The following is a 288,358-nucleotide window of genomic DNA, read 5'->3' on the forward strand; positions in this document are numbered from 1 at the left end:
AATAATGAATAGCCATTCTCTATTCACTGCCCTTACATCTTTCATATTTCATAAGTTTCAATCCGAATGGGAGGATATATCCTCTTTTGAATAGAATCCTGTTCCATTAAGTCTCTCCTCCAGCTGGGATGATCATCCTTTTCCATACCTTTTCATGCTCAATACCTTTTTTTTTTTTTGAGATGGGAACTGTGCAGAGCAATCAAGTTGTGGGGTATTGATACATGAACATACACAATAACACAATTGCTAGGGTTTTTTTCCCCCTGTGTATTATTTAGAACTACCTTGTACACAAAAGTCTACAATTTCTTCGTTCAGGAATCACTGGCTGTGTCCTAAAAGTGAAAATGAGGTGGTGTAGAAATATTCTGTTATACTAGTGTAGTGACAGCTATTACACATAATTTACTGCAGTAAGCACAATCTAATCACAATAGTCAACTGTTCATGTAATTAGCATGGTTTCAAGAGCAGTTCATTAAGTGGTTGTTTCAAACTAGCATGGGTAGTTTCCCAGTGACAACGTAAATAACCAATACATCCAGTAAACATGCATCTGAGAAGCATGAGAGTGACAGTATAAAATGTATGATCAAGATATTCTGTTTTTAACCTAAAAACCTCATTTACTAGATGCTTTTTTGGGGCTGTGAGATTGACCACTGTAACTTTTAATGTATCATAGAAAATACTTAGTACAGTCATGTAAGTTCTAAATAGTTGCCTATTAAAACAAGAATCTTTGATCATTATAACTGAGACCTACTTTGAATAAAAATATGCACGACACCAAAATCAGTTACTAATTGATCAGCATGTGTATCTTTAAAAAAAAACATGTAGTGCTGGTCAGATAAACCTTGTGCCATTCATGTACTAGATATCGACAAGGAATAGAAAAGCACTGTGTTATGCCAAGTGTTTACTGAAAAACCTGTGGAAAACGGTTCAACCTCATATAAGTAGGAACGAATGTCTTCATTTTTGTGCTACTTTTCTTTCCTAGAAATCACAAAGTATTTTCAGAACTCGGAAATGCTTTCATAACTATATGAGGTAAAACATATGTGAAATTTAGTAATCATACCTAATGAAAGCTCAGGAATTAAAAGAAAAAAATAAAAATACATTGCAAATTCTTTTTAATCCTACCATAATACTACCAATCAATAAGGACACTTACGAGGGTGCACCAGGATTTAAGAACATGTAGGTCTTTACCTGATATGTGATACTATGAGCAGTCTGGAAAGCAGCTTGGTAGAAAAGGACTGAGGGGTCCTGGTGGACAAGTTGAACATAAAACATCAGTGTGCCCTTGTGGTAAAGAAGGTCAACAGCCTACTGGGCTGCATTAGAAAGAACGTTGCCAGCACGTTCAGGGACATGATTCTTCCCCTCTTCTCAGCACAGATTAGACACATCTGAGTGTGAGGTCCACTTCTGGGCTTCTCAGTACAAGAGAGACATGGACATACTGGAGTGAGTCCAGTGTAGGATCATGAAGTTGATAAAGCAATTGGCAGATCTGCCTTACAAGGAAAGGTCAAGGCTGCTTAGTTTGGAGGAGAGAAGCTTCAAGAGGGATCTTAACAGAGTGTATAGATACCAGATGGGGGCAGGGAGCAGAGAAGATGGACACAGGCTCTTAGTCCTGCTCAGTGAAAGGACAAGAGGCAATGAGCACAACATGTAAGAGAACAAATTTTGTTTAGAAAAAGCTTTTTTACAGTAAGGGTGATCAAACATTGGAACAGGTTGCCCTGGGCAGGTGGGGAGTCTCCATGCTCGGAGGTATTCAAAACTCAGCTGGACACGGTCCTGAGCAACCTGCTCCAGTTGACCCTAGTTTGAGTGACATGGTCGGACTAGACAAACTTCAGCGGTCCTTTCCAGCCTCAACTGTTCTGTGATTCTGTGAATTTTCTTTCAGCGCAAAGAAGTCAGAAAGCTGCTGTGAAATGGATAGATCTCTGCTACTTCAGTTTTTGAGATCTTGATCTCAAAAAATGGAAAAATTTACATAAAGACTTAGTGATAAGATGGTACTCAAATATCTGAGACATTGCTATAGCAGCCATTTATTAGTTTCTGTTCCAAACACAGATCAGCAGTACCCAGTTGTATATCAATCAACTGATGTGAAGGAGACTTCTGAAGTTGGAATATTTTGTTGATTAACATCAATACCTTTTCTCCAAAACAACACGTAATCCTCACATGCTTTAGAGGAACTTTCCCAATGTGAAGTAGGCTTCACTAGGGAGGCTAGGCTGCATTTGTCAGTGGCATTTGCTCTACTGTTCCCCGTTCCTTAGCAGTAGCTGCAGCAGGATTAAGCTGTGCTTTCAATCTACAATCTCTATGTTTAAGGTGTGACACCATGCCAGGACCTGACTCAGCACACATAGCCAAAGCCTCCCTTTAGAAAATCACTCCAGCCTCCCAAATCCCAGCATCCCAGTCTACAACTCATCCAATACCACTGAATTTCATGACCACACTGACCTCTTGTCCTCAGTAGCAGTTCAGTCCCTCCTGCCTTGCTCCAGAATAAAAATTTCTCCAAGATCTTGGGATCCATTCCTCTTGGCAGAACTCCCCAAACTTGCATCCTGGAACATTACTAATTCTTACAACTTTCTGCTGTCAACTGGGTGCTCTTATCAAATATGCAGCTGAAACCATTACCTCGTACTGCTTCACGCGATTCTGGAAGGCATCTGTGGTTAACACATTTTTACTAAGGTCACTAAGTACCTCAGCAGAGGTCTATTTGAAAGCAAGCAATGCCAGCTCCATCCCCAAAGGGAGCATGTGGTATTTGTCTGTCAGAACATGATGAAGCTGTGGAGAAGGAAAGGAAGAAATGCAGGACCTCTGCAGGAATAGGAGAGACAGTACAGCTCTGGCAAGGGGGAAAAATATGGTCAAAATTTACCTGATTTCAAGTATGGATGGATGTTCAACTCTTCTGTAGCTTTGTGCTTAAGTCCAACTCAATTGAAATATTTGATAACATTTCCTAGAGTATTCCTTTCTTGGTCTCAGCAAAATAGTGACTAATGGCCATTAAATAAAGAACAGCACAAAAATTATAAAAACATGAGCCCAGATTCACTTTCTTGGATACAATAAGACTATAAAATTAACAGCAGGAAATGTTTCATTTAGGACAAATGCTGGTGATTCTGTCTTGCAAAATCTTATTTCACTAATTCTGAGTTTTGAAAAAGTCTCATAGAAGTTCTGGAGGTAAAATGTATAAGCTTTTGCTTGCTGTTCAGCTTTTGCAGAACTGCGATTATATCTTGAATTTTGCAGGATCGTACCATTAATTTGCATTATCATTTGCAGCCCCTGTTAGGAGGGGGCTTCCTTTAAAATAATTATGAAAGCTACTGAGATAAAAACTGAATCAATGACAGAGATTTTGCAAAAAGGGCTTTTAACACACATATGAATTTGGTTTACTTTGGCATGAATGCATCTACATGTATTTATTTATTTTAACTGCTCATTTTACATTTAGGTTTGTAAGTTTCTGTTGTGTAGCGTGAGTCAACCTGATTAATCTGTATAGGTCAGTAAGCACCATGTATCAGATTTGATCATTGCAATAATTTTGAAGGGTTGCATAGTTACAGTTTTGCCTTAGGTGCATTTTTGTTTACTTTCAGTGGATTGTGTAGATGCAGTAAAGATATAATAAAATGTCTACAAACAAAATAATTTCAGCATATACATGCCTGCCTTTTTGCAGGCAGAATACGTAGATTATGTTGTGTGAGTCAGTGGTCTTCGAATCAATGGTCTTGCCCTGTATTCAGGAAATCGGTATCCTTTTTAATCAATTAAAATAACAGGAAGATCATTTGCCCCAACTGAATGAGAATAAAGAATAATGTTCTGAATTATTCATAATCCTATTCTTTATGCATTCTAATGCGGTAAAAGTGTTTTGACTGTATTTGTATATTGAACAGGTCTTTCCTAAGCTGCCTGCAGTACTGGTCTTACGTTTGTCCAGTTAATCTGGAATTTATAAAACTGCCTGAGCAGTTTTAAATTTCTGAAGAGTTTTATTCCTTTCCTCTCACCTTCCCTAGATCTCCTACCTAAAAACAAGTTGTCTGGAAGAATAGATGGTTTCCTAAGTAATACTGCTAAGTTTGCATAAGTGCGGACTGTCCCAATATGAAAGATTAGGAAGTGTATAATTGGAGGCTAATGCCTTGAAATTGGAGAAGTATGATACAGTGCAGAATTTGGAAACCAAGTCAAACTATAACAGTAAGTACAAAGAGCAACATGATCAAAATAAGAAAGGGCAAGGGACAAGCAGAGAGAAAACTAATGCACTTATGGATAATTTTCCATTCACACCATGCTTTTTGAAAGGACACTGTGGCAGTAGTTGACCACTATTCAGCTAATAATAGCTGGTACCAAAATGTCTAAAATACTGATCTATGTTTTGCTTCAATCTTTAATAAAAGAAATCTCTATGGTTAGAAGACCGATGTAGTTCTCATCTGTGACAAAAACAAGGAAGAAAGGAGACTACTGGGGTATTTTCAGATCATCTGGAGCTTGAGTAGTTTCCTCAGTAACCTCAGAACTTTTTATTAATTACTCTTAAAAGTTTATGGAGGCTGAGTAAGGCCCAAAGTTAGACACTAGCTTCAAAAAGGGGGAGAAAGAAAAGTAAAAGAACACAAAGAATTATAGATCAGTCAGACCATAATTTAGCACCTTAAATAATCATGTTAAACACCTCAAGTAAGCCTGTATTTAAATCAAAAGTGAATTTTACCAGGTTCTGGAAGTGTGAAATCAAATATATTTCTGTAGGAAATTCTGTCATTATTTTTTGAAGAGCAACAGTAGCACATAGCTGCAGTTATAAGGCTTGAGAGACCAAGTCCTGATTACGCAACTCAGTAAAATGATCCCAGACAAATTCAGTAATAAATGTTGTGTGTCCCTGATGGAGAAGTTAATGTTGTTAAATAATTGCCTATGCAGATTTACCGTTTCTCAGCCCATGGGTTTCAAGGTCACAGGGAGTGCCAGGCCCCCTGTACAAAATTTAATCCCCCCTTCTACAATTGTGGACAAGCCAGATGTACTGATGTATTGCTCTCACAACAGGGATGGCTCACGGGTTGGTGTCCCCCAAGAGCAACACTAAGCAGGGCTTGTTGACCTGTCTTCAGCCATGCCGCCACAGCCAAGCTCTGGAAGCGCAGTTCAGCCGGCAGCTGGGTATAACCTTACTGGAAGGACAACTTGCCCTGCAGTCACAGCTCAGCATGAGGTAGCCTGATGGACATGCGCAGTGGCAGCACAGAGTCAAGACTACAGCGATGGGTTTGCTCTTCTCAGCAACTTTGGTGTCCAGCTGCTGAGGAGGGGAATCTGGCCATCAATGGACTTGTGAGTGGTGTATTTTGCTCAGGCCGATTGCTATGGCTCTTTTGAGTGATTGCTCTGTTGCAGTACTGTGGCATTCAGCATGTCTTCCTTACAATTTATTTCTCATGGCTAGGGATGTCCTAGAGCTGACTAGAGTAGCTGAGAGCAAAGGATCTCTCTCTCTTCTCCCTCTGCTGAGAGCTAGTCTGCATCCCTGACCAGAACACCCACATAGAGAAGACAACAGGGAAGGAAAGATGAAGGAAAGGGATGATGAAGGTTGATCGAGCCCAAGTGGCAAAGAGATCAACGTAGGGAACAGGAGGTTCTCCTCTATCTGCTATTCCTGTTTAGCTCTCCCTAGGACATATCACAGATCCCTTGACACTAGTAATAAGCTGTGATATTGCAGATTCACAGAATAGTTGAGGTTGGAAGGGTCCTCTGGAGATGATCCAGACAGAAGTTCTCTGGGTTAATCAACCTCCTACTGAAAAGCGTAGAGCCTCTGGCATGGTGCATGGTCGCTTTGACAAGCAGCTGTGGAGATCAACCTTTTGTTCTGTGTTGTTTCGCTTTTCCAGAGGGGTATGGCAGATGCTTAGACATCAGCTGCTCAAGGAACAAATTCTTCACGTTGTTGGAGTCCCAAGGGTACACACAGTGGAGAGTTTCTGACAATCATAAGTGCTAGCTTTGCTTTTTCCTCCTTTTTGAGAAATAAGGCGGAACACACAGAGAGTTTTTTTCTGAAAGTTCTTTGCTTTTCAACCATAGATTATAGAATTCATTGTACCTTCCTTTTCCCTGAGCACAGCAAACTTTCAGGTGGAGCCAAGTAAGGATGTATATTTTAGGCTACCTGGGGAAATTGGTCTCTAAAAACACATGGCATTTGAACATTAGCAATGACATAATTGTCATTTGACTGTAATAATGTTCATTTAATTAAATATATCCTGAAGTGTTAATATGTTAGTTAAAAACTAGAGCATTCAAAGTAGAAGGTGAAATTTGGATTTAGGTACTGTGCAGCTTTAACTACCTTGTCCATATATAGACTGGTGCAGTTGTTAATTATATGACAGTATGGTATTTTTTTTTCACTGGACCTTTGCCTCTCACCGTAGATCTGCTCTAAGGACTGATGGGGGTTCTAGACATTTAAGGTGTGGGATGTTCCTGGCTGGGAGTTTGAAGAACGAATTGAAAGATGCAGGTTTCTGGTTTGGAGAGATAGAAAGTAGAGGGGGTGAGTCCATCAGGTGGGCAAGAAAACACAGAGTCAAATGGTACTTCCACTTGCACAGCTGTTGAAGCACGTTATGTCTGGTCTTTCAGAAGAGAGTCACGCTGAACTCATCTTTCTGGAAAGGCACGAGATACCACTTAGCAACCTTTGGGTTAATCAAGTTCTTGCTGTGGAACTATAATTTTATTTCCTGAGAAATTGCATGAGACTAATATAATGAGGAATTAGCTGTTACAGGCATAAGATCTTACTGAAAGAAGAAATATGACATCATCATCATAGTACACTCTTCAGAATGGCCTTTTCTGTTCAAGCTCTGATAGGCGGAAAGTGGTAGAAAGCTATAAAGGCAGAACCGGCTGGGGGAAGAAAGACTACCAGTACCATCAATGTTAGCCTACTGTGTAAGTTTCAAGTACTTTTGGGGGGATGGTTGTTGTATACACAGAACAGAGAACATGCTGCATTTTGCCTGTTCTGATCTTTTACAAGTCCGTATAGAATCATGTAATTATTCTTGTATTTTAAACAAGCACGTACGTGATAGTGGTCTTCCCATCCTTGAGAGATCAAAACTCAGATGCCTTCAAATCCCAAATACTGCCATATGCTTTTAAAAGAAGTTTTATATTGCATTTCTGGTTTGCCTCTTGATTTTTTTTTAAACTCCCCTTGCTTATCCCACTCATATATGTGTATGTGACAGTGAGGGTGGCCAACTCCACAATTCTTGAAGTGACTGCAAGTAAAGCCTTTTCATGTTGCAAAAATTCTCACACCCACCTCTACTAACTCCTTCCCGGCAATTAATTCTGCCAGAATGTTCTCCCCACATAGATTTGTGTTCATCCTTCAATCTTACCATTGCCGCTTCTGAGAGTTTTTCGCCCTCTCGCTCCCAGAACAGTGGGCGCAGATGCAAGTTTCCACTTCTTCCTCATCTGTTCCTTCTGCCCCAGCAAGCACTTCAGGGGAAGGAAGAGTGAAAGCCAAGGAGCTTTTCTCTCTGTCAGCCAGCTGGGAGGAACAGGGGGCAGGGAAGATCAGGCTTCATCCTTGTTTCAAGCCCGAGGAATCCAAGAAGTATAAGTGTACAGACAGGGCTTCTGAGCTCTATCTACTATAGGTTTCTTGGCTTTGTTACACTGCTGGTTGATGTACTACTTCTTCTGGATAAAAACGTCAACAGTGGCAGAGAAAGAAGGCAACATTAGGTGTTAAGGGGCAGTTTTGGTCCGTATCATCCTACCCACCTGCCTTCTATTCCACTGGGCTAATAATTAGCCCTCTGCTCTAAATCTCTCACTTGTCACCACTTATGCTAGCCCCAAATCTTCACCTTCTGTAGTACTGTCGTACACCCAAGTCCTTCTTGCTCCTGGCGTTGCTGCAGTCACCAGAAGCCACCTTTGGGATGTTTAGGCTCAGCAACATCCACGTCACTTTGGTCCCTTGCTCTCCCTGGAGAGCTTACCCATCCCTGCATCCGCTGGGAGACAAAGGATGGGGCAAAGCAAGAGCAGGGGCTGGAGAATGGGTCAGTGAGGGCTAGGAGGGATTTGTCCTGCCGGGAGGGACATCCAGTGAGGCGGCGGGCTGGGGAGGGAGAGCCGTGCGCATGGGCTTACGCAGCTTTGACCCGAAAACGCTGTGCATGACAGATATGTAACTTTGCAGAATTACACGTCCAGTTTGTTTGAAGTGCCTCCTTTGTGAGGAAAACCAATCAATATTCCGGTTTGTTTCGAGTGCCTGCTTTGTTAGGAATAACTAAGTCCTTCAGAAGAAGGCAAGCCGGTGAAAATTTACTTCATGCTGCTTCCTAACTGGAATGCCCGGTTTTGACAGAAATTGAGGCACGATTTTTAAATAGGAGATTGCGCCTATGGGAAAGAAAGGGTCCCGGCGAGGCAGACCTGCCAAGCTCCAAAGCTGTTTCCAAACCCCTTTGCCCCGCACAGGGGGAAGGCGCGGGGGGCCCGGGGGCCGCCCGGCCGCGGAGTCCCCTCCGGGGGCGGGGGGGGGCCGGTAGCGCCGGGGCCGCGGGGACAGGTGACGGCGCGTCCCCCGGCCCCCCGCCGCCGTCGGGAGAGGCACCTGCGGGAGCAGCGGGGCCCTCCGAGGGCGGCGAGACCTCCCGGGCCGGGGAGCGCTGCCCCTCGGGCATCTCCCGGCCGGGCGGAGGGCAGCGGCCGCTCTCACGGTGCCCCGCGGAGCCGCCTCCCGCTCCCGCCGCCCTCGGGCGCTCGCTCCGGGCGCCCACTCCCCCACCCCGCTCCCCTCCCAGGCGAGGAGGAGCGCGCCTCCCTCCCCCACGCCCGGAGGGGAGCCCGGCGAGCCATGTGCGTGCGGGGTGCCGCTTCCCGGAGGCGCACCGAGCCCCGGGCTGGCGGCGCCATGCCCCCACCGCCGCCGCCGCCGCCGCCGCCGCGGCTCCTCCTCTCCGCCTCCCGCGCGGGAGCGCGCCCCGCTCCACTCCCCGGCCGCCTCCTCCTGCAGCGGCGGCGGCGGCGGCGCGGAGGGAGTTGCGCGGGCTCTACCCGATGTGGCGAGAGGCGATGATGATGAGGAGGAGACGCCGCTACCTGCTGGAGCGGGCAGAGCCGGCGGGCGGCGGCGGCTGCGGGTCTGGCGGCGAGCAGTCCCGCTCCCGGGACTGGCTCTACGAGTCCTACTACTGCATGAGCCAGCAGCACCCGCTCATCGTCTTCCTGCTCCTCATCGTCATGGGCGCCTGCCTGGCCTTGCTCGCCGTCTTCTTCGCCTCCGGGCTGGTAAGGGACGCGCTCCCGCTCCGGGACCCGCGCCGCCCGGCATCCCCGCCGCCGCCGCCCCGGCCGGCACCTCCGCTCCCTCCGCCGAGCCTAGCCGGGCCGGGCCAGGCCGGGCGGGACGGGGCGGGCGAGCGCCGGGGGTGCCGCTCCTGCGGAGGAAAAGTTGGCGGCGGGCGGCGGCGGGGCCCGGGGACCCCCGCCCGAACTTTGCCGCGCGCTGCTCCGAGGCGGCGGCGGGGCGAGCGCCGGGCCGGGCAGCGCGGCGGGGCTGGCGGGCGGAGTTCGCCGGCGCCGCTCCCCGCACCGCTGGCAGCTCGGCCGTGAGGGCCCCGCGGTGGCGGGGTTCAGACCGCCGCGCAGAAACGCGGTCCGTACCACTATCCGGAGCAACATTTTCACGGCAAGGGAGCAGGGGCCGTTCCCTGCTTGTGTGTGTGTGTGTGTGTGTGTCCCCGCACCGTTTTCTCGCGTTCGACCCATTTTGACAAGAAAGCTTCTGGGGCAGCGCAGCCTTGGTCTTTCGGGGAGGTGAAGTTTGGTCGGGCGGGTACCTCTGCTGCGCACCCGCCGCGGGGCTCCCAACCTCCCCCCCCCCCCCCCCCCAAGGAAAAACGTCTCACAGCGGCCGGCGGCAGCCGCTGTCAGCTCGTCTTGCCCGGAGACCGGTGCCGTTTTGCCCTTGCGTGGAAGGCGAGGGAAGAGCTGCAGAGGGCGGTAAAATTCTTGCTCCTCGCGGAGTTTCCCTGCTGTCAGCGGTTAGAGGCAGACTGTCTGCCTTACTGTGTACTTCTGAACCAAGGAACGGGGATTTCAGGGGTCTCAGCCTTTTTATCTTTCTTTTTTTTAAATAAAATAAAATTTTAAAAATAAATTCTTCTGACGGTCCTCTGGAAAGCTTAATGTTTACTGAATCGAGCTACTGAAGTCTAAGAGCGTGGATGAGTGGGTTAGTATAACCTAATGGATTAGCTTCTAGAGGCGCTGCACAGAACAGTGTTTGCTGAAACAGACAGAGAAATCTCCTTTCTTGCTTGTTACAACCAAACTTTTGTCTTAAAAACTACAGGAACTGGTTGCAGGATTAGCTGAACTTAGAGTCAATTGCTGGTTTATTTCCTTTTAGCGTTTGTATTATTAAATGTTTTTTGAATTCTTTAAGTGCCATTCCTACTAAACACAGAAGAGTTGTAAAAAAGCAAATGTGAGGCCAGCAATGATGATGCCTTATAATTCAGTTGTTTACTGCCTAAATGTTTCAGTTTTGGAGCTCTGTGTACAGAGTGCAGGTTCAATATCTTATCCCATTCTGGTCTGTTGTCTTGGGTGCTTGTCCGTCAGGGCTGAAGGGACCAGTGATGGAAATGGAAGTCCATCAGGTATCGAGGCTAAGGCGTAGTTAGGTGTGGAGACGCACACGATACTCGCCTACAGGCAAGGCGGTAGAACTTGGGCTTGACAGTGTTTAGCATTAAATTTTGTACCTTTCAGTCATGATCTACAGCTTGTTTGCAAGTTGCACATGCTTGTTTTCCTAATTCCATTTCTTGAGGTAAATCATTCACGGTAACAACGGTGGCATAACACTGGGCCCAGACCGATGGACTGCTGAAAGTTATGGAAACAAAACTATGAGCTGGCCGAATCTCACCAGGCATTACTACTTGAGAAAGAGTGAATTTTATAGTTCAGTCTACATTTGGAATTCCAGACATACCGGAAGAGGAAAAAAAATGCTTTTAAAGCCATTTTTCCAGAGCCTTTATCTTCCTGTGACTAACAACTGGACGGGTGAGTGGAGAGAGAGGTGGGGTTCATCCTTGAAGTTTCCAGTCAGCGGATGAAAGTAAATTCAGGCAGAGAGAAAGCTTGCCTATACAGACTTCCAGCCACAGGATGTTGGGCAAAATCCTCTGGAGCCCTGCCCAGAGTTTCACCTAAAAGCGTTTTATTATAGTCTAGCTCTGGTTGTGTTTATGCTTCAAATATTCCTGAAGGTTTAGATCTGTTTCTCCCGCACCTGAATAAAGAACACTCTTTTTATACAGCTGTGGAATCTTAGTCGTGTTTTTTTTTGTGTCTGATGATATAAAAGGGGCAAGCAGTTATGAGTGTCTGAGCCACAAGAGCCAATATTAATATCCTTGTTTTTATTTTGCACAGCCAGTACGTATGCGATTGTTTTGACAGAAGATTTAATTTTGTAAAGGAGGCGTGATGGAAGTGAAGTGGGATAGTTGTGTGTAGGTCTGTGCTGTGCATTTGAAGTTGAAGGAAATCTTTCTTCACAGTTGTTTCCTTTAGATTTCGTACCAAGCGGTTGAGATTTTACTGAAAGTTACTCAGCCCTGTTGTGGAAACAAAACTCTGAAAAGACTTACCGTAACACTCGATTCGTATTTCTCGCTTGTACTCCAAAGAACAGCTTAGAACGCGGAACGTGGGATCGGACATTGTTCAGAAGAATTGGATACTTGTGAGACATGAACTACTTTTATCTTTTAGGCTTTCTTAAAAAAAACCCCTGAAACCAATCTAAGTGAGAGGCTTTCCTTCTATTTTAATTTTTTATTTGGTTGTTACAATATATCACTGTGATGTCTGAGTTGCCTTTTTTTTTTGGCAATGGTTTCTTAAACGTTCCCAAACACAGCCAAGCACACAGGGATGTATTCCACTTTACTCAGCTATTTCAACCTGTCAGAATACCAGCTGTAGCCTTCCTGATTTCAGATGGAAAATTTATAAAAGCTGTTGCAAAATTACAGTAAACAAGATTACTTAGAAAGTGTGCCTGGAAATCCGATTACTTTTCTTCCAGACAACGTACTGCTATTGTTACTGAGAGAGGTTTCTTGGGAGATTTTGCTTTTGTTTGTTTCAGAAAAATATTGTGATTTCGACCTTTGGAATTAAGCACTCTGTCTCCTCAAACACTAAATAGAAGACTCCTAGAGTCTGCTTGAAAGATGACCATTCACAGCTTGGACTTCTAAATAATGTAGTGATAGTGTCAGCCTTTGAATTTCCTGTGTCAAAGTATCCTCTGTATTTCTCTGTACCTGGCGTGAACTGAAAACTGCCAAAATGAGATCAGTCATCTGTGTTTAGCTGCTGCTTTAATCGATAGAGAGTAAATTATTTTCCCAAACCTGTGAAAGCCTTCCAGTGCTTAGAAATGCCAGAGGTCAGCTTCATTTTTTGTCTGGTTATTATCTTGTTCTTTCAATATAATATGTAGGACAAACTCATTATTTGCCCCCCTCTCCCTTTATAGTACTAAAAAGTTGTGACCATTTTTAGTGGTATCTAGAACCGTTTTGTCTCTGTCCAGAGCATATCTATTACAACTGCAATTTGTAGGAGAAAAAAAAAAAGTCATTTTAAAATTCATAATGTGAAATGTGAGTGTATCTGAAATACCTGCAGCTGTAATGTTTGATTTCTTCTGTGGTTAAACAAAACTCTGGCTGAAAACAGGGATGATGCCCAAATTGTACAGTTTATTGGAAAGCCATAACTTTGCTTTACCCATCTATTTTCTAGACATAAAGAGTACCCTGTCCATAGATACAGGCTTCTATAAAAAGCTGCAGTTCAGGTATATCGGAATCATTTAGTACAGGTAAGGACCTTGTGGTCTAAGTGGGGGAAGACTTAAGTCTGCCAAGATCTTATTTCTGTCCCTTTGCCCAAAACTCAAGGTCCACCAATCTTCTGCCAGATACATGTGTGTTTTCTTTTAGGCTGGCCCTTGCTCAAAGACTTCAAGCCTGCTGTGCAGTGTTTGCCTTTAACACTAGTATGTGGTCCTTATCTGTCTCCAGAATCCTTGCTGCTACATGTGACCTTGTACGCCTCCTAAGATGTGATTGTAGATGTGCTGGCGTTTGTTGGTGTGGAGCTGCATTATTCTTGATGGTATCATTGGCCAAGTGGAGCATGTGTTGAGTGAAAAGTGCTTCTACAATGTGGCATTCTGATTCCTTCCCTCTTCTAAAAGACCATGAGATGGTTTTGCTTTAGCTGCCTGATGATAGTCTGTGATGATCTCACCCAAACACTTCTTTGAAGTTCCTGAAAAGTTCACAAACATGCTGGTAGGCTCAGTTATGATTCCTGAACCTTGTTACTGATTCATAAACACAAGAAACTAAAGGTTGGCCTCACATCTGCATCACTGACCTGCCCAAATACCTTCTGTAGCAAAAGTGGAAGTAGGCAATCGTTCTTCAATAGGGAGTACAATTAACTAGGGAGGTGAAACTGGAACACGGCAGATGTATATTCTGCAGGAACTGGTTTTCTGGCATCAGCCTGACTGAATTTACCTTCAGCTGATCCTGCAATGGAAGCCAGGGTAGCTGCCTCGTTCTGAAGGAGCTGATTAACACTTTTTAGCTGCCAACCTGGCTGGCAAAGAACTGTCTCTGCACAAAGAAAAGAGAATCAGAAGAGTCCCATAAGCTTCCTGGGGCTTGAACTGGGGAGTGCCATTTCTTTGGGCCCTTGGTCAGAATGGACAGCAAATTCTCCCTCCCTCGAAGTGGTCTTACTCTGCCTGAAAGAAATCCTTGCTGCTTCTGGTGAAAACTGGACATCAGCCAAACCCTTCCAGTTTTCCATGATCAGAATCTCATCCTGAAATGGAGGGGGAAAAGTCTTTAAGTCTATGTGGAAAATGTAGCTTTGGAAGACAAGTTTCATCATTCTCATTGCAGTGTCTCAAGGTGTCTGCAGAAGGGTTTCTTCTCTTAAGTTTCTCATCAGTACTCTGGATCTGAAAAATTCATCCATCCACACCAAAAGGTCACCACACTGATTTTGTGGTGGTGTTACATCCCTATGCATGAGATGCTCTGTTATAATCTAATTGTGTAGAATGATACAGCTGTATTGTAAGTTCACAGCCATATTCTAAGTTCACTTGTCCTCTCAATTTTAAGAAATCTTTTGAGATAAGCCATGTGTAGTTTAAACCTTTCAAGAGGTTCAGGACTACCAACTGTCTTCCCAAAGCCCAAGGTCTGAAAGCTTTCCTTGGAATCCTTGCAGGCTGAAAGTAAGCCGAGGCATCTGCTACAGTTTTTTCAAACTCCAGCATATCCATTTCCCAAAAAAGAAAGCTAAGTCACAGCAAAGGTAATGAACGAGGAAAACACTCACTCAATGAAGGACAAGCAGAGAAAGGGTTGTTTGCATGCTTGATGCTGTGGTTGTCCCCAGGAGGTATCCTACCTCTTCTTAAACTCATTCTGCCAGATTATTGCTACTAGCAAGATGAGGAAGAATTCAAAACAAACATTAGTGTATTTATAATGTCTTTTCTTTCCATAATTGCAGCTATAATTGAGCATACAGTTCTGCTTCCAAATCCCCTGTTAAAATGTTTCATGAGGAAATCCCATGTTTCTATTTTTTTTCTTGACTCTGGGCACCATAATATTACAAAATATTCTTCCAGCTACAGTTGGTGGCTATTTGGCAGCTATAGTTGCTGGCTATTTGATACAGTCTTAGGATATTGCCATCCCCGCCAAAAGTTCCTTCCAGTAGTATCTTTGGTTGTCTGAGCATGAGTTCTGTAGCCAGCATTATCTCTTTAGTCAGGCATGTAAAGATTGCTGCATCTCCCTGTCTGAAACAGGAATTGCCTAGCTTTGTGTGGTTTTGTTCCTTGGTACTGTATCAGTCTGGGCCTCTTCTTGTTTCATTTGCTAATGACACTCCCAGTATATCTGTGGTTGCCTTTAATGCTGCTACGAGCTTGTCTCATTTTCCAGTCCCTAACAAGCATGGAAACATAATGCTGTCAAGATAATGAGGTGCCGGTGGCAACCTCACTTTGCATACCTCTGTTTCATCCATTATATTGAATAACCTGAGTGCTGAATAAGAATAAGACCTGGATAAAACCATAGGTATGGCTATGTTGGAAAAATACTTAGCCTTGAACTGTAATCTTAATAAATTGAAGTTTTGTGGATACCCTGGCAATGGAAGGCTTATTTAATGTCACAAATTGTGACTCAAAACGGTGGATCCACAAAACCAATCATTACTGCAGCTGACAAAAATGACAAATAACATACCAACTAGAGCTGTTATTTACTGAGGTGCAATGGAAATAAGACAGATGATGGATTGGCCTACCCTTGTCTGCTGTCTGTATCAGCATCAAGCCAGGTATGTGGATTCACAAATCGTGCATTGGTAACTTCATAGTGGGTCTGCCACGAACTGTGAATACCTGTCTGCTTATCTTGCTTAAAATGTTTTAAATTGGTTTCAAGTTCCTTGCTGTAGATGACGAAATGTGACCCATTTGTGGGGATCTTAAAACTCTCATAAAATTGGCAAACAGGTTTCTTTGGTTGAGCCTTCAAGAGGTCTCCTATGTTAAGGACATCAGCCAGAGATCACGGTGCTTACGTTTAGGCTGTGGATGAGAAAACTTCTCCTTGTTAGAATGGTTGAAGACACTGGAGTCTTCAAGACTGAACCCTGCGTTCCTCCAAGCTGATGGCAGCACAGACATTTAACACAGACAGAAGTGATCTGCAAATCTCTTCAGCGGCTGGACATGCCAGCATCATGGGAACAAAGTCTAACTGAATACCTATAGTGGTTCACCCTGTGCCTACGTTCCCAGTCATAGCCAAGCTGTGATCCCAGACAAGCTAAGTGCTACCACAGTGGCTTCCGCATATTTCAGAAAGAACTGAGTCAGCTCAAGCCCTGTTGATATGTGATGATGAGAAGATGCCAACAGATAAAACTTCTGGTTTCGGGGATCTGGACGCTGAAATAAGTGAATTAGCACAATTCTGCCCCTTTTCCCTGCCTTCTCTTTTTTGCTTTGAGCATCACTCCTGATCCTGTTGAAAAAAAATGGCTTCACACCTTTTCTTCTCCAAATTCTTTATTTTTATATCTTGAATAAGCAGCCTCTGGACATTAAACCTTACTCAGATGACGCTGAAAATTCAAGGGACTATTGCACCATCTGTGCAGGGGAGTGTGAGGCTGTCTCTACACTTATTCTTCTAGTTGTCTGTTTTTCCAACCTATATAGAAACATTTTCTTTATTTCTTGTCTCTAAAGAGAACTCTTGTTCTTAGTGGTGCCTACGTGATATAAAAGTCCCTTGCTGTTCCTGATGAGGACCTGTTTCAGGCTTGTGTCTGGGAGAAGCGGAGAAAGCAAGACCTATCACCACTGGCTTCTCAGCCTTGCCCTCAGGTCTGTTGTCTTCCACCATACATGATTCTAGTTTTGAAGTTGCTTTAACCTGGGTGATGTTCTCCAGAGTACAGAAGCAATGGCTTCTGACTGTATGCTCAGAATGTGCTTTGGAGGGCAGCCAGGGTAAGATGTGCTTTGGTCCAGATGTGTTTCCCTTATAGTTTGAGGTGCAACCAATCTGGTGTCTGATCATTAGATAGTCCCATGAGATCCAGTGTGGACTGATGGCTTTTCAGAGCCACTCGCTTGGGTTTGCAAAAGTGGTTAGAACTTGCTTTTTCCACCTGCTTCCTGAGGCAGTTGAACTGTGTGCTGTGGGTTCTCTTAAAGACCCCAAATGCTACGGCATGCACAGTGGACCTGTCCACTGACTGCGTAAGTGGGATTGCTACCCTTCCATTCCAGGCAGAATTTCCCCATCCATGTCTGCAATGTGCCAGTACTTTGATCAGCCATGCAGGAAAATCTTGGGAAGATTAGATCCCCCAGCTCCTTTTCCAGCATGACTGAATTCAGGCTGGAGATAGCTAGTTTCTCCTGTTAGGAAAAGAGATGCTCTTTGAACTTGGCTCAGCACCGGCTTGCTAGTACTCCCACGCTTACAGAATAGTAGAATCATTTACATTGGAAAAGACCCTTAAGATCATCGAGTCTAACTGTGAACCTAACACTGCCAAGTCCACCACTAAACCTTGTCCTTAAATGGCACATCTACATGTCTTTTAAATACCTCCAGGGACAGTGACTCAACTGTTTCCCTGGGCAGCCAGTTCCAGTGCTTGACAACCCTTTTGGTGAAGAAATTTTTCCTGATATCCAATCTAAACCTCCCTTGGCACAACTTGGGGACATTTCCTCTCATCCTGTTGCTTGTTACTTGGGAAAAGAGACCAGCACCCACCTTACTACAGCCACCTTTCAGGTAGTTGTAGAGAGCCACAAGGTATCCACTGAGCCTCCTTTTTTCCAGATGTCCAGACTGAACAACCCCATTTCTCTCAGCCGCTCCTCATAAGTCACTCCTCTTGCTTTGTATACCCTGGCCGATGGATAGTTTCCCTTTCTTTGATGCAGCCCACTGTGGTGGTCTTTTCTAGTGGAACAGTGGGCTTAGTGCAGTCTACTCTGGTCAAGACCCAGGAGGTGGTAGGTTGTGCAGACCAGTAGCTAGTCCTGTAATCCCTACTGGCACCTCCCTAGCTTGTGCCAGAAAGTGGCCGTTGTCTCCTACTTTGGCTTGTTTTCTGCCCCAGTGAGTCCAGGCAATTTCCAAACCCGACTGATAGCTGGTGGGATTTTAGATGCCTCTTCAAGTGATGCGACATCTGTTTAACACTAAAACAATTTACCAGATTGGTTTTGGTGTCTTTGATTTTTAATATTTTGTGACCTGTGCCTTAATGAAATGGGGTAACAGTACTGGTTAAATGAGCCCTCAGCTGACACTAAATAGAAATGCCTGGATTTGCAGAATCTCTTTTGCTCTATTCGCTATGAATGTGTCTGAAGTTTTGCTCCTTTATAGAGCTCTTATTTGGCACAGTTATATTTCAAATGTAAGTTAATATGGTTACCTTTATCTGAATTTTTTTCATTATGGAAGTAATACCCATTGCAGAACGTGAGCCTGATCATGGAAACAAAAATGAAGTAAGATGTCTCTTTGGTTTGAAGTCAGTTGAACTGAGAGTTGTATGAGAGTGTGGAGAGTGTCCTTAGGGGAGTAAACTTTAAGAACCTTTTCTGAAATAATAAGAACTGTATTTGGTAAGTAATTAGAAAACCTTAGGAAAAACTTGAAAAGTAATTACACAATGACAGTAGTGACTTCTCAATATTAAAACTATTTTTCATGTTAGCTTATGCTGATAAGTTAAATCTGTGGAATATTCTTGTAAAATGTATTTTTAAAAGATCCAGTAGAGCAACAAGCCTAAGCTTACATTTTTCTTCATTAAACAGACCTCGAAAATGAGCTCTGTTTCTTCATGTGCTGAAACTCATGTGCTCCCTGGTTCAAACTTTGTGATCTGTACTTTTAAGCATGTTCCATCTTGATATTTTTTCTTGATTACATCCAGATTCTCAAGTTATTATGTCAGGAATAAGTGGTGAGGGAGAGCCACCTTTTAGCTTTGTTTTAAAAGTGACAGGCAAATTATGTATCTGTCAGTATTAAACAGCTTAAATAATCGAATGAGTACTTCAGTATTTCTGACTTCCAAAGGTCTACATGGGTATAAGGAAGGCCATAATTTCGTTTTTAATGTGTATTACAGTGCAGTTAATCTGAAAAACATGTCTTTGAGTCCTGTGAAGCAAGGTATTATCCATAATGTTTAACTGATGGGGCTCTTTCAATGATTACATATTCTGAATATATTTAACTGCAAAGCATACATTTTTTTAGAAGCGTTTTACTCAATTCATCTTCATGTATCCACATTCTGGGATTCTGCATTTATTGTAGAGTTTCTTTAAGATTATTTTGATAAATAGAGGAGGAAGGATTTTGAGAAAGTCGGAAAAGCAAGCTAATCCGACTTATTAAGCCACATTTGTGGAGGAATTCAGAACCACGACACGTATAATAAAGCATGCAAGAAGGTTATGTTGATCACTACATTTGCAATAATCTAAATGATAGGAGTAGGTGCTAATTAGCTCTGGAGCCTGAAATAATTAGTTTCATCAAAGTACAAACTTTTGCTCGCTTTGCTGTGTAATGTCTCAGCCATTTTCTGAAGGAGACACTTCAGGGAGCAGAATGTAATTAATTGTTGTTGCTCTCTGGGACATACTTTATCTTCTGTGGCTGCCAGCTAGTGTCATTGGGTAGGACAATTTTATAAGTGCACCAGCTGAGTGTTGTAGCCACTAGTAACTAGGTTGAACCACCTTGCTTTTCATAGGCTGTTAAATGTCTTAAAGTAGAGCTGCTCTTGACAATTGCCAGCCTGAGAGAAGATTGAGATGGTGCTGGATGACTGAGAGGCATGACAGTCCCATTCATGTTCCCTGACCCACCGTGGACACTCTGAACTCCAGCTTATTAGATAGGGTTGTATGCACTGATAGATTTTATATGACATGTAGTTAACAAGATGAGAGGATACAAATCGATGGAAAAGAAATCAAGGGAGAGAAAACTGCCAATGTGGCAAATGAGGATGTATAAAGAAATAGGAAAAGTGGCTCACCATTCAGGTTGGGTGCATGGGGTTTGCATAGGGCATATTTTATGTATAGAAAATACACAAGCACACACACCCTGATTCTGCTAATTATGTTTTTGGCAGAGGTAGGTGTCTGTCCTCTGTCCTATGGCAGACGATACAGTGGGAATGGTCACAGGTTCTTGGGGTACCCTGGCTATGCATCTGCATGCAGGCAGGTCATGTGAAGGTGGTTGCCTGTTGGTCTGAGATGGACACTACCTTTAAAGAAAGCTGTATCAAAGGATGGTTGTGCTCACTCCATGCAGAGAGGAGAAACCCTAAAACCACGTTACTGCATCAGTATCTAGCCACTATGTTGCAGCTTTGGCCATCCTTGGAAACCTATCTTTTCTACTTCTTTTTTATTAATTTGGAAATGGTGGTGGTAGGACCAGAATGGTTTACGGTGTTCGTTGTACATTGAGGTGGCATCATGATGTTCTCTCTTGTTTATTCTTTTTGTTATGTTCTGTATTTTGTGTTGTTTTTTGACTGCTAGTGAGCACCGAAGTTATGTTTTCATGGTTCTACCTATGATAAACACCAAATATCTCCATTTCTAAGTGTTAATAGTCAACCAAGAGCCTGTTGTCATGTTCATAGGATTAGGATTGTTTTGTCTGAGCTGTGTCACTTCACATACATATCCACTGAAATTCATCTGCCATTTTCTTGCTCATTAGTGACTATTATGAGATCCTGCTGTAATTCTTCATAGTTGGCCCTCATCTTTGTTAGGTTGTTCTTCGCTCATTTTCCCAAATTGTTTATGGATATGCTGAACAACATAGACCCTAGCATTCCGGATGACTTCCGTTGGCACTTTAGGACCTTTGTTTTTAACAAATTCTCCCAGGATAGATACCAAACCTACTGGTACTTCCCTTAGTCTTTGAGAGGGATCCCAGGAGAGACTGGCATCACATCACATTCCTGTCTTTGAATACTGGGGCACTTCTGGGTGGAGGTTACGTGTTACTACAGTTTTAGCTCTTTCTCCTTGAGTTCCATTGGCCCTTTCTTGTGAACCCTATCCACTTGTCATGATTCTTTTTACGTTTCATGTTCCTGCTTTTGTCTGTAGTTCCTTATACCAGTACTTCAATTTGAGACAGAACTTGTGATGTGTTCCCCCTGTACAGAACATTCTGGAATGAGAATTAGCCCACGCTGAACTCAGATACGAAAAAAAACCCCTTTCTGTTACAGTCTCCTCTTCTCTAACTGTTCTTTTTAATACCTGCATCATCTGTTTGCTTAGAAGTCCTTTAGCAAGGTGCCATCTCCTGATTAAGGTTAAAAAAGAATTTACTACTTATTTTTATACTCTTAAAAATGATTTCTCAGGGTCTTTTCTTGGCCTGAATTTTAGGGTCTTTATATTAATCCTGATAAATTTTATGATCCTTTTTAATAGCCCCTTTCAGGTTTTTTAAAATTTTTTTTAAGATAGTTTTTAGAAGCTTCCTTGCTAGGCTGTTCATTCTGGTTAGGTTTTGGTCTTTCCCAAGTTGTTTTTGGGAATTGATTAGATTTTGGCCTGTGCCTCTTGAGTTTTATAGTGTCTTCAGGTCACCAACAAAGATTTTAATCTGTAAACTGCTAGATCCCCATTTCGATTTTAGTGTTTGGCTTTTGTTTTTCATTTGTTTGCTTAACAAGCTTTGTCATTGTTATAAAGTAGCTCCTCAACAGTTATATTTTCCGAACCAGTTTCTTTCCACTTCTTGAGATCAGATTGAGTGTTTCTCTTTCTTTGTATGTGTGGTTTTTTATTTACTTGTTTGCTTGTTTGCCTGTTTGTTTTGTTTTTCAGTCGTGCATGAGACATAGACAGTGGTCTCAGCTTCCATCTGCGGTTTCGATCCTTAGCCAGTCTAGCTGGGAGACACTGAAATATCCCTGGTCCTGTTGTGTTTTCTTCTTTGATAGTCTTTCTTATCTCTGCATTTCATAGAATCTCAAATGGTTACTGTCCTGGTTGGATGGCCAGTCCTCTAGGTCATTTATTTTGATAAGCCTTTGCTGTTCAGTCTATTTTTTTGGTTCATAGGGATTTTATGCTATTTGTTGATTCTCCTACATTGGTAATACTAGCCTTTCTTCAATCGCTGCTGAAGTGTATAGCTGTCAGTCTTTTCTGCTTTGTTGGTATTCTGCTTATGGTCTTTTTTCCACCACATTTTCAGTAAGACTATTGTGTGAATAATGTTGTTTTAATGACAGGCATTTTAGTTCTTTAATCTAGCTTCTTAGGCTTTTAGTGTTTATATAGAAGAGTGTATACTTTCACGTGGGTGTTTTAATTCTCTGCAAAATTTTTTAAAAGACAGTCTGTCTGTTCTGGCTTTCCTTTGCCATTTTCTTCCTGCTTGAGTTTAATCAAATTCTGTCCATTCCTTTAGTTGAGAATTACAGTTCTCCATGACATTACTGCTTCTCTTAAACCATGTACTATGTTTCTATAACCTCTTCAGTCTGAATGATGTTTCTATAACCTCTTCAGTCTGAATGTTTTCCTATGACCTTTGAAGTGTCAGCAAACTCATTCTTTTCTGGTTTAGATTAAGCTCAGCTACCTTCTAGAGGCTCCCTCCCTATTCCCAAAGTTTCCCTGTTTCTTTGAATTCCCTTTTTAACACATTTTGTTAACAGCTTATTGAACCTTTGCTTGTCAACTTGTCTCATCTTGGGACTATTGCTGGGAGTGCTATCATAGCTCTCTTCTTCACTAGCAGCCAATATTTTGCCTCCAGAACTTTCCTCTTAACCTTCCTTTATGTTACTGTTAGTTGCACAGCCACCATCGCCTTTGACTCTTCCCTCAGCACCTCCAAGGAGCCTTTCCAAACCCGCTGTGAGGTCCGATGTTTTTGCATTAAACAGAGAAGTCTGTGATCTCTGGTATTTCAGATTTTGTATTCCTGATAGTCATTACTATAACACTGTGTCAGGCGGGGTTCACTCATACCTATCACGTAAACTTGGAAAAATCTGGATGCAATTGTTTTCTACTGAATAAGCGAGAAGATGAACAACGTCTGTATGTAGTTCGACTCACTAAAAAGAATCCACTGGCAAAAAGTGGTTGGCACTGTAGTCAAGCATATAGGTGGTCAGGAGGGTGTTCACAATACCTACATGGGTGGTCACCGTATTAGCGCTGTTAGGGCCTGTGTGCTGACAGGGACAGACCCTGTAATGTCAAAGAACAGTTCCTGTTGATTTCAGCAGTATGATTACTCTGTTGCAAAATGCCACAATTCTCATACCTGGGGGATTTTACAGCGCACATTGTTCATGGCTTTCAAGTTTGAGGAAAGGCTCCAGGTGACCAGAATGTCATGTGAAGGATTTGAATGAAGTCTTGCTACTCTGGTAATGTCCCCATGTACTAACAAATACAAAATGGTCTAGAATATGACCATGAATGCAGAACTGCTTCTTGCTGGTTACACATGATGTCACACAGCGGCTTGGCAGCTGAATGCCCATCAGAATTATCTGATCCATGTGATGTGCAAATTGCTGGACTGATGGCAGATTAGCGAGAAGTCAAATATCACCATGTGCTCACACCAAGTGTAGACTGCCCATCAGACTCATTAATGGAGAGAACTGAATTTCTTACAACAACAGACATCATGAAACAACTGGATTTGAGCCTGATGCTGTTATCAATGATCTGCTAACCTATACGGTGAGTGCTGAATCAGAGGGAAAAAATCTTAGATATGCAATTACATGGGGCCTTAATGAACATCAAAAGCTTCATTGACACAAACTTCAGGACAGTTTGATTGAAAGGTAGAGTTCAATTAATTTTGTGCTAGTGTCCTTGAACATGTTGCACAAAGCTCAATAAATCACTCAAAAAAAAAAAAAAAACCACAGGCACACGAGAAAGCTTCTAACCAGGCAGCTAAGTAAGAAAAACAAACAAATCTTTATGTTATGAAAGATAAATGGTCAGCACGAAAGGCAGAGGAGTCTTTCTAAGTTATGGATTCAGAAAACGCTATGTGGGCTTGGAAATAGCATCTGGCCTTAAAGACACTGCACCGTTTCTGAAGTGAAGATGGACTAACAGTGATGGAATTGATGGAATTGATGGAATTGATGTAAGAAAAATCTGAGAATGCTGGCTGAAACTTTTCAGTTGTTGTCCTAAATGATGAAGTCCTAGATGAAGCTGTACACCTACTTGGCCCAGAGCAGGGCACGGCACCGCCTAATAAAATGGAGATTTTTCCAGCTGTCTAGCAGATGGCATACAGTACAGTCAGCCATAACTAAATTCACTAAAATATAAAACCATGGGGTAAGAGTCACAAGTAGCCAGAAGACTTTTGCAGGTTTATATATATTTATATATGTATATAGACTGCTGTCAAATTCCAGTAGATGAAAAGAATTAAAAAAGTAATAAAGGAATGAGAGACTGTGATGAAAGATTTTATGCTAAAAATGGTATTTTAAATGCTTGTTTGTTCATTTTTATGGAGTACTTCATCAAGCTGCATGTTTTTTATACAAAACAGTGAAGACCTCTATGGCAGCTTTGCTGTTTAAAATTAAACTGAGGGCATGGCATTATCTGGAAAAGAAGAGAACAGAATGTAGAATGAGAGAAGGTTGCGGGTTTTGAAAAGATAAGTGAAAGTGATTCTTCAGATTTTAGTGGTGATAAGTTTATCACACACTTATGAAGAATTTGTGGGGGTTGGCAAAATTTCTTACAGTAGACTTTTAAATTTCTGCAGTAATTAAAAGACAGCAAGATAGAAAACACTCAGGAAGACTGAGCTGTCAGGCAAGATCCATGTATTGCAGGCTTAGCCTTATGTTTGAAAGTGCCATGCTGGTATTTTAATTCCATTACCTCTGGTGTATTTTAATTTCCTAGACTAGCAACAAAAGAAAGAAGGAAAGCATTTTGTTTTGTTTTTTTTCCCCCCACCTCCTTGAGAAATGGTTAGGCAAAGAGAACAGTTAGCCTTCAGGATTTGTCTCTGCATCCAACATCATCTTTTAGCCTGCTAAACACACTGATGATTGCAAATATTGGTCAGGAAGTTACAAGTTTTAAACGTCCTGCTCTCCTACAATTTCATAAATATTTAGTTCCTCTGAAGTAACAGGAAAATATAGTTAAAAGTAATTTCCAAAACAAACCCCTGCCTGACATGGCCTGCTTTTGTTGACCTGACATGTATTTTACAGGCAGGATAGTGAAAAGTCCGCCTGTAGACCTGAAGGCTTTCTGCAAAGGGTACAAGTTGTAATAACAGTTGTTTTCTCAAGTATTTTGTAGCTGCCTAATGTGTATACTATTCTGTCTCTAAATTTCGATTTTACTTCAGTATTCACGTGGTGTATGGTGTGATGCAAGCAGCTTGTGACATTGGAAGCAGGTTGTTTTGTAGTCAGCTCAAAGAGGTGACGTCCCTGGGCAGTCAGTGAGGTTGCGTGCAGTTACCTGTGATGAGGAGCTGATAGACTGTGGTCTATGTCTTTTTTCTTTGCATATGTTTAAATCAAAACAAAATGCAAAACTGCAGTAGGCAACCAGAGAAGGGGAGAAAGCAGAAATAAAATTTTAGATTTAATGATCAAAATGGCTAAGTGTTGAGATCAGTGTACGTTTAAAAAAGAGGAAATGGACTGATTAGATGTTAATTTGGAACAAACATTTTGATGAATTGATCTAATGACAGAATATATATAAAAATGTGTAGCTGTATGAGCATACGTGTACTGTAAACTGAAATCGAAATATTGTTGATTTGTTATGAAGCAAGATTGTCCTAGAAAGCACAATGTTTTTATTTTTTTTACTGGCATGGAGAAGCATGCTGCTGAAGTGCATGTGGATATTCTCGTAGTATATTTGTAGCATGATCATTATCACTGAAATACCAATTTGCCGTCATTTACATCTGTGGTTCTCCTGAGTCTCAACTTCCTCCAGGAGCTGTGACCTTGACTACGTGAAAGATGGTGCAAGGAACGTAATGTTGTCCTGTCATTGGCGAAGGGGATAATTTCTCTGACCTTGTAACAAGAGTTTTCCAATCCCACCTGTAAGTGCAGAAGTCAAAGGTCAAAGTTAAATGCTTTTGGTGTTATCTGGGCTGACATTGGTTGTGACATCAACAGGCTGCCCAGGAAGTCACCATCCCTGGAAGTGTTCAAAAAAGGTGTAGATATGGCACTTCAGGACATGGTTTAGCAGGCATGGTGGTGATGGGTTGACAATTGGACTTGATGATCTTACAGGTCTCTTCCAACCTTAAAGATTCTATAATTACTAAATCAATTGACTGAAACAATTTTCAGAGATGGGAATGATCAAAAATCACAAAATTCAGAGACATAAATTAGTAGATCTGACTACCACTGGTTAGGGTTTATATTTTGTCTCTTACTACGCAAGATTGTGCGTATCTTACTTCATACAGCTCTGTACTCGGGCAGACACTTACCTCTATGCCTAACTTTAAGCTTATAAATTTGTTTTCAGTAGGACTACCCGAGTGCTTGAAAGCCTTAATGTGTGTATTTGATGTCTGGAAGATTAGTGTTTGCATTTCAGAGTTAGCACCATCACTTACAGTTTCTCGACTCTTCTTTTGCTTATATCCTGATCATCAGTGCTGCAACAATAATTGCTTAAACGTGTGACTTCGTAAATTTAAAAGGGAAGAGAGAATGAGAAGTGCTGAAAGACGAGCTGCCTTTTGTCGGGCAGGGTAGGGTACATGAAAGACAACCTGCACGACAAGATGTGGACTTCCATCATGGTGTTTCCCCTTGGTTTGAACCTGCCAGGGTCGGCACAGAGTGGAGCCTCAGCTGACATGCAACCTTGCACCTCTCCTCTCCCGCTGCGAATGGGTTGCAGGTCGGCCATGGGTTTGTGTGAGCGCGGGCAGACCTGCCCCGGGGTGCGGGGTGCGGGCAGTCAGGGCCGCAGGCGGGACACAGCAGGTTCGAGGAGAGGAGGGGGAAAGAACCTTACAGCGAGCATCTCTTCACAGGTGGCAGGTGGCATTTCGGCGAAGCTACTGAAGGTGAAGGGTTCTGGAGCAGAGGCTCGCGCCGAGGGACCCTTTCTCCGGTGGCAAAACCGCAGCGGCGAGGCGGCAAAAAGCGCCGAGAGAGAGAGGAGACCCCAGCCCCCCCCCCTCAGCGGGAAAGTGGGAAGTGCCAACGAGCAGCAGCTCTGACTCAGCGGGGGCGGAGTCGAGTGTGACAGCGGCAGTTTAAAAGCCGGTGTGCCCGCCATTTCGACCATTTCGGCGAAGCTACTGAAGGTGAAGGGTTCTGGAGCAGAGGCTCGCGCCGAGGGACCCTTTCTCCGGTGGCAAAACCGCAGCGGCGAGGCGGCAAAAAGCGCCGAGAGAGAGAGGAGACCCCAGCCCCCCCCCCTCAGCGGGAAAGCGGGAAGTGCCAACGAGCAGCAGCTCTGACTCAGCGGGGGCGGAGTCGAGTGTGACAGCGGCCAAACCCCCTCAGGGATAAGAGCAGCCCCCAGGGAGCGCGAGCAACCAGGAGCGCGGGCGAACAGAGCCGGCAAACAGAGCCGGCAAACAGAGCCGGCAAACAGAGCCGGCAAACAGCCGGCAAACAGAGGCGGCAAACAGAGGCGGCGCAGCAGCCCGGGAGCGGCGCAGCAGTTTGCGCAGCAGTTCGCGCGGGCAGGGCGAGCGGGGAAGGCGACTGGCAGGGTGCAGCCGCCCCTTCTGGCAACTCAAGTAGTGGGCATCGCTCTTCCAGGAGATGTTCTAGCCATGGTTACCACCCGTGGGAAAGGTGTTGCTCGAAGGAGTGTGGGGACCCAGACGGAGGCCCCATGCAAGAACGCGGGTGTCCAGGTCTCTGGCTGCAGGGAGTGCCTGAGCCTGGCGCTCGTACCGGAGGACAGCAGAGACAACGGCTGTGTTCGGTGCGAGCAGGTGAATGACCTGCTCAGCCTGGTGGCAGAACTGAAGGAGGAAGTGGAGAGGCTGAGGAGCATCCGGGAGTGTGAGAGGGAGATCGACTGGTGGAGCCGCACCCTGCCCTCCCTGAGGCAGAGGCAGCAGGAGGCGGCTCCACAGAAAGCAGAGAACCCCCATCCCTCTTGCAACCGAGCAGAAATAGGGGGCCTAAGAGATGGGGGGGACTGGAAACAGGTCCCTGCTCGGGGGGGCAAGCGAATTTCCCCCCAGCCTCCCTCACCTGCTCAGTTGCCCTTAAGCAACAGATATGGGGCTCTGGAATGTGAGGGACTGGCCACAGAGGATGTGGGTGAAGGTGAGGCTCCATCCAGGGGGTTGCCTAGAACGAGTCAGACAGCCCCACGTATTACAACTGCCTCAACTAAGAAAAAAAGGAGGGTCATTGTCATAGGTGATTCCCTTCTGAGGGGAACAGAGGGCCCGATCTGCCGACCGGACCCATCCCACAGGGAAGTCTGCTGCCTCCCTGGGGCCCGGGTTAGGGATGTTGCGAAGAAACTCCCTGGTCTGGTGCGGCCTTCTGATTACTACCCCCTCTTGGTAATGCAGGTTGGCGGGGACGAGGTAGCAGAAAGAAGTCCCAAGGCCATCAAAAGGGACTTCAGGGCACTAGGGCGACTGGTTGAGGGATCAGGGGCGCAGGTGGTGTTTTCCTCCATCCCATCAGTGGCAGGGGACAGCACTGAAAGGGGCAGGAAAACTCACCTGGTTAACAGGTGGCTCAGGGACTGGTGCCATCGGTCAAATTTTGGCTTTTTTGATCATGGGGAGGTATACACAGCACCGGGCCTGCTGGCAACAAGTGGAGCTCAGCTATCACAAAGGGGGAAAAGAATTCTTGGCCACGAGCTGGCGGGGCTCATTGAGAGGGCTTTAAACTAGGTTCGAAGGGGGAAGGGGATATTGCCCAGCTCACTAGGGATGAGCCTAGGCTTGGAGTGCCAAGGCCAGGGGTGAGATTGACAGCCCAGCTCAAGTGTGTTTACACCAATGCACGTAGCATGGGCAATAAACAGGAGGAGCTGGAAGCCATTATACAGCAGGACGGCTACGACTTGGTCGCCATCACAGAAACGTGGTGGGACAACTCGCATGACTGGCATGCTGTCATAGATGGCTACAGACTCTTTAGGAAAGACAGGTCAACAAGGGGAGGTGGTGGAGTTGCTCTATATGCGAGGGAGCAACTGGAATGCATTGAGCTTGGCCTGGGGGCAAGTGAAGAAGGAGTTGAAAGCTTGTGGGTTAGAATTAAGGGACAGGCTCACACGGGTGACATTACGGTGGGTGTATACTACAGGCCACCCGACCAGGAGGAGGAGGTTGATGAAGCCTTCTACAGGCAGCTGCAAGCAGCCTCACAGTCACAGGCTCTGGTTCTCATGGGGGACTTCAACCACCCTGACATCAGCTGGGAAGACCATACAGCTAGGCAGGCGCAATCCAGGAGGTTCCTACAGAGCATCGATGATAACTTTCTGATGCAAGTGGTGGAGGAACCAACAAGGAAAGGCGCGCTGCTGGACCTCGTGTTAACAAACAAGGAGGGACTGGTGGAGGACGTGAAGGTTGGAGGTAGACTCGGCTGCAGTGACCATGAAATGGTCGAGTTCAGGATCCTGCGTGGAGGAAGCAGGGCGATAAGCAGGATCAAAACCCTGGACCTCAGGAGGGCTGAATTTGCCCTCTTCAAGGAGCTACTGGGAGGAATCCCGTGGGCCAGGGCTCTCGAAGGCAGGGGGGTCCATGAGTGCTGGTCGCTTTTTAAACAACACTTCTTCCATGCACAGGAGCAATGCATCCCCCTGAGAAAGAAATTTAGCAAAGGAGGCAGGAGACCTGCATGGTTAAACAAGGAGCTTCTAGCGGAGATCAGGCAGAAGAGAAAGGTGCATGGCATGTGGAAAGAGGGACAGGCCACTTGGGAAGAGTACAGAAACGTAGTGAGAGCATGCAGGGATGCGACGAGGAAGGCCAAGGCTCACCTGGAATTGAAGCTGGCAAGGGATGTCAAAAACAACAAGAAGGGCTTCTTCAACTACATCAGCAGCAAAAGGAAGGCTAGGGACAACGTGGGGCCGCTGCTGAATGAGGCGGGTGTCCTGGTGACGGAGGATGCGGAGAAGGCAGAGCTACTGAATGCCGCCTTTGCTTCAGTCTTCAGTGCTAAGACTGGCCCTCAGGAATCCCAGGCCCCGGAGGTAAGAGAAGAAGCCTACAAAGAGCACGACTTTCCCTTGGTCGAGGAGGACTGTGTGAGGGATCGCTTAAGCGATCTGGATGTCCACAAATCCATGGGCCCCGATGGAATGCACCCACGAGTGCTGAGGGAGCTGGCGGATGTCATTGCTGAGCCACTCTCCATCATCTTTGAGAGGTTCTGGAGGACAGGAGAGGTGCCCGAGGACTGGAGAAAGGCCAATGTCACTCCAATCTTCAAAAAGGGCAAGAAGGAGGACACAGGGAACTACAGGCCGCTCAGCCTCACCTCCATCCCGGGAAAGGTGATGGAGCAGCTTATCCTGGAGGCCATCATCAAGCAAGTGGAAGAAAAGAAGGTTATCAGGAGTAGTCAGCATGGATTCACCAAGGGGAAATCATGCCTGACCAATCTGATAGCTTTCTACGATGACATGACTGGCTGGGTAGACGAAGGGAGAGCTGTGGATGTTATCTACCTTGACTTCAGCAAGGCTTTCAACACAGTCTCCCATGATATCCTCCTGGGGAAGCTGAGGAAGTGTGGGCTGGATGAGTGGTCGGTGAAGTGGATAGAGAACTGGCTGAATGGCAGAACTCAGAGGGTTGTCATCAGCGGCGCTGAGTCTAGTTGGAGGCTGGTGACAAGTGGTGTCCTTCAGGGGTCAGTACTGGGCCCAGTCTTGTTTAACTTCTTCATCAACGACCTGGATGAAGAGTTAGAATGTACCCTCAGCAAGTTTGCTGACGACACCAAACTGGGAGGTGTGGTAGATACACCAGAAGGCTGTGCTGCCATTCAGTGTGACCTGGATAGGCTGGAGAGCTGGGCAGAGAGGAACCTGATGAGGTTCAACAAGGGCAAGTGCAGGGTCCTGCACCTGGGGAGGAACAACCTCATGCACCAGTACAGGCTTGGGGTGGACCTGCTGCAGAGCAGCTCTGCGGAGAGGAACCTGGGTGTCCTGGTGGACGACAGGTTAACTATGAGCCAGCAGTGTGCCCTGGCTGCCAAGAAGGCCAATGGGATCCTGGGGTGCATCAAGAAGAGTGTGGCCAGCAGGACAAGGGAGGTTCTCCTTCCCCTCTACACTGCCCTGGTGAGGCCTCATCTGGAGTACTGTGTCCAGTTCTGGGCTCCCCAGTTCAAGAAGGATGAAGAGCTACTGGAGAGAGTCCAGCAGAGGGCTACAAGGATGGTGAGGGGACTGGAGCATCTCCACTACGAGGAGAGGTTGAGGGAACTGGGCTTGTTCAGCCTGAAAAAGAGAAGGCTGCGAGGGGACCTTATAAATGCCTACAAATATCTGAAGGGTGGGTGTCAGGAGGATGGGGCCAAGCTCTTTTCAGTGGTGCCCAGTGACAGGACAAGGGGTAATGGGCACAAACTGAGGCACAGGAAGTTCCGTCTGAACATGAGGAGGAACTTCTTCTCTCTGAGGGTGACGGAGCACTGGAACAGGCTGCCCAGGGAAGTTGTGGAGTCTCCTTCTCTGGAGATATTCAAGACCCGCCTGGACAAGGTCCTGTGCAGCCTGCTGTAGGTGACCCTGCTTCGGCGGGGGGGTTGGACTAGATGACCTACAGAGGTCCCTTCCAACCCCTACTATTCTGTGATTCTGTGATTCTGCTTCAGCTAATATATTTCTCCAATTACTAAAAGAAGTAACATGCAGTAGTGTGGTTAATAGTTGTTTATGAAGTTAATACTCCATGTAACAGCTTGTAACAGTGAAAGACATCCTATTTTAATTCAACTCGTTTCATACGCAGTCATGTCTTTCTGGGATCTCTGTGTGCAATCAGTTTAGAGTATGTTGTTGCTGTTTGCCCTTTAAGTATGTTAGTTTTTAACTTCCTTTTCATTTTCTTCTGTTTCCAGGAAACTGAAGACCACGTGGCATTTTTAATAACTGTTCCAACAGCCCTAGCAATTTTTTTCGCTATATTTATCCTCGTCTGCGTAGAACCTGTATTTAAGAAGCTGCTTCGTGTATTTTCCCTGGTGGTCTGGGTGTGTCTTGTTGCCATGGGATATCTCTTTATGTGTTTTGGAGGAATCATCTGTCCCTGGGACCAGGTAAGACTGTCATTATTATTAATTTTACTTCATTTGTTACATTTCAAGAAGCATTCTATGCAAAAGTATTCATGTTCATTTTTGTGGGATATCTCATAAAATTTTTTTGTGACTAAGTGTCTGGATGCCATGACTCCCTGCATCTATTTTATAAATACCAGAGAGATGTGCATACTTAGGATATGGAAATATTTGAAGGATTCTGCTTTTATATTTTTAAGCTCCTTTGCATAATGAACATTTGATTCCAGTCACCAACTTCTTTGTATAGTGAATATTTGATTCTAGTGACCAATTAACATGACAGAAATGCTAGTTTTGTTCAAGACTGCTGATGCTATCTTCTTTAGCTTAAAAAGTTTGAACTCTTGGTGTAGGCTTTCTGTGTTCCAAGATGTTCTCTAGCAACATGTGAGAAAAAAGGACTGGGAGTTTCGTTACATTTCTAGGGAAATAGATGAGTAGAGCAGCAGCAAAGTACCCTTCACATGTTTTTAATTTTGTAATGAAGACAAAGCGAAAATGTAATTGCATCTTAATAGGAGCACTTCTGAAATATCAGTAAGTGATGTGCAATATCTATCGCTGTGCCTGATCGATTCTTCTGTGTTCTGCCATATCCTTTTCCCAAGCCTCTCTACATGGGAATACTCCTGGTATAATAATTGTGAAATTCTTCAAAGGATGGAAAAAATCCTTTAAAAATATATAAATATGTCTTCTGAAAATTTAATGCTGATTCCATGAGTTTAGTTTAACCTTTAAATGGTAGTGCTGTATCCAGGATGCCTTCTAGGTCCTTAAGATAAACTTCAAACAAATTCTCTGACTTGTTATTCAGATCTTGCGAAGACTTCTGCAAATGCTGAACTTCAAGTCTGGAAGTAGTTCCTTTAAAATCTTTAATTCAAATGATTTATATTACTGGTGTATGTCGGTAATACTGGTTTTGGAGCCCTTGCCTTTGTGTGTGTATGTTGGTAATACTGGTTTTGGAGCCCTTGCCTTTGTACGTGACTTTTATATTCTTATTTTCTTGGCAGGTTCAGGGATTAATTAGCTATGAAACTGCCTTCCTGCTTTTTTTTTTTTTTTAAAGTATTTGAAATTACCAAACCAGGCCACACTTGCATGTAATAAAAAGCAGTCAGAACATATAATATTTTTCTCTAGATACAGATTTCACCATGGGAGTCCCTGTATCTGTGTGATATCGTCTAGATAATTCCCATGGTCTTACTTTTTTGATTGATTTCTTTTCATTGCCAGTTGTGGGATGCCACGCTAGAATATTTCAAGCTTTCAAGCTTAGATGCAAACATTTATTTAGCCATATTATTTGTTCATTACAAAATCTACTAAGTTGAATTTTGTTATTTGAAAGATACGTTAACATTTTTCAGAAGCATGTGGCACAAAAGAGTTCTGAGAGGGATGCTGATTTCTCAGTCCCGGGATTGTACTTAACCTGTGAAGATGATTTGTCCTGCCTTGCTTTCCTCTTAGGAAAAATGTAGGCATTTCCACAGCATCCGTGGGATGTGGCTGGCTGTGTGAGGCAGGAAGGGCTGTAGAGCTCCGGGGAAAGGCATTGTCTTCCCCTGGGTTGCCAGGACACAAGCTGTCTGATGCTTCAGTGTGCTCCTTGCTTTGCGTGCGAGTGTTGCTTGGACGATGTGGATATTTGGGCGGGAGATGCACTGGTTGCTCTGCCAGCAGCAGCCAGCTTCGGGCAGCTACCTTGCCTAGCGCTGTGCAGGCTCCAGCCCAGACCAGGACTTTTCCAGAAGGCCTGGACCCGGCTGCAGATATGTGGCTTAACTCCATCGCCCAGGCGTCTTTGGCATCTGGCGGGAGAGGGGCTGCTGCAGGGCGGCCCCTGGCCGCTGCTCGGAGCCGGAGGTCATGTGGCTCCCTGCACTGGGACCCTTCGCTTCCCAAAACCATTTCTTTTCCCCTTCGAATAGCAGTGCTGTTTTGGCGATTGCTTTTGTAGATACACTTCTACCTAGCATCAGTTAAGAGCAAACTACGGAAATATGAGAATCTTTCTGGGAATTTGACACCTTACACAATAGACTAATTGCAGGTTTGATGTTTTTGAACGTTTGCAAAAACGCTGTGAGCAGTAAAATACTGCTGTGTGTTCCTGTGATGCTAGTGTTTTGATTGCTCTACCTAGGTCAATAATCGATGTTCTCTCCTATAATTATATGTGAAAGCAAATCTGAAAAATCCTTCCTCAGTGATTCCTGACAGTTTCTTTGTTAAAATTTTACATTTTGTGAATTTTAAAACCATTTTGCTTGGCTTATTAGGGTGTTTTTGTTGTTCCTTTATGCTTTTTATGAAATAAAAGTAAAATGATGTAAAATTTAAATTAGCTCTGTTTCAGATACATCTTTGTCAACATAGCTAATTAGAAAATGATGAAAATAAAAAAAAAAAAACCCAGTTCATGCACACTTATTTACTAAACAAGTGCTTTATTTTAATCTTCTTCAAATTACAGCCTAACTTCTGGTCCAGCAGAGTTTAAAAATACTCTTTTCATCATATCTTTCATGTCTTCTGAATCCTAAGCTTGTTAAGAACATGACATTTCTTAATTATGTTAGCAAGTATTGAAAGAGAAATTTTCTGCATACCACAGTTTATAGAAGGAACATGTTATTCTCTCATTTGTGCACAAGTCTTCTCCCTTTAAAAAGCAACCCCTCATCCTTTAAATTTTGGCTTAATGATTTTAATGTTCCTTTTGATTGTTTACAACTGCCTCATGCAGTTTTTCTCTGTTGTCTGAAGGAACCTTAGGTGTGAACTTTTACAGCTTTTGTTTACAATAGAAATACCACTTCAGAAAGGCTATTTTGGTTATGAACTCAGTATATATTTAATGCAGAGCAGTTCCTCCTGAGCCTGCAGGCACGTAGCTCAAATAACAGTAGAGGTCTGGAAATGAAGTGGCTGGTCAGGGCCATTGTTTTTTTGTTGGAAATCTGCAGGCTGATGTGAAGTAAGTGCAAATCATAATTGGTTTCAGCTATCTTTTTGCTGTCCCTGCAGACTGCTTTTATCTGTCTACATTTCCTTGTCTCTTGTTTGGCTGCAGCTACAGCTTTGGAGAGAAAGCTATTATCAGGTAGGTGTCTGGCTGCTATTTGAAGGGGGAAGGCAGCGCAGCTGTAAACGGTGATTTCATCCCTTGGGCTGGTCTGCAAGCTCCATAATTGCCTACTGAGCTTGATCCAAAGGCAGTTACTATCACTGGGCTGCGTGGATGTAATCACAAACCCATCTACGAGAGCAGCAAGGATATTTGCACTATCAACCTTACTAATTTACCTCTTAAGTTAGTCCACGCTCCCTTGCTTCTCTGTATGGACAGTGAAGAGAAGCAAGCATGCTGAGAGGGAGATGGAGGGCGCCTTAGTGAGGCGGTGGGTGACTACATGAAAAAAATTAGGACAGTGATGGCAAACGCCTTTGGTACCTGACACACTTTTTTAGAGAAGTGCGGCAACCCTCTCTTGTTGGTGTCAGCCCAAGATTCTATCAGTGCCAAAGGTGGCAGCGGAGCTCCTGGTTTTTCTTGGTGGCCCAGGGAACTTGGATGCTTTGATAGGACCTACACTCAGTACTCAGTGTTAGAGCCCAGGAGGGAGGCTGGGCTGTCTGGTGAGCATCGTGGGACACCAGGCCAGGGTTGGTAGGAAAGAAGCAGAGCAAAGCAAGTCATGCAGAGGCTCAGAGAAAGCAATTGCCTGCTGGCAGTCCTTTCCAAATCATGAGGTGTGAGCAATAGTGTGTGGAGATGGTTTTGGTGAGGAAAGACCCAAGCGTAATGCTTACAAAGGTCCATGCAGAAATCAGTGGGTGATGTGTTTGGTGGAGGGCCAGTAACGCCAGGCAGGCAGACTGCGGAAGTCGTGCTGGTGGAAAAAGGTGATGTATTGATTTTGTCATGTTAGGACTTTTCTGTACTATAGAAAGGAACACCTTTCCTTACAAAATGTAAATCTAATACTTATCTGTAGAGTTACACGCAAGAGAACGAATTTAAATTAATTTCCTCTTGTTTCACTGACAGTGTAGTTATTGTACAACAGTCGCCTTTCCATGTCATCCTCTGACATGTCTAATACTTCCTCAGCATTTTATACAGGGTATGTGTAAATATGTCATAGCACATTGATATCAATGGGTAAAAAGAGCTCTTAAAGCATACAGTGGATGATATTAAAAAAGAGAGTAATTATACAGCATTATACTAGTCTAATGAATTCTAGCATTACTGGATTTTGTTATTCAGTTCTACTTAATTATAAATACGTTTGCACAGCCCAGGCACCAGATGTGTTCCTCCTTGTCTACAGTCAGTTACAGCACAAAAATTACTTCAAGCAGGATTTGACACTTCTGGTTTCTGAAAAAAATTGTCCACAAAGTGATGTGTTTGGAATATACATTTGGCTATTTTAACCTAAATGCTACTTTCTGAGCTGAATCGAAAGCACTTTTTTTGTTTTGTTTTAATGTGTTGGTATGGAATGGTTCAATTCAGGCCTTGGAGCAGCCCTGGTATACAAAGTGTGGGCAAAATTTTCTGTATTAATATTTATAATTCTAATTTTTTTTATACTCTCTTGGCACCTGAGGATATCAGTCTATTGTGTGCTGAGGGGTGAGGGCCTGCACAGAGTTTCTGCAGTTGTGGTTATTGGCTCCTGTATTAGGCAGCGGGGTGAACTGATGGGTCCTCAGAAAGGGAAGAATTTTCTTTGTACAGAATTACGTCAGGTCCCATTTCCCCACCTTGCTTGGGACCTGCCTTATCTAGTCAGCCATGCCGTAAATTATGAATAATGTGTTGTGTGGTTAAGCCATGCAAAAAAGAGAAGCCAGACTTCTGAACAGGAGAGCAGGGTGGGTGTCAGTGAAGTCCCTGCAGCGCAGGAAAGCGAGGATGAGTTGCTGTCAGAAGCACCGCCGGCTCAGGATTGGGAGTGCGGGGGAGACTTGACATTTTTTCAAGTTCAAGATTAAGCAGGCTATCAGGAATGAGTTTCCCGAGCAAGGAACTAAATCTTGTAGGAGCATGGTTCAGTAACTTGCAGGTGAATAGTCAGCTGAAAAGGGACGTGAGGAAAACCAGGGGGCTTATACGAAAGGAGAAGATACTGCCCAGCAGATGATACTGTGCTTTAGGAGTAGGCGTGATAGAAGAGGAAGAAACCCACAATCCACAAGTACAAGCTTTATTTGCAGTTATATTTGAGGAAGGAGAAGAACAGATGATTTTTATCTTAATATTCATTTTTTTACAGACATATGAAATCAAAGGCTTAATAGCGACATTTGAATGTGTTTATCAAGTCTGTTATGGCTATATCTGAACAGAAGACAGGAAAAAGCTGAGCTATTAGAGACCTGCCAGCTAGTCATTAAAATCGGTAATATAGTAGATTAATATAGTAAAATAGTGTGTAGAGCCTTGGAACACCCTGTTAGCATAACTAATGTGCCATTGTTAACCTTTGGTGTGTCATGGCAATGCATTGTGATAGCTGTTTGTGCTTTTTTAAATAAGGAAAGCAGTTTTGTAAAAAAAAAAAAAACAAAAAACAAACTGTGTTAGTGCCAAATGGAAGACTAGAAGCACTGCTAGCGGAGCTGAGCATTATTAAAGTAACTGCACATATAGGCGAGGGGAGATGGCAGCTGGTGTGACTTCAGAGAGCATCAGGGGGGAGGAAGATTGCTGGCTGAATTTCTCGGGGAGCTCTCTGGGGAATGTTTGCCGTTATTAGTGTTTTTTACTAGTGGTGGGGTGACAGAATGTCACCGCTATAATGAAATTTGTCGATGACCCAGTTAAAAGATTCCTAGTACAGCAAAAGATCAGAATGTTATGGGGAAGAAAAGCATGACCTTGAGGACTGCAGTAATAGCAACTAGATGAAATTTAGTAACAGGAAATGTGAGGTGCCTGCATTTGGGAACTAACAGCAGAAATTTCAGCTATAAGTTGAGAGTTCATCAGCAGAAAATGAGCAAGGACAAGCAGAATGAAGAGGAGAAGCATTAGTTGGTCACTGGGTCATTAGGATATGCGTCCAGAAAAGACTCAGTTATGATGGCAAAGTATTCAGCTAAGGATGAAACCTCACCTGGATCACTATGTACGTTCCTGGTCACCTGCATTTAAAAAGGTAAACTGAAATGGGAACAAACGCAGAGAGCGCCAAGCAAGATCACCAAGAGAAAGGAGAGTTTTGTGAGAAGAGGTGAGAAGAGCTTGACTTGGGTGTAGATCAGCAGCAGAGAAGAATGCTGAGAGTGGTGTGACTGCCATCTACAGATAATCCGTGGTTGCAATCAGATTTGAGGAGAAGCTATGGAAGAGAAAGGATTATTGACACATATACACACCAAAAAAAAGAAAAAAATCAGCCAGCCATTAACGAAATTTAAACTGGAAATTGGAATAAATCCCTTAGCCATTAGGGCGCTGGATTTGTGGAGTGGCTAATATCCTCAGGAAAATAAGGATTAAAATAATGAATTGGTTTTACAGTGGAACGCTGTTCTTAGATGAGAGTCATTCAATGTCTTTGATAGCAGGGACACAGACTTCAGTGATCCAGGAGCAGCCCTTTAGTTCTTTATTCTTATGCACTTCTTACACCTGGGGACTACTGAACTAGTTTAAATGAAAATTTACTTTGACCTGTGCCTGAAGTTTGTCTAAAACCTGAAGAGACAGATTTTCTGAGTTATAAAAGCTCACATCTTTTTGCTATTTAAAGATCTTTTATCCTTCCAGCATTCTTCTGGAGCAGTAGTCTCAAAAATTATAACGTCAGGGGTTAATAATCTGGCTATATGTCTGATCTCTTTAGGCATTCATTATAAGGCTTATGAGAGAGGTTTAATGTAATATGAAGTAGAAGAGACTGGATGTGTCCTGCACCTTTATCAGCAGAACATTACGAAACCATCATTTGCCTGCTAGTTTATTTTTCTTTACTCCATTTCCTGTAGTGATTTTTCCATCTTGGAGTGTACAATTAAGTACAAAGGCTGAGCTGATTGTAGATTTCATCATGATTATTGCATAATTTGTGTGCGGTGTGATATTTGCTGGGCAAGTTGTGTGAATGGATTTTGCTAAGGGAAGTGTTAAGGTAACTCCATTGAATTACAATAAAAATGTGAATCTCAGACAAATATGAAACACCAAATGTGGCAAGAGTTTTCTCTCTGATGGGAGATAACAGTCATCAATAAGTATATTAACATTTCTGAGAGTAGTGAAATTAAGCAATACTAATTTCGGATATCATCATATTGTTCAGATGTTGCTGAAGTCAAGAGACCAGATGACAAATAGAAATTGATAATTTAAGTCATTCATAAGGCTTCTCATGTGCTTTATAATTGATTTGACACTAGGAAATAAGCATTTCAGTAATTTCACAGGACATATTAGTTAACAATTGTTTGTATGATGGCGCTACCAGAGAACCATTAAAGAAGCTATCCAGAATTTCTTGGCAGCAAGTATAATTTAGGGTAGCCATGCAAGCCTTTACCTTTCATTGGAATTGTTTTCCACTCAGAAATGTGGCAGTTTACCTGACTTACAGGAGAGAAGGTTTTGGCATGATACCGCACGAGTCTCTTAATTTGAGCTCTTTGACTTTGCTTGCCTTCCTGCCGTGGAAAAGCTTGTGCCTATACATGGCCATTGTATATACTACTCTACATTTTTATTCTTGTGAGTTAGATAATGAAGGGGTGTATCATCATAGATCCTGACCTGTGGTCATTTTTCACCATTCCTCTCAAATCTGTTTCTATTCGCAGGTTTCTAGTGCTGTAATAATTCACCTAGCCAGCCGTTACACAGGGAAAAAATAAAATAGATGGTGAAATTTTTTTCTACAAGCTGCCTAAGAAGTATTCTGTTTACTTGCTTGAGGGTGTTACCTGTTTCTGTAGCTTTCATGAAGTTATAGCCACAAATGTGGTGCTAAATAAATGAGTCTTAGTATCTGGATTGTCAGAGGATCACTTCTCTTTTAGTCTGAGAAGAAGGTAACAGAATTTCCCCCCTTGTGCTTGCAATTGCGATGTGCTGGCTGTGAAATACCTTTCAGTTTTGCTTACCAGTATACAAATACATAATGCTATGCAGATATTGGGAAACATTGTTTACATTAAATTAACTAAGATTTGAAAGAAAGTGATATGGTCTGCTGGTTACAAATTTGTTGACAAGGAAGATGCTAAGCATACTTTTCATCCTGCTAACTCCATGAATAAGGATTGGCAGGTTCAGTAATGAAATGGAAATAAAATATGTGAGAGAAATATATCTCTACGTTAATTATTCACAAATATGTGTACTATAGTGGTCTTTCATTTCTGGTTACTAAAATTAAAAAACTTGATCTCAGAACTGAATTTAAACCAATTATGTGGCTTTAGCATGTCTTAGTTCTGATAGATGTCAGAAATAGGATTTGTAGCACAGAAGACAGCTTAAGTTCTTTGGTAGCATTTACAACTGATTTGTCAGTGTGGTTAAACCGTCTAAATCATTTACCCTGCTTCGGCAGGAGGGTTGGACTAGATGACCCACAGAGGTCCTTTCCAACCCCTACCATTCTGTGATTCTGTGATTCTGTGATTCTGTGATTCTGTGATTCTGTGATTTATAGAGTTGTACAAAAGTAAGAAATAAAGACGCAGAAATACAGTTGATGTAGTGGGGCTAGCTCGATATGAGTTCTAGAAGATGCATGCTTAAGTTTTATACTTATGAAAAAATATCATATGTAAAATCTATGAATAATTTTTATTGATATCAAATGCAAAAATATGATTGCATCACAGAATTGTGTTATTGTATGATTTCAAATGTGTTTAAGTTCAGGTTTTTAAGATTAATGGATAATTAAAGTGTGTAAGTTATAGAAATAAGAGATAAGTTATAAATTGTATATTTATTGAGAACTAGAAAATGTGCTTTTTTAAGAGATTATTTGTGGTTATTTAGTGACTTTTTTGTTTTGTTTTATTTTGCTATGTGACAAAATAATTTTTTTGTATATAGAGTACTGGGTGTTGCTTGTTTATTGGGACATAGCTTTTATGTTTAAATTGGCTTAATTTAGCAATAGGCTGTCTAGAAATGCAGAAAGGAGAAAAATAATGGACCAAGATAATAGTAAATTCTCAGAAAACATTTCAGTGTTGCAGAGGGACAATCCCAGAAGTATTTATCTTTTATGATTTTTGCTACATCTTTACATAATGTATGAGACTGATTTACACGTTGATAGAAGAAGGGCTGAGAACAGGAAAGGTGAGAGGGCTTTGGTAGGTTTCAGAATGAGCAGTCTTTCAAAAGGGAACCAGTAATTACTTGGGAGATCCAAACTGGGGAGCACTACACGACATCTCCTAGCTTTATTATTGTGGAAAAGCTAAGCCTCCTGAGTCACTATCACAGGAACTCAGATACCAGTTAGGACTGTGTTTATCTTTAAAAGCTTTGTTTCTTCTGCAGAAATAAAAAGTGCTTGAGTGCTAAGAAGAAGCATTGATCTAAGGACTGTCTTAGTCTGACCACAGTCGTTGTTACTGCTCATCCTCAAACAAGGAAGAGGCAAAGTCGCCCCAGCTCATCTGAACTTGCAGGGTGAGAACAGCGAACATTAAGTAGTGTAAGCAAAAGTCCGGGCTGAGCTTTGCTCATTTGGAGGATATGGGCAGGGATGTGTTTAACACTCCCCACCCCCCAACCCCCCCACCCCGAAAACCAGCAAACAAATACTAGAGGTTTCATTCAGAGCAACGAAAAAGCCAAGAGAATTGCCCACAGCCCGATATCTGTGGCAGTGGGAGAAGAACCTTTCCAGACTATCAGGGAAAAAACCCACCCTCTGTCCCTCCATATACATGCATTCACAAGACTCAAAAAAAATAAATCACATTTTCATGCAATGCAACATGTGCTGTTGCACTGGTTAGGAAAGGGTATGTTTCTGGTACTACTGCAAAGCTTCCTATTAATTTTATAGTTTAAAAGAAACTTGCTGTAAAAGACCACATTTATCAGTGGTGTCAATTTTGTGTAATATCTTAAGTTCTTAGATTATATTGTTCTGGCAGATTTATTTTGATCGGTTTAGAACTCTGAATCTCTTCTTAAATGTTCTGATATCTGTAACACTTGACTGATTTGCAAATATCTTTGTTTTGGAAGAATCATATTCAAGATGGCAGGTGGAGTGATAACTTGGACAGTAACTACAATCTCTCTGTCTCACGTCTTCAAGTGGCATTGCAAAGTAATTTGCATTTTGTAATCTGCACGGTCTCTTTCCACATTAGTGCTTTCTAGATTTCCTCCTTGTTGTAATACCCCAATTTGAGATGGTTTCTGTAATTTATCAGTTTGCACATTTGTAGTATGAATGTCCTTTGACTATTTCCTGCTTGTTTTGGATATTTCACAATTCCTTTGTCTTCCTTTTTCAGCTCTTCCTTTCATAGATTTCCTCCTAAATTTGCATCACCTTCTCATATTTGCCATGACAGTTGTCTACTCTCCCACTTATTAATGAAGACAGCCTTTCTTCAATTTAATACATTATTTTTCACAGCCCTATATTTTTTGTCTTGCAGCCAGCTGTAGTCTTCATAATAATATATTTTGCCTCATTCAATACAGATGAGTTTACGCAGAGAACGATTTTTAGGTGTCATTAGTGACAATGATAGTGTTGCAAGTTCAAATATCTCAGGACTCAGAGTTCTGTCATGCTCCCCATGACCACACTTAGAGTTCTGCCCCCCCCAAAAAAATAAAATAAAAGAAAAAAGCTATGTGGCAAGGTATTTTTTTCTCTTTGTTGGTAATATAAGCAAGCAAAGGATTATGGCTTTATCTTCCACATTTCGTAAATTTTGTTTTGTTTTGTTAATTTGAGATAGTAAATAGAATTGTACTTCTTATGTGACAGTATTGTATACATTTTTTTATTATGCTGTTGTTAGTCTTGATCATAGAATTTTTTTCCAACTAATATATAGTGATGAAGGAAGTGGATTAAATAGTCTCTCATATAAAGAAGATGAGTATCTAAGTAAATCGTATTACACATACATGTGCCTGAAAGCTTCTACTTTCCATAAAGAACTAAAAGAAAAGATTTTATCGCAATTAAATGAGGTAGAGGTTTGAGTAAGTCTTTTTTTCTCGTGTCACACTCCGATTACCCATTATGACTGCATATGTTATCTAATGACAGTTCCTGTCAGTGTGTACGTATTGCTTACACACATATATAAACAAGTATAATACAGTGTTTTAAATGACTTTCACATAGATGAGATTACAGTCTTACTTAGATACACATGGATGCTTTTTGTTTCCTTCTTCCAATAACCTGAATTTACTCAACATTTAGAAACTTATTTAAGATCACCAAATATGATTTTGCATCTTTGTCAGGTGCAATGTGGATAAACTGCCCGGTCTACCAGATGACCCAGGGTATTGACAAGGGAAGGAAAGTACATTGTCTGCATAGCATTAATTTGTATATTACATTCCATTAAAATATCAGTTTAGTGCATAAGAAAAATTGAGAAAGATCATGTTTCTTTGGTCAGATGCAGACCGGAAAGCTAAATCTGAGTGATGAGAAAGGCCCAAATGCAAAAAATTGCAATAAATGCATATTAGCATGTGTGAATCATATTTATTTCTATACTACCACATAATTTGCTCTAGAGCACAAGAGTTGCATACTCAGTGGTGTAGGCAGATGGTTGCGGGATGTATTTCTCCAGAAGGGCTAGCAAAAGAATCTGTACTTTAATACCTTTTAATTCCTTTTCTTCTCACCTGCCCTTATTTACTTCTAATCACATTTGAGTAAGTATTGCTTTTCTCAAGCCATGTGAACATTCTGCAAATAGCGTGTTACAGTATTGCAGGGACATGTAGTGGCCACTGAAGTCTGCTAAAATGGAAAATCTTTCTGGATCCAAAGAGAAGGCTGTGAGGGGACCTAATAAATGCTTATAAATACCTCAAGGGTGGGTGTCAGGAGGATGGGGCCAGACTCTTTTCAGTGGTGCCCAGCGACAGGACAAGGGGCAGTGGGCACAAACTGAAGCAGAGGAAGCTCCATCTGAACATGAGGAAGAACTTCTTCCCTCTGAGGGTGACGGAGCACTGGAACAGGCTGCCCAGGGAGGTTGTGGAGTCTTCTTCTTTGGAGATATTCAAGACCTGCCTGGACAAGGTCCTGTGCAGCCTACTGTAGGTGACCCTGCTTCGGTGACCCACAGAGGTCCCTTCCAACCCCGAACATTCTGTGATGCTGTGATTCTGTGAATTTGCATCATTTCTGTGACATATTATTTAGCTAGCAGTAGCAATCAAAGATTAGTGATTTCACATAATGTAGAAATGCAGAACAAAACAACTTTGCCCCTTGTGTTGTTGTAGGGTTTGCATTCTCATTTATTTACCATGCTGAGAAACTACGTACTGTAGGGATTTGTAAATAAAATTTGATACATTTAATAAAATGTCAGGTTTCAGATTTCAGTACTTTTGCAATTGTGTTGCAATTCTTACATGAGGGTTTTGGGGGGTTGTTTATGGCTTTTTTAGCTTGTTTTATCGAAACAGAGTGAGATTGCCAGGCCAGATGTATCCCTGTGTTCAGGATGGCTGCAGTCTCAGTGAGAGCAGGAGAGGACAGAAGTCAGGACGGAAGCCCACTACTGCTGCGTCTGCCTTCTGCCTCTCGCTGCAGTTGCTTTGAGATGAGATCTCTGCCCACGGGCAAATGGCTGCCGGCGCACAGGCTGAACACCAGATGCTGAAGAAACGTTGGAGTCACTGTGTAGGGTTGCTAGGGAGGACGGAGGAAGCAAGACTGGCCACAACCTTGGAGGTTGATCCCAGGTCCTGGGGTTTCTTTCAGTACTTGGAAGAAGCCACCTAGAAATGCGGTGACCACTGTGCACCTCCGCTCCTGTAACGTGGAGAAGGGGGCATGCAGGCAAAGTAATGGCTTGTGCAAAAGTGGTGCCTATTGATTTTTTAGCAGACAGCTTTCCCTGCTCCTCCTGTGGCTTCCTTCTTTCTGGGGAAGTTGGTCACACAGTCCTGGTGAACAGATGGTTCCTGGGCAGCAGTGTAGAGGCAGAACAGCTGAAGGGAAAGGTGAAGAAGTAAGAAGGGTTGAATTAAAACTGCAAAAGGAGTATAATCCTCAGTTAGGTATAAGTTAGTGTAACCAGATGGTAGATAAAATCCCCGGTTGAGTAGGCAAGGAACAGTATGCATTTTGTGTGTACAGGAAACAGACTTTCAACTCTTGTTATTTGTATACTCAGTGGTGATGGATAGAAATGGGATGGCAAACAACAATCTGCAAAAATGCTACAGGAGTTATAAAAAGCTCTCTTGTTTTTCCTTTTTGGAGCAATTTTGAAGTACAGAAGCTCAGTGATATTGTGTATTTCAGGCTGCTGTGTCTTACTGTCATGCTGCTATAGTAAAGTTTCTTGCTGTTAAGGAAATCCCTTCTTAAATACACCACATCATCAAGTACTTTACATACTGAAATTTATCTTTTATATTTTTAAATACAATTTAACACTTGGCACACTAATATTAATGTGACTCCCCAGGTGTTTGAAAAAAAATAATACTAGCAAGAGAGAGTGTGTGTTTTGAACAGATTAATTTTAATTCAGAATATGTGTAAGGAAGTCATCCTTTTAGGCAAGGCCTGTTGTTGAAGTTACACAATATGAAGTAATACATTAAATTTGTCACAATTTTAGGTTATATTTTAAAGCAAAGAAATTTCTGGGCAAAAAAAAATTGTCTAAAAATCTTCTTCTTATGAAATATAGCTGAAAATGTGATAGCTTCAGTGCTTACTGGTCATAAAAGTGAAGTTTTTGATTTCCCCCCGTCAACTTTTCTGTACTTTGTTATACTTAGCATTAAAAAAAAAAAAAGTTTACAAACCCAATGTAATGGTTTTAGTGAAGTTGACTTTTCAGTATCCGCTTAAGTTGCAAAGCATCGTCATTATTATTGAACCACAGAATAGCTAAATGATCTCCCAACACTTGCTTAAAACTGCAGTGCATTAACCCCTGCTTCATCCTTAGCAATCTTAACCTTGACATCCTCCAAAAGAAGCACAGTAAAAGACTCATAGCTATGTCTATGCAATTAAAATGTTGCTCTAGTTAGGTTTCTTCTTACTATTAACTAAATTACTACTTGGAAGTTACTATTTTTCACTTCTTGAACAAGAGACACTTTCCTAGTATCATGGTTTTTATGACTAGAGATATTGGAGTATTTTTAGTGTCAAATTAATTTTATGGAACTTTAAGGCTATGCATTTTTTACAGCTAAAGCCATGAGTTAGAGAAGAAACAGCAGTAGGCAGCTGGTGGGGTGAGAAACCACAGTAGCACTGCTGCCTGAGCAGGCAGAACTGCCACGCTGCCCAGTGGAAGCCTGGGTCCTTGTTGTCCAGAAATGTCTTCTGCTCCTGGACTCCCACCCCCTGTTCCTTGAAAGCTACAATCTCTCATTCCTCCAGCCCACCCCGACTCCTAATACCAACCCCTTCTGTTCCAAAGCATCTCCTAAATGATTCCGAAACTTCTGTCAGCAATTCCTCCTGTTCCTTCCATTCTTCCTTTCTAAGTGCTCCTAACCAAAGCCCCGTAGTCAAGGTTCCCTGCTCCCCACTCAGTTTGTGTCTCTATCCCTGGCTTCTTAGGCTTCCCATCCACAGTTTTTGCTATAGTTTCATCAGCTCAAGCATGATGGTACTGTAGTTACTCACTCCGCCATGGCATGGTATCATATATTATACTATTATACTATTTTACTATACTATACTATACTACATTATACTATACTATGCTATACTATACTATACTATACTATGCTATGCTATGCTATGCTATGCTATGCTATGCTATGCTATGCTATACTATACTGTTCTATGCTGTGCTGTGCTGTGCTGTACTATACTGTACTATACTGTACTATTACAATAACATGCTTGGCAGCAGTTTAGCAGTCTTTAGTTGGTCTTTAAAAATAGCTGTGCCTGATTTATCAGGTGGGTCTTCAAAGAAGCATAGCCACAACTTCTGCTCTGGTTTAAATATTGCAGGTGGGTGCTGTTTATCAAATAATTTTGGACAAGACTCTTGAGGGCATGAAAATCAGTGGGATACAGCAGGTCTTTTCATGAGGTTAAACTCTTTTGTAATTTCTGAAACATTTCAAATTACTAATTCTGATTTTCATTTGAAATGTAGGATAGTGCATACCTGAAATATTTATGCAAATTGCAGAATATGCTAATTTAAGTTGCTCAGGTTTTGTTAAAAAGAGAAGGTTTCTAGTATTAGAGAATAAATAGTGTTAAAGGAATCTGAGGAATTAAAAAAAACATAATGAATGAAGCATGTCATTTCTGTGAATGCATAAAAACATCCATAGTGGAGCAGATCAGAAATCATTATGCAATATTAAGACATAATCACCACTGATTTGTGAGAGCTTCTCCCCCACCTCGCTGCCTAGTAAATTTATGGTGGGCAGTCCTATCTGATCCTGAAGATCTGCGAGTGACTGACAGCGGACCTTGTCAATATAGTAAATTAACCCCATCATAATACTATAGTTAACACACTGATGCAGCCTCTGGTACTGGAATTAATTCAGCTATAGCTGAAGATATAGCTGAAGCAAGTGTCTGTTTCTACATGCCTCTCAGTGTGCAGGACCCCCAAAATGGGGCATGCGTGATGCGGGACAGTGATTCTTTCCACTGACGTATCCAGAGTGGAATCATTCCCGGAATAGCATCTCTGATCCAACTGTCCATCCGTCCTCCAAGTGTAGGGCTTCGTTCTGTCCTCAGTCCAGAAAACTGGCTGAAAAGCTACAAAGAAGCCTCCTGTAAGATTGTTCTAGAGTTTTTCTTCATTAGTTTAAACCTCTTGCAGTGAGAAAACAATGTTATAAATGTTGTGATTAGATTACTACAGTTAGCAATTCCCAGATGATGCATTGCCGTTGTCCACTTTGACATTTACATAGTTTTAATGTTGACAAACTACTGTAGAAGAGCTCATTTGAGAGTACATTGAAATCATTAATCCATTGTGCTTGGGCAAGCGTTTTATCGTGATTATCAGAAGATATTTGAATGAATACAGGCAAAGGTGGCATATGATCTAGCCTCTTATCCCCTCAGGGGGTAATAGCTTTTCAGCTTACTCTAAGGGAAGGGAGAACAGCTGAGGAACCAGCTGGAACAATTCCAATGTTCAGCAGCATCTGAAGCCAAGTAGGAGATTTTCCCTGGAGCAACATCCAGGAATGGCAATAGTTTGAAGCCCTTCTGTGCAGCATCTCACACACCTATTTTTTTCCTTTTTTTAATTTCCTGAATCTTAGTATGATATTTTTAGATGTAATGCAATACCTGGTCTTGAGTTACATGTGCTTATGTGCTTATTTTTTATTATAAATATCTGACTTTTCTTGAATTTTGGAGGAAGCATTATGTCCCCATTTGTTTAATAGGTCGTCATGAAAGTAATACTAAGCAAGGATCATTAAAGGGGATATTGTGTGTGACGAGTGGAAAGTTATTTTTAACCACAAGACTGAAGAGCAGTCTCTTCTATCCTAGTCGCCCAAAAGACAAGAATGACTCATTTACATTTCAGATGAGATACAGATACTGTCTGTTACCAACTTCATTCAGATTTGTGATGAATCCTTCAATAGATTGCTTTCAGATGAGTAAAAAAATGACAGGTTATTAAATATATCAGCAGTAATGTTTGTTGGGCTCTAATTACCCTGAGTTTCAAAGAAATAACATATTTGGCCAAATTGCATGCCATATTGCAATTATTTTTTAAAATGTTTTATTTACTTTTATTTCAGTCCTTTAAAAATAGTAAGGGACACAGAAAAGCCTTGGTCTCATAAGCCAAGAACTGTTGAATTCTCTGCTTAGTGTCTCGGCTTCCCACTTGAGGTGATTTGATGTGAGAATCAGCTTACCACTTACAGAATATGAAGTTTAATAAAACATCTTCCTTCTTCCCCAGAATAGTGCACTTTTTTGAGGTAGCATGGAATAGTGAATTACTTTATCTGGCATCTTTTGTATGTTTCTGCTAAAGAAGAAGCTTTTATGACTGAAACGTACTGTTTTGTCTATATTGATAGTCAAAAGTGAAGGTTTTATCTGTGGGAGAATAAATTTAGCTACTTGTAACAACAAGTATAATTTTGGTGTAAGTACCGAAAATTCCTTATTGGACCGTATTTGTGGAGTAGCAGCCATCACAAGCGTTTGCCTCTCAGATTTTTCAGGGAGCTCTTGCAAAGAAGAATCAATCGCTTGTCACAGCAGTGTCTCAGCAACGTCCTACTTTACTGCAGTTCAATAGCGGCGTAAAACCTCCAAGGACCGCTTTGAGGTGGATCAAGGTAATGCTGTAGAGGGAACATTCCTTGATTTGGGAGAGCGTACGAGGTGACAAGCCTAGACAAAGGCAGAAGTGGCAAAAAGCATGCAAAGCCTGTGTGGGGCAGGCTGAGGAATGACCGGGCAGCGCTGTCGGAGCTCGGGCAGGGCTGACGAATGGGCAGCGATGTCGGGCGATCAGTGCTGCTGCCAGCGTTTCCCTGCCAGTCTGCTAATCAGGAGCCAGCTCTGGCAGCAATTCCAGCTGGACAAGCCTTCACAGCTGCATCAGAGATGTGTGCGTGGTGCTGGCTGAAATTATTAAATAGTGTAGGGAAACAAGAAAGAAGTCAAGAGTGTTCCCATTTGGATGAAGTTATCAAAGGTGTGATTGCTCACCAGCGGTATAGTTTTGTCGGTAGTAAACTGACAAACTGCAAAACAGAGTGGCTTGTCTGATGCTTGCCTGTACAGCTGTTGATTTGAGGACAGCTGTTATCCATGCGTAGATTCATAGCATGCTTTGGGTTGGAAGGGACCTTTAGAGGTCATCTAGCCCAAACTCCCTGCAGTGAGCAGGGACATCTTCAACTAGACCAGGTTGCTCAGAGCCCCGTCCAACCTGTCCTTGAATGTTTTCAGCGATGGGGCCTCCACTACCTCTCTGTATGTGGGAGAAAGTGGGTATGGAGAAGGCAGTATGTTTTAAGTCAAAGGATGATCATAATGAGCTTCTGTGCCACCAGTACAGTGAGAAAAGGAAGAGCATGTTTCATCCTTGGTTATACTTGAATTGTTATCTGGACCAAAAAGTGGGGTACCTTTTGCGGAATCAGGACGCATAGAGATGGGTTCTGGCTGCAGTCGCTGCAGACAGACCTGCTCTCCTCTCCTGTGCTGCTCTGCGCTGGTGTGCCCTGTGTGCAAGCCCTGAGCGACACAGAGCAGTGTTGTGTGCTGCTGGATTGCTCAGTGTTGGCTCGCGGGAGTGCTGAGGGCTGCTGGTGACCCGGGGGCAGAGTGGGGAATGGGCTGGGGGCACAGCAGGGAGCAGTACAGCACTGGGGTGGACAGGGAGCCTGGGGTTTGTATTGCCTAGCAGAGGAAATCTTAACTAGGATTTACGGCAGCAGGTGCTCAGTCTAAAGATATTACAGTGGGAGAAGAGCACGCATGTCTGGAGCTGTTTTCTCTGCCTCTCTGTAAGCGTTACCAGCACTGATCAGTTCTTACTGCTGATGGAGAGATCACTGGGCTATGGAAAGTTGGTGGAATGCTCTGAAGGTGGGCATTAACATGTGTAGCAATCCATAGAAGGTTATTCTACTTAGTTTTGGTTAAATTGAAGGTTTCCCTCACAGGATCCAGGCTATGACATTGACACCTGAAAAAATTACACAAATGAATACTTCCAGTATAGTCTTGGTGAGTGTAAGGTTAATACCCAATGATTGCACAGAATGGAAGCACTGAATCTGTTTGTTTATCTGCCTTCATGCGATACTAGACAGTGATGGTAACAAACGTAGAAGTAACCACGTGAATGGAATAATACATACAGCTTCACAGCACAATCTGGACCCACTGCTCCTGTCAGATGCTTCAGAGCCTTAACTTCAACTGTATTTTGTGGATATAGTCTTCATGTAGATATGCTTTCTGGTTTCAGCTGCAGCAAAAGACTAAATGCATATGCACATTATTTTGGGTTATGCAGTCCCCAGAACTTGGGCATAGATATGTGTTTTATATATAGCTAGCTATCTGTACTTGATTGGAGCTTCAGAAATGTAGAGAGTAGCTAAAAATTTCTTTCCTCTCAAGGACAGGGAAGGGATTCAGACAGAAGCAAAATAATGAATTGCCAATTGATGTACTGTTTTTCTGTCAGTGCCATGAAGATAATATTTGCTTTGCTAGAGATGACCTCTTTTTCTGAAGTAGAAAGGATGGAGGAAATGAACATATATTTTACGTTTATTGTTGCAGGTGTATGATCACCGGGAACAAATTAAAGTAACAACAGAGAGAAATATCTTCTTTAAAGGTTGAAAAACTGATTATGTAAATGGTATTTGGGTAATGCAGTTTCTTCCCCCATATCAACACTTCAAAGAGATACACCAGCACTGTGGGATAAATGGGATGGAGCAAGCACATATTTAGATCTTCCTCCACCCACTGTACCCGGCTTTAGTGTTTTTAAATGTTCATTTGAGTACTTTTGAATTCTCATTTTCATCACTGAACAAATCTAAATCCAATCCAGGAACTATCAGCAAAATAGCGCATCAGAAATCAATCCGGAAACATCCTAATACTTATGCTACTGTGATATCAATGTAATGGAGTCTAAAATAATATTTTGCATGCCTTTCAGTTATGTTTGGTTAGTTGATTTACCCATGTGAGAGAACTAATGCTTAGTAGAAAATCCTGCTATTTGTGCTGTGCCTTACGTAACACTGGCTGAATTGCTACAGAAGTGACAGTGTCTGATGCAGGAGGAAAGCAGATCATGTTCCAGGTGCCAATTTGAGTGTGTATATGTAGTTTATAGAACAATGTTTCTAAAGCTCTAGGTCAGGGTTTTTAAAGCATTGCTGCATGAATGCTTCATCTGGCAACAGCAGCAGCAGCTCTAGGAACCTGAGAGTGTTTATGTGCCATCGGCTGTTTGGGAGCCCTTGTTCCAGATTTGTCAGGAGTTTAGCAGATGGAGAATTAAGATTGAATACTCATATTTTGATTTCATAGTCATATTCTCATTAGAAGAATACATCTGGCCGTTGTTCTGTGCTGCTTAAAGTATATGGCATCTGTTTTAAAAAAATATTTAATATCAGGAAAAAGAAACCTGTGAGAGCTTTCAGTAATTTTAAAATAACTAGCTACCTGAAACACCAGGTAGCTGTATTCTCTGTAACACAGAATTTTGCACTGTGTGCCCACAAGTCCTGTGTCATTTATAGTGTGGGATATTGCTTTTCTCATTTTTCCCAGTTGCGATTGCTGCTCCTTCTGCCACTGCAAGAATGTTGGGTTAGCATCAAATCCTCGCATCTTCTTGTCCCAGTTCCTTACAGCCTCTGTCGGGTGCAACTGCATATTTCCAAATTCAAAATATCTAACTATCTATACAGATATATAATGTCTAGATAGTTTCTAGGTACCTGAATCTGAAGAGCTGTCAAAAAGAGTCAAAGATATCCTCTGTCTAATGCCAGGTATCTTTAAAATTCCCAGGCTGCTTTCTCTGCTTTGGTGGGAAATTCCATTCTGCACTTTCCTATTAGGAAGCAGGAAAAATGTCCTAGTTCCCCTTATCATAACCACTGTTGCTTGAAGCGCTGTCAGAAGCTGAGGCTTTGCAACTGCCCTTTAGCTAGTGGATGCTATTGGAAGCCTCTCATGACAGAGAGACCTTTTTGGTTTACAGTTTTTAAGTAAAATCTGCATGCTGACATCATAGAATTCATCAGAATTCCCAAGTTCTACATAGGTTCTAAAGATCATCACAAATGAGCCATTAGATGCTAGCAAATCAACACAATTATGTGTTTATTTTAGGGGAAAATAAAACCCAACACAAAACAGAAAACACGATGTTGAATGAGGACCAGGTATGGCTGGCGGCTTCTTTTACCATTTCTAGTTTTGTCCTCTGTAGCTGCACCCTTATATAGACCAGTTATGTTTGTGTGAGCAGCACATACACTTTACTATAATGTGACATGTTTTATGTATGATAACTTCTTTCTGCACATCTATTTAATTATTTTATCAGTTGATAAAAATGCTAAATGCACCGTTCAAAAATATTCTTTATATTATATGATGTATTTGAGATTCCTGTTTTAGCATGAAAGGTGACATTTTCTTGCAGATAACTTGGTCAGTAATGAAAAATAGGACTGCCAAGGAATGATTTCTTCAAGAACCACATTTTATCTTAAAAAGCGCACAGAGAAAGCAAGCAAAAACTGCCAAGAAGTCTGAAAGTTAAACAATTATTCTATCTGAAATTACTGACTGATTTTTAATATCAGCTTTTAGAGGAAAACAGGACTGCCGATATCACTTGAATCCAGTTTTAGAATGCCAGCCTTAAAATAGAGTTGTTCCCAGGCATTTCTGCAAGGATTTTGTGCATTCAGAAACTTGAATTGTTTAAAAAAATCATATGGGTCATTGCTTTACCTGAATTTATGCATGCTCTTCCATAAACCTGAGAGACTTAATCTCTCGTCATCTCCCAGACCCCAAACCACCAAGGGCTGAATTCCTCTGTAACGAAAGAGCAGTGTAAAATGTGACTGACTTTGAAGTAGATATTTTACTTTGTATTTATGTTCATGTTTCATGAGCACTGAAGGCCAGACACTCCATGTGTTTAGATGGATACACTGTGGTAGCTTTGTTGGGTGAACACAATACTGAAGGATGCTATACTGGAAATGAAAATCATTAGTCTTGAAAACAGGGTGAGTGAAAGAAGTTACACCAACAGCAAACATTTATGAGAAACAGGCATCTTTTCATTCACCATGGGCAGCTGCAGTCCAGACAGCAAAATAAACAGAAAGAACTGTGTTAGTGCTCGGTATGTTCCTGGATAAGACTGACTGTGTTGCTAGTATGTATTGATTGAAATCTGGAGGACGCTGAGGGAGGAAAAAACAACCAGGACTGATAAGAAAACTATTTTAGAACTTGTTAGGAATAAATCAGTAACATAATTTTATTTCTACCTGAGTGATTTATAATTGCTAATTTTTCCCCAAAACTCTCACAGAATCACAGAATCACAGAATGTTCGGGGTTGGAAGGGACCTCTGTGGGTCATCTAGTCCAACCCTCCTGCCAAAGCAGGGTCACCTACAGTAGGCTGTAGAGGACCTTGTCCAGGCGGGTCTTGAATATCTCCAGAGAAGGAGACTCCACAACCTCCCTGGGCAGCCTGTTCCAGTGCTCCGTCACCCTCAGAGGGAAGAAGTTCTTCCTCATGTTCAGACGGAACTTCCTCTGCTTCAGTTTGTGCCCATTTCCCCTTGTCCTGTTGCTGGGTACCACTGAAAAGAGCTTGGCCCCATCCTCCTGACACCCACCCTTCAGATATTTCTAAGTATATATTAGGTCCCCTCTGAGCCTTCTCTTCTTCAGGCTGAACAAGCCCAGCTCCCTCAGCGTTTCCTCGTAGGAGAGATGCTCCAGTCCCCTCACCATCCTTGTAGCCCTCTGCTGGACTCTCTCCAGTAGCTCTTCATCTTTCTTGAACTGGGGAGCCCAGAACTGGACACAGTACTCCAGATGAGGCCTCACTAGGGCAGTGTAGAGGGGAAGGAGAACCTCCCTCGACCTGCTTGCCACACTCTTCTTGATGCATCCCAGGATCCTATTAGCTTTCTAGGCAGCCAGGGCACACTGCTGGCTCATGGCCAACCTGTCGTCCACCAGCACTCCCAGATCCCTCTCCACAGAGCTGCTCTCCAGCAGGTCCACCCCAAGCCTATACTGATGCATGGGGTTGTTCCTTCCCTCAGGTTCCCCTCTGCCCAACTTTCCAGCCTGTCTAGGTCACGCTCGATGGCAGCACAGCCTTCCAGTGTGTCTACCACACCTCCCAGTTTGGTGTCATCAGCAAACTTGCTGAGGGTACATTCTAACTCTTCATCCAGGCCGTTGATGAAGAAGTTAAAGAAGACTGGGCCCAGTACTGACCCCTGAGGGACACCACTAGTTACCAGCCTCCAACTAGACTCAGCGCCGCTGACAACAGCCCTCTAAGTTTTGCCTTTCAGCCAGTTCTCAATCCACTTCACCGACCACTCATACTATCAATATGCAGATTAGGTTATGCATGTGCTCTTCTTCTGGACAAATACTACCATTTCTCATATTGTTCAAGTTTATCAGTAATCACCATGGCTTTTAATCCCTGTTTAAAGAGTAGAAGATGACTTGTACATAAGTCTTTTCAAAAAACAAAAATGGGCTGAGCAAAGTTTAGAATTTTTTAATATGATCTCAATGTTATGTTCCCATATGTAAACAGCTCCTGAAGTTGCTAGGGGATGTTTCGCAGTTGGGAATGAATTTGGTGTCTGCAATTGCCAATAGGTGAGTAATGGCTTCGTGAGATAAACCATGCCTATAAATATGTTGCCTGTACTGTAAAGATGTCTGGGAGCCTTCTGCAAAGCACTAGATCTTCCTGTTCTCCTAGGAATGCCTGTAAAAGCGTTTTCTAATTTCAAAACAATTATTATCTTGCAAAATATGGCTTCTAACAAGAATATCCTAATGAAATTTTATATATAAATTGTTTATTGATTCATTTGCAGGCTAGTGTAAGGGGTAAGAGAAAAACTGGTTTTCCCTTCTGTTGAGCAAATAATCTCAAGATGATATGGATTACTTAACAGAAAGCAATTGTTTTTTGCCTGATTGTGTGAATGTGAATCAGGCAAAAATTGTAGTTTGCTTTTTCTTTTACTTAGAAGAAAACTGATCTATGTGTTACAAATTTTTGTCACCTATTTTTTGTCAATGTTCAAAAAATAAGTGCTGCATGGCAGCAGTGCTGCTGAGAAATGATGTGATCACAACTGGCATTAGTAATGGAAGGGAAGCAGGAGTGTAGCACGTGTCAGTACTGTATGATCTTAGGGTTATCATTGCTTGAATTGTGTTGAAAGCAGAGTTTTTATTATTTTCAGTGGATGCGGAGTTAATTTTTTTCCAGATTTGGGTGGAATAAATTGGTACTCTCGATGGACATCTGTCTTTCATATATGAGAGGAGGACTAGTTTATAACTGGTGCTTTTACTGCTGATGAGAACTTAAGTAGGAGGTTTCATATGATTAAACCTAGGCAAGTTGATGTGATACTTTCTGTATGGACTGTAGGGTACTTAAAAATAATGTGCCGCATAATACTGCCCGTTTTTTATAACTCTCATTGCTAGGTGAAAAATCTCCGTTGCTGAAGTGTTCAGCACATTTTAGATGTCTACATAATATAACCACATGAGTGTTTTTTTGAAATTCTGGCAGCCATTTTTTCTCAAAAATAAGTTTTTCTGAGTCTTGAATGGGTAGAAGTTTCTGTTTCTGAAGCTTATTCTGGTATGTTTGGTGACGCTTGAGAAGGTTTGTTTTCCTGTTTTGTACACTGTTGTAGGGTGATGGTCTGGAGGTTTTCCTGGCTAACCGATACAATATGGCTGGCTGCAGGTGTGTTATGTGTTTGATCATCTGCCTTGGAGATGGGCTATCATCTCTCCCTGTATGTTTCCTCAAACCCTTCCCTGCCTGGGTGGCCTTCTGGGCCTTCCTGTGTTTGAATCATTTAATAAACTCTTTAGTCTCATCTTTGATAAGTGAGAGTTTCAGGTTGACAACAGGTTGAGATTACCAGCAGGTTAGCAGTATTTAGTTCAGATTGTTCAAAGCTCTTATGAGGCTACTCTCCCTATTTCTGGCACATGACTGGCCATTGTGATGTTGCCTAACAGTTTCTTAAATGGTCTTTGTTGTTGCTGTTCTTGAGCAAGAAGAAGTCTTCAGGGAGAGAGAGAGAGAAAGCAAGCAAGCCTTTATATCGTTTAGGCTTGAGAGACTGTATCTGATTTACTTTGTGGTACGCCTTGTAGACCCGACGGCCATGGCTGAATCCTGGCCGAACAGCATGTTTTGACGAGACCTGGGTGCCTATCATTCTTTCCACATTGCCATTTCCTTTGGAAGCACATCCAGATACATGGGCAAGGAGGGAGCTGCAGTATGCTCTACCAGGACCAATGTGTTTATCTTCCTAGGAAGGTTGTGAAGGCTCTGGGTGCACAGCTTTTCCACCCAGCACAGTGACTTTCACACGGGTGTACGTTGTGCATGCCCAGTAGCTGTTTTTCCAGATGGGCTGCTTGAGCTTGGTCTTCAGAGTTCATATTATAAACTGAGAAGTCACTTTCAGAAGTAGGAAATCTTGCTTTCCTTCAGAAGAAGAGAGCACTGAAAGGGGGAAAAAACATCATGTTTTGGAACATTCACAATGTTGGAGAGAAAGATGAAAGACGAGCTGAAAAAAGATGTCTTTTTTTTTTAAAGGTAAACCAATGAAGGAAGTAAGGCAAATTTAGAAAGACGAGAGAGTAGAAGTATTTTTATTTTTTGTGTCTTAGGATTCTCGGTAAAACAGTCACAGACTCTAGCATCAGACAGTCCTAGCTTTCATCTAAGAAGAATAAATTTCTGGCCTTGATGACTGCAGATATCAGAGCTAGGACAAAACAGGGTCTAATCTGCAAGTGAGTAAACCAGAAATTAGGGGGAAAGTAGTCGTTTTCTGTCTGAAGCAAAGCCAATCTCACAATTTTGTTTGTTTGATGATTTTTTTTTTCTATTTTCTTTTGTTTTGAGTTTTTTTTTTTTCACTGCTTGGGAAGCAGTACAACAATAAGAGATAAAGATTATCTTTGGTTTGGCAGCAGAAAGATTTGTGTGAACAGTGCTGAGCCTGAAGATGCACGGACACTTCAATAACATGCTTGGGAATGGATAGTTTGGGAAATAATCAGGGTGTGCAAGAAGAGCCTGATAAGAAAAAACACCTACCAAAACCCCCCGAAGGCTGGGACCATTTTCCCTTCTAAATCAAATTTCATCCTCTTCCAGACATCTTTTTTTCAAAGGACAGGCTTACTAAGCATACTAATACAACTGTACTGCCACACAAGGAAAATTGTTAGTTGGATGGATGAAAGGCCCTATTTAATTCCCTACCCTGCGAATAAGCAACCGTACTATGCCGTTGCATTGTTCATCCTTTTCCCACCTTTTATAAAACAGTACAAAACATAAAGCAGTGCATCAAAAAGAGAATGTGGTGGCATGCAGCATGTTTAACCCAACTCTGATGTGGTTAGTGGTTTGTCTCTAATTCACAAGTAAATCAACACACAATTTTTCTTGATAGCCATAAGCTGTAGGTAAGGCATAGTCTCAAGAGTGGAGGTAAAAGGAGCGTTTGCTTCAGAATGAATTTGTTCTTGGCAGAGATGAATGGGGAGCTTGCTGGCAGAATGAGCATCTCTAGATGCCGCATCTTAGCTCCTTATTCTCGGAAGACATATATGGAAGACAGAAATCTGAAAATGAAGCATCTATATAATTTTGTGTCGCATTAGTACTCTTTCTTTCGATGAAAATTAGAGCAACATTTCATTAACGTGCGCATGATGTTACAGAAGACCATTTGTACTGGAACAGTAAATGGAAGCATATTTTGGTATAGGGCTACTGCAATACCTTGATAGTTTTGTTAAGAAAGCATTTCACCAGTCTTGCACAACTTGATGCTTCTTGCATATCAGTGGTAGCAGGCAGCTGTGCTAGTATCAATAATGTAAGCATTCACAGAGTCAGTGTAAATAAGGAAAAGAATTGGATCGTCCAGAGGATCCTTTTCAGTCCAGTGAGCACTGTGTCTTCTTTCAACAGTACAGATGCAGTGTAATATTCCAGCTGCCCTCACAAGAGAATTTCCCTGAAAAGGCCATTTTTAGGAGGCTGTCCACCAGCTTTCCTTGCACACGTTGTCATGGGGATGTTGTATGGAAGAGGACTGAGGGCTCAGGGGGTGAGTTTTCTCCAGCTGCTGCCGAAATGTAAATACGCCACGGAATTGACAGCATTTGGGAAGCTGCTGCTCTGATTTCCCCTGAGGAGTGAAGATGATCGCATTGGAGAAGGCGGAGCAGTGACCCTCAAGACCCTTTGCTCCCCTCCCCTGGCGGCTTCTCTGTTCACCCTTCAAGGCTCTTTTCTCTCCAGACGTCTAGTCTTACAGTTTCTATGGAGGGAGTCTTTTTTCTGCACAGCTCCAAACACAGATTTTAACAGTGCTTCTGTATAATTTAGGTTTGCTCGCTTTTTTTGAAGAGGGAAGTGTGTCACAGAGAAGACAAAATAGACTGAAAATGCTTTAGCTGTGTCTTCTTGTCACTGTTCTCGTTTTTGTCTGGGAACAACTGGAAAATGGGGTCCTAAATAAAGACAAGAAAGAGATGTTTGGATTTTGTTAAGCAGTAAAACCAGCCAATTCAAGGCCAAATTTTTCACTGCTGGGACACTATAACACCTGTCTTAAATAAGCCTTTCAAGAAGTAAATTACTGTGAAATGATTTAAATGAGAACAGGAAAGAAACCATGATATGTGCTGCTGGTAACTGGTCTTACTATGATGTGACATTTCTCTGGAAGTACTTTTGACTGTGCCAGATGACCTGGCCTTCTGAGAGCAGTGTCTTTGTGTATCCTTGCTTCACAAATCTAAAAATAAAGAAATAAATAAATGAGGAAAGGACTGGGAAAGGTGTAAGGGAGAGAATACTGAATAGCTGTATTACTGTTCCTAGGGAATTTTAGCTACCTTTCCAGCGTTATTGCCTTACATTAATTCTTCAGAGATGAAAGCAAATTTTTCGTCAAGATTTCAAGGATTGGGTTATAAAGCAAAAATTGACTGACTAAAGTGCAAATCTTATGTAATTTGAGAGTTCTTGTAAAAAAAGTTAGATTTCATAGAGGAAAATTAAAAGGAGAATCCTTGTAATAAAAGCAGAACTTATGTTTGAGGCTTTTGTTTGACATATAGGCTAGCATTTCAAGAGAATATTATTATTGAGCAGAGATGTGGGTCCAGATTTAAAGCTGACAGTTTAAATCAAAAAGCTATTTACTATCCCCATTAAAAAATAGTGACCATTGATTTACACATTTAATAAAAGGAAAATAACTAACACATCATTTGGTAGCTAAGGAAACAGCCTTAAATCTGAGACCATTTTCTGGCAGTACATTAATTATTATTTTTCCATAACCTCCTCAGAGGGTGGAATTAATGACACATCAGGAGGTGTGAAGTGTTTTATTTTTAAGGTCAGTGGACCTACTTATTTGTCTAAGAGAAGTACTTAAAGCAGCGGATTTTATTTTCTCCAAGGGAAGCCTTTAAAGGAATAATGCCATTTAAAAAAAACAAGAAAGTTTTAAATTATTTTCTTAGTTTATTATTGATGTAATCAAATGGACTCAGTTTTGTAAACAATTGAATTTTTATTTGGAATTTCATTTCATTATTTTGTAAGATCGAAAGGAAAATTTGAAAGTCAGTTTGACTTTTGCTTCTTTTAATGTCTCATTTCAGAGACAAACAAGGTCACATTGATGGAATATTGCACCTTGAAAAGTCAGACAGATTTCTTTGAAGTTTGTTTCTACAGCATTAGAAGGCACTTGTCATAATTACTGGGGGACATGAATGACACTTGTGGCTTTGCCACTGTGGAGTATATACTTAGCTGTGCTTTGCTTTGCTTAGTAAAGCTTAGCTTAGCTTTACTTAGCCTTTGCTCACCATTGATGTGCTAGCTGTGTGTATCTCCACTCTGTAAATCTGTAGTACAGGGTCTCCGATACGGAATTACTCATCGGGGAGCGAGACTAGCTGACATATCCAGCAGGAGGAGCTTTTTGTTATGATGAGAAACAAATACATTCCGAGCCTGGGAACCTCCATGGAGCTCAGTTTGGGCGCAGCCTTCTGCCTGCCCAGCGCTCGTTCAGTTTTAAGCTTCTCTGCAACACAAATCAATGAAAAATGGGGAAGTGGAATGTTCCAAAATATTGGCTTTTAATAATTTTTGTTTAATTAAGTAGCGCTATGAGTATGTACTGATATTTATTACCTTTTGCTAGCCTCATAATTAAATTATTATCAGTCTTCATTTTCCATTTATGGCCATAATGGAGGGCTTTGTGTCCTGTTTAGATATTTCTTCCACTCTGATAGTGCATGCAGAGGTATCTGTGTTCCAGCATGTTTGAAAGAGTAGGTGTTTTTTGTGTGATAAACAATTCTTCTGCCTAGTGCTGGTAGCTGTAGAATTCTGATAGGTTTGTGAGTGAGACTGCTTGAGAACTTTTAACTGTCTTACTTATTTCTAAGTTCAGACATTAGCAGAGCCATAGACTCTTGTAAATATGTATTTGCACATGTAATTATTTACAAGTGAGAACATTTATATAAAAATGACATCAGAAGACTTTTTTTTTGTTAGAAGCAGCAAGCTAACCGCAGCCAAAACTCAGAAGATTCGCCACGCAACAGAGCAGTTTGTGTATGGGACACACGTGGCTGGGGTTAGTAGCAGGGGCTGCAGAGTGCCGTGTGCTGCTCACAGCGGGGTGCAGACAGCTCCGAAACTGGTGTGAGCACCCTGAGTCAGTGTGCAGCACCTCTGGAGTGGCAGCCGCTGCAGGGGGGAGAGGCAGGCGGGGAGATGCTCTTGGGGTGACACGGGGAGGGAGAGACTGCCAGCAAGATGCGTGGCTGGAGGTGTCTGCCTGGAAGGAGGCCCTCCATCCAACATGGGCAGCCTTCTGAAGGTCTAGTGGAAGATGTCCATGCTCAGGGCAGGGGGGTTGGAACCAGATGATCTTTAAGGTCCCTTCCAACCCTTACCATTCTATGATTCTGTGATTCTATGATATTCCTTCCTACTTTTACACTGAAAATGTAGAGGCGTTTTCTTTATACATAGAATAACATACCTAGGCTAAAAATTGTTATTTAGTACCCTTTGAAAGGGGAGATTCCTAGTTCTTTATTTCTGCTCAGAACCTGTGTCTATCCCTAGCAGGATCGAATGTATTTAACCTTTGAAATGTGACAGTAGATACTGATAACCCATCTCAGGTAGCTGCGTAAGAGCTGTAAAACCTGTCAGTTCTCTGTTTAAAACTTCCACTTGTGATAGCATGTACAGTGCTCTGTCGAATAGCTTTAAGATATTTTTCTGCAAAGCATGTGGAATATGCAAGATAGATGAAATCATTTAACATGATTAGTTACCTGAGTAATGCAGGGGTCTCCTCGATATAGGTGGAGAGGTGGAAGCATTTAAAGCTCTCTGGGCTGCCTGTCAGGTTCTACATTAGGAACGGTACTGATGCTCCGCAGTCTCTTGGCAGATCAGATTCTTTTGGTTAGGCAAAATTTGAATGTTTGGTTTGGTAAGTGTTTCCAAACTGAAATGGGAAGAAGTGTGAGAAGATGGAAAATAAAGCGTACTGAAAATGATCAGATCTGCAGAAACCAATGTACTGCTTTATTTATTCCAGTGCCTAATCCTGAGCATGTGAACAAGTCTGTGGGCCTAAGGTAAAAATATGGGAGAAAGATAAGTGGATTTAAGAAAAAAATGCCACACTATATCACAAAAGAAAAACATTGTTGATAAAATTACACTCTAGCTAATGCAGGCTGTGATTTCTCATTAATTTTAGACATATAATATCATTTTCTCATGTCTGATAACATTTATCTTAAATGTTTTGACCTCTACTCCTCTACTTATTTGCATCTCCTAGCTTCAATTTCACCTTATTTACGGTTTCTCAAAGATGTTTTTTAGCTATTGCCCGGCTACCAAAAGGAGTTAAAAGAGCACACTAAAATATGCGAAGTCAATAAAATATAAAAATGAACAAGTTTAGAAATTTTTGTTTGACTGCCTGAATCCAAATCTGTTCCTAACTTATCAAACTTGATTCCGGTATTGTGTATCAAAAATATGTACTGCTGCCAATATACCCTGTTACCAACTTAGTATAACTGGGTAGTGGAGAACAGAATTAAGCCTGTACTTCTTCCCTCCCCAACAAGATTTCCTGCTCTGCTGTTTGTGTAAAAGTAAATCACGGAATAAAAAGCATTGTTACTTCATCAACAGCGGCAAGTCTACTATCCAAAATGTCTGACTATCGTTTTGAGATAAGTCAAGCTTGTAAAACAGCTTGACTATGAAGTTTCAAAGGGCATGAGAAATTTGGCTTTTCATACATGATGGTGGAGGGGGACTTTGAACTCTTGCATTCTCAAGATTTCCGAGTCCCATTCAGTCCCACCTGCATTAAGTTGTATCTTTTTTTTCCTCATTATGTAGTATAGAGATGTCTGTCAGAGTGTGGCAGCAACAGAAGAACAGTGCCTTTTTTTTTCACTTTCCATGGGATGTGTGCTGTGATAAGAGTCAAATTACTCTGTTTTTTTAAAATATTTGATAAAGATATGTTGACTTCGGAGGGCATAGTTTTTGTATGGTTACAAAAAACCCTAATATCTCTCATGTTGATAACACTTAGAAAGAGGAAGGAAATTCCTGAGAAAGAAGTACATTGTTTCTATAATTTTACATGATGACAAGGGAAAGCTGATGTGTTCCATTAATATTACTAGGAGTTAAAGGAATCAGAAAATTTAATACTTTAGGCCATGAATCTGCAGGATGCTATCTGAGGGAAAATCCTTGTGAACATCTGTAGTAATATCACTGGACGTTGTACTGTTAGGCTTTGGTGCCAGGGGCCAGGAAGGTTTGCCTTACCCTAATAATTTGTGTGTTGGGGTATACTGAGAACGTATTTTCTCATATGAAGATGTAAATGAAAATGCCCTGATCTGGAGAAAAAGCATTTGCATGGCTTTTATATACGCTAAAAAATTCTCAGGAATAAAAATTATAATGTCTGTGGTAAAAAGAAAATTATAATTGAAATAATGGTAATTTCACCTAGAAATAGATGAGGGGAATACATAAATTATCTTTTTATTCAGCTTCAGTACAGTGATGACAAATATTGCCTGCCTTGCAAATGTGGTTAGCTGTCTTTTGTGAGGGCCGTTGCAGAGAAGCAGTAATTGTAAAAGGTGCCACTGAAAGCCCCACTTTTTATAGTGGTCTGTTTTTAAGTTTTAATCCTGTCATCTTTAATACATACTTCTTTCCATTTGTAGCTAAAGCTGTCACTAAACTATTCCTTTAGGAAAAGGCTGCTTGCGGAGGTGGACTGGATGGAGAATAATGCTGTGATTTGTCCATTAGTACCTCAAAGTGCAGAAAACTGCGTCTCAGAGCTGTGGAGTTCTGTTTCAGATTTTTCCTGTCATTGGTGAAATAATTACAGTGTCTGTAAGATGTGTATAATTAGATGTTGTAATGGGAGTTCAGAAGTGCTTTTGCATATGTTTAGAAGTATGCGTATGGGAATGCTGAAGGCTTGTGATACCTGATTTTCTCTCTGTTCCTCCTTCGTAAGCACTGACATATCTCTTTCAGATGCTGTTAGAGTGTACTGGCATACACTGGCTTTTTTCAAGCACTGAGGATAATGATATTTATCTAACCCATTTGTGCCTCCTCAGTGCTTACAAATTACTAAATGACATTCCTGATCTAGCCGTGTTGCACCTTAAAATAGTGGCATCTGTAAAATTTGGAGATACGTAACTAACAATGGATTTGAACATCCAGTGTATTAGAGTTAGTTGTTCTTTGCCACCCACTTGGCATTTTGATGCAGCTATATTGCATTCATTGATGTCCTTCACATGAATGGAAAAAAAAAAAAGTGAATTATGATTCCTGATACAAGGGAATAAGTTAAATAAACTGAGGTATCTTCATAGGTCCTCCAAGCTTGTTGGAAGTTGGAGGTAAAGCTGTTGTTCGTGTGTTTCTGAAGTTATTGGTTCGTTCTTATCATCAGAAAACATCTCTTGCATGCAAACTTCTGCTGACCCAGTTTTCAAGCATTTTGTCTAGCCTGACACTTATTTTTACAGTCTCTGGAGATGTACTGAGCCCTGTGAGAGTGTGACTCAGCATCTCATTTTTAAGGATTACCACTTTGGCAGGGATAATATTTGTCAGTTAACTACCAATCAACTGTAACACAATCGAGGTTAAAATAATTATAAAATAAGTAATTTATTTACAAAATAGGAAGACAGAAAGCTACACAGTCACAGATGGTTCTGAGATGGGATACAACAAGTAAAGGAAGATCACACATAGGTTTAGTTATCCTTAGATCAACTCCAGAGCTTCTCTCATTCTGTCTGGTTGTTTGCAGCATCCATCTAATCAAGTGGCTGGGCACCATGTTCTTATGCACAGGAAACCTGTTCTTACGCAAACTCTGCATTTTTATTCATGGAATAGAAATTTGATCTGGATGTGCGTGTTTCCTTTACACCCAGTCTGGCCTGTGGTTCTGTTCAGATTCACATCATCATCCTTTTCTCGTTTTTTGCCTGAATAAAGCTGTTCCTACCTGATGGCAGAGACAGTAATTAAGTCCCCGCTCATTGGACTGCTGAAAGACCCAGTGCTGCGTTAAATTATTAACCTACAAACTAGCAGCCTAATGTGAGGTGAAACACTCTCCTTCACTGGTCAGGGCAGTATTCATGCTCCGTGTATAGTCTTTTCAGTCCTTGAATCTTATATTGTATGTTACAGCTGTAGCCTGTTGATCTTGCTTTATCCAGTCATTTAAGTGGAATTAATACTTGTGCCTTACTAGTTTACGATAGACACAGTGATAATCAGTCACTTTGCTATGGCTGACTTTTAACCTGCCACTGCAGTAGTGGGAGACAGTTGGCATGCTAATAGGTAGACACAAAAATATATCCTGTTGCTCCCAAGTAGTTCCTTTTTTTTTCCATATGAGAAAACGCAAAGAAAAACAGAGGAAACATTTCCCCCTGACCTGAATGAAGCTTTCCGAGTGCTGAGTGTTGTAAGATTCCTCTGTACCACTGACCAGGCAGCTGAATCCATTCAGGGAGAAGGAATGAGGCAGTTTAGTTTGTGTAGTTATCTGTATATTATATTATATACATAACATATATTCATAATTGGCATAGCGTTGCTGGTGATGCTACTGTGTTAGTCCTCTGGATAGGCTGCCTGGGAAAGAAATGCAGGACCTATGTTTAGTTTAAACTTTAGTTTATTTCTCTGGCTTATTTAAATGCTTAGGCCTTTGAACTGATTGTGGTAATAGATTCTTTCACTTCAACTGTCATGGAGATGGTATGAAGTCCAGCTGCTTCTGAAGTGCACGGCATATTTTTTTCATTTATTTTGTTAGCACTAAATCAGGTCAGCAGTGACTTTGGGTTTGGCATAGAGCACTCTGTAGTTGGCCAGTCTCCTCAGAAATATATTGAGAATATCATCTCATTACTGTACTCTTTTTCCAAAAGCCATGCATGGTTTCCATTGATTTCTATTGTATGATCCATCAGCATTTATTAGGACATGGCATTAATGCTAGCTGTTAATGTGGATACCTGTGTGTTTCCATCTATTTCTGTGCATGTGAACAATCCGAAAAATAAAAAGAGAGAAGGTCTTTACTGTATTGTTGTAAGTAACTGCGAGGAGCACATTTGTATTTCACACATCTGTTGGAGTGTCTCTTTCATCGTGGCACGCCCAGCAGTATCTGGAAATTCCCGCCTTTATTTTCCAGCTATCTTTTCATGGGCAAAATTGCGTGGTTTTGTTGAGTGAGACTGTGGCATAATTTAGGCAGAATGTGACCATTTATTTCTCAACAATTTGTGACTCTTCTAATTTTGGCAGTTACTTTCTTCCAGCCTTACCTACTAAGATCAGGAACTTGACTGGGTTTGGGAGTCTGCCTTTGATAGTGATTTGAGATTGGGTATGTCAAAAAAGAGATTAAAAGCATTCCTCTCATTTGGGGGGAATTGCCTTGTTCTGTTCACTTGCAAAATTTAACACCATTATTGATAATACAAATGTTATTTCCTACTATAAGAAAAAAAGATTAAAGAGCAGTTCAGGTTTTTGCATTATATTTTTCTGTTTAAAGCCTTTCTTTTAATTAACTCATCACTGTATAAAAGCACATACAGTTTTGGTAGACAACAATAAATTAATTCAGGATTTGTGCTCATTATATGAAGTAGTCTGAACTCTTATCTGTATTTGAAACCAGCCAGGAAGTTGGACTCTATGACCTCCAAAAATCCCTTGCAACTTAAATTACTCTATGATTCTGTTAAGTGGAGAAACATGCCAAACATTTCACTGTTAAATTCAGGTAAATTTTCCCGTGATGTGTGTGGTATACACTGCCTAGACACATTTCACTGTCAGAAGGTCCTATTCTGATCCCTAGAAACTTCAGACAAGTTTTTGGGCATGTTGATAACGCTGTTATTTCCTTTGGGGACCCAGCCTTCCATACAGATTGTTCCACTGATAACTTCTGAGGAGAAAAAGCTTTGTGGTGTGAAGGTGTGAAAAGGAAGGTGTGAAACAAAACAACACAGTCTTTTCAGCAAGCAGTGGCTGGGCTCTTCTGGAAAATAAACATGTAAATTAGTTGTTTACTAATTTTATTATTTGCAATGAAATGATACATGAAACCCCATGCTTTTTAAAACAGACTGGAATAACTTTTTCTCTATATGCATCCTACTGGGATTAATTTAGTCTACCATATTTGACTAATACTACAGCTACATAATGAATTGCTTAGTAATTAGAAGATAGCTACAATTAAGAGTTGTACATGAAATCAGATCACTAGTCCATAACTATCTGGGCCTACATTATTCGTTAAATCCATAAACACTTTTTTTAAAGTAATATCAGCTTGTAATTATTTAGTTATATACTGAAATGACCAGGATTATATTTTTCATTTCCATAACAAAGTGTGTGTGTGTGAAGTTCATCTGAGAATTTCTCGGTAACAAAGATGTTATCTGTATTATCATATTTGGTTGACTTCCACATCGCTATACTCGCAATTCCAAAAGAAATCCACAAAAGTTTCTGGAGAAAAAAAAACCAGCTGCATTATGAAAAGGTCTGGGTTTAGGAGGAAAAGAACCTGCTTGTGAAAAACCTGGGCTGAGAAAAGCATTTGACCTTGAACAGTACACAGGCAGGCAACGAGAGACATTTAGAATGACTGCTGATGGTGAATCTGCTTGGATGTCAGGTTGAATTCAAGCCTTAGCATAATTTCTGTGTAACTTCTTTCTGGTTTAATCTTCTTTCAGTCCTAATGTAAAAAAGCCTAAACCTCTGACAGACCAGCTTCACAAGTGAATGCCTATCTATGTTGTTGAAACAGGTCAAATTTCTATGAATTACCACAAAATTACGTTATCCACATCTTTTTCATGAATTACAATTGAAATTAAATCCCTGTGAGAGAATGAACAGCTTTGATTTGTATCTATGAATCTAGTAGGGATTAGTGTTCCTAAAAAAGGCTGAAAAATGGGGCAGTGGGAAATAAATATATGAACACCATCTCATTTCTTTCCACTTTGCTTGGGGAAGTGTTATGAGTAAAATACATGCAATTTTTACATGTCAAAACTGGAAAAAGTCCTGGGTGATTGTTCCTGCCGTGATGCTGTGCGTGCTGGCTGGAGCATGCTTGTGTCAGGGGCAGCTGCTGGGTGCTGCTTGGCTGTTTAGCTTTCTGCATGCCTAGTATTGGGTCTCCTAATGTAAACCAAAAAAACGCAACTACAGAGAGGAAAAAGGGGAAGAAAGAGGTGATACACACACCGATGGCAATCCTCTCCCATGAGGACCCACCACAGCCACAGGCTTTGGGCTGGCACTTTCAGGCCTGTGGGCGTAACAGCCAGGGCTGCAAATAGAAAGCTCTGCGCAATACAAAAGGCTGAGGCCCCAAAGGCACTGTGCAGCAACCAAAGTTGTAACCTCAGCCTGTATTAAAGTCTCTGGGAATGTATTAGCAGATGATTTGAAAACCTTTGGGAAAGGCAGGTGTTGCAGGGGGATAACACAGATTTTCAAATAAGTGCTGCAGAACCTGTCTTATGACAATTAAATGCTATGAATTTTTCCCTGTTCTTTTCCCTCAAAGTGTAGATTATCTTAACATGGTTTTGTCCACTCTTCTGACATCATAAACTTCTAGGCATGTTGTTTATGATTAATAAAATTTTCCAAGGAGGTGTTATGTCCTATTTTGACAGCTCTCCTAAAGAAGTCTGTTTCCTTCCTTTCTATTAACCTTATGCTACTACCACTCTGTACACAGTCACAGTATTTCATAGCTGTTGTTGAGAGGCTCCTTTTCTTGGCAATACCTCGTTCCTCTTCTTTCTTTTTGCCCAAAAATATAGGCCTAGGGAAAAGCAATTTGAAAAAGACTCATGCATTCAGGTTATCAGGTTTCTATAAGTGGAGTCATGCTGCTCAGTCATTTCAATTTACCATACCTTTCCTTTGCAGCAGGTTCTGTCTTGAGCTGTTAAATGACACTATTGATCTGTGCACTACTGATCCGTGCAAAGGAAATCCAACTTTTCTTTGTTTAAGCTCCTCACTATTCTATTGTTTTCTACCAGATACACCCCAGCCATGACCCTTTGTCACCGTTTTGGTTATTTTCCCCTCATTCTGGCAGCTCCCCCAGGAAATGTCAGCTCACTGGAGGTGTTCTCCTTTGCTGACCCTTGTGTGTCTCAAGGACAGGAGGCTTCTGCTCTCTGGGGGGAATAAGTACTTTTCTCAGTGTTATAATCTGTGTGCTCCTGCTTGATAGTCGATAAGGTCAGGAAGAGGCATGCCCTCCTTCCCTGGGAAATGGCTGGGTTGCTGGGTACCATACCCTGGTACTTTTAGCTCTCTGGAGCATCTTGTACACCTCTGCATACAGAGCTGCAGGTACTCTGCTGAGCTGCACTACACTTTTGCTTCTCACTGTGACCCCTCCCTTTCCCTTCTTCACTTTCAAGTGTTGCTTTTGGTGGGCTCTCTGATAGCCACAAATACAGAAGATTTCCAGGGCTTCTAGGTGTGTTGTTAAGGCTGCTCTGATGGTTGCAGAGTTCCCATGGGTCAATATGTCAGAGGCATAGGGATGCCAGGGCTTAGACTTCCTTAGGGTTTTGGGTGGTACTTTGCTGCACCTGGGCATGTGATCATGCCCTGGGCTACATTAGGAAGAGCCTTGCCAGCAGGTCAAGGGAGGTGATCCTTCCCCACCACTCCACACTGGTGATGCCAAATCTGGAGTGCTGGGCTCCCCAGTATAAGAGAATTATGGATTTAGTGGAGTGAGTCCAGTGAAGAGCCACAAAGTTGACTGAGAGACTAGACCAGCTTTCATTTGAGGAAAGGCTGAGAGAGCTGGGACTGTTCAGTGTTGAGAAGAGAAAGTTCAGGGGGGATGTTATCAATGTGGGCGTAGTTTTTTTGAGTTTTTAAGATGGGGACAACAGAATTGCATGAGTTATGCAAGAAATACTCACACCGTGGATTCATGCAATATTATTATGATACTTGATTCTCTGTTCTTTTCCTAATAATTGCTGCCCTTTTATTTGCCCTTTCCACCACTGCTATGTTTCAGTTTTTCGAAGAGTTGCTCACTGTGACTCCTGTACCTTTCTCGGAAGTTGCAGTAACTAAGGTGAAACCTGCTTTTGTAAATGCTCAGTTAAAGTTATTTTCCCCATCTCTGCTATTTTGCATTTATCATGTCGGATTTCATCTGCTATTTTATGGGTCAAGCACAGTAGTGTGAGACACAACTTTTCCCATGTGTTGTTGCTTTTGAATACCCTGAATAATATTAAAACCCCATCAAACATTGTCACCTCACTGTTCTGCTTCTTTTTACAGAACATTTAGGAAGACATTTAATAAATGCTGAGTCCTCCAACACAGTCCCCGCAGTGTTAAAATAGGCCATTTATTTGCTCTTTTTCATTTTGTATTTTTACCTTTTACCAATGCAATTTGCTTCCAGTTCTCTGGAACTGTCCCGGTATTTGGGAGGTACTGAAAATCAACATATGTAATCCGGAGCTCTTCTAAGATGCTTGAGCATAGTTTATTGGACCTGCTGTTTAAAAATGTCTCAGCATTAGTGTCTGTGGCTTTATATACTTGTGAGCTAACATTTTGGAACTGGAAATGGTACCGTGATTATTCTTTAGCATAATGTAAATATATCATTTAGCTTTTTCTGTAATAGAGAACATGCATTTTTATTTGATGGTTCTTTCATTATAATTAACAGTTTTACTGTTCTCTTATAATAGGTGTTCAAATTCACGGTTAGACTTCTTTCATGCCTAACATGGAGAAAAACCTCCTTGGATCTCCTGAAATGAATCTTCTTCCCTTACTGGCTTATTATAAATCTGATTTACACTAATTGCTGTCATTTCACATATTTTCTCTGTGTGTGCAAGCATGCATATTTTAACATGGACTTTCATATCCTTTCTAGCCAGGTTAGGTTTTTATGGGATTTATGCTTCTTTCCCAGTTATGTATGTTTCTTCATTTTTAGGGCAACTTTGAAAGTGATTTCAATATATGTTCTCATTAGACTCATTTTAAATTTGTGGGACAAGTGCCTGAGTGTTGCAAAATTAGCTCCCTAACAATCCAAGTGAAATTATTTTTTATGGCTTTGGACTTCAGTCTGTCTACATACATTGTGTAGAGATTTGGATCGCTTCTGATTTTCCACTTTTAAAATACATTAATTTAACTGGAGTTTACTTTAGAATTGTGTGCTGCTATGTAGTATTCTTCTGAAGAGGGTGCAGCATGGGCTTAGTGAGCGTTAAATATGTCTGGTTTTACTTTTACTGTGTCATGGGAAGATGAGGCTTTGGTTTTAACGACATGCTAGAATCCCTTTCCTGCTGGCCATATATAAAAAAACATTTTAAGAAAGATTATTAAGGTAGCAATAAAGAGGGTATCAACTGTCTCCTTTACAGAAAATGCTAGCTATGATGATCAGAAATTATTACTGCTGTTGCAGGTTTCTGGTCTTAGTATTTATGGGCAAACACAAAAGGGAAGAATAACAAGGATGAAAGATATGTTCTCTCTGTCTGGTGCTGTTCACTTGTTTCATTACTGAAAAAACAAAGGCATAGCTTATTGTCATCTGATTCAGTTAGACACTCAAATCACTGCAAACACATGCCATTGCTGGGCTATATAGTGCTTTCTGAAGTTGCCTTTCTGTTTGCAGGAGCCTATCAGCATTGTAACAGAACAAAACTATCTTCTTGACTAATTAGACTATACTGTGGTTGAAACAATGCTGATGAGATACAGTGAGAAGAGAAGAATAAAGGGAGGAAGAGAATGACAGTACAAATGGGCATTGCAGAATAAACCAAATTTTTTCTTTTCTGAGTATGCTCAGGAATAATCTCAAAGCTGGTGGAGATAATGGTAGCTCTGTAGCAGAAAGAGCCAAAAATTGTTGTGGATTGTTGGATCACTGCTGACGGCCCTTGGATCACTCCTTCCAGATCCCATATCCGTCTTACTGATCCCATTCAGTGAAAGAAAAGATTCTGTGACACAGAAAGCAATCACACAGTAAACAGTACACAATCAGATAGTATCTTGATTATTTCAAACATGAATTTTGCTACTTTTTGTGGAGTCTGTCATTTATTGTCATATTAATCTGTGACTTTAGCAGCACATTTGAAGGTCCCTTATGTCACAGTTATTTGAAAATATCAATTTTCCAACAGTCAGCTTGCTTTATTCTATCCTATTTTACTAATGGTTGTGGTTAATTTTTTGGCAGAGGCTGTAATGATTGTTTGTTTCCTGATAACATTTAAACCCAGACATCTACACAAAAGAAAGGGATTATTAGTTTGAGATTTCTCCATGATCAAGAACAAGGCAAGATTTGCAGGGTAGTTTACTACATCTAGGATAATAATTTGAAAATAAAAGTTTATGTTTGGTAAAAATGAGTGAAATAATAATTTATTGTGGACATAATTTTGTGGAGTAAATCACAGGCAAATTCTTCCTTTTTGATTTTATTCCTGAGGTTTACGTTATACCCAAAACTTGAGAAATACTGGTTTTATATGAAATAAACTTAGATTGTTGTATATTTTATGCTGTTGTTGCTGAAAGTTGAACTTTCCTCTCACAATTCCCTTCCAACTAGGACATGGTTCTACAATGCTGTCTATTCATAGCCTTCGTGGACTTTCAGTTCTAGTTCTGAACTACTTTGCTTTATTTTAAAGTCAGGGAGGAAACTGTGTCATAACTGCTTTTCCTTTCCTTTCCTTTCCTTTCCTTTCCTTTCCTTTCCTTTCCTTTCCTTTCCTTTCCTTTCCTTTCCTTTCCTTTCCTTTCCTTTCCTTTCCTTTCCTTTCCTTTCCTTTCCTTTCCTTTCCTTTCCTTTCCTTTCCTTTCCTTGCCTTGCCTTGCCTTGCCTTGCCTTGCCTTGCCTTGCCTTGCCTTGCCTTGCCTTGCCTTGCCTTGCCTTGCCTTGCCTTGCCTTGCCTTGCCTTGCCTTGCTTTGCTTTGCCTTTCTTTGCCTTGCCTTGCCTTGCCTTGCCTTGCCTTGCCTCTTGCCTTGCCTTTTGCCTTGCCTTGCCTTTTGCCTTGCCTTGCCTTTTGCCTTGCCTTGCCTTGCCCTGCCTTGCCTTGCCCTGCCCTGCCGCTGCCTTGCCCTTCCCTTCCCTTCCCTTCCCTTCCCTTCCCTTCCCTTCCCTTCCCTTCCCTTCCCTTCCCTTCCCTTCCCTTCCCTTCCCTTCCCTTCCCTTCCCTTCCCTTCCCTTCCCTTCCCTTCCCTTCCCTTCCCTTCCCTTCCCTTCCCTTCCCTTCCCTTCCCTTCCCTGCCCTTCCCTGCCCTTCCCTGCCCTGCCCTGCCCTGCCCTGCCCTGCCCTGCCCTGCCCTCCCTTCCCTTCCCTTCCCTTCCCTTCCCTTCCCTTCCCTTCCCTTCCCTTCCCTTCCCTTCCCTTCCCTTCCCTTCCCTTCCCTTCCCTTCCCTTCCCTTCCCTTCCCTTCCCTTCCCTTCCCTTCCCTTCCCTTCCCATTCCTTCGCTTCCCTTCCCTTCCTATTCCTTTCCTCGCCTCGCCTCTTAGCATAAGAACACAAAAAACCTCCAGCAGGGTCAGGCCACGGTCCATCTAGCACAGTATCCTGTCTCCCAGCATGGCCAGAGTAGCTGCTATTAAAAGGCAGCACACAAGCTTGATCACTTTTTGTCGGCTGTTCCCTTCGTACCTTGCCAGACTCCACAGTTGTGTTACCAATGTCAGAGGGTACATCCCTGCCCTGTCTTTTTATTATTGGTTTATGGACAAGGTGTCCGTGAATTTGCTTAATCTCTTTTTGAACCTACTGGCACATTATGACCTTCTGTGGCAGCCATGTCAAGAAGGTCACTATCTGCTACATAAAGGTGTACTTTATTTTTGTATTTTTTAAATCAATCTTTTACAAGTTTCATTAAGTCCCCTTTTGTTCTAGTGTTGCAGGGTTTGGTGAACAACAGTACCACCTTCACCTTATGCAATGCTTTCATAATTTAAGCCTTTATATAGATGAGTCAGAACAGAAGTTGATTTTAGTACTCAACGAATTTTTTGTTTTATGTGAGTAGCTTGTTTTGTCCTTTGAACATTGCCTGGCTTTTAGAAGTCTGAGTCTGAAGATTTGAGGTCTGTAATTCAGAAGAAGTAGAATGGCAAAGACCTTTACCTATTTGCAACATTTACTCTGCCTACACAAAGTTTCAACATACTGTTTGTAGCTTGTATAAATACTCTTATGGGACCTTAATACATATATTTTATTTAATTATGAATATAGTATTTGTATAGTATTTGTAACTATTTTGTAGGTCCTGCCAATTATGTTATGAAACCTATTTATTGATTTAGAAAAACAAGAGTGTCTTCTTTTGTGCAATGATGGATACAGAAAACATTTGAAATCAGTAGCTATAATCCAGGTATCTTTCCAAGGGAAAATTGTTTAATTACCTGATGAATTTTTACTCCCTTTACACAGTAAGGAGGAAGCTGATCTTGAAAAACCTCTGCAACTGATCCTATAGTGGGTTGGCCTTCTTAATATGAATATTTGTAGTCTAACAGTGTAATTATGGGAGCATAATCTTTTCTGGTTATGCAGTGAAAAGCTAGCACTATTTTCCCAAGTGTTTTGCTGTCATTACACTTGTGTGTAAGAAGTTGTCCCAAAGAACTACAGATACTTCATTAGCTGTAGCCTTATTACTGCTGTCTGTGTCCAAAGCAGTGCTTTCCCCTAACTCATACTGAAACAGCCCATTTAGGTTTGCATGCCTACTTCAGTGCCAAGACGTTGTACTCCTCAAGGGGAAATTCTAGTCAGAGGAACATCAAGTTGAGTGAATTTCACATATACTAAGCAAGTTATAATTAACCATTTAACATAGTCTTAAAAAGGCTGTCTAGCTGGGAAATTGTGAGTCATTGTTGGAACATGATTTGTATAACATGAATGATTAGTATCTTTTTATACAGTTGTTCTCAGTGTCAAAAGCAACATCCCCTGTGGTACCCTATATTCTAGGAAAGACAATTTTAATGTGTAAAATATGTTAAACGTTCTACTTTAGATGCCCTTCAGAGTTAAGGCAATGCCACTTGAAGTAGAAACTGGTGACACCAGGGAGACGAGGTTTCTGAGAACGCGTTGGGTCCACGGGCTCCAGAAGGAGGTTGGGTCCACAGGTTGGGTCCACTGGAGTTTCTGCCATCACAGTCCAAACCAGCGACCTTTCCAACACGTCTGGAAACCACCAAGTGTTATCAACTTCATACCAGTTCTCCTAGATCATAATCACCTGTATAGGTCAGAGGCTGAAGTGGCCAACCTAAATCTGGATACGCTGGAACAAAAATGCCATCATTAAAAATATTCAGAATGGGCTTGATTTAAAGCAGGAGCTACTTCTCTATCCTGTACAGCCAAAATCTTTCTGTTGTGCAAGATGGATAAAGATGCTTACCTACAGTTTCGTGTTGTGTTCTGTGACAAGAATGAGTGTTTGTGAGTGGTCATGATCATGAGTGACATCCCACACTGTGCTGTCATTATACCATTTGGTGTCCAAGTGTCTCTAATGGCATTACTACAGCAATCTGTATGAGATTCTGCTGCCCTTATGAAAGCAGCTGCACAAAATCTGCAGAAAAATAGTCTGTTAGACACCCATCTAGAAAATCACACTATGGCACCTCATCATCTTTTAAGTCGCTGTGGAAAAGAACTGCTTACATAGTAGAAGATTACGTGGTGCTACTGAAGGGTGGGAGAAGAGATACCTGGAGCAGCAAACACACTCAGGGTTTGCTAAACTGACAGTCAAGAATGATGGGCAAGAGTCCTGGATACCCCTCAATCAAAGCAGGAAAGCCACATACTTCTCTGTAAGATGTTACACCATTGTTAACCAAAAGCAAATGCTATGTGCCGTGACGGATACCATCCATGCCCAAATACTCTCTTATCTCCAAGGTATGGATAACACAAGCTCATCAAAAAAGTCTCGGAGAATCACTTGCCTAAAGCAATGGAAGTTCACATCAGGACAAAAAGTGTATTCCAACTAGGCAGTCGTAGTGATGACTCACATCAAAGATTGCTTCCAGCAGAATTTCAAAACAGCAACAGGCTTTGTGGCTATGGCACGCCTTGGTGGAGCAGGCTGCTTTTAACAGCGTCAGAAATAGTGCACTGTAAATTAATGCTGTAGTTACTAATGGGTACACACACCAAGTGCAGACGTGCAGGGACACTCATTAGCAATTCTTGCAATGGGATAGTGGGGTCCTTCAGACCTTGGCATCACTGCTTTCTTATGTTTGTGTCAGCAATATGCTGCTAGTTCTTACAAAAAGAAGATCATGGAAAAGGGTCAAGGGCTCCTGTCCATTCTGAAGACTGTGACTCAGTCCGGAAAGCCCATCTGTTCTTTCTACCTGAAGAACCACGCTCCACAGAAGCCTTGGAGTATTGACTTCTACAGTATCAAATTTAAATGCAGTGACATTTTCATATATGTTTGAAGGTCTCAAGTGTTACATACTATGTATGTCTGCTATCAAGATGAAGGGTAGAAGTGTCTTATTGCAGGATTCTTGGGAAGAATATTCTTGAGCCACAGTGAAACCAAAAAGGAATCTTTGTAATAAACAGAGCTCTCAACTCCTTGGGTCATTAGACCATTACTGGAAACAGAGAAAAGGAGTGTGGCCGAGAATCAAGAACTATGAGCAGGAGCCATTTCCGCATACATTTTGGGTGAGAGTTTTTGTGTTAGCATGCCGACGATGACTGATACCTCTTCTGCTTTGCAACAGCATTCTCAGACCCAAATTGCAAGATTGTGCACTGGTTGCCTTCTGATGCCCATTAAGTGTCTGGTGTTTATCTATATGTAAATATAAGCATTGACAGGTCAATTTGTTGTCAAGCGTTCTTTAACACAGTTCCAGTCCAACTGAACCTGTTTCATGTTGAGTAACAGAGAATTGGAGGTCTGACTATGTAGTGTCAGGAGGGGTTCAAACTTCTAAAAACTCTCTCTGTTGGTAGTTGTGAAAGGCTGAAATTCCCTATTTACTTAGACCAAGGAAAATAGTGGGGTAACTTAATGAAAGGATACTTGTTTACAGCAGTATAAGAAATTTGGAGCTGATACAGCTGCATACTGCTAGAAGCACTGCAAAATACCATATCAGAATCTTTTTTACATGCTTAGTAGTCTGTTTTATGTCAAAGTTGAAAAGCAACACCATCATGTTATATCTTACATCCACTAATGAGTTTTAGTAAGTACTTAGCATATGCCTCACAAGTAGGGTGGATTGTTTAGTTTGGCTATGAAGTCAAACCATATTCAAAAACAGAAAATTTGAAAGTTCTATTTTTTGGAGACAAGACAATTAGAGAAGGATATTTTTTTATTTTCTGATCATAAAATTCTCACAAATATGTCAATGACATCTTCTCCCTAGTCAGTTAGAAAGCTAAACTTGAAAACAACAAAATCTTGTTTTCGTGACAAGTCATTGGGACTGGGGGGCATTTGAAATCCTTCTTCCAGGACTAGGGTCCAGGATTCTTCTCCAAACATTTTTTTAACTGGAAACATGTCTTAGGCAGCTGGTCTTACATTCCCGTAAGGTATTTTGCATACTTATGCCTATGTTAGAGGACCTTTCATGTCCTTTCTTGATGGCTAACTCTTTATTCAGGTTTTCCCCCTACCGTGATGCCTGTTATAGTGACAGAAGATGAGATTGCTTTAACGTGATTTGTTCTCAGCAAAATTTCATTGGCTGTGACTTAGGTTTTTCTTAGGTTTCAGAACTCTTCATTATGAATTGTTTTATTATTTGGTCTGTTACTGCTCCAGGAATTGAAGCTAAGCTGACCAGTTCTTAATTCCTTCACCTTTTTCCAGCTTTTCAAAGACACACACTGTGTTTCCCTTTTCTAGCCTGCCGGAACTTTCTACGGCTTTCCCGAGTTTTGAGACTGTCAGTGAGTTCTCTCACTATCACAGATGATGTTTAAGAGGCCAGGACAATTTGAAAATATCATACTTACTTCTCTTATCTAGACCAAGTTTGTACTCTGTTTCTTTCCTGTTGGCTTTACTAACATCTGATCACAGCTATAGCTTCTAAGGACGACTGAAACTAAAGAGATATCAAACACTTCTGTTTCCTTGTGCTGTCAGCTGGTAGACTGAAAGAGTAGAGAAGCAAAGTTTTCCCTTTGTCTTTTTGCTGCTTTATTTTCTTATTATCCCTCATGTCCTTTAGAGTTCCATTTTATTTCATGCAATTGAATCGTTTGACTTTTGAGCATATGGGATGGTTGGGCTGCACCAAAAACTCTATGAGTGATCAGAAAGGAGGTGGATTAATCTTAAAGGGGGAATTGGAGAAAGATGAATGGAGAACAGAAATGGACTTCCTTCTCCATCCAATTCTGTCTCCATGATGGAGAAGAACACCTCCACTGTCTCGTTGGTACACATACATTAGGGTTCAGTTTTGAGTCTGGAATCATCACATGCAGACGTGAAGAAAACAAACTGACAATAAGAGATGAGTCGCAAATTATTATTGCTGATTCCTGCTTGGGAGCTTTCTGAGTTAGATATGTGTGTATACAGCTGTTAGATGGTGAATAGGCTTGTAAGTCAACTAAAACTGATGGAAAGGCTTACGTGGGGATATAATTACATGCAAGCTGACACATTTTCAGAATTGCCTACTTACTTATGTGTGCAGAATCTGTGTCCCAAATCTAGTTACATTTTCTCAAATATCTGGTGGAGTTTGGAACATATGTGTACCATCAAATATATAATCTTTTGTATGTATAGCGAAGGAATCCCTTTTGCTGTTACAGGTTGGGTTGTGAATTTGGAGAGTTTGTTCCATAAAGTTAGTATGAATGCTAGTACCCTTTAAAAGAAGCTAACAGCAAATTCTGCTTACGGGCTGTGATTGTATGAAGTTGTTTTTCATGTCCAAATAAATGTATTAGCTTAAAATGTAGTGTTCTCATGGAATTTGATGTACATCAGGTAGATACACACAAAGTATAAACTTATTAAACCAAAATGCTTGGCTGAACTCTTGCTTTTTTGCATGTCATAGTATATTATATCCTGAATTTGTAGTGCATCACATTAAATGAAATCTCTCTGCATTGAATTGTAGAGGGGTTTGGCAGATTGTTTTGTAATGCAGTTCAAAATCAGAAACCACCAGTCCCAGGAGAACTACACCCTAATTGTAAACAGAGAGTCAAAAAAATTAAAATTTGAGAAGATAAATTTGAAGTTAAATTTGAGAAGATTGGAGTATTGTGTAGTTCTTGAACCATGATGTAGTATCTTGAAACTGCACTTCTTAAATCAAATTTAATGTAAATTTTCCAACACTTTCTTAAATGAATTCTTCCTAAATTAATTATCTGAAGTGGCTAGTGGCAACTTTCCTGTAAAAAACTGATGTGTAACTTTATGCTGAAGAGATTTCAAAATTAATGCTACCTTTGTAATGTTATTCCAAGTGAATTTGACATGCTTCTTTTTTGTCTTGCTGTCTTGCACAGGTGTCATTTTTCTTGTTCATTATTTTTGTGGTGTATACCATGCTGCCCTTCAACATGAGGGACGCTATAGTTGCCAGCGTCTTGACCTCTGCATCTCATACGATTGTGCTGAGCGTCTGTCTATCAGGTACAGCTGTTGTAAAGGAACACTTGGTTTGGCAGGTAGGTGCTTTGTGGAATTAATGGTTTATTGCGCACTGAATGCTCTGGTAAATGAGCCAGGAGTGCCTCGGTGCTTGGGAGTATAAGCTTATTTCTCTCTCCATTTCTGAATCGCTGCAGACTTAATTCACAGGTAGTCGGTTTCTAATAACGAGGGTGTCAGTAATGTTACGTACTGATAAATCACATGCTTAAGTGGTAGAATCTACAGCCACATAGTGCTTACCGATGTAAAAACTAACATTGCTCAAAAAATTATGTGATGCAGCCATATTGTGATGGATGCATCACCACTCTGGTAAATAAACCACATTGCTCCTCTCCTTACCTCATTAAAGTCCGGCTTCCAAGACCACGGATTTTTTCCAGGTATCAGTGTTATCTTAGACTCAAAAAAGCATTGTTCATTTGAGTACCCTGAGGTCTGCTGGGTTAAAGATCTGTTGTGAAGACGTTGCCTTCTCCAAGTCTTCTGTAGGTCTTGTCCTGCTTTTGTAATTCTCAGCCATTTACAGGAATTTTACAGCCTCCTCCTGGCTGGGGCCCCTGATTGAAGGGAACTGACTGGCTTCAAACTCAGTGACATTTAGGGAACCCATCTGTGTTTGCAGCTCGGTCTTGGCTTGTATGATACTTTACTACATGACATACTGCAGATTAAGAATTTTTAAAAATGCAGATATTAGGAGTTGTTTTTCCTTACTGTTCTGCAGAAGATCTATTAAATTGTGAAATACTACCATTTTTGTTGTAGTACTGTGATTATCACAGTTGTCATTGATAGAAATCTGTATTTTTAAGGACAAATCTAGATTTCATTTTGAAAAGCAAATACATGTGTTGTTTTTTTTAAAAAATATAGTCATATCATTTTAGGATAACAGAATTATTTTAACTTTTGTGTCAAAATTGCACTGAAGCTTAAAAGTAAGTACATTTTTATAAACATACCAGTAGAACAAGAAAGATAGACATCATGCTACGTATTGTGAATAATGTGAAGAATGAAGCAAATATTTTCTACTTACCTTTTAAGTCACTTGAGCCTTAATTAGAAAAATACTGTGCTTCAAAGGATAACTTCAAAATTGCAGTGATTTTACAAAAGTTATGCCTTGTAGGTTGTTGTTCAGGAAAATACATTTTATTTCCAGACAAGGCTGCAGATCTGTGTTATCTGGAATACTGAAATTGAAATCCCATAAACAAATTATGTTCTAAGACATAATTCTCTCTAGAAATTTTAAATGGTGAGATAAATAGTTTTGCTTTTCTCTTGGTAGTTTGTGTTAGTTTTGGTTTTGTTGTGAAGATTGCCAATTTGTGCTGCATGTTAAGCAAGAACAATGGACCTCTGCAGTCTAATAGAGTATTTCAGTAATTCAGTAATACACTTATTGATAATGGTAATGGAATAAATCAGGGAGAATGTTATTCTTGGTTTTATGTCAACCTATGGCTTTTATTCTGAGCACAGATATACTGCTAAAACAGTATTAATGTTTGCCACTCCTTCCCTAAAAGCGTTTTGGGTTAAAGTTGCTGTTTCCAGAATTCATTTATTTTTCCTGCCTATCTTTCAAGCCCATTAAAATTTGGTATATCTAAAACAGTACTTTCAGAAGACATTATATTTTTAGACACATCATGTCTCCAGAATCAAAAGAAATAAATCATGGGCTGTGATGTACAATTAGTGTCTTTCATCTCTTCTGTAACTTCCTGTTTTGCTGAGAAAGAGTAGAAGTCTTTGGGCAATTTGTAAATTGGTTAAGAGTGTTCAATTTCCAGGATATTATTAATTTTCTATTCTCTCTTTGAAAAAGGTATTAAATGTTCTGAATAGTTTGGCAGTTACTGAAAATACTGACTGCACCGAGTTCTGATGAATGTGTGGAGGGACTAAATGCTGCAATTGCAGTTCATTGTGCCCTCTGTACACTTTCAGATTACTATTTTTTATACTTTGGAGTGTAAGCAAAAAAATGTTTGTTTTGTGTTCTTTGCTTTTGAAAATCAAGACCACAAATAAAGGATTAGATTAGAGATACTGATTGCACTAAAAAGAGAAATAACATTTGTCAGTGATACACCTCAAGTTTGTATAGAAGTGTGTGCAATTAACAACAACAACAAAAAAAAAAGAGTTGGGGTATAGTTGTAAAAGGACCATGCTGTTGAATAGGTTTTTTTGAAGAAAAAGAAAGGAAAAAATATTGATGAGGCCTGGACTGAAGCTGCTCTTCAGAATTTGGTCACTAAAGCCCAGAGATGGGGAACTACCAGTAGCCTGAAATTCAAAAGCTTACAGAAACATGCTCAGGGCTAAGTAGAATAAATCTGACTTGCAGAGCTACACTTAGGTTTGACAAAAATATGTTATTTTGATTACAGGGCTACTAATTTGTCTCAATAAAACAGAAAATAAATGCATGACATTGCTAGCAATGAACAGTATATTTTTCTTCTGGCATGGACTTTTTTTTCTACAGGACAGATAGGGAACTAGTAGTGTGCACTTAAGAAGCAGAAAGGCAGTGATATAACAAATCTACCTGTAGGTAAACATCAGAGATTACAGCATATATGTCCTGTATATATGGCAAATAGCCTTCTGTAGAGAGTACCTGCATCTCCTTTATAACTACTTCCTATGTATTGGAAGACTTTGATTAAATCTCTGCTGAGGTTTCTGTTCTCCTGGCTGAACAAACCCCATTCTTTCACTCTTTCTTCTTATGTCAAGTTCTCCTGCCTTACAATGCTTTTTATAGCCCTCTACTGGACCCTCTCCAATTTCTTAGCAGCTTCCAGTGACTCTGGTTGGCATCCCACAGCATTTGGAAGTTAATCATACCTTCAGTCTATCAGTAGAGAAAAATCAATGTGCAGAAGCATGTGCTTATTTTGAGATTTGGCAAATCCTATCTTACCGGTTTTGCCATTCCTTTTGTTGTCCTCTGTAAAGTTTTACAGCCAAAATTGGCTTTACAGTAAAGCTGAAAGGCTTAGAACGCTTTTGGTCATCCAGTGTTGGTTGCAGTCAGAGATACTGAGATAAAAGCTTCCTGCTGGGATAAAGAATCCATCATCACACTCTCTGCTGGTTACATGAACTAGTTTCTGTCTGACCTGTGTATGTCTTTCAGGGGGAGGGAAACCACCTTGGTTTAAAAATTGGAGATGATCTTCCACAGGTCTTCATATTTTTTCCATGGTTGTTGACAGTTAGTATTAAAATTTGATTCCTCTTTCCTAGTAGGAATTTGTCTAGCCTTGTCATCCAGCTTCTGGATCTTGTTTTTTTTTGGCTGGTAGACTGACAGACCCATTATTATTAAATTTCTGTTTCTCCCATGAGAGTACTTCTAGACCATCATGAATTTGCCTCATAACCTTTTTGTCAGTAAAATAAATGAGTTGCCAGCTTTTGCACTAGCTAAGCCTTTCATTACTTTCACAGTTCTTCTTTGAGTCCTTACTTGTTCTTTGTCAACATCTTTCTTGCAATGTGGACATTGGCCTTAGAGGACCATGCCAGGAGCAGCTGCAGCAGTGCCAAATGCTAATAGGGAGCTAGGTCTACAAAGGAGTTAGTGTGCTGTGGGGCTCCGTGTGGAGACACAGACTCTGCAGTAAAAGACCCAGTCAGTCTCCCCTTGCAGTGTGGGGGGAGTTTAACGCACAGCTGTGGGATCTGTGACAGGGAGGAGGAAAAAGCATCCAGTGTTCCAGTCCTAGTTTATAAAAAAGTATCTGTGTATGTAAAGTTCCCTTCTGCTGAAAAATCTAATCCAAACCCCTACAAGGCACATGACCTGGAATCCGGGACTCTGCCACCTCTTTCCAGGTGAGCGTCCTACTGCCAAGCAGAGGACGCTCTTCTGTCTGCTCCTGGGAGCCTGGTGGTTTGGATGGCTGCAAGAGAACATGGCTCTAATTATGGCATTAAGGCATTTGGCTCAGAAGACTTTTGCGACTTAACATCCATCCCTGTCAGTTATTGTTGGAATGGAAGATATTTTACCGCTGTCCCTTGCTATAAACACATAACCTGTTTCTCCCAAAACCAGAACCGATTCTAATCAAATACTCAAATACAAATGTTTTTTCCTCCTCTATTATCAACTGCTCAATCATTCTGTTCTCATAACGGGTAGATACTATCGTTAGAGGTCACTTTGTTCTTAATTTTTCAAAGAAGAGCTAACCAAAATCATTAAACATCCTATAAGCTTCCATTTTTCTTTTTCTTTATGTTATATATGAGGGGTATGATTTTTTTTATTTTAGTCTTTTAAAAAAGCATTGTTGTTTTACTTTCTCAACAAGCAACTTTGTTGCTCTTCCAAACCTTGGCTAAATCACTGCAAACTGTCATTTGTGGGGCTTTTTTGTCTTTAAACTAGTATTCCTTATCTTTTTAGATTTTGTTTGGTGGCGCCATACAGCACAGTAGAAGTGGTCCCTTTGAAAGACACAAAATTGTAACTGGGCAGCATGCATGTGTGGTTTTTTTTCTTTTGGACTCTGTTCAAGAATGTATATAGCAAAAAGAAAGGAGTGACAACAACTTTTATGTAAGTAGTGTTTGGTCTTTGTTTGTGTGATCAGTTCCTTTCTGGTAGCCTGGATAGATCCTAAGACAGTGTTCTGTCCTGGTGGACAAAAACAAATGCTAAATGAAAATTTTGTCGTCTGCAAAATCTTGTGCATTTACCATCAGCTAGGCTGAGGTCTCCTATTACAATACAAATTTTTATCCTGTGGGCTATGGGCAGCTAAAGATGAAGCTGCTACCTTATTCTTATGTGATCTGCTGGTGTATGTGCACTAAACTAGTGTTAGTTCCAGATTACAGTTTCTGCTTGACTTCTGATTCATGAGATTTTGGTATAATTTGTTTCAAGATCTGTAGTGACAAAGATATTGAATATTTTTTCTTTTTTTAATAAAGCCACCTTCCTTTTTTCAACCCACTGTTAGTTTGTTTGTGGCTATTTCCTGAATAGGCTATAGCCATTGATTTTTAACAGCAATCAGGCAAATCTTCCTGCCCATTTGAATCTCTAACTTTCTTGCTACTAGAACCTCTTTGTTCCTGTGTAGAGGGGTTGGTGGCCCAGAAGCCTCTGTCTGGGGCCTGATTCTGCAGGCTGGAATGGGACCCTGCCTATTCTTTGAAAACGTTGATAGATCAAATTTTACGGACACTCTTCAAAGTTAGGTACATGATCTTGACAGCATGTGGCAGATCTTTCTCTTTTTGGCTATTCACAAGCCTGCTGTTGGGGTCCTAGCAGTTGGATCATTAAGTGTTTCAAACCCTCAGAGCACTTTCAGCAGGTACCCCCCGATGAACAAAAACCCCTCTGGTACAGCTGCCTTTGCTGTGCGGGTTCTTTGAGACTGTTCCATACCCCCACCAGCAACACGAGCCTTCTGGCTCATATTTTATATCTGTTTCTGCAGGTAGCAGTTACACTCTTAAAATAGAATCATTAAGGTTGGAAAAGACCTCTAATATCATCTGTTCCAACTGTCAACACATCAACACTATGCCTGCTAAGCCATGTCCTGAAGTGCCATGTCTAGCCGTTTTTTTGAATGCCTCCAGGGACAGTGACTCCACCACTTCCCTGGGCAGCCTGTTCCAATGCTTGATCACTCTTTCAGTAAAGAAATTTTTCCTAATATCCAATCTAAACCTCCCCTGATGCAACTGATGCTCTTCCCTGTCTTTTCTGGATTAACTAGTGGTTTTTTACTGTGTGGGTTTTTTTACGAAGTTAAAAAAAAAAGACCTGCTCTGTGTTTTCTGTGTGGGTAATTCATCTGTCTTGTCAAGGGAAACCGGTTAATCTGATACGATCTTGTTGTGGTTTTGCCTCAATTTGCAACAAAGAACCACGCAGTTACTCTCTCACTCCTTCCCCCTCCCCGGTGGGATGGGGAGGAGAATCAGAAGAATAAAGGCAAAAACTCGTGGGTTGGGATGAGAACAGTTTAACAGAATGTCAAAGGGAGAAGAAAACAACAACCAATAATACTGATAAAAAGCATATACAACATGCAGTGTTCTCACCACTCGATGCTCAGGTGGCTCCTGAGTAGCAAAAGCCCCTCCTTCAGCCAGCTCCCTACTTAAATACTGAGCATGGCATCACACGGTATAGAACATTCCATTAGATTGGCTGTTTGGGTCAGCCCAGCCAACTTCTTGTGAAAATTAACTCTATCTCAGCTGAACCCAGGACAGATCTGTATTTGGCCAAACTGCGCTGGGTTTGTACACATGTACACAACACATACACGTGTTTGTACAGCTGGCCACACAGACTGACACACACAGCACTCGCACAAACACAGACAGAACCAGTGGCCTCATCCTGTTCCCCTCTCTGGCTCACTGGGATGAAGGTCTGTCAGTGGAATATGTATCAGTGCATGTGTACCTTGTGGATCCCTCCAGCAGCTGGGCTCAAACACCCAGTCTTCCCAGTAGCTGGCCCTGAATCCCAGCCTTCCCAGTTGCTGGCAGCTGGACATGTCAGTCCCACTCCAGCCCCTTATACATCCCCCCTCGCTCACAGCCGTGCACACACGCACACATGGACGTCTCTCCGGTGGTCTCCCAGGTCACGTCTTCTATGCACCAGCTGGTCTAGTTTGATCATTGCTAGGGCTCACTCGCTGTCCTGCACACCGGCACTCGCTCCAGCTGCTGACACAGGGGCCCCTGCGGCCCGTGGCTGTACTCCAGCTGCTGCACGTAGACCCCCATGTGTCCACACACGCGCACAGACTAGAGAGTCCCTCACTGAGTGAAGGAGTTAGAAATGGAGCTCAGTGAGAAGACAGGACAGACTGCACGGGCATGGCCAGGGCAGTGTACCAACAAGGAACCTGTTTACGTGTAATCGACTCCTTTTGTCCCCTTATCCCTCTATTTTCTCTCTATTTTATTGTTCTTCCCCAAACCACCATGATCTCTCCCTTCTCCTACACTTGATTCCTGCCCTAAACACCCCATAATAAGTCTTGCATTGCCCTGCATCCCATAATGTGTTCCAGGCCCCTGGGCAGTGACCTCCCTTAGTCCAAGAGGTGATCTGGAGAGCTGCTCCCAGTGACCCACGGGGATGGGTGTCACACCTGGACACCAGGGCTGAGGCTCCCCTGGGACAGCCTGGAGAGGAACCTGCACAGGGTGTCCCCTCCTCTGCCTCCTTAGTTTGGGATCCTGCCTGCCTTTGTGCCTCTGAGCCCCTCGTGTCTTTTGCAGCTGGGCTGAGGGCTTCTCTGGTGGGCCTGGAAGTAGCCGGCTGTTACTCAGGCTCTTTGTCTCTCTGTGCTCCTGTCTGTGTGTGTGCAGCTTTTTATCACTCAACATGACTATAATTACATGATTATTTCTATCAAGATTCATGATGTGATGCTTTAAATGTGTTTTGCAATTCATACATAAGGGAAATCTCTAAAAGGACATACCATATCTAAATTACAAATATTTCCATATATCTAGTTAGCTTTTTCGGAGTTAATAGTGCTTATACTTTTAAATCTCATCAGCTCCTAGAAAAGGAGATCATTGACAGTATCAGATTGTGGAGTGGATTTTTAAAGACAAGCAACTTTGATATGGCACTTCTAATACACACGTAGATGTTCTAATCAACATGCAGCATATAGGCGTATGCCTGTTGTTTAGACCACTGATTTAAACTCATCTGTTAACTGAACATCCTTAAGAGGTGATGATATTTACAAAAAAATGTTTTATGTAATAGAGTGGGATAACAGCAAAATACAAATAAAAAGCAGCAGTATTCACTGGCTAATAAAAAAGCAGATGTACAGCTCTAGGGCTCAGAAATAGAATAGGAGTTGGTTTATGCTGTTATCCATGCAATACAAGAAAAAATCATGTTTATTAAATAGAAGACCAGAAAGAAAGACTGTGTATTTATATACATTCACTATTGTGTAACTCCTGAGACTGCATGGCTACCCAGTGAAAGCTTAAAGCACAAAGGACTTCTAGTAGGCTGAATGGCTGAAAGCTGTTGCTGTGGGCTGAATTTCTCTTTCTCTCTTGAATACCTTTTTCTGCAGGAGGTGAGGAATGGTTATTCATGACCGTAATGCAGTTTTAAACAACCCTTGCTGTCTCCTGCACAGTTACGTGGAACAGGTTGCTGGTATCCCTGCTGAAGGGGTGGAGGGCAGTGCCTTCTATTGAAGGAGGGAAGCTGTATTTCTTGTAGCAGGAGCTACTGCTGTCCCATCCCTCGCCCCTTTTCCTGTTGCTCTCCCCACCCAGCAGCAGTCTGGCTCACCATGTTGTGCAGCAGCTGCAAAACTCTTTGAGAGAGGAATGCTGTGTCCTGCTTAGCCCAATACAGTAGGCATGCTTTTTATTACTGCGCACGTTTCTTTACTTTTGAAGTTATGCTTAAATCTAGGCTGTGATATTTTTTAAAAATAATTTTTACAATCTGCAGGTATATTTTCACTCATTCTTCAAGACAATCTGCACAGTTTGGATGTGCTTATGCAGAGCCTGCTTGCCTACAAGAGTATAGATATGTAGTAGAGGCATAATTGCATTTCATAGTATTCAAGCATTAACATGGAGAACGTGAACGTCTTCCAGAAAGTCTCTAAGGCTGTAAAGAGGAGACCTTCAATACTTAATATGATGGAAAATTCAGCAAAGGCTGAGAATTGCAATGCCATGGTGAAATGAAATCATGCGTGCAGGCGGCCATGTGGTTTTTCAAAAGCAGCATTTACCTGCAGATCAAAATCAGCATTTGAGAAATGCATAGAAAATAGTTCTCGGGAGATGTATAGGAAATGATCATAGCACAGAAGGTAAATAATAAATATCTCCATTTTTAAAATCATGGAAATACCTCCAGTTAGCATGGATTCTTAAGCTTTACTGAAACAGGCAGATTGCCTTTTGTGTCTACTCTCTTTAAGTTGATATTGTCACCTACAAATTTCATCTGTATATTTACTCATCACTCTTGTACTACTTCAGCTTACATTTCTCACCCTAAAAATTGCAATTTTGTTTTAGCAGTTTTAATTTTCCAAAATATATATTTATTTAACTAGTCCACAGCCCTTTAGTATATTTTTTAAGTTATAAAATGTCTGTGTTAGAATGCGCAATCCTAAGGCTGCTAGGCCTCCAAAAATGTGAAACAGTTAAACAGGTGATTGGAAATTCCAGTACTTCTAAACTGGAATAGATAGCAGTGTGCTGTACCAGCTGTACTTTCCTCTCTTGCTAACATTGCTGGAGCAACAACTAAATTCTCACCGTACGGAATACCTTTTGCAAGGGAGTTGTATTCCATGTCCTTTTAAGGATGACATTAACATGAGTAACTTACCAGTGAAAGGCTAAATCTATGCATTCACAATTTTGTAATACTGTCCTTCCAGGTAATTTCTGTAGAGCGAAGAATCTTTAATTCCTTCAATTGATTTAGTTTTGCTATTTTCGTTCCATTTTTAGAGACATTGCACAGCCTTTTCAGTTACATAGTACCTGTACAGCTTGGTATTTTTTGTCAAATTTATTGTGAATTACTTCTTATTGCAGCTGAAGCATAAAATTCTGGGTGAGATACTCACTCTAGACATGATGCTTTGTCATTTTATGTACTTGTAGAGTTATCATCTATCCTTACACGTTATTTTCAAGAACTCACTAGAAGAGGAATGCCTTTTACTATCAAGATGTGGGTACATTTCCTCATCTTGTCGGCCACTTTTCATGCAGTATAAAATAAGAGGGATCAGGAGCACAAACAGCTTTTGTTGCATCGAGAAGGCTTTGGCGAGTCAGAATCCAGCTAGAGATGCCGCCCTCCCCAAATTACCGACTTCAAGCCCCCATCTATTCAAAGACACCTGCAACAGGATGTCATCTTTTTATTTGTCCTCTGAGCCCTTGCTGTCCCCCGGTGCTAAGCTGCAGGTCAGGTGGGAGAAGTCATTCCTCTTCCAGTTACCTTCCAAGATTTGCACTCCTGTGCATTCCTGCCAGTGCTTTCTCACGCAAGTCCTTGGATGGCCCGCGTTTCCCTCAGCCCACTTTGACCATATATTGGTCCTCAGCATGTTTCAGTTGCAGAGCGGCTTGGCTTTTAGTTGTTAATCACAGCCTCCAAGTGCCAATGTTATTGGCACTGTGGAAGCGTGTGATCGAATCGGTTAATGCTTCCAAAAAAAGCCAGCGGAGGCCAGAAGCAAATGAGGTAACACAAACTTCTGCCACATGTATTTTTTCTACCTAGCAGCCACAGCTACGCTGCTGGTAGAAGGGGAGCTGTTCTCTGGCTCTGGAGCTGGGTGGCACAACACAGCTTATGTTTACCTGCCTAAACTCCCACCGCTTCTTCCTTCCCCAAAGAGGGTGGCCAGGTGTCTGCTTTCCCTGAATAATTTCTGACTTGCTGTGTCCCCTAAGACGTGTCAAGGCTCGGGAAAATGTTGGTTGGCCCAGAGCAAAATGGTGCTAGTGAGTAAGACAACAGCTATACAGCAGTGATGACCATGGACCTCAAAGCTGCCTTCCAGTCATGTTTGGTTTATTTGGCGGAGACACAGCTGGAGGACATCACCTGCAAACCCTGAAGTAATTCTTTATTCTTCCCAGGGATTGCGCCTTTGGTTATTACACAGCATATTCTTTGCCTTCTCAAGGCACATCTGTCACTGCACACACAGTGAAAATCACCCTAAATGATCCCAGGAGATGTTTGGTCTCCATGCTGAAGAAGGAGGCACATGCTCTCTGCATGCTTATCAGTCTGACCCAGAGAAAATTTTCTCCTTGGTTACTAAGCAAGAATAATTGTTTACACTGGTCCTATAAGTAGGAATACTTCCATGCATGCGAAAGACTAGCTATTCAACATCCCAGTGTCTGTCCTTCGTACGGTTATTACCAGTGTCTGTTTTTCAGAAGAGGATGAAAAGAAGAACTTGAAAGCTCATCTAACCAGTTTTAAACTGGGGGAAGTTATTTCAGCTGGTTCTCATGCAGAGGAGTAGCTCGAACTCTGAAGCACAAGATTTTGAGTTCCTCAACACAGACACACTCTTGTCTTTTAGAAGCCAAAACTGAGTTTTGCTCTGAAGAGATTTGCTCTGTTTGTTTATAAGATTTCTAAGGGCCACTTCTGAATGATCTTCTTTGTCTTGAATGCTGTCTCACTCTATACAATCTTAGTTCAGCAATGTCTTCTGTCACAGCAACATTTGTTCAGGCTAAACACAGCAGGATTTGGCTGTCCCATTTACTAGCATTATTTGCCACACTTTGTGCCGAGACTTGTGGAGATGAGGTCTTTTTCACATTCTTTACAGACAGGAAGAGACTGTGTCCTGATGAGCATTTACTCACATATGTACTTCTGGTGAAACTACCTGGATCATTCAAGGAGGGGTTGCAGCAGCTTTCGTGAGAGAGCTTCACACTCTGAATGCAAATGAGGTGTGCAATAATCCGGTTTCCTCTCAGATGCAGGTGATGAGATGGAGTTTCAGCTTCTGCCGGAGGTCTGTTGGGGTTTTGCTGATTGTCTCTGAATGCTGACTGTTGCTGACGTTTGCATACACACACACATACGCAGTCTCTCCGAGAGATGTTTTGGATGCCTACATGCTGCTTGGCCTGTGGGAAGAGTCATTAAAATTTGGCCTGTGGAAAGAACAGCCCGTGGTGACAACACTAAATGCTCCCAGGCTGTCTGCCTGCTCCAGGCAACTCTCAAAGGCCAGCGGGCAGGAATGGAGAGGGGTGATGGCGTGCTCCCCGTGTGACACCTGGAGAGGCTGCTGCTGGAGTGACGGTGTCCTCTGAGTCTATCTGGGAAGTGAAGTGGCGGCATTTCAACTCTGGTTCATTTGTGCTAACATGCTATTTAGGTCCACTCATTTATCACATTTAATTAATTTTGTAGCATAAAATCCATTCAGGTTCATTAAGACCCTTAGGGCTTGTCTTGGATTCCACATCCCCCCTTCTTTTTAGTAAAATAAGCAGAGGATAACACTTTGAAAGTCTTAAAAGAGCATGATGTAAAAAAAAGAACACGCAGCAAAAAGAACAAGGGGAACAAGAAGAAACAGATGGAAATTATTCCTGCAAAAATGGTGACAAAAGCATAAATACTAAGAAGTAAGAGAAGTGGAATGCTGAAAAATTAAAAAGTGGATAATAAGGCACCTTTGATAATGCTCTGCACTATTTGCTCCAAGATTTTGCTTCATTTGCTGTTCAGTCATCAGTGATGACACCTTTTTTTTTTTCTCACAGCCAGCAGTTTAGACAGTGAATGTTTGCCTTGGGTTTTTGGAGAACTTTCTCACCTCAGTTCAGTTTATTGATGCTGCACTGATGACCTCTGAATGCAGAGATGATTTCCTTTCTGCTTTTATTGGTATTGACCATGTCACTTCAGATTCTCTTGTACATGCTACACACGTAGTCCCCTAAATCAGTATCTAGTTATTTGCTCTCTGCTGCATTATTTCAGCTTCCATTGAGCTGCATTAGCTAAAAATATTCCTGAGTCAAATCCTGGGGTTGCATGCGAGCAGACCTGACCTGCCCGGGACAGTGGGGGAGCAGGCAGCCACCTTTGCAAACGTGTTCTGAATCCTCCCTGGACCTACCTGTGTCAACGGTCCTGGGCTTTGCCAATAACTGTTAAGCTCCTGCTCAGTTAGCGCAGAGTGCAATTAAAGATCCCACTTTGTGAGGCCCCTTTCCTCAGCAGAGTCAGTGCTAAACCCAGCTCTGCATTTGAACTGCCTAATGCAGGGCTTGGACATGTGACTGATGCTGATGGGTCTCAAGTGGCAAAGCTCTGCTGCTTTCCCGTCTCTTATGGGAGGAGACCACAGTTAGGCAGCAGTCAGTGTGCTGGAGAGCCACTTTCAGCCCGGCTGGAGCAGCCCCAGCAGTGACTTCAACTCTCCTCACACTACTGCTGGGCTAAGAAATCATGGCAGCTGCACCCAGCCGGTCCTCTCTGCAAAAAACATGCCCGTACTTTCACAAGAGGTTTGGATATTTTTCTTGTCATGACCTTCTGCTGATGTCCGTGTCTGTACTTTCCAAACTCCACCGACTCTTCTCAGCTTGGATCAGCTGCATAGACTGTTAGGTCTATGTCAATTAAAAGCTCATCTTCAAAAATATGAAGGAGCAGGGAAACAGTGACAGAGGAACTCCAACAACCCAGTACAGAGCAAATGGGACACCCTGGCCCAGCACCTCACTGGGCTGTCGCAGGACAGCCATAAGCCCCAGTGTCTAGGTGTGACAACCATCAGCCAGGTGGGTCAATGGGAATGGCTCCCCAGCTCACCCTGCAGATGGAGGGGGTCACTGCCAGCAGGCCGTGGGTCTCATTATGGGGTGCAGAGATGATAGAGAAGTTTTGGATTCCGCAAGACATACTACGGGATGTTTAGGGGAGGAAACAAAGGTGAGTGAAGGGGGGCATCTTAGTGGTTTGGGAGAGAAACAAATGTGGGAAAATAGAAGGATAAGGCGATAAAAAGGGTTGATTGTGTTAACAGGTTGCTGGTTAGTATAGTTATCTGGCCATGTCCTGTGCCTGACCCACGCTGTCTGTCCTGTCTTCTCCTCAACCTCCATTTCTAACTAGACGAAGGGACACACGCATTCTGTGTGCGTATGCACGTATATGTGCGTGGGGAGGCTGTGTGGCTTGGCTACTGGAGGAAGCAGACGTTCCAGGCTGGTCTAGAGAGAGACCTGTTGGTGCGTGCGGGTGGGTGATCCAGGGACCAGCTACAGAAGAGACTTGGTGTCTATGGTCACTTACAGAAGGGATCCATAATGACCTACGTGTGTGGCTTGTGCTGAAGTGCTTTCATCCTGGTCAGCCAGAGAGGGGAGCAGGATCAGGATGCTGGTGCAGCTTGTGTTCTCCCGAGCGCTGTGTTTTCGGCCTATGTTGATCTGTGTGGTTGACTGTGGATATATGTACACGTGCGTGCCCATACACCTCACAGCCAGATGGATGTGGGGTTGTGGTGCTGCAGCAGCTTCACCTCTGTCAGGCTACCACATTCAGCAACCTCCAGCATAAACCAGAGCTATATATTTTCAAATAGCATTCCGTATATTTTTAAACAGCATTATGGCTTTTCTGTAGGAAGGGGTTTACTTGGTGGTCTTGATGAAAATTTAACTTTAATATCTTTACAAATGAACGATTGAGATGTCTTGCACTCTCTTTTGGTCACGCTTAACAAAACTAGGTCACAGAATTATTTTCTGCCTAAATAAATCAGTATAACCACATATGCTATGTCAATAAAACCATATACTTCTCCTTGAAAACTGCATGCAATGGTTTCTTTTATTAGTGTGTTTGTGGTCTTTTTACATCCACAGAAATCTCCATAGATGGGATTCTGCTCTTTGGCGCTCCTTGAGGTGCCATATGCTCACATGACACAGCAGACATGACACAGCCGCAGTTCCTTCTCTGGGCATCCCTTCCCTCCGAATTCACATGTGGGATGTGCTAAGCCCTGAATCCATAAGCCATGGTCATTTTGAGAAACATTAAAATTTCACATCTCCTGTTGAGAGTTGCAGGCATGTGTATTACTGCATGATGAGGTAAATGATTTTTTGCCATACATTTGCTGATCAGTGTCAATGCTCCAGGCAACCACAATGGTACCAGAGTTAAAAAGAAGAAGTATGAAAATGCTGCTCCATAATTACTGGACTGAGATGGTACGTGGCAGCGAAGGACTGCTGCGAGAAGTCCTTGTGGGCATGCAGAGAGGAGGGGCTGTGTGTGTGAGGGACAGGCTTTGCTTGTGCAAACTGCTGGAGCAGACTGTGTTGTCCATTGAGAGACAATGAGCATCCATTCAGGTGGTGATGTACATTTTTTTTTCTTCATGGGCACTGAAAGAAATTTAAGGATTAAGAGCAGAGGTGAGCCCAGAGTGTTAGAGTAAAGCCAGAAAGGTTATTATAATTTTCTGAGAAACAGATTGAACTAATAAATCTTCTGAAAAGGGAGCTACAGTAATGAATGCTCTTTCCATCCCTAACATGTCTGACACAGTTCCTTCCATTCTAATTAAAAATTGGTATTACCTGTTAGTTTGTGAAACAGTACCTGGAGCATAGTGTGTCCAGATTCTCATTAACGCTAGGCATGATTTGGATGATTTGGTGTGAGGCATAACAGGGTACTGGAGGGAACTGAGGCGCTTAGAGGTAAAGCAAGAGTTGGAAAATCCGTGGTAGTTTACCTTCGCACTTAACTGCTTCCGGGTGATGCTTCTCGGTATCTGTGATGCTCTTTTGCAGTTGAAGTGCATGCAGTTAAATTGGCTTCTTTTGCACTGTGGAACAGAAAATAAATCCTCCCTTCTTAAAACTGTGACTGGCCTTCCTGTCAATACCTCTGAAAGTGGCACCCTTTGGTTCATGTTGGATATAAACTAACAGAAGTCAGAATTCTGCCATTTTATTTTAGCCTTCTGAATTCACTGTTTTCCTCGTATATTGCTCAAAGTTTTCTCCCATGGTTTATTTCTTCTTTTTACTTCCCTCAGGCTCTGTTTTTTAGTCCATTTTTGCTGATTTCCTGTTTCTTACAAACCTGTTTCTTACTTCTTTTTCTGATCTGGCAGGATCTTTTTCTAAATTTTAATTTAGGGATTTTTTTTTTTTTTTAATCCTTCACTATACATCTTGCTAAAGGCCAGGTTGGACGGGGCTGGATGAAGATGTCCCTGCTCACTGCAGGGGTTGGGCTAGATGACCTCTAAAGGTCCCTTCCAACCCCAAGCGTTCTGTGATTCTATGATTCTATCTTTTGACAAAGAGTTCAGCAGCATAGCTGCATTCTATGAAGAACCATCTTTTGATTGTTTCAAACTTGTCATCTGTTTGTTTCATCTGAGTACCCCGAATTTTTATACTGGAGAAGACCGAATAGTAGATCTCAGTTCACCCTCTCCAGGCCATTTATGATTTTGTAAACCTCTGTCACACCTCCGCTACCATCTTTTTCCCAGGCTGAAGGACTGGAAATTACTTACCTTTCCTTGTTTAGAAGTCATCCTATACCTTTGATCTTCCTGGTTGCCTTTCTCTGATCTGAAAGGAGTTTGCCCTTATACAGTGTGAAAGCGCAGTCTGTAAGACAGAAAATCCACTAATACCTCATAGAGTGCTTGTTTAGTGAGGAAGTAGGTCATTGCAGATTCTGATGACCCTGAATAAAGAGAAAAAACATGATGAGCCTGATCCTCAAGGCAAGTGCAAATTAGCTGAAATGTTACTAGTGAAGGAAATGAAAAATCTGTGACCCGACCCGTGCAATTTTGAGGTGAAGACTTAGAGTATTTTGCTTAACAAAATGTGCATGATTCTGTGGTTTGTGAAGGAGGCTCAAAAAATTGTTATGCATTTATTAGAGTGAAGTGAGAGAAATAAATATGTTTACTTTTCATGTCAGAAGTTAAAATATTGAGGTCTGCTTGTATAAAAAATAATTCTAAAGGAGAAAACAGTGACTGGGATTATACTGCATTACACTAAAACCCGAGCGGTTAGGATTGTTTCAGCAGGGCTGTTGCTTATTGGTTTACTATTGTTGTTATTTAATTATATTATTATTATTTGAAAAATGCCAATTTAAGGGTTGGGAAGCTGAATCTCAAAAAAAAAAAAAGTTTCTATATCCATATTACTTGGGATGTGAGAAATGAAAATCTGTACTTAGGAGCAGACAAAGAATCCTTCCTAGACTAGGAGGAATAATTTGAGATTCATGTTTTTTCTAAGATAACTGTTTTGCTATGCAAAAAAATATATCCACCAAAAAGGCAAATAAACAGGCATTTATTCAAAAAAAGAAAAAATGCAGTGTATCTGAATGATAATGCAATTACTGTCTCATTAACTGGATGCCAAAAGAATGATAGTTGTGTAGCTGCTTATATGAGAAATTTCAGAATGTGTTGTGCCTCATCCTGACAAGTCCAGTTCACAGAAGAGCAATAAACAGTGTCTCAAAGAGGTGTTACGTTTCAGGTATTGGAGTCTTCCCTTAACAAGCATCCAAGACATGGATCAAAGTAGAACTGCAGTGTGTATGGCTTGAACCTCATACATGTTTCCTTGAACTCAGCCTTGCAGATCTGTTCATATGATGGATACCAGATAGTTCACAGTATTTTTCAGGTAAAATTCATGTTATGTTGTGTGGAATTCAACATTTTAGCAGTGATAAAAAGTTCCTGATTATATGAGGTCTTGACAGTATTAGTGTATATGTGTGTGTATATATATAATATGCAAAACTATATATAAAAATATATATATTATTTTTCTCTCTTCCTACACATGTAATTTCAGTAGCAAACCAAAGGCTCTGGACCGTACTGTAGTTTTTCAGCTAATGGTTAGCGAGTTTTTTTGGTGAGGTTTGTGTGTAAGTACCATCCGTTTTATTTCAGTGAGTCTAGGTGAAGTTAAGCACATCTGAAAATCATGGAACCTTTATAGAAGTCCGAACCCAAGTACAGATGTCTTCTTTCTGCGCATTGTGTCTCTTGATCAATTCCATGCACTTTGCCATGAGGTGAGCTGTCGGAGTGGGAACTCGGAACCAGTAGAAACGATACAATCCCAATGCGAGTAAGATCGTTCTCCTTTATTAGTCATCAAAACAGGGTATATATAGCAAAGCAATTACGGCTTCTAATTGGTTAGTTACTCTTAACCATATATAGTCAAAACTGCTGCAATTGGTGCAAAGCTTCATTTCTCAATGCGGAAGCAGCAATGTGGCAGGAAGCGTCACTGTGGCAGGAAGCGGCGACGTAACAGTCCCCCTGCTCCAGTGTTCCGAGCTCGTTGCTCTACCTTCCCAACAGGGTTCTGTGTTTGCCGCTCTCAAGGCCCATCTCTAGTTTGAAACCTGGGTTGCTCAATGGCACCAAACTATGTCCCCTCTCGTCCAGCCAGGACTCCACAATTCCCCCTCTTTGTTTTTGAGCAAGCCAGGTATAGTTGATGAGGTTGCTGCTGCTGATGAGAGCTGACATAATTTTGGTCTTCAGCTTGCTACCACTTTTTCAGAGGCCCACACAAACTACAATACTAAAAACAGATATAAGAACACAAATGGTAATTGAAGACAAAGAAATGTGAAGTGCATACCATAACCTGCTGGGTATAAAGAAAGATCAAATTAACTTGAGAATGATACATACTGATGGTAAATCTGTTACCTAGTATGTGGGTGTAGATTGATTTACTTGCGTTTAATTTTCTTGTTGGATTTACTTGTATCCAATTTTCTTCCTGTGTGGATGGTGGGACTAAAGTACCGCTTGACCACAACATATGATTATTGTCAATTGGAGGGGATGCATCTCATCGCGTTAGGCGTCGAAATAGCAGTGTATCAATAATATGAGCTCAGTAAATTTGCACTTGGGTTATAGGTATACTTATCACATATACAAACATCCATAACATTTAGTATTGGCTATCCATATTAATCACCTAGGTTAAGATCAATGTATCTAGAACTATGACTCATTAACTATATAGGCTAAAATTAATGTACATAAAAGCATAAAGCTGCAAACATCACCACATCTATTCCCTGCTGCATCAAATGCTTCTGAAGTCTTGATAAATCAGAGTCCAAATACAACAGTCAAAAGTCAAAAACCAGAAATAATCAATACCTGCAGACCTTACCAAACCAGAAGACACAAAACAGTTACTTAGTCCAGACAAATCCATTAGATCACAGAAACCAAATAAATCCATCAGATCACAGAAATACAAACACTGTAACATAAAATCACACGTTCATGGTCGCGACCACACACACACACAGAGGCACACCAAGTTTTCAGCATAAATCCAAATATTTCAAAGACAGGACTTACAATAATATTCAACATCTAACAGACAAATTCCCAAGCTTCAGTTTCAGGAAGAGTACTTTCTTTTCAATTCTGTTTTAGGAAGGGCGTTTTCCCTTCTACTCAGGGATATAGCCTAATGTTGAAGCTTTCACTACGACTAACAAGCAGGCAACAAGAAACAATACTGGAAGAATGCCTTTGCCTTATTAATGGTTCACGCTCAGAACTTTTTGGTTCAGTGATCAGAGGTTCTCCCCGAGAATCCCTCGGTGCCGGCTGGAGGTCCTGCAATCCCTCGGACCATTGATGTTCAAGAGCAGCGTCGTACCTGGGTACCCAAAATCTATTACTAGAAAGCAGCAAAATAATTAACTTTCTAAAACTTAATGTTGGAGTACTAGAAAGCAGGCATTCTTTACTGCAGTACTGAACACACAGGGAATAGCTTTACTCAAATGTGTGTACCGAAAAGACACTCTTACTAGATATTTATGCCATGCTAACATACATAATCATTACATTTCTGCGAAGTACTTATCATTCTCCATTTCTCTCCCCCCTTTTTTTTTTTTAATATATATATATATTTTAATGTCTTTTGTACATGCATGTTGGCACCTCTGGGCAGCTGCTGGGAGCCCTCAGGTGAAGGTTCACACTTTTCCTCACAGTGTCTGCTAGTTGACCTTTGCTCTTGTGCAGACGCAGTTCTAAAATCTTGTATACCGTGTCCTCCAAGATTGCTTCGTTATACAAAAGCTGTTGTGGGAAATAATTGCCAAATATGCAAGGAATGTATTAATTGGTGTGGGTGGTGCACCCACTGCAGTCATCAGAGTAGTTGCGTTTGCTGTAATTTGTTTTCAGTGTTCCCTGTGTAATAGGATCATCCAGAGTGGATCTCTTCTGCTTCCATGTCAGAGGTTGCTCCCTGAGAGTGAGCATGGTCACCTCTGGCATCGGATTCCGCGTTACGTACTTTCAGCTCACGATATAGCTTCACATATTTTGCCGGTAACCATCGAGGGCCTGTTGAAAGAAGAACACACGCATACCCTCTTCCCCACGTTATTAGTTCTACAGGACCTGTCCATTGTGATTCCCCAAATTCTTTATCCCATACCTTTGGTCGAACCACAAATGGAGGGACCATGCCGAATTGACGGTCAGCTGCTGTTGTAAATAATTGATCATCAGAACGATTTAAAAAATTAAGTACATATAATGCTTTGTCTAACTGTTCCTGTGGGGTAACACTGCCCATAGGATTCCCCCTTTTTTGTTTATTTAACACAGCTTTCAGGGTCCCGTGGACACTTTCGACAATGGCTTGTGCAGTAGAAGAATGTGGTATACCTGTAACATGTTGTATACTCCAGTCCTGTAGGAAAACTGTGGGGAATTTAATTACTTTTCACCTGGAACAGGAGTTGCATTGTATCATCAGTATGAGCCTGGAAATTATCATAACCCTTACTTGTCCAGGGACAGAAAGTGCCTTAGGTCTTAAGTGTGATGATCAAGCAGAAGTAAAGGCTGATGTGTTGATTAGAAAGCCAGAAGGAGCTGCAAGGATCATCTAGTGCTGTAGGTTATAATCTTGTATAGCTTAACTGAATCAGTTTTCATTTGCACTCTAGCAGTGCCTCCCCCACTCTGAATCTTGCTCTGTCCTCAGTGGTTCCTGTGGACTGCCATCCATCTTGGTTATCAAACTTCTAGTTTAAAATACTGTAAAATCTCCTCTAGCAGACTAGCTCTGATCATCTTGCTGTAACTTTGCAAGACCACATAAAAAGCAGCCCTCTTGCCACAGCTGCGAAGACAAGCAGCTCCCATGCAAAACCCCCTTGGAAGTCTGTGTTGCTGTCAGCAGGCGCAAGGTGGCTTGCAGTCACTGAGCCAGGACTGGATTGATAAGTAGACCAAGCAGTGACGGACCTTAGAAGGCCTGTGAGATGCTGGGGCCTTTCTGCCATGCAAGCTGCATCTCGGTAGCCTTAATTTTGAGAGGAGGAGTTGCTTTACTGACTTGCTCAAAGGCAGGGCATGGGCTCCAGATGGTTGAGGCTGCTTCATGAGATGCATACAAACTCACGGAAGGGGGAGTGGCTGGCAGAAGGGAACAGGATCAGAGGAACAGAACAGTCTCCTCAGCTGCTTGTTGCCAGACGTGACTGCAATGTCAAAATAGGCTATTTCAATGTAAATGAACTGCGACCAAATTTTCAAAGATATTTGTGTGCCTAAAAGTCACTTATGAATATTATATAAAAGGCTTTGATTTCTACGTGAGTTAGGTACCTAGACATTTTTAAAACAGATTTCCGCTTCCCTTGCCATGAACTGCGAAGTTTTGGGAGCTAGTACTTCTAGAGCTGGGCGCAGGACCAACAGGTGGTGGGGCTGAGTGAGCCTTTTGGTCTGAAGACTGACACGAGAAGAGGCTATTTGCGCTCTGAATAAAGGCTGACATCGAAATGATTGATAACCAGGGGAAAAAAGAGTAAGAAATAATCTTAGGCAGCAGGCTGTGAGTGTTGCTCAGATCAATATTACGTTCCTTACCTGACAATTCTCATAAAGGTTCCCTGCTCCCCCCCCTGCAGTAAGTGTTGATGGTGATTGCCTTTGACAACCCTTGAAGCAGCACAAAAAGAAGAAAAGCAAAATCTGTTTCTGCTTTTCTGTCATGGAGCTTCTAAAGAGCCTTCCTGTATCCACTTTGACACTTCTATACCTGTGCTTTAAAATCCAGATTGATTTGTTTCTCTTAACATGGAGGAAACTTGATTCTATCTTGTGAATGGATTTTCCCATCAAAATTAAGGCTTGGAGGTGTTTGCCGTGACCTAGGTCATGCTGACCTTAACTAAAGACCAAATCACCATGTCTCAGGTAACATCGCACACTGTTTTGATAATCCCCTGCTGCAGTAGTTCCTCAAAAAAATAGCAACTGAGCATGGCATAGGCAAGCTAAAAGACATACAATTCATTTGTTTCCAAAACATCTTTAGTCAAATGTGATTTAAATTTCCTCAGTGACGAAAACATTTCCCATGATATGATAGAAGTTCCTGTAACTACCATAAACAGTCTAGATGGGAGAGAAAACTGGAGTATTTAATTTGTTTGTTTGTTTAACGGCAATAACAGGCACATCTCATCTAAAATGCAGCACATGAAACTTAGTCATTTGCCACCTACTCTCCCTTTCGTGTTTTTTTTCCCCTGCATCACATGTTATTTTGCGCAGCCTGTAATTTCTTCCTTTCTGGGGGACCGGCTCTGGCATGGGGTCCAGGCAGAGTGCCTGGGGCTCATGGGCAGAGATGGCGCAGCTCCCTGTGCTGCTGTAGCAGGGGAGAGGGCACTGTCCTTGTTAGGCGCCAGCTCCTCCAGCTCCCTCACGCTGCGAGCTGGCAGGCACCTCAACACCCTGGCACGTGGTGCAGAGCACGGTGGTTGACAGCTCTGTAGTTTGTTCATTTTATTCTGCTTTTCCTGTTGTGGATGTAAGGTCGTAAATTTTCTTTGAAAAATAAGGGCCTGTGGAGAAAAGAGGTTTGATAGGGGGTAAGGTACAATATTTTTGGTATTTTGAATATCAAGCTATTAAGCTGATAATATCAAATGTGGAGAGCATAAAAATGATTTGTGTGCAACAAAGTATTACTTTTGGGAGATGTTTAGAATCCGGGATTCATCTTGCAGCTACGTCTGTAACTGTAAGGCATTTTCTTAAACATGTCCATAATGGTCTTGGTGTTTTTTTGACCACTTCGCTCAGCGTCATGTTTCAATACGAGCACTGTCTCTAAGGCAGTTGATTTACTTTCAATATTTCTCCCAAGCATGAGTAATATAGAAGCTAATATAATGAATCAAATAATTTCTGTATTTTAAATGTTCCTTCATTTTCTTCTACTGAGAGATAATTTCTCAACAGTTCTAACAAAGCTTTTCACTCTATTTGTTCTATATATTTAATTGCTCTAATGTTTGTATTCACTTTGTACTTCAGTCCTTAATTATCTATGTGATATTAGTGCCTGGTTGTGGTAAGAGACTAATCTTTTCTTTCATCCATAATAGAAATTTTCAATGGACTTCTAGCTACTCTGCTATTGTTTGTTTATTTTTAGATGTGCTTTTAACCATATGAAAATATAATGTGTTGGATTGGGAGATGGATTTTTTAATTTTGTTTTGAAATTTTTGTTTTAATTGACTGCTGGTGGTTGTTTGGATTTATCCATTGAGCATTTTCTGTAAGTGTGTTGCTTGTGATGAACTCTGTATTGAATATTAAATTAGTGTTGAAAGACTGGTAGAAGATAATTTAAATATCAGATTAATATTGCCTACAATATAAAATAGCAAGCAAGCATACAAAGAATTTATGAAAGAATAGACTGCTGAATAAAAGTTCATTAAACCCAGCAGTCTTTGTTGAGAAGCTTTTAGAACTGATCTTGACTTGCTTTTAATGCATAGTCATTAAATGTATTAATGAACTGTTCTAACTCTGTTTTTATTTCTTACTGGTTTCATTCTTGCTAAGCTCTTTGTCTGGTTCTTCTTTTATTATTGAGGCATTTGTTTTAAAAAAAAATCTCACTGTAAGCTCCATTTGTTTAATGATTTATTGAACATTTATAGCAGTTGTTCACTAGTAAGAAATGTTGAAAAACTGCTAGCAAATCTTACAGTACTTTAAAAACATGGAGGAACTTACTATGTCTTTTTCAGCTAGGTATGAATACTGATTTTTAACATCTGAATAGACCAATATTTGGCCCCTTCTCTTCTGATCTTTAATAGGTGTGTGCCCTTCACAAACACCTGATAGTGTTATTTACCTGCCTATAATCTGCAGCTAAAACTGCTCTTGAAACCGAAAAGAATTCTGGAGATGAACACTTTAAAGATTATGAGCTTTCAGGTATTACAGTAAAAATAAGACAAAAGTAACCTTGTAGTTTTTGTAGCATTTTATATTACTCTATAAAATCCTTTTGAGCTTTGAATATGGGAAACTCCAAGGAAAAAGCATTGAACTTTGTAGCATTTGAGTTTGGTACTTGTATTGTGTCAGATTGCTGCTTTTGGTGGGTAAGAGGAGTGAAAATACAGTGGCCAGTTTTGAATTTCTCTCATTGCTCAGCAGAGTTTTGCTGTCCAGCAACGAGAGAGCAGCGTGTGGCACAAATCTGAAAGAGTCATATGCCCAGCTGTACTTCTGTAGACATCAGGTGATACATTGGATCTGTACGTTTTCACTCTCCTGCTGTGGTGCATTATTACATCCTCACTGTTCCTGCACTTACATGTGTGTGTGAGGCTACACCTTTAGTTCTTTGGTCTAATGTGCTGCAGGGGGGCAGCTGGGTGAGGTACCCTGCGTGCTCGCTGTGGAACAGCTTGCTCCAGCTGAAGAGCAGCCTGTTCGCCAACAACACTGGTTGGGAGAAGCTAAGGATGAAGAAAACTAGCATTACTAAGCCTGAGCAAAGGTCTGTCTAGCTATCCTGTCACCAGCACAGCAGTGGAATGGCTAGAGAGATATAAATACAGAACAACAATGTAAGAATATCGTAATCGTTTCTAAGCCTACTCCTCCAGCTCCCAACAGTTCCTAGGTGAGAGGTAGTATCTTTGTATTTAATAAAAGTTCATCAATTATTCTTCAATAAGTTTTCTGATTGACTTAAGGTTAGTATAAAATTAAGCTTCCTCAGCATCACATGCCAACGAACTGCACAGTTACTCTGACCTATATGCCTGTTGCATTGATGTCCTCTAGATCTTTTACTATGAGATCAGTGAACAGTCAATCCCTGTGCACTCTGTGCTCTGTCTATCCAGGAGCGTGCTGTTCTTGATCATGTTCCCACAATACTGTCATTTTTCCAAGCTGAAAAGTATTCCTTACAGCTCTTCACACCTCTTTTTTTTCTTATTCTATTATTTCTTTTGAGAGGGATAGACCACTAACGTGTAATACTCAATGTATGTCACGCTATGCTTTTACACTGTGGCTTATTTGGTTGACTGCTACCAGCTACACAAAGCACTTCTAAGCCTGAGTAGTTTCCAATATAACAGTGATGGGATTCAGGCTAAACTATATACTCATGGTCTTGGAGTAACTGTTCTGTGAGAGAGTGTTTTTGTGCACCTCACACTACGTTACCTGAAAGCAAAAGTGGCTACAGTTATGTCCCAGAGAGGATAACAGCATCCCAGCATGTTCTCTGCGACATCCCAAAGGACATCTGAGAGGAGAATTAAGGGGAGGGGAGTGGCAATAGGACTGATAATTGCCTACACCAGAGCGTGTGATATAGTTTGGAAGGGTTGGTAGGACACTTAACGTTGTAGCGTGCTGGCAATGATAAAATGACCACTGCTTTACAGTTAAGTTTTGTGTCCCTTGTCAAAGAAGTATATTTTCTAAGGCTTTAAAATTTGGGTTTTGGTCTTGGAGTTTTGTGGTTAGCCATTTGCCATACAGATCCACCTTTAAAGGTAATTTGTAACACATCAGTTTCTCTCAGCTATCAGTCATGCTGATTAGTTTCAGGCTGTGTGACTAATTTGTAGTTTCTGTATTTTAGTATATGGCAGCACAGCTCATTGTTTGCTAAGATGATGTTTTGTTTAAGCCAACAAACTAATGTTTTACTTAAACTAGCAAAATAATGCTTTTTAAGCAGCATGTGTTTTGATTAAAGTGAAACAACTGTTATTCATTAGAGTACTTTATATGTGATTTGCTTCTTTGGTTTTCAGGGTTTCTTCACAGCAGTATTAACTATTCGATCATTAAAAAATAATTAGGGTTTGATAGGTATATTATTTTTCAGTAGTTTTAGAATTTTACCTTTTCTGACTTTAAATGGGTTATTTGTTTTCCCAAACTAAATGTAGGATTTATAATGTCTAAATATATTTTTATATATAGTACCATCACTGCTATTGATTGCGAACATAAAATAAGTTACTGCAGTTACATGGAAATTAGTCAAAGATTTGAGGGCTGTATTAGTCATGTAACTTTAAAAAAAAATTTTTTTCAACATATTTTGTAGTTTAGCCTTCCTAGGGAAACAAATTTGAAGGTACAAAAATCAGCTCTCCTAGTAGTTAGCACTGATGTTAGTCAAAACTCCAATGTGCTGAAGTTCCCAATCTTATATCATCTGTGCAGTTTAGAAGATGAACCTATACTTCGTAGTACTTCATATGACAGTTTATATATTTTTGGATTTTAACCAACATATGGGTATGTAATAAAAACTGTATTTTGCTGAAGTATGCTGAAGCTCATATTTACTCTTATATTTTAGTGCAGAAAAATAAATTATTGTACAAGTTGATGCACAGGTATAACATGTTATTCATCAAAGCATATATGCAAGCAATGACTGAAGCCTCAGTTTGGGGACATTGATGAATTCTAGAAACGATGATATAGAGGCAACTCTTAAGCATTAATCCTTCTGAAATGCTTCTGGTGTATAATTACAGCAACGGGAATTTATGTTTTTAAAAACTATTAATGCTTCAATGCACTTTTATTCAGTAAATAAAAGATATTTGCATGGAATGTGGATTGGCCAGAATATTCCTGCTGCTGTATCTATGCGGTAAAAGGTGGATAGATACTGTTCACATTTTGCCCTACCTGACTTAGTATGCTAATTTAATGTGTAGCAAATAGAAATATATCTCACTAATTCATTCTCCCCCATCACTGTTTTTTTGTGAAGCACTGATTTTGTTTTCAATAGTGAATCCAGTGAAATTATTTGAAAATCTTGAAGGCAGTGGACAGAAATTCTTAGGTGAATCCTCTTCTTTTAATGAAAATGGAGTGAATTGAATTGCATTTCTTTTCAGAGTAACAAGTGAAGTGGGACTCTGTAGCAGTGCTTGTACAATTAGTGTGCACTGCCTTAGTGTGTTTTCTGCAAACATTTTTCAGTTATTTGGCAGGCAGTAAGTATGTTCAGTACAGTGCTAACTATAGAAACTTCTATATACGTTTGTAACTGCAGTGGGGATACATCTGCCCTCAGCCACAGAGGCAATGATGGCAGCTCCACAAAACACCAAAAAAAAAAAAAAAAAGGCATACAACTTTTTTCTTTGTCAGCCTATGAAATAGTTTTGATGAAGATGATTTCAGAGCAGGAGCAGAACAAGAGTAACAAATATTTATTTTCCGTCAAGCGTAAATTTCTTTTCTATTTGGTAATACTTTGCTTTACGTGTGGGTCTGCATTTGCCTTGCTCAAGATGGTTGCCTCACACACAGCTTGTGTCTCTGGTAGCACTGATTCAGGATTCCAGGACTGATTCAGCCTCAAACTTTTTTTCAGCGCTGCTCAGCTCGCTGTCTCTAACAGCCATTATTCTTGGTGCTGCTTGCTTTTACTTAAGAGTGCCTTGTAAAGGACCACTTTGCAGCAATTCAGCTTTTGTGTTGTCTCCATGCACACTGTCTACATGATCTGCACAGTGCAAACTCAGATCTTTCTTGTACTACGGAAGTGGACAAGTGGAGATGGAGGAAGATGAAGATATCTGTAGGAAGACAGAAGAAACTCACAATTTTGAATGTATACACAAAAACAAACCAAAGAAACCCCAGAGCAACCAACTAAAAAGTCTAAACAAAGTGACTGAGTTATGGAGTTCTAACAAAACCCAAAGGAGGAATTTTTAAACCTTGATGAGAGGAAGCAAAATTCCTGACTCACTGCTATCCTTTTATTGCACTTTAAGCCATTACTCATTTTGTCCCCCTTCTGGCATTTCAAGCAATAAACTGTTGGGGTGTCTGCTGTTGTGTGACCCTTACATGAGGCTCTCCTCATACTGGCTTGGGGCCAGCATTTAAAGAGCTCTCTTGTGAGCTGCTGGCCATATTCTTTCTCATGCTTTTGCTTCAAGAAGTCCTGACGGCAGGGGTCAAACATGTCTTTGTGCTCTTGCACAAGCCAGACCTACTGGTGTTACCCATCTAATTGGCCATTCAGATATTATCGCTGGAGTTTACCTAGTAAATCCTGCCTGGTCATTTTGAAGTCTTCTGTTACAGTGTCCATAGCTATTTGCCATGCAGCCTGTTGTTTGGAGTCTCAACACAGTCTTGAAATATCTTCATCAAATTTGTGTGTGGAATAAAAGGGAAAAAAGCATGTCAATTTTTGTTAGGATCTGGCAACACGTGATGCACTGAATTAGCCACTGTACTAACTTCCTATGACATCACTACATAAATACAAAGTTGTTCTACTTTGTGCTTGGATATCTGAGCTGCATTTTTTCCCAGGCTGTCTCAGAGAGCTGCTTGGAGAGAAGTTCTGTGCATAGTAATAAATGCATGCTGAAATGAGTTTGGGAGAGATGGAAGAGCTGAGGTTAGCCTGTGTTGTTCTTCAGCATCCTACAGCTTGTAGAAAGGTCTAACAAGCATATTCAATGGGAGCAGGGAAGCAAAGAAGTTAGTTTGTGTGCTCTTTTAGAGCTGCTTACTAGCTGTGATTTTGTAGCTTTCTCAAAGAGGAAAGTAGATTGAAAACCTTTTTCTGCACAAGGTGGTGAATAATGAGGTAGCAGAGTTTGCTGATCAGACTGGGATATTCAAAGTAGAGACAACAAGTGCCTATTGTAGAAAGCTGAGAAACACTTAAATGAATATGTTCAACTGGTGAGTAAAATAGAGCAGGGACTGTTTTCCAGCCCCAGTGGTGAGCATGGCTAGTGTCCATACACTTAAATTCATTGGAAGTAAATGTTAAGTTAGGAAGAACAGGGAAGGAAAAGTTAACTTAATATGTATGTGGATTTACAGATTTGGGAAACTGTGTTTAGAAGATTGACTTACATAACTGAAAAGCAAACTAAACCTGCCATTGTATTTGGTACTGAGAACTCCTTCCCTGAGACAGCACATTACTTCGCAGCACGTGGATGCTCCAGCACCCTTCTCTGATTGAGAAGGGATGGTGTGTGAGAGGTACTGCTCCAGGACCTTTTTAGTGTAGTACTTCTTTATATCTTCATGAGGTATTGTCAAATCTTTCTAATAGCATGCAGTACTGTTAAAAAGTAGGTTGCAGGGCGAAACTTACTTTACTGTAAAAGATAGCTTGTATTAGCAACTGAAAATGGTGGTTTTTAAGTAGGCATTTTCTTTTTGTACAAGATTATTTTTCTGCTGGAGAACAAAAACTGTAGGCATTCCATATAGTAAAAAACTCAAATGTCAAATGCACTTTCTATGTTGTTCATATTGCTGCTTACGAGCACCTATGATGTTATTTTTCTATTAGCTTAGAGCATGCTAAGTTCAAAACAGGCAAAAAATAGGCAGGAGGTGAAAAATAATAGAGAAGGGAAATGGTTTCTTAATTTTTTGTTGCTACATGTACATCAGATTTTGTAAAAATAGATTGTATTTTCATGTGACTATTTCTACTTTATCAATAGCATTCTGATACTATGTCAGTGAAATCTGAGAATGAAATCAGAAATTAATAATACAATAACAATATGACTGCAGTCATCTGGAGATTGGAATATTCTTTCCTTCATATTACTGGTAACTTCTTTGTTTATAAGACCTATCAGTTTTTGCAAAGCATCATAATATATTTCAGAATAACAGACTCACAGGTTGTCTTTTCTAAAATATGTAGAAATGTGGTATATAAACTGTAAATCAATATGTAAGAAATGTGTTAAATGCAAAATCTGCTAATGAAGCAGAGCTGTAGGTAATAAAAGATAAGGTTACCATTGAAATGGCATTATTGCCAGTTTAGCGGACTTGTGTTTGTCTTCATGTTCACAATGTTAAACCCCTTTGATTATTAAATCACATTCTTTGGAAGAGAAGACTTTGTTGTGTTCACTGCCAGAATTTAGTTTTCCCTCTGTGCATTTGCAGCCTAAAACGTGGTTCTTGTATGGTGCACAGAGTTTGTAGGTTCATCCCTAAAGCAAACCTCTAGAACCCAGGAAAGAGTAAATTAAAATATGAGCAATAAAGATATTTCAAAACCTGTCAGAAAATGATAATATAGAAATTATTTTTTCTTTAAATATTATATAATAATAAACAGTTTTAAATTGTAATTCATTTAAAATAATATTTGCTTTAGATACAAAGTAGTCTAACTATAAAAAAGCTTATGGAGCTATCTCAATTCACCTTGTGTCTTGTGCTTGTTGTACTTGCAATTTTTATGCTGCAAATGTAGTTATGCTAATTAGTGGTGACCTGGCATGATTTACCAGCAATTTTAGAATCTATTTGCTCCACTGAAATTAATCAACCAAAGTGAAAACATTTCATCTGTGGAAAACTTGTTTTAAAGTGTTGCAAAATGCCTTGGTATGCAGTTGTACAGATCAGATAGGAGTTTGAAGAACATATACTTTAAAGTATACCGTTTATATTAGATACCATCTAGAGCCATGGCAGTGAACCAAACCAATCTCCTCTTTCTTGCATGCCCAATCCTTCTTTCAGCAGCTGAGTAAGAAAAGGACTTCCAGAGAGTCCGTAAGGCCATTTGACATCCAGGTTATAAAAATATTCGGGGAGCACAAGGCTGTCACAAAGAAACAATTTCTTCATCCCTGTTAAGTGAAGAAGAAACTGAAGAAATTGCCACATTAAAATCTTTCTCAGAGGGATAAGGGAAGGAGTGCATGTGTAGTTTGTTCTTAAATAGACCTGGGTTCTTGAAGACTATAAGGTAGCAAATGTGAAAATAAACTTTAAAAGAGGCTCCTAGAAAGGGTCAGGGAAACTGTAGATCTGTAAACTCAGTGTCTTCATGAGGCAAAAACTGAAGCTGTAAGAACAGAGAATGGGATAAATGCATCCTATTTTGAAAGAACTGAAGGAAAGTCTTTCCTTAAAAAAATGTGTTGAAGTTGTGTGAAGGTATGAACAAACACATGGATGAGGCGATTTAATCGATATCTCTACTTGAATTTCCGAAAGGCCTTTGAAATAGTCCTTTGCCCAAGCCTTTTCAGTGAACTGAGTGACTGGGAGGGAAGATCCATGCATGGATAAATAATTCTTTAAAAGACAGGGAACAGAAGGTAGGAGTGAATGGCAGGTTCTTATATTCAGACTGGATGAACAGAATAAATGTTGAAGCATGGAAAATGTCTCTTCCCTGGACAGCTACCTCCGTTTGTTTAATCATTGTTACTTTTAGAGTAACAGCCTATTCCTAATAATGCTGTGTAGTATTTTAGGTGTCTATAATGTATAACCACATGCTGCTATATAGGGGTTGTCACTAATACGGGTAGGAATGTGAGGTACCATGCTAACTTTTGAGGTGTTAGTCAGAATATATCCCCACAAACATGTGATTTAGAAAAAAATGGTTCAGTGTGTCCAACGTGTTTCACACTAAGGCTTTGGAGTAGAAAGCCTGACCTGACTAATGACATCTTATCAGTTTTGAGGCATGAAGGAGAGAAAATGGCATCTTTAGTGTAAAGATGGAATGAGTTGGCGGCAGCAGCTTCAAGAGATTTTAATATTTACTTCATTCCTTCCTCAATGTAAACTAAATTAAGTACTTTCTCTGTCCCGGCTTGCTGACTCTTGGTACCATTTACCTGACACCACAAATTTGAACTTTAAGGTTTCCTAAAAGTAAATTTTCTGTTAGATGCCTTCCAGTTAAGGATTAACCCAGATGCTGATTGGAGATCTCAACATAGTTCAAAATGGTAACCAAGGTCTTAAAAAACATTTCAAACACATGCAAGAGTGTCATCATTAAACACTTTGGCTCTGAGGGCATTCTGAAATAAATTCAATCCAATTCTGTAGGTCATCACTTTCCTTGGTTATGCACCACTATTGTTATTGTCCCTTCTGTTCCATATCAGTCTTTGCAAAGTATATAAGCAAAGACCACTGTTTCCTAGCAAAGGCTGCCAAATTATGAAAAATGAACTTTATAACAGTTTGTCGTAGTCATCAGACAAGCAGAACAAATATTTGAGGAACATTTCCTATTAAAAAGCTTATCGAGTTCAGTATGAATACTGATAGACAAAAATATTACCAAAAAAACCCATTCTTATATAAATCATAATTTCATTTAGTTAGAAATCATAAAAAATACTCTTTCAGTATGTCTAATTACAGTTGGCTATCAATTAGATAAAACACATTAATTGCCAACAGTTTGCAATGCAGTAGAAAAATTATATTGAGGATATATTCATATTGTAATTTACTGATGTAGTACTAAACCATCCCTTGATTCTGATTTTGTTATATATTGATAACTGAGATTATGTAGCCTATGTAATATACGGTGCAGTTGCACACAGTATAAACTACAACGATTAGGGAAGAAAACTGAAGTCATCATTATGGGTTTGAGGGTTATCTCATTTCCAGTTACGCATGCTAGAAGTTAGTGCATTAAAAAAGAGCACATATGTGATTATCGGTTCATTTATCTGTTTGTCCTGCCTTGTCTTGGTAGCTTTTGAACCTATTGATTAATTTCTGTAAAACTTGACAGGAGGGGAGATGTTTCGAGGTAGATAATATATGAAGGAATTTCATTAAGGTGGGTAGATAATAAGAAGTAAACTTTATGGACGCTGGTAGATAGTACAGGAGAGAGAGCCTAGTAATACTCCTGCCGACAGAAAGGAAGAAATCTACTGTGACACGTTTGATGTGGCAGCATATTGCTGATCCTGTAAGCAAATATATTTATATTACAGATTTTAGACTTTATATTTTACAGAGTGAAGCAGATTAATTTGTTGGAAAACACTAAGAGTATTTCAAAAATCAGACTTGGGACTGTTTCTGTAATATATCAAATATTGATGTATTACCCCACAGATTTATTTTTTTTTAGTAAACTGTTTAGATTTTATGGTATTAAATGTCCTTTTTTTTAATAGCATGCTAGTACTCATTCCTATATCAGATCCAGGACTTTAAAATGAATCTCTGTCTTTTTAGGATAACATTTTAGTTTCTAAAATGGATGAGATTATCAGTTGTTCACAGATTTTGCTTCTGAAATTCAAGCCAAAATCAGTTACCGTTAGTTTTACCTAAATACATATCTAAATAGGTTTGAATTTTTGTTTTTGTATGTTTGTTTCAATTAGTTGTGTATTCAAATATGTTTGAGCAGTTTCAGTAGTAAAGAAATAAAATGATCCCAGAGGCGCAAGTAAACACCAGACGGCCTCTCTGCAGGCAGGAAGGGGAGAGCAGTGGCTGGCTGGTTCCTTCTGAGTGAAGAGAGTATGAGTTCCCCTTTGGCAAAGAATTATTTTAGATTCAGAATATGGAGAGTCATTAATTAGAGTCAACAATATTGATTATATGTATTACACAGAAGTGATCTAGGGGGACCAGTTTATTTTTCCCGGTTTTGATTCTTACAACTGAGCTTACAGTTTATGCTCTGTTTTCATCTACACTGGCATATAGATAGGCTCTGTGTATCCACAGAGCTGAATAAAATAAAGCCTGTCATTCCACAGAGCAGCCTGGAGCTATGAAAAACTTCAGTCTGTAATAATGATAAAAAGAAAATCACATCAAATAACATAGATATACAGAAAAGGAATGTCCTTCTGGTGTCCACGGTGCTCTGATTGCAAAAGCTACCAAGAGAATTACACATACAAATCAGATGACAGCGTCACAACTTCCTGGCTTGTAAAATTACATCAATTCCCTTTCCACAAAGGAACATTTTACCAAGTTTATTTTGGCACTGCAAATACAGAGCAGTTTGCTGACGTCTGGAATAATGAGTAATTCAAACTCTTATTTGTTTGTTGATTCTTAGTTATTTTGAAAAATCTTAAGTTGTTTGGGTTTTTCGGTGTTTTTGTTTTTTCTTAACTGGGTGGTTTCTTGCAAAATTGCAATTTGTTTTTTTTACTTCTCTTTCTGATAATCATTTGAGATGCTTCTTGATGTAGACAAAGGGTCTGAAGATACTGGAGCTTCCTGTTTCTTTATCTGTAGTGTGTTCTTATGGTGGCCTTCATGAGTATTTAAGGATTTAAATACCTTTTACCTTTCAGAGTATTATATATAATGTTGCAGTCGTTAAAGAAAATTAATTTTACTCTTAATTCCTGAGGAAACAGGTCTGCAGTTGCCCATATTCTGTCTGTCCTTCAACCTGTCATGTTCTGTACCCAAATAACTTGAATTCATGAACTTTTACTGCCAGCTCTGAACCAGAAATAGAAATCCAAAACATTGCTGCGTTCCTTTTTGAAAGACAGGATCTTTCATGATAGAGGCTCCAACTTAGTGATCTCACTAAGACAAGTTTAGGAAAAGGCCAGTTAATAACACTGTGTAACAGTAGCTGGTGGACCAGGCACCACTTGATCGCTAGTTTTAGGCCAGCTATAACAATCTTTGGCCTGTTTGATGTGTTGGAAGTATTGTATAAGTAAGGAAATAGGAAAAAGGATACAAATCCATAGGAATCCAGACTTCATTGATTTTGCTCCTCCCCAAACTGCTTGTTTTTGAAACAGTGGTTGCCATATGGGCAAACTGTCTCCTGTTTTCAATTCTGTCATCCTGCTTGTGAGCTATCACATAGCTATAGATATTGCTGACACTGAAATGTATTAAAATGTTGGAACTCCTGACTTTGGACCTCTGTAGGTCTGGAAATGCGAAAGAAAAAAATTCAACATCATATGACTGGCCAGAGGTCTGTGGGCATGAGTGTTTCATGGAATAGCTGGAGAACCTTCTGAACACATGTACTTAAAAGGATGGTATTTGGCATAGTACATGGTGACCATGAAAATGACTAATTTACATGGTGGCTAAGTATTTGCTTTTTAAAGGCTGCTTTTCAGTTTCTACCCAGTGTTGTTCTTTCTGGCTGAATTTTCATAGAATCATAGAATGGTTTGGGTTGGAAGGGACCTTAAAGATCATCTAGTCCCAACCCCCCTGCCATGGGCAGGGACACCTTCCGCTAGACCAGGTTTCTCAAAGACCCATGCAACCTGGCCTTGAACACTTCCAGGGAGGGGGCATCCACAGCTTCTCTGGGCGACCTGTGCCAATGTCTCACAACCCTAATAATTTTATCTGAGTCTAAAACTGTACAGGATCCAAAGAAGCATGTTCCCTGGCTTGGCTAGCCACACCACAAGCCATAAACAAAAGATCAACTGAGGGAGATACGATTCATCTTTGCAGAGCTAAAGGATTTGCACCTTGGCAGTGACACAAGAATTCTTTTTTCTCCCATTAATTTCCATGCAGACGTTATAGCCTTTTTTGCCCACCCCTCAGCTTCCATTTCCTTGGTTTTTTTATCCAGACAAAAAGTGGAATCTAACAAAAAGTTATTAATTCTTTGTGTTGGGTTTTTTTTGATAAAAATTCATCTCATACAAGAATTGCAGGAAGGATCTGTGCAATATCTAAGAAAAAAGAAATGTGACAAAATAACTCATAAATTGGAGGCTTTCTATGTAGGGAAACTCTGTAGAGGACTCCGATATTTGTATTCAGTATTTGAACAGCAGTTACTAAGATATTAAACAAATCATTTATGCTTCAGTTCAGAATCAGCAGCCTATATTATAATTCTTTTATTTTCGTGTAGCATAGTACTTCCTTGTATACATCTGTAGGCAGCTTTCATCAGTTGAACTTTTATGTAATACACTACATTTTTTTGAGCATCTCAGTGAACTTTAGTACTCTCTTGAGAAATTAGTCATAGCTCCTAAACTGTCTTCATTTGCTTTTAAATGCAGTCTATTTTGATAGTTAAGCAATAGACATCAGATTACTTTATATTCACTGATACTAAAAAATACATGTGCTTGAATGTGAAAAAATACGCTTTAGAAAATGCCCCATTATGTGGAAGGGCACACAGTTTTCGTAGGTCAAAAGAGATGGAAGAGAGATCAGGCACGATAACGTTCCTTAAGTGATTAGAGTTACAAGCTGGTACTTTGAGTACCTAGAGATACTTTCTGGTGGTATCCTGGTGTTCCTTGCATTAATTTTTGACTCGTATTTAGATCACCTTCTGGATACAATGAATTTATTAATTTATTAAGCAGAAAGTTCACCACAGTGTACACTTAATGGATATATCTAAAGGGGTGCAGATGGCCTAGGGGATGAACTGGCCTCTCCACTGACTGTACAGAGAGATGAGAACTTCTGCTGTGTGACCCAGTCAATATGGTGAATTGGATGGGACTTACTAGAGTTTGTGTATACTGTGGGGTGTCTGTTTTCTTTTTCCATATGGTGTCTGTTTGTAAAAGAGATGAACCAGGTTCATGCAACACTGTCTTTGAGATCATCCTGGTCTTTCTGTTGTTGAGTTACCATCATTAGTTACACACTTTTCCACAGTTTGGGCTTGTCCTCCTTGGCAGGAGCCCAAGCCATGTTGTGTAGTCTATTCAGGTGCCCCTTAATCCCCTTATAGAGGTTCTCGGCTACAATTTTATCTGCATGGTTGATCAGAGCTCTCGCAGCAAGATGCAGAGTGTCTGACCAGAGGATCCACCTCATCTCTTATTATCCAACATTTAACTGGGTGTGGGGGAGAGAGGCAGGGATGGGGAGGAAAAAAAAAAAGAAGAGGAAAAGACAAAGAGTTGTAGAGTCCTAGTCTAGAGAAATGACAAGGAAGAACACTGGTCTGACTCAGGATTTAATTCAAAGTGCTTTGGTCCTGGTAGGATTCACAGCATGGGGTCTTCTCAGAGCAGGTGTCTGAACAGGAGGAACGATTGCATACTGATTAGAGTACTTGCTTAGGAAGTGGGAAGCCCAGTTAATTTTTTTGGTCTGAGGAATACTTTGAACCTGTTCCTTCCGGGAGAAAGCCTGTGACTTCAGAACACATCTGGGATGGAGCTTGTCTCCAGCTCGTATGTTGAAACCGGACCACAGTCAGAAGAAAATGCAATACTTAGGAGAAGAGAGATACTCAGCAAGAAGTATATATCTTGTTTATTTTGTTTAGCAATGTTAATTGCATTTTCCATTGAACAGTCTACTATCAATATGTATTTCACTCAGTAACTCTTCAGTGACAAATGCAGAAATATTCACTCAAGCCAGACTACATGTGGGCAAAAAATCTGTTGATCTGAGTCAGAAAGCAGTTCATCCATTTCTTGGATTTTTTTTTTCTGGGTTAATAACCTAGTGACACATTTCTGAAGGAACTCCATACTAGCCAAAAGAGTTAACAATGTTTTGAACACAGTTTCTGTCTACATATTCACTTATACATTTACATGTTACATCTACATGAAGTATGGCAGTGGCTGAGATATCTGACTTGTCTTTGAACAGCCTAATTCAGGTACTGGAAGCCAGCACAGAGCTTCATGTGGGCTGAATTACCCCATTGAGAATCTGAAAAGCCTGGTTAATTAGCTTCCTTGCCTGTCAGTCACTTGTTTCCATCGATTTTCTCACTTCAGCTAGTTCAGTCATAAAACTGTGATCTGTTTTTCTATGGCTGTGAAGATGATACTCATAATTTACTCCTCCATCTACCCATCACAGTATTTTTTTTTAAATTTTGATTGGTTATATTTCTGAAGTTTTGCTTTAAATAGTCTATAACTTTATGAAGCTGGACAATGCATTTAGTTAAGTTTGCGTGTGGCTTTTCTACAATGATCCGTACATAAAATTATGACTGCACACTGTTGATTTAGGTTCAATTCAGTGTTCATTTTGTTACTAAACCTTCCCACTGCATATCTAAGAATGTTCTATGCCCAGCAGTCTTTATTTTCAGGAATTTGTTCTCCTTTTATAATTTCAATTCAAAAATCAGCGGTGATTGCCAGTTGGTACACCCTACCCCTGCACTAATCTGTCAGACAAGGTCTTTGTTTAGAAACATTATAATGCCATGATCTTAAAGTTGTAGGGAAAGAAAAAAGTTTTATAAATTTGAAAACATCAGTCCTTTTTGTGGCAAAGGTGTATAGTTCCCGCATTTAGCTTTGTGGAACCATGAGAGATGAGATGCCAGACATGTCACAGATGGAAGAACAGGTCTTGCATGTAATGATAATTTTTAAGGGAAATAGAAGCATTTCTTTAAAGCTTTCATTTTAAAGTGTGCATTTATAAAATGAACATTAAAACTCCATGTATTTTTTTGTGAATAAAATGTATTCCTCAGGGAGATGGATTTCTGTTAATAGGACAATCTATCTCTTTTCTCTGAACCACTGTAGCATACTGTTGGACTTCTTTTCTGACATCTCTGGCTCTTTCACGACTAGCAACTCACGAAAGATTGCCTGGTGCATAAGTACACCAAAACCAACCAATGAATGATCACTGGGGAAATCTATCATAAACTTTATGATTAGATTAACTGTGGAGAATTAATGAAATTTTAGCCTCCTTTCTTCCTCCTTCCCTTTCAGACCATGAGAACTATGATATCATGTAGTACTTGTAATCCAAGCGATGTGATACATGAGGGCCTTACAGAGAAAGACCCATTCTGAAGAAATTGCAGATGTATTTCAACTTCAGTTCCCTTTTAATATTAATTTTTTTAAATTTAATTAAGAATTGGTTTCATCACAGTGTTTCTTCTGCTCTAAGTGAGCTAGGGTGCATAAATGTGTCTCTTCTTGCAGCAATAAATTGGGAAGAGTTGAAAGTGCTAGCATCACCACACAGTATTCTGTCCTTTTCGAAGTTCAAGCACTGCAAAGGCCTGCTCTCTCCTCTCTTGACTTTCTCTGAAATGTCCCAGACAATTAATAAATAAAACTGGATTTGTGAAGTTAACTTCTTTTTAACTACTGGAGAGAGTCCAGCAGAGGGCTACGAGGATGGTGAGGGGACTGGAGCATCTGTCTTACAAGGAGAGGCTGAGGGAGCTGGGCTTGTTTAGCCTGAAGAAGAGAATGCTTACAAATATCTCAAGGGTGGGTGTCAGGAGGATGGGGCCAAGCTCTTTTCAGTGGTGCCCAGCGACAGAGCAAGGGGCAATGGGCACAAACTGAAGCGCAGGAAGTTCCGTCTGAACATGATGAAGAACTTCTTCCCTCTGAGGGTGACGGAGCACTGGAACAGGCTGCCCAGAGAGGTGGTGGAGTCTCCTTCTCTGGAGATATTCAAGACCCGCCTGGACAAAGTCCTCTGCGGCCTACTGTAGGTGACCCTGCTTCTGCAGGAGGGTTGGACTAGATGACCCACAGAGGTCCCTTCCAACCCCTACCATTCTGTGATTCTGTGATTCTGTGATTCATGTTCATGTGTTGTTTTATACACTGAGAATCTAATGCTGTAAGTTTGACCCTAAATCTTATAGATTAAGCTTTGTGTTTTAGGCAAATGCAGTTTTTTGGTAGTGGTGAAAAGTATATTGTAGTAGAAATATGTCAGATCTCGCTATTTAAACATCACTTACCATCACCAAGGTTAGTGTTTATAGCTGACTGACAGGTAGTAGTGGGTCAGGCTGAGGTAAAACGCAAGTCAGACTGTTGATGTAGGTGAAACTTTTCACCTCTTAATCATATGGCACTGCAAAAGAAAATGTCTTGCCAAAAGAGCATGGCAATAACATGGCTCCTGATGTTATTAGGAGCCGTAGCTATTGTTTTACATCATGATCCCACCTAATTAATACTCAGCAGTGGATATAGAACGTGAGCTGAATTTCTTTTTCAGAAAATGTATACCTCATTGAATAGGCAAACGTCTTGTTCATTATCATTCTTATTTAATCCTAAATTAAAATGGTATTATTGCTTGGGATTTTGCTGCTAATTCTGCAGGCTTTTTGAAAGGTGAACCTTTGCTAGAAATCAAACAAAAGCATAATACGTAACTGCAGCAATCTTTTATAGCAGGTTAGGATTATGTTCTGTTAATTTATGTCTATGAATTCCCTGACACTTCTCGTTTTGTTTTTTTTTTAACTCCCTAGGTATTGGCAAATGTAATAATTTTTATCTGCGGAAACTTGGCAGGAGCATACCACAAACATCTCATGGAACTTGCGCTGCAGCAGACGTATCAGGACACATGCAACTGCATCAAATCCCGTATCAAGTTAGAATTTGAGAAGAGGCAGCAGGTAAAGTCTGGGTCTGTTTTGCTGTTCTCACACTATCCCCCCATTCATCACTACATACTCCATTTTGCTAATGCAAGAACACTTAATGAATTACCTAAAGTTATTTAACAATATATGCAGCCTTTTTAACAAGATTGTGCACAATTTCCATCTCAATATAAGAAGGTATTATAATTATTATTATAATTATTATTATTGTTAAATATGTGTTTTCTGTCATTTTTTCTATGAAATATTTTATGATAAAGAAAGTTGAAAATGCTATCTAGATTCTGTTTGCACACTGTCTCTTTTGTTGTCCTCATTGAATGAGCTGTGATGCACATGTGCACTTGGGGATTGTTCCGTTCTTTATGCCCAAGCCCGATACTACAAAATCACTGTGAGAAAATATTACTGCACTATTTTTGAAAAATATTTGAAACTACAATACTGATGAATCATGTGATGTATTTCTAGGGGTCAGGTATGTTAAGAGGAGCTAGGGGAATTGCATAATGAGACTATCTGTCATTTATTGTAGCAACTGAATAAAAGGCTTCTCTGATTGCTTTATATAATTCTTTTTCTCTTTGCAAGTTCTGTACAGTGCCTATCATCCTGACAGATAGGTGCTTCATTTAAGAGTATTTGAAATACAAATTAGTTCATCAAGTAGTAAAGAAGGTGTATTTTGCTCTGAAGGTCACCAGATTCAAACTTCTGTGAACTGTTAAAGGTCAGAGAATAGAGCCTTCACTGACACCTTTCTGTTGTCACACAAAGTGCAAAGGTACACCTCGTATGTCCCAGCTGACCTTAACTGTCATGTCTGTCTCTGCAAATACCCGTAGTCATTTTAAATGAAGGTTTCAAGATCCATCACCGACACTTTTTGCAGAAAGCAAATGGAGAGTCCAGAGCAGGACTTTAATAGGTTGTGTGTGTTCCGAGGGAAAGCCTGCTGGGCACTTTGGTCACATACTAGGTGAAGTTGCTGCAAAACATTTAAGGTAGTCTTAAGGAGAACATTTTACAGTAAAGGCAGGCTCTGACGATTAGAAGCAAAATGTGCAGAAGTTACTATTGCAGGAGAGATTGTGTAAGAGTAGTCATTTATAAGTTTCCACCTCTGCCTCCATGAGATGTGTGCAGTGAATCAGTAGGCTTTATAACTGATAGTACACAATGCGCATTTTAGTCTCTGTTGAGAATAAGAGTGAGAGTAGCTCCAAATTAGTTCTGGTGAGACAGCTTGTGAGTGCAGAGCAACCTATGCCAGGTATCTGGGAGCACTACCACTCTAGACTGGGCACTCTGCAATGATGTGAGGCTGATGCAATGGCTTTTAGGCTCACGGTGACTTTGTAGAAGATGATTAACACTGTTCCCTATGCCTCAGTTGCCAGAAGGACATATGCAGACCATAATCAAACAGCATAATTCTTAGCAGGCATCAAGGTCTCCCTTATTCAGGAGAGATCTGAGCTCTTGGCTTCCTAAGCACAGTTGTGATGGCCCAGGTTTCTACTACTGATTGCTTTTTCCTACAGGCATATGAAATGCATTGGTGTATCTCCAAGAAGCAGGAGAGTGTGTTAATGGACACTGTCCGTAGGTGAACTCAAAGGGGTAAGGATGCACCTGGTAGAAGGCAATAGTTAAAGCAGACATGGTGCTAGCTGGTGGATTCTGTAAATGTGTATTATTTGCTAAAGACTGCTAATTTATACGGAATGACATAAGTAAGTAGTTTTGATTTCCTGGCACTTCTGAAGGTCTTGCAGAAAGGCTTGAGAACCTGACAATGGAGACAAACAAAAATATCTGGAATTCTGTGTCAGATGCTTCCTCTTCATGGTTTATAGGAGTTGTGTTTCCATTATGCTGGAGCCCAGCAAGCTGGAAATCAGCAACAGCCATCTTTAATTGATTAATTGTGTTGTTGCTATAGAATAATGAAGGCCATTGTATGTAATTTGTTATATATACACATATAAAAGTATGTGTTGTCCTCTTTGTGTTTCGATAGAAATAAATATATAAAATTAGTTGAGATATCTACACAGCCCTGAGTATTGCAGGTCTGGATTAATAACAGATGGATCAATGTCTCATTAAACTGAAGTGAAGTATTCTATGAATGTTAATGATCTTTTTAACCTCCAGTGAACCAGTAGCTCATCAGATCTTCTTATAGAGATTTCTTTAGCCTTTTTTCTTTCAACTCCACAATGTGTCCTTTATCTCATGTCACCGTTTTTCCAACCAAAAAGACAAGGAGGTGCACCTCCTTATTATCACACTTAAAAATGCTAGATATTTAAATGTGAAAATTTAAATGAGGATTAATTTAATAAGTTGGGTTTTTTTTTTTTCCCCTGGGGTTAACATACTTCTTTGTTTGCAAACTTAAGTTCAGAAGTGGATGTACTTTAGTCTGTCTTTTAATACTGCTTGTTTTACCAAGAAGATACAGAAGATGATCCACACAGTTAGTATTCAGGGAGCAAGTCAATCATATTGCTGACTATTTTTAGAGGACTAGGATACATTGAAATGGTAGGAACATGTGCATTTTAAAAAACATGTATTTGATGAAAGCCTTTATTAACCTGTGAAAGGCTGTAGTATGACCCTTGATTCTACATCTCTTTAACAAGAAAAATTTAATTTACTTGAGTGAGAAGTAACACAAACTACTTGTATACAAGTGCAGAGCGTAGGATGTGCTTCTAAATGCTTAGGGCTTCAGATCAAATTTACAAATTTTTCCAGATCATGGACATCATGTCTTCTATAATTGTTTTTGAAAGATGTACAATTTATGTTTCAAATTATTCCATGGATTTCCTCTTATTTTGTTTGAGGGTAGGCTCATACAAATGTATCCAACTCTTGTTTTTCAGTGGGGTTTTTTTGTGTGTCTTTGAATAGCCTTTTTGAGAATACCATTTTGACGGTATCAATAGAAAAGTATATTGAATTACCACTCAACAGTTATGCCAAAGAACTGAAGAGGAGCACCAAATTCATTGTTTTCAAGTGAGATCAGCGTACATTAGTATCTGGTGAAACAGGGGTGTGTGTATACATACTGAGGTACAAGTGACACGTATTTTACCCACACCACCGTGTCTTTCTGTGAGGGCACTGCAAAGGCTGGCTGCTCCCAAAGGGGTGGGAAGCCATGGGTGGTGACACCTCCCAGCAGGGCAGGGGCCTCACCACAGCACAGGGTGAGCTGGACAAACCCGACTGCTGGCAACCAGGGTCAAGCAAGGGTCCGGAGCACCAGCCACGTTTGTGGTGATGGGGCAGGTGTGAGGCCAAGCCGAGAGGTCAATCCACAGCTCAGGGTCAGGTCCAGCAATTGCGAGGCAGGAGGGTTGGACTAGATGACCCACAGAGGTCCCTTCCAACCCCTACCATTCTGTGATTCTGTGGTTCTGTCCGAGGTGAAGCCGGGAAGTCAGCCCAGGGGCCAGGGTCAGCAGGGTCTACAGGCAGCTCCTGCAGCACAGCGCAGGCAGGCGCTGAGCTGAGACAGGGCTCCTGGGCCATGGGCAGAGGCCTCAGTGAGGCTGCTCAGGGCCAGGGAGGCCAGTCAGTGCCCTCAGGGCCTTTACAATTTCATGGGATTTGTTGCATAGGAGTCCTACTTAGGCTTGGCTTGGGTTTGCACCATATAATGTGTATTTGCCTGAAGGTCTAGATGTGTAGATGTTTATTATTGAATGGAATTGAACTGCTATGATTATTTATTTTCAGTGTATATGAAAAAGAAATGTGGAACTATTCTGACCTCTATTAATTTGCAGCCTTATTTCAAGATATATATTTAAAATAGCCTCTCATAACGTTATTTGTCTCACTGATATAGCCTGGCTGACAGTTTGTAGGGGTAATGACTCACTAACATTGAGTGCGAGATCTTAACGCTGACAAGCAGTTAGCATAATTGCTCTTCTCTCTCTCTTCTGGTGCTTTGCATCATGAGACATAAGAATATACACTGAGAATTTCTTACAACATTGGGGGGAGGTGTTTGTAAGGTGTTGGTGTTCAGTGGGTTCTCTAAAATGCTGTCTTTGAAGAGGAGGCAGTATAATGATGGTTTTAGAAACAACACTCAGGTAGCAGATGAAAATGAATGAGGTTTCAAGTCATTGAGTAGGATTTTAATTTTTCACTGAAACATGGTGAAGCAATACCATTCATTACAGGAACTGAAATGTTTCAAAATGGTTTTTAAATTAATCTGAAACAGAGAAGCCTCATACATCTGTGAGACTTGAGGTTGTTAGTAAAGAACTGAAACATTCGAAATGTGTTATTTGGAACTAATATATAAAATGTGGATTCCTGTAAGTTCAATTAGTGTATTTTAAAATGTAAGCTACTGATATTTTCATGAACATAGAATAGTTTTTCTAATGGCTTTTTTATTTTCCTTTTTTTTTTTCCCCCCCACATACCTTCAAGGCTAGTAAACAGGAAAAACAAAAACTAGTGTTGGTCTTTTGAATTTTAGAACACATTTTCTACTCCAGGCAGGTTCATACACATACACATGGGTGAGGTGCCAATCTTTTCTATTAATCTACATGTCATTATCAGAAATAAAGCCTGTTCTGAGGAAGAACTTAAGTGCGAAGTTCTGCATGGTAGATCATGTGGAAGATGGATAGAATATAAAAACAGAAACTGGAGAGAGTCCACTGAAGGGCTACAGGGGTAATTCGGGGACTGGATCTCATGACAGATGATGAGACAGGGAACTTGGGGTGTTTAGCCTGCAGAAGAAAAGGCTCAAGGGGGATTAACTAACATCCACTTACTGCCTAAAGGAACTTACAGAGAAGACGTGGTCAGATTTTTCTCAAAGACACAGTGTCGGGATGAAAGGCAATAGGCACGAGCTGCGACAGGGTAAATCCTAGCTGGAAGGAGGTAAACAGTTCTTCCCCAAGAGAGCGGTTAAGCATTGGGAAATGCTGCCTGGAGAGATGGTGAAATCTGTGTGCAGGGAGATTTTCAAGACTCAACTGGACAAGTTGTTGCGCTTCAACTCTTGTTGCGGGCAGAAGGGAACACACTATAAATACAGAGCTCAGAATCTATTGTTAGTCTAATTAAAGACTTAACAACAAACAAATACTGGTAATATTTCAATTACAGTAATAATAACAGTCACAGTCCACATTATCTAATTAACAGAGAAAACTGTAAACACAGCTAAAACTGTTATGCAGAAAATCTTCTAGTGTATCTCATTTTTCTCTGGTATTATCCTCAGTCTTCTGTAACTATGTAGCCCTGCAATACCATACTGCCATTACTATGTGCTTTATACTGAGTTTGCAAGGCCTCCGTGTTAAGGCTGTCTGAATTTTTTGGACCTTCCTGGAACTTTGTTTTCACTTGATTTAGCTGTAACAGCAATTTTTCTAATGAAAAGGTGGCTGGCTAATTAATTTTACTTATTGCATGGTACAACCCTAGTTATTATATAGATAATAATAATGAACAGCTATTCTGTGAAGAATGAGATATTTACAACTGCAGCATAATGTGGAAAAATACAGACCTGGCATCATGGTGGAAGCCTTAAGAAGTGGACACACGGAATGCATTGAGGAGGAATACAGGCAAGTGATAATGGGAGATGGGGCACAGGCCTAGTACTCGAGACCCCAGGTCTATACGTAGTTCACCATTGTTCGGTAAAGAAATGCAGACCTAGACCTAGACAAGAGTGTTTTTTAGGGGGAAAAATAACAAGTTCTAACACATATAAAACACCGTTTATATTAAATTTGGCTGTAGCATGGACTTGCAACCAACAAAGGAAGAGCAAGGTGTCTTATCGTGTATAAAAATTGCCCCAAGGACATCCTAGATTGAGGAAGAAGTAACTACCAGCATCAACATCAGCGTCATACTCCTCCTCCCAAAGGATGCCAGATGCTCATGACTTGCTGAAAGTCTTCTCTCACCACCACTGCCAGACTGAAGCCATTAACTTTAGGACCCACAGGAACAGCTAATGCATGAGCCTTTTACCAGAAAAACGGTTAGAAATGAGGAAGTATATGTATAACGATTTTAAACTGTATTGTTACCATTGGGACTTTACTTTTTTAATATAGAAATATTTATTTCTTTGTTTGGTTTTCTTTCTTTCTTTTCTAGTTATTAGAGGAGGAGCAGTAATGATTCTTGGATTAGACTATTAAGATTTCAGTTATACTATCAATAAATATAAATTAACAGTAAATTCTTAGTTTTATATATATATGTGTGTGTACGTGTGTTATCAGGTGTATTTCCTTTTTGTCCATACACAAGATTTTGAGTGTTACGCTTCATATGTCTGTCTGGGTCCTAAGGTGAATGTTATTGATGTTACTTGAGAAGAAAGCAAGGGTGTCAGAGCAAGTTGTCAATGTCCCAAGTTCTTCATCAGGAGGAGGTAAACACTGGTTGTTTGGACTCCCTTCCTACTCAATTTTATCCGCTTGAGGCTTTATTAATAAGTTTTCCTATCACAGCCTGCCTCCTTCTCTCTGCTTCCCCGGTGAAGCCTGGGAGCGGCGGGCTGACCTCCCACAGAGTCTTTACCCCGTCGGGGCTGTGTCCCCCCTGCAGTGACTGCGTAGGGGTGCCAGCCCCCTGCCCCGGGCACTCCCGGAGCGAAGCCAGCGCAGGGAGGGCAGAGGCCCGTGGCCACCCGGCCGTCGCTGCCATGGCTGGAAATCAGGCCAAGGCAAGCTCAGAGAAGTCTGAAGGTCGTGTGTTGAATACAGAGCTTGTGGTATTACAGTAAAAATCATATTTTCTGGGTTCCGGAGGCCCTGAGTGACTGTATCTAGTTTTGAAGTTAGCCCTGTTTGGAACAAGATATTGGACTACAGATCTCCAGAGGTCCCTTCCAGCCTGAATCTTTCACTGAGTCTGTAGTTTTCTTTAATGTCTTTCCTGTAGCAGAGTGCTGTGAAATACAGGAATACTGTGATTTAAGATAGAGAGAAATGAAAAGGTAAAAGTGTCCCCTTGAATCATACCCTATAATGGCAAATGAATGTTTTTTATATCAATAAAAATCCTAGCAGGTATTACTGAAATTCTTCCAAGTTCCAAATACTGACTCTTTACTTACAGAAATCTAACACCAGAACTAATGTAGCCATTTTTGCTCCAGCTTATTGATGAGAATAATAGTCATTTTTCAAGAGGAGTGTACGTTTGTCATCAAAAGTTAGTGATTTGACAATTACATGGGTATCCATTGTCACTTCATTGCGTTCAGGTTGCCCAGTCACTGTAGAAGTTGAAATGGATTACGGAAGTGTGATGATACTATAGTAAGAAGAATATTTGATTTTATATATATATATATATGTATATATATATAGTGATTTTCCCCCAAGGTTCAATATTTCAATAAAAATCTGAAACTTTGATTTCAAGAAACAGCTAAAAATGTTCCTGGTACCTACCCGGAGGCTTAGAAGTGCTTCTGTTGATTCTGCCTTTTAGAATTGCCTCTTTGTTGTTTTCATGCTGAGTCATTTCACATAGATGTTATTTTTAAATAGCAAATTGGTACATATTGGTAGATTTAAAATTAACAGTAGCGTACAAAAATCTTCTGGATACAGAAACTTAGTGTATACTGTTGACAAAAGTAGGTCACTTGTTAAGGGTCCAAAATGTGAATTTAAGAACCCACTTTGAGCACTAATGTTAGATAGTCCAGCTGTCTAAGTTTATGTTTTGAGCTATGTCATGTTTTAGCAAGCACATTTCACTGGCAAATTTCACATGGCTAATAACATAATAATTTTACATCATACATCAATCATTTACTGGTGAAAATAGACCATTAAATAACTATGATGCCTTTCTGCTTTTTAGTTTAGTATATCCTTCTTATCATACAGTAACTGTTTAGTACCGTTACATTTATTTGTGACCACCTGTAATTTTTTTTAATGAATATTAGTGGTGATTATGGTATAATGCTATGTGTGAAAGAGGTAAAACATTAAATTTAGTGTTAGCATTCTACAATAATGTAGGAAGCCTGATTTAGCCGAAGAGAAACAAGGGAGAGTAGCTTAAAGTAGAATACTTTCATTTGTATGCTTCTCTATTCTTTGTCTCTAATTTAATGTGGAAGAGTGTTTTTAAAAGAATTCATTCAAAAATCACAATGTCACATACACCTTTACTTTGTTAAGTTAAATTTGTCAGAAAAATGGATGTGTACATAACAGCACCATAGGTCAATCATTTAAAAAATGCAATTATTCTTTTTATATTGTTCTATCAATGTCAGTGGTTCAAAGACAGTTATTTCTGGCCTCAGAAATTAACACTTCACAAGTTGGTAAAATAGAGGAATTTCAATTTCTTTGCTCGTAGTCTTTGTTTACTCTCACTAATATATTTAACTTTTTGCACTGATGTTGGTATGTGGTATTCTGCTGCCTCTTCTACCAAGATGTCTACACCTTCATGATTCTTAGCAAGAATGGTCTTTGAAACATGTTTTTTCGGAAGAAGCTGCTGTTCTGAATTGAACAAGTTCTGATGGTGAGATGTATTCAGAATGAATTTGTAGGCTTGTCCCGGTTCAGAGCCATCTCCCTACTCGAAGTATATTTAAAGCCTAGTTCACCAGGGCTAAACTATCAGTTTTTCAGCTCTTTACAGCAAAGTTTTGTGTTACCTAAATATATTCTTAAGGATTAGTTTGTCATAGAAGTGGTGGCTACAATGGAACACTATTCTTTCCACTTTCTGTAACATAACATTTAATTTGTGAATCTCTCTGGGGAAAAAAAAAGTATTGGTGTATTTAAGTGCATGTAAAGATATTATAGAGAATAATTAAAGCTCTCCTGGCAATATTACTAAAATGACTGAAATTTTAACTGTCATTCATTGTGACTCTGCACTAGCTACTGGATGACCCCAAAGATTTTTCCACCTCTTTAAACAGACCCGTTCTCTTAATAGTGTCATTACATGTGCTGTAAACGTATCTCTGACATTTACTCTGCTTTAATAATGACTATACTGTTCATTCACTTTAGTGAAGGCATCTCATTCAGTTGGAGGCATCTCAATATAGCCTGTTTCATGCTGGTTTTTATTATTCACTAGGAAAACAAGAAAATGGATTTTAGTGTTTTTTCTTAGAGGGAGGTACTACACAAGTTTAATACATTCTATATTTGGTAATAAGTATTTCATTGCAGTATTAACAAAGAAATATCTGTCATTTGTGCCAAAGATGATGATGATATTGTTAGTGAGGGGCACCTACAAAGCACTGAAGTGGATGGATTTATTTTTGATTGCTTTGGGTATACCATAAAAATATAATATTTCCCAGATGTTTGCTTTTTTTATTTTTCCACATCCACATTGGATTATAGTTCTTGGACCCTCTTTTTTAGTGTTGCAAACATGTTAATAAATTCATTAGGCAATTTTTAGTTTGCATGGCTGCAGTTGCCTTTTTTGCCTTCTCTTGATTCCTTTTCGTGCTGCTTGTTGGTTCAGTTGATGCTTTCATAGTGCTAAGCACACCACTGTGTTTTCTGAAAAAAGCTCTGAGACAATAGACTGGCCAATAAATGTAATGGCTACTGGCAAAACAAATTCCTGCTCCCTGTGATTTGTGAGCCTCTTGAAGTGACTGTGGAACATTCTTTGCACAGCACGTGTCGACAGAGTGGATACTCCAGGCTTTTATTATCTAAAAGTCAATTACTGTGCTTTACTTTTCTGTCACAACCAAGGCCTGTAGGTCAAAAAATGATAGCAAGGGTAGTGATAGGAGGTACAGAACCTTCGTATATGCTTTGCTGACCGGAGCTTTTGTAAGGTATGAAAGATACTAAGTTCCTTGCCTGCAAATGGAACATGTACTACATTAGCAACATGCATCTTACTGCAAGTCCTGGAGTTATTCTTTCCTAATACTTCACTATTTCAGAAGTTGCTTAGGAGCTTCTGCCCTGTACAGATGGAGTAGTGCAAAGAGGTGGCTGGTTAACCCTCTTCGTATGCAGCTTTTTGGCTTACCCCTTTGGAAAACCCCAGAGGTCCATCAACTGTGGGATGCCGCCCTTTCACTGCTTTTTCAGGGAGCTGAGAAATTACCTTGAAATTTTGTAGAGAAATGCTATTGACAGAAGACCACTTTTCTTAAGCTATTTTCCAATTTTTGCTCTGCTAAATTGTTTGTAAGAGTTAAGAGAGATCCCTTATGTGGAAATAAGGCTTGTCATGTTTTGAAATGTTATAAACTGTGCCTTTCACCCCAGGGAATGTATATTTCATTGCTAGAGGGAGAGATACCATTATTGGAAGTCGAGTTATCTACATGAAGACACTCATATTGTTCACTATTTTTAGATGAATGGCTTAGCAAAGTGATTCTGTGTGTGATTTGTGCAAGTATCTACTGCACAGGTCAATAGACACTGCAGTTCTTCCATGTAATTTTTTTTCCTACTTCAGGACTTTAAAGAGAGAAAAGGTCATTTACCATTTTGCAGTAAAGTAGATGAGATTTTAGCTGCTGCTACGTGTGTTGATCTGCAGTAATTTATTACATCTAACATTCTCAGATAAAATGATGAATCATGCTGCTATGTTTTAAGAGTAAAATGTGTAGCTGAAGCAGATACTAATTGCCACCTTTTCATAGATATCCTGATAATTCTGATAAAATATGTAGCTGGCAGGCAAATGTTAATTTTTGTCATGCCACCTGCAATTTTGTCAGCCACATCACAAAAACTAGAATTAATAGCTAAAACGCAGTTCTTTTTAGAAAGAGAATGTCTTTTGACAGCAAGTCCAAAGTTTTCAATTTCTAATTACTCCCATAATTAATTGCCTCATTTTTAAATTGCCATTTTACTTCCAGTTAAAAATTATTTAAATACAGCTAGATCACTTTGTCCTTACTATCCTTGCTATGTCTTTTTCAGCTGCCTACATTAAAAAATAGTCTCTACAAGTTGGGATTACAGGATAATGTACCTACAGAAGCTACACATGGATATTGATAACTGAGAGGCCTCGTCCAATCTTATTTCTTTATATACAAAATTGCTCAGTCATGTCATAAACATCTTTGTAATACTGTAAATAGGTTGAACATCTTAAAGGATTCTCTGTAATGAGGGTTTTGCAGGCATATGACCATTCTTGTGCCCTTTTACTGAGCTCATTCACGATTTCTTATAACATTGTATGTCTGATATCATTATGTCAGCACAGTAAAGACATGGACCTGTTGGAGCAGGTCCAGAGGAGGGCCACATAAATGATCAGAGGGCTGGAACACTTCTCCTACAAAGACAGGCTGAGAGAGTTGAGGTTGTTCAGCCTTGAGAAGAGAAGGCTGCGGGGAGACCTTATTGTGGCCTTTCAGTACCTGAAGGGGGCTTATGAGAAAGCTGGAGAGGGACTTTTTACAGGGGCAGGTCGTGATAGGACAAGGGGTAATGGCTTAAAGCTGAAAGAGGGTAGATTTAGATCAGATATAAGGAAGAAATTCTTTGCTATGAGGGTGGTGAGGCACTGGAACAGGTTACCCACAGAAGTTGTGGATTCTCCCTCCCTTGAAGTGTTCAAGGCCAGGTTGGATGGGGCTTTGAGTGACTTGGTCCTAGTGGAAGGTATCCCTGCCCACGGCAGCGGGGTTGGAACTAGATGGTCTTTAAAGTCCCTTCCAACACAAACCACACTATGATTCTATGATTTATATGGAAAGCGTATCTGAACATACTGTTGTCAATAATGCTCTTGGTGAATATCCTATAAAGAGGTAAAGACCCATAAAGAAGTCTTTCCACAAGTAACTAGCGATAGGATGAGAGGAAATGACATCAAGTTGCATCAGGGGAGGTTTAGATTGATATTAGGAAAAATTTCTTTACTGAAAGAGTGGTCAGGCATTGGAACAGGCTGCCCAGGGAAGTGGTGGAGTCCCCATCCCTGCAGGTGTTCAAAAAACATGTAGATATTGCACTTTGGGTCATGGTTTGGCAGGCATGGTGGTGTTGGAGTAACGATGGGACTTGATGATCTTAGAGGTCTTCTCCAACCTTAATGATTCTATGATTCTATGATTCTTTTTACAAGACTATAGGTCACATTGGCCTTGTTAGCAGCAGCATCATGCTGGGAGGTCCTACTCATTGGGTTAAGTACCATTAACTGCATATTCTTTCCAGAATTATTGCTTTCCAACGCACATGCTTCTGTATTGTAAACAGGTGTTTTGTTTCTGAGTTAATTTCCTTTGGGTATTTTAAATACCTTCTGTATGGCTGCTCACAAATAGTTCCGTATTTTCCTAGCATTATAAATAATCCTGTCACTTCTAAATACCTTCTTTATGTCACTTCTAATATTTTTTGTTCTTCAACTGATTGTCCATACAATCATTCACACTGGCAGTACACATATGCTAAACAACTTAAGTTGGAGACATTTTAACCCCATGTACCACCATATTCTTCCTCCTTGCTGTACATGTTATAAGGATAGAGATGTGCTCACTGTTTTAAGGTCTTCTCAGCAATCTGGCCAAGCTGGGACTTTTCTGGAAGTTCATATGCTTGTCAACAGCTTAGGTAGATATTACTTCTAACTCTTTCACATTGTAAATCAATTACCTTTCTCATTTTGTAATATTCTCTTTCCTATTCCCTCCAAACCCTTACCTCCATTTAGCTTTTCTCTGAAGATGAAGGCCTTCAATCTGTAGGAAACACCCTCTAGGAAGAAAAGATAACTCTAGAAATCATACCATTCCCAGGTGCTTTCAACCAAAACTGCATACCAAGTGGTAGACGTGAAGTTAAAAGCCCACTCTGGTATTTTCTAGGAGCTCAACTGGTTGTGTCCAATGCCAGCTTGCTAACAAGAGCTGTTATGGAGAAAGCTGTAAGAAGTTATAGTACAGTCTCCTCACTCCTTCCCTTAGAAGCTGCTTTTTTGCTGAGTCTGTCCCCCTTGGTCCCTACCTGAGCTACATTGCAGCTGCATTGCTATCATGCCTGTGCCTTCTACCTTGTTGATCACAGACTTGACTTTATGGCTTGACTTCAGACCTGCCTGTCACAAGGTACTTGACTGGAGATCACTGGACTGTGGCTTACTCTGGTTACCATCTGCAGAGATGATCCTCAACCTGACTTGCTGACACGATTTCACAATTCTTTGCTGGTGACATCTTGAGTCCTGCCTCTTGGCCACCTCTTGAGGAGTCCTGTTGGCCCCCAACTTGCCTTCCCTTACAGAACAGATTGTCCTTGCTGCTCAGTGACAGTTAGGGAGACTAAAGTTTCTTTTACGGTGCTTCATCAGCTCGTCTGCTAATGAACTGTACTGACTATTTCTTGGATGTTTTATCTAATCCCGTCTTCTAGACAAAAGAAACAAACATCTTCAAAACCATTTTGTAGATCTGAGGCAAGGGTTCAGTCTCCTGAGAAATTAAGAGGGAAGGTGTTCCTCCATCACTGTTCACTCATTTTGGTCTTGCAAAATTCCAGCCACAAAGGGCTCCCTCCTATCTTTGGTGAGTCTACTTCAACAACAGTAAGTAGGTGAGTCAACAACAGGTGAGTCAAGTCCATCAGGTCACAGGTCATTCAAGGAAAGCTAAAGACGGAAGGAGATGTGAGCATACCTTAATACCTATCAAACAGTGGCTACCATGGGTCTACAAGATAACGTTGTCATGCTGGATGCACAACTCATCTCCTGATTGTTCTTTGCTCCAGAGGCAATCCTGATGGACTATTTGATGTTTACATTTTTGCTCATCCTCTCACCCCAAAAGTATTGTGCAAGACTCATCTAAGACAATTTTAATTGTCCCAGCACAGACAAGATAGCTGATTTCAGGACTTTCTTCATCTGTTTCTGCACACTGTTGTGAAACTTGGCGTTGGGCTGGATCTCCTTATGAAGGAACTGGAGGGAACTCTGCATCTCATGATCTGGAACCTGACAGTTTTGGGATTTAAAAAGATGTGAATGAAGAACATCCTCATGGCTAGAAGAGCAAGTGTTCATGAAGTTTCTGTGGGTGGCAATGTACTTTCTTTTGATTGATGTATTAACTATTCAGTAATTCTTGAGGAAGTCCCTCTGCATTTGATTCCAAAACATCTTTGAGAAGGAAGATATCCATCTAATCAGGAAAATGTCATTTGCAGTTTTTTTGGTCTTGCACTTGCAAAAACTGTGGAGTTCAGATTTTTCTTATTTGCATGCAGGATGTTTTCTTAGCAGACTTATTTGGGTTTTTCCACTGGCCAAAAATCTGGTATTTGTGGTAGGAACTAAACTTTGGTTTTATTAGTGTAAAAGGAAAATAATTTGAGCAAGAGTTTCTTGTTTCCTTTTCAACCTTTTAATGAAATAAGCTGTGCTTCTAGTGATGATTCATCTACAAGTATAGAAGAGGTGAAAGTTGTCATAAACAGTCCCAATTATGCTAGGTTTTTCAGGGCAGGGTCAGACACTGCACACAACTGAAGTTTTGCCTAGTGTTCCATTCTTGGTGGGTTCTGTTTCACAGACGGCACTCATCTTCAGCAGAGGCAACTCTTTGTAGTGGGTATTGAATTGTCTTTGTCTTAAATACCGCATGATTTCTCAGAAAGGTCTCAGGTTTTCCTTGATAAAGAAAAAATCTTTCCTTGCCTTTGGAGTGATCATTGGCTTCAGTGGTTTGTACTCAAAGACAGTGTTGGGAATATGACAGACTTTTCCCATAGGTCACCAGGCTTCTCTTCAGGCAACCCCTTTATATTTGAGGTGTTGGTAAGAATAGCATGTGTGTATGCTTACTGAAATGAGAAAGAAAAACTACTTACTGGTAAGCAGAGGTTCTGTGAACTGTGTTGCCCTGAAAGATGTTCACAGTCTGTGTGCCTTGATGATTCTCAGAGCCATGTTTTATGTTTTTTTATACTTTAGTTTTCTTTTAAATAAAGAGTCGTCCAGATTGAGAGGTGGGAGGGATTTTATATGGGGGGAAGGGGAGGTGATACAGGCGTGCTGATGCAGTTACTGTTAGAGCTAAATTCTGCATGTACAACCTCTCATGCTTGGGCATTTCCGTACCTACAGCATGGTTATGTACAACAGCTCACTAAGTATATGGACATTGAGGCAAGAAGTTTTTTGTTAAAAGCATTAAATTTATTTATTCTTCCAGATTATCAAAGAGCTCTAAGGAAACCTGTGATGTCTCAGTCATGCTACTCAAAATACTCAACATGAAAATAAATTTGTCAATAAAATGCATTCTAAAACCTGCTAGGAAGTTGGATTGTAAGCACTCTGTGCTACTGTGCTATTTTTTAAACCAGAATGTTGAATAACGCTAGATAATATGTTGGCATAAATCTAAATTATCACATGAACAGTTGTCCTTGTCATCAACAAATGTCCTTTCATTCAAAAAAAAGAAAATCTGAATGCAGTAGTAAAGGAAACAAACTCAAAAATTACGGCTGCGCTAGTCCTTGAGGTAGCTCTGGTTGAAATGAAGCTTTGTGTGTGATCATAGCTGGAAGTAAATTTGACATCTTGATAAAAATCTGCTTAACCTTTTTAAAATGATGTAGTCGTGAAAGTAAGCACCCTCCCTGAATGTCCTCTCCCTGTATTTCGTTATTTCACTGAAACCTGACACTTTGCTTCTAAATCTTTGCCAGAGCCACCAACGATTTCTTTCCGGCCTCCTCTGGGTTTAATGTGTTGTCTGATGACAGAGATTCAAAAAAGAATAAAGAGGAAAAAGAGAAGTGTGAGACAAAGCTAAAGTCCACAGATTTAACTACTTACCACTTTCACATTCACCTCATGTATCTACTGAAACCCATTTTGTGAACTTAATTTGTTCCTTTCAAAAACAGGGATTTGTGTATAAGTGAAATGTTCAACCAATTTTCATGAGCAGAAGCAGAACTGTAGAGCAGACCCTACTAGATGTGTTTTCAAAATATTATTTATAGAAGGTTTTATTCCTAATTCAGCATGTTTTTTGTAAAATGTAGAAAAAGAAGTCTCAAACATGAAGAGGTTACTTAATCCTTCTCCTCGCTTGGTGGCAGGACCAAATATACCTGAAACATCCTCAACAGAATGCTGTCTAACGGGCTCTTCAAAATCTGGAGCTTCTACACCTTTCCTAATCGATGTGCTCCCCAAAGTTTTTATCTTTGGGGAATATTTTCCCTGTTGCCCAACTTGAATATCCCATGATGCAATGTAGGCCTGTGAATGCAATTCACAGTGGATGTGAATAAGGTTTATTGCTTTCCTCTTTATTAGAGCCTTCTGTGCCCGTGAAGGCTATTGCCCTCTCTCCCCTCAGTTCTCCCTTTAACAGGGCAAACAAGCCCAGTTTCCTCCATTGTGGCTTACAGGCCATGTTTTCCAGACCTCTGACATTTTGTGTTGTTACACTTTCTCCAGCTGGTCCAGGTGATTTTCTGTAATGTTTTACTCTTCTGTAATGTTTGCTCTGTCATTTGCATCTGTGGCATCCTTAGTCTTTGTCAGATATTCTCGTTAAATGGATCTCAAAATGCATTTTATAGTGTTAAATATAATTCTATTTCCTTTTTTCATGTCTCTCTCCGCCGTAAATTGGTGTCTTCTTCCATGCCTTTTTTCATCTCTTGGGACATCCACATTCCTCATGCATATCCTTCTTCCTTTAAAGTACGTGTTTTTTTTCTGTACAGTGTTTCAGGGAGATCCTTCACCCTATAAAAACCAGGATTGGTTTACTCTTTGAGAACATACCAGTTTCACTCCTATTACTGTATTTCTTTTGTGTGATTAGTCAGATTAGTGCTTGTAAACATTTGTGAGTGTCTAATATGCTGGTCCTATTCAAACTTTATTCACCTTCCTTATCATCACTTCCTATTTTTTCAGATGGTTATTAACGATCATTCGATAAAAGCCTCAAAAATGTAAAACAACCTGCCTGCTACTCCCCCCTAGACAGTCTGTGCAAAGGATAAACTCTTTGAAAAACACTGAAATGCACAAGTCCAGTGATGTCAATTCCCAGCTATTCTACATTCTCAGCCTCTCATTGAGGATGCTCAGGGAGACGAACGCATCTTTGCCTATGGCAAATGCAGCAACAGCAGGAGGCTTCAGTCGCATCCATGTGGGCTGGGTAAATGTCATGGGCTGTGCTCTGTTACGGGTTATGATCCAGCATGCGCAAGTGTGCAGACAGAAGATTACTAGGGTCAAATTCTTAAGCTAAGTTCCTCCTCAGTTTTGTACACTAATTGGAGAAATCCCATAAGGAAAGTAAGCCTTTATTTAGTCCTGAACATTGTATGTGAGCATTCCTGCTTGATTAAAAAGGAAAAAAATAAACAGCACAAAAGTAATGTCACCTGTAAAGAAAAAGAACTACACAAAAATCAAGAAACTGCTTTAGAGCAGCATTTAGGAGATAACTTGAAATCTGAAAAGGCAGGAAGGAGACATGCAGACTGTTTAAACAACCACATGAGAAGCTCAGAGGACAAGTATTTTTATTTAAAATATTCTATAAATAGACCAAAAAAGAAAAATTGTTAAAAAACAGAGTAAAGACATTGCTAGGAACAAAGAGCATAAGAACAGCCACTCTGAGATAAAGGAGATGACCACCTGGCCCAATATCTTGTGGCTAGCCTGTAGCTTATGTCTACGAAGAAGTGGAAAAGATAATCTTTTATGCAGAGAGTGATGCTTCCCCAGTAAACTGTCTGAGCACAAGGAAATCTGTGGCTGTGTTACTTAATGACCCAGAACTGATGTTGTTGCATTTAACCAGTTTTGACATCCACAAGTCCCTTTGCACACTTTTTCAGCTCAGCTGCACGTGGTGTGAAAAATAATTTCCTTTTGTTTGTTTTAGTCATTGCTTGCATAGTTTTATTTGATGCCCACTTAATTCAGTCTCAAAAATAATTTCCTTTTGTTTGTTTTAGTCATTGCTTGCATAGTTTTATTTGATGCCCACTTAATTCAGTCTCAAATAGTCTAAAGCCCAGATTGCTGTGTGCCTATTTTGAAGTTTTTTCTTCCTTGCTACTGTCACTGGATTTTTTTCAAATTCAGCAGTTACAGCTTTCTTATTATAGGTTATCAAATGTGACTGCTCAAGCAGTAGGACAGTGCCAAATCTGTGTAGCATTTTTTAATTTTCTGCTTTTAGTAGATAATGGAAAATTACTCTTTCGATGACTTTACACAGGGTAATGAATTTTGAGGCTCTAACAATGGCTGACAAGCCCAAACATTCTTGCAGCGTTGAATAGGAAGATTCCTGTAGTATTTAAAAAACAGTATAATATTGTGGTGGCTTAGCCATGGCCCACAGCCAAACTCCCACTCAGCTACTCATCACTCCCCCGCAAGCCCAGCAGGAAAAAGGAAGAAAATAGGAAAAAAAAAAGGGATGACAAAGCTTGTGGGTCAAGATGAAGACAGGGAAATCACTTACCAATTACCATTGTGGGCAAAACAGACTCAAATTTGGGAAAATTAACTTAATCTCTTGACCAACTAACACCTTCGGCTAGTGAGAAGCAAAAGAGACAGATATTAAAGCCGTAGCTTTGCTCCCACCTTTCCCAGGCTCAACTTCACTCCTTCAGTCCCAACTCCTCTACCTCCCCTCTGGCAGCATGACGGGGAATAGACGGGTGGTCAGTACATACCGGGTTCCTCTCTGCTGCTGCTCCGTCCTCCTCTCGGTTTTCCCCTGCCCCAGCATGGGCTCTCCACAGGCTGCAGTTCCTTCAGGCATACCCATCTCCTCTGGAACTGTTCTACACAGGCTTCAGTGTGGATATCTGCTCCAGCACGGAGCTCCTCCTTTGACCTTGGTGTTCCTTCTGCTGTTTCTCACTCTTTGTTTCCTCCTCCTCTCTCTGTCCGGTGTTTCCTGCCCTTCCTAACACATATTTTCCCAGAGACTCCACCAGCCTTGCCGATGGGCTCAGCTTTGTTCTGCAGTGGACCCCTTGCAGAGACACTGACCTCTTCCAGCAGAGGCCAACTCTGCGGCTCCTCTGCTGTCAAAACCCAGTGCAAGCATAGATATTGCAGAAGAGCCGTGATGGCTGACAGTGGTGGGGGAGGCTGGGAGGGAGCTCTTGGTGACAGCTGGTGGGTACGCTGCGTTGTGTGTCCTGTGAAACTGTGGCCTCGGTGTTCTGAGACCATTCTACAGCTTTTCACAGTCCCTCTTTCTCCTAGTTATTAAGGATAACTTTGTATCATCAGAAAAAATCGGCCCTGATAGTTGTACCTGTTCATTTTGTCACTTTGCTGTAAAATCTGTTCTACTGTGACATTAATTTGTATCAACTTCTTTCATTCATACCCCAGAAAATTAATAGTTTTGCATCTTCCCAATCTCCTCCTGTTGGTAGGAATAGAAGTTACCTGGATTTTGGCAGTCCTTCCGTGGTGCATTTTAATCTTCCTTTGGCCCCACCAACTCTGGTTAAACTCCCTGATAACAAAAATCCTTTCTTTCTATTGCTCAAACAAAATTGCTTCTCCAGAACTTTCTTTGCATGCCTTTTAATGATTTTATGCTCTTCTCTGTTTCCTACGTTTGGAAAGAACATCAGTTTTGGAAGACGGCCTTTCTTCAGTTGCATATGTGATCCTTTAGAAATGCTCTAGCCAGAGTAGATCCTGACACCTGCCTTCCATCCCAACTCTGAGCTATATTGGGTACTGTGATCTTTCAAATGTGAGAGGACTGAGGGAAAATAAGCATTTAACTTGGCTTTGTTAAATTCTCTTTTCTTTATAGGTTGTGTCTGGTTTTGTGCATGAGTCAGTCCACCACGGATACCTTTAATAACGCCCTTTACTGCATTGAAGGGAACCCTCAGGCAGCTGAAGGCTGATATGCTGCAACAACCGGCGCTACTTTTCTTTCTTTAATTAATTTTTAAAAAGGCCTAGTGCTCATAGGGATTATGTGCAGCAGTAATATGATCCACACTGAAAACACTCTTTAAAAGCACAATTACAGTAAAGAGTTTTATGCCAGATGAGTAACTCCTCATCACTGATTTTGCAATGTAAAAATTACTGGACAAAATCTGTCTCTGAAGAATGGAATTTTAAATTAATAACAATTCAATTTTCTCTCCATATTTTCAAAAAAATTTGCACAGGCAGTTTTCCTCCATTTTAAAATATTGTTCCAGATTATTTTAAAATACATCCTTGCATGGTCACCATATGTTAAGAATGAACATTTGTTTTCTGGTACCACAGGGAAAAAATATGTTGAGCTTGTCATAGTAGTTATAAAAATAGAAGGTGGAAGTGTTAGTCTGCCTGAGACTGTTACTGTGACATATACTCTGTGACAATACTCTGCAAATATGTCAAAGTATGTCTGGGGTTTTTTATTGCTCTAACAAAATAATTGAAACAAAATCACAAGCTTTGGTGTTTCTTTTTATACCAGCTTTTTAGGTTAAATATTTCTTTTATATGTAACCTTTTGTTGCTCTATTAACATATGCCTTTCTAATGAGAGTTGATTGCTTATCTTGTGAGTGTCCTGTGATAAACTTTCTCTTCATTTTCCTCATTTTGTGTAAACTGTAGAGCTAAGTTTTCTTCCCCATATGCATTTTCTGGAGTTCTTGTAAATTAATGTATGCATCTTCAATGAGTTTGAGGAACAAATGATATGTCACAACCCAATTTAGAATCGGCAGCATATGAATAACATTGCTGTTAGCTGAAGTCCCATTAATTTTTGCATATAAAATGCAATTAAATATTATTGTTGTTGTTAGTGTTTTTGTCCAAGCTCTGTGCAAGGATTCTTAATTATGCCAACAGACTATCATTAAAAAGCTGTGTAATGCTATAAATAGATGTACTATTACTTGCTCACATAAATCATTGTGCCACAGTTTCTTCCTGAATTTGTTCATTCCGTTGAAATTATTATCCAGCCTGTAAAAGACATAAGTGCGTTGTTGCATAGCATAGCGTACATTAGCATTTTAAAGATATGACTGGCTGAAGGTGAATTGGTTGACAGGTGCGAACAGTATGAATGAAGATGCACCTAAGAGAAAAGGAAGCGGCAGCGCCATAGTGTAAAACGTCTGGAATGCAAACATGGATGCAGTAGGTGAATCTCAGGAAACTATGATGCCAGTTAAGTAGAATCACCCATGTTTCGGATGCCTTAAAATGCAGGCGGTTGTAAGAGCTGCAAAATTTATGACATACTGTCAGGGACATGCTTAAAAAAAAGAATCAAGTCAGCTTGATGCTTGTTAAAATTTTGGTGCAAATAAAAAGTCTATGTTGTGAATATGTGTAGGAAAATAGCCATCCCCTCAGAGGAAGATAGTGACTTTTCTAGAATATGATAAAAATGTAGAAGCCATGTGATAAGCATCTGCTACTCATAGTGATGATTTACAGTGATTACCAGAAAAAGCATGCAGTTGTTTGCTATACTAGTAGGAGTAAACTAAGTGATCAGAGTCTCAGTGACAAGATAAAAACATCCAGCGCTATGGAAATGGGTAAGGACTTCAACCCTTTTGGGATCTTACATAAGCAATGAGGCAGGCCAACTAGACATTAAACTGTGGACTATGGAGAGCTGCGAGAGATGGGGGTGAACTTGTAAGAGACGAAGGGAGCTGAAGGAGTGGCTGCAATGTATGCCACTGTTGAAAGCAGACTGAAAGTTTTCAGAAGAGGTTCAATATCCATTTAACCCCCAAAATTACATTAAAATGTCGTCCTGTTAACTGACATCTCTGTTAAAATCAAGAAAGCCCTAACAGCATGCACCAAAGTATCCTCCACAGGTACCACCAGATGCCCTGAAGATGATTGATTCTGACAGAGCATTATAGGAGATCCCTCAAAACTCGTTTCAGAAAACTCTGGGTTGATCATTAATTCATCTAGTTCAATGGTACTCCTCGGATTTAAAAACATATTAACATATGGAAACCTCACTGAAAATAATGAAAACATTCATAATACTCCTTTTAAATGCTGATAAACAGCTGTGGTGCAGAGGCAAAGTGGAAAAAGATGTAGTGTGCACACACAGCAGACTTCAAAACCACCATACTCAGGCTGTGGTTTCAGATCTGGAAAGGCTGTTGCTGGTGTAGCCTGGGTGCCTTTGCAATGTGTAGGAAGGGCCAGCTATTTAGTCAATGAAAGTACTTGACCAGAGTTCTCCCAGCTAGCTACTGATACTTATTTCTACATCCTTCTCCTGTCAGCTTATGTAGCCTCTTCGTCCTCCTATGCCTGCTTCAGAGGGCGTTCTTCCACCTCCTCTTCTGAGAGCTGAATTCATTAAGAGATTTACCATGGAGTGGTATTTTTCAAGAAAGTTTGTCTTCTTTAATACTCATGAAAAATCTGATACAAGATCAGCATATGGTGCAGTTACTGTCTGTGTCTAGTATATCACATTTCTCACAGTCAGCTGCATTGCTACTGGATTCAAAAAGAACCATTGCCAAAACTCTTCTGTCTTTTCTTGAGCATAAGCGTAGACTACATACGATTGTCATCTTTTAAGTGACTCACTGCCTTCCTCCCTTTCCAGACATAATATCTGAAACTTTCTTTCATAAATTAAACTCTTTCCCCTAAAAATATCGTAACAAGGAGTCATTTACCTGCAATGAGACACATTTTCACTGAGAGCAAGAATACAGTGGGTAATGTAACTAAAAAATCTAGCACTAGTTTACAAGTCTACTGTATGATTTCTGAAATGCACAAAGTCACTCGCAGTTCTCCAGTCCACTGGCTTATTTTAAATGATGCTGGAATTTCAACCTGGTGATATGGATAGGTAATAAGACACATTTTTAAGAAGTAGGAAAGAAAGTAAAATTACTGGTGTGGTATGATGCAAGATTTTCATTCTATGGAAATGTGTCCTTGACTTGGTCTGCTGCTTAGCCTAGCCTTGGTGAATGGATCAGTTTCTTAGTCTGAAAAGCCCACATATTGAAATAAATAAATCAATAAATAATTGCACTCTAAAGAGGTTTTTATGTTGTGAGGTAGATTTGGCATTGGGAACATTCTGGCATCAGCTGCAGGGTGAGTGCAGCGACTGCTACTTCTGAGTCACTGCCTGTGCTAACACGGATGCAGAGCTGTTTACCCCTCAGTGGAAGATGTGCTGTTGAGCAAATTAGCAAACGGCACTGCAAGGGCTGCTGTAACCCCACCGTACCCGTCGCCTGGTGGTAATTGTAAGTGGTGCAGTGTTGCCATTCTGTCTCCATCGCCACAAGTTCCCATCTGTCTTGTGTCTGATACCTCTATGCAGGGCAACACTTATGCAGGAGAATACGCTCGTAAGTTTTCTTTATTCAGAAAAGGAAGATTTTAATCTTTCATCTGTAGAGCTGTGATGTTGGGTTAATTGCTTTTTTCAAAGGGACTAGACATGATGTAGTACAACTTATATGTGGATGAATGAAACACAAATTTAAGGCATTCTGTCATATCAGTGCCCTTTGAACTTGTAAGTTGGTATATAGTACTTAATTTTATAAATCCCAAACAGAACAATGTTAGGCACTTGTTCAGAAAGGTATCTGTAGTCATGCCTTAAACACACTTCAGTTTCTCTTGTAAGTCATGTTGGGTGAATTCAAGTGTCTGTTGATACAGAATGTAAGTGCATATCAAAAGGAACAGTAAAAGTGAGGACTAGGCTGTGTTGTGTAGCTTGCCTGCTTTGTCTTCTTGGTAGTGTATTAAAATGTTAAAAATCAATCAAAAGAAAGCTACTTTTCCTCCACCATTGAAAGCAAAGTATTAATTTAGTTGATGCTAGACCAGATACTTGTTCTCAATCACAAGACAAAAAAAAAAGGAAAAAAGAAAGGAATAGAAAGGCATTCAATTTAATCCATTCTTAATGTTTAATACCTTTTTACCATGAAAGCAATTTGCTAATAGAGTAATTTTAAATAACTGCAAGAGCATTTGAATTTTTTCTTAGATGAAAAAAAATACTAAAAAATTTTAAAAATTAAAAAATATTTTCTTATCTTTTTGGAAAATTAGATTATCATTGAAAAGAGAAATGTTACTGCAAGTTTAACAATGATTAGAAAGAATCATGAAGTATATTTTTAACAGTACAGAAAGGACCTGATTTGTCTTTTTCAGATTAAATTCATATTCAGGAACTATACCATATGATTCTCCATAGTAAACCTAGTAAATAAGGTTTTGTATGCTTCTGCATTCATTGTGGAAGAAATGAGTTCTCCACATTTATGGAAGACTCATTACAGCATTTATCTCAAAGCGAAGTGTGAGGAGGAGAGGTCAAGGAATAGGTAGACTAAATAAAATAAGTGATAATAAATCCTCATATCTGTGTATTCAGAAGAGAGATCTAAAGCAACTCAGGAATGAAACAGCTGGAATGCTGCTGCTGCCTCTTATGTGGAGTCTCTCACCATGAGTTGTGCTGCTGCTGCAGGACAGGAGGGAGGCAACTGCAATGCCAATTTCGGTGGAGCTCCAGGGCAGACCAGAGGACTACTGACTTAGAAACCCAGTGTCTGTTTCGGTCAGATGAGTGGGAGTGGAATATAAGATCACTTCAGATTTAGGTGAGGTTGAGGTATGGAAGAAAAGTCAAGACAGCTTTTGCAGAGAAAAACCTAAGAATTCTCTGAAGGTTTCAGCAGTCCTGTGGGTGACAATGCTCCACTTGATATGGGCTGCCTGGATTTCTGGAAGGCAAGATCCCTTATGAAAGGGTCCTGAAGAAAGTAAGCAGTCATAGGACAGGATAAATGTCTTTGCATGATCAAATATTTTTAATTTGCTTAGTTCTCTCCACTGAGAAATTTTTTAAAAATGTATTTTTTTAAAAAAATCCCTTTTATGTCCTTTTAATTTTCTTTTATTCTCAGGGCTTTTTTAAAAGTAGCTTTTTGCATTTCTCCAAAAAGTAAAGATCTGAGTAAAATTTGCTTATCACCCATAAAATATGCACAAGTCCCAGAAACAATAATTTGTTGTTGGAGCATGTTCCACCAGTCTGCAAAGTGTTATCCACAGAAGTGCTTTAGTGTTGCATAGTACACCATAGTGTGGAGATCTGTCAGCTTCTACAGTGAGCTTTATGCTACCAAAAGTAAATCTGTAAATAAATTTGATTTGTTATTTAAGATATTTTTAGATCTCTATACATGTATAAAATGAAGCCAGAGTATGCAAGTATACAGATGGTAGTTGATGTATATTTCTAGAAGATGAAAAGACTGCTGAAAGAGTAGTTTTACTGGAATTCATAAGGTGCAGGTTTGCTGGTTTTTTTCTCACCTTACTGTAGCCAGATGTATTTGTTTAGGCAATAACATGGATATTGGGGGTGGGGACAGTTGTTACTGTAAAATTAACAGCAGGCATTTCCCTTGCTTCTTCATAAAAATGTTTCTGGCTGGTGTCTGAAAATAACAATTATGTTTACTGCTATGTCTTGCTGTGTAGCTTGGGCCCCAGCTTTTGGTGTAGCCCTATGCTTTTTTGTAGACCACTTTGGAAAAAAAAAGCAGAAACATCAGATTTAGATAATTGAAGGTATTTTAAATCTGGCCAGCTGGCACAGCCATTTTTCCTTTCTGTCTCCTGTATCACACTGAAGAAACACAATTTATTGATGGTCTTCCAGCTCCTCTGGGGACATATTTTGTTCTTTTCTGTTTACTCCCTTCTTCTGCACTTGAAGCAGAAACATGAAAATACTGTATTGCATATGCTGTTGAATTTCTGTACCACTTGAATGGAAGAACTACATCTGGGGAGTCATCCTTTCAGCATGCTGCTATTAGATGCTAGAAGCATGAACCTATAGATGAGGAAAGTTAGCTGAAACGAGCAGAGGAAGTTGTTATCAAAATGTCACCTTCCCCTTAGTGTTGGGAGAAAACCAGACTTTGGGCTGGAAGACGCGAGGTGACTGGTGTGGGTGGCTGTTACTGTCCTGAACCCAATGAATTTTGACCTGCTGGAAGACCTGTAGGTTGGCCAAAGAAAGATGAACCAGTTGCACTGAGACAGCTGTCAGTATTTCATCATACAGTCTCAGACCAAAACACCAGGCTTCTTTGGAGACCACACAAGGAAAAGGATATGGGAGAATAGCAGAGGAACTCATATCACACCAGACAGATAAGATGCAGCTGCTTTATCTGTCAAGTGTTAAATAAGAATTGCCTTGTGTATGCGCAGTGTCATTCTTTGAACAGTAGTTGTTGTGAGCGAAGGGATGAGCTTTTGCAATGAAAGTTTCCCTTGACTTGCCCAAATATGAAACAACCTTTTGCCCCCAAATAATTTGCAGAATTTGCTCATTGTATGGGCTGCAATCTGTACAGGAGTAGGCGTAGCTGCAAAGGCTTAACCTTGCTCGATCACTGAGAGAGTTTATTCAAACTTTAAAGCACGCTTGGTATGACAAAGCATGACTCATGTAGGTCCTTGGGTGGCATAGCTGCCAGTTTCAAAAAAAGTTGTGCTTTATTTACAACACAGTTTACTTATGTAGAATAAGTTAACTCTTCAACCAAGGAAAACTCAGAATTGCTGAAGAAACAGAGGAAATACCAAGACTTGAAAATAAATCTCTCATTGAGTCCTTGCAGGGCAGATTTTCCTCTAGCCTTCTAGAAAGCCCTTCTAGTTCAACAGTGTTCAGTGGCTTCCAGCATTGAAACAACCTTCACAAGTCCCTTCCGGGTGTCTAGGAAATCTTCCTGTCACCTTCACGCCTGGCTGACAGTCTGCCCTGCAGAAGTCAGTTGCACTGCAGCAGAGTAATGTCCTGCTTCTTCATACTCTCTCCTTGATTGCTCCATCCTGTCTTCTGAAAGGTTCCTTCTGCTGCATCTCTCAGTGGCTCTTGTTTAGATGGATCCACTTGACTCAGAGTGCAGCATTTGGAGAATAACATTTGGGTTTCCTTTCTTCCCTTCCAGTCACACGCCTTGGGAAAGAAAAAAAATATTTTTTAATATTGAGATTGTAAACTGCAAGCAAGCAAGTTCTGCAAGGACCCAAACTGAATATATAGGGCATTTCTCTATAGGAAGGCCCTGATTCACCCCAACACAAATGTATATTTAGCACATGTTCTGTGGATTCTTGGCAGGACTTACCACTTGCATGTTTCTAAGCTGTGCTGGATGTGTCAATGCAAGTGCTGCTGAATACAGCTATGAGGCTGTCACCGGGAGCATGACCATTTTAAGGTGTGCCTTGGAGGCTTTACCAAAACAGGATTGAAAAGGAAATTGGCTTCCTTTGGCTTATTAATGACAATAGTGTGCTAATAAAAACAAAAAAGTATGTTTTATAGCATTCCTTACAAGTGTCTGAAAACATACAGAAGTCTTATTTTTTTCGGTTTTTTTTTCAAAATTATGTAGTATAAATGCTAGTGTGAAAAAGAAGTATGTATTCTGTAACCTTTGCTAATATCATGCAGAAAGAGTACTTAAGTGGTGAAAAAAAATCACCACGAGGAGTGGAACAGGAGCCAAATATGAAAATAAGCATCCTGTTACACTAAAGATGTAAATTTTAAGTTCTGCCTCCTTTTCCAGGAATTATGGTTCCTGTATGCTAAATCACCAGCATTATGTGCCTGTGTTGCTGAGCTTTTGGTGATAATAAATTATGATCTTGTGAATTACCTGGTAAAATTTTGTCAGTTATTGTATATACTCAAAAAAGGCTGTGTCTTCAAAATTACCTGCTGGTTCCCTTCAGTTTTATCTCTGAACAGCAACACAATCCTCATTGTCATCATGTTTTTCTGATGGATAGATGTGTTAATTCATGTTTAAAATGTGGAGTTTCAAAATTCATCAAATTAAATAAAGGCATGGAGTATATTGAATATGTGTGCTGGAAATTATCAGAAAGCATTTTAGGTAAAGTCACAAACTATTTCCAAATTTCTCAAAGCTTGGAAGCTATTTAAGTGCAGTAATCGTTGAGTAGATTTAATTAATCCATAGGATATTTGCCATTAGAAAGAACGCTGCCAAAATCAATCAGCTGCAGCTTTGGTGTTGTTTTTACAGTGTGTTTAGTTCATATTGACATGTACAAATGTGCTGGCACCAGCGTCTAAACCAGGATTCCAAAACAATAGAAATAAAATGTGGAACTGGTAAGAATTAGACCCATCTAAAACTCCTCCACATGTGAGGCTTTTAGATGGCCATCAGTCTGGACCTAATCCCACAAGAGGACAAACTGGGGCCCAGCTTTCCCTGTGTTGAAGGACATTTGCCGAATGTCTCCGCTGGATTGTACATCTCATGAGAGAGAAAGAGGGAGCGCAGCTGCCCTTGCGTGGGAGCCCGGGGACTGGGGAATTCACCCGGAGCGCTACAGAGAAAGGAAATCTGGTCCCTGCTTCACTGATTTTTAAATCGTTTCATTTTGGAACAGATTAGCTTCACCTGAAAGGGCTTCTAGGGCTCTACCTCCAAAATAACCACCTCATACTCACTGATAAGCATTTTTCCTTGGGTATAGGAAGAGAGAAGAGGTCTCTTTTGGCAGAGGACTGCTTTGAACACAGATCGCTCACGGGGCGCTTTGTCTAACCCCTGGATCTCTGGTTCAAACACAATTCGGGATCTGGTGCCCTGATTCTGCAGCCCTGGTAGCTGCGGCTCTGTGCGGAGCCTATGTTAGCGGCTGCAGGTTGCAGGGGGCTGCGGTGGTGACCTCGGGGGGAAGGGGTTTCTGAATTGCCACGTGCCACTCAAAGCTGCCTACATCCCACCATGGTGTGTACGGAAACAACCATGGAAAGAAATGCTTTGTATGCAAAAACTTACCCACTAAGCACCAAAACGTTGTCTAATCAGAGGTGCCCCTGCCCAAGCACGGTTCAGAAAGAAACAGGTAGCTGCTGGAGGCTGGAGACAAGCTGTTGTGCGTAGAGGACTCTCTGCCTGAAAAGAGGGTAACAAGACCCGTGAGGGTATCGGGGCTGTGGCCCATGGACAACCCATACTGGAGCAAGGACACAGCTGAGGGCACAGCAGCCCATCAACGTCCCAGGCTGGAGTGGGGACACTGAGTAAAAGGGCAGCAGCTACCATTAAGCATAGAGCAGCAGAAGTGGTTAAGGGCACACTGGCAGAAATAAACCGTCACAGATACCACCTCAACTTCCTACACCGCCTGTCACCTCGTCACAGGAATTCTGTTAGATTGACTATAATCCATAGCAAAAAATAAGGAAAATTGGGACCAGGAAGTACCACAGATGGATGGTTGTGTAAGTGTTTGTATCAGTATTTATTTTCTTCTTTTTTAAAAAAAGCTGCAATCAGCAATGAGAGGTTTGGTTTTGTTTGCAATAAATTAATTCAGTTAAAACTCCCTGACTCTAGCCTGTTTTGCCCACAACAGAGTCCCGAGCAAATAAAGGTGCCTCCTTGCAGCCCGGAGCTAAGCGCCTGGTGGCTCTGAGTACAACACCCTTTTCTGGGCATTTCCTACTTAATGTGGTCTCCCTCTTGAGCTCTCATTTTTCTCAGTCGCGTTTTTAGGATTCTAATTTTCTCTGTGCATTGCACACGCAGTCTTAGTGCCTGTCCTCTTGGGTTCAGCTTTCCACAGGTGACAAGGCACCTGAATGTATGGCATTTACCATCCTAGTCTTTCTGTGGATTAAACCTGGGTTTCTGTCTGCGTCCTTATATGGCTAAATACCTCTGGAACCTACCATAGAAAACATTTTGGAAACTGTGCACACAGTAACATGGAAAATGTTGTTTAGGAGTTTTAGAAAATAAAACCAAGACAATTCTGGAAGCTTTAACCCTTGCTATGATTTATGCCAAAATTTGTTTTGTGGTTAGGCCTAGTAATAATTGTTCATGAATAATTTAGCATGTATCTGCCCTATAGTAAGTTACTGGGATTTTTTGCTGATCAGGTTCCTCAAAATGAAGAGAATTGGTTTTCAAAACTCTGTTTTTCTTGTTCATTTTCCAGTGGAGAAAAGTTTTTCTTTTAAATTTTTCTATATTTAGTAGCTAGTGAATATAATGATTAAAGAGCAATTGGGAGATTTCTGCAAGATATATATTCTGTGAATAAGCAAAAGAGAAACTTTTGTTCTCATGATAGAGATATAGTGCAAATCATTCTTGTTTCCTTGTATTTAGTCCATTGTAAAGAAACAAATGGTCTGCTTTATGAATGCACTAATGGTGTATACCCTCCAGACATCTGCCTGTTCTTTGATTTCTACCTAGGATGAGTCAGTTTCCTCTGTCTTCAAGGCTAGGAAGTGAGCTGTTAAATGAATGGTGATGCTTACTACTGCTCAGAAAAAAAGGTGTTAAAATATACAGCTTACGTCATTAAAATTTATCATCGCTCTTTCACAAGAAGAAGGATAGATCCTTACTGTAGGTTCACTTTTAATTTATATATGGATGAAATAAATTTATTGAATTAGCTTCTGCTTGAATAAACTTCTCTCTCCATTTAAATAGGCTGTTGTGAGAGTAGAGTACCTCTACTCGTGACTAATCTAATGCAGAGATTGAGTTTTGTTTAACTTTTATTGTCATCTGGCCCTGCTTCTGATTGATCTGTCTGACCCACTTTGAAGTGTTTATGAGCTCCTGACGGGCGTAGTTGGGTGACTGATCCGTGATTTTGATCCTTCTGCTGTGTGGTGACTAGCATTTCATCACACAAACATGTGGTATCTGTATGGTATCTGATAAAATATTGGAAAAATACCAGTGAAATACAGAAAGAAATCCCGTCTTGCATGCTTAGTTAGTATTCTATGACCAGATGGCTAAAACATCAGCAGGCAAAGTCTGAGGTAAAAACAACCAGTTTCACATTAACTAGAAGAGCGTGGAGGAGCGATGCTGCCAACGTGCATCAAACATGATCCTCTGATATAGGTGCAATGCTGTGCCTTAGAAATGCTTTTGTGTTTGCTTTGGATTTGATCCTTTCAGCCACAAGGTTTGACTCTAAACTGGGCAGCTGAACAAGAAACCTCTGTCTTTGGGGAAAGGGCAGCATAGATACCTTTCAAGCAGTACTCTTAAATATCTTCCCTGACATGTCCCGTGGATGGTTTACAAGAAGGAAAAGATGCAAAGGGAGAGCTGTGTGTGGTTTTGTTCCTGTCTAGTGAAAAAGTAACATAAAACTCTTTTAATCAAAATGTGAAATGAGACTGGAGTTAAAGGGTTTATAGTTTGAAAGAGTTGTACTGAGCAAATGCCAGCCTTGTAATACCTCACCATTATTAAAAATGATATGTTAATGTTAATCTCATGAGACAGATTCTTTGCAAAATACTGCTTCTGTCTATTCAGCAGCGATCCTGAGAAATGTAAAACTTAAAGTAAGAGTTAATAGGATCAGACAGAAACAAACCTTGAAATTGTGTCAATTAATTAAGCAGCTCTGGCTGTGTATGTCGTTATGTTCTGTTTCTACTCTATTGTTTTGCTCTTTGGTGACTCGTCTCTTGAACAGCCACAAGATGGGGATGTATTCTGAAGGTGTAGTGAACCTCATTTGCAATATTAGTCATAGACAGCCTGCATATGCAAACTGTAATCTATGCATAAACATTAAGCATCCCCTAAGTTCCTTGAAAGAATTTGTCTTTGCCAAATATGTGGTGCGGCTGTGCATTTAAATGAGCTTTCAGATCCATACACTGAAACCGCTGCAGCGAAGCAGTGCGTTCGGGTAGCTTTAGTGTTACCCGGAGAAGAAGGTGACCGGCTAGATGTTAACTGTACATTTGCAGAGGTGGTCGGCAGCAGATGACCTGGGCACACGGAGGGTGCAGCCTGGTGCGTGTTTAGCCTGAAAACCGATACATGCATTTCTATTGAAAGTCTGGGTCTGTTGCACCAATCTTGCTAAGTGAGCAAGTCATGCTACAGATGTTTTGCTGTTATGAAATGATTTGAAGTCACCTCGCTCCCTCCCAGCAGCTTGGCTGGAGCTCGGGGCCGGGAGGGCAGCCCCTCTGCCCTGGGCAGAGGCTCCTGGGCAGCACCGCGGGGGCAGGTCCCAGCCTCAGCTACAGCTCCAGGGAAGCTACTGCCATGCCTGGGCCTGGCCTCGGGCCCCTCGGTCCGGCCCCGGCCCCGGTCCCCAGCCTGCAGCTGACCTCCCGGGCTTCCCTGGGCCTCAGTCTGGCCCTGGTCAGGTCACAGCACCCGGGCGGACATGGCTCATCGCCATGGTCTGGGCTGGTGACCTGGGCCCTGGGTGGCCATCCGGGGCCTGCCCCGCTCACCTGGCCATGGCACTGGGCCCTGCCCCGCCGGCAGCCCCCACTGGACAGCTCCCTTTTTCACTGGGGCAGCTCCCAGGCACCTACGGCTTGTCTTCTGCGAAACATCTTCATGGGGGAGTTGGCGTCCCATGGCTGATGAAGCAGCAAGGACTGAGAGGACGGTGCTCTCATTCCACTTGTGTGTATTGCTTTTCGGGTTTTGATATTGGCTTTTCCAGCCTTGAAATTTCACTTACGGGATCATGAGGACAAAAAGCCTGATGGTGCTGTGCTTGGGGATTTGCAAAAACTCATTTTCCACAGGGGGAAAAACCAAAAAGCATAAATGAATAGGAGTCTGTTAAAGAGCAGATGAACATTTGTATTTCTCTCATCATAAAAGATGTCAGCTGTAACGTAAAGCCTGTACTAGCCACGAATGAAAGCAAAAGCAGCAGCTAGATATGTAAAAAAAAAATGGTTCAATATGACAAAAGTTGTGGTATGTAGGAGACTTCTAGATGTCAGGAAAAATCCTTGCCTGTTTTTGTCAAGGCCGATGATAGCGTTTTGGGAGCATTCCAGGAAAAAAGCCATCCTAACAAAGGAAGGGGCTGTCACTAGCTAGGAAGAGTATAAACAATCAGCATGAAATAAAAGATGCTGCTGTGGTGGTTTTGTATTGGGAAAGAAGTAGAGTGATGTACTCAACAACTTTGCAGGTAATCGAGTCATCCTAAAATGTTTTTCAGTTTTTAACAGGGAACAGGTTTGGGTTAAGCAACTTTCCAAAAGCAGTAGATTTCAGTAAGATGGTTGATGCAATGATGCTGGGCATCCTGATTAAAAGCACTGACACGACTCCCCATCAAAAGAGCACAGTCTAAAGGATTTTGATTGAGGTAACTGGAAATTCTCAGTGGAGATGTTTAATGAATTGGCATGTGCGTTGTGTTCTGCAAGAACCAGTTCTCATCCTTTATGCTATTTTGTATTTTTTGTTAATGATCTAGGAGATATGCGAAGACGATCACAGGCATTCATTTTTGCAGAAAATACAAATGCTCATCTGATAGTGAATACTATATTCATCAAGACAGTTTATAATAACTGTCTAGAAAGTCATAATTCTAAAAGCAGAGTATAGGTAATTCCTAGAAGACTGGAAGGCTGCAACTTTGAAAAATATTTTGGAGACATAGCAGACAGGGAACTCCAGAGATATTACAGCAGAAAGCTCTGCAGTGTAAGTCGTGGACATACTGACGGGAATAAGGCAGGAGGGTGTGTGTGTGTATGTTTCTGTTTATTGGGGCAAAATCTTAGCATTTGTGTCAAATGAACTTTCAGAAAGTGTTTGAAGGTTGTTGAGGCTTTAGACAAGAGAGTGTAGAAAATACTTAGGAGCAGGAGATTTATGGAGCTAAGTCTGTTTACTTAAGCAAAAAGAAGATTAAGTTGTCTGATTAGTGTTGAATTTTATAGGGAAAAGAGTGTGGACATTAATCTTTAGCTGAGAAAGATATAACAGGACCAAGACTTCCAAGTAAGAAATACAGAACACATTTTTAACAAATTTTTAACAGTTCAGCTGATTAATCCCTTGAACAAACAGCTAAGGAGTTGATGAATTCTCCAGTTCCTGATGTTTCTGTAATCAAAATTGAAGACCTTTCTTGGTGTGTATGAGTAAAATGCAATTTATTAGTCTCAGTACAAGTAATAGGTTGGTGGATGTTACTAACACAGGCTAAATTTAGGGGGATAATAGCACCTAATTTTTAAAAATCATCTCCCCTCCCAGTTAAGAGTCCAAGTTAGCTTTAAGAAAAAACAATTTACAGCTGTTTGTCCTAGTGGATGTATTTAAGAGAATGTGTATGAGATCTGGGTAAACAGTATCGTAATTTGCCAAACAAGTACCCTGTTGATCACCATGTCTGTCAGCCACTTGGCCGATTCATCATTGTGTGATCAGGAGTCACAAGATTCCTTTCTTGTAGATTATTTCTTGATACATTTCAAGGGCAGCTGAAAATTTTATGTTATCCATGTTTATTTGTAAACTGTGTTGTGAAGCTGGATGCATGTACAGGCTGAATGCTTCTAGAGCTCTTACTGCTGACTTATTGACCTGGTTTGTCAAACTTGCTAAATAGATGATTAGACATATGCCACAAGAATCTGAAAACTAAATTCAACCCACAGAAAAGTAGAATTCAAAATTCAGTGTCCTAAATGACATTGTAAGTGACAAAAATATTGCTATATGAGATTATAGGGAGAAAAATGTTCCTGTAATCCTTTATTGAGCTACATATATAGTTTTTTTTGCAGACTTCTTCAACACCAGAACTTAACAGCAAAGATGGACATTTCTTCCAGCAAGACCAAAATTTGGACCTGCAGTTCCCTCCATAGACAACAGAGAGAGAAAGAGAAAGAGAGAGAGTGAGAGAGAGAGAGAGAGAGAGAGAGAGAGAGACACTTGCCCCCTACAGAAATTCAGTATTAGATTCTGTGAGTTGCCTTGAAGGACAGTTTCTCTCCATTCAGAGTAAGGCACTAAGCTAATTTTATGTAGTGAGCCCTACCATGATACCTTTGTTTCTCCATTATGACATTCTATTGTCTATATTATTCAAGAGATCAGACTAGATGGAAGAATATTTGGCCTTTAAATCTATAAATTTTTACAATTATTTATGCTTCGGTAAAGAGTTGATAGTCATGTCATCTTGTAGAAATGAGTGAATCAGAATTGGTGGTTTACATAACAGAATGGGGGTAAGCAAATAAATAAAGCATTATTGCCTCAGGCCAAGAAGAGTTTGATTTGTGAAATATGCACTTAGGAAAATGTTCTGTACCAAGCATTTGAGGATGATTTGCTCGCTTACTGCGCAACAGCAGCATGACCTCCATTGTGCAAGATACTGCAAATGCAATTGCCACCTTGCAAAAACTGACACAGTGCTATGGTCCTGAACTGCATTGTGCTAACTTACTCTAGCTAAACAAATATTTAGAGTTCATCAAGCTTTAGGGGAGTGATGAGTAACTGGGAATGACTGATGAAGTCATCTGTACAATTCAGGGGAAATTCTGACAAGGAAATTAACCTGGATGTGAGAGTTTGAGAGAACAGGAACTCAAATAACAATGTGATGGATACTGCTGAAAATCCTCAGTTAGAGAATCTAGGGAGAATGACTACTTGCTGGCCATCCACTGGAGTCCAGCTGGACTTGTTCAGAGAAGAAAGGAGTACTAAAGTCTACTGAAAGACAGTATAATGTTGTATTCAGTATGGATTGTGTGCTCTGTCTTTTAGCCCTAGGACTTAAAGATTTCAGCTACAAGTGATTTGAGTGGTGGGGGGAAAGTCTAGCCCCAGAGAACACGGGCGGTCAGGAAGTAGTCTTGTGTGCATGGATCATGTGTACTGGACGTAAGGTCATATTGGTAACATGTCCGGCAAAGACAATTGTGAGGGGGTTTTCATTATTGCCACAGCACAGCAATTTCTCTTTCACCAGAAGTGGGTACTGTTATTTTTAGTCTGAAGACTTTTAAATGCTGCTTCTTGACCTACATTCAGAATTACTTTGGCTTTTTTCTTACAGACTGTAGCTCTGAGAGTGGCTTCTCTGTCTACTACAAATACACAAGTGTTTTTTCTCAAAGTCAGTATCTTATGTGTCATTTCACCTAGGTTTTGATGTGTAGATATTCTGCCTTTTTGAGACAATAGTACAGAACGTATTATCAAATAAAAAAACATTGTAAACAGCAGTCTTGATTTGCTATGTTCCTCACACTTTTCCAGTCTGAGGAAATTTCAGTGCACAACATCAGGCACTGCAATCTGATTAGTAATTGGTTTTGATCCTTCCACTATGCTCTTTTTAACCACCAATACTTTGTATTTCTTAGGATCTTTTAGCAGAAAGAGATTGAACAATGTATTTGTAACCATTTTGTATTTGGCTAGCTGACCAGCCCAGCCACAGTCTTCATAAACAGTTGAGATGCAGCTTTTTTCTCAAATGCCTTTTAATGAAAGAAACCAAAATTAACAATCTGTGTGAAAAGTAATATGTGACTTGATAACGCATTATCACACAAGTGGTAACTACAGGATTGAAATGTGAGCGCTCGCGGCCTGCATGGTGGAGAAGGAGGCTGAAGCATTTAGGTGTACCTGGGCGTATTTTGGAGTGTGCTTCACCAACTACAGTTCTTTAAAGCCACCTCTGGTTGTAACCTTCTCTTTTGCACAGTGGAGGTGGAGGAAGGAAAACATTCTTTGGAGGGAGGTTCTGGTGTGGTGAACAGCTTCACCAGGACATTTAAGTAGAATGGAATAGTGGTCTGGCCTGGAGAGAAAAAGGAGGGGAAATATCCAATCTCTCCTGCTGTCCTCTACAAAATGAGGGCATCTGTTTTCGCTTTCCTCTTATGATTCTTCATCTTGTAGTTGACCTTATGGTGCTTCCTACGAAAACTTTTTCTGTTGCTTTTTCTATTGCTTTCTTGAAAATTTTTGCTGCTTTTCTCTTTGACCTTTTTCCAGCCTCTCTGGGTTTCAAAGACATAAGCAGTAACCTGGATGTTGAGTGTCTGCCTCACTGCATGTCTGGAATTGTAAAGGAGTCATAGGAAGATAGCGAACTAGCTTGCATTTACTGGCCATCATACAACAGAGGCACAATGATGTAAAATTGGAGCTAAGAGCATTCATCTCTCTGTTAACTATTTAATGATAGTTATTAGCAAGTTATGACCTGTCGCGCACATCACAAAACAGCAACTTTCTGTTAGATAAAGAGCTACATGCAAGAGTAAACTCTCATTATGGAAAAAAATCTGTTGGTTTTGCAGGCATTCTTTACAAGGTAGCAAAATACCTCCACCAAGGACCAGTGGATTGCCTTAGAAATTAAAATATATCAGCCTCTTGTATGAGTACTTGCTAACATGCCTCAACATACTAAATTAATCTTGCATTTAAGAAATAAAGCCACATTAACATTCTGATGAAAAGTCAATTGTAAATATTCTTCTCAGTTACGATGTGCCAAATTTGAGATCTTAGCAGTAGGAAAACAGTACATCTTTTATTTTATTCTTGCCTCCTTTAGTCAGGCTAGAGACACGTATGCTTTACCTTTAACATTTACTTCATGACTTGTATTACTGTTTAGGTGATATGCCTTAGTATGCAAAATAAAGAGCAGTCCATACATCTGTGAATCTAAATTATTTTTAGATCTCACCAGAGTGAAAACAAAAAAAAAAAGAAAAAGGAAAGGAAACTACTAGTTTAGTATGACTTGGCAGCAAAGAAAGATTCTGTCTTGATTCACTGAAATAGAGTTTTTTTACCAAGTGTATGCAGAATCTATTTCATGGGGCCTCATGTAATTTAATGCTATGCTTACAGGTACACAAATGCTATGAGGAATGGGAAATCTTCATTATACGTGACAAAGAGAGATAGCAGGGTAGCTGCAAATACCAGAGAGTCTCTAGCCCTGCTATTATCATGCTCTACTCAAGGTCATTAGTACTGAACAAGAGTAATTATCACAGACAGAGCATTGGATTAATGGTTACACTTCTTCTGTTACCGTCGTGAATAGAACTGCAAACTCTGCAAAAATACATGTTGTGAACCAAAGAGAATGTGTCACTGCGAGTAACACCTGCACACCACGCATATTTTGAGGTCGTCATCTTTTCTGGCATAGTTTTCTCTCTCTTTGACTCCATCATGGGCTTTTACAGCTGCCTTCCCCCTCCTCACTGGTTCAGGGTTCTGGTGTTTGTGCTTAGCCAGAATTAGCCTCTTCCCTCTGCCTACGACAAAATGGGAAATTCCTGTGCAGTTTTGAGGTGGAGTGTGATCAAAGCAGGGAGGGGTTTTTTTGCAGCATTCTAGCTATTCCCTTGTTGATCCAGTTTTCCAGAGAAGTAGGAACTCAAGGAAAAGCTGTCATGGGTAAAATGGGCAAAATGTACTGATGTAAAGAGCTTCTCAAGGAGAAGACTATGAGTATAATAACAACAAAAGAAAAGGAAAAGTGTGCGGGGTTTTTTTAAATATTTAATTTCCTTTTATGTTCATATTTTCAAAAATCTTTTGTTTGTCAAATGCCATATTAAAGTAAGGGGAGAGTACCTATCAAAATAGTCTGCATTTTCAAAATGGTCCGTGTCCTGATTTTATCTTTTCATTTTCAGTCAAACAACTACTAAAACTATGAGTAAACATTTAAAATATATTTTAAACCCCCCTAATTTATCCTGTTCTTGCTCAAATTGGACTGCATTTCCCTGAAGTCCTCTGAACAGTCCCTGCAGGTCTTGCTTTATTTCCTAATCTGTATTTCCTGCATCCTACTCAGATATTTAATAGATTACTGTACATAACTTATTCAGACACTAAATTTAGCGTAAGCTTCTTCTAATATACACAGAACCTTGAAGAAGTTAGATATTACTTGTAAATGTGTGTATGTCTCTGCACAGTTCTTCAAGGAACTGATTAATTTTGGAGGCCATACCAGGCAAATGCCTAAGTGCAAGACTCATCGAAATGTTCTAGGGTATTGACAATATGCCTTGCACAGTGTTGTTTCCATGCGAAATTGTGGACATTTCATTTTAAATTTTAGGAGCGCCTTCTACTTTCTTTACTGCCTGCTCACATTGCCATGGAAATGAAAGCAGAGATCATTCAGAGGTTACAAGGTCCCAAGGCAGGACAGCTGGAAAACACCAACAACTTCCACAATTTGTATGTCAAAAGGCACACCAATGTAAGGTATTGAACTGTAATAAAATGCATCAACAACATTCAGAAAAATTTTGAAATCAAAGTGGGAAGACAGCAATTAAGAAAATAATTGGCTTAATAAGCATTTCTTCAACTTAAAGTTTAATATCTGTTAATTTTATCAAATGCTAACAATTGCATGTTCCAGAAGAGCAACAAAGGTGATAATACAAAGGAGCCATTTAGAAAAAGCCACACATTAACAGGCTTTCTTCATAATGTCTTAATTTTTCAAGTTAAAGTACCGAATCCTGCTTTCATGTATACTAGTCAAAATTGTAATTCATGACAGTTATTTATTTATATTATCCTGAATCTGCAATTTTCTTAACTGGAGTGATTTCTATAATGTAAAGAGAGGCAGCTGTATCACATACATAATTTAGAGTACCTGAGATAAAATATTAGGCTGACAAATCTAATTATTTATTAATTATAAATTTAGAGAAGTTAGAAAAATAATTCACCATTCATTCCAAATATTGTTTCATCTTTACAAATTGTTTTGCCTGTTTTTTTGATTGAACAAGTTAATTTGAATAACATTTCTAGAAATTGCTTTTTTAAAGCAAGTATTGCAGGACTTTTGAGGAAGGTCATTTTCACTTGCAAGCACAAATACTTTTTCATTAGCCTGATTCTATGAATTGGTCAAGTTTTCTTGGTGAATAAAAACATAGTGTATGGCTTGACTGTCTTAGCAATCAAGCTTGAGTTTAATAGTCTGAGTAACAAGGGAATGAAGATTTCCGTGCTGCATATCACTGACAGGTAAATCTAGACAGAAAATGTCTACAATGATAAAAAGTTATTAAACAATTTCCGATAATAAACATGTATGCTGAAATAATTGCCATGATTATATTGCCAATTTGTGAGTAGGAAAACGATTTCTGTGTTTTGAGTACACTGTAACAAATATGGGTATAGAGTGCCTATAAATACCTATAAATATAGGTGTACCTATAAAGGTAATATCTGTGAAGGTAATACCTATAGAGGCAAATATAGGTATATATTACCTAGAAATGTAACATCTATAAAGGTAAATGTAGGTTTACCTATAAACATACTTATATTTATTGCTCTACATTTAGCAGTGGCTGTTTTGGGTATAGGCATACCTCTCCGAAGTCCGGAATGCCTACTTTCAGGTTTTGTTGTCGGTTGATAAAACTGAGTTCTGCAGAAGGAAACTATGACTAAAATTCTGCTCATTTCTGTTGCAGCATCTTGTATGCTGATATCGTGGGATTCACTCGCCTGGCCAGTGACTGCTCGCCAGGGGAACTGGTGCACATGCTAAATGAGCTGTTTGGCAAGTTTGACCAGATTGCAAAGGTGGGTTTCTACTGGGCTGCTACTGTTTGTTGAAATACTTAAGTCATCTTTAAAGTATTTTTTCTTCTTGGAGACTCTTCTACCTTCAGGGAGCATTTCTGAGGATTTGGTGGGAAAGTTAGACTTGAAATGTGTGAAGAAAAAGTCTGGCTCTGGTCTGAGTCCAACAGTGTGTTTCTGCCAGTGTGACAATCTGTGAAACCCAAGATAGTGCTCTCGAACAGGACCGATAGAGACAGCTCATGGAGCCCAATAAAGCTTAATGGCAGATGAACAGCTTTTTAAATAGATTTTTTATAATAACAAGGATTAAGGAAGTCAAGATAGAGAAATGATATAGTCAGTTTTCTCATCTCTGAAAAAGCATTTAAGAGACTGGAGGACAAGAGAGACAATATTGATCAAAGCAATTTTAATTACGGACCACAGCCTCAAGAAAGGATTCAAATACAATCAGAAGATTTTCTACTGCTTACTTAGGTGTCATTTTTATAAAAATTACATGAAACCATGCTGTATGTGAAGGTGAAGTCAGAAACAATAGAACAGATAAAAATTTGCTGGTGTTTTTGTTAGTTCAAAAACTATTGTCCAGTATTGGCTGGAAAAAAAAAAAATCTTTACATTGCCTTAGAGTACAAAAGATAGAAATAAGATTATGATTGCTAGTTTCAAGAATTATTGCACAGTGCATCTTCAAAGATGTAAATGTGGAAGGCTAGGTCTTTTGATTTCATATTTCAAAGAAAAAGACTTTATTTAGATTTAGAACATGATACTTTGGCTCAGTTTTTTGATCTGAGGTGTGAACAACACTGCAGATATATGGTTTGCAGTGAACTTACTTCGTGGTTTTGTCCATTAATGACCATAATAGATGGAGGAATCATCCACACAAATTTCTCTGACAGCACTTCTTTTTTAGCAAGCCAAATCCTTCATTACTGAAATAAGCTTAAGTAGAATGATTTTGCTAACATCATTTAAGGCATTGTAACAGTAATCCTTTATTTATGTAATTCAGGTTGAAAATGACCATCTCACCTTGCTTTTTCCTCCAGGAGAATGAGTGTATGAGAATTAAAATCCTAGGTGACTGCTATTACTGTGTTTCTGGACTACCTATATCTCTTCAAAATCATGCCAAGAATTGTGTGAAAATGGGACTGGACATGTGTGAAGCCATTAAGTAAGTGCTGATTTTTTGTTAAATATTCAACAGTAAAAATTTTCTTTTCCATCTGTAGCTGTGCTGCTGGTTGAAACTTTCAGAGCTGCAGTAGTTGGTGTGCTTCACTATAAGGTCCAGCATGGTAAGATGTTGGGTTGTGCCAGGCTATCTCGTCGCTACATCATAAAGATGATTAAGAGCCTGGAGCATTGCTCATATGAGGAAAGGCTGAAAGAACTGGGAAGAGAAAGCGGAGGGGGAAAAACCTTGTCAATGCATTTAGAGTACCTGAAGGGAAGGTGCAAAGAAGATGGAGCCAGGCTCTTCGGTGGTGCCCAGTGGCAGGACAAGAGATGATGGACACAAACTGAAACACAGGAGGTTCCCTCTGAACATCAGCAAACACTTTTTTCACTACGAGGGTGACTGATCACTGGCATAGGTTGTCCAGGGAGGTTGTGGAGTTTCCAGCCCTGGAAATACTCAAAATCCAACTGGTATGGCCCTAAGCAACCTGCTGTAGCTGGCCCTGTTTTGAGCTGGAGTTGGACTAGACAATCTCAAGAAGTCCATCTGACCTCAGCTATTCTGTGATTCTGTTATTACAAGATGGTAAATATTCCAATAGATGTCACTTAGGGCTTGGAAGCTTTGCTTCTTGGAGTCTTGATGCTACCACCCACCTGTTAGTCAAACGGCTCTGTGAGAGGCCAGAGCTCCTGTCTCCTGCTGAATATGGAGTTCAGTGGTGGTCAGGAGGAGCTGCCCCCCCACAATTAAGATGCCTCAAGCCATGAGCCTGTGGAGTGATACTGGGTATGTCTACCAAAGACATTTCTAACGGCTTACAGATTCCTGGGCTGAGAGGCCTACTTCCCATGTTGTTAAATAAACAATTAAATATGCCTGTCTTACTAAACCCCAAAGTTTTGTTTCAGATTTTCTGTAATGAATTTTTTAGGTGAGGACATTCTAAAATGTTAACACATTAAGGCACTATTGAGAATTCTGTGTTTATCAGCAGTATTTTGGATTTGTGGATTATTGTATTTGTCGCTTATTTCTTTCCCATAATCATTATGCTTGTTCTGTCTTTGAAACAGAAAACAGAGCAAGGTTTTGGAGAATCCTGATGTGATTGCTTTTGAAACAGCAGTTTTAACTTATTTCAAGTAACTCAGTAACAGGAGGCTTGATATGATTGTGAAAGAGGAAAAAGAAATATGGTTGTATCTGATGGGTTAACACTTGTAAGGCATCTGAGGATACAGCTATGGGCATACTTGAGGAATCCTCTAGCTCATTACTGAAGAGTAGATTGGGAAGGGATTACAGGCAGATGTAGCAGTTCTGAAGATGATGGGACTTCAAAGAAGTCTTGCAAAAGAGCACATTTACTCCCCCTCATCTCTTCACCTGAATTCTATCTGAACTCTTAGTGCAGAGTAGAACTGACTCTTTTGTTAGCTACCTGCCCTCAATGAGTTCTGCCACCAAAGCTGGACACATTTCAGTATAAGGGTACTTAAACCTAGTTTGGATGTCTGCACATCACGCTGAAGGGTCTTCAACCTGCCTATCTAGGAACTTCAGCTCAGTATTGTAGTTTATTTGTTAAGCAAGGGTCTGATTCTGTTAGTTTATTTAGAAAACATTTTGTGAGGAAAGGACAATTAAAAAAACCTTCCACCTCTCCTTTTTTTAACTGAAATCAGATAATTCCTTGTCTGTAATTCATACCTGAAGTTCTTTTTAGCTTTTAGGAGTTGAAATACTGTAAATGGTTACTTATAGCAGTTATCATTAATGGCACAAATGTATTTTCTGTAGAAAAGCTAAGTTTCCTTTGACTAAAATTACAGTATATCTAGGTGAGCTACACTTTACAAAACTGTATGTCATGTGGAGGTCTGGATATTTGGTAGTCACCTGTCTGATTTGGTTTTTTAAACAACTGGACTTTGGTTTTAAAACTTGATATGCTCTTCTGTAAGTTTCAGTTCCAATTTTGATGTTTTTGCCGAAGTCACATTTACCACTGCCCAGGCAGCAAAGTAAGAAATTACCATCCTTGTGAAGTACATGTGTGATGTGCACCTCATCATGAAAAGGATAGTTATGTTGAACAGTGTTGTCTCAATGATTAACTAAACAGGCATGCAGAAGTGATTCCTCTAATCCTTAGATACTACCCTCGTATGTGTGTAATTGTAGTCACAAGAGGCTTTCAGTTTTCAGTTGCCTGGTCTTGTGATTCGATCCAGGGAAATTACTGTAGGGGTAGGTTGATTAATGCAAATTTTATTATTTTCCTCTAAAGGTAATCACAGAAAAGGTGTAGTATTTATAGAAACTAGGATTTTGATCTCCTTGCTTTAGGGATCTTTTGTAACCTCGGTGCAGGAATCAGATCGTTGCATTTTCTAAAATTTTTTTCTTCATCCAGATATGGTTGTACCTTACGTTGTGTCCATATAAATTTGTTTTTTTAAATGGTACTTGGAGTACTTCTCCTTACCAAGTATTCAAATCTACAGATTTGTTTGTTTCCTCAATTGCTTTCACTGGATGCTTCCTCTTTTTCATTTAGGTATACTAGAACATTATTATAAATAAACCATTTGCTTCTGTAGCATATTAGGAACTAAAGCTAGCATCCCTGCATTAGAGCAATAAGTAGAAGAGTGTCTGTCCTTAAGTTCTGACTCCCCTGCCTTGGTTGGCTTAAAAATGTTGAGGTTTTTTTCCCAGCCTTTCGGTGAAAATGAGAGCTTTCTGGTTTACACATCAAAAGTTCTGTGTGCTGTGTGATAAATGTGAGTTAGAAGCATTTGCATAGAGTTTCTGTTCAACCTGCTACTTTTTTACTTCAGGGAACAAAGTATAGAAGTTTACAGGCTGGTGGAAAAACAATGCTAAGCTCAAGCCATAAATTGCCCTTCAAGAAGAACTGAAAGTATAATTTTACACATCACAATGCAATGATTTACTTGAGCTCAGAGAGCCATCTGTCAGTTCCTCACACTCCAGAATTTCCCAGTTTTCTCTGAAATTACTTGCTGCTCAAGCTGCTATTGAGTATGTTTATTGTTAATGCTGGATGATAAGGTCCTCCTTGGTAAGAGCAGCCTTATAAACTAGAAAGATATCTTTTAGTGATATAGCACATTCTGATCTGATTTTATTACTGTAGTCAGAATCCACAACACTCATGTACAGAGATGCCTGATTATCACAGCGGTAAACACTCTTTAAAAAGTGAGGAATCTGTACCTCATGTTTTCAAATTCTTTCAAAGTATTATGTCAAGTGTTGCAGACTGCAAGTGAAGAAAAATTACTGATTATTAATCAACTCCGTATTTTGTTGTGCAATTACTGCATCTTTGTGTGGAAGCATCTCCTGAAATACTTCTGTGGCTGTAAAACTAGAAGTACTAATACTCTTCCTGTTGGATATGTGTCACTCGATATATGTTTGATTCACTGTGTCTAAAAGATCTTTTTTGTCAGATATGAGTTTTTGTTATATTCAGTCACTGAGGTGCAAACTGACCCCTCAGTGCATAAGTTACTGAAACAAAGCGGTTTGCTGTTTCGATTAACAGTTCTGTATAGATTTTACCACCTGAATACGGTTTCAGTTCCAGTTCTCTTTGAAGCAAAAAGAAGTCTTATTCAATCTTGTTTCCTAATGATGTGTAGCTCTATTTTAAGCAATTCAGCCTCACTATGGTATAGATTGTTTCCATTTAAACATGTTAGTAGACCCATTGATTAATTGCTTTCTTCTGTGCTCTATGTTGGAACAAATCCAATGTTTCTTATAGTCTGCAGCCTGCTTGCCCAGGAGTGGGATGCTCACCTTATCAAGCCATAGATGCCATTGCTGCCTTTGATGTTGAGAGCTGGCCACCTTAACTGGATGCTTTAAGGCTAGAGCTTATCTGTTAAGGCAAAATGTTTGTGTATGAATATATGTGCTGTTTTCATTCAGCCCAAACTCCACCCCCTTGTTGTCTGGTGACTTTCTAATTTCCATGAGGTTCAGTGAGGCCAAGTGCAGGGTCCTGCACCTTGGATGGGGCAACCCCCGGTATCAGTACAGGCTGGGGGATGAAGGGATTGAGAGGAGTCCTGCCGCTGGCGAGACCCCACCTGGAGTCCTGCGTCCAGCTCTGAAGCCCTCAGCACAGGAAAGACACGGACCTGTTGGAGCAAGTCCAGAGAAGGGCCACAAAAGTGATCAGAGGGCTGGAACACCTCTCATGTGAGGACAGGCTGAGAGAGTTGGGGTTGTTCAGCCTGGAGAAGAGAAGGCTCTGTGGAGACCTTATTGTGGCCTTTCAGTGAAGGGGGCTTATGAGAAATATTGGGACAAATTTTTTAGCAAGGTCTGTTGCAATAGGACAAAGAGTAATAGTTTTAAACTAAAAGAGGGCAGATTTAGACTGGATAGGAAGCAGAAATTTTTTACAGTGAGGGTTGTGAAACACTGGAACAGATTGCCCACAGAGGTGGTAGATGCCTCATCCCTGGAAACATTCAAGGTCAGGTTGGACAGGGCTCTGAGCAACATGATCTGGTTGGAGATGTCCCTGCTCACTGCAGGGGGGTTGGACCAGATGACCTTTAAAGGTCCCTTCCAACACAAACTATTCTATGATTCTATGACTCTATGATTCTATGATTCTGTGTTTCTCAATCACACATTCTCAAAGGCTGTCTTTGATTTGGTAGTGTGAAGGAGTTCCATTTCAGAGGAAAGTGAAAGAAACTGTTGGATTAGATGGTTGTACCAATTTGAAATCTAGATGTAAAATAAAATAATATTTTTAGGTATGATTTCATTCCTGCAGGTCTAATCCAAAAGAGAAATACGCTTTTAAAACTAGCAATTTGCAAGAGACTAAATGTTCAGGGCTCACTGGATGTGTTAAAGTGTGTGAGACATGACTAGGTGAGTCTTACTTTAGTCCAGGATTACTGATGAACAAAGCTCAGGTAAAGAGAGTAGATGCTTTCCTAAGGACCTGAGCTCTTGCTTATGTGGAGTAAAGTTGCTACCACTACCTGCAAGATAACGATGCCTGTGAAAAACATAGAAACCTTACAAACTCAAATTTCAGGCTGTAGTAGGTAAAATACAGTCTTGAGTATTTTGACTGCCCAGCCAGGATAGACACACAGACTGTGGTGTGCTGAGGGAAACCAGAGAGACCATGAGAGCAGAAAATGAAATAATAGTGGGAAGTTTCAGATGTACTTTTGTAGGTAAGGCAAGTGTCCTATGGGGATGTGATAGACTACGCTCTTAGACGCATTCAGTGCCTGCATCGTCATAGCAATTGTTCAGGGAGCCCAGGAGAGAAGTAGTATATCCTAATTTGGTCCAGAGTAACACTTCTAATTTAAAATCTTGTGTGGTTTCTTTAATTTGTGAGACAGAAGAGAAGATTCAGCTCTGGAACATATTCTACTTGTTCCCGTCCTTAACTCCTGAGAGCTTATTATAAAGCAGACTTTATGGCTTTCTCTGCAGAATATGCAGGGCAGCCTTTCGACAAGCATGCCTAGAAGATAAATGTTCCTTTTCCACTTTGCCCAGTTTTGTAAAACACTTCTTTCTTCCCACACTGTTAAGCTTGTTCAATATTCTTTATGCAGAGCAAAATGGTGTTTGTCACTTGCCAGCTGCTTGCGAAGATCATTCACAGCAGTTCATTTTCAAGTGTGTCAGCTACATGAGAGCAGTGTAAAATGGCAAAGTGAAAAGAGATACCAATGAACACTTGATAGAGACTGAAGGAATTAAAAAACTTCTCCTCTCTTCTTTTTAATAACTTCAAACCACAGTTTAACAAAATACTTTCAGTCATGCTCCAGTTATTTTCATTTCTCACAAAAAGAACACGAGAACTACTGCTTAAATATAGGATTTACATATTAAATTAGGCCTGTTAAGTTCTATGTTCTGTTTCAAAAAAAAAAAAAAGAAGAGAAGCAGGCCAGTTTAATTCTGTAATTCAGAAGGTACGGAGCTGATAATTCTCATCACTGGGACTGAAGATGTTGCTAGAACTATGAACCTGACTCATATACAGGAGCCATTTGGGTTGCTTATTCTACAGTTGCTCCTTCCATCAACACCCTGAATTCCTCCAAGTTAAATGTATGTACATATTCCTTATTACTGGTTATGTTTTGGTCCACATGAGGTGGGGCTAAAATACATAAATCCAGCGAAGTTATGATCTTCCCATTTCTTAGAACTGTATAAGCCTGTAGACATCTGCATTAAATCTATAACTCTTTATATATGTAGTTAGGTACCCATATGACATATGTCTGAAAATGGTCTAGTTGCTTGACTTTAGCCACCCACCTGTGATTCAGAAGAGCTTACTCAGGAAAGACTAATGCCTATCTTATGTGTAGGGCTCTTCTGAGATTTGTGCTGAGGTGAGCAGATACTTCAGCTCTCTAAAGTCACCGGAAAGGCTGAAGGTTTAGATGTGGTCTGGACAGCAAGGGTGGCCTCTCGTGCTGTGTATAATGACCTAGTGGGTACACCAAGCATTCACCAAGCATGTGGAAGGCTGTTAAGCCTATGTTCTCCAGGGCCTGAATGGCATTAAGCCATATTGCCAAGAAGTGTAAGAGCCACCAGCCTGTAGAATATCCTGAAGTGCTGCGTTTTTCATCCTTCCTCTCAGATATGACAGACATGAGAAGGTCTCCAATGTAGATATTAGAATCTTCACATAGAAGGGTGCATAACAGTAGTTCCAGATCTCCAAAAGCTGTCAGTCAAACAAAAGTAGTCCCTCGGTTCTACCGTGAGACTGAACATTTCCATTACTTAGTTGAGCCCTCCCAAATAATTTCAGATGAGGATAAAAGAAGCGACTTCAGACATAGCATTAAAAGAATGGAGGCAATGCTAAAAAGAAATAAATGTTATCACTGTTGTTACTGCTAATTTGACTTAATTTATAAGAAGACAAAGGCCCTGTTATGTATACTAACACAGGTTTTCTTCTCAACTACAGGAAAGTGAGAGATGCAACTGGAGTTGATATTAATATGCGCGTAGGAGTGCACTCTGGGAATGTGCTTTGTGGTGTTATTGGGCTACAGAAGTGGCAGTATGATGTGTGGTCACATGACGTTACTCTGGCAAACCACATGGAAGCTGGAGGAGTCCCAGGGTAAGAGGCTTCTCTGTTAATCTTTGGACACGTGGATTCTTGTATCATGGAAAAATGCATAGGTACCATGTCTTCAGCCATCAGCCTTCATGGAGAAGCCTGAATTAAGCCTTGTCTTTAAAAAAAACCCAAATAAACAGGCACTCAGACTTTCCTGTGATTTAAAGAGTATTTTTTTGTGGATGGAAACCTTTAGATTTATGCCCATGAGAACTTCTAAAAATGAGATTAGAGGGACTGTAAATGAAGTGAGCAGCATAGAAAAAGTATATCCAAAAGCTGGTAAAGAAGGTTGATCAGGTTCAAATTATGCTTTTGATCGGTATTTGTGATTCTGTCATTCTTTTAAAATATGATTTCAGCCGTGTTCACATCACCTCAGTCACCTTGGCACATTTGAATGGAGCTTACAAAGTGGAAGATGGGGATGGAGATGTGAGGGACCCATATCTGAAAGAGCATAATGTTAAGACTTACTTTGTAATCAATCCTAAGGTTAGTAGTACTTTTATTTTGTGGCCAGTCATAGTAATTTTTGAGCAGGACCACTTATCAGTTTATTGAATAATTCACTACCATAAGATTGATCAGAGCTATTACTGATGTCTGCAAATATATAATGTTTGCATTGCAAATCTTTCCTGCTCTTCAGAAATAAGTCTCTGATATTTCCCAGCAATATCATTAAGAATTGCAGGTTCTTAGCATCTCTCCATTTTGAAGTTCCTAAGCATGCAGATATGTGGTACCAGATGATACATTACTGCTTCAAAAGGTAATGAACACCAAGGCTGATATCACCTTTTATTCTCTGTCAACCAGGGAGAGAAGCGAAGCCCTCAGCACCACATTAGACCTCGACATACTCTTGATGGAGCCAAAATGAGAGCTTCTGTCCGCATGACCCGGTATCTGGAATCTTGGGGAGCAGCCAAGCCATTTGCACACTTGCACCACAGAGACAGCATGACCACTGAAAACGGCAAGATTAGCACAACAGTAGGGGCCTACTTATGTCATTTCGTACAATTTAGCAATATTTGAAAGGAAAAAGGTGCTCATTGCTAAATACCTGTTTATTTCTGATAGCAAATACATGCATTTGTAAAGGGCATAAACCCAGTGAAGTTGCTGGGAGCTTTTCCATTGGCATGTCAGCTTTGGATTAGACGCTAAGGAGCCGTGTCTTGCTATAAGTGCATCTCTGAATTATAAGGAGTCCAACATACTTACTAAAATACACAATTTGACCCTCTGAGCTTGAGCCTCAGTCACAGCATGAAGAGTGGCTGCTGTTCACCTTGTAGAAAGACATTTTGAACACAAAGTCAGAGTGCAAGACCTTTGGGAAGGGACACTTTTTATACAGAAACATTCCCTGAGATTTATCGGCTATTTCTCCATTTGGAACAAGGCCAAACCTAGAGCAAAGGCTGTGAAGTTAGAATATCCCTGTGGTACCTGGAGTGGACTATGTTAGAAGAGCTCTCTGGGAATTAAATACGTACCCACTACAACATCTACCTTTAAAAGGCACATTAACCACTCATCAGCTATGGCTAATGGCCTGAGTTTCACAGTACTATAGTGCAATGTTACATCTCTTACAGTGAACAGAAAAGATTTATTTTTAAGTTTGCTAACAAGATTTTACTCCTGTCAGTAAAATTCTGTCAGTCCACAGCTTATACATTGCATTATCTTCTACTTCTAAAATGTCCAATCATAAGGTAAATTTAATAGTTTTCAACATTGTCATTCCATTTTGTTCCTGTTACATATAAGAACATAGGACTGAGCCACCTAATCCTTCTTGTTCAATAAATACAGTGCATTGTGATGTGTTCATCACAGAAAGTACCCAGCCATTACTGTTAATCACAAAATAAATGTGGCTGTGATGGCTGCTGTAGCTTATCAACAAAAAATAATGACTATTGTCTGTATTTGGCCACTCAGGTCTGTTTTTTTCAGAAGCGCTTAGCAGTGTGTTTTGCTGGAGCTGGCAGTTTGAGCTGCATTAAAACAGTGATGACTTTCTAGTAAAGCAAAACATTCTTGGATTCGGACTGTTGTATTAGTTATTTAGCGTTCATAATGATAGATCAATTTGTGTCCAGGTCATTCCATCTTCACTCTTGGCTGGATTTTTCTTTTAGATGGTTTTAATCTAATGATAAAAGTGTGTGTACTGGAAAATTTTCTTCATACTTGACCCTGTTTTCAACACTATTTTTAAAGCAACTTAATGTTGTCAAAGTCTATTATAGTTCATAGGTATTTTATTTTGTTTTTTAGGATGTTCCCATGGGGCAATATCATTTCCAGCGTTGCAGAGAGAGGTAAATTAATTTTCAAAAATCACTTATTCATATAAAGTCCATATAAATACATATACATTCATATTAATTTATATATATATAAGGCATGCTTTCAAATATTGAGGGCCATTTATCACCCAAACTATTTTTTCAGCTGATATCTCTTACACAGTGAAGGGCTATGGAAAGAGATTTGGCAAACATGATACTTATGAATTGCGAATACACTTCCTGCTAACAAATAGCATTATTCTGAATTAGTATAAGCATGTTGATGGGCTACTATTTGTTTCTCCTAACAACCCAATTACTCTGTCGGGGAGAAAATTATATGCAGGAAAATTGAGAGGAGGCACAGAGGGGTTAGAAAGGGGAAGATGGAAGGGGCTGTTAATAATTTGTCTTACAGCAGTCAATAATATGTACTAAAAGAGACATTTTATGTATTTTGTTAATTGCTTTGTATTTGCATTGTGTTTTATTATTTCAAACTCTGTAGTATGTTTGCAGTAGTAAACATTCAAAAGGTATTATGTTGTCTTCCTGTAGTGCTCCTGCTGCACAAAATGTTTGCAAAATCATAATAGCTTTAAGTTTTCATTCTTGTGCTTGGTACTTCAATGACTAGGGCAACATGGTGAGAAATGGAAACAGGGCTGAACTGATCACTTCTCTAATAACACTCAGAATTTCTAAATCAGGAAAAGAATGACATCTGTTTAAAAAAACAAGTTTAGCACTCTCAGAAACCTGGGATGTTTAATTTTTATTTTAATGACCTGAGAACACTTCAGATACTGTAATTCTTGCAAAATTATAAGTAACATTGCAAATGCCATAAAATTGTTTGAAAGAACCCTTTAAAAATTTGTATTTTTATTGTCTGTGGTTATGGAAACAAGTCATTCTGTCTGTTTCTTCTCTGTTTCCCTGCTTGGTAAATGTTTCCTCAACAAATCACAGGTTACTACAGAGCTAGACAATTACCTAAAATATTGCTAAATTACAGAAGATGAACAAGTTCTGACTGAGTGTGCATGATATTAATAAAAACAGTGTCTGATTTTAAAACTGAGCATTTACATTTGGACAGTATGTCAAAAGGATTTCTATTACTATTGTGGTAAAAAGAAAGATCATTGGCCTGTGGTATTTGCAAATAATGCAATTCTTTAAGATTCTGAGATGTTCTTGATTCTGTGTTTCTAAATTTCACTCCAAAATAGTTCCAAAAGGTCCAAATGTTACTGTTTGTCTGATTCCGTATTATGGAAGGAGTTTCTAGAAACTATTGCTGGACTCTCAGTCCACAGTGAGGCATATAACTAGGATTCTAGATGAGCTAGTTAGTCATTCCCACAGGAGAGACCTGAAATGATAATAAGCACTTTGAAAATCAGTATTTTATTAGAATATGAAAATGTGGGATTTGAAGCCTGACTGTAGGCTTCTGTTTGTGGCAGTCTTAGCTCTTATCTAGTTACATGATAGTCTTATGTTAGGGATCTGCCAAGACGACTAAGCTTGATTAGAAAATGTTTCCTCACCTGTCTAGTTATTTCTCCTAGGCAGATTGTTTTGTATGTGAAAAATAAGTTGTAAACACTTTCTCACCAAATTTCTGTAGCATTGAATAGGCATGAAATCAGTTGGGTTGTTTAAAGTTACTGTAAGTACACTAATATCATTTGTGTATGAATTTGAATCTTGAAACAGGCTATCAGTTTTGGGAAAGTAAAAAAATTTGGTGTTGAGGAAAATCCATGTTACCTTTGACAGGGTTCAACCTGCAGGTTAAGAAAATTTTGGTAAGCAAAGAGTCAAATTTCAGATCTGACTGTTGACTTCCTACAAAACACTGTTATTAAGTTAACATTGGATTTAAGTTTTGAAGAGGCAGAGACATAATCTGGCAACATTTGAAATATTCCATTTTTAAGGAGAGCGCAACTGCTGAAAGGACTGATGACATTTGCAGTAACATATGTTTGCAAAGACAAACCCGTTCTGATGATCCTGTGTTACGTTCATGCTGAGCCCAGCGGAAAGAAAAGATCCTTTTTTTCATTGCAGTTGTGTTATCACTTATAAATAGAGAAACATGACATATGTTTGAAACTAATTTCAGACTTGGTGCTAGGTTTTCTTATTGAAAATAATAAAGTATTTCCAAGAAAAGAAGAGCTAGCAGGCTTTCGGTAGAGAGTAGCTATTATGCCTCAGTGCACTAGCACATTACTGCTCATCATACAATTCTGACAAGGATTTTTAAAAATAATGAGAAGAAATTGGAATGTTTTATGAATTTGAGCATATTCCCATTCTTTTTCATGAACTCATAACACTGTGGAAGACTTTCATTTGATGAGAATTTCTTGAACTGTCTTAGTTTGCTTTTTTTGTGTGTTTATTTTTTAAGTGGTCCCTAATAGCTAAACTCTAGATTTTTAGCTGTGTGTGTCAGATTCTGTAGCTTATGCTGTTTCTGTTAAGAGTTTATTATGAGGCTCAGTGTGCCTGAAGCATATAGCTGCTATTGCAACATAAATGTTAAAAAATTGTTATTATCCTCACAAGTTTATGCCAGCTGCCACTCCATTATTTAAAAGTCAATGTTTATTAACAATGTAATGATTTTCCACATTAACATCCCACATTTTGCATTTCAGAACGAAATCACAGAAAAGAAGATTTGAGGAGGAACTGAACGAGAGGATGATCCAGGCCATTGATGGAATCAATGCTCAAAAGTATGTTTTTATCCGCTGTTGTCTGCTTCCTTTAACTTTAACATAAATCAGCAACAGAGGGTAGTGTTTACTGTTTCTCGCTCCCACATGCACACAGAAGTCTGAAAACAGTAAAGATGCCACTAATACTGGCGTAGGAAGCTCTGTACATGGTGAAGATAGGCTGTACAATAACATTTTCTACTATATGGGATAAGACAGTGCATGTGAATCATGGTGTGGCAGAGGTTTTGGCTTGTCTTAATCTTCATGGCAAATGGATTTTTGCTCTGTAACTGTTCATATCTGTACACTCATAGTGGAACTCTACAGAATTATCTCGTCTGAGAGCAGAGAAGTAAGACACAAGAAATAGCTGGCTTGCAAATCAGAATGACGTGAAAATTGATGCTTCACAATTGTCACAGAAATATTTTGTCAGAATTAGAAACTTTCCCAAAAAATCATAGTTTAATATCTCTTTGTTTCAACTGGTTGGTTGATTTCTTAGATAAGGCTAAACTTTATGGTGTGTTGAAATTATTGGGGGAGACAATGTGGCATGTGTTTTTTCTGTGTCCTGGGAAGAGCTGGAGGCGGTATTGATGTTCTCCATTTGCTGGTGAATAGATAAGACTGAGAGAAAAGTCAATACCAGTCCAAAATAAGTGTTTCTTATATTTATCTGATGAAATAAGGAAACCGACCTTCAAAAATGTGGACAATGATTGTGATGAATTACATGTTTTCCCCCCTACTTCTGTCACTCAGCATCTTAATCAGCTGAGTATTGCACCTAATTATTGAATGTTCATATGCCACATTTGGTTTTTCCATCTGATAGTCCTGATAAAAGGTACTTGGCTTTAGGAAACATTTTTCAGTTATCATTTGTAGAAAAGAGTTTTGATAGTTATAGGTCATACAAAGAATACAATGAAAGGGGATAGGTCATGTGATAGGCAAAGCCTTTTGATTGTACTTGCCTAAAACAGCTATATAAATTTTGGCAATTCTGTGTGTCTTCAGATACATTTCCTTTGGTAAGTGGGTTGTAAAAATGATGTTTTGATGTAAAAAGTAAAGCATATGGAAAAATGCATTAAAATAAAGTATCAGTATGATCATATTTTATGTGGTTTTATCTCAGAGAATCCCTGTCTTATCTAGTTAGTGCATAAAAATCAGATAAACCTGGGGATAAAAGACATTTGTGTGACAAAAAAGGTTTCTGAAGAAATTTCAGCGCATTTCATGAGTTATATGGGGAATTGCAGAAAGATAAGGAATGATCTTACATGTCAGAGAGGCTGAATGCCACCTTCCAAAACTAGATTCTCTAGCTATCCCTGTATTGATTTGCTGAATGAATCACTTAAATGATATTATTCAATTGGATACCTGAGAAGAAGTTGTCAAAAGTGCTGAATTCCCAAACAGCAAGTTAATTGAATAATAATTTAACTGTGTGAATGCTAAGCACTCGGAAAAAATAGATAAAAGATTTCCTACATTTCACACACATAACTAATCATGTTTTTGTTTTCTTTATAATTGTGCGGGTTTTTTGTGCCTCAGTTTTTCATCTGTAAAATGAAAATAACACTATAAATTAATCTAATGGAGTGGTTGTGAAGTAAAATCTTTTGCTTTTGTGAATCCAGAAGTAAACTTTTAAGAAAGCCTATGAGAAAACTGGTATTTCTAAATGTTTTAATGTGTAAAGTTCGGATTGTGTAACGAGTAGGTCTATGACTAAATGAAGAAAACTAAAAAAAAAACCATTACACATAAAATATGGTATTAAAATTAGCATTATTTTAACCTTTTTTAATTAGAAAATTGCATTAAAATAATTCAAAAGCACACATTCATTGTACAGAGCCATTATTTCTTCCAACCTGAGTTGTCAGTAAGGTCTGACTTTTTCATCCACATCATCATTTTTTTTCCATGAAAAAAGTACCTGGTTGCAAACAAATGGTCATCACATGTGGGTCTTTGGACATGACAGGCCCAGGCGTTTAACAGCCAGTAACTGTAAGATAAGGGAATGTAGAGTCTGGATCAAGAAGATCCAGACAAAGTCCAAGACAAAGCTGTAGTCCAGATGAATCGCTGTTTTTACACAGTGTAAAATAGCGCAGCACATGTTGGAATGGTACCCCAGGTTTTTAAAGCAGGGTAACCTTTTCTCTGGGCTCGCTCACTTACTGCTTTGCTGCTGGTTCACAAGCTAACAGAGCTATCTTTCCACGAAACCGCCAAGCACCACATGCACACACGGTCAATAACTCGGAGTGTCTGGGTTCACTTCCTCCATCTGGATTGCAAGTGAAAGGGTGGCCTCTTCTCTACATACTCTCCACTTTCATTTGTCTGTGTTACACTGTTTCCCTCCTCTCAGACCTCTTGGCACCTGCTGCCTGAAACCAGCATAGTTTTTGCTGAGCTTTAAAGTAGAACTAAAATCTCCTGAAAACATGAGCTTACAATATGGGGTATGAGGCAGCATTTGTTCTAAATGGCACTACTGACTTCACATGCGATCAAGCGTGCACAGACCAAATTAGGCCTTTGAGAGTAGATCTGCAGACAGAATGTTTTAGCAGTGTGGTAATGGTAATTAAATCAATCCACCTGTCAGATATCGTAAGAAAAAATGGTAAATTAGTTGACAATTTGGAAAAGAGGGTTACTTTTTTATTATTTTTATAACCAAATGGAAAAAAAACTTGCACTTATTTTTCACAGTTTACAAAAAATGTTCCACAAACTGAATTTTTTCTCCAGTAGATTACACCTGGACCCAAACAAAATGATGCTATATGTACAACAGCCTATCATATCTGTTTCATCTTAGAATCCTAACTGTGATCAGACATAGATGTGAGCCGTTGCAGGGCAAACTGGGAAATATATTTTAGAATTAAGCATACCTAAGACTGAATATGTTTTCAGACCATTTTTAATAATGAAACTGGTTAGACAGGAACAGGGACAGTCTCCCAAGCAAGGCAACAAATATTGCAGATTTCACAAATCAAAGCTAATAGCTTACACTCCACTCTGTCCACTCCTGTTCTCCCAGGACTTTAATTTAGGATATATTTCACTGTGGTTCATTGCTGCTACTTATTTGCATTGCAGCCTGTCAGTTGAGACATTCCCTTTTATTTAGAAGGCATTAGCTACACTACTAGCTTAGAGCCTAATTTGAAGTTATTGCTGGAAAGGTTGCAAAAAATTCTCATGCCCTGCTATTATTGTTCAAGCTCAAATATTGCATGTTCACAGAAGTAGTTTGCTTAAATATTTTTTTCAAATTTGTCTAGTCCCCTTGAGGAGCAAGCAACCGAGCTCTCTTGAAATTTAAATATTCTGTTTCTTTTCAAGTATCGATTAAAATAAATGTAGACTATCACATTAGAACATTTCAGTTTGTAAAAGTTATGTCAAGTGTTTGTCAAGCTTCACTTATTTAAAAATACATTTGCCATTTCAATGCAAGTACTTAGTCTATTTCGTATTTCTCATCTTTAAGCAGGGAATAAGTTTTTATAATCAGTAGTACGATGTACAGGGTCGTGGTCAAGAGAGTAATAAATACAGCTCACAGACAGAATCACTCCACTTCTTTTAATCATGTTTTCTACATTTTTGTTCAGAATAGGAGTTTGTAAAGTGTACTTTACATGCCACTCTTGCATATTGTAACAGTGCACTTCTTAAAGATACCTGGTGATGGACTGTTTTTATCTCAGGTTCTGTACACCGGATATACTACAGTTTTTTGGACATGAGCAGAATATCAGTGTCAGAATTACATCGTATAGATCTCTCCCTTGATTGTCATTAGGAGTGATCCACAGAAAATAACATTCATCTGAGTTCTTGTTCATGTGTATACCAGCAATAAAAGTCAAAAGAGAGAGGGGATTGGTAGTTTCCGCTTTTACTGACAGTGCAATTCACCATATACATAATACACAAGAACTTGCTTTATTCAAAGTGCTTTTCTTATTTTATTGCATTTCAGTAATAGAAAAAGACAGGACTACTTTATTCTTATGTCAATGTTCCTTTTCTGTTCTAGGCAGTGGCTTAAATCTGAAGACATTCAAAGAATATCACTTCTTTTCTATAATAAGACTCTGGAAAAAGAAGTAAGTTATTTTCACTGCAAATTCACAGTTGATTGTTTCTCTGCCTCATCCTAAGTGAGGCTTCTTTCCCTTGGTTTTGTAACACAGAGCCATGGCCACAGCACCTCTCCTACAGGGAGAAGTGCTCAAACCTGACAATAATATTTTAGCTATTGTACAGAAGAAATTTTATGAATGTGATGTCTGAGACTGCTTTCCTGTTTGTAGGGCTCTGCAGTTCACTTGAATTTCTTGACATTTGCATGGACTTGCAGAAGTAGGCAGAGGTTTTATGGTCCAAATTTGATGTAGCTGGGGCAAAGAATTCCTAAGTTCGATCACCTACATTCTCAAAAGGCATTTAGCAAACTCCACTGGTTTCAATTTTTTTCTTTCGCCATGTCCCAAAGACTGCACCTGTAGTAGTGATAGTCTTGTAATGGTTATCAGTTGCTCATCAGTTTTCTCCATATGCACTTGATGCTCACAGTCATTCCAGGGAAAAAATATTGTGGTGGTTTAGCCTAGCTAAACACTAAGTGCCCACCAAAGCCGCTCTATCGCTCCTCCCGCTCAGCTGGATGAGGGAGAGAAAATACGACAAAAGGCTCATGGGTTGAGATTAGGACAGGGAGAGATCATGCACCAATTATCATCACGGACCAAACATATTAAACTTGGGGAAATTCTGAAACCAGAGCAGCATAATGAGAAATAAAACCAAATCTTAAAAACATCTTTCCCCTCCCTTCCTCCTGGGCTCAACTTCACTCCCGAATTCTCTCCCTCCTCCCCCCGAGCAGCACAAGGGGATGGGGAATGGGGGTTATGGTCAGTTCATCGCACGTTGTCTCTGCTGCTCCTTCCTCCTCACACTCTTCCTCTGCTTCAGCCTGTGGTCTCTCCACAAGAGACAGTTCTCCACAAACTGCCTCAGCATGGGTCCTTCCCACGGGGTGCAGTCCTTCAGACACAGGCTACTCCAGCGTAGGTCCCCCATGGGGTCACAAGTCCTGCCAGCAAACCTGCTCCAGCATGGGCTGCCAGGAGGCTGCTCCAGCGCGGGCTCCCCACAGGGTCACAGCTTCCTTCAAGCATCCACCTGCTCTGGCGTGGGGTTCTCCACGGGCTGCAGGTGGATATCTGCTCCACCATGGACCTCCATGGGCTGGAGGGGGACAGCCTGCCTCACCATGGTGTTCAGCACGGGCTGCAGGAGAATCTCTGCTCCAGCACCTGGAGCAGCTCCTCCCCCTTCTTCTCCACTGACCTTGGAGTCTTCAGGTCTGTTTCTCTCACGTCTTCTCACTCCTCTCTCCTGCTGCAAATGTTCTTACACAGGTTTTTTTGTCCTTCTTAAATATCTTGTCCCAGAGGCACTACCACAGCTGAGTATCACCTTGGCCAGCAGCAGTTCCATTTTGGAGCCAGCTGGCACTGGCTGTATCGGACATGGGGGAAGTTTCTGCAGCTTCTCACAGAAGCCACCCCCGCAGCCCCCCCACCACTATCAAAACTTTGCCACATAAACCCAGTACAAATACTATAAATGTTTTTTTAAGAAAAACACCTGGCTGTCTGGGATGCCACAGACTAAATGTTCTTTTGACTAATATGTGTGATGAAACATGTTTAAGATGTGTATGTACAGATGGAATAAATGATACCATTTCTAGTCCCTGGAGTAATGATCAGAATGAAAGATTCCTTCCTTTCAGGCGACTGTCATGGCCACTAGCCTAGAAAGTCAGGCCTTTTCTTTGTTTTACGGCCTTGTAGAGCTGTGTATTTCTACAAACTGACACAGCTTCAGCAGGAAGACTGGACAGTTGCCTCTTTCTGCTTTCTCATAAGCATAGAGCAGCTGATAGCTGAACAGTTATCCTGTCCTTCAAGGAAGTAAGAGGTAGGTTTAACCACAACTGGCTGTATAAATGAGTGAACCTGATAAGAATGGGGTAAAGGAAGTTTTAGCATACTGTGTTCACGCTGTACAGTATAGGTACAAGTATCCCCTGCGTCCCATGTGGTCATCAAATACATATTTAATTATCTTTGTAGTTATCTTTCAGTATAAAGCATCTGAAATAATTTTCAGATTCTTTCACAGCTCAGCAGAATAGTGTTCTTTGGCCAGCTGCCAAAGTCATGTGTTGTATGCCCTTGGCAATGCATTAGGGTGAAGAAAGTTTCAAGGCTTGTTGCGACTGTTTAGGAGATGGAATAAGAGAGAAGAAGCTAGATCTAGTGTGGTCTCATCTGTAGTATTTAAAGGGTACACTGAGTGGATCAAAGGTGGGCCCAGGAGCACATTCAGATTTTAACCTGGGTGGTAATAACTTATAACTTCTGAAAGAGAACTTGAGAGCAAACCATCATATGTGTCTTTGGACAATCAGGGAATCAGGACTTGGGAGAAAATCAGGGAGCTAAGTTATTCGGCTGTGTAGATGTTCACTGTAGGAGTCTAATCTCTCTTAGACTGTAGCATGCTATGGAATGGCAAAGAACTAATTGTTCTTTTCAGATCCAGCTTTTTAATATCTTTCTTCACTGCTGTTTAATGACTCACTAGTCCAGTCTTGACTTTAAAGAACTCAGTTAGAAGCCTGCTTTTAATTTAAACATCAGCTTTTCAGGCCCTGTGGGACTTGAAAGTACATCAAGATAATAAAGCAAAATAAGTATTTAACCTAAGGAGCAAGTTGCCGGACTTCACTGGGAAATGTCTGGAGAAGTGTGAAACACTGAAACAAATTTATAAGTGGGTTGGAATTTTTTGAGGCTTTAACAGCAGCTCAATGCCCAGTGTTGTTGGACAAGACCATTAAGAAACAACAAGCATAATCAACAGATGGAAGAACAAAACCTGCCGCAAATGTACCCATCAACCAAAGTCATATTTGTGCCTTGAAATTCAGTTAGGCATGTGATAAGAATTGCTTTTAATTTGTCACACAACTCAAAAGTGAAAAAAAGCTGTTGGGTTGCTAAACTCATTTTCTACATGTTCATGTAAAGTTTGGTGCACCAATTTCCAGGCCAGAACTTGTCACTAAGCACAGAGACACAGCTGTTCACCTGCAGTTAGAAAGCACAGTTTATGCGCTTTCCATTTTATGAAGTTTGCATTTTGAGCACTTCGTGAAAATAATCTTGATACATTTTCTTTTAATAATCAAATCTTAAACTCTTACCCTTTGAAAAAATCTTTGATAGAGTAAGTAACTTTACTAGGCCCAATACTTAGGTCATTTCCCTTTGAGTACTTAATTGGTTTCAATCTAGACATATATATCTCAATTAACAGAACAACTCTGATAAATATTTTATTGCTTAATTCTTATGTTTCTAGACAGGCTAATTAGAAATTCATAAATAGATTTTTTTTGCATTACAAAACAGATTAAAGTGACTCTCTCCTAAGAATATCAAGAGTTTAGTGGTATCAATGGACATGCGAGGCCTTTTAAAACAGACATAAAATATTTTAATTGAAGTAATAATATAGCCCCAGTAAATATCAGTATGATTGCTTGCTATGCTGTTGGAAATAGAACGTTTATAAACATCTGTAGCACAGTTTACACTTCGCTGCTTTGTGTGCTCAGAAGTTTCCTGTCTAAATGACTGTTACTTTTTTTTGTAACTGTTTCAGCCCATTCAGTATTTATTAATAATTGAAAATCAGTTTGGGGAGTTAATGACTAAGAAACTCGGAATCAGTTGAGAATGTTTGGCCATTCCTACAAATACTTTAAAAAATTCTTTCACTTTTTTTAAATTAAATTTTTTATGCTGAATTTGAGATGGTCCTATTCTGCAGAGGAATGAGATGAAACTATTTCACATAGCTAATTAAGCTAGTCTTCAAGAAGTAAAAAGATTGAGTACTATGCCTGATAATCTTTAGCCTTATGTGAGTGGATTTGGAAGTTATTGAACAACAGGAAATTTACTGTTGCTAAAGACTGCCTATACATATCTGCATCTTTAAGCTGAAATTTCAGTTGGGTGATATTTTATCTGCTTTGGAAATTGTGGTTTTCACATTTGGATTTTTTTCTTCTAGTATCGAGCAACTACTCTGCCTGCATTTAAGTATTATGTGACTTGTGCCTGTCTCATATTCTTCTGCATTTTTGTTGTGCAGATTCTGGTTTTGCCAAAGTAAGTAGTATTTAATACGTATTCATTCCTATGTATATTTTCTTATTAATGTAAAATATAAAAATGTATAAGTAAAAATTTTTGAATTATCAAATTACAGAGGTCACTTCATGGAAATGAAATTGAACAAAGATTGAGGATTTCAACCCATTTTCAAAGTTATTCTTGTTTCTAATTTTAAATACTGTCAATAGTGTGGTGCCAAGCTATAAATCAGCTATCATTCTATCTTTGCCTGTTCTAGAAAGGTTGAGAAAACTGGAAGACAGTCCCAATGAAGAATATTTTATTACACTTCTTAAAATGGAATTTTGCTGTTGATTATTTACATAGTAGGAAGTTGATATTTGTTTTATAGCAATTGTTTCCAAAGCCAACACTGTATATTCCCTGTGACAGACTATTTGTTCTCTCTTAGTCTTTTCTCCTGTGCAGTGCTTTCAGGAGTAGTATTCATAACCTCAGTTGATTGATTGGTCTTGTGCTGTAGTACTTACTTACTCACATATTAATTCAAAGCCAGAAGGAACTGTTAGGTCAGTATAAATTGACTTTCCATACTGTGGACTTGTTTTATAACCTGTATAAAGTTTTGTGGACTTCTATTCAGAGGTTACAGCATTTTCTTTGCAAAGGGTTTCCCATCTAGTTTCTGACACGGAGATACAAACCACAAAGGGACACTCTTCCAAGAGTTCAGCAGTATCCTGCATGTGGTTCAGTATGACTTCAGGCATTACTATTGCAAAATAAGAAATTAAGACCCATGACCAATTTTATTTGTCGTTTTGCATAATGAGTATATTTTACAAGCTCATACTGTATTTTGATTAGTATAGGAAATTCAGGGAAATTCATGGTTTGTGACATACCAAAAACCAAACTTGGATCTAACTAGTCCCTTCCAGCAGTGTGATTTATGAATCTGTTTTTATGTTTTGATTTCAGTCATGAACCTGAATCTAGATTTATCACCTATCATACATGTAGTATGATGCTCATTTTGCTATGTCCTTATTATGTCTCTTCAACCAATTGCATAACTCATTGAAATATATCAGATACTTTAAATTACTGAACTCCAGGGAGCTGTATCACAGAATCACAGAATCACAGAATCACAGAATCACAGAATCACAGAATGGTAGGGGTTGGAAGGGACCTCTGTGGGTTGTCTAGTCCAACCGTGTCATCCAACTTGTAAAAGCATATGCTGGTATTACATGATCTCTTTCTAACATCAGAGCAAAAGATACATAGGATTTATTATTTTGATTACCAAAATGTAAATTATTTTTTGGTCCTTTTATAGGGCTTCATATTAAAGTGTAAAAGCAAGAGTGTAAAATCAGGTATTGCCAACATAAATGGTATCAGATTCAAGGGGTCTGTGGATTAATTTAAGAGATGCAACAATGGAAGACAGAAAGGCAAGGTATTATACAGGCATCTGCATCTTTGGTAAAAATCTGGGAGCATTGCAAATGAAAAAAAAAAGTTGAAAAATCACCAGTGTGTAGAGTCATCACAAATGTAGTTTAAATTAAACATACTCCAGTACTGCACATGTTTTTTCCTTCCAGCAAATAAATAAGCAAATAAATAAAAAATATCATAGTTTAGTCTAAAATTTTATCTAGCCTTTTTGTTTTCTTCCAAAAAGTCTACTGGGCTTTAAACTGGAGATCTAATGAAGACAAGGAGATAAACTACATCTGCAATTGGTTTTTATTGATTCACTATTCCATTAGTGTGGTTTTGCAGCAGTGTAATATCATTGACTTCTGTGCAGGCACACCACCTGCTGCTTTAAAATAGATTTGGAGATATTTGATGGTGAGTAACATCCAGCAAGTTGCAAGTAGTAAGTAATATCTCCAAGATCATGAGACATTTATTTCAAGGCTGAAATAATTTATTAATGTTTTAATTTTCCTGGGGTGAATAAACTGATGTGATGTTTTCATAATAAACTTCACACAAAATCACAAAATGGTAAATATAAATTCAATCACATAAATAATAACTTGGGGTGAAATGTGTGACAAAGAGTCGTCTTTATTGTGACATTAAAATGACAGCAAATCTTGATCATTACATTTCCTTGGAAGAGGCCTTCAGTGGCTCTCTGACATTCTTAGTTTAGCAAGTGACACAAGTATGACTAGCAATTCACTACAACCTTATGTTCTTTACTTAGGGAAAGAGTCAACTACCATGGGGTTGGTAGTGTTGTTTTTTGAAATGCAAACTGGTGATTTGATGAAAGTATATTCATATTGGACAGTAATTACTTCTTGTGCTATTGGAGTAAGGGTTTTGTCTGGGGCTACGTTTAAGATTCTTCCCGAGTCTTTGATGTCTGAGGCTGCTGCGTTCAAGAAATTGTGTCCTTTTGTCCAGAGTTATGCTAAACTAATAATTATCTTGTTCTACCCATGGAAGGTCTTTAGGAGGACTTAGCACAGTATTTCCGCTCAGGCACAGCTGAATTTCTGCATAGGAAAGGTAGTACTTACAAAGTTTGTCTGAAAGCAGGCATGTAAAGTATAAGACAGTATAAACAAAAGAAAAACACCATTACTAGCTATTTTTCTGCTGTATCTGATTTAAAAACAAAAACTCAAGTGGAGTTGTAATACTCAAATGATTTTTCCTAACACTGAAACTGCCATACAGTTAGTCCACAGGGTCATTAAATCCATCGATGGCTTAGTGAAAGCACCAGTCAAATGAAGAAAGAAATAGCTACTATTAGAAACCAAAAAAGTATGAATTCAGTATTGCCTTGTGTAATTGTCATTTTTAATTGCTTTATTATGATTTATGACCTCAAGAGAATGTTCAATCAAATAGTTCAAAACATGAGTGTTAATTGCCTGGCAAGGTAAGGAAATTCTCTACATTCCATTAAGGGACATGTGCCATAAGTCACATCTTTTCCTAAAAGTTACAAAACTGTAGGAAAAAATCGTTCTCTTCTCCATTTCTCTGTATCTTTATCTTCATAATAAATTTTTATTTTTCAGTTAAAATGTTACCAACAACACCTAAGTATGAATAAATACATTTTTGTTTTCCAGTCTCATATGACCTGATATAAACGAATTACTCAAAACAGATATTTACTGATGAAACCAGAAAAATGTGAGAAGGATAGCCAGGATCATAAATTATTTAGACTTGAAACTATCTGAAGCCTGGGAAGTTCTCATATTGTTTCCTCAATTTTAAACTCAGTCCCTCTCTAGGTTATTGGCAAGGGTTGTCCTGTCAGGATGGGGCACCAGAACAGAGAGGGGACCTTTCAGAAATGAGGTCATTCCTAGAAGCACAGGAAGAGGCAGGTGAAAATTTAGCTGGCTTATGGGATCCCTGGTGCTCTTCTGACAAAATAATTTGCCTGAATCTGTCAATGCAATGGATTGGGTGACTTGTGCAATGCATTTGGTGACTCTATACAACAAAGATGAGATTAGCTTACTGTAAAGACCTGTACTGTTTTTGTAATGTACCAGTGATAAAAAAGAAATGCATACTGTGGCTTTCCTGAAGTCGTTGCCTCAAATCAGGCTTGTTTATAGTGGCACTTAATTTTTAGTATTTTGCTTCCAATTATAGCATTTGAGCCCACTTCTTTCCTTTGAGGAGCAGCATGAGACTATTTTGGCTTCGTCTAACTGAAACAGAAATCCTGCTGTTCCCAGAAAAGAAGGGGCTGTGGGGGGTGCAAATCTTACAACTTTTTTTTTATGTATTCACAACTCAAAACTGGATTCTAAGATGCCACTTTTCCTTTTGCTTAACCTCAGTCCTTTTCTCTTTGTCCTGATAATCAAAATCTTGTTCACCTTGCTATGTAATTCTTTTTCTTGTGCCACCTCAATAACATCATTGATTATGTGAAAGAGCTACAAAGACCTTTTGTTCTTGCCTGTTGCCCACATCATTAAGTACTCTTCGCATAAGCTCTCTGTATGCCATGTTAATTTTATTTCACTTGCTCTCCAGTTTCTCTCACAAACATATTAATTTCTTCTACAAGCATGCACTCCAAACGTGTCTCATAAGTCTTTCTTGTGTTGAATCATTTCTTAAGGTGTGCAGGCTCCTTTTTTGTATCTTTCATATCAGAGAAAGAATATAGCAATAATTTGAAATGCAGGAATGGTTACTTGAATGTTACTGAAGGACATATACGATTGGAAGCGTTTATGCACATATAAAAAATAAGCCTGTTAATTATATTCCTTTTCTTTCATCTCTTCTGTTGCTTACTAGATTTTAAATTCCTAAGAGTAGAGATTGTAGTTTTACATATTCTGATGCTCAGCTTACTGTCTCAGTCTCGATGAGAAATTCTTGGAGAACGTGTATTCATAAGCAATAAGGATTTTCCAATAACTTCCAAAAGAAACGTTATTTCAATACCGATTTATGTTGTGAATTGCCAGTTGTTTGTTTTTCATCAGCTGTTCACATCAACCTAAAATCTGATGAATACTTCACATATAAGAGGTGCTCTGAATGATTGGCAGGGAAGCTCATAAATTACCCTCTAAAATGTTTTTAATGGCAGCAATATGGCATCAAATTGGTTTGTCAAGTTAATGCTTTTTTGTTCTTTCCTGAAAATAGCTTCTGTAACACTGTTGTTATAACAGATCAAAATGTTTTCCAATATTTGTACGTAATCTAAGGAAATTGATCCATAAATTTTTAGTATTAGAGTTTCTAAAATGTATATATTTGAATTCACATGACATCTCTAAAGAACAGAGATGTATACTTTTATTAATAATGTATTTTAATTCTGAGTCATACCTTTATGGAGAAGCTAACTTAAAATATAACATTTATTACAGTTTTGTGGAAAAAGCAAGGGGTATAAAACTTATTTCCAAAACATCATGCCAATATTTCTAGCATATAAGGTTTGATAAAATAAGACATTTGCTGGTGCTCAAAGCAGTTGAGAGATATTTTTTAATTCTGTAATAATGTCAAATCTGTGGTTAAAACTGAAAGCAGACACTCAGTTGAGGGACTTCATGACAGCATCTAGTACCTTTGCTTAAAGAACTCAGTTGGTCCAGAGCTTCTGATCTCCTCTTGGCATTCATTAAACATAATTAGGTCCCACTGCATCTCTCCCTAGGCAGCCATGCTAAGTAGCTCTCATATGGTGCCTGATGGAGCAATGATGCTCTACTGTGCTATTCGTAGAGAGATTTCCGCATTTGCGGAATGAATGGATGCTTGGATTGTTACTGTATCCCTGTTTCTGTTTACTGAGTATCCAGTGATGCTATTTTGGCTAGACTTTCCTGTTTATAACACAAGAAAAGGATGAGCTAGAACAATCAGTAAGGATGATTTCAGGAAGAGTATAGAACACTCATTTTTTTTCATTTAAAGTCTGTTGCTTTTTCTTTTCTTTGTGGTGTTTAGCTTTGCTTCGTATCCTCTCCTCTGATACTTTGGAATCTACTGGCCAGCCAGCCAAATTTGATAAAAAATGGAGTTTTCAGAGGTGTTGAATCCCTACCCATTCATGAAATAGCAGTCACTGTATTAGGGCCCTTGCTGACTGAGATACTGCAGCATCACAGATATCACAGCTTCTAGCTGTGAAACACTGAAAACTGGACATCACTGACCTGTGCTATTGCTTTGCTACCTTTGAGGGAGAACGTAGACTACTAGCAAGTTTGTTCTGTATATCTATTAGACTCTTAAATTATTATAAAATCAACAGCATAAAAATAAAGCAATAAGGATCTTTATTAATGCAGGCTTTCTAAAGTAAAAACAAAACAATATATTGCTGCTGTTAATGCACTCTGTCATTTAAATTATTTGTGGAAATTGTTATCTTCTCATGGTAATAGTTTCAGAAAGTCAGAGGTAAAGCCAATTCAAGCATTCCTGACTTGAGAAAAGGGCAAGAAAAAGGCCTGTCATTCTGGTAAGGATTGGAATTTTTTTTCCATGATATTGATGTTTGGAAGTTGCAATATGCACGTGATAATTTTTTCTATTATCAGTGTTACACACAAGGAAAGATCATGGTACAAATGTGTAATAGAAAAATTTATATATGTTTTCCTTTTCTTGCAGAACATCTATTCTTGGAATTTCATTTGGGGCTGCATTTCTCTTGCTTTCCTTCATTTTGTTTATCTGCTTTGCCGGACAGCTTTTGGTAGGTATTCAAGTAAATGTAATCCAGTAGTTAATGGTTTCTTTTAAATAACAGGGTCTGATTTTGCCAAGTCACTCTGCCTTTGCAGAGTACCAGTTAAATGAGAAACACTTGCATGCTGAGGTTTCTGAGGACATTGTTTTGTCCATGTTAACTTACTGTAAAATGTCCTCATTTATCTGAAAAACAGAAGATGCCAGTGCAGTGACTATCGATAGCTACACTGATATTCTCTTTCCCTCATGAAGCTGGATCCTCTGAGGGGTTTGCATTATTGTTTGATTGATTGTCTTTTTAAGAATTTTTGCTATTATTCTTACAGGAAGGAACTCATGAGTGCTTTAATTTGGAGGACTGTGTATTTGTGAAAGTATTGTATAAGACCGTTTTCTGAGTTTAGATACTATTTCGCAATAACAATTTAATTTGATATGTAAAAATTTTATAGTAAAATTCTAATTTTACCATTGAGCAGACAAGGTGTTATTGCAGTGCCTATTAGTGTACCAAATAATATGCTGAATTTGAGAATTTCATTTCATTCAAGATTTGGGCGAACCTTTCAGATTTTCACAATACCATTTACAAGTATTATTGTCCTCTCAGTTACTCTCAAATAGATCCAACATATAAGTCCATCTAGAACAAAGTATTTCAGGATTTGTAAGAAAGTGAACATAATTTGAATCTGTCATGTAATCTGGAGTAAAATTATCTGTATACTTGTCACTTCATCCCCACTTCTCCTTCTCTATCTTTACATCTTTCCACAAGCTCCCATGGACAAAGCTGAAAGAAAGATCATTTATAAAAAAGCAAAACATGCACATGGGAAAGACATTTACCTCACTCTGCAGTAAAACAGTGAGGAAAGGTGGTCTGGCAGTGAAAGCAAGAAACAGAGGAAGCAGGAGTTTATAATTTTTCCCTCTCCCCTTGTGAGGCTTGTAATTAACCAGGACATGTTTTTAAGAAAATGTAATTAATGTACCTTTCAGTTGTCTTTCCAATAAGGTAGGGATGCTGCCACTGCTCAGGAATTAATCTGAGATATAATGCAAAAGTGTTTTTAAATATTTTAAATCCTTGGAGTGAGGTTCTAAAGGTATTGCTATTACTTCACAGCAAAAATTAGTTCTCATGTAATGTCATACTTGATTGCTGTTTGTTATTGACGTAAGAGTAAAATAATGTAGTCAGAGTACTTCTGTTGAATAAGCAAACTGGAAAAAAAAAAAGAAATCCTTCAAGGAAAAGCCAGACTTTTTCCTGCAGGAAAAGGAGGTGCCAATGAAACAGTATCAAGAAGTGGTGGGACATACACTCTCCTGGGGTTTTTATTATTTTATTATTTTATAGTGTAGCTTAGGAGGAATAGAAAGATACTTTTCTGCATTTCAAGGGATGGCTAAGCAAATATCCCAAGTCACAGCTGAGGAGTCATGCCACTTGTATAATACCTAACACCTACTTTCAGTGCTTTTTTTCCTATGTCTTTTATGTACTGTAAATACTTCCTAGAAACAGACACCTATTATTGCATTTCTGTTGACTTGCGAGATGTCATTTTCTAACTTAAATAGCTTGAAGGGGAGCTATTTATGTCTGTGTCTATGAGTTCAGCTGCTCTAATGTAGAAGCTATGCTGCTAAGAAGCCTTTCAGCAAGTAAGTTATGACCACAGTTGATACTTGCCTTCACGAGCGTGGACGTAGTTCTGTAAGGTGATGGATGAGAGGCAGCTAACAAAAGAGCAGCAGGTTTATCTTTCCCCTGTCCTCTCCCTGAGACTTTTTCCTGCATGTCAGAATCCAAGTATTGTTCTGCAGCTTTAACCACAGTGACACCCTATGTTATGTTTCGGTAGCGTGTCCATTGCAGTGCCTGACCCATAAGGGTAAATCCTTGCTTTCTAGAAGAAAAAGCCTGAAACTGCCAAGTGAACAAGTATCAGTATCTGGGTTTTAACACTATAGTGTCAGTGTTTTTACAGAAATCAAGCTTTAGTGTCCTAAACCAGACTGGGATTGGGTCTTGGGTATTTTTTGCCAGTGTGGGTTTTTCGCACCTCTTTTTCCTAATGGGGTACATTTTGGATTCCCCTGCAGAACACATATAGTAAATGTGGGTGTGCTTGTGTGTGCACATATCTGCACGTAATTACAGAGTTTAAAATCACCAAATATCTCAGTTCTAAAAATGCACAAAAAGAGAAGAGAATATTTTGGACCTGACCGACCCTAACAGATGAACTGTGGTGGGTTTGCCTTGGCTATGGGCCAGACGCCCACCCAGCTGTTCACTCACTCCTCCTCCTCAGCAGGACAGGGGAGGAAAATTAGATAAGAAAGCTTGTGGGTTGAGATACAGGCAGGGAGATCACTTACCAATTACTGTTATAGACAAGGCAGACTCAACTTGGGGGAAATTAGTTTAATTTATTGCCAGTTAAAATAGATTTGGGTAGTAAGAAATAAAAACAAACGTTGAAGCCACACCATTTCTCCCCCCTCTCCCAAACTCAGCCTCGCTCCTTTGCTCCAGGCTCCTCTACCTCCCCGCAGGCTGCACAAGGAGGGGTGGAGGGTGGTCAGGACATGGACATTTCTCTCTACTGCTCCTTCCCTTCACACTTTCCTCCTGTTCCAGCATGGGGTCTCCACAGGCTGCAGTTCCTTCAGGAACACCCACCTGCTCCAGCACGGGTCCTCCATGGATGGCAGTGTGGACATCTGCTGCAGTATGGGGTACCTCCTCCTCCTCCTTCTCCTCCCTCTCCGACCTTGGTGTTCCCTCTGCTGTTTCTCACTCTTTTTGTTCCCTCCTCCTCTCTCTGCCCAACATTTTCTGCCCTTTCTTAGAGATGGTTTTCAGCGGTGGGGCTGTTGGAGCTGGCTGGAACCGGCTGTATCTGGCACAGGGCAGCCCCGGCTGCTCCTCGCAGGGGCCACCGCCGTGGACCCTGCCGCTACCAACACCTGGGCACCCGCAGCGGGTACATAAACTTGCAGTAGTAGTCAGATATTTCCACAACTGTTACAAGATTTATAGAGTGGGACCCGTAATGCCAGCAAAGACAGCAAAATCTAAGTTCATGTTAGGACACCTGGCTGTCACTGCAGTATGCGCTTGTCTCAAGGCTTGGACACTGCCTGCTCAGTCTCCACCGATTCTGAATGGCTGCCACCATGGCAGAGTAAGTCACACAAAAACCAACTTTGAGCAAGTTTCTTTGTATGATTTTCATTTAATTGGCAAATGAAAAAAAAAAAAAAAACAACAGACTGCAATGCTAAAATTACTAGCGCTTATAGAATTTAATTATAATATTGTAAGAAGAGATTTATGCTCACTGTTTCACTCCGAGTTTATTATAAATTGATTTTACTGTTCAGCAGCACTGCGGCATGGTCCAACTCAGTCTGTTGTGGAGTGATAATATCAGCTATTAGACAAGAATAGGAATGTTTCCATCAAATGATGCAGCAGAGCAGTAGCACAAATCACGAGGATACAGCCTTCCAGACCCTGCCTTTGGGCCGACAGGCCGAGGGCAGGGAGGGCTGACAGTTCTCATACAAACAGTCGTTTGCCCACAGACATTAAACCTTCATCGGTTCTAACTAAAATTGGCATATGTCTTGAAACTTGAAGTGGATTTATACCTTTTCTATTCTAATTACTTCTTTGTCCCTATGCATTTTTTTAACTTTTTTAGATAATCACAGTATTCAGACTTAAATTTTAAGATTATGAGTATTTTTGATCTTAAAGATCATCTTTGGCTTGTATTTTTATGTTTTAAATGTTGGCTATTCTTTTCTTTTCATTTCAAATATTTTCTTTCAGTTTTCTTTGAGAAGTTTCCTTTCCAAGTTATATGCAGATAGAGGACAGTGATTGTCCTTTAGCTTGTACATTTTCTGTCTCTTCTCTTTATCTCCTGAAGTATAGACACGTTCATAGAGTGCATGTGAGATGCCTCAGACCTGGTAACTGTTAGATGTGTTTTACCTCCTGAGGTGAGTGCAAGGAAGCAGAGATCTGGTTGCCTAAATGATACATTGGAAAATGTAATGTAATCAATAGAAAAAAACACAGTAAGCATGTGAAGGAAAGATCTCTGTGGCAGCTGAGGTAGCCTGCTGGAAGAAGTATTAGTCTCAAGTAGATGTTCTTTGTGCACTGATTCAAATACAGTCTCAAAAATTTCTTTGCATTGCTTGGGACATGCATGCACTTAATTGATACCACATACTCTTTCTGACAGCTATTTTCCATTAATATGAAACTATGAAATGGCCTTTTGTTGCATATGTTTATACCTTGCAAAGCTATTTAGCTGCTTCAGCTAACATGGAAGATTAGTAGTAATAACATTTCTTTCCTATCACCTCATCTGTGCACATTTATAGTCTCTTTTAAATACCCAGTTGAACCATAGAATTAGCAGAAGGCAATACCAACAAAACAAACATCAGAATACAATTGGCTCCACAGTTGAGAAAGATGTTCTGATTTGAGGTCACTGGAGCATCTAACAAAGTCCAGCCAGTATGCGAGCAGTCCTATCCCTGTTATTTATTAGTTGCGTTACACCACACCGCTGTATAAAGAGTGATACACAGTCTTTACCATTGTTTGCAGGTATTTGAATTTTACCCTAAAGCAATTTCCATTGGTACCTAACAGTCAGAAAGACTGTGTACACTTAAAATACTTAAAAGCTCTGCAAGGACAGGAATATCAGCACCAGCGCTACTTGGAAATTATTTTTGACCTGGCATCTTACCTCTGATGTGTCTCTCAATGCAAATATAGATGAAAGATCAAGGACCTTCAGTTTCTTCAGCCAAGGCTCTGCATGTAAATTAAGATTGAAAAAGGGATGAGGGAAGGCAGGGAGAACCCAGAGACGCACTTTGGCACCTACAGCAGGGTCCATGAAAGAGACTCACCAAACCTGGCAGTCATTCTGATGAGTCTCTAGCACAGGCACTGCAACAGTAAAGCAGTTAGGTACTATGTTCAGACTTCAGGAGATGTTAGAAATGTACTGATGTCAGTAACAAAAATCCTTCTCCTGACTCCTTCATGAGTTACATGTTTATAACATGTTATGCGATTGTGACCAACTCAAGTTACCTAGCCTGGTGGAAACCACAAGTTTCTATGTCTGTTGTGCCAATAACTTCTCTTTTAATCTTTTTTGGTGAGTGAGACTATCCTGAACTTTCTAAAAATCTAACAGTGCTGCTTTTTAGTGTCTTTGCCCAAGATGACATTTTGTTACCTCCAAATGAAGAGATATCCGAGTGTGCAAACAGTCTGTACACGAACAAGTTTTCCTGCAGTTGATTAATATGCAGGACTAAAGCAGAGAGGATCCACATTGTTTTGAAGGTTCTTTTACATGTCTTACCTGAGAGGTGATACCCGTGATGTATAAGTGCTGCAGTATGGTCACAGATGAGGGCTCCTGTTGCATGTGGCAGTTTTTGGGTGGTAGCATCTTACTTGGAGACCAACACTTGGTCAACATAGAACGCAGTATTCAGAACTCCTTCCTCTAGTTCACTGCCCTGAGCACTGTCTTTAAAAAGTCATTCAGGTTTGCTCTTTCTCAAAAGCAGTGGCTCTTCAAATATTTCAGGTGAAATAATAGAAAAACTTGACAGGAGGGGCTGAGAACATCTTACCTCAAAATAGAATATAGCACAGCAACTGTATATTTTCTTGAATGAGCACAGGAGGTACCAGGACTGAACTCTGAGTTCCTAAAGGTGTATTTATATGGCTCACTGCCGTGTTCTTTCCTTTGAATGAGATAGTTGAGGTGAACCACATGGCCATTTTAATGTGACGCTTTGTGAAGGATAATAAACACTGCAAAGTATGGTGAAATTAAAAGTGTGATACTGACTTTAGTTTTTCCTATTCTTTCTTTATTCGGGATTCTAGCTTTTGTCAAACCAGTTATATCCAATATAACTTGAGTAGACTCTTCACCTGGATGCATTTTGTGTGATTCAAAATACCTGGCTTAGATTTACAGGTGCCACTATGGAGTTCAAAAGCTTGGTACTACAGTACTCATTTTAGAATTACTTTGGTCATTTTTATCAACAATGGGGCCATTAGAAAGTATGTAAAGTGTAAGCTTGTGTCTCTATACAAAAATCACCCTTCTCCAAGCTTCCGTCGATGCAATCACTGTCAGCCAGTCAGCCAGTTGTTTGGATTTGAACTTTGGTGTCTTCTTGCAGAGTGAGTGAAAACAAGCATGTGAAAATAAAATCTGAATTTTTGGGCTTTTGTTTCTCTGATTTCATTCTTTGTAACAGCATTATTAGGAAAATATTAAGTTGTAACTGAACGCAAAATGGTAAGAACAATAATAGAACTATAGAAAATGTGATTCACTGGCTTTCTGTAAATAAGAGGTCTTCAGTCAAGATGTTCCAACCTTTGCTAGCATGTAAAGGAAAAGTGTGACAGCTCTTGCAACACTGTCTTTCATCTACAACATATCTGTCACAATTAATTCTCGCACCAGTTCCTTGATCTCACTGAGAAAGACAGCATTCATTTTGTCAGATGCTGAAGTAGGTTTTTGTATGTGGAAAGACAACACAGGATAAATTTTAATAGCCTGAATATTCAAAAGAAGTTATTACTCACTATCATGCTGAGCTGTCGTATCAGATTTAACATGTTCAGATGAAAAGGTAATACATTAGTCACCTTTCATACTACAAATGCCTATTTCTAATTGGCAAATGATAAACACTGAAGCATATTCAGCCAGCTCCATGTAGAATAAACACAGAAGCTAATGTTACTGAGATCTGATGTCTTACCCTTCTTGCATGCTTTCTAAAAATGATTACTTTCTTCCTTTCATCTCATTCTCCATTTTCTCAAGATAATTGTGAATGAGACAACGTTTACAACAAAAAGTGTTTGACGTAACCTAATGAATCAGCAAAATAAACCTGCATAGTGCTGCCAGTGCTATTTGGAGTCTGAATTTATCGATCTCCCCACCACTGCAGTTTTAATTCCAGGAGTTCCCTAAATTTTCAGCAGTACTGAGCTGCTGCAGTTGTACTATATATGAACTGGATTTAGACTGCTCAAAATTGAAATGAAGTTCAGCAAATCTGTTAATTCACATAGAGGATTACTGATCCACAGTGAATTCTTTCAGCTTTTCCAAGGAGTTTCTACCCAATGGTTTAAAGATTTTTTAGTGTGAATCATGGTTTTGTCACAAATCTTCCTTTCAGGAGCCTCATTGGCTTAATCTATGTAGGCTGCTCCCTTTGCTGTTAGAGACCTGTCACCTATTTAACAAACCAGGTGGGCATGACAGATGCACCAAATAAACGGTGGTCCTTCCCCTCTAGAACTCAGAGCTGTGCATTAAACTGCCTGTCAAGAAATGCATCACTGAGTTCTGGTGTGCTTCTGTTTCACAAGTGGAAATAACTATTTACAACTTCATTTTTGAAGTTGCAGTCTAACAACATTCACATTTTTCTTCATGTCAGAGCCAGCAATATCTGTAATTTTAACAACAGCAGAGGGAAGAATGGAATCTTTTTATTGATTAATCACACTGGCTGAATGATATATTGTTTCCTGAAATTTTATTTTATTCTCCAGAACTTTTCTCAGTGATAGCGTTGCCCAGAGAACACAAAAATCTTTTTTAAAAGGAAGCAGAAAAACAGCTTTTTAAAGAAATGACGAGAAAACGAATTGATAAAAAGCAAATACTTTTTGTGGGACTGTCGTGTTCCTTAAAATTTTGTTGCCTTTTTTTCCAGGGTTTCAGTGTAGCAGAATTTGACATTTGGAAAGGGCACAAGATGCTTCTAGGCGACCTTATCTCCTCATTGATAAAATCTTGGGAATATTAGTATATATTGGATGTGCCACAAATTGTTTATTCTGTGTGAGCAGAATTTTGTGCCTCTAAGCACTGTGCATGTCTGAGTGGAGGCTATTGCAACGTGTTCTTCAAAGCAGGTTAAATGAGTCAGAGGTTTTTATTGTTAATTTTTGCCAGTATATGAGAAAAATTTTCTATTTACTAAATGCTCTGAATAAGCATTGTAAGTCTGATTGTTGTATGAAATGCTTATTTGTTTTATAGATAGTTTTGGGGAAGGTTGATTTGCTTTGCTGAGTTTCCTTTCACTTAAAATGAATTATCAAACAAATTTCCAAACAAATGAAAGAAAATACCAGAAACCCCACTATTTTGTAGACTGCTGGGGATCTATGTATGAATACAGCCTTTATCCTGTATAAGGAAACCTCTGTCTCTCTGTCAAAGACTTTACAGAGTCATTATTTACATTTTGAAGTTTCCAAAGGCTACTAAAAATTTCATTTTCAACTGAGGTGGGGGAGGTCACTTTGTTTGCTAGCTTTTTACTGATACTAGAGGTAATAACACTGCTGTCAATTCTGTATTTGCTATTGTTAGTAATATATATTGAATGTTCAATAAGGCACTTGCAAATTATAATTATTTAACAGAATTTATATTATGGTAGATATTTTAACTAAATTTACATTTAGTTTCATGTATAATCATGTTCTGTAACTCTTATGAGAATACAATAGTTGAATACTTCTGTGCCATGTTTCAAGGTCAATGATGCCCTCAATGTTCAGCCTTCTTAATTCTACCCTTGTTTTACAGTAATTAAATGTACTAAAGCTATTTTTGTTTTCTCTTTTTTAATTTCTTTGCACTTAGCAATGTAGCAAGAAAGCATCAGCTTCATTGTTGTGGATCTTGAAATCATCTGGAATAATTGCAAACCGTCCTTGGCCACGGATCACTCTTACATTGACAACCACTGCTATAATATTAACTATGGCCGTATTCAACATGGTAAGAGAAAAAGGAGTAACTTCTCTTGGTTTATTTTGTTCGTTTAAGATCTTCTTTTTTGTTCAGTATTTGTTTAGATATCGAATTTATGGCCCATGGCTATGACAGGCACCTATGTGATGATTACCAGAGACAGAAATGTAAAGTAGAGCAACAGAAAACATATTGTATAATGGGGACCTCTGCAATCAGGATGCTCAGCAAGAGCTCAGGTCCTAAGTTTATTAAAGAAAAATGTAATTTATATGGAAAAGAAGAAATCCAAAGTCTGCATTGTTCAAATCCCTTGCTCATCTATGCATTGCTTAGAAAAACAAAGCATTGCTCAAAGAACGAAGTATCTCCTCACAGGATGTGTGGAAGACTGAAACTAAGCTGTATTCAGATTTGTGACACTCCTCTACTGATCACAAAATGATCATAATTTATACATTATTGAATTTCATGTGCTTACTTTTTTTTAAATAGGAGAAAAATTCAAAGTTACATCTAAACTTCAAAAGTACTGAAATACAAATTTGTTAGGGCTTACCTCTGCTTTAGGCATTTTAACCTATGCTTTTCTTTTCTCTCCTAATAGGGAAAATTCATGTAATTCTATTATTCTTTTGTAACTATAACAAACACAGAATAGGTCTGTCATTAGTCTGCCTAAAGCCTGAAGCTTAATGTCCTTGTTTATTCTGAAGGATGTGTTGTCTAATGGGATGAGCAGTATATGGGATCAAAAACCTTCCTCTGTTTTGCCCTGTTGGCTGAGCCTGATTCTGTTTGTAAATCTGTGAAAGTGTTCCAGCTCAGTTTTGTATCTGCAAAATGGGAACTCTAATATTTATGTAGGTAATGTTTTCACTATAATATTAATGCATAGATATTAGTCCCTTTTCAGGTGAGTGAGATTTGCACTTCAGTGCTTTTGAACTTGCAACTCTGGCATTTCCTTGAGTTGCTGGTACTTTTGTTACTCGAGGTTCGTAAAGGACTTAAAGATTGATAATACTGACACTTTTTTATTTTGTTTCCCCACAAAATTTCAGGGGACCCTTAGTCAATCATTTGTTACAGTAAGTACTAAACTTGTCAGAATGATATGATGATGTAATGTGGGCTTTCAAATGTGAACACTTGAAAATTCTGGTAGAACCTTCTCTCCAGCTTTTCTATTAAATGATCCTAGTCTTGTTTTTGTTGGTTTTCTTTTCAGGAAAGCAGATATCTTCGTTTCTTTCTTCTGCTTTTTTTTAAGGAGAGGAGATGGACTAAAAAATAATTCCATATTCAAAATTTAAAATTCAACTAATTGAATTTGGTGTTTAAGACTGGTAGAGGAAAACCTCAAAGAAGCAATGGCTGGAAATGAGAAAATACGCTCACTTTTCAGCAGTGAAGGCAGTTAGTAATGGGAACAATTATTCTGAAGAGTTGTTGACTCTCCATCACTTCTTGTCCTTAGCTGAAGACTACATGCCTTTATCAACAATAACCTTCAGCCAAGCAAAAGTTATTCAGCATACTACAGGACAAAATCCAGAGATGGAGCAGCTTGCAAAACTGAAAAACACATTAGACTTTCTCTTATTTTGAACCCTATAAATGTCTAAAAAGAAATCAAATAACCTACTTGGGTTTAAAGTGTACTTTAAGTTACAGCTCATGCAACCATTTGGTAATTTATTCAGTTAAAAAGTGTAAAAGAAAATATGGTCAGCAACTGGTTTTTTTTTTAGACTGAAGTTCTGCTACTGTGTACAGCCCACTTCAAATTTGGTCTTCAACTAGTAGAAGACATTCTAGCACAAAAGCCGTTGTTCAGTGCATCATTTTTAGAAAAAGTTTTTAATTCTGTTGGTTCAAGTCCATTTTTATGTGGACTGAATGTTACAGTAAAACTTAATAACTTTTAAAGTCTTTGTGCCTTATCAGTAGTGACTGCAGTGTTACAAATAATCATGTTCCATGATATTCATGAGATGGTAATTTTAAGTACAATTCCCACCTTGAAACTAAACCTTAATAGTTTGACTAGCAAAAATGACTTTAAACGTGATTGTGAAATTTGCATTTCCTTAATATTAATAGCAAATTGTGGGAGAGACTCTGAAGTATCATTATTATATCTCCAAGCAACATGTACTTAATAGCAGAGTCCATTAACTGCATTTATTTCCATGAACTCTTTCAGCTGAAAAAGGCAAAATGTAGCCATTAAGGTTTAATGGAGATAAAAAGCATCTAACCATCCCACACCTAATAAATCATAATTAAGACCAAAATGTCAAATAAAATTCAGTCTTTATGGTCAAGGGACATTAGAAAAGAGTGGGGGTGCAATTTTATTTCAAATTAGCTGTTTTAGCAGACATCTGAATCTAGTCGTCACATTTGAGAGGTGTATAGTCATGATCAGTGGAGGGAAGTTAAAAAAACAGCTACTGTGACATAAGTATCAAATACTTCCTAGCTGAAGGGAGAGAGTCACTAATGCTGCTTCCATTGAGCATTAGAGCTGGTGCCACATATAGAGTAGGGCAACAATCAATGGCCAAGTTTTTGTGAAGCCTCCCTGCATTAAACCAAATATGAGAAAGTATACTGCAGGGAACAATCCAGACATCTCATAGAGACAGTAGGATGCGTAACTGCAAAGTCAATTCTTGGAAGCTGAATGAATGACTGTATACAATTCATCAAATGATTGTGTCTCACCATCCTCTGGAATTCATGTGATTTCAAGGAACATGGCATGATGAAAGAGTCCTGGAACAGCTCTTTGTTTCAGTGACTTCTACATCAAATGCATGAATGCTTCTTGGCACAGCAACAGGATCTCAGGGCTATACTGTCCCAGGAAGGTTCCTTAACAGCCAGCTTTCAGATTCAGGATCACAGAATCATAGAATAGTTTGGGTTGGAAAGACCTTTAAAGGTCATCTGGTCCAACCCCCCTGCAATAAGCAGTAACATCTTCAACCAGATCAGGTTGCTCAGAGCCCCATCCAACCTGGCCTTAAATGTTTCCAGGGATGGGGCATCTACCACCTCTCTGGGCAACCTGTGCCAGTGTTTCACCACCCTCATTGTAAAAAACATCTTCCTTATATCTAGTCTGAATCTATCCTCTTTTAGTTTAAAACCGTTACCCCTTGTCCTATTGCAACAGGCCCTGTGAAAAAGCCTGTACCCATCTTTCTCATAAGCCCCCTTAATGTACTGAAAGGCCACAATAAGGTGTCCCCGGAGCTTCTCTTCTCCAGGCTGAACAACCCCGACTCTCTCAGCCTGTCCTCATAGTAGAGGTGTTTCATCCCTCTGATCATTTTTGTGGCCCTCCTCTGGATGTTACTTGCTCTCCTGTCTTTTGTCCAGTGAATTTTGAACAATCGGACTATTTCTTTTGAAAGAACATGTATTTAGACATGGGAATACTGACAGAGGTTTGAGTATTTTTTGTCCATTGTTTAATGTACATCTGTGAGCATGAGCTGCCTTAATGATGCAAGTATTGGCCCCATATTGTTCTCCCCTAGTCATGGATGACATCCCAAGTTTTAATATTGACAAACAATTAAGGTAACCTACTTCCATTCTCATAGTAGAAAGCTGATTTCTTTAATATACCTTCCTTTTAGTGTAGCTACCTCTGTTAATACAATTGCTGACCTTGCTCAGTGCTGTCTTTTTAATAGGCAAGCTCTTTGGCATATAGATGCACTCTAATTATATGCCTCCACAGTGCCTAGCACATTGAAGACGCTGATTTGGAGGGTGCCTAATGCATTTCTTTTAAGAAGAGTAAACAGACACTGGCTAGAGAGTCATCTGGCCTAGGAGGTGGGAGGAGAAAAGGGAATCACAGCTGCAGTCATGTCATTTAAGTGGTACATGCAGGGCTCCATCAAAAGTCCATTCCAGATTATAGACAGGATTTAAGAAACTTGCTAAAATCAATATCAGTGCAGTGGACTAGCAGAGATGCAGTAGCAGGTGAGACAGTGTCCTGAAATAATGTTTACAGCAGTTCTGGTGCCTTTCAAGTGTGTGTGGGGGGAGAGAGAGTTGTGCTGTCACATGATTGTTTGCTCCACACAGATGAGCATCAATCCCTATCTGTGAAATACCATGATGGTATCTGAGTCTGTAAAGGCCCAGCAGGCTCCTCATATCTCTTAGCTAATGCTGCTGGGAGCTTTGAACAAGTCAGTTGCTTCCCACTGCATATTGCCTCTACAGGGAGGCTGAGACTTCAGTGCATGGGGACACATAGATAGTTATGCAGTTTCACTCAGCACACAAACTTTTATAAAAAATGAAATGAAATTACTGAGCAACTCGAATTTTTAAGTTTGACTATTAACAAGAGACACACCACAGGACAGCAAATAACGCAGATGCATGAGCGCTTTGAAGCTGAGAACTGTTGTACAAACCCAGAGACAAAATGCTCTAAAAAGCCTATTCAGTGCAGTGCAGTACTCCCTGGATCATCGTCATTCCTTTCCAACTTACTGATATCTCAGCATCACCTTTTCTTTGTTCAAAAAATACTTAATAGTCTAGGTAGGTACTTAGCATTCCAGGCTCTCCTTAAATTTCTGCTTAGGAGCTTGTGAAGAGGAGGAATTATACCAGAAATTGTGATTCTCCATATTATTCTTGGGGTGTTCATGTGGGGATCTGGGGATAAATTCCTGAGTCAGATGCCAGACCAACTTGCATTTTTCAGAGCAAGCGGTGGTATGCATTTTGAGAAAAAAGTTCTCCTAAGCCCCATGGATATTTGGAGAGTTCCTAGAAAAAGTAAAAGCAAAGAAGAGGAATCCTGCCTGTTTGCCATAGAGGTTCAAACGAAAGAGGAATGCTGAACAAAAGCATCATGGCTTCATTTTTTTTGTGCTAAGAAAAATGTAAATCCTCTATTTCAGCCTATGATACCAGACTTGCACGCTTCTGCCGTATTTGAAAGTATACTCTTCTCACTCTGTCTTCTGCTGACTGAGAGGGTAGGGCACAAACATGAAAAACGTTGTTTACAACAGCACTATAAAAACTGTAGACCATTGTGCGTTGAGGAGATTGTATAGCTCTTCTTGAACGGCAGAGAATTGATTTAAAGCATAGTTGCGTGTTCGTGGGAGGCAAGGAGGTAGTGGGGAGAGAGAGGGACAGTGACAAAGATGGTTTTTATACTTTTCCTTATAGCCTTCATATGTCCATTTCCAGTGTAATTTTGTATAAGAAGGAAGAGAAAATAATGATGGCATCAAATTAAACAGAAGCTGTAAATTCAGTTGAGCAGCATTTTTTGGTAGCATGCCAGATCTCTGGTTTTGCTGCTTTTGTGCTTCCATTAAGCACAGCTCTGCTCTGGAGCTGCTGATCTTGGAGCGCGTACTTCCTAAAGAGCTTAACTCTGGGCTGCAGGGTTTCTTGCTGGAGTGAGAAAGGGTGCTTGTTAGTGTTCTGAGGGTAGCCTACACCACCTTTTGATACAGAAAATGATACTAGGATTTGTCTTCACAGATGGCTACTGCGTGACATCATGCTACCACAGGTTGATGACGACAGTTCAACTCTCTGTGGCACTTGAATCAATTTTGCCTTTTACTCTGTGATTCAGTAGTTCAATGGCAGGGTATTGCCCACCTGTCACAGCACCAACCCGTTCACATAGTAACTATTAAAAATTTATGCGTTTTATTGCTTATTCCATAATTAATTCAGTGTGCATTTGATTAGTCCACCTAATATTAAATTCTGCCACCTTTCCTTCTTCTCAGTAGGATGCTTTTTTATGCACATTAACATGGATATCAGCAAGCCCGCTTGCTTAGTAAGGCGAGACACAACCTAGTCGACTTGGCTCCATTTACAGGCTATCAAACCATGTTCATCATGAAGCCTTGGTTCTGGTGCCTTATGGGTTGTAGAGAAGGGCTGAAAGTACATTGGTGAGAAAGCTGGCTTTGTTTCTATTAAGATCTAAATTAGTGTATTATGTAGTTTTTTACAGATTCTTGGTCAGATAATGAGAGATGCACAAACTTGCTTATCCCATGTTGTGGGGGGAGGGTCTGTCACCACATGGCTCCTATTGAAAGAAATAGCAGCACAGGGGGTATTTTCATCCTGTGAGGCAAAAAAATCACAACTGAAGACTGCAGATTGATATGAACACAAGAAAAGAAAAAGCTGTTAGAATATATGAAGTTAAAATGAGAATTTAATGGTAGCGTGTTCAGATGTTCCCTGGCAAACATTGGTATTCGTAAAAAATATTGCTTTCATTTGAGTCATTTGAGTAGGTGTGACTGCTTAGTAGGGCTGAGCTGTCTCTTACAAAAAAATACTATGTTGAAGAACAATATATATCTCCAAAGCATGATAGCAGATGTAGAGAACTGATAAGAGACAAGAAAGACAAGTGCAAACACATCATTCAGAAATAAGTGTTGTTTGGCTCATAGGAGATGACAACACTTCCACATCCTTTTTTTTTCTTTCTGTATTTATTTATGTATTCATAAATATAGCACATTTCATATAGCATTCTGTTTATACAGGTAATATTTGTAAGTCAGAAATGCCCTGTACAAAAGTCAAAACCAAACTTAAAATGCTTTAATAGAAATTAGCATATAGATATATACACATATATGTTTATATAATTTAATTGTGTTTGAGTTCATGTTATATAATCTTTCGCTATGCGGACATGCGTGGGATGCAATTCTGAAATTAAATACAGGTATTTCATGTTCACAAAAAGAGTAAATGCACTATTAGTGGGATGTGGGGACTCTCTTTGCCCAGCCTTGGCAAATGAACTGTTCAACAACACCTATTAAGATGAAAATGTCAATTTAAATAGTTGGAGGCAGAGAGGGGTATTAGATACTTAAAGCTGTCTGGAGGGCCTTTGCCCAGAATTGTTCCTGTTAAAGAGGAAGACCAGCATCAGCTGGTTAAACAGTAACAAAGGGACTTCAGAAGGAATTCTGAAGTAAAGAAGAAAGTAGTGTGAGAATAAGTATAAAAGAAGCATGGACATTTGTAACAGGAGGCAGAGACCTATGAGTGGAAACAGCTGACTGTCAAAACATGGTTTGACACTGCTGTAAGTCTGGCATCACCCCTCTGCCTTGGCCAGACAGAGCAGCCTCCTGGTTGGACGCCACGACAACAGTGCGGGCAACAGTGCGGGCTGTGAGAGCAGGGACCCACGCCTCAGGTTTGTCTGTGCACATGGACTCGCGGGGTGCTTTCTCACCAGCTTGTGCTTTCTCACCGGCTTGTGCATTAACAGTTTGTAGGGAGATGCACAGGAGCACATACAGCTAGAGCACCCACCTCTCCTTACAGGAAGGGTGTACAAGTAGGGCAGCCCACACTCGCAGAAGAGGGAGTGTGTGCATTTAACCCATACGTCCTGTGAGCAGGGGCGGATGTGAAGGAAGGCACCCTGAAAGTGCAACTGTGCGAACAAAGGTGTGTGCCAACTTCTTGTAAAGCAGTCTTGGTAGCAGGTGGCATATCAATCGCCTTTGCAACTCTGCAACCAGTGCTGCTTCTGTTTAAGGGGTCTTACAGAGATAATGGTTTCAAACTCTTCTCATCAGTGCGACAAAATGTATCAGGGGGCACTGACCACGGATGGGGGCATGGGAGGTTGGATAGTCTTTAAAAAGGAAAAAAAGTCACTGTGCATGTAGAACAGTGCTGGGATGTTGCCAAGGGGAATTGTGGGGTCTCCATCCTTGGAAGTTTTCAAGACTTGGCTGTACAGAGCTGTGGCTGACCAGAACTATTGTGAGTTAGTAAATCAATAAACCGTTTTGATCCACATTTGGTTACTCTGAGTAAAATTGAGCAGTTTTTCTCTGGGGAGCAGGTAAAGATGGGGATGGGGAAAGAATTTAGAGATGGGTAATAAGCTGTCTACCTGCAGAGAACAACAGGTGAGAGAGAAGAAACCTGGGGAACTCTGCAGTGGTCAGCCCGGTGTGGATTTTCATATACAGTGTATGAGACAGACTGTGAAATTTGCTAATGAAATTAAGGTGACAGGCAATGCCTGTGCAGGAAGGCTTGGTTTTTTAGAAAGGAAGAAGTCAGTCAGCTGAGGATTTGAGTAATAGAACTAGGATGAAATTTAGTAGCAGAGAGTGCAAGACCAGTGACCAGAAGTTCTGACACAAGTTGGACGCTCATCAGATGGAGATGCAATGAGTTCGGGATTTTAATTAATTATGTGGGTTTAATGGCAACTCAGCTGAATCACAATAACCATCCATGTGATTGCTCTTGTCTCATGATAAGTATAAACCACATTTACCTAAGTGATTCTCAATGAAGATAAACTACCTCACATTTTCTGAGCATGATGTTAGTGGCTGGGGTTATGTCAATGTGCACCAATGTCTTAAGCTGCTGTAACGTCATGACCTGTCTGAGCCCCACTTGTGTGAGGCAGGGTGAGCTATCAAGGTTTTTTAGCTATGAGCAAAGGAGCTGTCATTCTGGGATGTATGAAAACATATTTTCCACAGAATTAGTATTAATGCTGTGGCATTACTCACTGATGAAATCTGGGAAGTGTGTTTGCAGCTTTGGTCACCGAGAAGGTTGAATTGAAAGAGGTATGTACGGAGGGTGACTACTAAAATGATTAGGGGAATTAAGAGCTTGTTTTCTGGGAAGAAACTAGAAAAACATAGATTTCTGAGCATAATGAAAGCCAAGATGGCATTAAATAATGTGAATGTAAATGTTAGGGACAGAAAGAAGTTATCTGAAAGCTGAAGGATGAGGTTAGCACAAGAATAAAAACATGGGAAATGGCCATAAATACTGGTTAAATGTAGAAACAGTTTAAGTGGTGAAATTCAGAGCAGTGGAATTAATGTAGTCACAGAAATCTAACTTGTTAAGAAAGCACTGGTTCAACACATCAGGGAGTACTGTATGATAGTGGTTATCTGTGACACCAACTGGCTGAATTTGATGACCCGGGAGATACTGGTTCCACTCTTCTGTTTCAATAATATTATCACAGAATCATAGAATCATAGGTTGGAAAAGACCTCTAAGATCATCAAGTCCAACTGTCACTCCAACACCACCATGCCTTCTAAACCATGTCCTGAAGTCCCACATCTACACATTTTTGAACACCTATCAACATTGTTGTCATCAATATTATGTTATTACATCTATGTAAATCAACTTCAGTAAAGATTTCTTATTCCTTCTTTAATACTTCCTGTGTTTAAATAGGAAGTTCAGTTGAGGTAAACCCAGGAATTATTCATATTGAATTAATTTCATCATTGTGTCTCGTGTATGTGAGCTTCTGATATATGAAAGTAACAAAACAAAGAGCCTTTCGTCTTTTGTTCAAAAGGAAAATGTCACGTGGAGGTTAACAAAGTTGTTTTTTTCTGAGGATGCAGGAACAAGTAATCAAGTGATGTCATTTTCCCTTTGCTATTTCAATTTGCAGTGAAATACCAAAGTCTAATGATTACTGGCAAGGCTTTCTCTGCTTCTCCATTTCTCGGCTCTGTGTTGACCTTAAACAGCTGACAAGCTAATGGATTATATGTTGTTTTTCTCTAGTTTTTCCTGGATAATGCTGTGAAAGCTTTTCCCTCAGTTCTTAATTCATCAAATTCAAGTTTTCCTAATTTGAGTAATCAGACGCGGTGGTGTATACAAAACAACTGTTTTTTCCTACCGGTAAGTTCATTTTACATTTCTTTGTTTGTTTACAACAATTACACTAAATTGGCTGTTGCCAGATGTGCTTGAAGTGAAACACCCACCAGTTTTTAAGACTGCAGCAAAAGTCTGATTTTTTTTCAGTCATCTGCAACTGCATTTGAAGTAAGTGGGAAGCTAAAGGAGGTTAGTATTTCTGAAAACAGAGGTTTTAATGAATGTCACATTAAAAGGCAGGAAGCAGTATGATAACTAAGCAGTGTAGCTCACCCATGCCAACAAACGGGTGTTATGAGGTATCAGGAGAGCACACAGCACCTGCGCAGCAAACTGTGCACTGAAAGCTGCGTCAGTCTGCAGATGGGTTTGACAAGGACCAGTGGCAGACTGAAAACATTCACCATTTTCACCATTGACCTGGCAGTAAATGTGAAATCTGTGATTGTCACACTTCTGTCATTGCGTATTTGATTAAGAGGTGGGGTGAGAGGGGAGGAAATACAACACTCATATAGCACTATATAAACTGTTTAAAAGATCTGAACTGATTTGAAGAAGATGTCTTGGTGTGAACAAAAACCCAGTGGCACATGCAAGAAGAGGGGGAAGGACATTGCTGCAAAAAATGGCATCTGTATCCTGGAGAGCAGTGATTCTTAGAGGGATTACAAAAGACCTGCAGCTGAACATAACAAGCTGTATATTGTGCCAAAATAGGTCAACAGTCTTTGGATGAATAAGCAAGAGGCAGTGAGAGGAGAAGGGAGATTATTTTATCTCTATGCCCAATGGATGAGACCAGTACCAGCAGGCTGTGTGATGATTTCCACACACTATGTTTTACATGAAACAGATATTCACTATGTCAGGCTAAACAATCCTGGGCACTCACAAAAGCGAGATGTTAATTATACATAGAACTCTCCTGGAAAAAAACAGTTGCAGTAACTGCAGCACTCACAGATTTTCATCATCTCCTTTATGAAGTGACAGCAGAGCATGAGTTTCTGTTTCTCATTTTCAGATTTAGCTAACTAAATACCATCAGCTATGGATAGGTGCCTAAGTCTTCTTTGGCCCTGACATCAAGTTGTCCTTGTTGTCAAAGAAATCATGCAGTCCTTCTCCCAGCCTCTGCATGTGTTCACCCTCACAAGCACATAGAAGTAAATTGTTCCAATGCTTATTTATATTTGTTTGCTTCTTTAGTTAGCAAGTTTTCTAGTCATCTTTTTTTACATTACTTGTTATAGTTTTGAACACCTTGAAAAGCATTTTGTTCTCTTTCTTACCAGTAAGTTCTCCAACAAGCATCTGAAGGATACAGATTTCATAAACTATACTTACTATTAAGAGTCAATCTGCTGCTCCTAAAAAAAAAATCTTTGTGTGACTTTTTCCTTTGTTTTCGCATGTATAACTAACTAATATGTTTGTCAGCTCTTCGTGGGATTGGCACATTTCTAACAATTAGTGTTTTATGGATTTTAAACTATTAAAATGCATTCTTTCATCCAAGAAACTTTGTCTTTGATAAATTGACACAAAAATTATGTTAAAGTGTCACTTCTGATAATAATAAATGAAAAATTAGTTTGGCTAAAGTTTTCGAAAACTTTTTCCCTCACTTCTTTTATGAAACATCTCTCAAATACACATCATTTTCATCCTCAAGCACTGCATAACTTCTAGCTTGAAAAAGCTATTCATTCCTTTTGAGTTACCACTTTTGACCTTAAATTTTCTTTAAAAATCTGGAAATAAAATTATTCTCTCTTTACTGAATGAGATATCGAATACTTAACCTGACTAATGTTTGTTTCCTTAAATTAAAAATTTAATCTTTTTAATATGTGTGTTAGCTTTAAGCTTTACTCATGTAGATAAACTTCCTGTGATTTATGATAGTAGACTGACAGATCTACTGACTGTGTCATCTAAAATGAGTGAATAGGAGTTTTTTGAAGAATTTCAGCCCCAATAGAATTTAGTTCATTTTGAAGCAAATCAGTTGATTGTCCCTCTCCTCCACCCCCCAAAAACTTTTCGGTCTTGGTCTTGGTCTTTTTAAAGACTTAGCAAAGATTACACAGTTATAGGGACTTTGCTTGTCTTTAGTTTTGTTTAGTTTTGCTATAATGCTTCTGTAGTTTCTGTATAATAGAAGTTAGGCCTAGGAGATTTCAAGTCTGTAGTTTCTGTATAATAGAAGTTAGGCCTGGGAGATTTCAAGTCGTGCATATCCATTCCCGTGACAAAATGCAGTCTGGTATCAGTGCTGCCACTTCCACGTGTTAAATAAATAAGTGTCATCATACTGACTTCTAGAAGATGCAGGTTTGGAATACACTTTATTCGACCAGGAAATGAAAAAATTACTTTGTTCTCAAGTTTTTCTCCATAGACATATTGGAGTAGAATGCCTTCTTACTTTAGTAAAGAACTTTATAACCACAGAACTTTTAAGAGAACCACAGAAATTTGAAGAGAAGAGACCAAATGCACTGGGCTGGATCCTAAGGGTGTAGTGTGCTGGTGCAAGGCACTAGGCCTGTGATCCTGGTAAGAAGGGCACTCAGATTGTGTAAGGTATTGGTTAAAATACTGTTTGTTGGAGCTAGAACAAGAAGAAAAAATGAGAGTAGATGGAGTTACATCCCTTCAGCTGCTGGGGACCCTGAATCGTGCAGCATCTGACAGTGCTTCAGCCAGGGACAGCATGAGGTGCAGATTCCATCTGTGGAGAGGTTACCCAACATTTTCCTCTTTTGAGCTCTTATAGTATTTTCTTAAAAAGGAGACACTGCTATTCACCATTTCTGCTGTCAGACAAAACAGTGTCCATGAGAACTTGCTGCTGCCCTGTTAAATAAAGCTGAGGCCACAGAGGTGGCACAAGCGCCGCTACCACGTGGGAGCTGGCAGCCAGCTCCTTGGCTGCAGCAAGCTGGCTGAGCTGGCTGAGGTTATCCTGTGGCCTAGGGGGATGAAGGGCACCGCACGGACCTGCACCCGCTCAGCTCACTGCTGTGTGGACTGTTAACTCCCCTGTGTGCAATGCTCTGCCAGTCAGGGTCACTGCAAAGGATGGGCATCACTCCAACTCTCTGCCTTGCGAAAAGCTTTGATGCCTGTGTAGTCTCAGCACATTTCTTTCTTCAGTAGGTTGTACAGAGGTGTAGGATGAACAAGCCTGGAACAGATCTTCACTAAGAAACAAGCCCGGTATACCTGCACACAAAAGCTGTAATTTTTTCCCAGCTGGGCGTCAATTCCTCTGTAGGAAAGTTCATGTTCATTTGATGAACTGAGAGTAGACCACTTGGCCTGGAAGACGAGCTGCTGTTAGTCTAACATGTTGCAATGTTTGTGTCTTGAGAAAGACCAGAGCTCTCATGCTATACGTATGACTAATTCCACCAGTCCTGATTTTCCCTACGATTGCTTTGACTGTTCCTTCTCCAAATTGTTGCTGGCTTCCAATGTATTGACTGCTTTGTAGCTGCATGCGTCCTTCTGAGAAGCTAGCTAGAACAGCAGTTACATTTATTCCACTTCAGGGTATCTTTTGAAGTATTTTGTCTTGCAGTTCCTCCTCTGTGTTTTTTTCAAGCCTTTTGCATCAGTCTGCAAAGGTGAAAGTGTTGGAGAAAGACTCAAGCTACAATACTTTAAGCATCCACTAAAATTTGCAAATTTTTGTACTGAAAGGGTGAAATTTCAGTTCCTTTGGCAGAAATCAAATAATTTGCTTGCAGTGTTGAGCAATCAGAAAAAATAGCCTTGAATATATGTAAGTTACAGTTGGAAAAAGGTTTATTTAAGGGGGCATTTTAAAAATAGAGCTTCATAACCTGGTGTGGGTATTCAAGCAGAGTTGCCTACAGACTCGTTTCTGGATCTGCTTCTTGCTTACTGGAATCTTGCATTGCGATGCACAATATCGGAGTCTGCATTCTTAAGTGTCTGGCTGTGCCACTCTGCTCTGTCCATCAGCCCTTGTCTGAAATCCTAGCTGAAATTTTCAGTCGAGTCTATGTATTCCTATGGAAAACTAACAGAGACTGTCTATTCCACTGGGAAGTTTCCTGGTCTTTGTCAAATTGCGTCCAGCTGTGGATTCAAGGCTGCCTCTTGTTTGCTGGTTTCTTTTCAGAAAACTAATTTCACAAGTAGAATGCCTTACAGAGTAAAAAAAACGGATGCTGCTACTTTTATATAACACTGAATTTGGAGTGTGACCTCCTATGGAATGCAGCCATCAGAGAAGTTTTATTTTTGGTGATTTTGAACAGTAGTTCTTCCTATTTCTTATTTCAAGCAGATCTGCAAGCAATTTACAGTAACGGCAGAAACTGAGATGTCAGATCAGTTCTGTCTGATGGGTGCTGTGAAAATTATTCTTCTTAGTGATCCTCCAAAATTAGTATACAGTGATTCAGGTTCTGTCAAAGGTACTGCCATCAACAAGTCAACAGTAGTCTGAAAATAGCATATCTAGAAATAGAATGCTTTGTAGTTTCAGAAAAGATAACTTCCTTATGGGGTACAGGACTGTAATTTTCAGGAAGCATCTTTGGCAAAGGTGCTGTACGTTAAGGACTTAAGATAACGATTCTAGTGAGAAGGCATTGTTCCTGTTTTAGCACTAATTTTGATGCCTTAATCCATTTCCAGAAAGCATCCAAAGAAAATATTTTTCTAGGAATTTAACTTCAATCATACATATTTTTGTTGATATATGTGACATATGAAAGAAAAGGGTTTTTTTAACAATTGAATGTGTTCTTATGTAGTCATAACCCAAGAGGATTTGACAGGACTTTTTTATGTTTATATTATGCATGGGCCATATTAACAATTTTCTATTCTTCGTATCTTCGCTGTATTTCTAGAGTTTGTGATATTGCGCATCTACAAGGTTCGTAACAAATGTGTATTGCATCAATTTAAAAATATGGCAAATATAGGCAATGAAATCATTGTTTTCAGATCTTTAGACATTTTACCTTGATCCTTATGCTAGTAACACATACAGGGTAGTTACTGAACTCAAGCATGAGTGAAAACCGTACGGTGGCACAGGAATAAATCTTTTGTCAGTGTGCTGGCAGTAGGCTCTTGCATTAAACTTCAGCACCAGCAGTGGTGTCCCACAAATAGACACTCCTCGCTACTGCAGATGAGTAAATCAACAGTGACAAAGGGTGAAAATTAGAGAGCATACATTAGGAGCATAATCTGGATTCTATTGAGTTTGAGGTGAATGGGAGCCTAGTAAGAAAAAGGGTCTATTTTATGAAATACAAACATCTGGTTGTCATTGACTGTCTGTAAACCATAATGTCCCAGGCTGTGATAGGTTCCATGCTTAAGTGGTTTGTCATGATTTGTTTTTTAAACTAGCCTGAGCACTTTATTATGTATGATATCCTACTCAGGAGCCAAATTCTAAATATTTGCCATTTGATTTTTCTTTGCCAGTATTTTATATACAGCTGCATATTAGGGCTCATTTCCTGCTCTGTTTTCCTGAGGATAAATTATGAGTTGAAAATGGTGATAATGTTGATTGCATTGGTGGGCTACAATGTTATCCTTCTGCACACTCATGGGGCCATGCTGGATGACTACAGCAAATTTATGTATGCAATGGCACCTCTTAGAAGGTAGGTGGATAACTCCAGTCCTTCTGAAATGAATAGAAATTAAATACTGCCTATGGCAGCTCTTATGTCTTCTGTGTTTGGCTATATAATCTACAGGTCACAATTTAAAATCATTGTCATGCTGCAGTTAATATACAATTTAATGTCACATCTCAGCATTAGAATAGAATAAAGTGGTCTTGGCAAGGTGTTTAAATCATGGACTATAGGAAATAGATTATGGTTTAATTTGCATTTTCATAATAAAGGACATTAGGAAGAAGTCATCATTAATGTTGTTAAGGCCTAAGACTAACCATAATTAAGGCTGTTAAAGCATATTTGCTGCAAGCCAAAGAAAATCAGCTTCCTCAGAACTAGCACATTGTCTTAAAACTTTACAAATGCAGTCTTAGCTATTGAAAAAATTAGTAGACCAACAGTTTGGATTTTTTTTTGCTGTGCTTGCAGATTTGTGTGTTAAATCATCTGTAAGATTGCTGAAATCTTTGTTTGTGTAAGACCAAAATTATGACTCTAAGTATTGCTGCATAAAATAATTTTTGGACACAAGTAAATTCCACCTCTTTTTCAAAACAAAGAGGTGATTCTCTTCTGTGCTGGCTGAGTGTGCAGTGCATATGCCACAACAGAAAAACTGAATATTCAGAGCAGTGTTTCAGTATCTTTTTCCTGTGCTGTAAACTGCTTGAGATCTTTAGGATGCAGAGGCAACCATGGAAAAGGATCTGAATTAAAAAAAAAAAAAAGTGTACGTTTTCTTTGCACTTAAATCTGAAAATTAAATGAACAAACCCAGGTCTTTGTTTCCATTGCATTAGCACAAAGGGTATTTGTATGACGGGATGGAGAACCATGAGACAGGTTAGACTGAGCATGTGCTTCTGGCAGCTTTGATTTTGCCAGTCAGCTGTGTGTCTGTTGGTATTTTCCTTCATAAATCTCTCACCAAAGTTCTTCTTTCAGCGGCATCAGTAGGAGAGTGCTAGTGCAGACTTTTTCCCATTACCTTTAGTGTCTTTTCCCAAAGCAGAGTTTTAGATAAACTCGGTACAGGATCTAGTTTGTGCCTTCTGTAATTCCGAGGTAAAAAGGCGTCTTGGGAGTTAGGTACTTTAGTTTCTGTTTCTTCGCATTCATTGGCTACTGTCCAGCTCTCCATTATGGAAGTAGTGTTATTACATAAAAAAACCTCTTTTTAATGTGCCTGTATAGAATAAGCACCGAATGCTCTCCATTTGTAAGCAAACAAGGATATTATTTTTACTGAATCCTCATTTTGCTACTGGACTTCAAAATGTAGGCACGTTTGCAAAGAATGTAGTAGAAGTAATTAAAGCTACATAATGGAAATAATAATATTTCATCAAATAACAAAGCATATCATATTGAAAAGGTCTTAGTTTACATACCAGAAAGTAGTATAAATTGTGGTCTTATCCTTGTGCTGAAGTAATTTTGTTTTGACTTCTGAGCAGCTTGCTTTACTTATGTTTTTATTTTGTAGGCCAGGAATACTGAAAGACCTGAAGACAATGGGCTCAATTTCTTTGTTTATATTCTTCGTCACATTACTGGTTTTGGGCAGACAGGTAAGATGCACACTTGTCTTCATCTGCATCAGCAGACACAATGCCAGCTTTCACAGGGAGCCTGCCATCTTCTCAAACATTTTTTAGATTTTCTGACAAACATTTTATTCTGTTCTGCCCCACACCCTTGCAAAGGAGTGTCAGAAGCATCTAAAAAGCTATTTTCTTTATTACTTTCCAATATGGCCTTAAAACTCACCAGTAACTGTTACTGAGACTCTAGACGTTATGCTGACAGTGTGCTGTGACTATTGCTTGTCGTGCTGACCAATATTGTCTCATAGCTTCCTAGTGCGCTCCCATCTGTCTGCATCCATCTGCTGTCTCCCTAGTTGCTTAATTACAAGCTATTTTCTTCACCGTTATTACAATTTGATGCAGACACAGAAACAATATAACATGCACACAGAAGTATACCACATGCTGAGTCCACAGTTGCGCAAAAACTATGACCTGACAGGAAACTACCCTTTTTATTACCCAGTTGTGCTTTTTCAGTACAAACGTGGTGTCAATGGTCTTCCCCTCCACGAAGCTGAGGGCAGGTGCAAAGGCAGCTCTTTCTCTAAACCCTCCGGTCTGTCCATGATCCATGGCTAGAAGATGCAATTCCAGCCCCTTGTGCCAGGAGCAATGCAGTGCACACGACAGGGCTCTGAGATGGAAGAGGCAGTCCATGTGAAATCTCGTGAACAGCCGGTACCCCCATCGCCTGCAGCCTTGGGAAGGATCTTGTCCCAGACTGTCTTTAAATCACTCATTTACATTACAATTCCCCGAGACATAATGACTGTCATTTAAATTGCCAAGCAGGCCCTGCAGGTTATTGGACAAAAAACTCTTATCTGGCAGCTTCTCCAGCATTCGCTGCAGTGGGGAACATCCTTCTTGAGTTAGAAATAACATTCTTCATCTGCCTTGCTGCCAGCACGGTCTTAGAGTTTGCTCATTTGGTGATGGTAGCAGAGAGTGGGGCTGAAGCACAGCTACTTCCACTTGGGAAGAGGAATAAATACTTCATCCCACCAGCTGAGAACCTTTAATCCCTGCCAGACAAGGTGTCAGATGGAGGTGGTGGGTGCAACACCAAGAAAAAAGGAGAGAAGGAATGTCATCTTCGCTGGGCAGGGAGAGTATTTCTTTGTGGGTTCAGTCACATCAACAAGAAAGTTGTTTTGCGTACAACAACAGTGTGTGTGTGTGTTGTTCCCTGTCACACCAGCTGAAATATTATCCTGTAATGGAAAAAGTCTTTGTTTTCAGAGCTGTAGTTCCAGGATCCTTGTCATGATACCACTTATTTGTGGCTTTTCAGTCTTTGATTTTCTGCTAATTTATTGTCCCTTAAAGAAGAAGGAGAAAAAAGCCTCTGTGTTTTCAAACACTCTCAAGCATAGTCTAAATGATAACTAGAAAATTTTCTTAACTAATTTTAATACATACCTCGCTTAAGACCTGCCCTTTTAAAGTACTGTTAGTGATACTGACCGGTAGCAAATGCTTGGGAAAAGAATAGAGGAGGAAATAAACCTTTGTAGAGTGACCCTTCCAGGGACATACGCTTCCCACCTTCTGTCAGTCAGCATTTCTGTGGCAACATTTAATAGCTACTGGTTGCTCTGCTTTCTGTTACACTGTCTGATCCCTTTTTAACCCATTTTATCTTCCTGGTCTTCCCAACACTGTCTGATAATGAATTTCACGATTTGATAAAAAGTCATGTGAAAGCTTTCATCTTCTTGTTAGTTTTTAAACTTTCTGCTTGCGACTTTCATTGAATGGCACTTGCAGAACACTGTCAAGCCATCTTGTCAGCGCAGGCAAAGTAAAATTATTCCTTACCCTTCTTCCACAGAGGCTAATACACAAGTAACTTCTCTGTTTGCTTTTGCATTTTCTACTTTGCAGATAATAACTTCTCTTTTCTCTTCTCTTAGTATCTGATTATGTTAACAATGCTAATGATAATAGCCACTGGTGAAAAGTGATCTGATGCCAGCCTTAAGCTGGCATTGGCAGTCCTCTGTCCCCAGAGTGAGTGATCAGAACGATTTTCTAAACGAAAAGTGAATGCTTCCTTACAAGCCTAGTTCTGTGAACCTGTTCAGCACTGGTCAGAGACATGCTTGTCCTGATGCAAAAGAGGGGGAATGTGTGCCTCTGGCCGAAGGGGGGATGATGAGAGGGAGCGCTAGTATATCATTACATGATATATGAGCCAACTCAATTCTCAGGTTCAACTAATACTTTTAGCTGCACAGCCAGCATCCTGTCTCCTCATTTGTACAGGCAAAGCTGCCTGTGGAGCTGTGTAGAGGCCCAAAATAAGAAATGATCTGGCTTAAAAATTAACCATGGAAGGTTTGTTTTCAGCCAGATCTATTTCCTGATCTGGTTTTATGGTGTAACTGCAGCATTGCTTGTGCCAGAAGAATGAGCACAGGATGGGAGTGAGCAGCCAGAAGTGAAGTGGAGAAAGCAGAACTGCTTTTTTTTGGTGATCATGTCAGCATAGGCTACACCATTCCATTTCATTCTTCACGCATGCTGTTAAGAGTTATTTGAAAATAGGCTGGCAGCAGGCAGATGATATGTTGCGAATGGCAACTCTTGCACCCTGCCCAGGCATTGCCCAGGAGAATGCAGATTGGTATAGGTTAGACCGTGTAAGGAGTGTGCTCACTTTTAAACACTATTGAGCATTAAATATCTCTTATGGCCCAGTTTGAACTACCAGTGTTGACATAGCCTGTGAATTCATTTTTCATCAGTACCTAAAATTACACGTATCCTGTCACCCTGTAGGCTAGGTGAATATTTAGTTTCTCCCACGATTGATTATATTGTTTTCATCCACACTGAACTTCATTGGCTATTTTACTGCCCAGATGCTTATGGCAACTTCCCTCAGCCGTGAAAACTGTTTGGTTGTAGTCTCTGTCCTGTTTTTTAGTGAGCTTTTATTCTATGAGAGGATCCTTCTCTTTTTAGATAACGTAGTCTTTTCAAGAGCCTCTTCTCAAATAATTTAATGGAAACTTATTTCAAACTTCACTCCTATTCACCTGCCCATTGACTTCTTTGTAACAGATGGAGGCATGTTACAGAAGAAGTGACAACTCTTCCCCATTGTATTGGCTTTAGCTAATATGTCTAAATAGCTCTTTTCCTTAGCATAGTTTTTTTTCCAAAGTACCTTGCTCTGTTGTTCCCAGGGTCACCCCAGTTCTTTTCCAAAGATTTGCATTATATGCTTACCTTTTGTCAATTCTCTGGCAGGCTATCCACTGTAAGTTTCAGAACAGCACATTTTCATTTTGGTTACTTTAAAGCTGATTAATTCTTGTTGATCATCTTATTAATGTGTTCTAAGACATCTTCTGCTGGCACTCCATCTTGAGACAGTTTCTCAGACTTGCTGTCTGTAAGTAATGGCTGTGAGGTGGAATCTCCTTAGCTCCCTCACTTGAATGAAAACCCATGCGTAATTTCTGGTAATCATCTTACCTGTTTTAGTGCTGCTTTTGCTGCCCCTTTGCTGACTGCCACACAATTCATCTCCCCTCACTGCAGACACCTATGGCATAGGCAGCTACTCTTGAGCTGCTTATCTTGGCTTTCTATGTGACATTCTTTCAGCAAGGAGAATTGGTTCATTACCTCACTCAGGCAAATACTGAAAACAGACACAGGTGAGTTTCTCACTAGAATTTAAAAATACAGATAAAACCATCTCTGTGCAATCAATGAGACATGAATCGGTTCTTGTTGCATTTAACGGCTTTTGCCCAAGAAGTTACCACTGATTTGAACCTCTGGGGTTGTGTTGCATTGCCTTGCACAGATGCACGGTAGTCTCTTGTCCTGGAGAAAGCCAATTGGTCTGTGGTGCCTGGAGAAATGCAATGTCCTTCATGGCTTCCTGGGTGTTCCACTATGCTTACCTGCTGGGAAGTGCTGTCACGTAAAGCAGTATAAGGTGAAGAAAGAAAATTTTCTATCATCTCAAGGATGTTGTGCCTGCAGATGTGTAAGGGCCATTCTGAGATATTTTCATTCTGATATGTTGAAAAGGTTCTGAGATAACACGTAAAGTAGGAAACAGTCTTCATTTTTATATGACTGCAAGGCTACAGAGGTTGAACAGGATCTTCAATGACATGTGTACAAAATTGCCTAGATCATACAAGCAAAAAACCCCACAATTTAAAGAAAGGTCTAAGAAGGTAGTGCTTTTTCTGTTTTTAGAAGTCTGAATAGGCATTTTGAAATATGATACGTTGACTTTTTTAATTTCAAAGCAAATTGTAGAATACATTCTGCTTTCTTTTTTCTGACTACTGAGTTCTCTCTGCCATTTTTTCTGGCAGCCTAAATTTCTTGCAATAAATAATAAAGCAGTAAATAAATTATCTGTTTAATATTAGATCTTAAGGAAGAAACATATCTTTTTGAAGACTTCAGCTTATCTAGCACCTTTTCTCTCCAATACAAAATTGGTACAATGTATGGATGACTGATTTCAGTTTTATGACAGGCATCGAGTTTACTTTTGCCAGTTTATGCAAATAATTTTGATAACCCAGGTTTTTATTGGTATTTTTCTGCATGAATATAGTTGGTGGCATTTGAATTTGTCATCTATGTGGGGAACTTAGATGTATAAATGTATAATATACACATTTAAAAGCTTGCCAAATCATTTTAATGCCATCTCATTTTAAATTTATGCTGTAGCTTTGGCTGTGATCTCAACAAAATATGTATGAATCATTCTGAGCTGTGACAGCCACTGTCCAATCAGAAGGACTACTCTCATTTTGATGTGAACGCTTACTGACTTCTAATAATACTAGCTAGAATTTTTAGGTTTTTCTATAGTAAGATTGTCATCATAATCATGTACTCCTGGTTAATAACATAGTCTTCATTGAGGCTGCATGAGAGCGTTGGACTACGTTGAGATAGCTCTTGATTTATATCAGCTCAGATGAGATAGTCAGGCCAGTGGAGGCTTTACTGTAGAAATAATGCCATTGAATTTACAACAAAACATTTACAATATTGAAAAGAAGTAGAGAGCCCTCCACAAAAATGCACTTTTATTCATTTTTCAACATCTTTTTAATGAAATTGGATCTCCAAAAATATTGACATTCCAAGACTGTTATACATTTCCATATAGTTCCAGTTACTGTTATTGTTAGGGATGTTAAAAAACAGTTATGAAAACTCTGGGACAAAAAGAAAATAAAGATGAAGTATTATAGAAAGTAGTGTAAAAATAAAACAAAAATGCACCACACACAAAAAAACCCCAACACAAAAATCCAACAAAACTAAAACTGGGTTGAGCCAACTGACTGGGCCATTTTTGATAATGATTTGATAAACAGAAGGCATGTTACATCAATAGGCCGCTTTTTCTTGTACAGCCCCCTTTTTACCAGGCTGATTGCATGACATGAGTTCGAGATGGTGAAAGTTTGGTTGTTCCTGAAGTGCTTATCATTGTAAGTGAAATTCTTCACTTCAGATAAACAAGACATCATGTTAAGCTGCAAAACTGTAAATTGTTTTCATAACAGCATTTTGATTTCTGGAATGAATTTCTACTAAAGCCCAAGGGTAAATAAATAAATCTTCCATTGTTTAAGGTACCTTGCAACTTTATTTTTTTCCTGGGCCTTTTTACAGGTCTTTTTGGGGGGGAAGCCTTACAAGTTTGATGAAATGTGCGTCACGTAGTGTGAGCTTGGGGTTTTATTTCTGTGGGATCTGGAATTGTGCTTGAATGGTGAAATAATAGCCTTGTAGGGGTGGTGTACTCTGTTTATTTTGTCTCTTAAACCTGTACTCCAGCAGGACAAGATGCCTATTGTTTCTTTACCTCTGTGTCCTCTTGTAACAGAATGAATATTACTGTAGGTTAGACTTCCTGTGGAAGAACAAGTTCAAAAAAGAGCGGGAGGAGATTGAAACCATGGAGAACCTAAATCGAGTGCTTCTGGAGAATGTGCTTCCAGCCCACGTAGCGGAACACTTCTTGGCAAGAAACCTGAAGAATGAGGTCAGCCATCCATGTATATATATCCTCTGCTCTGTAAGAAAGCGTATCCTGGAAATATCACTTAATGCTGATTTGAACAGTAGGTCCATACAGCGAGATTATAGATTTGGAGTCACTTTCATTCCCCCTTACCTACCTGAAAGGCTTGCTTTACAGCACTGAGTGCACTTTAGTACCTTGAAGTAAAAAATGTAAAATTATCTTCAGTGGAAATACACTTTGCCTCTCAAAGGAGGGTTAAAAAGGGTGAGGAGGAGGAGGAAGGGGATGGTTGAATTGACCTGGATTTAAATCATAAGCATTCAGGTACTTTTTCCTTTGTGATCAGAGTGGAGCTTCATCCAGGTTCTGAATTTCCTTCCGGTGACTAGAGACCTTGCTTACTGGAGTGAAAATGAACCTTTTACCTGAAACAGTGGCTATGTTAATTCTGGAAAGAGGTTCTGAACACTGAATTACCTGTTTATTTGCTGCTTATGGTCCTAATCCAAGCATCAGAAAAGTCAACCAAAAGACCCCTGTTGACTTTGGTCGAAATTAGATCTGCTCCTAACATTACTTTACCATTCTAATAAAGCAAAAAAGGATGAAAAAAATAAAAGCATTTAGAGAGAGCAGCAGTTCTAGAGATCTTAAATGCAATAGTTTGAATTACTTGTGCATACCAAACAATTGTTCCAAAACTGACAAAAGAGGGGAGAGGGCAGCTTTAGGGATTGATTTTTGATCTCCTGAGTCAAAAAGGACAATGTCTTCCTGTTCACTGTGGTTTGCATTAAGCAGTACTAATCAGTACTTTATATCAGTACTTTAGCACTACCTGCAAATATTCATCTGGTAGCTAATGCCAAATGAAAACTGCTGTGGGGTTCCTCTGAATCTAGTGAAGACCCTGGCTGGAAGCCAAGTTGGCTCCGCTCCAGTTCTCAGTTCAGGCATTAAACACAGCAAACCATCAGGAGATTGCTTTCTCATTTATGTGCTATTCCATCTCAGCTCCCCAGCAGAGCAACACCATCTGCTCACCTTTGTACTGGCAACTGGATTTGTATTGTCACCCCTCAAGATTCATAGGCTGGAACAAGCTTTAGTAAATTCAGTGAAGAACAGAAATTGTAATGTGCTGAGCTCTCCAATCTGTCATGTCAGCTGAAGTAAAAACGATTTGATATAACTTCGGTGGCATCCCTTTAAAAAAAAAAATCTTGAGTCGTTTCTTGTTTTCTTTATCTTTAAACACAGTTTTCAAAGAGGGAAGAAGCTTTCAAATCCCTGGAAATGTTCAGGAATATAAGCATCTGTCATGTCTTAGGTTTGTTTCAATGTCAGCAAGGATGTGTTGAGCCTAAAAGGACATTCTGTATGTGTGTATGTGTATACACTTCAGAACATGTTAGGACACATCAAGCCTTTGTTATCTTTGTGTGGATATTTATGTAAACAACTACTGAACTGAAATTTGCCTGCATTTTCCGAAGTTGCAAACATTCATGTTAATATGGTTTTATGTTTATTCTTTTCTGTTTAAATCAGATTTTGAGATTAAAACTAATCTAATGGAGAACAGTCTGTTACACAATACTGCTTCTCTTAGAATTTTATGCATGCAGCTGTATAGAGAAAAGGGAAGACAACGTATGCTGCTGAAGAACAGGCAGCAGGAATGAAAGGGGAAAAAATGAGTGGATGAATGCTAACTGAGAGTAGTAGGACTGTGCTTTTAGACAACCAACAAAGGTCTTTTCATAACAGGAAACACATTGACTAACGCTGATATGGTAAAAGCAATGTTACTTCAGAGCAAACCGTAATAAAGGTTTGTTTGCTTTACCAGAACCTCCGGAACTGAGTTTCTGTTTATAGTCTGTGTGCTGGGTACCAAACAGAGTATTTTCCAGTTGAGAGAGAGAAAGATAGGAACAAATATAAAATGAAAAGCAGGAAACGAGGCCAGGATTAAATATATCTGCACCTGGCTTGTGCAGCCTTTTTCTTTATGCTGATAGCATCCAGATCCCCTATTAGTCTAAAGTGCTCAGGAGCTTTTGTGCTGCAAGCGAACTGGCTAGCACATTACTGAGCAAGAGGAATCCTGTTTCATTAGCTGCAGGATGGAGCCAGCACCTGACTTAGAGCAGAAGTTCTGCCCCAGAGACGCTGACCACTGTAACCTTCCAAGAGGTAGAATGTGACCAGTTTGCCTCCTCCATCTCGAGAAGGTCTCCAGGCACTGGAGAAGAAAAGGGGACAGTAAGGAGAGCCAACAAGAAGAAATTCAGATGTTACCAAAGGGGAAAAACAGAAAAAAAAAAGGGGGGATTGACTGCAGAAGACGGGATGATTTCACTTTTGTTGAAAGAAGTGAAGCCAGGAATGGTGTTGCATTTAATTTTCTGATTAAACAGTTTGGAGAGTACTGTTTCAAGAGAAGTACTCATAGGAAATTAAGTCACCCAATTGCCACAGTCTTTATTATAATGAATGATGAAAATAAACTAGCTGTGAATGCCTCCTTAAAATTCTCTGACACTTATTGTGACAGCCACAATTACTACTCATCTGATTATAAACAGTACCATTTGTTCTTGTTTCTGTGCTGGTGCTATGCTATAGAGCATTAGTAGGGATGGATATTGCCCCAGTGTTAAGAGAGGAAGGAAGAGAAATAGGACACTGTTGCCGAGCTTCAGCATGACAAGTGTTCACATACAATGTGGTCATTTATTTTTGAGGTGGAGGAGAGGAAGGAGTGCTAACTCTGGTTACAGAAAAAGAAGATGTGTGTCTGTTGTCGTAACAGCCAGGCATGCAGCCCTTTCTTACAGGTTGGCTGTCCCGCTACTGTGTGGACAGCCGGCAGCATCAAGCACGCTGCTCTTCCTGTGTCACAACAGCACTTCTGTTTGAATCTCTGCTCCTGTCTTTTGCTCAGTCATATTTGTCTTCCTGCTAACTCTGAACTGTGCAAGTTGCTGTGATTTATTCTGGGCAACACTTCTGCTTTCAGGGAAGACAGCAAAGGCACTTCCTAACAGCCAATTAGGGCTCCACATTAAATGTCTGCAAGACAGACCTTTTTTTCAGCGGCAATTGTAATAAGAGAGGAGTTATCACCCGTCAGCAGTCCAGTCAGCTGCAGGGCCCAGGCAGTATCCAGTGTTAGATGCTTCAGCAAAAGTTCAAGGAACAGCTGAAGATTAATGTAATATTCATCATTCTGCTTTTACCTATAAATTTAAGGGCACATTTTGCTTCTGCAGATGCTGTTTATACACTTCCTAGTTAAGCATTTTTCCACTATTCAGATAAGCATCCAGGTTTTTAACCCTCTAAGCTCTTGCCTTTCATGTTGTTGAGTGGCAATAAAATATACATTTATATCTCTCATGTAAAATATTTTTTCCTTATTCTACTTTTAAATGTTCTATTTATCTTCTGGTTCCTGTATTATAAGGTGGTAAAATGAATCCATCTTCTACCATCTCTGCTTCGTATTATTTAGTAATATCATATGCCTGCAGCACTGCATAGTTGGTCTCTTTTTCCTGTCAGGGTTCAGTTGTAGCTCCTAACAAATCTGTATTCTTATGACTTGAAGTTATAGTCTCAAATAAACCTTTACATGGAGTTAGTTTCCATGTACTGTTTCAGATGAGGCACTGTCCCAGTATCACCTCTGTGCCTAAATTTTGTGTGTTTCACAAATTATACAACCAATATCTCACTACTAGTATAATTCTGGCACATTTTACATTCTCGGGATGCAGAATCAGCAGGATTCAATACAGAAAATAAAAACGCTGCTATCTAATGGTTATCTGGTGAATTAAACCAATTTTTTTTTACTAATTAACAGAATCACTAGGACAAGAGAATTGTGTGTTATCATTAATTATAACTGTACTATTAATTTGGCTGGATTTAACTTACTAGATTTTTCCAGCTGGTAGGAATATGAACAAAAACTATTTTTTTAAATATTTTGATCACAGATGTATACAACTTGTATATTTTGTCAGGTGAAGTTTCAGAAGTATGTGTAATAATCCATGTTTTGAGTATTAATGATCTACAATTCTGCTATAAATACTCCTGTATCTCCCTCCAGTCTCTTATATAACACCGTGAATGTCCCCTTCTGTTTTACCAAGGCCCTATTTTTGTGATGCAGTCCTTTTAATAACCAGCACCTTGTGTGTGGCCTGAATTCCTTCACCCAAAATTAAAAACAAGTTACAAGGAAGGTGACTTGAAGAAATAGAAGGAAAGCTGAGTTAACCACAGAATGTAATCTCTGTACCTATTCTGCTGCCTTGTCTGTGAAGAGCACTCAGCACATCAGATCTTAACTTTTGAGTATATTTGTATGCAAATGTTACGGTAGCTTCAGTGTAGACATGCCTGAGGGAAATTTGAAGCAGACGGATGTGAAGCAAAATGCAGACCGCAAAAGCTAAATATTTGAGTGAGCCTGTTAACCTACTTCTATGGCTCCGCTTAACTAATTTCAAGCCAGTTTGAGTATGCACCGAGTCTAGGTGCATACATACTCAAGTCATCCGCCAGTCCATGTCACTGTGTTATTACAGAGTGGACCTGGTTTTAAGTGTGGGAGACTGGAGCAAAGTGAGGTCATTTTGGGCCTGAGCTTCTGAATTTCTTGGAGTCACAGTCACCCTGTATAGTTTCAGGCACTCCTCAGTGCTACATTAGGAAAAATTACCTTCTTAGCCTTTTTTCCATAACTGACTGAGAGAAAACTATCTGAGGTGATTCTGCCCATCTGGCACTAAAATAACCTTCCAGATAGGCACATCTGCTGTACTGACAATATAGGACACATAGGATGACTGTGCTCTCAAATTAAACACTTTAGTCATGTGCTTAAACTGCCTAAATTCAGCTAATGTCATCCAGCCAGAGGGGTCCCCTCTCCCCACCATTTGATTACGTTATTATTCAGATTAAATTTATTAACCCGCTGTTTATGGAGATGGATAAAATTGATGGCAGACAAATATTATCACAATATTGGTTCTTCATGAAAAACTCTCTCAGGAAGAGGACAGTGGAGAGCTATAACTCCTTTGAAGTTTAGCAGTGAACTGACAGTGAGCTCATTGTCTCAGCCATTTTGTTTAGTTGCTTTTCATTTGCACAATCAGGTCATTTTAAAGTGATACTGGTTTTGCATGTATAGCTGTAAACTGATGTCAGGTACAGATAAGCGATTTGAATTGGCTCAGCTTTAAGAATATAAATAATAATGGTGAACTGCAAAGATATATTCCATCCCCATTGCACAGCGGCATGGAGGAGCTTCAGTGATGCTGTGGTTATGGAATCCTTCGAAAATAAAGGGGCAGAAAAATCTAGTAATAAATTGTCTACCTCCCCCAGCTGCTCGTGTTCCTCCCTGTCTGCCATTATTTTCATGTTTGCCCAGAAACTTCCCTCACACCTCTTCTGGGATGAGGCGGTCAACAATTTTCCCATAGTTCTGCTATTTTTCAGTTATACATCACCAACAGAGATTCACTCTGTCTGTGCACATCGGTGTAGAGGCACACCACACTCTTTCAGAAAGAAACATACTTCTAGTGAAACTGCAAAAAAAAAAAGCTTTGATAAGTGAAAAGGGAAATAACAGCTGATGCTTCTTGAAATCACAGAACAAATCTTATTCACCTTATTCACGAGTATTGAAATTCTTGTTTCACTCAAATGCTAACTTGAACAGAATTTGACTTTAGAGGAGCTTACAGCATCTTTTATTGCTGTGGTTACCTTTGTGTATAGACTTTTTATTTTTAAGTATTAGTTTAATAAATATTCTTTTTTTCTTTTTTTTCAGGATGCGAATTTATCCTGAAAGAAGAGATGTTCTAATGTTTAAGGGCAGTGGAGAGAAAACTGAAGGGGGAGTTAGTCATTGTTAGCACTAGAATCTTCCTGTGGAGCAGAGGTGCTCTCATTTCAGGCATCACAGAAGGCAGTGGAGAATCTGACTTAAATAAGTTTTAGTTCAGGTGACTTCTTTCCCTTTGCCTCAGCTCCTTGTTATGGAAAAGAAATGACAGTTATTTTGTCCTATTAGGCATCTTGTCATTTAGGTTAGGAATGAACAGGATTGTGTTGCATTATGCATTTGTAGTGCATTGGGTTTGTGGTTTTGGTTCAGTTTTCTGGTTATTACAATAACATAAACAGCTAATAATAAACTAGAGATTATTTTTCTGAATATAGTTTCAGATGTGCAAGCGAGACCAAATTCTCTACATAGGAAGCCTCAGAAATGGGCCTTATTTAATAAATTAGTGAACATTTTATGTTCCTGGAGTTAATGTTCAGGAGGAAAAAAGGTAACTTTAAATCAATAAAATATTTTCAGCTGTATATGTTGAGTCTCTTTAACAAGCAGGTTTATACACTATTTAAAATTAATAAATGCAACTAAATGCAAAAAAATACCCAACCACTGTCTTAAGGCATTCCAACCATTGCAACACCTTCCTTTTCAGAACGAGAACACTGCATATTAATAAGGAAACTTTTATTTAGAGCTAGGTATGACAGATTTTTTTTTTCTCTATTTTCTTTTGGACAGGATCTGTATCATCAGTCATATGACTGCGTCTGTGTCATGTTTGCCTCTGTTCCGGATTTCAAGGAATTTTACACAGAATCTGATGTAAATAAGGAAGGCTTGGAATGTCTCAGGCTGCTAAATGAGATCATTGCTGACTTCGATGATGTATGTACTTCTGACAGAAATCAACATATGGTTTCAATCTTAATAACCCAGGGGCTGCAACAGTAAACAAACGTACTTGAAAGGGAGAGTGGAAGAGCTGTCAGAAAATAACTTTTGTGTGCCTAGTCACATGGAAATTGCTTAAAGGGAGTATTAAAGGAAAAAGAAATTTATTTGGGACAAATCAGATATTGATCTGACATCGTGCTCAGTTGCTTTTTATTAGCTATAATGAGAATCCTATGTGTATGCCATATGGAGAAATTTTTCCCCTTTAGCTGCAGTTCATAAGGCAGTAATATTACATGCTATGTATTAATTACAGTTTCTAAATACTAGTGCCTAAAAGCAGGTACCTAAGTCCATGTCCCCTAAAATGATTCAGCTTTCTGTTATACCTGATCTGTGTCGGTCTCATTATACAGAGCATTGGTCAGTTGACACACGAGTGACTCAAAGGATTGTAGAAGTTTTAATATCCCATTCTCTGAAGTTACCAGCCAGTACAGAGTATGACTACAGAAAAAAAGGCAGCTGTAAAGGTCTCACTGAGAACTACATTTGTCTTAAAGAAAGTTATTAGTGATGAAGATACCAGAAAAAGGCGTTAAGGTCACGTCATGACTCAGAGAACACAGTCTGGATTTGTGGATCTGCAGCCATAGAGGGTATTTTAGCAGAAAACCCATTTGGAGAACATTGGAACGTTCAAAACAATCTGAGATATGAACTAAAATCCTTGGATTTTAGTCCCATTGGCATGGACTGTCCCTCTGGCATTGAAGAGATGCCTACTTTCAGAAAGCTGCTTAAATTTTAACTGTTGGCTTGCATGGAGACTTGGTTCCAATATCAAAGTCTACTGACTTTTAAAAGCTGTATGTACAATAAGGTGGAATTGATTCTCATTACTATAAATTTAGTCCCTTTATAATAAAAAGGTATTTTAGGAGATAGAAATACCCTTTCCTTGGAGGCTGCAACCATGCTTTTATCCATCCGTAAGTCCTTCATCCTTTATATGCTTGTGAATCCATTTGGTGTTTATTAAGAGACTGTTCCAAGGACTGATGCTCTGAATGCTGTTAGAGTAACAATGTCATTAGAGTAACAAGGCTGCTGATCTGAGTAATGAATAATCATCCTTGTTTTACAGTTATTGTCAAAGCCAAAGTTCAGTGGAGTTGAAAAGATAAAGACCATTGGAAGCACTTACATGGCCGCAACAGGATTGAGTGCTACACCCAACCAAGAACAGTGCCAGGTACAGGAAAAAGTTCTTGCTTAATAAAAAACATGTTCACATAAAGGCTAAAATTCTTTTCATTGAACTGCAAGTTATGTATAATGTTGTGGCCTAGTTTTTTCTTATTAACATAGATTGTATTGGACTGGACAAGTGTATACTTTTGTTTATTATTTTCTGTGAATTACTGTTCTTTACACTGTGGTTTGAAAATGCCACCTCTGTATTTGCTAAGTCTAAAACAGGCCTTCTACTCTAAATACAATAGAGCATTTTATTGCTACATGCTGCAGAAGAACTGCATTTATAGAGTGTACAAAAGACATCAAGAATGAGTATTTTCCATTGTAAGCTGGGAGGGCTGAGTAGCCCTATTACCCATAGACTTACAGAACTCTTAGGCTCAGCATTGAGAACGTGTTCCTTTGTTTCTGGTTTACTTAATAGGGTAGGATTGGGAACTGCAGTCCGTAGAAATGAAGTTCAGAGAAGCAATTCATATCTTCTAAGCAGAAATGTTTCTTTTGCCGTGATCTTTAGAGTACTACAGGTTAGCAAGAGAGGCAGCAATTATGACTCAACACATTCTCTGCTAAAGATTAATCTGTTCTTGCCAAAATCATGTTCCTTCTAGACAGAAGCAATTAACACCTGAAATACAGACCTTAAAGATCCTCAGGACAAAAAAAGAATTATTTTAAATTAGCTCTAACATTTGACATAGGGAGGTGAAGGGGATGAAGGAAATGCAGAACTGTAGACTGGAGATAAGAAGACAGAGGAGCTCTCAATCACAACTAAAACTAATGTGTGCACAGGAAGAAATTTATCATTTGAGTTACTTCCACAAACTGTCATGTCAAGAGATCCAATTTTAGTGTTCCTTTGGTGATTTAGCACACATTTTCAAAGGAAATCCACCAAAACTCGGCAGCCTTCAGTCCAGATGCCCAAAGATCCACAGATACTGCAGTACCTAGTGTGGCAGTGCCTGACTGCTAGACATACTGCTGGGAAGAGCCCCCAGCTTAAAACAATCACCCAAGGAAGACTGAGTGCCTAAGGAGGGGGTCTGAGTACATCAACTGAACAGCAAACCATCTGTCTTAGCTAGGTGTGAACTCCAAAGCAAATAGGCTTTATTCATCTAAACAGCTGCTCTGGCAAGCACCACTACTGTCCCACCTAGGCTGATGCATCTACTCTATGAATCATCTCCTGAAGTTGTCATCTGTCCATTTCTTGTGTCATTTATATCAAGAAATGAGGAAGATTCAGTAATTTCTCATAGAGATCAGTGAGTCCATCTCTTCTTTGGAAATCATTCTCTTGTCATGGTCCTACCCCGGGCTGTGGGAGCCCATAAATCAATTTCCTCCTCGGCCTGGGGGGACTCAAACCAGTACTTAGAAATCAGACTACACTGTTGGTGTATGAGGAGACATGAAGTCTATATCCTTTACAAGTGGTATAAGCTCTGAGCTAGTAAACTGGAGGACAGAGGCTGGGTTGTCTTCTTCCTCACTTCCTCTTGTATTTTAGTCATTTTCAGGTGTATTAGATGTTCTCAGAGGTGCTTGTTTATCTACCAGATGAGATCGGTGGAGGAACTCTTAAAATTGTGAATGTCACTGGAGCTTAAGCATTAACTACGGTGCTGAACTGTGCAACAGTGAGAGGGAGGAATCTCTGTGGGGCCGTCCACAAACATTATTCTTTATTAAAGGGCATAAAATAGAAGCAGACACTTTGAGGAAATTAATGAGCAAATCCTAGGCACACGTAGACATTGAGTGCCTGTGGGCTTAGACAGCAGCTAATCAGTTATTTGATAATCAAATCATTAGATTAGACATGGTTTGGTTATATCATCTCTAGACTGCCTGATTGTGCAAGTAAAATGCATCCTGGTCTACTGGCCGTTGTTTGATCTAACTGATGCTGGACAGGGCACCATCTTCTACATTACTTTTCTTCTGCTGCCTGCTGGCACTAGGACATCCCTAAGAGTTAAAGTGCTTTCAAGTGCTCAGCATATTTTGGTTGCATTCTCATAGCAACTGAGGCTAAAGAAAATGATTTTATTCTGTTTGTTTGGCTGTTTAAACTCAGGAACCTGAACGACAGTATATGCACATAGGAACCATGGTGGAGTTCGCATTTGCCTTGGTGGCAAAACTGGATGTCATAAACAAGCATTCATTCAATGACTTCAAGTTACGAGTAGGTACGTATCACAGGACTTTTCTGAGAATATCATGGAGGAGGGGGAGAATTCAGTATGACGTACCAGCTGATTAAAGTGTTAGTAGAACTGACTAAAAGGTCCACGAAAGTAAATAGCACTATCTTTACCCTGTTTAAAGGCAGTCTACATGGTATTGCCCATTAACCATAGCTGCTCTTGTGACAAGGAGTGTTTCAAGGCAGGACTCGAAAAAGGGCAGTATTCCTAAATAAAGAATGGTTGGAAAATACATTCCCATGGCTCTGAATGGTTTTATGGTAACTCTGTTATAATTATTCTAGAGGTTGTTAATCAAAAACTTATTTTTAAGCTTTTCAGTACCAAAGGACACAAGAAGACTCTAGACAGGGCTTTACAAAACCATACAAACAGCTTTGGAGGACAGGAGCCATAAGGAGCCAGTGAGGCTGGAGTGTGAAATATTTCAGATACACTAAACTCCAGCAAGCATAAAAAAAAGCACACCTTCCTTCCTAGTGTCAGACAAAGAAGGATATTTGTCTTCTTTGTTATTGTGTGGTTATTGACCAATAAGAGGAAAGGATGACTAGCTGTTTATATTTGAGAGAGGTATCCCTTATGTTTCAGCTTCTAATTGCTTCTACTTTGCATCATGGTATTTTAAAATACATGATGGTGGTGCATCATGGTATTTTAAAAAAGAAATAGGCAGCTGCAGTAAGCCATGGAAAGGATGACAAAATAATTTAACGCCTAGCTGGTCAAGAACCATATGTTCCAAAATGTTTATTTCCTGATAGCAGTACACAAGAGTTTTACAATACAATATGTATCTTGGAAACTGTGAAATGAGAGCAGTAAATAAATACTGGAAACCCATAAATACTGTAAACATGTCAGAACTATTTGATTTCCAAGTTATTCTCCCTTCTTATTGTTTATTTCGCAGTGCCACCCACTGGCAAAACTACGTGTCTTCTGACTGGAAATATTCATGTGTTCCTGAGAGCTCTGCTTTGCCAGTGTGTTTTGTGTTACTTGCCAGTTAAAAAATGGCAAAACAAATCTGAAGTATGCTTCCTTCTCAAAGAGTTACAGAACGTGATGGGTTTAAAAAAATTGTGTAGATATACCATATTTCTGTACAGAATAAAAGTTCTCCTCTTGCTGTAGATGACACATGCCACATACTTGCAAACATACTTCTATCAGCAGTGTCAGTACAGATAAAGAGCTGCTGAGTGTCGGGGCTAAATCTGCCAACTGATTAAAGCAATATTGACTCCTTTAAAGTGGGGATCATGAAGCAAACATTCCAGGGGAAAAATATATACCTACTTGTGAATTTTAAAGTGCTTCCTATAGGTTCCAGAGAAGTTTGACTCCTTTGCTTCATGAAATGAGGAATGATTAAATCCAGAAAGGGACACAGGCCCCAAACTGGCACTTTTGCCACCTTAATCCAATATAGGTACCACTGAGATCTTCACTTCCCATTTTAACATCCTTTCTCGACTTCCTGCCACCACCTGACCTTGAAAGCATCTGCTATCCATAGCAATTAGAGCCACAGAAACATTTGAGCATCTACCTCTGACATAATCCCCACTTTAAACCCAAACTACCATTTGTAAAGGCCTTCCTCAGCCAGCATTTAACCCCAGAATTGTTGCAACTCTGTGGAGGTCTCAGCTTTCAACCTTCATTCTCTGTGAGTGCCTAAATGCCTGTTGTGCCTTGGGAGGTACACAGCCTACTCTGACGTGGCCAGGCAAGGGAGGGGAGCACCTAGATTATATTTCAGGCGTTCCTCCCCTTCTGTTAGCTAAGGTACTTGATTTAAAAGACAAGCTCAGATATGCTTTTGCAGCATGTTTTGCGCAGGTACTGCGTTTTTTCAGAACAGAATAGAGGCTGATGTCTTTTTCCATATAGCCTCATGGTTAGTACATTTGTCTGTATTGTAGGTGAATTTAATTTTGTTCTTGCTTTTGGCTGAGGCTGCTCAAGCACAAGGATCCCTGTTCTCTGGAAAATGCCATGAGCCCAGGCTGTAAGATACTTTGGAATGAGATATTCTCTCTTTGTCCTGCTGAACAGTATTTGCCTTTTCATGGAATAAATAAATGTCACTTTGGATAGGAGAGAAAGAGACAGATGGTATCACCCTCTGTTAGAGCACTCACCTGGACTGAGAGTACTCCTTTTCCAGCCTTGCCCCAACAAACACGTGTGTCATGCGAAGGTGACCTGCACCAGCAGGAATGACATAGAGCAGCACATCCCAGAACACCTAGGTGGCCAAAACACATTCCTGAGAGATATGGGTAGAAGTCTTGTCAAAGGAGGAGAGATCGGAAGCTGGCTGTCAAGCCCCTGAGGTATTACTAAAACCATAAGCAGTGGCAGTTCAGGAAGGAGGTAAAAATATAAATCGCACCTCCTGCCCATTGTATTTTGTAGGAGAGTCCCACCTCACTGCCCTAATTTCTGGACCACAGCAGAGCATATGCCACACACATCTCTTCAGTATTGCCTACTAGCCAGCTTGGGCTATTCAGCAGGTGGCTTTTGTGGATTCCACCCTTCGGTCTCTAGTGCTTTCTGTGCATTGGATGTCAGGAGGCAGAAAGACACACTCATGGCTTGGTTGTTAATGCAGAGTGTTGCAAGGCCTAAGTCCCTTCGTGCATTTAATCCCAAGCACTTAGACAAATATTTATCAGGTTCTATCTGGTATCTTTTAGGGTTTGCATATGCCCCCAGTTTTCTAAATTTAACTGCCACAGTCACTTTTTCCAGGGTTTCCAAGTGCACTTATAGTGTGGTTGCTAGCCCGTGCTGCCATGTTACTTATGATCCATACTAGATGAGCCAGCTCTAAGAAGCCTCCCCATGCTACAATCACACTTTCATTTTGCTGCATAGGTATATCCCTAGTGATGTTTCTGTCAAGGAATTAATAGGCTAGAATTAATAGAAGTAATTTATGATCCACTGACACGGAGACAACTTTAGAAATGCGAACTACTCACTTGTCCAGGATTTATTTCTCACTAGGTCTCACTTGGTTTTCCTGCTCATCAATATGTATAGTTACAATTATGGTATATTTGATGCTGGTTAATGATAGTGCTTTTGATTTTGCCTCCTGGTATCCTTCCCTACTAGCAGAGTACAACTCACTCACTTTACAAACGTAACATAGGATACAAACTGACTGCAAGATACAAAATGCCCAGAGTCTAATGAGGGACTATAGTATGTTGTTCTTCATGCTCACAGTGTGCATTTCAGAGCTAGCAATTTGTTACTTTTACTCCAGGCTTAATCAAATTATTTGAATACATATATTTATACTGCAGTTATTTAAGACCATTCTAGGGGCAATACAGCCTTCAGAACAAGAATTCAAATCCTTCCAGCTCATTCACATTAGTTTATTCTATGCTTAAGAAGCAAAGAAGACTGTAAAAGTAATTTGATTTGGCCATCAGCTATTGCAGAGAAGTCCTTTTCACTAAAAGTATATAATATATTATAATATATAATTGTATACCTGTTTTCCCAGAAGCTGCTGCTCTCCCACAGTGTGTTCCTCATGCTATCTAATAAAGGCAGTAGCAGGTTACTAGGGTACTAATGGTTGAAAATATCAAGTTTAGTCAGGATGGGAGGGAGCTGCAAAACTAAAATTAGATGAACTAACTTCTGACATTTTTATAACTAACATCATTGTGCTGAAAATGTTTGATAAGACACTTGTGAACAGGCTGTGAATGGGTTGCTGTACTCGCTATTCAGCACATGCCAAATACCATGTCCATTGACTTGATATGTTACCAGATGTCATGTCCTTGTTTGGTGGATCTTCTTTTTTAATGTTAAGTTCCAATGTTTTCCAGGTATCAACCATGGACCTGTAATAGCTGGAGTAATTGGAGCTCAAAAACCACAGTATGATATCTGGGGCAATACAGTAAATGTGGCCAGCAGGATGGACAGCACTGGTGTCTTAGATAAAATTCAGGTAAGTCTTGGGTTTGCACTAGTATTTATGTTAATCCTTTGAGCTTGGTGCTTAAAAAAAATAATCATATGTTTGTACACTAAATAGGCCTGTGTTTTGGACCTGAGGATGCCTACAGAAAAAAATTACCTACCAGCTGTATCTGTACATTTCAAAGGAATTAGACCCAGGGCAGGAAAGTAAAGAATTAAAATAAAATTATAGGAAAAATGGGAGAAGAATCAAAACTTTGTCTTGACCCTATGGAGGAATACAGTGAAGGAAGTCACCTGTTGCCTGGAAATGCATCCCTAGATTAAGAGAAGATTTGAGGGAAACCACATTTCTATTCTGTGAATTTCTAAACTCATAAAATACTAGCTTCCTTATCCTGATGTTCATTGTTTCTAAATAAAGGAAATGACCATAACCACTGTACATTAAGTTAAATCCATAAAGCAATTATGAAAATTCCCTTTTAATGAACCATGCTGATTAATAGTCTTTATAGATTGTTATCTGTATAGATCATAGATAGACCTGTATAGAAAAGACCTTCACTTTAGTAACTTTCCAGTGATTCCGTAGTCAGCGATCATATTTTAAGTATCCACCTAGTATGCTGCCTGGGATCCCAGCATGTGATGGAGAGCACTCTGCATCCATGATTGAGACTATTCAGAACTAAACAATGGAAAAGTAGAGTTACCAACTGTTGGTCAAAACTGAAAGCAAAAGGCATGTAAAAGCGACGACATCTGCAAACAGTTGCTTGCTTCACAAAGAAACACAGAGAGTCTGAGACAACTGATGCTGTTGAACAACCGCTGTCCTAGCGGGCTTTCACCCGAAATGGCAGAACTGCCGAAAGTTTGGTTCACTGCCAGCTTTGTGAGAAACTGGCAACAGCAGCTAGGACAGATGATGCTAATCACTGACACAGCCTTAGTATCTGCCAAAAAATGGGGCAGCTTGGGTATAATGAAATGAAAACCAGCTCCTAAAGTTGAGAAAAATGCCATATGAGGAAGAGTGTTGTCTTTGGTGCCATTTGTGTATCTATGCGTCCCCTGTTTGCAGGCCTAGGTATGGGAATGGTTATACCCATTTCGATACTTGATGCAAGTGATTAGAATGGGCATCCAGGAGCAGACTATTTGAAAGCTCAGGTGCTCAAACCTCACATAAGACCCTTAAAGGGCTTATAGGCATTATAGCAAAACCCTTATAATTGCTTAGAGAGTGTGTTCTCTTCACACTCCGGAAGAAGAGTCTGCCTTACTCCGTTACCAACACTGGTTGTATTACTGTATTGTTGCAGGTTACAGAGGAGACGAACAATGTCCTGCAAACGCTGGGGTACATGAGCACTTGCAGAGGAATAATAAATGTAAAAGGAAAAGGAGAACTGAAGACATACTTTGTACATACTGAAATGACAAGATCCCTTTCACAAGGGAACGTGGCATCTTGAAGAATGCTTGTACGTGTCATCAATACCATATTTTCAGGAAAGTATCACGCACTTTTTAACTACATTTTGGCCCTTAACATGCGTGCTATTTTCTGGTATGTGGCACTTATTTTAATATGGCTGCAGAATAGTCCCATGAGCCATCATTTTGCACCTTGATACTCCTATGTTCAAGGACATTTGCGATGTACGCTATAGGACTGGAAGATTGTACTGCTGCTTGCACTGTTATTCAAAGACAAGAAAAGAAGGAATAGGAATGAAAAGGAGATAACTCATCCTGAAAGGATTAAAAAGACATGGTAGTGACAAATGAGGGGAAAAAAGGCAATAAAGCTAGGGGTGCATACTATTTTCTGATGCATGGTGTTTTCTGGAAAATACAGGCGCTCCCCAATAGCATCCACTAATCTGGTATTAAAGTATACAGTATTTGTAAATAAGTTTACTCTGTCCACACATGACTTGGATGTGATCACCAGTTGCATCTCATAGCCAGGGACACGTTGGGTGGCTTGCTGGCATTCTTTCTGAAGAGAGAACTAACAATGCTGGAATAGTTTTGTACAAACGTGTCAAATGTTTTGAAGCTATTGTCTTTTGTAAGGTTAATTCATTAAAGGTTTATATGTACTTTGTCTTACTGTTGCTGTCTCTTAGTTTTACTTCCTTCCACAGCTTCTGTAGCTCTAAACCTGCGCGTCTTCTGCTGCTGCTGCTTTTCACTCAGCAGTTAGATGTTGAGGCAGGCTACGTCCAGCTATCTCAATAGTCTTGGTCAGTAATAACTGCTAGACTTGCTATTGCCTTTCAGAAATTGAATCACCTCTGTTGTCTGCAGTCTTGGGTGGCATCCTAGGCACTTCGCAGTCATTTACTCCCTAGGTGATGCAGCAGACTTACCTCAAATCCATAAACACAAGCAAAGTGGGGTGTACTGGAGACAGTAGTAGTGTTGCTACTTTGCAACTGGCCTGCAATGCTTAAACAATAACTAGAAGAAACTGTACAAGAGCATAAATGTTTTGTTTGTTTTGCACTTTGAACACTTGTTTTGCCCTTGCATGCCTTTCATTTAACCTTCACAATGCCAGATTTCATGGGATAGTTGATCTAATTTATCAAGACATGAGCGGAAGATACAAAAAATGCTATTTTATGGATATTTGAGATTAATTTAAATCCTGTTGATTTAAAAACTATCACACTTACATAGTTTCATAGATGAGCCAGGTGAAAGACTGAAAAAGCAGGTAATTGTATTATCTATGCTCCTTTGAAGCATAGATAGTAAAGATCAATTTTTGCTTTGCTATTTTCAGTACTTGAAATTAACATATTCCTTTAGTCATAACAGCCTAACAAGATCAAAATTGATAAAATCCTTGTATTTAAAACATAGTATATAATTACAAGATGTTTTTCTGACAGATACTGTATGAATATAGAAGTCATGCACTATTAGCTCTGGCATGTTATTGAAATGTAAAAAGTATTCAGATTTCTCATTCATGAAACATATATTTACATATGTATTGCACTGGTGTCCTTTCAGAAGGAGTTCTCAAAATTGTGGGTCACAAATAATGGCATCAGGCCACAGTCTCACCGAGTGTGGCAGGGTTTACTCACAGCAGCCATCTGCCCCCTAGCAAACTGGAATGGCAGTAGATTTCCAATGCCTACATTTGCAGTAAAACAGACAATCTGAATTTTGATCCCTTTAAGTTAGTCTAAAAGCAAAATGCAAGTTATTTCAGTTATGTCCAATATAACACACTTGACGTCTCACCCAGAGCTGAAGACTTTAGATCAGTAACTCTGAAGATAGGTCATCAGTCTAATAAAATCTCATTAAAAATGCTTTGTTGCCTTTATGATTTCTTTTAATTAATTATTTCTTTTAAGTAATAAGATAAATATGTTCCAGTGTAATGAGAGACTTTCCATACAGCTCACATGGCAGCAGAAACCATGTCCCAGTCATTGTCTAAAACAAGCCATCACTAAGCTATGCTAATGATTTCTCCTAAATCCCTCCTCTCCACTTACTATAAATTTGTTGGAGGAACTGTCCTGGGTTTGGCCAGAACAGGGTTAATTTTCACCGGAATCCAGGAAGGGGCACAGCCGGGGGGTGGGGGCTGACCCCACCTGGCCAAACAGAGCCCGGTATTCCATACCATGTGACGTCACGCTGGGTTCCGGTGGGGGGGGGCGGCGCGGCGGGAACGCACTCGCGGCTTGGGGGGGGCGCAGTGCCGGTCCTGTTTCGGGAGAGCGGCTGTCTGGGTTGTATGGTTCGTTGTTGTGTTTTCTCCTTATTTGTATCGTTGTTGTTCCTGTTTTCCCTCTGTTTGCTGTTCTGTTAAACTGCCCTTATCCTGACCCACCAGTTTCTGCCTCTTTCTTTCCATTCTCCTCCGCACCGCGGCGGGGGGAGGGGCGGCCGCGTGGCGCTTTTGTTGCCGGCGGCAGCCGAAACCAAAACATTAATTTGGCGCCCAACGTGGGGCAGGGATAACGGCAGGGCTGAGCAGCGGGTGTTAAAACTGCTTTCTTAGATTTTGTTAAATTTTGTTGTAGGCATTTTTTCTGTGTTACTTAAATAGTCGCCGGTAAAAATGTTTCTGTCTTTCATCAGATGGTTGTGGTTTTTGAATCCGTACTTGCTGTACTTGTTCCCTGTGGTGCTATTCATCGTCACGGGGAAAAGGATCAGGATTATGATTTTACTGTACTGTACGATATCGATTTATGACATGATAATGTCAATGTGCACAAAATTAGGCTTGTATTTGCATGCGGCACTGCGGTCATTTCCGTACCTCGGACCCTATGTCTTAGAATTTGTGAATAATCAAACCCAGCCTGTGGGGAAAACCGAAGGGGATACCTTCCCCCACTCTTTCGCCCCCCCCTCTCTCCCTCAGGCTGGTCCTAACGGCTTTTGAGAATTTCGAGTACCCGTGGGATGCTCAGGCCAGCACTCTCCTTTTGTTCTGCCTCCTGAATGGGTTTCAGCTTTTGTTTAGGGTTAAGCAAGCAGTTAAGAACATCGTGCAGAGACCTGCCCCGGGGCCAGATAGCTGTGAGTGGCTGGGTGTGTGGGACAGCATGGGCAAGTACCTAGGGCAGTGGGCACCACCGGTGTTTTTTAAACTCACCCCTGAACAAATACAGAATCCAGACAGTCTAGTAAAATATCTGCAAAAAGTGTGCTGCCACCCTGGGAACTCCAGAGAGACACAAATCACTGCAACATGCTGGGGTCTGGCCCACGCCTACCGAGCTGCCCTGTTCAACACTGTTCAGTGCCCTAAAGGGGAAAAAGGGGGAAACGAAGCGGCAGGCACTGCGACTGGTGCTGCCGCCCCAGCCGGCCCTGCAGCCCCTCCAGCCCAGCAGGCAGTCACAGCCCCCCCGACTGGCACCACGGCTGCTGCAGCCACAGCTGCAGGGTCTGCCTCGGTTTCCCTGGCAGGCACAGCAGCTGCTGCAGCTCCAGCTGCAGGCACAGCAGCTGCTGCAGCTCCAGCTGCAGGCAGCGTGGCTAAGCCCAATGACCAACCTGTGCCGGTAGCAGTCGCCCCCGTAAAACTACAGAAAGATGCAAAGAGAGCAGATCGCTCCGGGAGGGATGATGATGAGCCAGGGTCATCGCGGGAGATAGAGACAGAGATCATCACCCGGTCCCTGTCCCTGGGCGAGCTGCGAGACATGCAGAAAGATTTCAGCCGCCACCCAGGCGAGCACATTGTCACCTGGCTGCTGCGGTGCTGGGATAACGGGGCCAGCAGCTTGGAGTTAGAGGGCAAGGAAGCCAAGCAGCTGGGATCCCTGGCCAGGGACGGGGGCATTGACAAGGCCATTGGGAAAAAGGAACAAGTCCTCAGCCTCTGGAGGAGACTTCTGTCAGGGGTGAGGGAGAGATACCCCTTCAGTGACGATTTTGTATGTCATCCTGGCAAGTGGACCAATATGGAAAAGTGTATTCAGTACTTGAGGGAATTAGCTGTGCGGGAGCTGGTTTATAATGAACCAGACGACGACCAGTTACCCACAGACCCAGATGAAGTCCAGTGCACAGCATCTATGTGGAGGAAGTTTGTGCGGAGCGCACCCTCCTCATATGCCAACTCACTGGCAGTTGTAAACTGGAAGGGTAAGGAGGCACCAACAGTGGATGAGGTGGCTGTCAGACTCCGGCAATATGAGGAAAGTCTCTCTTCCTCCCTTGTCTCAGCTGTGGAGAAACTGGCCCGGGAGGTGCGGCAAATCAAAGAGAACATGTCCTACTGCCCACCTGTACGGGCCAGTGTCTCAGCTATTAGGGGCAAGCGTTTCTCTGCTCAGGAGAGGGAATACAGAGGCTATACACCCCGGGGCACCCTGTGGTTCTACCTGCGTGACCACGGAGAGGACATGAGGAAGTGGGATGGAAAACCCACCTCAAGTCTAGAGGCACGAGTCCGTGAGTTGCGAGGTAAAACAATCACCAAAGGGGATTCTCTTAGGAAAAATGCCGCTCCAGTTTCCAGAAGCCAGCTCTCCAGACCAGGTAGACAGTTTGACCTTGATTCCGATCCTCTGGAGGGGACCTCCAAGTCATTTTTACAGCAGGTGAGCAGCAAATTCTCTGACGAGGATTAGAGGGGCCCTGCCTCCAGCCAGGTGGAGGAAAGGGACAACCGTGTTTATTGGACGGTGTGGATTCGGTGGCCTGGCATGTCAGATCCACAAGAGTATCAAGCTCTAGTGGACACTGGTGCACAGTGTACTTTAATGCCATCAGAGTTCAAAGGGTCGGAGTCCATTTGCATTTCGGGAGTGACAGGGGGGTCCCAAGAGCTGAGTGTACTGGAGGCTGAAGTGAGCCTCACTGGGCAGGACTGGCAGAAGCACCCCATTGTAACTGGCCCCGAGGCTCCGTGCATCCTTGGGATAGACTATCTTAGGAGAGGCTATTTCAAGGACCCAAAGGGGTATCGGTGGGCTTTTGGCATAGCTGCTGTGGAGACGGAAGAAATTAAACAGCTGTCCACTTTGCCTGGTCTCTCGGAGAATCCTTCCGTTGTGGGGTTGCTGAGGGTTGAAGAACAACAGGTGCCAATCGCGACCACAACGGTGCACCGGCGACAGTATCGTACCAACCGAGACTCCCTTCTCCCCATTCATCAGCTGATCCGCCAGCTGGAGAGTCAAGGAGTGATCAGCAAAACTCGCTCACCCTTTAATAGTCCCATATGGCCAGTGAGAAAATCTACTGGAGAGTGGAGACTGACAATAGACTACCGTGGCCTGAATGAAGTCACACCACCGCTGAGTGCTGCCGTGCCAGACATGCTAGAACTTCAATATCAGCTGGAGTCAAAGGCAGCCAAGTGGTATGCGACAATTGACATTGCTAATGCATTCTTCTCCATCCCTTTGGCAGCGGAGTGCAGGCCACAGTTTGCTTTCACCTGGAGGGGCATCCAGTACACCTGGAATCGACTGCCCCAGGGGTGGAAACACAGTCCCACCATTTGCCATGGACTAATCCAGACTGCACTGGAAAAAGGTGAAGCTCCAGAACATCTGCAGTACATCAACGACATCATTATATGGGGCGACACAGCGGAGGAAGTTTTTGAGAAAGGGGAGAAAATAGTTCAGATCCTTCTGAAAGCCCGTTTCGCCATTAAGCGAAGTAAAGTCAAGGGACCTGCTCAAGAGATCCAGTTTTTGGGAATAAAATGGCAGGACGGGCGCCGTCAAATCCCAATGGATGTCATCAACAAAATAGCAGCTATGTCTCCACCAACCAGCAAAAAGGAAGCACAGGCCTTCCTGGGTGTTGTGGGTTTTTGGAGGATGCACATCCCAAATTACAGCCAGATTGTAAGTCCTCTGTACCACGTGACCCGGAAGAAGAATGATTTTGAATGGGGCCCTGAGCAACGACAAGCATTTGAACAAATTAAACGGGAGATTGTTCATGCCGTAGCCCTTGGTCCAGTCCGGTCAGGGCAAGATGTTAAAAACGTGCTCTACACCGCAGCCGGGGAGAATGGCCCAACCTGGAGTCTCTGGCAGAAAGCACCAGGGGAGACTCGAGGTCAACCCCTGGGGTTCTGGAGCTGGGGATACAAAGGATCCGAGGCCCGCTATACTCCCACTGAAAAAGAGATTCTGGCAGCATATGAAGGCGTTCGAGCTGCTTCAGAAGTGGTTGGCACTGAAGCACAGCTCCTCCGAGCACCACGGTTGCCGGTCCTGGGCTGGATGTTCAAAGAGAGGGTCCCCTCTACGCATCATGCCACCGATGCTACGTGGAGTAAGTGGGTTGCTCTGATCACCCAGCGCGCCCGAATGGGAAACCCCAGTCGCCCAGGAATTCTGGAGGTAATCATAAACTGGCCAGAAGGCAAAGATTTTGGAGCAGCGCCAGAGGAGGAGGTGACACGTGCTGAAGAGGCCCCACTGTATAACCAGCTGCCAGAAGATAAGAAACAGTATGCCCTGTTCACGGATGGGTCCTGTCGCATTGTGGGGAAGCAGCGGAGGTGGAAGGCTGCTGTATGGAGCCTTACACGACAAGTCGCGGAAACTGCCGAGGGAGAAGGTGAGTCCAGCCAGTTTGCAGAGGTGAAAGCCATCCAGCTGGCTTTAGACATTGCCAGTCGAGAGAAGTGGCCAGTGCTCTATCTTTACACCGACTCTTGGATGGTGGCCAATGCCTTGTGGGGGTGGCTGCAGCAATGGAAGAAGAACAACTGGCAGCGCAGAGGCAAACCTATCTGGGCTGCCCCATTGTGGCAAGATATTGCTGCCCGGCTGGAGCAGTTGGCTGTAAAAGTCCGTCACACGGACGCCCACGTCCCTAAGAGTCGGGCCACTGAAGAACATCAAAACAACCACCAGGTAGATCAGGCTGCTAAGATTGAAGTGGCTCAGGTGGATCTGGACTGGCAACATAAGGGTGAACTGTTTATAGCTCGGTGGGCCCATGACAACTCGGGCCACCAAGGAAGAGACGCGACATACAGATGGGCTCGTGACCGAGGGGTGGACTTGACCATGAACATTATTGCACAGGTTATCCATGAATGTGAGACATGCGCTGCAATCAAGCAAGCCAAGCGGGTAAAGCCTCAGTGGTATGGAGGACGATGGCTAAAATATAAATATGGGGAGGCTTGGCAGATTGACTATATCACACTGCCACAGACCCGCCAAGGCAAGCGCTATGTGCTCACAATGGTGGAGGCCACCACCGGATGGCTGGAAACCTACCCTGTGCCCCATGCCACCGCCCGGAATACCATCCTGGGCCTGGAAAAACAAGTCCTGTGGCGACATGGCACTCCCGAAAGAATCGAGTCGGACAACGGGACTCACTTTCGCAACAGCCTCATAGACACCTGGGCCAAAGAACACGGTATTGAGTGGGTGTATCACATCCCCTACCATGCACCAGCCTCGGGAAAGATGGAATGTTACAATGGGCTGCTAAAAACCACTTTGAGGGCAATGGGGGGTGGGACTTTCAAAAATTGGGATACCCATTTAGCAAAGGCCACCTGGTTGGTTAACACCAGAGGGTCCACCAACCGGGCTGGTCCTGCCCAGTCAAAACCTCAGCGCCCCGTGGAAGTGGATAAAGTTCCTGTAGTGCACATGCGGAACATGTTAGGGAAGACAGTTTGGGTTAGTCCTGCCTCGGGCAAAGGCAAGCCCGTGCGTGGGATTGCTTTTGCTCAAGGACCTGGGTGTACCTGGTGGGTAATGCGGAAGGATGGGGAAGTCCGATGTGTACCTCAGGGGGATTTAATTTTGGGCGAGAATAGTCCATAAATAAATTGTATAAAGTTAGTTGTTAAATAACCCTGTCACTGTCTGTTATCACTGTTATAATTGTTATATTTTGTACCAGTAGTAGCATAGTAAGAATTCTCCAGATTAAAGAAGGATGCACTTTTTCGATGAGAACCTAGCAGAGCACAGCGATGATGGAAGTGGACCTGGTTTTCAACAACTGGCATCCAGCAACTTCATCAAGATCAACATCTCCTGCAGACTGTGGGCACGGGCCGCACCAGATGCATCAGCCGTGAGCTCCGGATGCAGCAAGTGACCGCCCACCACCACACATCACCTCTCCTGCCACGGAAGACCATTATGACAGATGGAGCCCGAAGTCATGGATTAAATGAACTCAACGGACACTTTAGAGTGATGATCCATAGACTAAGGGAATGATATCTGGAGACAGGAGAAGTGGTGGTGATCAACTGGACAATGGGGGACGTGGGCATGACGTAGATGGTATGGAATAAGGGGTGGATAATGTCCTGGGTTTGGCCAGAACAGGGTTAATTTTCACCGGAATCCAGGAAGGGGCACAGCCGGGGGGTGGGGGCTGACCCCACCTGGCCAAACAGAGCCCGGTATTCCATACCATGTGACGTCACGCTGGGTTCCGGTGGGGGGGGCGGCGCGGCGGGAACGCACTCGCGGCTTGGGGGGAGCACAGCGCCAGTCCTGTTTCGGGAGAGCGGCTGTCTGGGTTGTATGGTTCGTTGTTGTGTTTTCTCCTTATTTGTATCGTTGTTGTTCCTGATTTCCCTCTGTTTGCTGTTCTGTTAAACTGCCCTTATCCCGACCCACCAGTTTCTGCCTCTTTCTTTCCATTCTCCTCCACACGCCGGCGGGGGGAGGGGCGGCCGCGTGGCGCTTTTGTTGCCGGCGGCAGCCGAGACCAAAACAGAACAATTAAAAAAAATTGTAAAATCTCTTAGACTTTGAATGTACTCTGGGCCCTTAAAGTAACTCTGGTGTTATCACAGGTCAAAGCAATCATTTCTTATTGCGGATGAAAACCCTCTATGTAAAGCTGATTATACTGTACTGTTGTATCTATGTGTGGCTTTCAGGTATAACCTGTACGTTCAGGATTTTGCTTTTCATTTGTATTCTTGCACACTTTATGCATCACTAGCAAACCTTGTACCTAACTCAATAGCCTTGTTTCTATGATCTTTATAGAAGTTAAATAGTATTATATTTCTGTAAGCCATGAAATGGTAAAACATTTGAATGGCCGTGAGCTGACCAGTCCAGTGAAATATAAAGATACATACATGCCCTCCAAGAGCGTGTTGAAAATGCCCTTGTTCAGAGAATTCATGTTTCTCTGGTGTTCTTCTCATTTTGTAGTTGCATTCAGATTCTCGCAGCCAAAGCCTGCTAATGAACACGAAAGTGGGCACAAGATGATTATACGTGCAGTATGATTCCCAGACAAAGAAAGGTGTATACCATCCTGTCTCCAGCCTTCAGTTACTGACTATCATTATTATCTTTCTAGTGCTGAGAAGCTATTTGTATCCAATAAATACTTTATCTTCCAATGCATTTTACATTTTGAAAAAAAAAAAAGGATAATGAAGGAAAAAAAAAGAAAAACGCACTCAAAAGAAGACAATGTAAAAAGCAAAGGTGAAAAGGACGGACGAGAAAAACATTGCAAAATACAGACCGTGAACTGGATAAAGGAAGACATATAAAATACTAGAAGCGACGGGGATTAGGGAAATAAAGGAAAAAATTAAAAAATAAAGACAGCAAACGAAATAAAACAAACTTAGAAAGTAAATTTCAAAAGCTATGGGAATTAAGAGAGCAAAAGATTAAAAATAGGAAACTGAAAACTAAATAAAAGTAGACATTAAAAAATGTTAAAACCGTGGGATTAAGAGAAAAAGTTACAAAATAAAGACGGAACACTGAATAAAAAGACTCACGGCAAGTATATGATAAAAGGGAAGGGGTACATGATGCATGGAAGAAAAGTAAGATATAAGGATGGGGAGCTTGATAACAGCAGACATAGAAATCCAATTTGAAAATCCAAGGCATTAAGGGAGGAAAGAATTTAAAAAAATAGGCAGAGAAAACTAAAAGACGTAGACAGAAAAATTAAAAAGCGAGGGCGCTAAGGAAAGGTGAAGCATAATGTTAAAAAGGCAGTGAATTGAAAAAAAGTAGGTGTGGAAAGAATCTTTTAAAAGTGCTGTTTGATAGGGAAATAAAGGGAAAAAAATACAACAAGGACAGCAAACCGAAATGAGGAAAGGAAGATAAAAACTTTAAAATTGGGTCGGCGAACAAAAACACAGGTAGAAAAAACTTAAAAGCGACAGTGCTAAGGAAAGACAAATAATTAAAAGAGGGCAAATTAAAGAGGGCAAAGTGGATAAATGTAGAAAAATCAAACAGCGACAGTATTTAGAGAAATAAATGGAAAACACTAAGAAACGGGAAAGGCAAACTAAAGCAGATGTAGGAAATAATTTAAAATCGACATCATTAAGGAAAGACAAGAAACAATTTTTTAAAAACAGCAAAGGGAGTAAAAGTGGGCGTGGAAAGATCATTGAACAAATGACAGAGATTGAGGAAATAAGGGGAAAAAATAAAATATAGAGACAGCCAAAGAAGAGAGATGCACAGAGAAAACTTAAAAAGCCAGAGCGCTAGGGAAAGATGAGTAATAATCTAAAAAAAAAGACAGCAAACAGAATACAATTGGACATAGAAGGAATATTTTTAAAAAAGAAGCCACAGAAATAACTTTTAAAAAGCGACGGGCGCAAGGGCAACAAAGAACGTTGAAGTGACGGAGATTATGGAAATAAAGGGAAAAAGTAGGGACGGTGAGCTGAAAGAGATGGAGAAAGAAAATTTGAAAAGTGGGAGCGCTAAGAAATTACAAGAAATAATTAAATACGCAAGGATGGTGAAATAAAGGTATCGATCGGGATAAAAGTAGACAAAAATTTTAAAAGCAATAGCAAGTAAGGACATAAACAGACAATTAAAAAGTCACGATGGCAAAAAGGAAACGTTGAAAGAAAATGTAAAAAGCGACGGTGTAGAAGAAAGAGAAGACATATTTTTAAAAAGACGACAAAAAGAAGGTAGGCCTAGAAAGAAAATTGAGAGACCAACGGGCATTAGGGAATTAAAGCAAAAAATTAAAAAGTAGTGACAGCAAACTAAAAGACAAATGTAGTAGGAAAATCTAAAAAGTGAGAGCACAAAGACAGAAAAAAAAGGTAAACAAATACAGACTGTCAATGGAATAGCAGTAGACAGGAAATTTTTAAAATGACTGTTTTTAAGAAAATAAGGAAACAAAATTAAAAATAGTGACAGCAGATTAAAACAAATGTAGAAAGAAAAATCTAAAAAATGTGGCAAAAAAGCAAGAGAAGAAATAATTTTTAAGAGGCAGCAAAGGGAAAAAAGTAGACAGAAAAAACTTCTACAAAACAAAGGGAGTAGGGAAATGAAAGGAAAAAATAAAAAATGGGAACAGCAAACTAAAACAGAGAGGTAGAAATAATATCTAAAATGTGAGGGTGCTAAGGAGAGAATAAACAAATAAAAATAAAGACAGCGAACGGGATAAAAATAGACAGAAAACTTTAAAAGCGACGGCGAATAACGAAACAAGGAACAAATTAAAAAACGCAGACGGCAAACTGAAATGGAAACGTAGAAAGAAAATATAAAAAGCGGCGGCGCTGAGGACAGGCAAGTAATTGAACAAGAAGACAGCAAATGGGATAAAAGCAGACAAAAAGTCTTAAAAGTGACAGCGATGAGGGAAATGAGGAATAGATTACTAATAGAGACAGCAAACTAAAACAGAGAAAGGAAAATCTAACAAGCGACGGCAAAGAAGCAAGAGAAGAAACAAAGAGAGCAAAGGCAAAAAAAGGAGGTGTACATCACGGATGGAGCAGTGCGCTTCATTCATAAGAGAGAAGCGATGACACGTTTATTGATCTAAAACAGCAATTCTACAAAATTGGATAGTAAATGCGATAGTAGTTGAACAAGATTCGATGGTGAGGTATGCCAGATTATTTACCACATAGAAGACGGGATGGGACGAAACCGTCACGGATACCCTCCCATGGAGCCGTGAGGTTCAGAATGGACCCCCTTGCTTTCTAAACTCCTTCTCGGAGAGGAGTCTAGGTGCGGCTGGATCCAAGCTTAGCGCTGGACTCGGTAAACGGTTTACGTCTAAAGGATTATATGTGCGCAATCCATCCTTTACATCACTTAGCTAAGATTTTCAAGCATTCCACATGCTTATTATTCACTTAAAGAGCATCTGTTGCAGTGAGGAATCTCTCGACCTCGAGGAGTAACCGTGAGTGGCGTCCCTAACTCAGGGGGAGAACCCCGCACGCGGCCCAGTGCTGTGCAGGAGAGCTCAAAGGGCTCGGACTGCTCGCTATTTATGAGACGATTGACTCAGTCGTATCTGCATACCAACGGCAGCTTTCCAATTTCGCTCGAATTGGACATTGACTGGCACCGTGGCTGGGTGGGCGCATGGTGCTGTTATCGGTCTGCCCCGAATCCGCTTTGACCAGATGCATCCATTGCAACCTTCACTGGTGCTTGTCGCTTCAACAGGGTTACGGGTCGGGTCGGGGGATGACGCTGTCATAGCCTACAAAAAAAAATTCCAAAAAACGAGGGGATTAGGGAAATAGCGGGACAAATTTTTAAAAAAGAGGCAGCCAAAGAAAACGGAGACTTATGATGTGGAAAATTGACGTTTAGTTTGATTTTGTTATAGCTTTAGTTTAATTTTGTTCTATAGCTTTGCAGCTATGTTAAGGTGAGAGTTAACCGCTGACATTTAGTTTAGTTCTGTTCTTGGTAACCTTGCTAACAAGGACTGCTGTGAGCTCAAATGTTGCTAACGAGGACCGCTTGCGAGACGAACAAAGAGAAACAAGGACTGATAGCCAGAACTTTGTCGTCTGTAAGAAACAACTCTCTAGCTGAAACCAGTTCTGCGGTTCAGGACTCGGCCAGCGCAGACGACTCGGGAATTTTTGAGCCAAAAGTGAAAGCGTGCAGCGAGGAGGACTACGAGCCTTCATCCAGAAGACCCCCACAGACGACCACCAGACGATGCTGCGCAAGCACCAAAGAGGGGCGGAGTACGATAATGAATTCGTAGAAATAACTATAATTATCACACCTGTTCCTAGAAATAATTACAATAGTCCAGCCTACTTAGATAAACTTTGTAATAAATAGGTGCGTGCTTTGTGACTTGGTGTGCAAGTTAGGAGGAGTGATCCCCCTTGCACCCGGCGCCACAATAAACACACCTGCTTTATAACTCTCCGTGAGTTGTGGACTTTGCTTCCGCACGTCAATTTGGCAACCCAGGTGGGACCCTCTCCGTCCGGCTGCGGGATCTGCTGAGGACGGGACTCCTCCGGGCGCCCCTGAGATTTCTCGGGAGGACTGCCCCGCTCACCCAAATGGCCGCGGGGACAGACAGGGACCATCATTAGTGGACCAAGTATGTTGTAACTGTAAAGGGATACCTGTAAGTCGTGAGGTGAAGAGCATTGGTGCTCATCCCCGGGGTTGGGGGTTTGAGGTCCCCTTAAGGCGGCGGTGGGGTAAGTCTTGTAAGTCTTGCGCCCCGACTAATAGTAACTAGGGTTCTCCCGACTGCAGTAGCAGGAGTTACATTTGGTATTGCCATGGCTATTGTTATATGCTGTAAAAATCTGGTACCGTGCGTCGTGCGAAGGATCGTACCGTCCAACACTATTATAACGCCTGATAATAAGACTTTGACATTTGTACAGAGTGCCGGCCTAGTCCTAGAATGCATGTGTATTTTTGCGCTGTTATTGCGTGTTAAAAGTGCTGAGCAAGCGAGCGACTAGGCGAGCGAGATGCAGCCTGGCTGCAAAGTGAGCAGAGTTCTGATCCGCAGTTCCGTGTTCTCCGTGAGGAGAGCGGCCGGAGACGAACGAAGCATGAGAAAGGAGCGAATGTTGATTTTTAAAGTAATTACCCCAATGTTGTTATTGATGGGATATTCGCAATATTACATTGTATTTATTGTAAGTGTCACATACCGTTCCAGATTAGACAATATAATTGGGGAGCAGTTATATTATATGAGACGGTTTAAGGGTTACAGTGTGTAGTTCCCTGTAAAAGGTATAAAATTGCAGTCCGGTAACTATTACTCGGTGCGAAAAGTATAGAAGTTTGGTTAAGAGCTGGAGCTGTCAGCATTAGAAGGATTTGTTTAGGTGCAAAGCTGGTTTGTCGTACGTCGATTGAGGGACAGAGGTGGACGTGGTAAATAACGGGAGGTAAACAAAGCGGAGGGATAGTGAAAGAGAGCCCTTTAGGCCCTATTTTGGCTCACTGGAAGGATATAGGAGGACCGCCGGGCAGGACCGCAAACGAGAGGCCGTTAAAGTATTGGAATCGGTGGTGGCCTTTGTGTAGATTAGATGAGGAAAAATGGCCCCTTAACGGAACACTGAATTATAATACTTTGCTGCAACGGATGTTATTTTTGAGAAGAGAAAGGAAGCAGGATGAGGTTTCCTATGCAGACGTGTTCCTTACCCTCCAAAATCACCCCGAGTACCAAATAGACCGTGGATTGACGGTCCCACGGGACTCCCTAGCATTAGCTGTAGAAAAGGACAATAAGAGAGAGAGAAAAGGGAAGTTGGAAAGATCTTGCTCAGCGTGTCGTATAGGGCAGAGGTGTACAAAGTCGTATAAAATGAGGCATCCCGGAGGGAACGACCTGCCAGAACATTATGAGCCACCGGTGGGAGTACAACAAATGGAAAGGGATAGCTCCAACTTGGAAACCCCTCTAAGTAGTCCAATATCTTCTCACACTCGGACAAAAAGGGGAGCAGGCGATAATACAAGCACCCCCAAGAGAAGCGGTCGGACCAGAGGGAGGCCCCGGTTTTAATAAAGGTCCCCTTTTCCTCATTTGATCTGGAAACATGGAAAAATGTGGTAAAAAGCTACCAGAGTGATTCTGTAGGGGTACCTAAACATTTCCGGTTCCCGATAAAGCAGCATAATCCCGACTGGAACGATATTCAACTGTTGTTGGACCATGTGACAAGCCAAGAAGCAGCTAATATGAAAAATGGCCCAAGATCTGGCCGGTGATCAGCTTAAGAATACGGGAGAGGATATAAAAGACCATTTTCCATTACAAGGTCCACATTGGGATCCTAATAGGGGAGCTCATATAAAGTTCTCGAATGCCTACAGAGATCGGATTACAAAGGGAATGGAGCGGGCTGTTCCAAAAACGATTAATTGGTCAGCCTTATATGCCGTTCGGCAAGGCCCAAAAGAGACCCCCTCGCAATTTTTGGATAAATTACGGGACGTTATGAGGCGACACGCTCCTTTAGACCCAGGATTCGAAATAGGAATCCAGCAGTTAGCATCTTTATTCATTGGGCAGTCAGCAAGCGACATCCAAAGAAAGTCGCAGAAACGGAAAACAACAGACAGCAGGATTTTAGAAACTTCACCGGACGAAGCACGGAGAGCGTTTAGTAACAGGGAAGAGAGGATTGAGGGAAAGATAAGCGGATGTCGGTAGTGGCATTACAAGAGAGTAACAGATTCAGAAGTGAGGGATCTAAGAGGCAGTCGGAAAGAAATCGGCAGGCGTGGTGTAAGGGGAGGGGACGTTGGAAAAACGAGCATCCGGAAAGGCAGAGAAGGAGGAAAAGGATACAGGCCCGCGTCAAGGAGGATTGACGGGGACATGGGGAATCTACCCTAGCGGATCTGCTGGTTGTATTAGAGCTAGGGAAACGGCAACGGGGCGTGAAATTTCTAGTCGATACTGGGGCAACGTTCTTAGTTTTAAATCAAGCTTTGACACCTGCAGATGATGACTTTGTAACGGTAAGGGGAGCTACCAGCCAAAGTGAAAAGACGTACTTTCTAAAACCTCTGAAATTCAAATTAGGGAAACAATTTGGAGTACACAAATTTTTATATATGCCTAATTTGCCAAGGCCTCTATTAGGACGAGATTTATTGGAATAATTAAAGACAGAAATAAAATTTGCCAAAGGGAAAGTAGAACTCTGGGTGGGAAGTGACCAGCTAACTGAAATTCTGAATTTGCCCTCATAAATACCCCCATTGGCTCGGGAGTACCCGAGGAAGTCCAGAACCGGGTACACCCGGGAGTATGGGCCACAGAGACACCGGGAAAAGCGAAAAATGCCTCTCCAATAATAGTCAAACCTAAGCAAGGATCACGGCCTGTAAGAATTAGACAATACCCCCTTAGATGATAGACAGGGCAGGAATTCGACCAGCGATCGACCGGTTCATCAAATATGGGCTATTAATAGAGTGTGAATCGGAATATAACGCTCCCATTTTACCGGTTAAAAGGCCGGATGGTAGTTATCGAATAGTACAAGATCTCAGGGCTATCAATAGAATTGTTGAGGACCCGCACCCTGTCGTGGCAAACCCGTAGACTTTATTAGCCAAATTGTTACCTGAATTGGCCTGGTTTACCGTCCTGGACTTGAAAGACGCCTTCTTTTGCCTCCCATTAAGTCCAGAAAGCCGGTTGTTCTTTGCATTTGAATGGGAAAACCCAGACTCCGGAAGAAAGACACAGCTGACATGGACTATGTTACCCCAGGGGTTTAAGAATAGCCCCACTCTTTTCAGAAATCGCTTAGCTACGGAATTGGAACAACGGGATCAACCCCATGGAGCAGGAACAATATTACAATATGTAGATGATCTATTAATAGCCACTGAAACAAAAGAAATTTGTATAACATGGACAATGAGTCTGCTAAATTTCCTTGGACTTAACGGCTATCGAGTTTCTCCGCAGAAAGCCCAAACAGCTCAACAGCACGTAATCTACCTCGAGTATGAGATAGCTGCCGGCCAACGAACACTGGGGACAACGAGGAAGGAGGTCATCTGTCAGACCCCTTGACTGCAGACAGCTAAAGAGCTCTGCACGTTCCTGGGAATGACGGGATGGTGTCGCTTATGGATATATAATTACGGACTCTTGGTAAAACCACTCTATGAAGTATTAAAATCTGATTAAAAAAACCCTCATCTGGAATAAGGAAGCAGAAAGAGCGTTGCAGCAGCTAAAGAAAAAGCTGATGGATGCCCTTGCTTTGGGATTACCAGACACTACTAAGCCCTTCTGGCTGTTCTGTCACAAAAAGCAGGGAATAGCCCTAGGAATCCTAACCCAAAATCTGGGACCGTATCGGAGGGCGGTGGCATACTTCTCTAAACAACTTGATGAACTAAGCAAGGGTTGGCCTAACTGCCCGAGGGCAGGAGCAGCGGTAGTGCCGAATATTCAAGAACCACATAAGTTTACACTAGGCCAAAAGATTACAGTACTGGTATCTCATACCGTATCAGCAGTATTAGAGGGGAAGGGAGGACACTGGCTCTCACCACAAAGGTTTCTTAAATATCAAGCTATCCTGGTAGAGCAGGATGATGTGGAAATAGCGGTTACTAACATTGTCAATCCAGCATCGTTCCTCAGCGCGACCACAGGGGAACCGGTATCATACAACTGTTTGAAAGCGATTGAAGCGGTCTATTCCAGCCGACCTGACCTAAAAGAGGAGGCACTAGAGGACACTGAAGGTTCCTGGTACGCTGACGGAAGCAGCTTTGTTCGACAAGGAGCCCGCAAGGCAGGATACACGGTAACTGCTGCAGATCATGTAACAGAGTCCAAAGCCCTTGCCCCAAAGACCTTGTCTCAAAAGGCAGAAATAATAGCCTTAACTCGAGCTTTAGAACTAGCCAAAGGCAAGAAAATTAATATCTGGATGGACTCTAAATATGCCTGTGGGGTAGTCCATGCTCATGGAGCTGTGCGGAAAGAGAGAGGACTCCTATCTACCCAAGAAAAACATATAAAACATGCCGAAGAAATTCTTAAGCTCCTGGAAGCAGCACAGCTGCCTGAGAAAGTGGTTATTACGCATCGTAAAGCTCGTCAGAAGGGAGAACGCCGCTCAGGAACTGAGCGACGCCATGCGGACCGTGAAGCTAAAAGAGTGGCTGGGAAAAGTGAATTGAGGGTGCCATCTTTAGTCCCAGACGGTAAAATACAAATTGATTGCGAACCAAATTCTTCTAAAGAAAATCAAAAATTAACTGAAGACCTAGGCAGAAAACCAGAGAAAGGTAGGTGGGCAAAGACTCCACAAGGTAAAATAATAATACCATTTTCTGTGTTACGAGCTGTAGTTATGACAGAACACAGAAAACCTCATTTGGGAACAGAGGCCCCGTATAAATATTTGAACCGGCCAATAGTCGCCCGAAATCAATATACCACTATCAAACAGGTAACACAACAATGTGAGGTTTGTTTACAGAGTAACCCTAAGATGGGACCTAAAGCCCTACTAGGACAAATCGGGAAAGGCAATTACCCAGGGCAGCAGTGGCAAATTGACTTCTCAGAACTCCCAAGAAAAGGGGGGTTTCAATACCTGTTAGTCTGCCGTTAGGCAGCATGCTCTGATGCAAAATCCTCTGCCCAGCCCAACAACAGAATACTGCCTCGCACCTAGGGCTTTCACAAGGAGGGGTAAAACAGGAGACTGGATTATGGATTTGTTTCATCCAAAAGCAGCCAATGCCTTTGGGAAGGTTTTCAGCACAGGAGCAGTCACTTTGGCCAAGTCAAGGATGTCCGTGGCAGAATCGCCTCATCTGGGAGATCCTGTGGGCCTGATGGAAGCGGTGCAAGATGGCAAACGATCTTTAAAGCGCTAGAGAGAGAGTGACTGTATTTAATACAGCACTCGAGAGGATGTCTGTGTTCCGTACTAGCGTGTATTTCAGAGGTGATGTATGATCCACCTGATGCATTCACTGGGGCTTCAGCTACTGTAGTGTTTCACTCCCGGATCAGACTAAGAGAGCCTTTCCTGAAGTTGCAGCTGAAACAAAGAAACAGTGTGTGTGTTTTTTCTACAGACAGATCTACCTCAGGATCTCTTAACACACCGACCCGGGAGAAAAGAAATCCACCTACAAAAGCGTTCTCCAAGTTTAAAACAACTGTTCAGGTAACTGCTTGATAGAAAATCTTACAGTTCGGTCTTCTTAGGAAAAGGGACGTGTCTCTCCCCACCTGGAAATGCAAAAGTGCTCTTCAGACTTCCCTGACCAAAACCCCCTAGATTCTAAGCAATGCTGAGGAGTCTGAAAGAGCCGTTCCTGGTTTTGTTTCCATGACCGCATGTAATTTTCCCTGTATAACTCACCCATCGTTTCTAATTTTTCCCACTAGTACCGATATGAGAGCAAAATGTGTAGCTGCCCTTAAAGTCAGGAGCTCCAAGTAGTGGGGTTTGGCTTGTAGCAGTGGACAAAAAATAGCAGAGGCTGTGGGGGGGTGATCTCGTTGCCTCTCGCTCTGATTGCTCGTCACACATCTGCCATAGCTGAGCGGTGATCAGCCACGGTCCAAATTCCTGCAAGGACTCGGGCTACAAAACGTTCACAAGATACCCTAAGGACCACTACTACATTTGACAGCTGTCTTGAAGGCGGAGATTACAACCTCTACCTTGTGTCTCGTGTTGAAAGTTTACTTCTTCCGATGTCTCTGAAAAAGCATATAGTTTTGCTGTAATAAATTAGGCACAAAATATTCTGTATATCTGTTTTGCCAACAGAGCCAAGAACACAGGGAAGTGAATAGAAAAGGAGAACACTATGTAGACAAGAGAAAGAGATGAAGGGAGTGCATCAGTCACCAAGAAAAATCTAAACTAGCTCTGAAAACAGGATGGAGGAAGTACACTGTAACGTTTCAAGCCTGATAACAACAGGAAATTTAACAAGGATGCTGTGCATGGTCACATACAAAAATCTTCAAGATGTTAGAACCATAGAACCATAGAATGGCAAGGGTTGGAAGGGACCTTAAAGATCATCTGGTTCCAACCCCCCTGCCATGAGCAGGGACATCTTCCACCAGACCAGGTTGCTCAGAGCTCCATCCAACCTGGCCTTGAACACTTCCAGGGAGGGGGCAGCCACAGATTCTCTAGCCTGTAACCTGTTCATTTCTGAAAATACAATGCTCTTCAGAGAAAAGATTTGGATGTTCTGATGTGTCTGTAAGTCTACCATGTTTACAATATATATAGAAAGTTAATTTAATGTGTGGCTAATGCTGGGCTGGCAGAGCTCCTTCATTTTAAGCCTCATTTCGAGTGTACCATATGCTTCTGGTTTTGCCTTAGGAAGGTCACTTTGGGTGACAGGCGTTGCTGAATACATGGACCATAATGTTGTCGGTCTTTGCAACAGCTTTTGACAGAAATATTGCAGCAGTACAGTTTGCCTTTTTCAGATAGCTGTATCTTGCACTAGGAACCAGACAGAATGTGACCAATTTACCTGACTTATGCCATAAAATGACAACCACAAACTCAATTTGCTCACTTTTGTCCTGGGCTGAATTTGAAAACGGTCAAAATGGAGTGGGGCGCGGAGGTGTAGGCGTAAATTAAAAAAAAAATATATTTAAAAACCAGTACCATCAGTTCTGTTGATTAGTCTCACCCTTTCTAACAAAAATCACCGTCTACATGAGTGACATCAACTTGTCCATTGCGATTTGCACAGCAGGTGTAGTGATTCATTTGTCACTGAAGGGCGGGTTCAACTTCTTAACCCTGGAAGCTGGGACTTCCCCTAAAATAAGAAGTTTTTGCAAAAAGTAAAACGAGTTTGTGTTTAATTTCCAGTGCAAGATAAGCTCTTGACAAGACTCTAATTCCTTAGCCTGTGGTTTGCTACTACACTGTCTCCAGGTTCAAATGGCAAGGAGGATTTACTCACAAGATAAAAACAAAACAGTGTGAAAACATTTTTCCTTATTGCTGTAGGATTAAGAAACTATTGCAAAATATCCTTTTTGTGAATACTTATTGCTGCTACTTAAAATAAATTAATGTTCACGAAGTTGAATCTGTTCTGAAACTTTGACAGTTGCAACGATTTTTACAGGCTACGTTTTAAGGCATAATTAATAATAAAGAATCAAAACACATGCGTGTTTGCTAGATCTGAGATGCATCTCCTGTTAAATTTCTTTATCCCCTTCAGCCAGTCTGTCTCTGTCCTCAGGGCCCCAAAGAGGAGTCAAAGAAAATGGTAGATATTCAGCATTTCATGCCGCGAGGCCCTCAAGACTGCATGTCTGTGCTTGCACACGCTCGCTGCAGGATGTGAAGCGGTGTGAGCAGCAGAAAAGGCCCCAACTCTGTGTGAGCGCTGCTCAGCAGCAACCCAAACAGCCCTGTGCTACCAACACCATTTTCAGCACAAACCCAGAGCAGAGCCCCAGACCAGCCACTGTGAAGACAATTCCCTCCCTCCACTCTCCCAAAGCCGGGGGTACGTTTAGCCAGTGTGCAGCACGCCAAGATGCACACACAGAGCAGAGGTGTTTTACTGCGTGTTTGTACAAACCAACGCTCGTTTAGACACTGCACATCGCCCTCTTCATCTTCCCCGTACGCAGGCATTGCTCTGCTGTTAAACGACTGGGCAACGTCTCTCCGCCCGGCACGTCAGTCAGTGCACCTGCTCAGCTTCTTCATCTTTTGGGTCTGGGCTCTCACTGGGGTTGGTGCTGCGTGAGCCAGTGGTCGCCATCTGTCCCCTGCAGCATTACCTTTCCCCTAGTTACCCCTTTCTTTTGGCAATCTCAGCAGCTTTTCGTAGCTTGTCGGCCATTCCTGGGATTCCTCAATCTCTGGTTCTACTTTGGACAAGAACCTCCTCCTTCGGAAATGCTCACACATGCTTCAAACTCCCGTTTCTTAGCTTCTCCAAACCTGGTAGAGCCAATTTTAAGCTTTTAACCGTGGTAGGGGCAGGGCTTTACTAATGTCAATTATCCTCTCACATTTCGAGTCCCCTCTTCACTTCTTAGTCTAACACCGACAGCTTTCAGCACCGGCTGGAACGCAACACGACCACATCGGGGACTCCCAGTGACTCCCTGGGCACAAGTGGCACAAGGCTGGCTCAGCGTTGGTTACGCCCGAGCTGGGGAAGAAGTACAGAGACATCGACATGACCGGAAGTCTTCTCGTCTCTCTAGGAGCCGGTCAGTTTGTTTGTAACTCCAGTACCGGCGGATGGCCGAAGACTAACTGCAAAGGGAAACACCGCACATGCCTGAGCACTGGGACTGTGTCATCGGAGTAAAGTGATTTCTGCGGGAGTGACTTCCCCTAAGTACGGAATGAAGCTGCTCCCCGGGATCAAGGCGGGCAGTACTGGCGAGAGCTGTGAACAGAGCAACGATGAGAAAAGGCTCCCACGGTTCCGTGAGCCCTGCAACTGACTGGGGCACACAGGGGAAGGAGAATTCAGGAAAGCCGACGAGGACTGTGAATAATCTCAGAAGCATAGAATGCTTTGGGTTGGAAGGGACCTTAAAGATCGTCTGGTTGCAACCCCCCTGCCGTGGGCAGGGACACCTTCCACCAGACCAGGTTGCTTAAAGCCCCGTCCAGCCTGGCCTTGAACCCTTCCAGGGAGGGGGCAGCCACAGCTTCTCTGGGCAGCCTGTGCCAGGGCCTCATCACCCTCGGAGTAAAGAATTTCTTTTTTGTATCAAATCGAAATCTGCCCTCTCTTAGTTTAAAGCCATTACCCCTTGTCCTGTCGCTATGTGCCATTGTCAAAAGTCCCCCTCCAGCTCTCTCGCAGCCCCTTCAGGCACTGGCAGCTGCTCTAAGGCCTCCCTGCAGCCTTCTCTTCTCCAGGCTGAGCAGCCCCAGCTCTCCCAGCCTTTCACAGATCCCCCGGCAGCCCGTGGAGAAGGCCGTGGTGAGGCAGGCTGGGCCCTGCAGCCCAGGGAGGTCCGTGGCGGACCAGATCCCCACCCGCAGCCCAGGGAGCACGGAGCCGGAGTAGGGGGATGCCAAAGGGGACTGTGACCCCGTGGAGAGCCCGCGCCGGAGCAGGCTCCTGGCAGGAGCTGTGGGCCCGCAGGGAGAGAGGAGCCCGCGGCGGGGCAGCTTTGCTGGCAGGGCTGGTGGCCCCCACGCCGGGGCAGTGGCAGAGCGTGAGCAGGACGCAGCGGCAGAGACAGCGTGCGATGGACTGCCCGCAGCCCCGCTCCCCGGTCCCTGCGCCGCTCACTGGGAGAGAGGAGGCCGAGGAAGGCCGGGAGCGAGCGGGAGCCCGGGAGGAAGGCAGGGCTGCGGGGAAGGCGCGGGGGTGGACACGCCGGTTTTCTTTGCATGGCCCCCGCCGGATTTCCCCGGCAACAAACGGATTTGCCCGGCCCGGCCCCGGCGGGAGCCGCCGCTGCAGAAAGCGGAGCAGCCCCAGGCCGGCGGCACGACCAGGCCGGGCCGATCCGGCCGAGGAGCGACGCCGCCCTCGGAGAGAGGCGGCCGCGTCCCGCGCCCGCGCTCTGGCCCGTCGCGCCGCTGCAGGCGGCCGGGCCGGCGGCGCCGAGCTCCGTTTCCTGCCGAGCAGGGCGAGCGCGGTACGGCGCAGGCGCAGTGTAGGCTGGCGGCGGGGCCGTGAGGCGGCGGGAGGGGCCGGGGCCGTTCGGAAGGGAGGGGAATCGGGAGCCGCCGGCGCAGCAGGTGGGCCGTGTTCTGGAGGCCGCGGCCGGGGCAGTGGGGGGTAGCAAAGCCTGGGATGCGGGTCGGGCGAAGGGAGGGATACGTCGGTTTTCTTTATCCTGGTCCCCGCCGGAGGCACAGAGACTGGGGCAGCTTGCTTGTCTTGCCACCTCAAACTTCAAACTTATACCGGGGGTGGGGGGTCCCTGCCAGGCGCCTCCAGCAGCCCTCCTCCGAAAATGCGAACATCTATAGATAGCTCGCAGCCAGAAGGGGCTAGGCTGGAAAGCTGTTGCTCAGCCTCATCTGCCCATGGCCCTGCTCGCACAGAGGAACAGAGAGTGGGGCTGCTTGCTTCTCTTGCCACCTCAAACTTCAAACATAGCCCGGAGATGTGGGGTCCGTGCCGGGTGCCCCCAGCAGCCCTGTCTGAAAATGCAAACGTCTCCAGATAGCTCGCAGCCAGAAGGGGCTAGCCTGGAAAGCTGTTGCTCAGCCTCATCTCCCCATGGCCCTGCTCGCACAGAGGCACAGAGAGTGGGGCTGCTTGCTTCTCTTGCCATCTCAAACTTCAAACGTATCCTAGGGGATCCCTCAAGAGCGCCTCCAGCAGCCCTGCTCCGAAAATGCGAACGTGTCCAGATAGCTCGCAGCCAGAAGGGGCTAGCCTGGAAAGCTGTTGCTCAGCCTCATCTGCGAATGGCACCGCTCGCACGGAGGCACAGAGACTGGGGCTGCTTGCTTGTCTTGCCACCTCAAACTTCAAACGTATCTTAGGGCGTCCCTCCTGGGCGCCTCCAGCAGCCCTGCTCCGAAAATGCGAACGTCTCCAGAATAGCTGGCAGCCAGAAGGGGCTAGCCTGGAAAGCTGTTGCTCAGCCTCATCTACCCATGGCACTGCTCAGACAGAGGCACAGAGACTGGGGCTGCTTGCTCCTCTTGCCACCTCAAATTTCAAACATAGCCCTTAGATGTGGGGTCGCTGCCGGGTGCCCCCAGTAGCCCTGTCTGAAAATGCAAACGTCTCCAGATAGCTCGCAGCCAGAAGGGGCTAGCCTGGAAAGCTGTTGCTCAGCCTCATCTGCCCATGGCGCTGCTCGCACAGAGGCACAGAGAGTGAGGCTGCTTGCTTGTCTTGCCACCTCAACCTTCAAACGTATCTTAGGGGGTAGGGAGTTCCTGCCAAGCTCCTTTTGCCGCCCTATCTGAAAATGCAAACATCTGTAGATAGCTGGCAGCGAGAAGGGGCTAGCCTGGAAAGCTGTTGCTCAGCCTCATCTGCCCATGCAACTGATCGCACAGAGGCACAGAGACTGGGGCTGCTTGCTTGTCTTGCCACCTCAAACTTCAAACGTATCTTACGGGGTCCCTCAAGAGCGCCTCCAGCAGCCCTGCTCCGAAAATGCGAACGTCCCCAGATACCTCGCAACCAGAAGGGGCTAGCCTGGAAAGCTTATGCTCAGCCTCATCTCCCCATGGCCCTGCTCGCACAGAGGCACAGAGAGTGGGGCTGCTTGCTTGTCTTGCAACCTCAAACTTCAAACGTATCTTATGGGGTCCCTGCCGGGCTCCTTTCGCAGCCGTACTCCGAAAATGCGAACGTCTCAAAATAGCTCACAGCCAGAAGGGGCTAGGCTGGAAAGCTGTTGCTCAGCCTCATCTACCCATGGCACTGCTCAGACAGAGGCACAGAGACTGGGTCTGCTTGCTCCTCTTGCCACCTCAAATTTCAAACATAGCCCTTAGATGTGGGGTCCCTGCCGGGTGCCCCCAGTAGCCATGTCTCAAAATGCAAACATCTGCAGATAGCTCGCAGCCAGAAGGGGCTAGCCTGGAAAGCTCTTGCTCAGCCTCATCTGCCCATGGCCCTGCTCGCACAGAGGCACAGAGAGTGGGGCGGCTAGCTTGTCTTGCCACCCAAAATTCAAATGTATCTTAGGGGTTCGCTGTTGGGCACCTCCAGCAGCCCTGCTCTGAAAATGTGAACGTCTGCAGATAGCTCGCAGCCAGAAGGGGCTAGCCTGGAAAGCTGTTGCTCAGCCTTATCTGCCCGTGGCATTGCTCACACAGAGGCACAGAGACTGGGCCTGTTTGCTTCTCTTCCCACCTCAAACTTCAAATGTATCTTAAGGGGGTCCCTGCCGGGCTCCTTCCAGAGTCCTGCTCCACAAATGCGAACGTCTCAAGATAGCTCGCCAGCAGAAGGGGCTAGCCTGGAAAGCTGTTGCTCAGCCTCATCTGCCCTTGGCAGTGCTCGCACAGAGACACAGAGAGTAGGGCTGCTTGATTGTCTTGCAACCTCAAACTTCAAACGTATCTTACGGGGTCCCTCAAGAGCGCCTCCAGCAGCCCTGCTCCGAAAATGGGAACGTCTCAAGATAGCTCGCAACCAGAAGGGGCTAGCCTGGAAAGCTGTTGCTCAGCCTCATCTGCCCATGGCACTGCTCGCACAGAAGCACAGAGAGTGGGGCTGCTTGCTTGTCTTGCCACCCAAAATTCAAAAGTATCTTAGGGGGTCGCTGTCGGGCTCCTTTCGCAGCCCTGCTCCGAAAATGCGAACGTCTGCAGAATAGCTCGCAGCCAGAAGGGGCTAGCCTGGAAAGCTGTTGCTCAGCCTCATCTGCCCGTGGCACTGCTCACATAGAGGCACAGAGACTGGGGCTGCTTGCTTGTCTTGCAACCTCAAACTTCAAACGTATCTTAGGGGATCTCTGCCAAGGTCCTTTCGCAGCCGTGCTCCGAAAATGCGAACGTCTCAAACTAGCTCGCAGCCAGAAGGGGCTAGGCTGGAAAGCTTTTGCTCAGCCTCATCTGCCCATGGCACTGCTCAAACAGAGGCACAGAGAGTGGGGCTGCTTGCTTCTCTTGCCACCTCAAACTTCAAACATAGCCCTTAGATGCGGTGTCCCTGCCGGGTGCCCCCAGCAGCCCTGTCTGAAAATGCAAACGTCTCCATATAGCTCGCAGCCAGAAGGGGCTAGCCTGGAAAGCTGTTGCTCAGCCTCATCTGCCCGTGGCACTGCTCGCACAGAGGCACAGAGAGTGGGGCTGCTTGCTTTTCTTGCCACCTCAAACTTCAAACGTGTCTTAGGGGTTCCCTCAAGAGTGCCTCCGGCAGCCCTGCTCAGAAAATGCGAACATCTCCAGATAGCTCGCAGACAGAAGGGGCTAGTCTGGAACTCTGTTGCTCAGCCTCATCTGCCCATGGCCCTGCTCGCATAGAGGCACAGAGAGTGGGGCTGCTTTCTTGTCTTGCAAACTCAAACTTGAAACGTATCTTAGGGGGTCCCTGCTGGGCTCCTTTCACAGCCGTGCTCCGAAAATGCGAACGTCTCCAGAATAGCTGGCAGCCAGAAGGGGCTAGTCTGGAAAGCTTTTGCTCAGCCTCATCTGCCCATGGCACTGTTTGCACAGAGGCACAGAGAGTGAGGCTGCTTGCTTGTCTTGCCACCTCAAACTTCAAACGTAGCCACTGGGTATTGATATCCTGCCAAGCTCCTTTTGCCGCCCTGTCTGAAAATGCAAACGTCTCAAGATAGCTCGCCAGCAGAAGGGGCTAGCCTGGAAAGCTGTTGCTCAACCTCAGCTGCCCATGGCACTGCTCGCACAGAGGCAGAGACACTGGGTCTGCTTGCTTCTCTTGTCATCTTAAACTTCAAACGTATCTTAGGGGATCTCTGCTGGGCGCCTCCAGCATCCCTGCTCCGAAAATGGGAACGTCTCCATATAGCTCGCAGCCAGAAGGGGCTAGCCTGGAAAGCTGTTGCTCAGCCTCATCTCCCCATGGCCCTGCTCGCCCAGAGGCACAGAGAGTGGGGCTGCTTGCTTGTCTTGCAACCTCAAACTTCAAACGTATCTTAGGGGGTCCCTGCCGGGCTCCTTTCGCAGCCGTACTCCGAAAATGCGAACGTCTCAAAATAGCTCACAGCCAGAAGGGGCTAGACTGGAAAGCTGTTGCTCAGCCTCATCTACCCATGGCACTGCTCAGACAGAGGCACAGAGACAGGGGCTGCTTGCTCCTCTTGCCACCTCAAATTTCAAACATAGCCCTTAGATGTGGGGTCCCTGCCGGGTGCCCCCAGTAGCCATGTCTCAAAATGCAAACATCTGCAGATAGCTCGCAGCCAGAAGGGGCTAGCCTGGAAAGCTCTTGCTCAGCCTCATCTGCCCATGGCCCTGCTCGCACAGAGGCACAGAGAGTGGGGCTGCTAGCTTGTCTTGCCACCCAAAATTCAAATGTATCTTAGGGGTTCGCTGTTGGGCACCTCCAGCAGTCCTGCTCTGAAAATGTGAACGTCTGCAGATAGCTCGCAGCCAGAATGGGCTAGCCTGGAAAGCTGTTGCTCAGCCTTATCTGCCCGTGGCATTGCTCACACAGAGGCACAGAGACTGGGCCTGTTTGCTTCTCTTCCCACCTCAAACTTCAAATGTATCTTAAGGGGGTCCCTGCCGGGCTCCTTCCAGAGCCCTGCTCCACAAATGCGAACGTCTCAAGATAGCTCGCCAGCAGAAGGGGCTAGCCTGGAAAGCTGTTGCTCAGCCTCATCTGCCCTTGGCAGTGCTCACACAGAGACACAGAGAGTAGGGCTGCTTGATTGTCTTGCAACCTCAAACTTCAAACGTATCTTACGGGGTCCCTCAAGAGCGCCTCCAGCAGCCCTGCTCCGAAAATGGGAACGTCTCAAGATAGCTCGCAACCAGAAGGGGCTAGCCTGGAAAGCTGTTGCTCAGCCTCATCTGCCCATGGCACTGCTCGCACAGAAGCACAGAGAGTGGGGCTGCTTGCTTGTCTTGCCACCCAAAATTCAAAAGTATCTTAGGGGGTCGCTGTCGGGCTCCTTTCGCAGCCCTGCTCCGAAAATGCGAACGTCTGCAGAATAGCTCGCAGCCAGAAGGGGCTAGCCTGGAAAGCTGTTGCTCAGCCTCATCTGCCCGTGGCACTGCTCACACAGAGGCACAGAGACTGTGGCTGCTTGCTTGTCTTGCAACCTCAAACTTCAAACGTATCTTAGGGGATCTCTGCCAAGGTCCTTTCGCAGCCGTGCTCCGAAAATGCGAACGTCTCAAACTAGCTCGCAGCCAGAAGGGGCTAGGCTGGAAAGCTTTTGCTCAGCCTCATCTGCCCATGGCACTGCTCAAACAGAGGCACAGAGAGTGGGGCTGCTTGCTTCTCTTGCCACCTCAAACTTCAAACATAGCCCTTAGATGCGGGGTCCCTGCCGGGTGCCCCCAGCAGCCCTGTCTGAAAATGCAAACGTCTCCATATAGCTCGCAGCCAGAAGGGGCTAGCCTGGAAAGCTGTTGCTCAGCCTCATCTGCCCGTGGCACTGCTCGCACAGAGGCACAGAGAGTGGGGCTGCTTGCTTTTCTTGCCACCTCAAACTTCAAACGTGTCTTAGGGGTTCCCTCAAGAGTGCCTCCGGCAGCCCTGCTCAGAAAATGCGAACATCTCCAGATAGCTCGCAGACAGAAGGGGCTAGTCTGGAACTCTGTTGCTCAGCCTCATCTGCCCATGGCCCTGCTCGCACAGAGGCACAGAGAGTGGGGCTGCTTTCTTGTCTTGCAAACTCAAACTTGAAACGTATCTTAGGGGGTCCCTGCTGGGCTCCTTTCACAGCCGTGCTCCGAAAATGCGAACGTCTCCAGAATAGCTGGCAGCCAGAAGGGGCTAGTCTGGAAAGCTTTTGCTCAGCCTCATCTGCCCATGGCACTGTTTGCACAGAGGCACAGAGAGTGAGGCTGCTTGCTTGTCTTGCCACCTCAAACTTCAAACGTAGCCACTGGGTATTGATATCCTGCCAAGCTCCTTTTGCCGCCCTGTCTGAAAATGCAAACGTCTCAAGATAGCTCACCAGCAGAAGGGGCTAGCCTGGAAAGCTGTTGCTCAACCTCATCTGCCCATGGCACTGCTCGCACAGAGGCAGAGAGACTGGGTCTGCTTGCTTCTCTTGTCATCTTAAACTTCAAACGTATCTTAGGGTGTCTCTGCTGGGCGCCTCCAGCATCCCTGCTCCGAAAATGGGAACGTCTCCATATAGCTCGCAGCCAGAAGGGGCTAGCCTGGAAAGCTGTTGCTCAGCCTCATCTCCCCATGGCCCTGCTCGCACAGAAGCACAGAGAGTGGGGCTGCTTGCTTGTCTTGCAACCTCAAACTTCAAACGTATCTTAGGGGGTCCCTGCCGGGCTCCTTTCGCAGCCGTACTCCGAAAATGCGAACGTCTCAAAATAGCTCACAGCCAGAAGGGGCTAGACTGGAAAGCTGTTGCTCAGCCTCATCTACCCATGGCACTGCTCAGACAGAGGCACAGAGACAGGGGCTGCTTGCTCCTCTTGCCACCTCAAATTTCAAACATAGCCCTTAGATGTGGGGTCCCTGCCGGGTGCCCCCAGTAGCCATGTCTCAAAATGCAAACATCTGCAGATAGCTCGCAGCCAGAAGGGGCTAGCCTGGAAAGCTCTTGCTCAGCCTCATCTGCCCATGGCCCTGCTCGCACAGAGGCACAGAGAGTGGGGCTGCTAGCTTGTCTTGCCACCCAAAATTGAAATGTATCTTAGGGGTTCGCTGTTGGGCACCTCCAGCAGTCCTGCTCTGAAAATGTGAACGTCTGCAGATAGCTCGCAGCCAGAAGGGGCTAGCCTGGAAAGCTGTTGCTCAGCCTTATCTGCCCGTGGCATTGCTCGCACAGAGGCACAGAGACTGGGCCTGTTTGCTTCTCTTCCCACCTCAAACTTCAAATGTATCTTAAGGGGGTCCCTGCCGGGCTCCTTCCAGAGCCCTGCTCCACAAATGCGAACGTCTCAAGATAGCTCGCCAGCAGAAGGGGCTAGCCTGGAAAGCTGTTGCTCAGCCTCATCTGCCCTTGGCAGTGCTCGCACAGAGACACAGAGAGTAGGGCTGCTTGATTGTCTTGCAACCTCAAACTTCAAACGTATCTTACGGGGTCCCTCAAGAGTGCCTCCAGCAGCCCTGCTCCGAAAATGGGAACGTCTCAAGATAGCTCGCAACCAGAAGGGGCTAGCCTGGAAAGCTGTTGCTCAGCCTCATCTGCCCATGGCCCTGCTCGCACAGAGGCACAGAGAGTGGGGCTGCTTTCTTGTCTTGCAAACTCAAACTTCAAACGTATCTTAGGGGGTCCCTGCTGGGCTCCTTTCACAGCCGTGCTCCGAAAATGCGAACGTCTCCAGAATAGCTGGAAGCCAGAAGGGGCTAGTCTGGAAAGCTTTTGCTCAGCCTCATCTGCCCATGGCACTGTTTGCACAGAGGCACAGAGAGTGAGGCTGCTTGCTTGTCTTGCCACCTCAAACTTCAAACGTAGCCACTGGGTATTGATATCCTGCCAAGCTCCTTTTGCTGCCCTGTCTGAAAATGCAAACGTCTCAAGATAGCTCACCAGCAGAAGGGGCTAGCCTGGAAAGCTGTTGCTCAACCTCAGCTGCCCATGGCACTGCTCGCACAGAGGCAGAGAGACTGGGTCTGCTTGCTTCTCTTGTCATCTTAAACTTCAAACGTATCTTAGGGTGTCTCTGCTGATCGCCTCCAGCATCCCTGCTCCGAAAATGGGAACGTCTCCATATAGCTCGCAGCCAGAAGGGGCTAGCCTGGAAAGCTGTTGCTCAGCCTCATCTGCCCATGGCCCTGCTCGCACAGAGGCACAGAGAGTGGGGCTGCTAGCTTGTCTTGCCACCCAAAATTCAAATGTATCTTAGGTGTTCGCTGTTGGGCACCTCCAGCAGCACTGCTCTGAAAATGTGAACGTCTGCAGATAGCTCGCAGACAGAAGGGGCTAGCCTGGAAAGCTGTTGCTCAGCCTTATCTGCCCGTGGCATTGCTCGCACAGAGGCACAGAGACTGGGCCTGTTTGCTTCTCTTGCCACCTCAAACTTCAAACGTATCTTAAGGGGGTCCCTGCCGGGCTCCTTCTAGAGCCCTGCTCCACAAATGCGAACGTCTCAAGATAGCTCGCCAGCAGAAGGGGCAAGCCTGGAAAGCTGTTGCTCAGCCTCATCTGCCCATGGCCCTGCTCGCACAGAGACACAGAGAGTGGGGCTGCTTGATTGTCTTGCCACCTCAAACCTCAAACGTATCTTACGGGGTCCCTCAAGAGCGCCTCCAGCAGCCCTGCTCCGAAAATGGGAACGTCTCCAGATAGCTCGCAGAGAGAAGGGGCTAGCCTGGAAAGCTGTTGCTCAGCCTCATCTGCCCCTGGCACTGCTCGCACAGAGGCACAGAGACTGGGTCTGCTTGCTTCTCTTGCCACCTCAAACTTCAAACATAGCCCTTAGATGCGGGGTCACTGCCGGGTGCCCCCAGCAGCCCTGTCTGAAAATGCAAACGTCTCCAGATAGCTCGCAGCCAGAAGGGGCTAGCCTGGAAAGCTGTTGCTCAGCCTCATCTGCCCATGGCACTGCTCGCACAGAAGCACAGAGAGTGGGGCTGCTTGCTTGTCTTGCCACCCAAAATTCAAAAGTATCTTAGGGGGTTGCTGTCGGGCTCCTTTCGCAGCCCTGCTCCGAAAATGCGAACGTCTGCAGAATAGCTCGCAGCCAGAAGGGGCTAGCCTGGAAAGCTGTTGCTCAGCCTCATCTGCCCGTGGCACTGCTCACACAGAGGCACAGAGAGTGGGGCTGCTTGCTTGTCTTGCAACCTCAAACTTCAAACGTATCTTAGGGGATCTCTGCCAAGGTCCTTTCGCAGCCGTGCTCCGAAAATGCGAACGTCTCAAACTAGCTCGCAGCCAGAAGGGGCTAGGCTGGAAAGCTTTTGCTCAGCCTCATCTGCCCATGGCACTGCTCAAACAGAGGCACAGAGAGTGGGGCTGCTTGCTTCTCTTGCCACCTCAAACTTCAAACATAGCCCTTAGATGCGGGGTCCCTGCCGGGTTCCCCCAGCAGCCCTGTCTGAAAATGCAAACGTCTCCATATAGCTCGCAGCCAGAAGGGGCTAGCCTGGAAAGCTGTTGCTCAGCCTCATCTGCCCGTGGCACTGCTCGCACAGAGGCACAGAGAGTGGGGCTGCTTGCTTTTCTTGCCACCTCAAACTTCAAACGTATCTTAGGGGGTCCCTCAAGAGTGCCTCCGGCAGCCCTGCTCAGAAAATGCGAACATCTCCAGATAGCTCGCAGACAGAAGGGGCGAGCCTGGAAAGCTGTTGCTCAGCCTCATCTGCCCATGGCACTGCTCGCACAGAGGCAGAGAGACTGGGGCAGCTTGCTTGTCTTGCCACCTCAAACTTCAAACATAGCCTAAAGGGTCCCTGCCGGGCTCCTTTTGCAGCCCTGCTCCGAAAATGCAAACGTCTCCAGAATAGCTGGCAGCCAGAAAGGGCTAGCCTGGAAAGGTGTTGCTCAGCCTCATCTGCCCATGGCCCTGCTCGCACAGAGGCACAGAGAGTGGGGCTGCTTTCTTGTCTTGCAAACTCAAACTTCAAACGTATCTTAGGGGGTCCCTGCTGGGCTCCTTTCACAGCCGTGCTCCGAAAATGCGAACGTCTCCAGAATAGCTGGCAGCCAGAAGGGGCTAGTCTGGAAAGCTTTTGCTCAGCCTCATCTGCCCATGGCACTGTTTGCACAGAGGCACAGAGAGTGAGGCTGCTTGCTTGTCTTGCCACCTCAAACTTCAAACGTAGCCACTGGGTATTGATATCCTGCCAAGCTCCTTTTGCCGCCCTGTCTGAAAATGCAAACGTCTCAAGATAGCTCACCAGCAGAAGGGGCTAGCCTGGAAAGCTGTTGCTCAACCTCAGCTGCCCATGGCACTGCTCGCACAGAGGCAGAGAGACTGGGTCTGCTTGCTTCTCTTGTCATCTTAAACTTCAAACGTATCTTAGGGTGTCTCTGCTGGGCGCCTCCAGCATCCCTGCTCCGAAAATGGGAACGTCTCCATATAGCTCGCAGCCAGAAGGGGCTAGCCTGGAAAGCTGTTGCTCAGCCTCATCTGCCCATGGCCCTGCTCGCACAGAGGCACTGAGAGTGGGGCTGCTAGCTTGTCTTGCCACCCAAAATTCAAATGTATCTTAGGTGTTCGCTGTTGGGCACCACCAGCAGCACTGCTCTGAAAATGTGAACGTCTGCAGATAGCTCGCAGACAGAAGGGGCTAGCCTGGAAAGCTGTTGCTCAGCCTTATCTGCCCGTGGCATTGCTCGCACAGAGGCACAGAGACTGGGCCTGTTTGCTTCTCTTGCCACCTCAAACTTCAAATGTATCTTAAGGGGGTCCCTGCGGGGCTCCTTCCAGAGCCCTGCTCCGAAAATGGGAACGTCTCAAGATAGCTCGCCAGAAGAAGGGGCTAGCCTGGAAAGCTGTTGCTCAGCCTCATCTGCCCATGGCACTGCTCGCACAGAGGCAGAGAGACTGGGGCTGCTTGCTTGTCTTGCCATCTCAAACTTCAAACGTATCTTAGGGTGTCTCTTCCCAGAGCCTCCAGCAGCCCTGCTCCAAAAATGGGAACGTCTCCAGATAGCTCGCAGCCAGAAGGGGCTAGTCTGGAAAGCTGTTGCTCAGCGTTATCTGACCGTGGCACTGCTCGCACAGAGGCACAGAGAGTTGGGCTGCTTGCTTGTCTTGCAACCTCAAACTTCAAACGTATCTTAGGGGGTCCCTGCCGGGCGCCTCCAGCAACCATGCTACCAAAATGCGAACGTCTCAAGATAGCTCGCAGCCAGAAGGGGCTAGTCTGGAAAGCTGTTGCTCAGCCTCATCTGCCCATGGCCCTGCTCACACAGAGGCACAGAGACTGGGGCTGCTTGCTTGTCTTGCCACCTCAAACTTCAAACGTATCTTAGGGGGTGCCTGCCGGTCTCCTCCAGCAGCCCTGCTCTGAAAATGCGAACGTCTCCAGAACAGCTGGCAGCCAGAAGGGGCTAGCCTGGAAATCTGTTGCTCAGCCTCATCTGCCCATGGCCCTGCTCGCACAGAGGCACAGAGACTGGGCCTGTTTGCTTCTCTTGCCACCTCAAACTTCAAACGTATCTTGAGGGGGTCCCTGCCGGGCTCCTTCTAGAGCCCTGCTCCACAAATGCGAACGTCTCAAGATAGCTCGCCAGCAGAAGGGGCAAGCCTGGAAAGCTGTTGCTCAGCCTCATCTGCCCATGGCCCTGCTCGCACAGAGACACAGAGAGTGGGGCTGCTTGATTGTCTTGCCACCTCAAACCTCAAACGTATCTTACGGGGTCCCTCAAGAGCGCCTCCAGAGCCCTGCTCCGAAAATGGGAACGTCTCCAGATAGCTCGCAGAGAGAAGGGGCTAGCCTGGAAAGCTGTTGCTCAGCCTCATCTGCCCCTGGCACTGCTCACACAGAGGCACAGAGACTGGGTCTGCTTGCTTCTCTTGCCACCTCAAACTTCAAACATAGCCCTTACATGCGGGGTCCCTGCCGGGTGTCCCCAGCAGCCCTGTCTGAAAATGCAAACGTCTCCAGATAGCTCGCAGCCAGAAGGGGCTAGCCTGGAAAGCTGTTGCTCAGCCTCATCTGCCCATGGCACTGCTCGCACAGAAGCACAGAGAGTGGGGCTGCTTGCTTGTCTTGCCACCCAAAATTCAAAAGTATCTTAGGGGGTTGCTGTCGGGCTCCTTTCGCAGCCCTGCTCCGAAAATGCGAACGTCTGCAGAATAGCTCGCAGCCAGAAGGGGCTAGCCTGGAAAGCTGTTGCTCAGCCTCATCTGCCCGTGGCACTGCTCACACAGAGGCACAGAGAGTGGGGCTGCTTGCTTGTCTTGCAACCTCAAACTTCAAACGTATCTTAGGGGATGTCTGCCAAGGTCCTTTCGCAGCCGTGCTCCGAAAATGCGAACGTCTCAAACTAGCTCGCAGCCAGAAGGGGCTAGGCTGGAAAGCTTTTGCTCAGCCTCATCTGCCCATGGCACTGCTCAAACAGAAGCACCGAGAGTGAGGCTGCTTGCTTGTCTTGCCACCTCAAACTTCAAACGTAGCCACTGGGTATTGATATCCTGCCAAGCTCATTTTGCCGCCCTGTCTGAAAATGCAAACGTCTCAAGATAGCTCACCAGCAGAAGGGGCTAGCCTGGAAAGCTGTTGCTCAACCTCATCTGCCCATGGCACTGCTCGCACAGAGGCAGAGAGACTGGGTCTGCTTGCTTCTCTTGTCATCTTAAACTTCAAACGTATTTTAGGGTGTCTCTGCTGGGCGCCTCCAGCATCCCTGCTCCGAAAATGGGAACGTCTCAATATAGCTCGCAGCCAGAAGGGGCTAGCCTGGAAAGCTGTTGCTCAGCCTCATCTGCCCATGGCCCTGCTCGCACAGAGGCACAGAGAGTGGGGCTGCTAGCTTGTCTTGCCACCCAAAATTCAAATGTATCTTAGGTGTTCGCTGTTGGGCACCTCCAGCAGCACTGCTCTGAAAATGTGAACGTCTGCAGATAGCTCGCAGACAGAAGGGGCTAGCCTGGAAAGCTGTTGCTCAGCCTTATCTGCCCGTGGCATTGCTCGCACACAGGCACAGAGACTGGGCCTGTTTGCTTCTCTTGCCACCTCAAACTTCAAACGTATCTTAGAGGGACCCTGCCAGTCTCCTTTCGCAGCCCTGCTCTGAAAATGCGAACGTCTCCATATAGCTCGCAGCCAGAAGGGGCTAGCCTGGAAAGCTGTTGCTCAGCCTCATCTGTCCGTGGCACTGCTCGCACAGAAGCACAGAGAGTGGGGCTGCTTGCTTGTCTTGCCAGCCAAAATTCAAACGTATCTTAGGGGGTCGCTGTCGGGCTCCTTTCGCAGCCCTGCTCCGAAATTGCGAACGTCTTTAGATAGCTCGCAGCCAGAAGGGGCTAGGCTGGAAAGCTCTTGCTCAGCCTCATCTACCCATGCACTGCTCACGCAGAGGCACAGAGAGTGGGGCTGCTTGCTGGTCTTGCCACCTCAAACTTCAAACGTATCTTAGGGGGTGCCTGCCGGGCTCCTCCAGCAGCCCTGCTCTGAAAATGCAAACGTCTCCAGATAGCTGGCAGCCAGAAGGGGCAAGCCTGGAAAGCTGTTGCTCAGCGTTATCTGACCGTGGCAGTGCTCGCACAGAGACACAGAGAGTAGGGCTGCTTGATTGTCTTGCAACCTCAAACTTCAAACGTATCATACGGGGTCCCTCAAGAGCGCCTCCAGCAGCCCTGCTCCGAAAATGGGAACGTCTCCAGATAGCTCGCAGCCAGAAGGGGCTAGTCTGGAAAGCTGTTGCTCAGCGTTATCTGACCGTGGCACTGCTCGCACAGAGGCACAGAGAGTTGGGCTGCTTGCTTGTCTTGCAACCTCAAACTTCAAACGTATCTTAGGGGGTCCCTGCCGGGCGCCTCCAGCAACCATGCTACCAAAATGCGAACGTCTCAAGATAGCTCGCAGCCAGAAGGGGCTAGTCTGGAAAGCTGTTGCTCAGCCTCATCTGCCCATGGCCCTGCTCGCACAGAGGCACAGAGACTGGGGCTGCTTTCTTGTCTTGCAAACTCAAATTTCAAATGTATCTTAGGGGGTCCCTCAAGAGTGCCTCCGGCAGCCCTGCTCCGAAAATGCGAACATCTCCAGATAGCTCGCAGACAGAAGGGGCTAGCCTGGAAAGCTGTTGCTCAGCCTCATCTGCCCATGGCACAGCTCACACAGAGGCACAGAGAGTGGGGCTGCTTGCTTGTCTTGCCACCTCAAACTTCAAACGTATCTTAGGGGATCCCTGCCGGGCTAGTTTCGCAGCCCTGCTCCGAAAATGCGAACGTCTCCAGAATAGCTGGCAGCCAGAAGGGGCTAGTCTGGAAAGCTGTTGCTCAGCCTCATCTTCCCGTGGCCCTGCTCGCACAGAGGCACAGAGACTGGGCCTGTTTGCTTGTCTTGCCACCTCAAACTTCAAACGTATCTTAAGGGGGTCCCTGCCGGGCTCCTTCTAGAGCCCTGCTCCACAAATGCGAACGTCTCAAGATAGCTCGCCAGCAGAAGGGGCAAGCCTGGAAAGCTGTTGCTCAGCCTCATCTGCCCATGGCCCTGCTCGCACAGAGACACAGAGAGTGGGGCTGCTTGATTGTCTTGCCACCTCAAACCTCAAACGTATCTTACGGGGTCCCTCAAGAGCGCCTCCAGAGCCCTGCTCCGAAAATGGGAACGTCTCCAGATAGCTCGCAGAGAGAAGGGGCTAGCCTGGAAAGCTGTTGCTCAGCCTCATCTGCCCCTGGCACTGCTCGCACAGAGGCACAGAGACTGGGTCTGCTTGCTTCTCTTGCCACCTCAAACTTCAAACATAGCCCTTAGATGCGGGGTCCCTGCCGGGTGCCCCCAGCAGCCCTGTCTGAAAATGCAAACGTCTCCAGATAGCTCGCAGACAGAAGGGGCTAGCCTGGAAAGCTGTTGCTCAGCCTCATCTGCCCATGGCACTGCTCGCACAGAAGCACAGAGAGTGGGGCTGCTTGCTTGTCTTGCCACCCAAAATTCAAACGTATCTTAGGGGGTCGCTGTCGGGCTCCTTTCGCAGCCCTGCTCCGAAAATGCGAACGTCTCCAGATAGCACGCAGCCAGAAGGGGCTAGCCTGGAAAGCTGTTGCTCAACCTCATCTGCCCATGGCACTGCTCACACAGAGGCAGAGAGACTGGGGCTGCTTGCTCGTCTTGCAACCTCAAACTTCAAACGTATCTTAGGGGGTGCCTGCCGGGCTCCTCCACCAGCCCTGCTCCGAAAATGCGAACGTCTCCAGATAGCTGGCAGCCAGAAGGGGCAAGCATGGAAAGGTGTTGCTCAGCGTTATCTCACCGTGGCACTGCTCGCAAAGAGGCACAAACACTGGGGCTACTTGCTTGTCTTGCCGCCTCAAACTTCAAACGTATCTTAGGGGATGTCTGCCGGGCGCGTTCAGCAGCCCTGCTCTGAAGATGGGAACATCTCCAGATAGCTCACAGCCAGAAAGGGCCAGTCTGCAAAGCTGTTGCTCAGCCTCATCTGCCCATGGCCCTGCTCGCACAGAGGCACAGAGACTGGGGCTGCTAGCTTGTCTTGCCACCCAAAATTCAAATGTATCTTAGGGGTTCGCTGTTGGGCACCTCCAGCAGCCCTGCTCTGAAAATGTGAACGTCTGCAGATAGCTCGCAGACAGAAGGGGCTAGCCTGGAAAGCTGTTGCTCAGCCTTATCTGCCCGTGGCATTGCTCGCACAGAGGCACAGAGACTGGGCCTGTTTGCTTCTCTTCCCACCTCAAACTTCAAATGTATCTTAAGGGGGTCCCTGCCGGGCTCCTTCCAGAGCCCTGCTCCACAAATGCGAACGTCTCAAGATAGCTCGCCAGCAGAAGGGGCTAGCCTGGAAAGCTGTTGCTCAGCCTCATCTGCCCTTGGCAGTGCTCGCACAGAGACACAGAGAGTAGGGCTGCTTGATTGTCTTGCAACCTCAAACTTCAAACGTATCTTACGGGGTCCCTCAAGAGCGCCTCCAGCAGCCCTGCTCCGAAAATGGGAACGTCTCAAGATAGCTCGCAGCCAGAAGGGGCTAGCCAGGAAAGCTGTTGCTCAGCCTCATCTGCCCATGGCCCTGCTCGCACAGAGGCAGAGAGACTGGGGCTGCTTGCTTGTCTTGCCACCTCAAACTTCAAACGTATCTTAGAGGGACCCTGCCAGTCTCCTTTCGCAGCCCTGCTCTGAAAATGGGAACGTCTCCATATAGCTCGCAGCCAGAAGGGGCTAGCCTGGAAAGCTGTTGCTCAGCCTCATCTGTCCGTGGCACTGCTCGCACAGAAGCACAGAGAGTGGGGCTGCTTGCTTGTCTTACCAGCCAAAATTCAAACGTATCTTAGGGGGTCGGTGTCGGGCTCCTTTCGCAGCCCTGCTCCGAAAATGCGAACGTCTCCAGATAGCTCGCAGCCAGAAGGGGCTAGGCTGGAAAGCTGTTGCTCAGCCTCATCTACCCATGCACTGCTCACGCAGAGGCACAGAGAGTGGGACTGCTTGCTTGTCTTGCCACCTCAAACTTCAAACGTATCTTAGGGGGTGCCTGCCGGGCTCCTCCAGCAGCCCTGCTCTGAAAATGCGAACGTCTCCAGATAGCTGGCAGCCAGAAGGGGCAAGGCTGGAAAGCTGTTGCTCAGCGTTATCTGACCGTGGCACTGCTCGCACAGAGGCACAGAGAGTTGGGCTGCTTGCTTGTCTTGCAACCTCAAACTTCAAACGTATCTTAGGGGGTCCCTGCCGGGCGCCTCCAGCAACCCTGCTACCAAAATGCGAACGTCACAAGATAGGTCGCAGCCAGAAGGGGCTAGTCTGGAAAGCTGTTGCTCAGCCGCATCTGCCCATGGCCCTGCTCACACAGAGGCACAGAGAGTGGGGCTGCTTGCTTGTCTTGCCACCTCTAACTTCAAACGTATCTTAGGGGATCTCTTCCAGGCGCGTCCAGCAGCCCTGCTCTGAAGATGGGAACGTCTCCAGAATAGCTGGCAGCCAGAAGGGGCTAGTCTGGAACTCTGTTGCTCAGCCTCATCTGCCCATGGCCCTGCTCGCACAGAGGCACAGAGAGTGGGGCTGCTTGCTTTTCTTGCAAACTCAAACTTCAAACGTGTCTTAGGGGGTCCCTGTCAGGCTCCTTTCGCAGCCGTGCTCCGAAAATGCGAACGTCTCAAGATAGCTCGCCAGCAGAAGGGGCTAGCCTGGAAAGCTGTTGCTCAACCTCATCTGCCCATGGCACTGCTCGCACAGAGGCAGAGAGACTGGGGCTGCTTGCTTGTCTTGCCATCTCAAACTTCAAACGTATCTTAGGTTGTCTCTGCCGAGTGCCTCCAGCAGCCCTGCTCCAAAAATGGGAACGTCTCCAGATAGCTCGCAGCCAGAAGGGGCTAGTCTGGAAAGCTGTTGCTCCGCGTTATCTGACCGTGGCACTGCTCGCACAGAGGCACAGAGAGTGGGGCTGCTTGCTTGTCTTGCAACCTCAAACTTCAAACGTATCTTAGGGGGTCCCTGCCGGGCGCCTCCAGCAACCATGCTACCAAAATGCGAACGTCTCCAGAACAGCTGGCAGCCAGAAGGGGCTAGCCTGGAAAGCTGTTGCTCAACCTCATCTGCCCATGGCACTGCTCGCACAGAGGCAGAGAGACTGGGGCTGCTTGCTTGTCTTGCCATCTCAAACTTCAAACGTATCTTAGGGTGTCTCTGCCGAGTGCCTCCAGCAGCCCTGCTCCGAAAATGGGAACGTCTCCAGATAGCTCGCAGCCAGAAGGGGCTAGTCTGGAAAGCTGTTGCTCAGCCTCATCTGCCCATGGCCCTGCTCACACAGAGGCACAGAGACTGGGGCTGCTTGCTTGTCTTGCCACCTCAAACTTCAAACGTATCTTAGGGGGTGCCTGCCGGTCTCCTCCAGCAGCCCTGCTCTGAAAATGCGAACGTCTCCAGAACAGCTGGCAGCCAGAAGGGGCTAGCCTGGAAAGCTGTTGCTCAGCCTCATCTGCCCATGGCCCTGCTCGCACAGAGGCACAGAGACTGGGGCTGCTTTCTTGTCTTGCAAACTCAAACTTCAAATGTATCTTAGGGGGTCCCTCAAGAGTGCCTCCGGCAGCCCTGCTCCGAAAATGCGAACATCTCCAGAGAGCTCGCAGACAGAAGGGGCTAGCCTGGAAAGCTGTTGCTCAGCATCATCTGGCCATGGCACAGCTCACACAGAGGCACAGAGAGTGGGGCTGCTTGCTTGTCTTGCCACCTCAAACTTCAAACGTATCTTAGGGGATCCCTGTCGGGCTACTTTCGCAGCCCTGCTCCGAAAATGCGAACGTCTCCAGAATAGCTGGCAGCCAGAAGGGGCTAGTCTGGAAAGCTGTTGCTCAGCCTCATCTTCCCGTGGCCCTGCTCGCACAGAGGCACAGAGACTGGGCCTGTTTGCTTGTCTTGCCACCTCAAACTTCAAACGTATCTTAAGGGGGTCCCTGCCGGGCTCCTTCTAGAGCCCTGCTCCACAAATGCGAACGTCTCAAGATAGCTCGCCAGCAGAAGGGGCAAGCCTGGAAAGCTGTTGCTCAGCCTCATCTGCCCATGGCCCTGCTCGCACAGAGACACAGAGAGTGGGGCTGCTTGATTGTCTTGCCACCTCAAACCTCAAACGTATCTTACGGGGTCCCTCAAGAGCGCCTCCAGCAGCCCTGCTCCGAAAATGGGAACGTCTCCAGATAGCTCGCAGAGAGAAGGGGCTAGCCTGGAAAGCTGTTGCTCAGCCTCATCTGCCCGTGGCCCTGCTTGCACAGAGGCACAGAGACTGGGGCTGCTTGCTTGTCTTGCCACCTCAAACTTCAAACATATATTAGGGGGTTGCTGACGGGCGCCTCCAGCAACCCTGCTCCGAAAATGCGAATGTCCGCAGAATAGCTCGCAGCCAGAAGAGTCTAGCCTGGAAAGTTGTTGCTCAGCCTCATCTGCCCCTGGCACTGCTCGCACAGAGGCACAGAGACTGGGTCTGCTTGCTTCTCTTGCCACCTCAAACTTCAAACATAGCCCTTAGATGCGGGGTCCCTGCCGGGTGCCCCCAGCAGCCCTGTCTGAAAATGCAAACGTCTCCAGATAGCTCGCAGCCAGAAGGGGCTAGCCTGGAAAGCTGTTGCTCAGCCTCATCTGCCCATGGCACTGCTCGCACAGAAGCACAGAGAGTGGGGCTGCTTGCTTGTCTTGCCACCCAAAATTCAAAAGTATCTTAGGGGGTTGCGGTCGGGCTCCTTTCGCAGCCCTGCTCCGAAAATGCGAACGTCTGCAGAATAGCTCGCAGCCAGAAGGGGCTAGCCTGGAAAGCTGTTGCTCAGCCTCATCTGCCCGTGGCACTGCTCACACAGAGGCACAGAGAGTGGGGCTGCTTGCTTGTCTTGCAACCTCAAACTTCAAACGTATCTTAGGGGATTTCTGCCAAGGTCCTTTCGCAGCCGTGCTCCGAAAATGCGAACGTCTCAAACTAGCTCGCAGCCAGAAGGGGCTAGGCTGGAAAGCTTTTGCTCAGCCTCATCTGCCCATGGCACTGCTCAAACAGAGGCACAGAAAGTGGGGCTGCTTGCTTCTCTTGCCACCTCAAACTTCAAACATAGCCCTTAGATGCGGGGTCCCTGCCGGGTGCCCCCAGCAGCCCTGTCTGAAAATGCAAACGTCTCCATATAGCTCGCAGCCAGAAGGGGCTAGCCTGGAAAGCTGTTGCTCAGCCTCATCTGCCCGTGGCACTGCTCGCACAGAGGCACAGAGAGTGGGGCTGCTTGCTTTTCTTGCCACCTCAAACTTCAAACGTATCTTAGGGGGTCCCTCAAGAGTGCCTCCGGCAGCCCTGCTCCGAAAATGCGAACATCTCCAGAGAGCTCGCAGCCAGAAGGGGCTAGCCTGGAAAGCTGTTGCTCAGCATCATCTGGCCATGGCACAGCTCACACAGAGGCACAGAGAGTGGGGCTGCTTGCTTGTCTTGCCACCTCAAACTTCAAACGTGTCTTAGGGGATCCCTGTCGGGCTACTTTCGCAGCCCTGCTCCGAAAATGCGAACGTCTCCAGAATAGCTGGCAGCCAGAAGGGGCTAGTCTGGAAAGCTGTTGCTCAGCCTCATCTGCCCGTGGCCCTGCTCGCACAGAGGCACAGAGACTGGGCCTGTTTGCTTGTCTTGCCACCTCAAACTTCAAACGTATCTTAAGGGGGTCCCTGCCGGGCTCCTTATAGAGCCCTGCTCCACAAATGCGAACGTCTCAAGATAGCTCGCCAGCAGAAGGGGCAAGCCTGGAAAGCTGTTGCTCAGCCTCATCTGCCCATGGCCCTGCTCGCACAGAGACACAGAGAGTAGGGCTGCTTGATTGTCTTGCCACCTCAAACCTCAAACGTATCTTACGGGGTCCCTCAAGAGCGCCTCCAGCAGCCCTGCTCCGAAAATGGGAACGTCTCCAGATAGCTCGCAGAGAGAAGGGGCTAGCCTGGAAAGCTGTTGCTCAGCCTCATCTGCCCGTGGCCCTGCTTGCACAGAGGCACAGAGACTGGGGCTGCTTGCTTGTCTTGCCACCTCAAACTTCAAACATATATTAGGGGGTTGCTGACGGGCGCCTCCAGCAACCCTGCTCCGAAAATGCGAATGTCCGCAGAATAGCTCGCAGCCAGAAGAGTCTAGCCTGGAAAGTTGTTGCTCAGCCTCATCTGCCCCTGGCACTGCTCGCACAGAGGCACAGAGACTGGGTCTGCTTGCTTCTCTTGCCACCTCAAACTTCAAACATAGCCCTTAGATGCGGGGTCCCTGCCGGGTGCCCCCAGCAGCCCTGTCTGAAAATGCAAACGTCTCCAGATAGCTCGCAGCCAGAAGGGGCTAGCCTGGAAAGCTGTTGCTCAGCCTCATCTGCCCATGGCACTGCTCGCACAGAAGCACAGAGAGTGGGGCTGCTTGCTTGTCTTGCCACCCAAAATTCAAAAGTATCTTAGGGGGTTGCGGTCGGGCTCCTTTCGCAGCCCTGCTCCGAAAATGCGAACGTCTGCAGAATAGCTCGCAGCCAGAAGGGGCTAGCCTGGAAAGCTGTTGCTCAGCCTCATCTGCCCGTGGCACTGCTCACACAGAGGCACAGAGAGTGGGGCTGCTTGCTTGTCTTGCAACCTCAAACTTCAAACGTATCTTAGGGGATTTCTGCCAAGGTCCTTTCGCAGCCGTGCTCCGAAAATGCGAACGTCTCAAACTAGCTCGCAGCCAGAAGGGGCTAGGCTGGAAAGCTTTTGCTCAGCCTCATCTGCCCATGGCACTGCTCAAACAGAGGCACAGAAAGTGGGGCTGCTTGCTTCTCTTGCCACCTCAAACTTCAAACATAGCCCTTAGATGCGGGGTCCCTGCCGGGTGCCCCCAGCAGCCCTGTCTGAAAATGCAAACGTCTCCATATAGCTCGCAGCCAGAAGGGGCTAGCCTGGAAAGCTGTTGCTCAGCCTCATCTGCCCGTGGCACTGCTCGCACAGAGGCACAGAGAGTGGGGCTGCTTGCTTTTCTTGCCACCTCAAACTTCAAACGTATCTTAGGGGGTCCCTCAAGAGTGCCTCCGGCAGCCCTGCTCAGAAAATGCGAACATCTCCAGATAGCTCGCAGCCAGAAGGGGCTAGCCTGGAAAGCTGTTGCTCAGCCTCATCTGCCCATGGCACTGCTCGCACAGAGGCAGAGAGACTGGGGCAGCTTGCTTGTCTTGCCACCTCAAACTTCAAACATAGCCTAAAGGGTCCCTGCCGGGCTCCTTTTGCAGCCCTGCTCCGAAAATGCAAACGTCTCCAGAATAGCTGGCAGCCAGAAGGGGCTAGCCTGGAAAGGTGTTGCTCAGCCTCATCTGCCCATGGCCCTGCTCGCACAGAGGCACAGAGAGTGGGGCTGCTTTCTTGTCTTGCAAACTCAAACTTCAAACGTATCTTAGGGGGTCCCTGCTGGGCTCCTTTCACAGCCGTGCTCCGAAAATGCGAACGTCTCCAGAATAGCTGGCAGCCAGAAGGGGCTAGTCTGGAAAGCTTTTGCTCAGCCTCATCTGCCCATGGCACTGTTTGCACAGAGGCACAGAGAGTGAGGCTGCTTGCTTGTCTTGCCACCTCAAACTTCAAACGTAGCCACTGGGTATTGATATCCTGCCAAGCTCCTTTTGCCGCCCTGTCTGAAAATGCAAACGTCCCAAGATAGCTCACCAGCAGAAGGGGCTAGCCTGGAAAGCTGTTGCTCAACCTCAGCTGCCCATGGCACTGCTCGCACAGAGGCAGAGAGACTGGGTCTGCTTGCTTCTCTTGTCATCTTAAACTTCAAACGTATCTTAGGGTGTCTCTGCTGGGCGCCTCCAGCATCCCTGCTCCGAAAATGGGAACGTCTCCATATAGCTCGCAGCCAGAAGGGGCTAGCCTGGAAAGCTGTTGCTCAGCCTCATCTGCCCATGGCCCTGCTCGCACAGAGGCACAGAGAGTGGGGCTGCTAGCTTGTCTTGCCACCCAAAATTCAAATGTATCTTAGGTGTTCGCTGTTGGGCACCTCCAGCAGCACTGCTCTGAAAATGTGAACGTCTGCAGATAGCTCGCAGACAGAAGGGGCTAGCCTGGAAAGCTGTTGCTCAGCCTTATCTGCCCGTGGCATTGCTCGCACAGAGGCACAGAGACTGGGCCTGTTTGCTTCTCTTGCCACCTCAAACTTCAAATGTATCTTAAGGGGGTCCCTGCGGGGCTCCTTCCAGAGCCCTGCTCCGAAAATGGGAACGTCTCAAGATAGCTCGCCAGAAGAAGGGGCTAGCCTGGAAAGCTGTTGCTCAGCCTCATCTGCCCTTGGCAGTGCTCGCACAGAGACACAGAGAGTAGGGCTGCTTGATTGTCTTGCAACCTCAAACTTCAAACGTATCTTACGGGGTCCCTCAAGAGCGCCTCCAGCAGCCCTGCTCCGAAAATGGGAACGTCTCAAGATAGCTCGCAGCCAGAAGGGGCTAGCCTGGAAAGCTGTTGCTCAGCCTCATCTGCCCATGGCACTGCTCGCACAGAGGCAGAGAGACTGGGGCTGCTTGCTTGTCTTGCCATCTCAAACTTCAAACGTATCTTAGGGGGTCTCTGCCGAGAGCCTCCAGCAGCCCTGCTCCAAAAATGGGAACGTCTCCAGATAGCTCGCAGCCAGAAGGGGCAAGTCTGGAAAGCTGTTGCTCAGCGTTATCTGACCGTGGCACTGCTCGCACAGAGGCACAGAGAGTTGGGCTGCTTGCTTGTCTTGCAACCTCAAACTTCAAACGTATCTTAGGGGGTCCCTGCCGGGCGCCTCCAGCAACCATGCTACCGAAATGCAAACGTCTCAAGATAGCTCGCAGCCAGAAGGGGCTAGTCTGGAAAGCTGTTGCTCAGCCTCATCTGCCCATGGCCCTGCTCACACAGAGGCAGAGAGACTGGGGCTGCTTGCTTGTCTTGCCACCTCAAACTTCAAACGTATCTTAGGGGGTGCCTGCCGGTCTCCTCCAGCAGCCCTGCTCTGAAAATGCGAACGTCTCCAGAACAGCTGGCAGCCAGAAGGGGCTAGCCTGGAAAGCTGTTGCTCAGCCTCATCTGCCCATGGCCCTGCTCGCACAGAGGCACAGAGACTGGGGCTGCTTTCTTGTCTTGCAAACTCAAACTTCAAATGTATCTTAGGGGGTCCCTCAAGAGTGCCTTCGGCAGCCCTGCTCCGAAAATGCGAACATCTGCAGATAGCTCGCAGACAGAAGGGGCTAGCCTGGAAAGCTGTTGCTCAGCCTCATCTGGCCATGGCACAGCTCACACAGAGGCACAGAGAGTGGGGCTGCTTGCTTGTCTTGCCACCTCAAACTTCAAACGTATCTTAGGGGATCCCTGCCGGGCTAGTTTCGCAGCCCTGCTCCGAAAATGCGAACGTCTCCAGAATAGCTGGCAGCCAGAAGGGGCTAGTCTGGAAAGCTGTTGCTCAGCCTCATCTTCCCGTGGCCCTGCTCGCACAGAGGCACAGAGACTGGGCCTGTTTGCTTGTCTTGCCACCTCAAACTTCAAACGTATCTTAAGGGGGTCCCTGCCGGGCTCCTTCTAGAGCCCTGCTCCACAAATGCGAACGTCTCAAGATAGCTCGCCAGCAGAAGGGGCAAGCCTGGAAAGCTGTTGCTCAGCCTCATCTGCCCATGGCCCTGCTCGCACAGAGACACAGAGAGTGGGGCTGCTTGATTGTCTTGCCACCTCAAACCTCAAACGTATCTTACGGGGTCCCTCAAGAGCGCCTCCAGCAGCCCTGCTCCGAAAATGGGAACGTCTCCAGATAGCTCGCAGAGAGAAGGGGCTAGCCTGGAAAGCTGTTGCTCAGCCTCATCTGCCTCTGGCACTGCTCGCACAGAGGCACAGAGACTGGGTCTGCTTGCTTCTCTTGCCACCTCAAACTTCAAACATAGCCCTTAGTTGCGGGGTCACTGCCGGGTGCCCCCAGCAGCCCTGTCTGAAAATGCAAACGTCTCCATATAGCTCGCAGCCAGAAGGGGCTAGCCTGGAAAGCTGTTGCTCAGCCTCATCTGCCCATGGCACTGCTCGCACAGAAGCACAGAGAGTGGGGCTGCTTGCTTGTCTTGCCACCCAAAATTCAAAAGTATCTTAGGGGGTTGCTGTCGGGCTCCTTTCGCAGCCCTGCTCCGAAAATGCGAACGTCTGCAGAATAGCTCGCAGCCAGAAGGGGCTAGCCTGGAAAGGTGTTGCTCAGCCTCATCTGCCCATGGCCCTGCTCGCACAGAGGCACAGAGAGTGGGGCTGCTTTCTTGTCTTGCAAACTCAAACTTCAAACGTATCTTAGGGGGTCCCTGCTGGGCTCCTTTCACAGCCGTGCTCCGAAAATGCGAACGTCTCCAGAATAGCTGGCAGCCAGAAGGGGCTAGTCTGGAAAGCTTTTGCTCAGCCTCATCTGCCCATGGCACTGTTTGCACAGAGGCACAGAGAGTGAGGCTGCTTGCTTGTCTTGCCACCTCAAACTTCAAACGTAGCCACTGGGTATTGATATCCTGCCAAGCTCCTTTTGCCGCCCTGTCTGAAAATGCAAACGTCCCAAGATAGCTCACCAGCAGAAGGGGCTAGCCTGGAAAGCTGTTGCTCAACCTCAGCTGCCCATGGCACTGCTCGCACAGAGGCAGAGAGACTGGGTCTGCTTGCTTCTCTTGTCATCTTAAACTTCAAACGTATCTTAGGGTGTCTCTGCTGGGCGCCTCCAGCATCCCTGCTCCGAAAATGGGAACGTCTCCATATAGCTCGCAGCCAGAAGGGGCTAGCCTGGAAAGCTGTTGCTCAGCCTCATCTGCCCATGGCCCTGCTCGCACAGAGGCACAGAGAGTGGGGCTGCTAGCTTGTCTTGCCACCCAAAATTCAAATGTATCTTAGGTGTTCGCTGTTGGGCACCTCCAGCAGCACTGCTCTGAAAATGTGAACGTCTGCAGATAGCTCGCAGACAGAAGGGGCTAGCCTGGAAAGCTGTTGCTCAGCCTTATCTGCCCGTGGCATTGCTCGCACAGAGGCACAGAGACTGGGCCTGTTTGCTTCTCTTGCCACCTCAAACTTCAAATGTATCTTAAGGGGGTCCCTGCGGGGCTCCTTCCAGAGCCCTGCTCCGAAAATGGGAACGTCTCAAGATAGCTCGCCAGAAGAAGGGGCTAGCCTGGAAAGCTGTTGCTCAGCCTCATCTGCCCTTGGCAGTGCTCGCACAGAGACACAGAGAGTAGGGCTGCTTGATTGTCTTGCAACCTCAAACTTCAAACGTATCTTACGGGGTCCCTCAAGAGCGCCTCCAGCAGCCCTGCTCCGAAAATGGGAACGTCTCAAGATAGCTCGCAGCCAGAAGGGGCTAGCCTGGAAAGCTGTTGCTCAGCCTCATCTGCCCATGGCACTGCTCGCACAGAGGCAGAGAGACTGGGGCTGCTTGCTTGTCTTGCCATCTCAAACTTCAAACGTATCTTAGGGGGTCTCTGCCGAGAGCCTCCAGCAGCCCTGCTCCAAAAATGGGAACGTCTCCAGATAGCTCGCAGCCAGAAGGGGCAAGTCTGGAAAGCTGTTGCTCAGCGTTATCTGACCGTGGCACTGCTCGCACAGAGGCACAGAGAGTTGGGCTGCTTGCTTGTCTTGCAACCTCAAACTTCAAACGTATCTTAGGGGGTCCCTGCCGGGCGCCTCCAGCAACCATGCTACCGAAATGCAAACGTCTCAAGATAGCTCGCAGCCAGAAGGGGCTAGTCTGGAAAGCTGTTGCTCAGCCTCATCTGCCCATGGCCCTGCTCACACAGAGGCAGAGAGACTGGGGCTGCTTGCTTGTCTTGCCACCTCAAACTTCAAACGTATCTTAGGGGGTGCCTGCCGGTCTCCTCCAGCAGCCCTGCTCTGAAAATGCGAACGTCTCCAGAACAGCTGGCAGCCAGAAGGGGCTAGCCTGGAAAGCTGTTGCTCAGCCTCATCTGCCCATGGCCCTGCTCGCACAGAGGCACAGAGACTGGGGCTGCTTTCTTGTCTTGCAAACTCAAACTTCAAATGTATCTTAGGGGGTCCCTCAAGAGTGCCTTCGGCAGCCCTGCTCCGAAAATGCGAACATCTGCAGATAGCTCGCAGACAGAAGGGGCTAGCCTGGAAAGCTGTTGCTCAGCCTCATCTGGCCATGGCACAGCTCACACAGAGGCACAGAGAGTGGGGCTGCTTGCTTGTCTTGCCACCTCAAACTTCAAACGTATCTTAGGGGATCCCTGCCGGGCTAGTTTCGCAGCCCTGCTCCGAAAATGCGAACGTCTCCAGAATAGCTGGCAGCCAGAAGGGGCTAGTCTGGAAAGCTGTTGCTCAGCCTCATCTTCCCGTGGCCCTGCTCGCACAGAGGCACAGAGACTGGGCCTGTTTGCTTGTCTTGCCACCTCAAACTTCAAACGTATCTTAAGGGGGTCCCTGCCGGGCTCCTTCTAGAGCCCTGCTCCACAAATGCGAACGTCTCAAGATAGCTCGCCAGCAGAAGGGGCAAGCCTGGAAAGCTGTTGCTCAGCCTCATCTGCCCATGGCCCTGCTCGCACAGAGACACAGAGAGTGGGGCTGCTTGATTGTCTTGCCACCTCAAACCTCAAACGTATCTTACGGGGTCCCTCAAGAGCGCCTCCAGCAGCCCTGCTCCGAAAATGGGAACGTCTCCAGATAGCTCGCAGAGAGAAGGGGCTAGCCTGGAAAGCTGTTGCTCAGCCTCATCTGCCTCTGGCACTGCTCGCACAGAGGCACAGAGACTGGGTCTGCTTGCTTCTCTTGCCACCTCAAACTTCAAACATAGCCCTTAGTTGCGGGGTCCCTGCCGGGTGCCCCCAGCAGCCCTGTCTGAAAATGCAAACGTCTCCATATAGCTCGCAGCCAGAAGGGGCTAGCCTGGAAAGCTGTTGCTCAGCCTCATCTGCCCATGGCACTGCTCGCACAGAAGCACAGAGAGTGGGGCTGCTTGCTTGTCTTGCCACCCAAAATTCAAAAGTATCTTAGGGGGTTGCTGTCGGGCTCCTTTCGCAGCCCTGCTCCGAAAATGCGAACGTCTGCAGAATAGCTCGCAGCCAGAAGGGGCTAGCCTGGAAAGCTGTTGCTCAGCCTCATCTGCCCGTGGCACTGCTCACACAGAGGCACAGAGAGTGGGGCTGCTTGCTTGTCTTGCAACCTCAAACTTCAAACGTATCTTAGGGGATCTCTGCCAAGGTCCTTTCGCAGCCGTGCTCCGAAAATGCGAACGTCTCAAACTAGCTCGCAGCCAGAAGGGGCTAGGCTGGAAAGCTTTTGCTCAGCCTCATCTGCCCATGGCACTGCTCAAACAGAGGCACAGAGAGTGGGGCTGCTTGCTTCTCTTGCCACCTCAAACTTCAAACATAGCCCTTAGATGCGGGGTCCCTGCCGGGTTCCCCCAGCAGCCCTGTCTGAAAATGCAAACGTCTCCATATAGCTCGCAGCCAGAAGGGGCTAGCCTGGAAAGCTGTTGCTCAGCCTCATCTGCCCGTGGCACTGCTCGCACAGAGGCACAGAGAGTGGGGCTGCTTGCTTTTCTTGCCACCTCAAACTTCAAACGTATCTTAGGGGGTCCCTCAAGAGTGCCTCCGGCAGCCCTGCTCAGAAAATGCGAACATCTCCAGATAGCTCGCAGCCAGAAGGGGCTAGCCTGGAAAGCTGTTGCTCAGCCTCATCTGCCCATGGCACTGCTCGCACAGAGGCAGAGAGACTGGGGCAGCTTGCTTGTCTTGCCACCTCAAACTTCAAACATAGCCTAAAGGGTCCCTG

The 288,358-nt window shown here is 42.0% G+C and overlaps 1 protein-coding gene across 4 annotated transcripts; it reads left to right on the top strand.

Annotated features, from left to right (window-relative positions):
- The first annotated feature begins 9,146 nt into the window (after positions 1–9,146).
- Positions 9,147–237,779, top strand: ADCY2 (adenylate cyclase 2). 4 transcript variants are annotated; one of them, XM_075416786.1, is made up of 25 exons: positions 9,147–9,447; positions 31,993–32,190; positions 80,631–80,792; positions 120,808–120,957; positions 160,060–160,208; positions 161,450–161,561; positions 162,623–162,750; positions 169,784–169,942; positions 170,305–170,437; positions 170,765–170,941; positions 172,241–172,284; positions 174,933–175,013; positions 179,089–179,158; positions 183,210–183,307; positions 189,428–189,512; positions 198,286–198,423; positions 208,039–208,158; positions 213,625–213,809; positions 215,317–215,401; positions 221,313–221,471; positions 228,079–228,225; positions 229,382–229,489; positions 231,584–231,698; positions 235,586–235,710; positions 237,011–237,779. In XM_075416786.1, exons 1-25 carry the CDS (start codon positions 9,217–9,219, stop codon positions 237,161–237,163), a joined length of 3,312 nt encoding a protein of 1,103 aa, XP_075272901.1. In that variant the 5' UTR covers positions 9,147–9,216; the 3' UTR covers positions 237,164–237,779. The 4 variants fall into 4 exon arrangements, with proteins under 4 accessions (XP_075272901.1, XP_075272902.1, XP_075272904.1 ...); XM_075416787.1 differs by lacking the exon at positions 80,631–80,792; XM_075416789.1 differs by lacking the exons at positions 31,993–32,190; positions 80,631–80,792.
- The last annotated feature ends 50,579 nt before the right edge of the window (positions 237,780–288,358 follow it).

The sequence above is a fragment of the Opisthocomus hoazin genome, chromosome 3 (genome assembly GCF_030867145.1).
Source record: "Opisthocomus hoazin isolate bOpiHoa1 chromosome 3, bOpiHoa1.hap1, whole genome shotgun sequence".
Classification (NCBI taxonomy): domain Eukaryota; kingdom Metazoa; phylum Chordata; class Aves; order Opisthocomiformes; family Opisthocomidae; genus Opisthocomus; species Opisthocomus hoazin.

Excerpts from the sequence above, each read along its gene's own strand:
- ADCY2 (XM_075416786.1), top strand. The coding sequence starts at position 9,217 with ATGTGGCGAGAGGCGATGATGATGAGGAGGAGACGCCGCTACCTGCTG. Across the intron at positions 120,958-160,059 it reads AATTTGAGAAGAGGCAGCAG|GAGCGCCTTCTACTTTCTTT; the intron begins GTAAAGTCTGGG and ends TTTAAATTTTAG. Across the intron at positions 215,402-221,312 it reads TACTGGTTTTGGGCAGACAG|AATGAATATTACTGTAGGTT; the intron begins GTAAGATGCACA and ends CTCTTGTAACAG.